We start from the raw sequence: 218,940 nt of genomic DNA, 5'->3' as shown, positions 1-218,940 counted from the left end.
AGCCCTTTGCAGCAATCACACCCTGGCTTCACACAGTGCTTGGAGCACTCCGCCCGGATTCAACGTGCCGCTACACCTCTGCAGTTTGATTAGCCTTTCGCTCAGCGTCTGCAGCATAGTCTTTGCTCCTTGCCATGTACGCCCCCCGCCCCCCGAACTGCAACAGGAGTGGTAGTGCAGGGTGCCCCTTCTCAGTGACATTAACAATCAGAGCTGGCGGTACCAGTCTCCCCATCCCAATGGCTTTGCAACGAGGGCTGGTGGTGCCAGGCTGGCCACCCCATTGCACTGGAATCAGCGACAATCATTTTGCCAAGTGGCTGGAGAGCTGGTTGGTTCTTTTGTGCATGGTAAATACTGTAAAATATCAAAAGCTGCATGTTCTCTGGCTTGGATGAAAGATGCGGCAGTGTGTGGGAGTGATTATGGGGGAACAGATGATACAGTAGCATGGGGTAAGTAGCGAAGCAGTTGATGGGGTTGGCCATATGTACACTACAAAATTAAGTCGACTTTATCTAATTAGACCTTGAGCCTCTGAATGAATTAAGTCAATTGTGCGTGGCCACACCATGCTCATTGTCTCCATGGAGTGCGTCCTCAGTAGCAGTGCCTGCATCAATGCACAAAGTAGTGCATCGTGGGTAGCTATCCCAAAGTGCAACTTGCCGCAGTGTGTTTTGGGAAATTTGTGCAATGCCTCATAGGACCAAAACATTGTCCTGGGGAGAATGGGAACATTGCATCGGCATCCCACTCAATGGCAAACAACTCAGTGGTTTTCGCGCCTTAAAACGCGTACACCAGAACCCCAGAAGCATGGAGCCTGCTCAGTTGTGCACTCTTGCTGTGAGCATCTCAAACATCTTGCGCCTTCTCCTGCAGTATTTTCAGAGCCGAAGTAGGGTCCGCTGCACAAAACATAGCAATGTCCTGCAAGCAGCCCTGCTGCAAGCCATTGAAAAAAGCAATTCACAGTTACTACTGGCAGTCACAGAGCAGCTGCACACTGTTGAGCGCCGTTTCTGGTCCCAGAGTAGCAGCCGTGTTAGTCTGTATTCGCAAAAAGAACAGGAGGACTTGTGGCACCTTAGAGACTAACAAATTTATTTGAGCATAAGCTTTCGTGAGCTACAGCTCACTTCATCGGATGCATGCAGTGGAAAATACAGTAGGGAGATTTTCTATACACAGAGAACATGAAACAATGGGCATTACCATACACACTGTAAGGAGAGTGATCACTTAAGATGAGCTAATACCAGCAGGAGAGAAAACAAAACCAAAAACCTTTTGTAGTGATAATCAAGATGGACCATTTCCAGCAGTTGACAAGAACGCGTGAGGAACAGTAGGGGGGGAAATAAACATGGGGAAATAGTTTTACTTTGTGTAATGACACATCCACTCCCAGTCTTTATTCAAGCCTAATTTAATGGTGTCCAGTTTGCAAATGAATTCCAATTCAGCAGTCTCTCGTTGGAGTCTGTTTTTGAAGATTTTTTGGTGCATCATCAAAGATCTACAACCTATCCTGAAGGATGACCCACCACTCTCACAGATCTTGGGAGACAGGCCAGTCCTTGCCTACAGACAGCCCCGCAACCTGAAGCAAATACTCACCAGCAACCACACACCACACAACAAAAACACTAACCAAGGAACCTATCCTTGCAACAAAGCCCGTTGCCAACTGTGTCCACATATCTATTCAGGGGACACCATCATAGGGCCTAATCATATCAGCCACACTATCAGAGGCTCGTTCACCTGCACATCTACCAATGTGATATATGCCATCATGTGCCAGCAATGCCCCTCTGCCATGTACATGGGTCAAACTGGACAGTCGCTATGTAAAAAAATAAATGGACACAAATCAGACGTTAAGAATTATAACATTCAAAAACCTGTTGGAGAACACATCAATCTCTCTGGTCACTCAATTACAGACCTAAAAGTTGCAATTCTTCAACAAAAAATCTTCAAAAACAGACTCCAACAAGAGACTGCTGAATTGGAATTCATTTGCAAACTGGACACCATTAACTTAGGCTTGAATAAAGACTGGGGTGGATGTGTCATTACGCAAAGTAAAACTATTTCCCCATGTTTATTTTTCCCCCCTACTGTTCCTCACACGTTCTTGTCAACTGCTGGACATGGCCCATCTTGATTATCACTACAAAAGGTTTTTGGTTTTGTTTTCTCTCCTGCTGGTAATAGCTCACCTTACCTGATCACTCTCCTTACAGTGTGTATGGTAACACCCATTGTTTCATGTTCTCTGTGTATAGAAAATCTCCCTACTGTATTTTCCACTGCATGCATCCAATGAAGTGAGCTGTTGTTGGATCATATTAAAGAAGTTCTGTATTAAAATCAAGAATGAGTTTGATTCCCCATAGTTTAAATTCCAGGGTATTACTAATTAAGAGGTCTCTTGGTTTTTAGTACTGTTTCTCTCCCTCTATGTGTGAAACTTGCAAGCTGCTAATTGTGTTAGTACATTCTAAGACAGAGTCTGTTCTCAAAGCAATTCTTTGTAACAACAACTACTCACACAGAGAGAGACTCAAAGCAATACTCTGTAACAACAGAAACAGCACCCAGAGACTCCCCGCCCTTTTGTTGTATTCATCTCGCTTTGTTAACAATTGTGATTAAAATAGAGATAGAGGATGTATGTGGATGGATGCTTGGTGTGGATAATAACTGAATGATCAGGGAGGTGCCAGCCTAAGAATCCAGTGTCCATCGGCTGAAGAAGAGGTCAAGTGGAAATAACCAGAGGACCCCCGGAGGGCAGACTGGAATCCACCCAACAGCCTCAAGGATGGGAGAACCAAAGAACAAGATAACATCTGGCAGCACCGAGCCATCAGGAATGTGCCATCTGCTGATTGACTCAGCAACAGCATGATGAAGCAATTCCCATAGACTGGCATAGGAAGAAATTCCTATAAAAATGGACTCTAGAAAGTGAGAACTTTGGGGTCTGATTCTGCAAACCAACTTCCAGGAGCATCAGATGTGCATCTGACGAGGCCCTGCTCCCTCCTCATGTCAAGGCCACCTGGCCAGTGGCTTGGCATGAGCAACTCTAAGGCTGGTAACTATGATAACAACATTGCAGAACCTGTGTGTGTGTGCGCATGTGCGTGTGTGTGTCCGAATGAATGTGTGAATAAATATGAAATTGAATGGAATGCTACAGCTATAACTAACTGCTTACTATAATTCTTTCTGTATTCACAATAAATGTGGCATTTTGCCTTTTCCCCTTTAATAAAATCCTGCTGGTTTTTATTTTGTTGGTATAACACTGTAGCTCACGAAAGCTTATGCTCAAATAAATGTGTCAGTCTCTAAGGTGCCACAAGTCCTCCTTTTCTTGTTTCTGGTCCCGTGGAACAAGCACTGACTGGTGGGACCGCATCATTTTGCAGGTCTGGGATGACGAGCAGTGGCTGCAGAACTTTCAAACGCGGAAGGCCACCTTCCGGGAACTCTGTGCAGAGTTTTCCCCTGCCCTGCAGTTCAGCCTCACAAAAATGAGAGCTGCTCTGACAGTGGAGAAGCGAGTGGCAATCACTATTTGGAAGCTTGCAACGCCAGACAGTTACCGGTCAGTTGGGAATCAATTTGGAGTGCATAAATCACTTTGGGAGCTGCTGTGCTCCAAGTGTGCAGGGCCATTAATTGACTTCGGCTATGAAGGGTAGCGAGTCTGGGAAATGTGCAGGACGTAGTGGATGGTTTTGCCGCAGTGGGGTTCCCTAACTGTGGTGGGGTGATAGATGGCACAAATATCCCCATCTTGGCACCAGACCAGCTTGCCAAAAAGTACATAAACCAAAAGGGATACTTTTCAGTGGCATTGCAAGCGCTGGTGGATCACAGGGGGCATTTCACCGACATCAGCGCAGGATGGTCGGGAAAGGTTCATGACGCGCGCATCTTTAGGAGCTCGGGTCTGTTCAAAAAGCTGCAGTCTGGGACTTTCTTTCCAGTCCACAGAATGAACATTGATGACATTGAGATACCTATAGTTATCCTGGGGGACCCAGCCTACCCCTTGCTCCCATGGCTCATGAAGCCGTACACCGGCCGTCTGGACAGCAGTAAGGAACGGTACAATTATAGGCTCAGCAAGTGCAGAATGGTGGTTGAATGTGCCTTTGGTCGTTTGAAAGGGCGCTGGAGCAGTTTACGGACAAGGTTGCATCTTAGTGAAGAGAAGATCTCAATGGTTATAGCTGCTGACTGTGTGCTCCATAATCTCTGTGAAAAAAAGGGGGGAAATTTTCCACAGGGGCAGGCAGTTGAGACAGATCACATGGCAGCCATTTTTGAGCAGCCAGACACCAGGGCAATAAGAAGAGCACAGCAAAGGGCACTGCGTATCCCGAGGCTTTGAAAAGCCGTTTCAATAATAAGTCACAGTAATGTGAACTGCTTGTCTGCATTGTGCTTTCCCAAACCTTCATCTGCCTTGTATCACTGTCCTTGTAAAGCCAATCCCTCCCCCCCAAGCCCACTGCTTCTATCAATAAAGAACATTTATTTCTCAAATCCATCTACTTTATTTAACAAACATAAGTAAAGAAGGGGAACAGGAAAAAAAAAGGTAACCTTGGGGAAAAGAGGTTGTAAAGTTGGAACGGGAGAAACATTTTCAGCTGTCAGAGTAGCAGCCGTGTTAGTCTGTATCCGCAAAAAGAACAGGAGTACTTGTGGCACCTTAGAGACTAACAAATTTATTTGAGCATAAGCTTTCGTGAGCTACAGCTCACTTCATCGGATGCATGCAGTGATCCGATGAAGTGAGCTGTAGCTCACGAAAGCTTATGCTCAAATAAATGTGTTAGTCTCCAAGGTGCCACAAGTCCTCCTGTTCTATTTTCAGCGGTGTAACATAACACCGCATTCCAGACCATCAAAGGTCTGTGAATGGGCGCCTTCTGTTCCTTGTACCCTCCCCCGCTTGGGGGAGGGTGATTCTGGGCCAGGCGATGCTGGCTGGCTGTCCACCAGGGTCTGCAGGGGGACTCTACCCTCCTGCTTCTGTTCCTGCTGTTCAACCAGATGCCTCAACAGGTCCACTTGGTCCCTCATAATCTGAAGCATCTCATCCTGCGCTGCTCGCTCTCGCTCACTGGAAGCTTTCCTGCTCTCCATGTCCATGTCTAACTGTGACGGGTTGGATCACAGAAGCCCCCTGGGAAACTGCCACCTGATGTGCTGAGACTACCTCTGAGCCCATTTTCCCTGGCAGCGTGGGACTTCAGTGCCCTGCCTGGTTGTGCCAGAGATACCAGCCTGCTACAAACACAGACCCAGGTCTGAACTACATCCCCCAAAAGCTGCAGGCTTAACTGAAAACAGCTTAAGAAGTGCTCCTGTTTCCAGCACTCGGATACCCAACTCCCAATGGGGTCCAAACCCCAAATAAATCCGTTTTATCCTGTATAAAGCTTATACAAGGTAAACTCATAAATTGTTCACCCTCTATAACACTGATAGAGAGATATGCACAGCTGTTTGCACCCCCGCCCCCAGATATTAATACTTACTCTGGGTTAATTAATAAGTAAAAAGTGATTTTATTAAATACAAAAAGTAGGATTTAAGTGCTTCCGAGTAATAACAGACAGAACAAAATAAAATAAAATAAATAAAACACACAAGTCTAAGCCTAATACAGTAATAAAACTGAATACAGATAAAATCTCACCCTCAGAGACGTTCCAATACATTTCTATCACAGACTGGAGGCCTTCCTAGTCTGGGCCCAATCCTTCCCCTGGTACAGCCCTTGTTCCAGGTCAGGTGGTAGCTAGGGGATTTCTCATGACTGCAGCCCCCTCTGTTCTGTTCCACCCCATTATATATCTTTTGCACAAGGCGGGAATCCTTTGTCCCTTTCTGGGTTTCCACCTCTCCTTCTAAATGGAAAAGCACCAGATTAATGATGGATTCAGTTCAGGTGACATGATCACATGTCACTGTAAGACTTCATTTCCCACTTGCCAGCACACAGGTGTACAGGAAGACATACAAGTAAACAGAGCCATCTACAGTCAATTGTCCTGGTTAATGGGAGCCATCAAGATTCCAAACCACCATTAATGGCCCCCACACTTTGCATAATTACAATAGGCCCTCAGAGTTATATTTCATATTTCTCGTTTCAGATACAAGAATGATACATACATACAAATAGGATGACCACACTAAGTAGATTATAAGCTTGTGAGGTGTGCACGTTGCTTGTGGGGGTGGTGGTAGGTCACCCCCGAGAATCGCATGCAGCTCATTGTAGAACCGGCATGTGTGGGGTTCAGCACCAGAAAGCCGGTTCGCCTCCCTTGCCTTCTGGTACGCTTGGCGAAGTTCTTTGATTTTCACACGGCACTGCTGGGTGTCCCTCGTGTAGCCCTTCTCCCCCGTTCCACGAGCGATCTTTGCACAGATGTCAGCATTTCTTCTGCTGGATCGGAGCTCTACCTGATCAGACTCTTCTCCTCACACAGCGATGAGATCCGCCACCCCCTGTGCAGAGCAGGCTGGAGCACGTTTGGGCCGTGTAGTCTCCATGATCAGCTGTGCTCAAGCTGGCATGTTCCCAATGCTGATCAAACAGGAAATGGGATATCAAAAATTCCTGGGGCTTTAGCAGGGGAGGGGCTGTTTCCTGTGTACCTGGCTACAGTGCAGCAGAGTTGAGAATGATCTCCAGAGCAGTCACAGATGAGCATTGTGGGACACTACCTGGAGGCCAATTCAGTCGAATTACACAACGCTGCGTCCGCACTACCTCGCAGTCAACCCACGAAAATCAAATTAAGTGCTACGCCTCTCACAGAGGTGGATTACAGAAGTCGACATTAGAGGCAACTTAGGTCAGCGTAAAGGACCTGGTAGTGGAGACACATACATTAACAGGTCAGCGCAAGGTGGCTTCCTTCGACCTAACTTTTTAGTGTGGGAGAGTGAGGCTGGTGCAAGCAAGGGAAGTGAAACAGGAAATCACAGGGCACTAAAAGACAGAGAAGACTCCTGTGTGTGTGCTGAAGCTGTCTAGAATCTCTCCACTGTGCTATGCCCCTTTGTTTTCAGTTTTAACCAGAGGTGAAAGTAAGCCGGTCTGGTCCGGTACGGCGTGCTGGACCGGACTGGCTTCCCCAGGCTGGTGATTTAAAGGACCCAGGGCTCCCCACAGTGGCCAGAGCCCCGGGCCCTTTAAATTGCCTCCTGAGCCCCGCTGCTGGAGCCCTGGGGTAGCGGCGGCAGGGCTCCGGCGGTGATTTAAAGGGCCTGGAACTCCACTGTGGTACCGGCAGCTGGAGCCCCGGACCCTTTAAATCGCCCCTGAACCCTGGGCTCCAAGCTGCCTCTGCAGCTGGTAGCTCCGGGGGTGATTTAAAGGCCCCGGGGGTCCCAGCTGCAGCCGGAGCCCCTGGGCCTTTAAATCTTGATTTAAAGGGCCCTGGTATTTAAAGGCCCAACCTCTTCCGGTTGAGGCCACGCCCCCTGCTCAGGACTCCGGCATACCAGTAAGTCCTTTAAATTACTTTCACCCCTGGTTTTAACTGATTTTTACTGACAAAATCCCACGTTTTACAAAAAGTATTATTTTTTCCCCAGTTTTCACCCTACGTTTGTATCTTTCAAATATATATAAAAAAACTTGTTTTATTAGGAAAATACAATGCATTGCATGAGATATCTGTATTACAATAATACATTAGTCTGCATATATGCAAAGCTGCCTGTTGAAGTAAGGCTATGTATTAGTCTAGAAGATACACACAATAAACAAACAGGGACACATGCAAGCTCTGAAGTGCGTGCACATCTGAACATACTGATGAATCTCACGCCCACTACTTACACATTTCAAGCTGTTAGCAGACAATGGTTTAAAGATCTGACACACTAAAATGGGAAGAAAATGAAAATCTGTCCTTCCATCCACCAAAATAAACGCCAATATTTACCCAGAAAAATTAATAGTTTTTTGCACCAGTTTTCAACTGCTTTTGTTGTTGTAATAATAAACACTGAGCCCCAGACCTGCCGCTTTCACAACACGGTGCATGAAATACTTCGCGAAGAACCCCTCCAAGCATCTCACACGCTACAGTGGATACTTCAGCACAGCCTGAGACAGAGACCCCTGCCATGAACAGTGAGGAGGTGTGGGGGGAGACACAGTGCGGGGGGGGTACCACGAGCTATACCACAAGCCAGGACCTGCTTGATACCCTTCTGCAGTCTAGTCAATCCCAGCAGCTGAGCATGGGGGAGCCCAATGCTGCTGAATGCATTTTTCTTTACAATGTTTAAATTTAGAGATGGCGCCTAGCCCACCCCCAAGCGAACAAGACACAGGTACAGACGATCCCCGACTTATGCAATCGTTTTGCTCCAGAAAGCCTTGCATAACTCGAATTTTGCGTAAGTCGGAAACATATACCCAACCATTACACCAAAAAAACCCCCAACCCTCCTGTTTCTAGTTTACGGAACTTTTTCCATAAGCGCGGATTTGCATAAGTCAGGTCTTGCATAACCCAGGGAGCGTCTGTATTGACTCATCCTTGTTTTACTCGTACAAGAAGTAGAGGTACAACAAATGGAGGTGGAGTTATCTGCTTTCCATTCCCCCACTGGGTTTTGTGGGGAGTGGGGAGGTCATGTGGAGCAGTTTGTTTATGTACACAGGGCCGTGCCTTGAATCCTCCTGAGAGATCTCGATGAAACTTTCATGGAGATACTCTGCAGTCCTCTCCTGAAGGTTTCTACGGGTGGCTGCCTTGTTCCTTCCTCCACAGTAGGGCACTTTCCCATGCCACTTTGCAGTGAATTCAGATGGTACCATTGCAGTAAACAGGCTCGCACCATATGGGCCTGGGCGGCTTTGAGACGCCCATAGTAATGGGCTTTCTGTGTCCTGGTTATCCTCCGGAGTAAGATATAAGCTCAAATCACCATTGACTGTGCAAACAGTGTCAATGTTCACTGCCATGCAACCGAAATTCCTTCCCATCACCACCCCGCCCTGGCTCACTGTAATCACCATGGCTGGGTTAGAGAGGGATGCTGTGCCATGGAACTCCAAAGCTGTCATGTCAACAAGTATGTCTTATTAAAAGTTTTATAGAAATATGCAAAGCGAGTTCTGAAACTTGTCTTTCCCTTTCTCTTGTGACTATAAATCCAACGACACATCTGTCTGTTTTTATCATCTGATGCTGATGCTGCAGCCCTGCCAGGCGCCCCCTCCACACCTGCAGAATACCTGACCCTGAGGAGGAGAAAGAATAGGAACTCAGGATGACATGCTCAGCAAGATCCTGCAAGCCGGTGCTGCATCAGACTGCGAACAAAGGGCCTGGAGGGCCGACATGCCAGACAGCATAGAGAAGGAGACAGCAGACAAGAGAAAGGCCCAGGAAAAGGAGCGGGAGATGCACCTGAACATAATGGGTCTTCTCAGGCAGCAAACTCAAATGCTGCAGGCCCTGGCTGACCTACAGGTCCAAACATCCCAGACTTCCCACCCTTTGAAATCCTCAAAGAATTCCATGGAAACAGGTCCCTACACTCTCCAGTGTATATCATGTAGCATCCTGGGCTGCATCCTTATGCCTACCCCTCCATGCCAGGGGACAGCAAGGAAAACTATAGCTTCATATATACTGACCTATGAGAACCACGGTTTGTGTATGTGTCGCCAAAATGGACTACATTTGTGCATGACATGGACAAAAATGTTTGCTGCCTTTCCAATTTTAAAGATCCGTTCCATTAAGTTACGTTAAAAGTTTGTATTGTGCGGCCTGCTTTTTGCACGTTGTTTTCCTGTACTGTTTTTGACACTCAGCACATTTCTTTTTTTTTAAATAAAGTGATTTTTATTAGTTCACAACACATATTGCAGAATGCCGAGCAGTGCCAAAGCATCCAGTATTTGTCAATGTACAGCACTACAGAACTCATAGGTTCAAGAAAACACCCAGTCTTATGTATAAATGTACAGCAAGCCTGGAAGTTAGAACAAAGCCAAGCAGGGGTCAAGAACCAGGGCCCTGGAACACCTAGGGGCATAGCCAGTGGTGAGCTGGAGCTGGTTCGCACCGGTTTGCGTGAACCGGTTGTTAAATTTTGAAGCTGGTTTAGAACCGGTTGTTAAAGGGGTGGGCAAACTCCGGCTCGAGGGCCACATGCGGCCCACGGGACCATCCTGCCCGTCCCGCCTCAGCTCTCGGCTGGGGAGGCTCCCCTGTGAATTTTTACTCACCTGGCGGCACTCCGAGCCTTCGGCGGAACTTCGGCGGCAGGTCCTTCAGTGCCACTGAAGATCCGGAGCGACTGAAGGAACCGGTTCTTCAGCTTCTGGCAGCTCATCACTGGGGATAGCTGAGAGCAGAGCAGAGCCACAGGACAGACTCAGGGATCAGAAGCCAAATGCCAGAGCCAAAGGGTGAGCCGGAGATGTGGTTGGAAACCGGAGCTGAGGGTTGCAGCCAGAGATCAGAAGCTGAATGACAGAGCTAATGGGTGAACCAGAAACGTGGTCAGGAAGTGGAGCCAGGGTTTAGAGCCAGAAATCACAAGCCAAATGCCAGAGCCAATGGGTGAGCTGCGGCATGGTCAGGAAATGGAACTGGGGATCAAAGCCAGGGGTGTCAAGGATGGAAAAGGGCAGGAACTGAAACAGGTACCAACAGGCTGGGTAGGAACAGGAGCAAGAGCAGGAGCATGCCCAGGCCGGATGGGAGCAGGCACAGGGAGCAGGAGCGAGCGCAGCTGCAGCATGGGATGCATTGAGCTCTGTCTCTGCTGGGTCAAGTTGTAGATTAACTCTGCCCCTCCACCAATCAGGAAGTGCAGTCAATCAGGATCCGCTATAATGCCAATGAGTTGCTAGGAGACTGACCCTGCAGCCGCTGGCTCCCTGACACAGTGCAGCCGTCGTTCCAGTGTCCCTGCGCTGTAGGGTTGGGGCGAGCTCAGCACACAGATCCAGGAACGTTCTGCAGCCACTGCTCGTCATCTAGGGTGACCAGAGAGCAAATGTGAAAAATCAGGATGGGGGTGGGGGGTAATAGAGCCTATATCAGAAAAAGACCCAAAAATCGGGACTCTCCCTATAAAATCGAGACATCTGGTCACCTTATCGTCATCCCAAACTTGCATTACGCTGCGATCCCATGAGTCAGTGCTTGTTTCTCAGGCCCAGAATGGCGCTTCACCATCCACAACGACTCCATGAATGCCACCAACAACCCTGAACGGCTATTCACTACGTTCCTTAGTAAACTGCCCTGGGAGAAACCGTCGCGTCCCCCCTTTTTGTGTGGTCTGCAAATACCCGAGGATAGGGCATCCTGTGTTCACAACATTCATGAGAACAGTGCTGAGCTCTGCAGGCGGCATGCTTCTGCCAGAGAAGGCAGACACTGCAAAACGCCACGTAGGTTCGTGGGATTTTTTTTTAAAAAGGTGCAACAGTTATGGAATATGGATGGCATTATAGGATGGAGAAAGTTGCACGCTGGCGACTTGAGCCCTAGTTCAGAGAGATCCCTGAGCAACTCATTTTTACCCCACAACACACTGCAAAATTTCCCCCAAAGGCCTGGTGCATGACACGCTGAGATGCCTACCCACAGTGCACCACACTCTGCATCGACACAACCGTTCCTGGTGAGTGCGCACAGTGCCGATGCAAGCAGCCAAGTAAGCATGGACGCAAGCAATATACCAATTTCAGTGGCTGTACCCTGACACAGATAACTTGTGTTGACCAAAGTTTGTCGTGGCCAGAACAGGGAAAGAACTGAGCCCTTTCTTTCATTTGAGAAGATTATTCGGGGCAATTTCCTCTCCTCCCGCAACACTGCATCTCCCACACTCTAGACTAGGGGGATCAGGTTTGTAGGAAGAGGCTTCCCAGTGTCAGTGAGCTCTGTGTGGAGAAACCTTCAGAACCTCTTGGGCTCAAATTGTCACTGGGGACAATGAGGGAGGCAGATCAAAAGGACAAGAACAACGTCAATACAGAAAGAATATGTCTGTATCTAGCGTTGCCAATAATGGAATCGTTGTGGCAGCAACAGTGATGGATGCTTTGGAAATGTTCATAAATAAAATAAAATGACAATACATATTAGACTGTATATGTATTTATTATTGGGCAATACATGTGACATATCACTGCTTTTATCCTAGCCAAAATAAATGCTATCTGCTATTGTAATATACCTAGATTAACCTCACATACAGCCCAATATTAATTAAAACAGCATAACCTAATACTGATCATTTATACTGTATTTGTGTTATATGGTATCTATATAACGAACAGGCTAGATAAATGCTACTGTATGACATATATATTGTTCCAACTGATAAAAGCTGCAGAATTAGAAAGGAAGAAAAAAGGTTTGATAGACACAGATATGGGTGCTATTTGTGTATTCATATGAATCATGATTTCTGTTCTGACGTTTACCTTAGCGGGTGAGTAGAGCACTAGAGATCATGCACAAGTGATACAGTCATGATGTGATCTGTCCATCTCTAACCCGAGAGAAGATCAATGTCATAACAAAGATCAGTCAGAATTTTTGTATAATTTTTTGTATCATAGACTCATGTAGCTCTGGAAGGGACCTTGAGAGGTCATCTAGTCCAGTCCCCTGCACTCACGGCAGGACTAAGTATTATCTAGACCATCCCGGACAGGTGTTTGTCTCTTAAAAATCTCCAATGATGGAGATTCCACAACCTTCCTAGGCAATTTATTCCAGTGCTTGACCACCCTGACAGTTAGGAAGCTTTTCCTAATGTCCAACCTAAACCACCCTTGCTGCAAATTTAAGCCCATTGCTTCTTGTCCTAGCCTCAGAGGTTAAGGGAAATAATTTTTCTCCATCCTCTTTATAACAACCTTTTATGTACTTGAAAACTGTGATCACGTCCCTATTCACTCTTCTCTTCTCCAGACTAAACAAACCCAGTTTTTTCAATCTTCCCTCATAGTATTTGCTTTTTTTTTTTTGGTCTCTGCTGCCTGATGGCATATTTCCGGTTCCAAATGAGGCATGTGGTTGACTGGTCAGTTCATAACTCTGGTGTTCGTAACTCTGAGGTTCTACAGTATGTAAAAAAACCATTTCAGACAAAAGTGTGAAATTCAAGTCGGCAGTGTCCTTTCTAGCTACTTATATGGCCCCATCATGGTAATTTCTGAGTGCACCTTTCAGTGATGTCAGTTCCCTAAATGATAAATGCCGTGGATGTTCTTTATGTGCAGGTGTGTGTGCGTGTGCACATGTGTGTCTTAGTGCATCACATGCATGTGCGCAGATACACGCAAGTGCTTATAGCGACAGGGCTGGATTATGACATTCTGAGGCCCTAAGCGATGTCAAGTGTAAGAGGCCCCATACCATTAAAAAAAAAAAGTATTATTTTCACAGAAAGGACATTGAATTTATAAACATGAAAGCTTTATATCTGAATATATATACAAAGGCAAAGTTGTAAAAATAGAATAATAATCTAACTAAAACACGTCTCGCAATATGTCTGTTTACATTATAAAATAGTTTCAAATTAACATATTTTCGTCTAGGATTTCTTAATTAGTAGATATGAAAACTGTATATCTACAGCAACACAAAAGCAGTTACAGTTACGCAGACCAGCTTACTTAATGGAAGCAGTACAACCTGCAGTATGACTGTTTCCACGTCACATTAATTTTAACACTGAAATTTAAAATATTTTCTTTCATAATTTTTGGAGAGCAAAGTCACTGATGCTGTCCTCAAATGACAAGCTATGGAGTTTGTCACTTTCGATGGATAGAATGCTTAGGGCAGATAGCTTTTCTTGCAGCATTTTCGAGGCAGACATCTCTCTTCGCGTTCGCTTCTCTATCCTCGGTCTCCCCCAGGACCACTAATTAATCTCGAGTAAACACCTCAGATGCACAGAGTGACAACAAGCTATATGCATGAAAGAGAAAGAAAGAATTTACCAGAAAAAAGACTGGTAATCTCTAGATAGGCATTGAGAAAGTGAGAAAAACTAGCCTATATCCAAGCAAATATAATGAATATTATAGGCTTTAATAGCCAATAAATCATATATGCACATAGTTTGAAATAATTTGCTCATCAGGTACTCAGAATATTTTGATATATATGTATATCTTCCTTCACTTCCCTCAAAACTCTCTATTTATCCTTTCATCAGCACTCTCTGATATTTACTGGGAAGGTTCTGGAAATTGATGGAGGGAAGCCAGCACAAATTTATCCTCCTCAAGAAAGATCCACTAGACCCAAGTCCATAAGACGATCACCTGCAAATTCAATCATGTGAAACCTGGATAGCCCATGAAGCAGAAAGCAGCGTGCACACTAAAATACACAATTGTACATATGTACAGATCCAAAGAAGAAAGAACACACTAACACTTAAGAAAATGAAGAAAAACAGGACCAAAGGCACTCTACAACCAAGTGTTCTGGACTGTAAACAAAAGATGGCGGCCGTCCGGCTATTACCAGCCAAGGGGGAAGCTATACATGACGTCACTCCTAGGACCAGTCCCATACGAGTCCCACAAGCGTGGCAGGATGGCTTCACGACACTGCCATCTCCGACCTCACTTTTCCCCCCAATTTTATTGGCAGTGAGATTATTTATTTATTTAACTGAGTGACGAAGGCACGGCGAGAATTTTACCCGTCGCAGCTGGCCAACAAAACGCTGCCTTAGGAGACTGATAACAGACTTACTCGCAGAAATACTAATTTTACAAGTGCAAATTATATTTTTTTTCTTAGCCCTGGCCTCCTGCCTGTCAGCAATGAACAATTAGTGAAGGGTAACAGTAGGGTAAGAGTATTTGTGTAGCCAGATGTGAACATTTTTGTCATATTTGAACGAAAATGTCAATATTTAGAGAGAATCTTCTTTTTCCCATATCTCCTTTATCATCCGATTTTGTGCAGCTAACCAGACACTGACAAACGAGGGTTTCCAGCTGCCAAAGCTCTCTAAGACTTCAGAAACAACTGGGCAGCTAGAAGCAGTCCCAGACTTAGAACCTCCTTGCCAAAGGGTGGGGACAGCTCTTCAAAATCGGGACCGACACGGCCATTCCTGCAAGTTTCTTTACATGCTAGAAACTACTAACTAGCATCATTTATTTCCATCTTGTCCAGATTGAGCTTCATCCGGCTAGCTCACTCACCACCAAATCCCAGTGCTGGCCATACACTGGGACAGCAAGGAAGCTGCGTCATTGGGACAACATGGAAAGCAGGGGTAGCGTTGCAGGTCATCCACACAAATGCCAGAGCACTGCCCCAACTACCTTCGTTGCCTCACATCCATGTGGGATAGAAGGGGAGACAAAATGAGCCCTGAGACAGAAGCCCACACAAGAGAACCCATGGGGCAGATGAACAATCGTGTGTGCGCGCGATTTTGTGTGCGTGACTCTGGGTGTGTGTGTCTGCAAGTTTCTGTGTGTCTATGTTTGTGTGCCTGTCCCTTTGTGTGCTTGTGAATGTGCCTGTGTGCTTTTGTTTGTGTCTGCATGGCTTTGTGCGTCTTTGTATGTGATGATCTGTGCGTATGTGAGTCTGTGTTTAACTATTGCAGGGGTAGGCAACCTAGGGCACGCGTGCCAAAGGCGGCACACGAACTGATTTTCAGTGGCACTCACACTGCCCGGGTCCTGGCCACCAGTCCCGGGGGCTCTGCTGCTGGCCTGGGGTACTGGCCGCTGGCCCCCTTTCAGCTGGGGTTCCGTCCGCTCAGCCCGCTGCTGGCCACTGGTCTGGGGGGCTGTGCTGCCAGCCTGGGGTCCCAGCCGCCAGCCCAGGGCTCTGCAGCCGCCCCAAGCTGTGTCTCACTGGCCCCAGCCTGGGGCAGTGAGCGGTGCACACAGGGGCAAGAAGGGGCACAGCTCAGCACCCCCACCTTAAAAATTGTTCCAGAGCCACTGTGCTGGGATATTTTCAAGTCCTGATTTGCTGCTTACATCACTATCACGCCACGTGGACCAGCGCACTGCATTGGACGTTGAGATTAGAATGTACATGCAAGAACGGGAATCAGAATTTTCTGACAGATTTCAAGATTTCCGGCGATTTGGCCCAATGCTTTCTTTTCTAATTAAACCTGAAAAGTTCAACGAAAGTGACTTGGATTTGTCAGTATTTCAGTGGATGGGGGTTGAAGATTTCAAAATGCAGCTCATTCAGTTAAAACGCTCAGAATTGTAGGCATCAGAGTTTGGAGATCTGCAGAGCGCATTTGAAGCTACCGAGAGAGATATGGGGCCTCTATTCTGACCTGCTGGACGTCCCTGCCAGTGAAATTTAACTGTTTGAAGAAAATTGCGTTTGCAATGCTTTCAGCATTTGGATCCACATACCTGTGTGAACAGATATTTTCACACATGAAATCTGTCCTCTGTCCCTTTCGGAGCTGGTTAACAACTTGTCACTCAGAAACCCATGTGCAGCCTAAAGTATCCAGATACATGGCAGACACTGGAAAACTCAGCAAGGAAAAGCAAGGGCACGGATCACACTAAACTGATAAGATCAGCATTTTAATTTAATTTTAAATGAAGCTTCTTAAACATTTTAAAAACCTTATTTACTTTACATACAACAATAGTTTAGTTATATAATTTGGCCTTATAGAAAGAGACCTTCTAAAAACGTTAAAATGTATGACTGGCACACGAAACCTTAAATTAGAGTGAATAAATGAAGACTTGGCACACCACTTCTGAAAGGTTGCTGACCCCTGAACTATTGTGACAGACCCAGACCAGTGGGGTACAGAAGTCTGGTAGAAGGCAAATATACTGGCCAGTGGATGAATAGTTTTCTGTTGCCCGAATGACTAGAGCAGGGGCTGCCCTAGAGCAATCAGGAACCTGCTAGAGCCAATTAAGACAGGCAAGCTAATTAAGACACCTGGAGCCAATTAAGAACTTACTAGAATCAATTACGGCAGGCAGGCTAATCAGGACACCTGGTTAAAAAAGGACCTCCCAGCAGTTAGTGAGGGGGTGCGCAAGGAGTGAGAAGGCATGCTCCTGGAGGACTGAAGAGTGTAAGTGTGATCAGGCTTCAGGAGGAAGATCCTGCAGTGAGGATAAAGAAGGTGCTGGGGGAAGGCCATGGGGAAGTAGCCCAGGGAGTTGTAGCTGTCACGCAGCTGATACAGGGGACATTGTAGGCAGCTGCTATCCACAGGGCCCTGGGCTGGAACCTGGTGTAGAGGGTGGGCCCGGGTTCCCCCCAACTCCTGATCGGACACAGGAGGAGTTGACCTGGTCTATGAGAAACACTAGAAGGGAAGGTCTAACTTGGAAAGGGATCTGGCCTGTCCCCGACCCACTACCTGGGACACAGAGACTGCAGGGGTTGTTCTCCGTTTCCCCCATGCTGGCCAGTGATGAGGTTAGCTGAGTGAATGGCAGGTTTGAGCCTCTAGCAGAAGCGGCCAAACTGAGGGCTGTCATGAACCTCTGAGGAGAACAAATCCGCCAAAAAGCGCAGGACCCACCAAGGCAGAGGAGGAACTTTGTCACACTGTGTATCTATAACAGTGTGTTTGTATATATGTGTGAGTGTGTGTGTGTCACTTTTGTATGTTCATTTGTGTTATACTTATCTTTGCTTCCAGTATCACTGATGCACTAAAGGTTTTGCTTGGCATAAACACAACCCCCAACCTTTCTTTTCCAAATGGTGTCACTTGCTTCTGTCTGTGCCACAGGAAAGCTGCTGGCAGCACCTGAGCAGACGACACTTTCTGCCTTCATCACTCACCAGTTCTGCAACCAGGGGAGGCATTCCCCTCCCACGTGACTCTTCTGCACTGAAGACAGGTGGTGAAACATGTGAAACCAGAGCATTTGTTTAATGGAGTGTGCTGAGAATTGTATGAGACAAGCATGTCCCATTTGTGGTACATGGAGCTAAGAGGCAGCTTGCCTTTTCACCACAAAACCAGACACTGAGCAGAGCCAGAAGGATTGCAGCTAGCAGGACAAACGGTTTAACAGGTGGACCTTGTACAATGAGGATCACAAAGATTTAAGCTACTTCCTGTTGTTTCTGCATCGTGAGGTCCAAAAGAGATGGAACCAATTCCATCCCTGGTGCAACTCAACAAATCTCTCCAGTGTATTTAGCAAGGTAATGGTTACACCATTGTTCTATGCGTATTGCACCTGTAAATGTCTAAGGATTCAGCTGTCTATAAGGGCAGGAAGCTGCTTTGTGTTCACTTTGGTACAGACTTGCACAGAGGAAAAGGGGAAGGACAGGTGTCCAAAAATATACTTTTGGATGCCACGGTAGGTGAGAACGCTGGGAGACGACTATGTCACTCACCATAGAGATCTCTGGCCCAATGGATTTGCAATCCACTCCCAGCTGGCACCTCCATTTCAGCTAATAACTACTGTGTTCCACCCCAGAAACAGCTGCATTTCAGTGGTGGTTGGAGTGATCCATTTATATTGCATATCACTTCCCTCCCTCACGGGGGTGTTGTGAAGCTCAGCTAGTTACTGATTGCAAAATGCTGTGAGATCTTCAGATGGGCTATAGAGGAGCAAATAGATTTACTTGCAAAGAGATGTTATCAGCAAGCAATTCAAATCAGCAACAAGTCAGCCTGTGACGCACAGAACAACCTTAAAGGAAGGTAGCAGTTATTCCACGTAGGGGAAATCCAGGGAAAGTGCCCGGAGCCCAAGTAACTGGGTTGTGGGATCATCTATATCCATATGGGGCTGAGCAATGGAACCCTCAGCCCCAGCCCACAGCAGCTGGATGGGAAAGGTAGAAGTAGCAGCCACAAGCCACTATTACCCTCTGGACAGTTCACAGACCCACCCGCCATGCTTCCAGCCTGTCCCATCACACCTCCTTATCCCTCCTGTGTATAGACCGCCGCTAAGCTGTGCTCCATGATTCAGCAAGGGGCACAGGGGCCCGGTGCCTGTGCTCTCCCCAGACTGACTATTCCAGGCAGTAGAGATAGGCTCTTTCCCCGGAGTTTTGGGTCATCTGTGTCTACGGGGGTGATGCCAGCGTTTGGCCCACAATTGCGGGGGCTATAGCCAGTATTCACTACCTTCCGCTGAAGTTTCCAACAACACTTTGCTCATATAAGCGCTTTGGCACAGGAACCTTCTTACCGTTACATATATGTACTGTGCCTGGCGCAATGAATCCCCCGTCCTTGCTGCAATACAAATAAATAACAACTATAACATTAGGCAGCTTTTATGTGGGGCTCTCAAAGATGATCTGAGCTTTTTAGACCTGGACTCTGAGCTTAGAAGAACCAATAGCTTGTTTTCCATTATAAACTCTGCTGCTATAATAAATTGCAATGCTTTCGATTGCTCTAGCCCCTTCCATCCCAAAGCACTTTAAAAATTGTGATCCTGCTCCTGCAATTATATCCATTGGTGTGGACCCCTGCTGCCACTGAAATCAATGGAGCTCAGTGTGTGAACCATACTGGGTCAGACCAATGGTCCATCTAGCCCCGTATCCTGTCTTCTGACAATGGCTGGTGCCAGAGGCTTCAGAGGGAATGAACAGAACAGGCACTTATTGTGTGATCCATCCCGTCATCCAGTACCAGCTTCTGGCAATCAGAGGTTTAGGGACACCCAGAGCATGGGGTTGCGTCCTTGAACATCTTGGCTGATAGCCACGGATGGACCTATCCTCCATGAACTTACCTAATTCTTTTCTGAACTGAGTTATACTTCTGGCCTTCACAACATCCCTTGGCAATGAGTTCCACAGGTTGACTGTGCATTGTGTGAAGAAGTATTTCCTTATGTTTGTTTTAAACCTGCTACCTATTAATTTCATTGGGTGACCCCTGGTTCTTGTGTTATATAAAGGAGTAAATAACACGTCCTTATTCACTGTCTCCGCATCATTCATGATTTTATAGGGCTTGGCTACACTTGCGAGTTACAGCGCAATAAAGAAGACCCGGGCGCACTAGCTCACTCCCTGTCCACACTGACAAGGCATGTAAAGTGCTCTGACTCCACGGCTACAGCGCTGCTGGTACTCCACCTCGGCGAGAGGAATAACGTTTGCTGGAGCGCCGTGGTGCCAGTGTGAGCGAGGTGTTGCATTACTGCCCTCTGATCAGCCTCTGGAAAGGTCCCATAATTCCCTTAAGTCAAGTGGCCACTCTTGTCATTGTTTTTGAATCGCTGCAGGAATGCGGATATGCCCTTTGAAAGCTCTGTTTCTGACAGCCAGCTGCTTATCTGCCCCGAGACAAAGCAAGCCATTAGTGTGGAATGCTGTGTGTGTGTGTGTGAGAGAGAGAGAGGCGGAGGAGGAGGGGGGGGGGTCTGCTGCTGTCTGAACTTACAAGACAGCACGCTGACATGCTCTCAGCCCCTCAAAACCCACTCTCTCTCCCCCCACATACACACAACACACTCCCTGTCACACTCCCCTCCCCCCCCCACATTTGAAAAGCACGTTGCAGCCACTTGCATGCTGGGATAGCTTGCCCATAATTCACCGCTCCCAATGCCGCTGCAAATGTGGCCATACCAGTGCGCTGTCACCTGTCAGTGTGGACAGACTGCAGCGCTTTCCCTACCGTGCTCTCTGAAGGCTGGTTTAACTCAAAGCGCTCTACATCTGCAAGCTAAGCCAGGCCCATAGACCTCTCTCATATCCCCCCCCTTGTGGTATCCATGCTGGATGATCTAATTACAGGGTTGGGACTTAAATCCATACAATGCCAGTAAAATGCAGCCACTGCTGGGGTGGAAGGCTGTGACGGGCACACAGCACACTGCACAAAAGGGAGGGGAAGGGGGGAAAGGGGAAATTTTGGACAGGTACAACAATGCAAACCACTGCCCTTATAAAAGTCTCAGGGGAAGCTGGAGGTCCTATCTCTTCTGCATAGACCTTAATTTGTAAGACTTCAACTGTGCATTTTAACACATTCCTTTTTCCAGACTGCAAAGAGAAGCAATACTTTTGAAATTGTTTCCTCATCATATTCAGACATGTCACATACATATCGATATTTGTACATCTATCATCCAGATATACGTACAGCTATTTGTTGTTGTTGCTATCTACTAAGTAACTACATATCAGTTTGGCACTATATATAATGGAAGAAAGAATTCCTTTCTGGGAGATCCACCGGTCAGAACACTTGTCTGCCACTCCTGCCTCCGTCAATCCAGTTTGTTACAGAAGAATCCTTGCAAGAATACTCTGTAGAAAACACAGATTTGCTCATTGGTAGCAGCTACAGGTTTTACATTGAATGGATTATTTCCACCCTTTAACTCCTATAAGCAACATGGAGCCAAATTCATCACGGGGTTTAACTCCATTGACTTCAGTGGGGTTACACCAGGGCTAAATTCATCCCAGGCATGTGCGTGCAACTCTATGCAACGATTCTGGAAATTTTCCAGCTGTTGATCAGCACAAATGGATGATGGCAAAGGGGTGATTTTTAATGTGCTTCTTTTATACCTGTTTATAACTTGCTAATGCAGGAGTACACGGTTAACAGAGTTCAGCGTCTGATAAAATCCAAACCAATTTAACTGTCTAGGCTAGCTACTCACCTGTTCTATCTGCTCAATTCATTATCTATTCGCACACCCACCTAACCTTCCCTTCTCCCCCAAACTCCGCATTTCCTACTCGCTGCTACAGTTGCATTTTTTCTCGGGTGATCTTGAAATCCACCGCCGAAGTCGCAGCAGCGGGACAAGGGGAATGCAAAGCTGCGGGGGAAGGCAGAAAACCAGCCCATGTGACGGCTGCAGCCGGAGGGTGGAGGGAAGGGGTCATGGTCTCCCTGGGAACCCCCCGGCAGTTTGTGCTTCGTGCAGGCGGATCTGTCCGTCTGTCAGCCCAGCTCTCCCCCGCTGCGAGCGAAGCGGGTTGCGCCCCTCGCAGACGGCCCCAGCTCGGGCTGTCTCCCCGGGCGGGGAGCGGACATCAACCCTGCGGCAAAACGGACAGCTCCGTCTCGGTCTCCGCGGCGCGGCGGCCGCCTCCGGCCTCCCCCGCGCCCGGGAGACTGCAGCCTCCCCGCCCCGCTGCGGCGCACGGCGACCCACCCCGCGATATAAGGCCGGGGCGCGCCCCGCCTCCCCCCGAGCCCGCAGCATGAGCTCGGATCCCCGCTACCGGGCCTCCTCCTACCGCAAGCTCTTCTGGGAGCCCCCTCGGCTGCCCGCCTCGCTCCCGGCCAGCGGCCGGGGCCCCTCGCTGCCCCGCAGCCATGGCCCCCCGCCGGGCGCCTCCCGCCGGGCCGAGGCGTGGGTGGACCTGGGCCCGGCGCCCGCCCGGGCCCGCGAGCACGGGCTGGGCCGCGGCGGCGGGGAGCAGGAGCGGCTGGCCGGGGAGGTGCAGCGCCTGAGGGCGCGCTGCGACAAGGAGACGCGGGGCCGGGCCGAGGCGGAGCAGCGCGCCCGGGCGCAGCAGCGGGAGGCGGACGGGGCGGCGCGGGCCCGGCTGGGGCTGGAGCAGAAGGTGGAGGCGCTGCGGGAGGAGCTCGCCCTCCTGCGCCGGGCGCACGGGGAGGAGCGGGCCGAGCTGGCGGAGCCGGACCTGGCCCAGCCGGACGTGAGCGCGGCGCTGCGGGAGATCCGCGCCCAGTACGAGTCGCTGGCGGCCAGGAACCTGCAGGCGGCCGAGGAGCGGAACCGCGCCAAGTTCGCCACCCTCAACGAGCAGGCGGCGCGCAGCAGCCAGGCCGCCCGGGCCAGCCGCGGGGAGATCCAGGAGTGCCGCCGCCAGCTGCAGGCCCGCACGCTGGAGGGGGAGAGTCTGCGCGGCGCCAACGAGTCCCTGGAGCGGCAGATCCAGGAGATGGAGGAGAGGCACGGCGCCGAGGTGGGCGGGTTGCAGGTGAGGGAGCGCCGGGCACCTCCGCCCCGTGCAGCGCCGGGCAACTCCGCCCCGTGCAGCGCCCTTGTTCCCGGGGTGGCGTTGAGTATCTCTCCCCTGCGCACGGGTAGGTACCCCTGGCCACCACTAGCCAGCCCCAACTGGCCATACCTCTCCCTTGCAAGTCCTGCGCAATGGACTGACTCCGCTGGAACGGTCCGAGAAGTCCGGGTCTCGGGGATATCAGCAGGGGCTGGGGAAGTCTGGGGAGTTTTCTAGTTGACTGGGAAGGCAGCGACAGCGGAGCATTATGTCAAACCAACCCGTGCATGAGCCGCTGGAAATCAGGGAAGGACCCCCCGCCCCCCCCCACACACCTGGGAGAGCGGGGGTTAAAGGATTTCATGGGGTCCCAGAAGATGAAGAACTGCGTGGGGTTGTTTGGGAGTTTGACCACTGGCTTTAGTGGAGCCCGGAGGTCACACGCTGTGTTGGACTGAGAGTGGGGCGCAGACGTGCAGAGAAAGCTAGTGGTGCAAATGCATAAACAGGTGCCCACAGCCATAGCCGTGATTTCCCTGTCGCCCCAGGATGTCTGTGCAAAGGGATCAGTCTTCAGGTCTTCTGCGTTCCCAGCCTCAAGATCGGCGTGTGTCTGCGCTGCACGGGCTGCAGGTTTCACGTGGGTGGGTGTTGGAGCAATGGGTAGACAGGGCTGGAAAAACTTTGTCTCTATCCAAGGTCCTGCATTTGGCATTGACCTTCATCAGACTTCAGCGGATCCTTATAAAAAGCCTTTTAATTCATGTTTAATGAATTAAGAGAATTTCTTCCCAAACGAGCCTTTAAAGACAGTTTTGTTAATTTTAATGGAAGCTGAATTCTCGAATTGCCTTTTCTTTTTCTTGATGGGTAATTTCTAGAAACCATCGGAACTGTGTTTGGTCCATAACAGTTTGTTTTTTGCAGGAGTGGGTGGGTGAAATTCTGTGGCCTGAGTTGTGCAGGAGGTCGGACTAGATGATCATAATGGTCCCTTCTGACCTTAGTATCTATGACCTGCGTCCCAGCTGCCTTGCCCTGTTTTCAAGGGCACTTGTAAGGTGTAAATTGCAGCGGTTAGAACTCTTCCCAGCTCTATTAGGAGAATCATTCCTTAAGGCCTGCCCCAAAGACCACTGAAGTCAATGGAAAGACTCCCTCTGATTTCAATGCGCTTTGGATTAGACCCTCAATCTCTTTTGTATGGTTTGGGAAAGATGCTCATTTAAATTCCTCTGACTCTCAACCAAATACAGTACTAGAATTTTTCCCGGTTTTACTACAGGGAAGCCCTGGTGATGATAAAAGAAATTAAGGTTGCAACATCTTGTTAACCTAACTGGTCAGCCTTAGCTAAATTGTACAGCTTCTTTCTGAATGAATTACTGTGCATGATATTTAACGGATACTATTTCATATTTATATTGCAGTGCGGCCCCCAAGCATTTTCAAGGCCATACTGTGCTAAGAGCTGTATAAACTCATGATACCTGCTCTAAACTGCTTGCAATCTAAGTAACTAGTTGGTGTTATTCTTTTTCCATTAATAATATGGAAATATTTTGATGTCCTGTGATAGTGCATACAGGTGGACTCAAAGGGATTCCATATTAGTAACCCTCTTAAATATTGTAGCCTTGATGCCATGTGAACAGAAATTGCAAGAACAACCAATATGTAGGAAGAAATGCTACAACCAGATTAAACTCTGGGACAGTTGAAATTGATCTAATTATGGAAAATCAACTTTTAAATGTATGATTCTTGTATTTTAGTTTAGTGGGGGTGGTAATTAGTGGCATCTCTTGCATCCTTTATAGGATAGAGATTAAATCAGTAGTGTCCTATAGAAATTTATATATTTTAATAGAAAATTAGATTCTTTCCATAGTTTGGGGTATTTTAAACCATCCTATCGATTTCTATAGCAGGGATACATTCCCTCTATGAAATTCTATAGGACTGCTTAAAAAGATATAGAAAGAGTCCCACTTTCTATTCAATTTTATAGGACTTTTCCATAAGAGAAGACCTACTGATAGATGCTCATAATGTTGTCAGCTTCACACGTTCTATAGCAATATTTCTTGTTGCAGCCTTCCACATAAGTCTCCAGACTTTACTGCTTTTTGCTCTGAAATACCTTCCCCATACTAGCTGGCATGGGTCTTGGGCCAAATGTAGCCCACAGTTCTACAATAAGGTCCATTGGTGCCCTCATATTCAACATATAGGTGTGATCCATGAGGACTACAAATCCCAGCATGCAGTGCTCCATCTTCGTCTGTTTGGGTGAAATTTAGTTTTTAAGCATTTCCTCTTCTTACAGTCCATGGGGACTAAAATTAAAGAGAGACCTGAATAAGGGGCCCATTTAAGCAAAATGTAACTGATCCACTTAAGTGGATGATATATTCATTAATTGCTGTTTGACCCCAAGAGGTGCTGAGCACCCAGCCCTCACATTGATTTTTAGTGGGCATCACAGATGCGCCCTGTAGCCCAGGCCCTTAGGTAATGCAAGAAAACCTTTTTACATTGTCAGAGCAAGTGGTATGAAAAGCAGCCTCATCTCACGTGTGCAGTGTTAAATCCAAATCTGGGGCAAATAGGCCAGGACATACATTTCCTTGCAGCACCATCCAGGATTTCCACACGATTGATGCCCCCCTGCTAGTGTCTGAATGGTGACTGTTGCAACCCAGGCTTGACACAAGCTGCTCCCTGCTAACACAGGATCACAGAGAAGGGAATGACGAAGAGGCTGGAATTTATACATGGGTTCAGAAACAATGTATGTTAGCAGGCAAACATGGGTGCTAAAGAGGGGCGTGTAGGTAGGGCAGAGAGGCAGAGCTCTGTATCTGAAATACTCGTCAGTCAATATGCCTGATATTTATTATACATCTTACCCAACCCTGTCCCAGAGCAATAGGGAAGAGGAATATAGCCAAGTTGTACATAGGAGTGGTTTTGTACCGAGGGGTGCTCAAATGAGGTGACAGAGAATTAGAGGAAAGGAAAAGAGCAGTGTTTTACCTGAGAGTGGCGTTATTATCCAACAAAACCATTGTTAATTTAGGGGGTCAATAGCCCAGCATTGCTGTACCAACGAGGATATTATTTATAATTACTTGTGTTGTGACTCCATCTGGGAGCCCCTCTCACAGACCAAGTCCCTGCTGTGGTAGGTGCTGTACAAACACTGAACCAAAAGATGTTATAAATCAGGGCTATTATAATGGGAGTTTATATTACACAGGGCACTAATTTGCTCCCAGAATGCCCTCTGCATCTCAGTGTGTGCCCTGATGATCTCCCCATTCTTTCTTCATTTGTAACTCCCGTTCTGCATCCTTGAGTTTCTGCCCCAGGGTCACTGTCCTTGTGACTTAATCAGAATCCATCAATGATGTTTGTTAAAGGGGGTCACAGGTGCAAAGCAAGGCATTGCTTCCAAATTCGAGGCAGAGGGGGATGTATGAGAACTCAGGGACTAGATTGATGGAGGCAGTGTAAAAGACATTGCATCTCTAAAGTAACTCTACTGAAGTCAGTGGATTTACCCGAGGTTGACATGGGTGCAGCCGAAACCAGGATTTGGCATGCCAGCGACTTGTTTAGCTCCATGCATTTTGCTGCTGGCGGCCATCTTTGCATTCTGTATTTAGTAGGTTACACAAGACCAAAAGTAGGACAGGGAGGAGGGAGTGGCGGAATGAAATACCAACAAGTCTCGTCCACTGTAGGCACAGAACTACACCTAGTCATTAAGGGCTGACTTGGGAAGAAACAGAGAGGGAGAGAATTTTCTTCGCTGGCCAATGCAGAACAGCCGGCTTCCCACACAGGTCTAAGTTATACAACTTTCATGTGCATTCTAACTACATATACATCCAAAAAACTAAAAGCCTGAATCAGATGGTGCCTATGGGTTCCTATGAGTTCCCGGCTGGGGAGGCTCGCCCCTGGCCCCTCCCCTACTGCCCCCCTCTCCCCCGTAGCCACGCTGCCGCGCGGGCAGCACCCTGGGCAGTGGGGCTGTGCGCTCCTGCAGGGCAGCATGGCAGCGTGTCTGGCTCCGGCCAGGCAGCGTGGCTGCCAGACATGCTGCTCTGAGCAGCATGGTAAGGGGGCCGGGGGGTTGGATAATGGGCAGGGGTCCTGGGGGCCAGTCAGGAGACAGGGAGCAGGGGGCAGTTGGATGGGGTGGAGATTCTGGGGGGGGCGGTCAGGGGAAGCGGAACGGGGGGGGTGTTGGATAAGCGTGGGAGTCCTGGGGGCCTGTCGGGGGCAGGGCAGTCAGGGAGCAGGGGGGGTTGGATGGGGGTGGGGTCCCAGGAGGGGGCGGTCAGGGGACAAGGAGTAGGGGGGGTTGGATGGGTTGGGGGTTCTGAGGGGGGCAGGGGTGTTTGGGGAGGCACAGCCTTCCCTACCAGGCCTTCCATACTGTTTTGCAACCCCAATGTGGCAAAAAAAGTTTGCCCACCCCTGTCCTAGACCCTGACATATGCCTGACACACCCAACCCTTGTGAAAAGTGAATTAATTGAATGTTGATAAATGCAAAGTAATGCACATCGGAAAGCATAATCCCAACTATATATGTACAATGATGAGGTCTAAATTAGCTGTTACCACTCAAGAAAGAGATCTTGGAGTCCTTGTGGATAGTTCTCTGAAAACATCCACTCAAAGTGCAGCCGCAGTCAAAAAAGTGAACCGAATGCTGGGAATAATTAAGAAAGGGATAATAGGACAGAATATATCATGTTGCCTCTATATAAATCCATGGTATGCCCACGCCTTGAATACTGTGTGCAGATGTAGTCGCCCCATTTCAAGAAAGATATATTGGAATTGGAAAAGGTTCAGAAAAGGGCAACAAAAATGATTAGGGGTATGGAAGGGCTTCCGTATGAGGAGAGATTAGTAAGACTGGGACTTTTCAGCTTGGAAAAGAGACGGTTAAGGGGAGATATGATTGAGGTCTATAAAATCATGACTGGTGTAGAGAAAGTAGATAAGGAAGTGTTGTTTGCTACTACTTATAACACAAGAACTAGTGGTTACCAAATGAAATTAAAAGGCAGCAGGTTTAAAACAAATAAAAGGAAGTATTTCTTCACACAATGCACAGTCAACCTGTGGAACTCCTTGCCTGAGGATGTCGTGAAGGCCAAGACCATAACAGGATTCCAAAAAGAACTAGATAAATTCATGGAGGATAGGTCCATCAATGGCTATTAGCCAGGATGGACAGGAATGGTGTCCCTAGCCTCTGTTTGCCAGAAGCTGGGAGTGAGCGACAGGGGAGGGATCACTTGATGATAACCTGTTCTGTTCATTCCCTCTGGGGCACCTGGCACTGGCCACTGTTGGAAGACAGGATACTGGGTTAGATGGATCCTTGGTCTGACCTAGTATGGCCGTTCTTATAGCATGGAGCCAGGTCCTCAGCTGGGGTAAAGCAGCATAGCTCCATTGATGTAAATGAAATTATATTGACCTGCACTGTCTGAGGATCTTGCTTTGTGTGTGGGAATTATGCATTTTAGAGTGGGTGGGTCAAAATCAGAGATAGCATGAGTGAGTGCAAGTCCATTGAATTCAACATGAGTCTTTTAGGAACTCAGTAGAGTGGCAGCAGCTTATGCGGTCTGAATTTGGCCCTGTGTCTTCAGTATAGTTGTGCATGCACCAGGTCTGTAGTATTTTGTTTTAATATGAACTGGGATTGTTCAAGAAAATTGGAAATTTGCAGCTTCAGGCACCATCCCTTTAAGTTACTTTACAAATATTTACAATATTTTAAAAGACAAATAGGCTTTGTGACTTGACAGCTTATTACCCAGCATGCACTTTCCACTTTACGTCTACACTTTCAGCATTAATTTGTGAAGCACGGAAAAAAATAAAGATGAGGTCACCTGGGCCCGGAAGGTGTAGATGGTATTAAGGAGAGGCGGAGTATGTCTGTGTAGGAGCTGTCTCTTCCATTACCACCATCTTCTCTTGCCACTCCTTGGGGAACTGCTGTGTCTTCAACTAAGCTCTGAGAAGCCTTTCGATGCTTCCCATTGATGACCTCCTGTCCCAGCCACCGTTCTTCCAGGAGAGAGCTGCACTAAACTCCTTTGGAACCTGGAGATGTTGCTCATCCGCTAACCTCAGCTGGTGATCAATGTGGGTTCCTCCCTCTCAGGGCATTGGGAGTCCTGCCTATGGAACGCTCCTAGCTAGTTCGGGGAATCTACCATGCCACCATTTTGCTGCTGCTGTAGGACACTGGTTCATGCTACAGCGTGGAACAAATTTGTAGCTGTGATTGAGTGGTTAACATTTCTATGTGCAAAAAAAGTGGGGTCTCCTCATGGTCATGCCTAAAAGCCCAGCTAAACCCTTAGCCACAAGAGAGGGAGGGCATCTCTCGCACAATCCTAAGCTTTCCTTTAGGGGCTGGGCTCCCGCTGTACATAATCCTTGCCTTGCATCGGAACAATTAAGACCAACCCGATTCCACAACCCCCTGCTTTGCTTAATCAATCTCTAAGGGCCAAATCTGAGGAGGTGCTGAGCACCCATCTCCCGCCACTGGCAGATGGTGCTCAGCAGCTTTCGGAAGTGGGTCCTCAGTGAGTTATTTCTCTCAACTCTGGGCTCCTCTGTGTCTAATTGGACACATTTGTCTAATTGTCCCATTAACAAACATCCAAGAAATTAAATAAAGCAATTGGAAAAAATGAAAGAGGCAGGTCAAACAGCAGCTGTGGCCTTGTTTTCCTGCCGCAGTTATCTTAATTGGAATTTCCCCTTGCTGCGCTCTTGTCCAGGAATCTGCTGGGATGGATGAGTTGGCAATTGTATTTTCCCCTTTCTCTATAATGAAATGAACATAAAGCGTTCAGCTAAGGACTTTGCTTTTGAAACACGGCTCCTTATCTCCCTGGGCTTGCTTGATTGCAGGACAGCATCAGTCAGCTGGAGAATGACTTAAGGAACACCAAGAGCGAAATGGCTCGTCATCTGAGGGAGTATCAAGACTTGCTCAATGTTAAAATGGCTCTGGATATAGAGATTGCTGCATACAGGTAACACCTCACCTTACCTGGCACAAAACCATAAATCTAAAAAAGCACTTGGTTTTGTTTTCATTGTTGAGGGTAAATGGAGGGCACATGCAGTGGATATAGGGGTACTCATCGCACACTGGGTACAGCCAGCCGATGCCAACGTACCTCAGTCCTGACCTGCGTTACTCCCTGATAGGCCAGTCTGGGCTCCCCGCCAAAGGTCTGCCAATGCCCCTCAATCCAGGCCCAAAGTCCCCTCCTGCTCTTCTAGTCCCCCACCCCCACAGCCGGTGTTGTTGTTCACATTAAAGCAACGCAAGCCTGTGTTTCACATCTACATGATTTTGACTGAAAAAGATTCCAGATCTGAACAACAGTAACACCAGAGCCTGCTGTTCCCAGCAGCTCGCTCTGTGTCCCTGCAGTCTGGGGTCCCTCCTTCTGATATGGAGGGTGACCCCATTTGACATCTGCAACCCCCACCCACTATCCTTTCCAAACACCAGTTACTCCATGCATATACCCCCTCCCCTCAGCTCTGCCAATGCGCTTCACCCCTTAGCCCCTCAAATTAGTCTGTCTGTGGTGTTTAGTCTTGTCCCAGGCTTGGAGATGAGCCCAGAGATTGATTGACCAAACTCCTGCATGTGACATAGATGGTTGGACTAGATGATGGGGGTTGGACTAGACGACCTCCTGAGGTCCCTTCCAACCCTGATATTCTATGGCATAGGAATAGCCCCCACCCCCCCACACACACCCCTTGTAACGTCTCCTGGGAGGCTGAGTCCCCATTTTTCTCCTCTTGGGATGAGCTTTCTCATCTCCGTGATCTTCAGTCTGTTAGGAGGGCTCCCCTTCCCCCAGAATCTCTCCCCTCTTCCCCTGCTGTGATACTGAGAGAGTCTTTGAAGTCAAGGTTTGAACCCCTTGCATTAACCTTCTAGCCCTGGAGTAGTCTTGATCATTAGCACAGTGACAAAGGGGATGTTCAAGTCCCACCCCTGGGTCCCAGTCTCAGCCCCGCTGGTGCTGTATCCCTTGCATGTTCCAGCCCTATCCACTATGGGGGTTTGCTTCCCTGGGCAAGCAAGGTCATTTTTTGGCTCCTCTCCCTCGACAAATGGTATTTCCAAGTTCTTCTGAAACTGCAGCTACATCCTGCCTTCGCGTCCACCCCAGGTCAGGAGTGACCGAAAGCTGTGCCTGGTTGACAACCATTTGGTAGCCTACTTGAAAAGGTGCTCAGCTGCCATGGTGATGGGCCTGGTATAAGAACCTACCTTAAACAGACTACACCACACACCACTGCTGATGCTGGTCCATTACTGCGTGTCACAGCATTCCAATCCTGACCTGCAGAAACCTTTATTATCCACACTTGGCCTCTCGATTCAGCCATGTCAGTGCTTCCCAGGTCCAGTACTGGTACCAAACACAGCTCTCTTGACGTATCTCAGTCCTGACCTGGCCTAGTCCCTCACCCTCCACAACTGTGCCAATGGCTGTTAATCTTGGCCTTCAACACTCCTTGCTATCCCAGATCTTGGGCCTCTCTTGAGTAGAGCGTAGCCTTCGTACCAGATTGTTGAGTGGCTTTGTGATGTACATGTCTGGCGTCATGGCCAGATCCACACTCCTGTGTGAGCGAGGGCAGTACCTGCATTCAAGTGCAGCAACTCCATGCCAGCCCCCCATACTAAGCACAGGTGATATTGAAATTCTAATTCTTTCCCCCTCCACAAAGTTCTCCCTATTCCCCTATAAATTGGTGTGTGTGTGTGGGGGGGGGGGCGGAGAGGAGAAGCAGTCTCAACTGCCCCTATGCAGTTGACTCTAGACTGCCATGCTGCTGGAACGATTGCCCTGTTGATCATGCAGCTGGGCCTGAGAGAGGTTCTGTTGTGTCTGATTTAAAACTGGGCAAACCTGGGAAGGTTCAAGAGGTTTGAACACTCGTGAAATGCAGGTGCTTAACCAAAAGATGGCTGAGAGGAGATATGATTGCTCTCTATACATATATCAGAGGGATAAATACCACGGAGGGAGAAGAATTATTTAAACTCAGTACCAATGTGGACACAAGAACAAATCACTATAAACTGGCCATCAGGAAGTTTAGACTTGAAATTAGATGAAGGTTTTAACCATCAGAGGAGTGAAGTTCTGGAACAGCCTTCCAAGGGGAGAAGTGGGGGCAAAAGACATATCTGGCTTCAAGACTAAGCTTGATAAGTTTACGGAAGGGATGATATGATTGGATAGCCTAATTTTGGCAATTAATTGATCTTTGACTACTAGCGGTAGATATGCCCAATGGCCTGTGATGGGATGTTAGATGGGGTGGGATCTGAGTTACTACAGAGAATTCTTTCCTGGGTGTCTGGCTGGTGAGTCTTGCCCACATGCTCAGGGTTCAGCTGATCACCATATTTGGGGTCGGGAAGGAATTTTTCTCCAGGGCAGATTGGCAGAGGCCCTGCGTTTTTTTTGCCTTCCTCTGCAGCGTGGGGCACAGGTCACTTGCTGGAGGATTCTCTGCACTTTGAAGTCTTTAAACCATGATTTGAGGACTTCAGTAGCTCAGACATAGGCTAGGGGTTTGTTACAGGAGGGGGTGGGTGAGATTCTGTGGCCTGCGTTGTGCAGGAGGTCAGACTAGACTATCATAATAGTCCCTTCTGACCTTATAGTCTATGATTCTATGTGTATGTTTTTCCTACGGACATCAGAAAGAGACCTCTTGAGACAGAGAAACTGGGTGGGATTCAACGTGTTGCTTCTAATGGCTAAAGCCCTCCACTGTGAGTCCTGACTCTCACAGAGACTCCCTATAAATGACCCTGCAAGTCAAGATCAGTCAGAACACTTGAACAATCCCCCCCCACATTTGAACATAGAGGTGCTGGAAGGGAGTGTTTCTCAGCAGGGAGCCTTTGGCTCTGGAAACTTGCTTCCCCTGCAAAGCTGCTTGTTGTCCTTCTAGCATGCCTCCTCTGGCCTATCTTGAGCTGGTGAGAGTGGTGGGTAAATGTCATTTGTGGACTAGGGTGTTCATTTGATTATTATTATTTTTTTTTTATATTATGTTCAAACATAACGGAACTGTGCCCAGAAATCACAGATGGAGGCACATTTTATATATCGGTCACATGAGAACCTGCTTTCTACTCTTTCCTGCCTTGTTCTGGTCCTGGTTAGAGCCCACAAAGACACAGAAAAAATAACAAAGGGGAAAAAAAATTAACTGAGCTGTTTTAAACCTCAAAAAGGTTTGGGTTGAGTTTCAGGTGTAGATGTGGAGTGCTTCTTATTTTCATCCAGATATTGCCTGAATCAGAATTCTGGGTCAGATACTCTCAGACTTTGCCAGTGTTTAAAAACTGAACCTGCCATAGATCACATTTTGCAAATATCCACGCCACCCCCCCTCCTCCATCTTTATAATGAGCCAATAAAAATAAGAGAGATCCAAGTACATCCAAGTATATGGAATGTTCCAAAACTGGGTCCAAACTTTGCAGCTGGAGCCCATCTCAGTTTATATCCAAACTGGTTTGTCCATCTTTAACCTGAGCCACAGAGGTGGTAACCTTCTCCAACTAACCTCTCCTTCTGTGGTGTGTTTGCAGGAAGCTGCTGGAAGGTGAAGAGACACGTTTTACCTCTGGAAGCATCAGCATTTCGGCTCTGAATCCGCATTCTAACCCCGGTTATTCTTTCCAGCCCAGAGTCTTCAATTTACCTGTGGCCACTGTCTCAAAAATATATCCTACTCAGTTTTTTAAGAAAGAAGAGAAAGAGGAGGCTTCTAAAGTGTCTTCTAAAGTATTATCTAGTCAGATGGGGGAGACCTTTGCTGAAATGATTGAGGAGACTGTAATGTCTACTAAGAAAACTGAGCAATAAAACCTGAAGGAAGGAAACATTACAAACCAAAAAATGTAACCTTTGAAATGAATAGAATTAGCATTAAAGGGGGAACAATATACACTAGACCTTTCAATTGTCTACACCTGAATTAATGCACTTGTCACCCAGTATAAATGTCCCAGCGCTTCAGCATCATTAGAAACAGTACATCCCACACCATAGCCAGGAGCAATTAAATGACAGAGGGATCTCAAAGCTTAGGCTGAAATTGGAGAGGATGGCAAACTGGGTAACTACATCTTCTGGGGTCATCACGATTAGCTAAACCAAATCACACAATAAGGAACTCCTCACTCCAAAGACGACACAATCTACCCACATTTGTGGCTGCTCCTGATGTATGTTTTACACATGTTAAGGCTATTTCCAGTTACAAACTATACTAGGAGAAGGCTGAATTTGGTCTATTCTTCCCCTTTAAAGCAGTTTCAGGTTTGGATAGACAGTCTCTGTAGCACCCTGCTCTGCAGTTAGCTTGATGCATGTTGGTCATTTCTGTGATTGCATAGTGACTTCTTGTGTCCATATCACCTCATTCCATCTGGTAGCCAACTGGTTAAGAAAAAGACATTGATTCGAATTGACGGTGCCAACTAGTCACAGGGTTAAAAAATTGTTTTTATATATGTATAGTTTCTTAATTATGGGCCTTGATCTATTTTAAAAATCAGCAGAATACAAAACAAACAAAAACCAAACCCCCAACAACCCCAAATTCTTGACCCGTAGCCTGTCACTTTAACTCTAGAAGCACAGAACATACTGAGCTATGAGACAGCCTGACTTCTGCACGAGCATTAAACTCTAAGGTGCATACATTTCTGCCAATTGACTGTTTCTCTATTTTGGTGGCATTAGTCTGTCCATACTCTCATGAGAAGAGGTTTATCAATAGCACATGTAAGTTAGGAGAGTTTCCTTTGTGTATTTAAAATGTGTACACACGACTGCACAATAAAATCACAAGTGGATCTCAATGGCTCTTCCAGTGCATTTCTGATGACATGTTGGAAGATGCATACTTTTTGTCCTCAGTATTCAGACTCAGAAGCAACACAGCCGCACAAACACTCCACTTCTGCTTGATAAATAGACAACAACTGGTGCTGTGAGGTAATATGATTAAAATAATTCCAGCTTCCACCACACTTTTTCAGACAAACCGTCATGGAGTCACAGGTGACCATAAAAGAGAGATTCTAGTCACTGGAAGGACGGATTCATACCCAATATTTTTCCAAAGGAAGGGATTCTGGCAGGGTAGCATTTCACCTTCCATTTCAATCTGCCAAACTTTGTTAGTGTGTGTGTCTCCAGTCTACCTGTTCCAATGTGTGCCAAGTTCAATATAGGATTTACTATTGTAGGTTTTTCCAATGCCTTAAAATCGCCAGCGATCGCTTTTGCAAGAGCTGAAGACTGTGTGTTTGTTGTGTGTTTGCCAAAGCACTGTGCCATGATGAGGTTATGATCACACAAGACCTTGGTGTCAGTGTTGCCAGGATAAGCTTCTGGAAATAGAACATTGTTTGCTCACACTTTTCCTCTTCTACTGTAAGGCACAAGTTAATAAAAAAAATTGTGACATGAATCCCACCACACTCTTGTATCCTCTTTCAGGCTGTCTTGATTTGAGAACTCACCATCTTCTCTGTTCCTGGGTCAGTTTCTTCTGTCACACCAGTGCAGCCCTGTCTTCAAAACGTAGGAGAGCATGATTTAGTATAATGCATAAATCTGTTATTTGGGATGCACTAGAATGGAAATGAGAGGGCAGGGTCCTCAGCTGGCATGAGTTGTCATAGCTCAATTGAGTCCATGGAGCTGTAACAATTTGCACCAGCTAAGGATCTGGCACTATTATCTAATAATTTGGCTATTGCTGTTTTTATAGCTAGTTTAGCCCTGGTGAAAGGTGCCAACGATAGCCTGGAACGCTGAAGCCTGGTGTTTTTATCCATACAGCGGCTTTAGTATAAGCAAACAAACATACCTTACACTGTTTCCCATCCAGCATACCTCCACCCTGGCTTAGAGGGGCCATCTACAGAGCAACAGAAGAGCTCAGTGTACATGGACCATTCAAGACTTGGGCTTTCTTCGAGACTGTCCATTGTGATGGTGATTTTTGTGGTACAGACACGTGCTAGAAGCTGGACCAAGACCAGCAATTTATGTCATACAGGCCACTCAACAGCTGGTAATGACTTTTTGGTCATTAACAACCTGGACCACATTAATTGTTCATTTAAATATCACTGACCCAATTCTGCTGTGGGTCCCATCAGAGCAATTCCAGGGATTCCACTGAAGTCAAAGGAGTTAATCTGGGTTTTACTCTGGTGTAACTGAAAGCAGAATGTGGGTATACTGTTGCTGGTTTCAGTTTATGGATTATTATGGGCTGCAATGTTTCAGTCTAAGGAACAAGAATGTTTAATGAGTTGGGTTTTCCCTTGTTGACATAAGGTGATAAATTCATCCCTGCTCTAATTCCAGGGATGCATTTCATCCAGCTGGTATTAGCAAAACCAGGCTGATCAGTTTCACTATCGGGTTGTCATGCCCTCCCCTGTAGCTTTTGGGTCTGAGTTGATGACGCTGGATGGAAAAGTAAAGTAAAAGTCTGAACATAAGAATGGCCATACTGGGTTAGATCAAAGGTCCATCTAGCCCAGTATCCTGCCTTCCAACAGTGGCCAATGCCAGGTGTCCCCGAGGGAATGAACTGAACAGGTAATCACCAAATGATCCAACCCTGGCCGCCCACTCCCAGCCTCTGGCAAACAGAGGCTAGGGACACCATCCCTGCCCATCTTGGCTAATAGCCATTGATGGACCTGTCCTCCATGAATTTATCTAGTTCTTTTTTGAACCCTGTTATAGTCTTGGCCTTCACAACATCTGGTTTCATTTAGCCTTAAAAATTGCACAAACATGTCCCTATTTGGTTTTGTAAAACCCTTTTCCTTCTAATGATGCCAAAAGGGTTCGACCAGTAGACACTGCCTACATTGCAATCCCTGCTTTTGATTTAATTTATAAAGAGGCCGTTCCTACACTGGTCAGGCCTGATGGGGGACGAGCCCAAGCTGCAAAGTCCAGATATGAATTTCGTACACCACAAAGTTCGGGAGTCTCTGGCTATGGGGTCTTACCTATGCCCACTTTAAAAAAAAAAAAGAAAAAAAAAGGCATAATTTGCAAACAAAACAATTAGCTCCGGTTCTGATTTCAAACCACATGCCAAAGTTCTGAACAGCTGGGCTGTAGCTAGGGTTTTCATTCAGACTACTATCTAAACTTAGCCTCAGTTTAAAGAGAGCATGATACTCTGGCTAGGATGCTCTCCAGATTCGATAATATAATAATTATATAATAATAATTCTGTATATATTAATTCATTATATATAATTAATAATTCTATATAATGAAAATAATAACTATACTGATTTTTAAAAAAAAGTGCAGAGAGCTGGGCGTGAAAGTGAGGTCAGACTTTCCCCGTTGGCTGTACAGTAGAAATTCACTGACGAACCACAGCTGGGCTAATGCCACTGACAGTGCTGATAAAACAAACAATGACCACAACTATCTTAGGGAGCTGTAGGCCCAGATTTTTTAAAGGTACTTAGGTGGGTGGTGCACCTGATTTAGGAGCCTAACTCTCATTTCCAAAAGTGATTTTAGCACTTTGGAGCAAAATCCCATTTACAGCTAATGGGATTTAGGCTTCTATGTGCCTAAATCACTTTTGAAAATAAGATTTGGGATCCTAAAGCAGGTGCTGCAACACCAAAATACCATTAAAAATCTTGGCCTACAGCTCCAGGATGAAGATTATGGTCAGCAGCTCTGCTCCTATGGTACAGTGGAACTCTCTACAATGAGGATAAAGCTCGTCTGTGCAGGAGAAAGAACTTTCTCAAGGGCCAGTCCCAGACTGTGGAATGAACTCCCCCAGGAACTAGGGACCTGTGCAAATCTCACTATCTTCTGCTCCAAGTGCAAGGCATATTTTTTCAGCCTGCCTTCTCCGACATAAAACAGCAGCCTAGCCGCTCTCTCTTACGTCTACACTGCAAAAAACCACTCAAGGCTGGCCTGTGTCATTTGACTCAGGCTTGGGGCTGCAGGGCTATAAAATTGCCGTGTAGACCCACCCCCTTTGCAGAACTCCAAATGTCTACCACCACAATTTTTAGCCCTGTAGCTCGACCCCATGAGCCTGAGGTGGCAGACACAGGACAGTCCAGGGTGTTTATTGCAGTGTAGACATACCCTGATTCATCAGTTCTCCCTCCCCCTCTAGCCCCAGGTGTCTCTCTTAAACCTAATTGGCGTCAGCTGGCCAGTCGCCGATGCCCTGGCCCTGCTCCATCTTAAAGGGACCAGCCACCCTGGGACGGTCTGATTCATGTAGCCTCATCAAAGAATAACCCCTGATTTTCTCTACATTATATCTACGCAATTCCAGTGCCATAACTGGTGCCTTTTGCCAATACCATAAAGTCAGACTGTGCATTGTAAAAGAAGGCAAATTTCAGAAGCAATTTAATAGAAAACCTGTTGCAAACTGGGGAGAGGAAAATCAGAGCAGATCCGTAGCAGAACATCCCTCACAAGCAAACTCAAAAAAAAGACACCTTCAAACCGCAGTGAACGCAATAAATAAACTGCAAGGATCTTAACGAATTAGTGGCGCTCCCCAACAAAGGAATGGGATAGTCTTTGCAAATAAACTGAGTTAGTAGGACCTATCCTTGTCAATTAACACAGTGCTAGCAAACCTTTAAAGAATCATACAGTATATTTGTTTGCACATGTATTACCTGTCTGGAGCTCATGCATGCCCCGTGAGATCAAGGTGATAGAGCAAACTGGAAACCTTATTGTAAATCTAGGGGAAATGACCTCTCCAAGGAAACAGGTTAGGAGATCTCCTAGCCTAGGATATCCTCCTATGACACACATGACACTGATAGTCTGGGAGGAGCCCACGTCCCCCCGTTTGCACATTCAGAATGGCTGCTCACAGATGAGCGTGATATAAGGGGAAACAGAGGGATTTCTCTCTCCCTCCCGTTTTTTCTACAGTGTTCCTTTATCTTCTGCCCTTTCTTCCCTCGTCATGTCACGTCAGGATTTTCTGCTCCACCACCCCTAGCAATTCCTAGTCCCGGAGACAGGCTGTGACGATGCCACTGCAGGCTTTTCTGCAGTGAATCGGTGCCAGCAACAACTTGGCTCACTGTCTCAGCCTTGCTATTTCAGCAGAGTGCTTTGGTCAGCTGAATCGCATGGGCCATTTGGAGTCCATTAGCCACCGCAAGACAGAGCCACAGATCACTGCGGGGGTCACGCAGAGCAGCCCTGCTTGTCTAATACTGGGTGTGTATTTTATCATTGCAGTGGAGGGAGTTTAGCTAGGGAGTGGGACCAGAGAGTTCCCCTCTGGTTGTGAGGTAGAAGAGCCTAGGAGACGGCTGAGGCTGTAAGCCCAGGGAAAACCAGAGTCCAGAACATACAGGTGGTGAGTATTTCAGAAACATCGGGTAGACAAACCTTTAGCAAACTGGAGAAAGGAAAGTCAGAGCAGATCCACAGAGCATGGGAACTGAATGGACAGAATGAGCAGAAGCAAAGAACCATGTTTAAATCTCAGTGAATGCCCAAACAAAGCCAGAAGGAGAAAACAAGGGAAGGAGACAGTGAAGCTCTACAGATGCTCCATGGGTGCCCAAAGCAATCCCTGGGCCCGGCGTTCCCTTGCTTCGCGGTGCTGTTATTTTACAGCAGTGAGAGAAGCAAGTTCCCTTTTAACCAGGGACCAGTCTGCTGTTGCAGCAGCTGCCCTGTGCTTTGAGTACAGGTTACTGGGCTGGCGATTCCCGTCAGCTGAGCAGCGGTTGATGTCTGACACAGCCCCACTGGCAGCATGACAAGCAGAATGAGATGCCCTGGCCAAAGGAATAACTATCACAGAGCCTCATGCAAGAGCTTGCCCTAGCAATGACTTTGTTGTATCCTTAACTCACATTTACCAGATCTTGCTTCCAGCTCCTGTCTTTATTCCTCCCGCCCTGGGTCCCCCTTCTCCAATCCCACCCTTCTTTCTCCCACCTCCTCCAAATTCTCCCTTCCTGCCTCTGTTTTCCTGATCCTGCTTCTTTTCTGACTACTTTTTCTTCCAGATTATCCCTCTCCTCATCTTTCGCTTTTTTCTCTGCCTTCCATTCTTCCTTTCTCTCTCTTTTCCTTTTCTCTGTGTACAGGCAGTCCTCGACTTTACGACGTTCCAGTTACGACCAACGGCACTTACGATGCTTCTACATTGACACCGATTCGACTTACGCCTATAGGTTTTGATTTGCTCTAGCTATATGTATATTCTCGGTACAGGAAATGCCTCTGGACTACACTACCCAGAATCCTGTACAGGAAGTTGGGTGTCTGTGTTTGGAGAGTGAAAACAAAGCCTGCTGCATCGCCAGTAGCAAAACTCAGCCTTTGTATTTTCTTAATTAAAAAAGTAAAAAGGCCTCCATGCGTGCAGAATAGCGCAACACCTTATGGAGTCCTGCTCTTCTCAGCACGGCTGGTGGCCACCCAGGTCTCCACTGGAACCACGTGGTTCTTGCTTCCAGTGTTGCTGCCACCATTACCACACAGGGAACAAATATTTAATAATAATGGGCTCTTGAATCTAGCCGAGAAAGGCCTAACATAATCCAATGGCTGGAAATTCAGACTGGAAATAAGGTGCCCATTTTTAACGGCAAGGGTAATTAACCATTGAAACAGTTTACCCAGGGTCGTGGTGGATTCTCCATTGCTGGCAATTTTTAAATCAAGAGGGGATGTTTTTCTAGGAGAGATGCTCTGGGCATTATTTTGGGGAAGTTCTCTGGCCTGTGCTAAACAGGAGCTCAGACAAGATGATCACAGTGGTCCCTTCTGGCCTTGGAATCTAGGAATTGATGAGCCTCTTCCGTCCCCTGGGTGCTGTGAAATCAGTGGAACCCTGCCACCACTAACTGGCTGATCGTTGTGTAAATGAAGCAAGTGGAGTCCCACAGCCATGAAATGGGGCAGCCCAGATGTATGCTGTGCACCAGCCAGTATCACCTTCCAAAGGGAAAGCGACTTGCAAAGAAATAACCACCCAGACGTGCAGTGCGAGCTGGTGGCCTCGGGGTGAGGCAAACACGCAGACGTGTCTCAGGAAATGGGCAGCTTTTTGCTGCTTCTGTTTCTAACCTTGCTGCTGATGCTGCTGTAACTACCTTTTCTTCCAGAGGGATGAGTTGCTGCAGAGGTATAAATCTTTAAACATCTGCAGCGTGACTCACTCCTTTCCTACTGCAGTCTTGGCAATGAACCTAATCAAAACATGGGACCACAGAGGAGGACTTATTACCCAGCTCCCGCCTACACCCCTGGCCGAGTAGCCTTCTGAAGGAGAGTGGCCAGGAAACAAAAGCAGCCATGCTGCAGAAGATGAGTGTGCAAAGAGAGGCTGGGGCAGCTGGCGCCGCCACGAATGTGATGCAAACTGAATGATGAGTAGGTCTGTCGATCTATAATCGTTAGCTTCAGCCGCTGACATTTCCAAATGGGGAGTGTAAAGCAATGAACACTTCCGTGGTGGTGTTAGATGAACAGCATCCAGTGCTGCTTCAGATCAGTTCTAAATCTAAGGAACGTGAAGCCGGACAATGCTGGTGACAGCTTGTGATGCATCAGCCAGATTTCCTGGGGGGCGAGATGTCTCACCGTGGCTTCTTTACACACCCTGGGGTTTTCCAGGCTATTCACTCTGATCTTATCCAACCAGATCAAAATGGTGAGCGGAAGCTACACAGAGTCACCTGTGTAACAGGTTCTGCCGGGGCAATTAACATGGGTCAGGGGGACAAAAAGTGACCCTTAATGTTTGAACTCATTCCAGCCTTGCCGAAATCCACGTACGGCGACTCATGCCTAAGCAGTTAGGATGTAAAAGTGCCCACTGACGTTAGGACTGTCTCCACTGGTAAATATCTGCCGCCCTACAGGAAATTGTTTAAAAAACATAGGCATTGCCCTAATTCAGCTTGAAGGCCAGGTGCCTTCCAGCTGCTGCCTCTGTCCAGCCCTGGGGCTTCCACTCACTTCTCCCTTGCTGGAGAAGCCATGGAGGGATGCAGCCACCACAGCAGACACAGCAGCTGCAGAGAAACTGGCAGTGCTGTGAACACGCCCACTTACTGGACTGGGCTGATCTCTCACTGGTGTGGTTCATGCTGAGCCATTATTACACAACAAGGGAGCCAGCAGCACACACCAGTCCTTCCTTCCTTCCCTGGAAGAGATGCAGCAGCCATTTGGAGGAGTGAAATCTAACTTCTGGGTGGAAATCCAGAGTGTCACCATTGAGGTCCCTCTGGGTTTACACTAGCATAACTGAGGTTGGAATTTGGCTCTTAGGCTATTGTTGGCTGTGCGCAGTATCTACTAGGCCAGTCGGCATGGTTGGACATCCTTCTGGTTGCATGTATTGCTGAGTCAGAACCAGGGGCCTACATCAGAGAGGTGTACAGTCACACAGTTTTGTAAGAGCCCACATGTATTGTAACACCAGCTGAGAACATAAATCACTGCCAGGGCTGTTCACGCATTAACCTTTAGCTCAGTTCCTAGAAACAGTTGTTGTCAAATCCAGAAGAAACGTCTCCTGAGGGCGGGGGAATGAGGCTGGTAAGTAAACTGCTAGCCTTGGCTGGCTGCTGCCCCATCTCTGGTTTCAGAGTAACAGCCGTGTTAGTCTGTATTCGCAAAAAGAAAAGGAGTACTTGTGGCACCTTAGAGACTAACCAATTTATTTGAGCATGAGCTTTCGTGAGCTACAGCTCACTTCATCGGATGCATACTGTGGAAAGTGTAGATTTGGATTTGGATTTGGATTTGTGCTGGAAATGGCCCAACTTGATTATCATACACATTATAAGGAGAGTGATCACTTTAGATAAGCTATTACCAGCAGGAGAGTGGGCTGGGGGGAGAGAAAACCTTTTATAGTGGTAAACACCCATTTTTTCATGCTTTGTGTGTATAAAAAGATCTTCTACACTTTCCACAGTATGCATCCGATGAAGTGAGCTGTAGCTCACAAAAGCTTATGCTCAAATAAATTGGTTAGTCTCTAAGGTGCCACAAGTACTCCTTTTCTTTTTGCCCCATCTCTGTGCTCTGGAGCAGAGCAGTAAGGGATAGAGCCAAAATATTGCAATAGTGCCAGCCCAGGCAGAAATCAGGAAATATTAGAAATCTCCAGAGAAGCCTGTGCTAAGAACTAATTCTAAATTAAATTTGGTTTCCCAAACAAAACGCTCCCTTTCCCCCTCCTTTCTCCTTTGTTCTATTAAAATGGAGGTAATTCCTCTAGATTTTCATCGTTTAGGTAAAAATCCAGGCTTCATTTACTAGAATTCAAAGAACCAACTAAGCAGGAAGCCAGAGACAGGTTTCTGTTTGGGATTGAAGTACAGGGTCCCGCAATTTAAATTCAAGGGATGGGTGAAAAGCAGTGACTGGGAAGATTTTACAGTTCAAAATATCTCAGATTAGCTCCGCAACAATGTTTTCCTTTTGCTCCCTTTGTGTCTGGCTTTGAGTAATTGTATTTTATTATTGTTTCACAAATGGTGACTACTTTGGAGTGTCTATTGAGCCTGATGATCTGTTACCCTGATAGTTCTATACACTTGCTAGAAAAGGGGAGAATAAAAGTACCGGCAGTTCTTGGATTTATGACACATTTGGTTCCTTACAACTGCGTCATAAATCGCAATGTTGGAACTCGGAAGCGTAATTTACTCCATTGCAGGACCAAGCCAAGTACCTTTCCATCCTAGGTACTCATATGGCCTCCCATTATCGTAGTATCTGAGTGCATCATAATCACTAATGTCTTCATCCTCCCCACCCCTGTAAGACAGGGTAGTGCTATGATCCTCCGTGTGCACAGCTTACGTCGACTTAACTCTGCAAGTGTCTACACTAAAATGTCGCTCCCACCGATGTAACTCGCCCACTAACTAACCGACTTACTAACTCCATCTCCGCAAGAGGCGTAGCACTTAGGTGGATGCCGTCAGGTCCCTGCAGTGTCAGTGTAGACACCGCGTTGCTTCCATCGATTGGTGCTGCCTTTCAGAAGCTATTCCACAGGGCCCCACGCTGACAGCTAAATCGATGCAAGCGCTCCTGGTGAGGATGTGCATCGCTGACACAAGAAGTGCGGTGTGGACATGCAAAAGCGATTTCATTACTGCGGTGGCAGTATGTCGACATAACTTAAATTCACCCAAGTGCCAAGGGCCTGCATGACACTCTATGCACCAATTAAGCCCCACTTAATAGCTTGATGTGGGGACTAGGTGGTAGATGGAGTCTTGTGCATGCTCTCTGCACTGGGTGGGTTTCAAGCCAAGCGCACGTTGCACATATAAATTCACATTTTTAAATAGTGCTACGTACTCTGTAGCACATGGCCGGTTTGTGAAGCTGACACATAGCAAGGAGGAGAGACACACTCAGAGGCCGAGGAAAGGGAGCAAGGGTTTTGTAAAAGGACCTCTCAGTGCAACAAAATGAAGCCTCCTCACAGGACTGCAGACTGGGAACCGGCTGCTTTAGTCAACTGCATCACAGGAGTTAGCAGGGAGACTGACTAAACAGGAAGTAAGGGAAGCGTGGAACCTAGCTCCATCCCATGATACTTAGGATAACCCAGTCAACTCTACCATTTACTACAAAGGGAATTTTAGATGAGATTTGAAAGGAGATGGTCCATTGGCAAGTTGGAGAGATGGCTGAAGGCTCTCCCATGAGCTGCAAAGCAAAGGCTCCTGTGCCAACAGGGTGAGATGATGTCAGTGGCAGAAAGGAAAGGGCTGCCTGGATAAGCAGAGGGAACAAGGATGGGGAGAGAGAAAGAGACGGAGACAGGAACAAATCTACGGAGGGATGGAAGAACAAGGAGGGGGCATTTCAGACAGGATCCTGAAATGAAGCAGGAGCCCGTGGAGTAGTTTAAGGAAGGGGGTTATGTAGTCATTCTTTACATTGCATTAGTGCCTGGGAGCCTCAGCCAGAGACCAGGACTAGGTACTGCGCTAGGTGCTGTACAAACACTGGACAAAGAGACCTGCCCAAGAGAACTTACAGTAATGCTTGTTTGTACGTACAAGACTGAGAAACTCAGCCTGCGAATGCCAAGCAGAGATGCTGTTTCCAGTCCTGGGTTCACTCACATGGTCGGCGGTTACATTTTCCTTCCCCATAGGAGGATGAGGGCAGTGAAGGTGTCAAGTGTGGGAAAGCTCCCATTACTGCCAGCAGCTGCTGCTGGCTCTGCTCCAGGACACAGGATTCCGGTTTCCAGCGCTGCTGCTTCTGCTGTCACCACAGGTGCCAAAGCACAAAGGGAAAAAGAAAAAGAAAATAAAAAAAAAGTTAAAACAGAAACATCCCCGGTCCCCACTGTCATGCACAGAACTTGCCCTTCTCTAATCCAGCCCAGGTCAGCAGCGACCAAACACTGCCAACATCGGAAGGCCTCTCAACAGCAATGTTAGCTGGTGATCTCAGCCCAGTTCCTAGACGACAGACGTAAACAGATGGAGCCAGCATAAAGTGATTCTTCTCATTTACTTTCCTGGGAGCTAGGCTGGGCTCTTAACTGGTCGTCTCAGCAGAGAGGCCTTAAGAACCTGTTTCCCTGCATGTTTTCCTGGCTTGATAGCCTTAGAAAACAGGTACCCCTGAGGCCCTAAACGTCTAGGGTCATACTCATCCCTAGCGTAACGCCATGGGAGATGGGATGAAGCTGGCTGAGAATGTATGAGAATTAAAATCAGCTGGGAGGTGGCAGCGAGGTTCTGATTTCATCCCCAACAAGGAGCATTTATTGTTCAGAACAGACACAGAAAATTAGGGGTTCTGCAGGAGACTTCGTTTCAAGTTTTAGCTACAATGGATGAAAACTTTGTTTCTTAAACTTCAGAGTAAGGAACGTACAGAATGTGCTGGGCACTAAAAAGAGAGAGAAATGTATAAAGCCATCACCGTACGTGCGCACAGACAGCAGAAGGATAGCTGGGTTCTGGCTGTGGCCCCAGTGCGGACCCTGGAATCCCTTCCCACACTGGCTTGCTCAGTTCAGCTGAAAGAGAAGGTGGTCAGTGAGTGAAAGTTCAAAAAAGAAACCCCCTTATTCCTTTGCCAACAATACAAAGGTCTCCATTCCCAGAACCTGGAAGGGCCCTGGCAGTCTACAGAAGGGAATCGGTAGTCCCATTTAGTGCAAAACATCCTCCAGCAACTAAAATTTAAACCAACAAGCACTCTCTGACTGGTCCCGTCCAGCTCTTTGTCCAGACCCAGCTGTGAAGACATTAAGATGAAAGGTTCTTCACTATGCTAGTGACCTGAACAGACAGTCTCAGAGGCAGCATCCAAACTTTTCAGGGATGGGTGCCCAGATCAAGTGCTTAGTATGAGCAAGGTTTGTGCTAACGTGCCACCATTATGAAGAGCTCTGTCCTGCAACAGACCCACTGGAGGCCATGAAATTGCATGCATGAGTAGGGGTTTCAGGACTGGGCCTTAAGTGCTCATACTAGGGCATCCCATTTGTCATATTTTGAAGAAAGAAGTCATGTGTGGCAGCCCAGATATTAGCACGTTATTTATCTAGCTGCTCTCCCTGCAGAGGGCTCAACAACAAGCACACAGAAGTCACAAGACCTGCCAAGGAAATGCAGCTGCCACTGAGGTGGAACATGGCAGCTGCTTTAAAGGTGCCTAGCAACCACACACAACTGTTGCGGGCCGCAAGGTGCAGCACACAGTACCCAGCTGAAACTGCAGAGGGCGTTTGAGGGGGCAGAATGCGGTCGCTCAGTCTGTAAACTGGCCAGGACCGGGCCTGTAGCCAAGCCAAAGGGAGAGTCTGTGGGATGCTGAGAGACGCACTAAGAAAAAGGACAGTTTAGGGGGTACCCTGAAGAACTGTGAAATACCAGGTGCAAATTTACTGCATTTTAGAGGATTCTCAAAACACAAAGATTATACCAAAAAAAAGAAACTGGCCCTGGGCCTTGGTATTTATCAGGGAATCTGTACTAGGATGACTTGCCAGGGTGGCAAGTTAGGGTCTGTTAAAATACTACTAGGGGGCAAAGCCACTCAGAAGTACCCAAGTACAGTAGCTCAGGACATGTGTCTGGGAAGGGGAATCCTTCTTCCAAGCTGTGGAGTAACTAAGGAGCTGCTCTGCAGACACTGCTGCAGCCCTCTTACTATTTGTATTATAGTAGCACTTAGTGATCAGAGTCCCATTGTGCTAGGTGCTGTACAAATGCCCTTCCAGCTTAGCTTTGAAGCAGAGGGAAAGAGGTTGATAAGCACCCTTTAGTAGCTGGTCTCTGGAGAAGCCATCAGACCACTGGAAGAGACAACCTTGTTTAGTGGACTGAACACAGGGCTGGCTCCTGAATTCTTATACTGACTTTGCCTCTGGTTACATGTCATAAGATTGGCCATACTGGGTCAGACCAAAGGTCCATCTAGCCCAGTATCCTGTCTTCCGACAGTGGCCAATGCCAGGTGCCCCAGAGGGAATGAACATAACAGGGAATCATCAAGTGATCCATCCCGTCGCCCATTCCCAGCTTCTGGCAAACAGAGGCTAGAGACACCATCCCTGCCCATCCTGGCTAATAGCCATTGATGGACCTATCCTCCATGAACTTATCTAGTTCTTTTTTGAACCCTGTTATAGTCTTGGCCTTCACAACATCCTCTGGCAAGGAGTTCCACAGGTTGACTGTGTGTTGTGTGAAAAAATACTTCCTTTTGTTTGTTTTAAACCTGCTGCCTATTAATTTCATTTGGTGACCCCTAGTTCTTGTGTTATGAGCTTCCAAATAACTTGTTTTCATCTAAGTCTACCAAAAAATTTCCACCCTTCACATTTAGAGAAATACATTAGTGTCCAACCAGCAGTGACCTATCAAAACCAAAGCCCAACTACCATCGCCATTAGAACTAATAAAAAAGCAGTAAAGATAATATCATTCCATCCAGCATGGAAAGGCCAGCAAGCACTCTGCAGATAATCAATACTGCATTTCATTTGGAAATGGGTTATCATAAATCTCTAAAGGCAATCAAATGCAAACTACAGCAGTCTAGCGATAAAACACATATCTATGGCAACCTGTTAAAACCACCAGAAAACCGAAGATTTCTTGACCGTTTAGGCAGGGTATTCACTCAAACAACAGGGGTCTCCCTTAGAAGACAAAAGGCCAGAAACTAGTGTTAACATCAGCTTGCTTCTCGTTGAACTGAACTGGTTCCCTGGTCATGAATGGTTATAAACAAGGAGATAGAAAAGCAGATGAAAAAGCACCTCTGTTGAGAACTTGTTGGTTTGCAACAGACTGTGTCTACCTCTCAGCAGGGATCCAACACAGAGGAATGAGTAAGCTTAAAACCACGCATAAAGCAGACGACTGATATACCGTACACTATATATACTGAAGAGTGAACGTGCAATAGGTATGACATTTCGGTGCACCTCAATTTTAAAAAAGAAAATACATAAAAGCTTCCTGCTCTAGTGATTGTGGGCTACCTCTCAGCTGACAGGTTAATCGATGCTGAATGTGGATGGATGAGATGCAGATTTCACAAGAATCTGAACGAAGATAGAAATAGAGGCTTGGGGGGTGTAATCTCAAAATGCTTTGCTGGCCATTAACATGTGTTAACTTAAATCATTTTGCAGGGGGCGAGGTGTCAAGAGATTACTGAAATACACATTTTGTTCGGCTAGATTGTTCCCATCCTGCCTGGATGAAGGGACTCTCATCTGCCCATTTTCACACACTTCTGTGCTTTTCTCCTCATAGCTCTGGATCTGTATGAAGCAGACAGCAGCGGGGATGAATCACGTGGAATTGCTAACACCACTGCTGATCAAAGGTTCTGAGGTGGCTGTTTAGTAGCCCTGTTTTCTTTTTTAAAATGCTGCATTTTGAACTCACATAGATGCGACTCTACCAGCTCATGTCAGGAGAAGCACTTGAAATCCATTCACGCCACGCTACAAATCATGTTTAGACAGGATTTATTAGTCACATTATTGACATGCAGGAAACCAGAAAAAACAGCAATTGTTCTGTCAAATAAGACAGTAATGGGCTTAGCTGTGGGAGCTATACCACTCCCTGACTCCTTTCCCCTCCCTTCAAGAGTGATAAGTTGGCACATCTCCCAGGAGGACACAGAAACCATCCCAAAGAGGGCCTGCTGCTTCAGATCTTCCATCAACAGGGCCAAAAGTGATTGGAAGAAAGCCAAAGACTTTGGAGAGCAATGAAGAGGAGCCACAGGGGCAGCTGCGGGGGAGTGAAAGGAGGCTGAGCCATCTTAAAAACAAACAGAACCAAGTGTAGCTTTCATGCGGGAAACTGAACAGCCCACAGATCAGCCTGGCACTAACCAGACATCACCCCACTCTGTGTCAAAGTGCCAACAGAACCCGATTAGGTGCTGCAGGAGCTTGACAAAAGATGAACAGTGATCTCCTACATCAGTGCACTGAACGCATGTTGCACGGCAGGGCAGCCGAATGGTTCGTTTTCAGGCCTCCTTGGCGAGAAGAAGGGTCTGACTCTGACTCAGTGTTGTGCTTTACGGAGGCAGCGAAGGGAGAGAAGGGGAAGAAGGGAGAGAGGGGAAAATGGGAAGTGGCGGAATCACAGAGGCCATGCCACATTCATCCCAACAGCAGTAGCAGCAGCAAAAATACACCCAAGCTGCATGGTTTAAAATAAATCCTCTTCCATTGCATGTTAACATGGCGGCTGCCACATGGTGATGGGTTTACCCTAAACTTTCTTCAAGGATATGGCAAAAACTGGGTGTAAAGACAACAACCTGCCACGGATCCTCTGCTGTGGTTACTGCTCCATGTGCACAGTACCAACCAGACAGGTCAAATGGGATTAGCCAAATTGTGATCAAAGTGAATTTCTTTTGAAAGAGAGACCGACTTCTGTATCAGAAATGGTGGCAGGTTTCTTTGTGGGGAAGGCAGCTCTTAACGATAACACTGTGATTTTGAGGCTATACAAGAATCAGCACTGTAGGCACAAATAGTCTATTATAAAGATGAACATTCTGGAATGACCATGATTTAAATGAGTCAAGGCTTTTATATGGCCATTCGTCTTTTAAAATAAGCCCTTCTGTAGGCACGTAACACAAGCTCGGACGAAGCAAGAGTTCACAGCATAACACATGACTAAATTGTTAACAGTTATTTCTTTAAAATACTATATAAAGAAAAAAATTAAGTAAGTGGTAATGAAACAGGAAGCAGCCATATTGACGGCTTGATGATATGTATCAAGCCAGGAAGATCAGAGCTGAAGCCAGAGACATGGCCATACTGCATCTGATAAGAAATGTATTACATGGATTAAATGGAGCAAGCACGGAGTCTGACAAGAAGTGCATTACAACATGCATGCACACAGTGAAAAAAACGCTTGTCTAAAAATGAAATCTCCTACAGCTTCCTGTGTCTGTGGCAATAGATTCTTGTCTTAAAAGGTTATCAGCCTCTGGTTTTTGATGGATTCCTCATTAAAAAGGCAGCCCCCAGAGATTTTACAGTTTCAAAATTCATAACATTTCGAAGTCCTCATTGATATCAGGCATTTTAAAATACCACTTTCTAATTTCCTCATTTAAACTTGTGGATTCCGATTAAGTAAAAATGTCTAGTAGTAATCTCATTAATCTCGCTGGCTACTACTTTAGGGTAAAGTGGAGAAGAGTAGTCTTGCAATAAATATTTCTTATAACATAAGAATTTCAAGTAGGCGAAAATAAAACTTTATTTAACTCTTACAAGATATAATCTCTTATCAACACAATGCACAAAGTGTTTACAAAATAATCCCTTTTTCTGCACCATTTTCAGCACTACTTTTATACAAATCTTGAAAATACGTCAGAAATCTTGACTACACTTTTTTTTTTGTTACAGTTTTAGAAGCATCACAAGAAGTGACTTTAGGTAAACAAGATTTTTCTTAAAGTGTCATCTTCACGGGCAAAACAAACATTGGTTTTAAAGACTTACGGGTCAGATTTTTAAAGGGTAGTTAGACACCTAACTCCTATTAAAATCAATGGGAGTTAGGAACTGAGCTACCTTGAAATCTGGCCTTTAAGTCCTAGTATGCAATGAAACCCTACTCATGCACACCTCTGTTTTTTATATCTGTGGAAGAAATCACCCCATAACAAACAGAACAGAATATTGAAATATTAAGTGATCATGAACTACAGTTATGTTAAAATGAAAAACTACCTAATAGTCTTTGTGCAGCTGTAGAAGCAGCAGTAGTAACAGATGTTCATTCCATTGCCCTGCACCCAGTAACAGCCTCAAACATGGGCTCCCCCTTAATGCATTCAAAGGTCATTACAACATGGTACTTTGAAGAGAACGTGAGAGTCTCCATTTTTGCTGGGGTTGTAGGGAGAGGTGTTAAAAATGAAAGGCTTGATTCTGCTGCCAGGCAAGACAGCTAATTTACTTCAATGGGAGCAGGCTGAAAGTCTAATTATTTCACATATATGACAGATGGAGGGAAGGTGTCCTCTGTGCACAGAATAATGTACTCTGTGCACAGAATAATCTATTGGTCCATCCATGCTGAGAGCCGTACCATGAGCTACATGGTTACACAGTAGTTAACATGAGTCTAGCTACTACCAGTTCTGGACCTAGTGCAGATGAAATGTGTTTCCTTGACGAGAAACGATGTCTTAATGCTGTTTCCAGTAGAACTAGGAAAGTCAATACTTAACCCATGTGAAGTTGATTACCTATTTTGGCCTAAAGACAAGGTGGAAAATCTCCCCCCTCCTCACCATTTCTAAATCAAGTCAGCTGCTGTTGACATTCTTTTTAGGCAAATGATTATATTGCCTCCCCCAAAAAAGGGACACCACCCACTGAAGATCATCCCTGAGAGCACCATTCCAGCCACATACTTCAGAAGTAGGTAGGGTCTTATGGAGATAAGAAGTTAGGGACCTGCCCAAGATTAAGATTAGTGGAGGAGAAAGCAAATTAACCCTGTGAGATCCTGTGGATTTAAGAAGGATTTAAAAATAAAATTCAGCAACTCTGAGTGTTCTGCTTTCCCTGAGCTAGCTACAGTTTAAGGAGCGTCATCTGTAATATAGAGCTTTGCAGTGTTTACAACTGTACTTACAGAGGCTGCATTTTTTACACCAGCAAAGTCAAATGCTAAGTTATAAGTGTACAGCAGTTAGTGGTGGTTTCATTTATTTCCTGTGACAGGAAGCAAGGAAGGATGGCCTTCTTTGGTGAGACACAGCATTGAAGAAGCTTCATGTTTTGGATCCTTTCACCTTCTGATAGTCTAGCAATCTTTAAGTTATTGTTAGCGGAGATACTACAAGGCCATAGTGCAGTACAAGCAAACCATCCTAGAGGGAAAAGGAAAACGTATCATTATGACAGTAACAAATCAGCGAACAGAGAGGAAGTTTTATAGCAAGAGACAGAGCCACTGTTTGCCAGAATCTTAGCTCCATCTGCCAAAGGTCCATTTCCTTCGGTCTCCTGAAGATCATATAAAGATATTTTTGTACCTCCCTGTATCCCAACAATAAGCTTGAATTGTGAAAAGCCTAGGCAATGGAGTGCTACCCCCCTAAGTGGGGAAATCTAACCAAAAGATTTAAAAATCTGTTTCTTCAAGTACAAATTATTTTTCTTTTATTTTAAAACCATCCTGAAGTTGTCCTGACGTGTAAATGGTGCCATTATACAAGCCAAATGGTCTCTGCTCAACCACCACCACCAAAATAACCAACTGAGAAGCAGCTGAAGAAACCCTGCCCTTTAACACAACCTACCAAAAGTGAGCAAGACACTGAAGTATTACGTAGAAAACAGGGCAGTATGTCTAGGATGGTCTGAGCATGGGACTCGGAGCAGATCTTGAGTTCTAATCCTAGTTCTGACAAACTTTGTCTGTGGCCTTCAGCTAGTCACTTCACCCTTCTGCTTTAGTTTCCTCATGTCAAAGGTGATGATTACCTACCAGGTTGGAGTGTGTGTTAACGTTCACAAAACACACCAAAGATGAAGATTGCTATAAGTATGTATTATTTTAATTCAATTTCTAGAAGTTGCCCATTCAAAGTTCTGGATAAGTCGACAACAATAAAAAAATAAAAATCTCACATTCTTCCCAAGTGCGGCTTGATATTTACTTTCCCATGTAAAATACTCCATACTCTAGAAGAGTGGTGTAGAAGTCTAACACTGAACACCCTCCTCTGCCCCAGACTGCAGCAATACATCTGCTAATGGCCCACTGATTCTGTTGCTATTTTGGATGTATACATTTCATTAACACTTTCACATACACGCACGTTACATTTCACGCTGACGCTAGGCCTGCATATTGTTATCGCTCTCACACAAGCGAGCGAAAGCAGCTTTTCGAACACACTACATTAATATAGAATGAGACATGGCAGTTTAGTAGAGCAGCTCCACAGTCTCTTCCTACATGACTCCTGCAATGTGTGATTGAAAAGGAGGCAAATGTCTTTAGTGAAATTAACCACTGGACTGTAAACCATAATTGTTTATATCCCCAGACTATATATTTTGTATGATTCCATCTCAGCAATACATACTGCATGTCCCTCGACACAGGACTTGTGTCTGCGATAATCTACCAGGGATGTGGAAGGGACCGTGAAGAAACAGTTTCCCCTCCCACGAAACCAGTTAACAGCTCCCACCCCTCAAAAAATTGCTTTTATGTTTTCTTTTTATATAAAAGCAGACTGCGGGACTTACTTGATCTTGAAGAGAAAACCAAACCAAAGCCACTTTACACTGTCTTTTTCACTTCCCTGGATACTTATCACAGTCTTGTGTCAAAGAACATGCAGGAAAAAGGGGGGGTTAGCCATGGGGATGCTCACCATTCTGTGCTGGAGAGCTCTGGGAGGCTTTTTTGCTTCCCTTAGGCAGAATGCCTCTTACTACCGCTCCTGAGCCAGAGCAACTTTGCTTCTCCCCTGGCTCTGAGCTGTGCCTACCGGGCATGAGCTAGTCCTAGATGCATTTATTTAGAAATAACACCAAGTGCTCTGCTAAGGGCTTGTCTACACTTACATTTTATTGCGCTCTAACTTGCTGGCTCAGGGGTGTGAAAAATCACCCCCCCTGAGCGCCGCAAGTCTGAGTGCTTTAAAGCGCTAGCGTGGACAGGCTCCCAGTGCTGGGAGTGGCACTCCCAGTTCTCTGAGCTAATCCCCTCATGGAGGTGGATTACCAGGAGCGCTGGGAGATCTCTCTCCCAGCGCTAGCGTGCGACCATACTCGCACTTCAAAGCGCTGTTGCAGGAGCGTTCCAGCGACAGCGCTTTGAAGTTTCCAGTGTCGCCAGGCCCTAAGTGTGCAACATGTTAAAGCTTGACTGAACTATAAGTGACAAAAGAATCTATTCTGTTACGAAATCATGGTCCACTGACACCCACCCTGAGCCTGCTCCCAGTAAGTTAATGGCAAAACTCCTGTAAAACTTCCCTGGTGCAAGATTGGGGCCTTCACTTCTGACAAGAGACACGTGAACATTCTGCCAACAGCACGGTCAGTTACAGGGTTTAAAAATTTCCACAGTTGGTGCTCGAAAGATATCCTCAGTCCAGGGCTCACCCCTTTGAAACCACTTCTTCTGGTGGCTGTTTAGCTGTTTGACTTATGCAGCATTAGACCTGTTTGGACAGGCTTTGATTAGCTTTTATGATAGGAGACAGGGTTTTGATTGTTGTTGTCATGCTAGGGGTTCTACTATGTTCTGCTGTAACTGATTATGCTAATGAAAAGGTGCCAGGGGGCAGATAAATTAACATGTGATCTTGATTAATTATGTGCTGAAGTAATAAACCAAGGGTTACACACCACCTGTGTGCGAGGCAGTGTACCAGCCTGTAACATCCTTTATTTAAACAGCAGTAATAATAAAACCTACCTCTTAGCACTTTTCATCAGTAGATCTCAACGTGCTTTACAAAGGATGTCAATATCGTTATTCCCATTTTACAGATGTAAGCCGGGTCTGAATGAATGCTTCCCTGACAGCTAGCTCGGAGGGGGAGAGACCTGGGTTGTTTATGTAAATACAGTTTGCTCCTGCTCTGCTTAGATATCCAGCACCTAGAGCAGTGTCAAAATAATCAATTTTGGCAGGTGTTGGGTACAAATCACTTTAGTACTGAATGCAGAGGTAGTGAAATGCTGTTATAAAAATGTTGTAATTATTTTGGGAATACAGGGAAGCAGCACTGTGCGTAACCTGTCCAGGGGCGGTGAGTTATATGGGCCTGTGGTGCCTGGGCTCCAGCAATATTCAGGGCCCAGGGGTCTGGCTCCATCAATATTTGGGGCTGGGTCTCTCCCCCGGCCCCACCTGCCGCCCCCACCAAGTGTCCCCCGGCCCCCACTTGCTGCCCCCGTGCGCGTGGACCCTGGAGCGTCCCTGTCTCAAGCCAGTGGCTGCCCCCTGCAGCTCTGCTGGTTCCTGGCATCAACTGTCGTCGCAGGGTCCTAGTGCCCCCCACCCACAAGTGCCAGGGCAAGCTGACCCTGACCCTGCCCTTCTGCCTCGGACCCTTCCCTTTTCCAGAGGGACCCTCCACCAGCACAGGGGGGTCCCCCTGCTTGCAGTCACTGCTCCTGCCCCACGCTGGGCGAGGGGCAACCCCATCCCCCACCCCAGGGAGGCTACAGTGAGGGGCAGCAGCAGGGGAAGAGGCGTACACGTGATGGCAGCCCCCCACCCCGGCACCCACTACAGGGGAGGCGAGGGGGCTTCCTGGACCTGAGAGGGGCCCTAGGAACACATGCAGTGACAGTGGTGTGTAGTGAGTGGGCTGCTGGGGGAAAAAGGAGGGTCCCTCCCCCGGAGCTTGCTGCTGCCGGCGGGGAGAGGGCTGGGGTGAGTCCTCCTCTCTGGCCCCAGCCCCAGGGCAGCGTGCCTGCACCCCAAACTCCTCATCCCCTGCCCCACCCCAGAGCCCACACCCCCAGCCAGAGCCCTCACCCCCACCCCAACCCTCTGCCCCAGTCCTGAGCCCCCTCCTGCATCATGAACCCCTCATCGCCGCCCCACACCACAGCCCTCACCCCTGCACCCCAAGCCTCTGCCTGAGCCTCTCTCACACTTCAAACCCCTCATCACCAGCCCCACCCCAGAGCCCTCACCCCCACCCCAACCCTCTGCCCCAGTCCTGAGCCCCCTCCTGCATCATGAACCCCTCATCGCCGCCCCACACCACAGCCCTCACCCCTGCACCCCAAGCCTCTGCCTGAGCCTCTCTCACACTTCAAACCCCTCATCACCAGCCCCACCCCAGAGCCCTCACATATTTACATTATTTTAAAAAATATATATCGGCTTACAAGGCAGGTGGGGGGCGAGGGGGCAGGACTTGGACCTGAGTGGGCACCATCAAAAATTGTACAAATCTGCCGCCCTTGAACCTGTCCCAAATGCAGGGGGGGTCACCTTCAGCTGAAAGCACATTGTTAAGCCAGGGGCTCGAATGCCAGAGCTCTGTGAAAGTAAGAGGGGTGGGGATACGAATCCCCAGCTAGGAGGCTGCACACCCTCATCAAGAGTCCTCCCTAGATGGGTTTAACCTGTTCCTCACCACTGTTTGAAGAATAGAGATAAATAGGTATCAGGAGCCTCTCTGTTATGTTAAATGGCCAATCAGAGCTGCAATCAGTGGTGGTAGGACTGTGTTTCTTCCCTGCCTACTAAGAGATAAAAATCGCTGAGAGCCGAAATCACTTGAGCTGGGGCAGTGTCTCTGCCCAGCCTGCAAAGAGCTGACAATCACTAGGAGACTGATGTGCAGAGGTCAGAGCAGAGAGGCAGGTGTCAGCAGAAGGCAACTGACAGTCAGCTGGTGAACAAGTGGGTGGTGCGGCGGAGAGGTGTGATGAGCAGCCAGCAGGGCGGCTGGCAGAGAGACGCAGTGAGCAGGCAGCCAGCAGGGCGGCTGGCGGAGAGCTCAGATGAGCGGCCGGCAGGGTGGCTGGCGGAGAGGCATGGCGAGAGTGGTGAGCAGGCGGCTGGTGGAAGCAGTGAGCAGGAGTGGCCAGCAGGACAGCTGGCAGAGAGGGGCAGCGAGCAAGTGCCTGAGCAGTGGCGCGAGTAAGGTAGCTCTTTGCCCCACCCAAGGGGGAGGTGAACTCTGCAGATGCGTCTCTGAACTCTGGGTCTGCACTGATCAAGGACAGCAACTGCGAGTGGGGTGCAGAGAAGGGTCAGGCACGTGAAAGGGACTTTTGGGTTGCTGGACTTATGAACCTGAGGGGAAAAGGACACTGCCCAACCTACTTGGGGGTGGGTTTTTTACTCATGGTTTATGTTTATGAACTCTGTTAGCTGTGTTTTCCCTTAACACCCAGTTACTTCCCCCCTTTTATTCAAAGTTTCTTTTCTACATTCGGACTCTGTGCTTGCGAGTGGGGAAGTATTGCTTCTCAGAGATGCCCAGGTGTGGTGTGTAAATTTCTCAGTTTATTGGGTCGGGGCTCGAGCCACTTCTGTGTTGTATCAATGGAAAGGAACCCCTAGATATTGTACCCAGCCCTGGTTGCTGCTGGCTCCACCTGGGAGAAGGGTTACACACTGTGATACAGCATGGCCAGAGGGCAGCAGTGTTAGGATATAGATATTCAGGCCTGTCTGCAAAGGCCTGTACTTTAAGAATTTAGGAGGAGAGTGTTAGAAGGGAGCCTTATTCCCTGTAGAGGGAAGAAAGTTTGCTATAAATTAATTAAAGCACCTGAAGCCAGTCACATGATAAAACCCCCCTGCTTCCATCGGACAAGAGGAGGAGTTGAAGCAGAGTGGATTGGTGCTGGAGCAGAGAGCAGTTTGGAGGGAAGCAGAGGAGAGTTTGGAGAAGTGCTGTGGTGGGCTAAGACAACCAAGACCCTAGGTAAAGGGACACCTGGTTTGTGCAGAGGGAGGGCAGGAAGCCCCACAAGCTGAAGGGCAGGAGAGGGAAGTAGCTCAGGGGAAGGAACCGCTAGCTCTAGTGGTTTACCGCTATCCCTAGGGCCCCTGGGTTGGGCCCCAGAGAAGAGGGCAGGCCTGGGTCCCTCCCTCTCCACTCCCCTCCGCTAGGGCACGAGTGGGGCAGTTAATACGCCAGTTCAGGAGCAAGGAACGGTACCCTGAACCCTGACCCAAGAAGAGAAAGCGTGAGACCCATCGTAGTAGTGCTGGCAATTTGCCACAATAGATATTATGGTATTTTACAGTAGTAGTACAAAATACCCCCACACTAGTGGTACTGTTTGGGGAGAATATTACTGTATTTTTTGTTTTAAGGACTAGTGCTTGCTCCATGTAATGGATGCTACCAAGAACATAAGAATAGCCATACTGGGTCAGGCCAATGGTACATATAGCCCAGTATCCTGTCTTCAATGGTGGTTGGTGCCAGACGCTTCAGATGGAATTAACAGAACATGGCACTTTATCAAGTGATCCATCCCCTGTTGGCCAGTCCCAGATTCTGGCAGTCAGAGTTTAGGGACACCCAGAGCATGGGGTGCTTGCATCCCTGGCTATCTTGGCTAAAAGCCATTGATAAATTACATTCACGTTCTATTAATCTGCCAAAGAAGCAACATGTTAGTCTGAAACCCAGCTGTCCACTTTCAAGTTTTACAAGGTGTGTAACTGGTTTGTTAAAAGCAATCTAAATATATTTTCTTATTATTAATACATTTTCCTACTAGGTTACACTTAATATTCCAAAATGCAGCATTCCAAGATTGTTGGGAAACTGACTATTCAGTTACTGAACGCAATGAAAAGCCTGGTGTCTTGCATTTGTAGGAGTTATCAAGTTTATAATGAGAATGATCCCAGTCACTAGTACAAGTTGTTGCATGAAGAGAAAAAGCAAACAAACAGAGTCTTGAGCACTTATTGCAGCTATTGAAAAGGAGAGTGCAACCACCAAAAAAGGATTTACTGTTACTGCAACTATAACTGAGGGGACAGGAGTAGCCAGGGGAGAGAAAAAAAATCAAGCCTGGAGTTGTTTTATGCTATGTTGCTAGAATTAGCTATGTTGGAGAAACTTTTAGTGAGGGCACTGCAACGAAGGCTTTTGCTGATGACAAGATTATGAGGAATTTTGAAATTGCGTAACTGTCTCAGATGGTAGCAAGATTAATTGCAGACATGAATGAATGTGCACATGAAAAATATGATTCAGAAGTGCAGCTATTTGTTCTCTAGCCCTAGAAGAGAGCAGTGATAATACTGAATTAAGTTGTGAACTGCTCCTAGTCATTCAGAAGACTACACGTTACACATGGAGCTACTGAAGATATTCTCTTTGCACAGAACTATCACAGGTGTGATTGTTTATGACAAAATGAATATGGTGGTTTTGATCAACATTTCTGCATCATAATGGATGGAGCTAGGGGCACTGGTGGATTGGTGGGACTCTTAGGAGAGGATGGTACATCTCCTAAAACTCTGTATAAAAATCATCCACAATCCTTGCATGGAAATATGACCATGAAATATGACCATGAAAGGAAAGCAGCAGTGAAAGTTACTAAGCAAGTTGTGGTAGCAGCCAATCTCTTGCATGTAAAATTTCAGGCCTTTTTGGGAAAAAAACAGATGTCTAATTTGCTTAGCCAGCAAAGTGGAAATTTGCTTAGCCAGCAAAGTTTGGAATAGAGAAGTGCTAGAAAATGTTTTGCAAGGTACGATGGTGTTAAAAAAGGGAAATCCAGTTGTTTCTGAAAAGGTGATGCTACAGAGCTTAAAGAGCTGCTGCCAGATTGCAGGGTATGTCTGTGAACTGGCTTTGTTGACAGATCTTTCCAATCGGCTCAAAAAGGAAGCAGCAGCACCTGTCTGAATTGTTTGGTCATCTTAATGGATCTGCAACAAAATAAAGCTATACTTAGGATGCAAAATCTGGTGTTGATCTCCAAATGAAGTGCCTAAGAAACCTCAAGACTTCTTTCTTTTCTCGTCCACCAATGTTGCAGGGTTTTCTAGAAGACTTCTTCAATTAATGTATTGATTCTGCAGTCACAGGATGCATCTCTAGTCAACAATCCTCCTGGAGTAGTGACTGGACCATCCATGGCTATTAGCAAAGATAGTCAGGGATGCAACCCTATGATCTGGGTGTCCCTAGGCCTCTGACTGCCAGATGCTGGGACTGAATGACAGAGGATGGATCACTTGACAATTGCCCTGTTCTGTTCATTCCCTTTGAAACATCTGGCATTGGCCACTGTCAGAAAACAGGATACTGGGCTAGGTGGACCACTGGTTTGACCCAGCATGGCGATTCTTATGGACATCATCCAGCAACATATCAACCAGGCAGATCCATACATGACAAAAAATGAAACCAATGCAATTTCGCTGAAAGTCCCCTCTCAAGAATGCTTTCTAAAGATTAAAAACTTTGGCTTAAGGAGGAGGTTTTCTAGGAAACTGGGCTAGGTAACACTTTGAGCGTTTTCTCTGAATTCTTCTGTCAGGGGCCACAGGAAGATGGCTGGGATTTGTTCTGCTCGTGGCAGAAATTGGGGTGCAGCCCACAAACCCAACAGATCTTCGGGATCTATTGGGGGTCCAGGGCTATCCATATGGATATCCAGTGCCTTTGCACTAACCATTGGTCTCCTGCAGTTCCCTGATTCTCTGGGAGAGGAGCTGCACTGCCGGGGCCTCCTCAGAACTAGCACCCACCCCTAGACTTCCATTTTAAAGGGGGTTCCCCAACATACCAGAGATTTCCCAGGAAAGTTAAACTTATATGTGTGACTGCTCAGAATTAAACTTGCTGCTGGACACTTAACTTTTGCATTTCTTGCCTTATTTTTATTTTTGCTAGACAAGTGTAATATTTCTTCAACACAGTTTTCTACAGGAGATGTGTATTCAATTCAGAGTAGACCTTAAACACCCTTTTCAGAATTTTGGGTTTAGATTAAGGCACAGTTTACAACAGAATGCAGTTGTGCACCAATATCCTGCACTACATTGGATACACGATATTTCACTGCTGCATCTCTAAAACTATTTGTTATTACACACCAATCACTTAGTGCAAATACTTAGAAGTATTTCCAAAGCACAAAAGAGCTTTTTTCTTGGTATAGTACACACAATAAGATGTGGTGGGTAGGCTAGCATCAACAGGGTAAGAAATGGGTCCCCAGCTCTGCCTCTGAAGGCTGTGTCACTCTGAACACTTGTCAAACTCAGCTCTATAAATCTGTGACCTTAGAGATAGCTACTAATCCTATAAAACACCCTGCGCCCCTTGACACTGAATGGTGGCCATTGCCAGTTAGACTAATTGTGCTCCATATATGGGACTTTGTAACAAGCCAGCAGCAGTATAGTCAGTAAGTTATCAACAAGACAGCTGGCTGTATATTTTCTCTCCCCCCTTAGGAGCTGTAGCATACGTATCAGGCACACTGCTGGCATTTATTACACTTCATCTTTTGCTATGGGGTTTTATATGCAAATTGTCTCCCCCATGCAATCACAAGGCTAGTCGTGTTTGGGCTGCTTCTGTCTTTTGACATCTTGCCAAGTTACAGATTCCCAGGGGTGGGGGTGAGGAATGAAATACTAATGGAGAACGGTTTGGTTTAATTCATTGTGGTTATTGCACAAAAAGGAAACAAAGCTCATAACCAGAACTCCGTGAACCATCAAAAACTCAAAACACATGGCGTCCAGCTCAGTTACAAGTACAATAAACAAAGCTGTACTGGCTAATGTATCTTGTCTAAACTCAACCTGACGGGATCTCATAACAGCATGAAGTAGTGATTTCTCAATGAGCAGAATACCAATGGGTGAAAGTGTTTCTAGCAGACACTGCTGTTTAGTTAAACAGAGCACCCTTTCAGAACTCATATTTTACAACACAGGCTAGCCACCACCCTTACCTGCATAGCACTGTCTCCTATAGCTCGGCGGATTTCCCTCAGCGTCTGGTCGTGTTCTAGCAGGTGATCACCACATATTATGTCCACCTGTGAACAAATATAACAGAGTCAAAAGGGCATTCTCTCTCTTGCCTAGGGAAGACTATCTGTGTTTTCAGAACTTACTCATCAATGTTGTATCAGAGCACCTGAGACTCAGTACTTACATTAACAAAGTGAATCTAGTGCTGGCGAGAGCTGTTCAATTAACAGCCCTGGAGACGAACGTCCTTTCAGCTTTTGTTCATCAAATAGACATGGCATGAGCAGCAGCAAGGCAAGTCTCCTTATACTGCCCTGACAACTGGCCTCAGTTCTAACCTCCAGGAGCCTCTTCTAGAAGGTAGTTTATTGTCTGCATCCCATTCACTACTTGACTCCCCTGGTGAAAACGGCATGAAAGGGGCTTTTTACTGGCAGCCGTGATACGGACTTACTGGGAACTCTATCGATAGCCATGACTCATTTCACATAGGCCACTGGTACTAAAAACAAGGGGCCAGTAACATTTCATTCCCAGAATCCTCCAACAGCTCCAGAAAAGTAAGCCCTCTGGGGCAAGAACTGTCTTTTTGTTCTGCATTTGTACAGCACCTAGCACAATGAGGTTCTGGTCCACGACTGGGCTCCTATGTGCTATGGTAACACAAATAATAAAGGAGTCAATTCTCCATGCCATAGGCAGCAGAGGAAATACTATACCCCACCCCCACCCAACATGGACAAAACGTGTTAACGTTTCTGCTTCCTAAGACAGTGTTCCTTTTTGGAAGAAACGGTTTGAAGCAAACAGGACATGTGAGGGGTAGTTCACGGCATGCTGCTCTCAGCAAGCACATTACACAATCCCTACTCCAAAAATGATCAATTCTTTAGTAATGCAAGTGAATGAAGGACACACTCAGCAATTCCAGGCAGCAACCTCTACTGCAGCAGAGCTAAGCCCGTGACATTGTCAGTGTCAGGGTGTTCACTTCTTTTAAGCAACTTTCCAAAAAAGCAGCCACTTGGAAAATACCATGTATGGGGGGTGGCCGAGGAAGAGGGTCTTTTAAACTGAGTCATTTTGAACAGCTTGCCTTATTTTCACAATTCAATTGAATTTATTTTTTCACAAAACGACTACATATTTATCAGGTGATACAAGGGCATACTTTAAACTGGGACATTAACATTTCAGGTAAAAGGAACAAGGACACGACATTCCCCCACAGGCAGCAAGTTTTAGACATAGGAATGAGTGGGGGAATCTCCCCTATAAATTAGCTGCCTGGATTTCATAGCGTGGTCAATTGACAAAGGCTGGGCAAAGAGAGATGTTCTGTAGCTTTCTCAGTGTGAGCTTAGTCACATCAATGATCTCAGAGGGTCCTGTAATATCATTATATCTGCTCTTGTACGCACATATAGCTCCTGCAGCAGGACAAAACTAAGGTGTTTTTGTGCTTTAACTATGTAACTGGTCTGGATTTTTGTTTCATACTTGCTGGGTTATTTTTCTTTTTAAGTCCGCACCAGTGATCAAAGATCAAGAACTAAACCAAAAACAAAGAATTGTGCCCCTCTCTAATGGGCTGAGCATGGCTCTGGGATCCAGGAACTCATGAGTTTTGGGCCCTGCATGCCCCAGGTCCAATAGCAAATGGATGGCCAAGTGTCTTAACCTCTTTAGGTGCCACCATTCCCTCATCTCTAAAATTGGGATAATTACAAATACTTTGCTCAACTCACAAGGGGTTGAGAGTTTTAAGTAGAGGTTGTAAAGTACTTTGAACTTGTAAACCACTAAGTATTACTTCTGCTTTTAATGCCTAGAAGGAACCCAGTGGGCAAAAATTAATCTGGACATTAAAATAATCTTGATAAATTATTGATTCTGATACTAATCTAGGATTTTTTTTAAAATTACCCACATCTCATTGAGACATTAAAGAGATCAAACACTGACTCCAAATAATCACTTATTTTTCTATTTATAGTCTGTTTCTGCACAATTATTCCTCCTCCTTTCCCAAATTAACTATGAATAGCATACTATTAGTCCAGAAGAGAGGCAAACCTATTCTTTGCCATTTTTTCTTGTGACGTGCACTGGTAACTGCTCTTGGATTACTGCCCTAAATTCTAACTCTCTTTTTTAAACTGGGTAAGGCATTGAGAGCCCAATCCTGCTCTCACTAAAGTCAATGGGAATCTTGCCATGGCTTTCAATAGAAGCAGATCAAGACCTAAAGCAGGACTAGCTGCATCTTCATAGAATCATAGAATATCAGGGTTGGAAGGGACCTCAGGAGGTCATCTAGTCCAACCCCCTGCTCAAAGCAGGACCAATCCCCAACTAAATCTCAACTGGGGTGGAGGGGAGAAACCCACATAAGTAGATAGTTGAAAATGTTGGCCTTTATATAATAGAAAAATATAGCAATTTGTTCCCTTAAAGGACATAAATTGACATGATGGTAATTCTTGGCAATTTTAAAATAAGTGAAAATGACCATTTGTTTGGAAATACCACACCATCTGGGAACACCCTGATGTTGACCCTGCTGCTGCAGATTCAGATGATAATCACTGATGAATCAGTGGCTTTTAATTAATTATTGCAAAGCAGTTTTCACATACACCTCCTTGGAGTGCTCTGAATACCAAATGCCTAATTCCACCATTTCAGCATGAGGCCCCAAAGTTCTCCCTGCTAATTGCTGCCCTAGTATTCATTCCACTTGTGCAAGAATAAAAGGTACAGAAGTGCAGAATGGAAAAAAGCCAACACAATTTATTCCCAAAATCTTGTTCCATAAGCATGTGCAGTATAGGTGCAAATCTACTGTAACCTGGTGTCCCACAGAAGTCTTTGTGCCATAAGGAAATTAATATATTATAGATGTAAAAAAGAGCTACCATTAACACAAGTGCTATAAATCTGCTTCAGACTTGACTAACTGGTAAAATTGGAGCCAATTAGTACTAAGCTACTGAGAAAGCAGTGACTTTAATTAGTTTGACCTTTTGATGAAAAGGAAAGATTGAGGTGTTACTGCTGAATAACCTTAATAATCACTCACGCTAAAGCAGAGTTAACAAAAGCAGCCTATTATACCATTTATTTTCATTAGATGGCATATTTATTGCATGCAAAAGCTACTTTTTCGAAAGTCACAATGACTGACAAATACAAACTAATGCCTATTGTTTAAGATGAAGACAAATAATTTGAGAGATTATTATACAACGCCCCAAAATTGATGTTGTCATACCAGGGATGAATTTAGTCCAATTAGTGTTAGAACTCAACTGAGTGGTTCTGTGTAAGTACAGTTATCCAGGAGATAAGATGAAAGCAAAATAAAAAGCACCAAAGGTTTAGCTTTTGATGTGTGGATGGCTAGGAGGTGTGGATTTGATTGCAAGATCAGGGCAATAGTGATATGTGGATTTGATTATTCAAATAGTTGACTAAAAGCCTTCCATTTCCTTTCAACTGTTGTCGTTATGATCTTACTATGCACCTGATAAAACCATCTCTGGGACTAAGGCTGGCATAATTACAGAGAGACTGCATCAGCAGATACACCGTATGTGCACAGACTTCCAATTACTCCCCAAAGGGACATATGTACATGCATGCGTTCAGAAAAACATATCTGATTATGGAACATTTCTACCCCATAAACCACATTTGCACACTCAAAGCAGCTGAGCTGCTGGTTTCCTCTTTGGTATCAGGGGATTTGTTCCATCACCTTTGTCAAGAATGGATAATGCTGCCATTGGATGATCCCACTGGAAATAGCATATAACAGTAACTACTTGTAAAATAACGAGGGGCTCAGATTCCCACTCCATTGTTAGGAAAAGCAAAATTACACACACCTATATTTGATACCAAGACAATTTACCTTAGATAAATACCTAAGATAACTCAGTGCTTTACATATTCAGCCTAATCTAGAAACAAAGTCTCTGAAAAGTAGTATGGTTGGAATTGCCAGTATACATTAAAGCCTCTGAGAAAATTATTCAAACTTCCGTGGAAAAACAAGCTCCAATTAGATAAAGCTGAATATTCAAGAGGAACCTTGTAATTAGAAATGTATGTGTGCTGACAGACAAACCTAGCCATTTCCCAAGGCACTAAGGTCAAAACAAAGCATCAATAAAAGTCGAACGGGCTGAGGGATAAAAATAAAGTCTTAACCTTTCAGATGACTAGGGAATTTGAACTAAAATCCATAAGCAAACTTAAATACAAAAGCTCAGCAAATAATCTGAAATCCTCCCTCAGAGACTCCAGGTGGGATTTTTTATTCAAAATTGCCCTTTAGATTTCTGTCTGTTTCTTCACATGTCCTAAAAAGGTGCTTTATCATTTGAACAATTCCATTAACCTCAGGTCCCCCCAGTCAGATAGGATGTCATTGGATGAAGGTCAAAGATAGCAAATAATCCGCCAATGCACAAATCTGGTCAAACAGCGTCAAGGTTAGTCAGCTATTTGGGAGATTGGAAATGGAATACAGAACCTTTCACCTCTTGGTTGTTGGTTCAAAGATGACGCAGGTGGGTAATATCCAAAAGTACTTACCATCTGATAACCATTTAGCAGCTTACTTGAGAGGAGTTGCACATTAGGTACTGAATTTGGTCACAACATTCACCATAACTGAATGTTTGTTTTAATTTCATTCACTCGTCAGAGTCCCTTGCAGCCCTCCTGATTTCTATCTTTCATTTCACCTACCATAGTTTGTGCTTCTTTCTGTTGGCTTCATGTGGGCTGCATTTCCATTTTCTAAAGGATACGTGTTTGACTCAAACAACTGCTTGAGCCTTACCATTTAACTATATTGGCTTCCCTTTCTGTTTAGGGGTATAGCCATTTTCAGTGGCTGTACTATAGAATGCTTCGTAACGTCCATGCTGAGTTAAGGATTTTTTATTTCCTCACTTCTGATTTGAAGGTCTTTGATTGTCTTCCTCATTGTTTATTTTTATTATTAATTCCCCCTTTCTAAAGTCTAGTATGACAGTTGGCTGCATAAAACATTAAGTCTCTGGTTTCCTTACAGGAGAACAGAATGCACGCATCCCTCTTGCTCCTGATCGCAGGATGGGGAAGTTGTTTACTCAGCTACATTACTAAAGGTGGATGACCAAGGATAGAATCTAGTTTCACAGAGTATCTTTCACACTTAGGCACACATGCGCACACAATTTTAGCACTGTCTGAGAATGGGTCACAAAATCAGCTCCCTGTAATGCCATGCTTCAAATGATGTTGAACTCTGTTGTCCTGTCCGTGTGAACAGGGCCAACCCAGTTCAACTCATATTTCAAGAGAGTTTGGCCATTCTAACTCATTTCAGACCATTATAATGAGTGCTGAGCACACTTCATTAGAAATAAGCGTTCATCTCTACTGACCCACCACAGTTGAAGTGGGAAGCTGTGTTTGATACCTGTTCTCAGACAACAAGGTGACAGAACCCTAGATATCCCAAAGCAATCAGTTAATGCTACAGCAGCAGGCATACAGACAAACAAACAAGTGTTAGGCACTCAAATAGCTCACACAGCTATCAGACTCTGTGGCACGCCATACAAAGATGTTTTTTGTCAGCCCTTTCAAGTGCTTTAGTTATTGCACAGTGGCTGTAGGAGTCCCGTTGATAAACAGTTAGCTAACACTCCATACAGAAATCAGCGTATTCACTAGGGAAATTCAACTAACTCTGGGGCATCTATTTTACAATGGATAACACAGTTAGAACACAGTTTGGGAGACAGGAAGTGGAAAAATAACATATTAAACTCTACAAGAAGAATTTTAGATTGGCAGAATTAGAAGCAAGTCTGTAAAACGGCATCGGCCTGATTTTCAAAGCTGAGCACCTGCATCTTCCATTGGAGTTGTGGGTGCCCAGAACTTCAGAATATTAGGATCCAAATATGATACCTTTTTTTTTTTTTTTTAAAAAAAGCACCATCCATGTCTGAATTGAATGTTGGCTTCTCTCTAACTTCACATCTAAGAAAAATGTTATTTACTTAGGATTCCCAACAGCACTATCTACAATGGGAAGCTACATACATTCTTACTGAGAGGAAACCAGTAAATGTAACTAGGTTGTTTCTACAGGATGAATAATTTATATCCAATTTGCACTGTCACCATGGGACAGCAAGCAGCATGAATAAAGACTCAATGCTGGAAAAAACACACAGTCACGCTTTATTGCCTTAAAAAAGGGAAAAAATAGGTGTATGAGACAAACAAACAGAACTCCAAGACCATAACTTTATTTCTGCTATTTGCCTATTCTCATCAGCAGCAGCTGGATTTTCCAGTTACCTGTCAGCAGCTGGATGGATCATTTATGCATTATGTAACTCCCGCGGCTTTCTCAGCTGAACAGTAGTTGGAGTCATTTCCTAAAAGTGGCATGGGGTTTTAGCTGCATGAGTCTCATTGATTTCAATGAGAACCGGGAGTTTAAATCCCTGTGCACAACATTTGAGTGTTCCTCTATTTTACACACGCACACACACCTTTTTATTCCACCCCACCCCTCCAAAATCTCCATCTTCCCCCACCACCCTCTAATCTTCTTGAACCTCCTTCAACATTCAGTTCAGCCTTATTGTGTTCACCTAAATCCAACTCCTGCCTATATCTCTGCTCTCATATCCTCCCACGCTCCCTTCTACTTCCCTCTGTGCCTTTTGTTTGCAATGCCGTTGGGCTTTTATTGAACGTACTCCACCTACTGTCAAGCCCCATGTACAATTAAAGTGATATACAGGGAATATTATCAGAAAATTTAAAAAAAGCTGCCACTGAGTGGGGACAGTTAAATCTTGCATGATCCCCTGGTACACACACTGAATCTCAGCTTTTAGGAGTTTGCTTACTGGATTAGATGAATACTATGGCTCTGCCTCTGGCCTCTAAGGGTATGTCTACATCAGTGGTCTCCAAACTTTTTACACCCAAGATCACTTTTTGAATTTAAGGGCAACCAGGATATACCCTGCCCCTTCCCTGAGGCCCCGCTTCTTCCCCAAAGCCCCGCCCCACTCACTCCATGCCCCCCTCTCTCCATCACTTGCTCTCCCCCACCCTCACTCACTTTCACTGGGCTGGGGCAGGGGTTTGGGAGGGGGTGTGGGCTCTGGGCTGGGGCTGAGGGGTTCGCAGCATGGGAGGAGGCTCTGGGCTGAGCCTGGGGCAGGGGGTTGGGATGCAAGAGGGGGTGAGGGGTGCAAGCTCTGGGAGGGTATTTGGGTGCAGGAGGGGGCTCCGGGCTGGGGCAGAGTGTTGGGGTACAGGAGGGAGTGCTGGCTTTGGGAGGGGGGTCAGGGCTGCGGCAGGGGATTAGGGTGCAGGGGGGTACGGGGTGCTGGCTCTGAAAGGGGGCTCAGGGCTGGGGCAGGGGGTTGGGATGCAGAAGGGGGTATGGGGTGTTGCTGGCTCTGGGAGGGGGCTGAGGGCTGGGGCAGGGCTTGGGATGCAGGAGGATTTTTGGATGCACGAGTGGGTATGGGGTGCTAGCTCTGGAAGGGGGTCAGGGCTGGGGTACAGCCTCCTGCCAGGCGACACTTACCTCAGTTGGCACCACAGCGAAGCTAAGGCAGGCTCCCTGCCTGCTGGGGCCCCACACCACTCCCGGAAGGGGCCTACATGCCCCTGCAGCCCCTGGAGGGCTGGGAGTGGGGACACATGGCTCTGTGAGCTGCCCCTGTCTGCAGACACCACCCCCAAAGCTCCCATTGGCCACAGTTCCCCGTCCCGGCCAATGGGAGCTGTGGGGGTGGCGCTTGCAGGCAGTAGCAGTGCGAGTGACCCCTGCCCTCCCGCCCCCACCCTGGCTGTGCTGGCCGCTTCTGGGAACAGCATGGGGCCACGAAAGGCAGGGAGCCTGCCTTAGCAGCAGGCAGCCCTGCTGTACCGCCGTGGCCGGAGATCGCAGTCGACTGGGAGAGTCCCCAGGTTTGGTGACCACTGGTCTACACTGTATCTGACAGCAAGTCTCTCAGCCTGGGTTGACAGATTTGCATTAGTTGGGCTTGCACTAGCATGCTAACAAACAGCTCTATTGACATTGCTTTGATGTTGCGCAGGCTTGACAGCCCAAGCTCCGAGCTGCAACATCTACAAAGCTATTTTAGCATGCTAGCGAGAGCCCCGCTAACAAAAGACTGTCGACCCAGGCTAGGAGGCTCACTTCCAGATGCAGTGTAGACATATCCTACGTGCCAGCCTTGTTTGCTGGACACGTACTGCAATGATCAGGATGAACCAGCAGCCATGGAATACATCACTCACTTGAAATATTAAGAAAAAAAGTCTTGACCCTAAGGTGGGCTGAATGCCTCTCTTGTAACCTACCTGACAAGCTGGGTCAAGATCCATTTTTCTTCGCAGGAATTTTTCCACGTGTCCGATGGTTGCTTCTCCTGAAACTCGCACAAACTTCTTTTCCAATGGCTGCAGAAAGAGCAGACGGTAAGCAACTTAAACATGCTGAGTGCTCCCACCCATGGTTCTCTACAGAGGATTCCTCCAGCCCAAGCCTAACCCCTGCTCAATGGCCCCACACACTACAGCTGAAGATAGTTGAATTAGACTCAGACCTTAAGGCCAGAAGAGACAGTCATGATCACGTAGTCTGACCTCCTGCACATCGCAGGCCACAGAACCTCACCCATCCACTCCATTAACAAACCCCTAACCTCTGACTGAGTTCCTCTCTGTCCTGTTTCTAGATCACTTTGGGATGAAAGGCACTATATACAAAATAATAAACAGGAGCAGGATTGGACCCTGGGAATCTATCTAAATCTATGGCAAAAACCTGCACTGACGTCAACAAGAGCAGGACGGAGTTCCAAGTTTGCGTGCCAATTTTAACTACCAGGCAGCACAGATGCTGTACATAATTTACTACAGCACAGACATTAAATTGCTCTCATGAAGTATGGTAAATACCTCTTTTCATCTGTGAGCAAAGGAGTTGCCTGCCACAGGCACAAACAGAAGTTTTATAAAATGGGGGTCAGGCCTATGAGCTCAGGCCACACTTCAGAGCTACACTAAGAAAATTTCTGGTATTTCCCAGCTCACACAGCGTAATTTTCTTTTTTTTTTTAGCCTCTTATAAGTGATGTTTCAGTTCTGCTGGGGCTAGATTAGCACTATCCGAATCCCAGAATCATTTTCAACTCAATGTGTCACAGTGGTGAATACAATGGCTAGACTGGATGGGAGGCTTTTACTGTCGTTTCCAAGTATTTCCATGGTGAGGAATGTAACATGACATTTATTATGCCATTCTTGAAGATTTTTTTTTTAAAAGGATTTTTTTCACAGATAAACTGCGAAACAGCTGCCTGATGATTTGGGTGGATACAAAGAAGAGGCACAAAGACAGAACAGGCTGCAGCACTCAACGTGATAGATGGAGTTCCCTTTGTCCTAATTAATTGGATTTTTTACATTAAATTATGGACAGCTGTGATTTACTAGCCAAGCCATATCGCAAATACAAAGAGTACAATGAACACGAAAGGCCAAACTACTCTGATTTAAGTCACAGACACAAATATTTATTCCACCTGTAATAATACAGCTATCATGTTCAAACAACAATGCATAGAAGTCAGAAACAGAGTCAGAACTACTTTGCTGACCCTACTGTAGCTTTGTGTACAGCACGAATCAGAGCATTGTTTATAGAACACACAAAACACATTAAAAAAAAAAGTCCCCTGCCCAGTGGATCTCACAATCTAATTCAGATACACAGGAGAATTATGCAGAAGGAAGGTGATCAGGGGACAATGCTGATAGGGAATCCGGGTAGAGAGGTTTCACAAGAAACGGGTCTGAAGGAGGGATTTGAACTTGGAGATTTAGCTTGGCTGGAAGAAGCAGAAAAGCATGAGGCCAAGAGTGAGAAAGGAGGTAGTGTGGGGAAAGAAATAAGAGCATAAGAGGGAAAAAAAGAGGAGGAAATGAAAGCAGAGAAGTAAATGGGGGCTTATTAATGACATAGCAAGGAAGTGGAAAGTGATGTAGAAAAACAGCCAGTAAAGGCATTCAAGGGAGTTAAAGGTGATTCTTTGAGATCATTCAGGGCCCAGTTCTGCCACCTTCATCCATGTTAGTATCAGTCTGTTAACAGTCCAATTGGAACTAATGGGACTACTTGTGGAATACAGTACATGGTGAATAAAAGCTGGCAGAACCTGGAACTCAGTGTTTGTAGAAGACTTCTGAGTTAAAGCTGAGTTTCAGTCAGACTGTTACTGGAAGCCTGTATTTATGGCTTAAAAAGGGGTTGGATCAGCTCACAAAAAAAATCAATTTCCTTACCTATGTCACAGACCCTGTCTTAGATTATTAAAATAGAAAGTGTTTTAAAAAACAAAACCTATTTCTGTCTATGCAATTTATTTTTGCAGTTTCTCTCAGCTCAGACAAGTTCTCATGGGCCAGTACAATGGTTGGGTTGCAAACACTGCAGGAGAATATTTGTAACTAGACTTTCTACTGGAATTTAAAAAAACAATCATCATCTTATGGAAACATTTCAATTGCATTCAGGTGTTGTAAGATACTGTTTTATGAAGCCTAACCTTTAGGTCAAATTTGATTTGACTCCTAATTCTCTTCCCCACCCACCAATTTCAGCACTAAAGAAATACAAACTCTACTGTCCCCAAAGGGAAAAATCATGACACTGACATACCATGTGGCTCTGAAACTACACATCAGGAGGCTGAGTGACAGACGTAGCTGAGGTTTGCATAATCTCTGAATACCTAAGTAATGTATGTTGTTGATATGTATTAATAATATAAAATGCATTTAACTCTAGTGGGTGTTAATCTGTATTCAGTGCCTACATCTGAGCAGCTTCCTCTGAAGCCATTATATGAACTAAGAGGTGCCATCTGCATAGCTTAGAAACATAGTATAAAAATGAAGGAAAACTCCTTGTGGAAGGCAGTCACTGTGCATACACATCAGCCTCAGTAAATGTTTTTATTTCCCTCTGATGTTTTAGACTTTTTATTGCCCGTTACAAATGTTTTTATTACTGGGAACAAATATGCATCTGATATGGACATTTTTCAGTACTGGAGATTTTTTCCTGTGCCAGTAAAATGGCTGAATTGCTTTAAAACTCAATTTGTAAGCTAACGTTACATCTACCGTGAAACCATGTACACCTCTTCAAATCCAGAAAGCTGAGCAAAGAATTGATGGGGAAATGGGATCAATCCAAGGCAAAGAGAATGAGGGTGAAACAGAGGTAAGGGGCAGAAACAAAGAAACAATGCAGGAGACAAAAAAGGAGGAGAAAAACCACCGGAGGGGCAGAGAACAATGTAGAGAAAGCAACTTGGCTGGAGATATTTTCAGGAAGGCAGCCTCCCCTCTGCAGATTACTTTCTCATTCACAAAATCTACATTCACAATTCAGTTGTAGGCTCAGCTAAGCCCTTTGGGACAGGGACAATCTCATTTCAGTGTTGGTAGAGTGCCCAGTACAGTGGGGCCCTGTTCTCAGTTGGCTATTAAGCTCTACAATAATGATTAATAAATCATAACAAAGGTGAGTAGTTGCACCCGAGTTGCACCTTTTCAGATTTGTGCCTGCAGTCTGGGCAGGTATCAACCCAGCTAAAAATAAAGATGAGGCAAAGGAGAAAGGATGGGAAAGAAGTAAGACAAATTATATGTAATATGTTAGTAAAATGCTGTTTGCTCCCATTCTTAAATATTAAGGTTGCATATCTCCATGCTAAACGTACCCATGTTTAGTTTCTCTTTTACAATCTGCTACTCTGTGCTGTTCCATAGCCTTTTATTCCTAATATCCTGCTGTCATAAAAGATAAAATGTAATATGTGACTACATAATTTAAAGTTCTATCTATTGCTTGGCTTGAATAGAGCCTGTTTCCAAGGTATTTATTCACATACTGAAATGATACACTTTGCACATCCTTAATTACAGCCTGTCAAATTATGGAGAAGGCAGCAAGAGATGGGCAGTTTCACACTGTGAGACAACACTGATTTGGCACAGTAGGAACAAGTGTTAGTTGACTCTACATTACAATACCGTGGAGCTGTATTTCTTTTCCAGTTCAGTAACCACTATTCAGAGAAGAGATGAATGTCTTTAACAGAGAGATCAAGGTGAGAGTGAATTGACCAGGGAAGTCTATTTAGCTGCCTAGCAAATAGGCACAAGTATTTCTTTGTGCCTTCCATCTTCCTCCTGCGGTTATACATTAGAACTCAAGACTACTACCTCTTGGTTGATAAGTACACAAACACACATTATAAACTACATCTTCCAGAACAAATCAGAGATTTAAAAACAAAAACAAAACAAACGGCAACACTTTGGGCACGACTACTCCCTTGGGCAGAATTCCAAATAAAGGTACAATAAGGGCACTCATCCCCCAGAGACAGAGCCTGAAGCAACAAGCGAGACTAGTCAGTTTTATTATGTTCCGTTCTCCCATACTAAAATATTATTTTCCTGCCTTTGTAGTCTCTCTTCTTGCCACACCCTGTGACATTATGCATTATGATGGATTTTAAAGTACAATGTAGCCCAATATCACTTTATACTCCACTGGGTAAACTCCAGATTGTGTGTCCAGGTGTACTTCTAGTGCAAAGCAAACCCGGATGAGCTAAATTAAATTAGATTAAAGTTATACAAATTTCCCAAGTGAAATGTATAGGAAAATAAATTCAAGTCACATCCACACCTTAAAATTCCCTGCGCCTTCATTAGCTCTGAAAGACAAGAGAAAAGTTAACATAATCAATAATATCTCTAAGCGACATGGTTATTAGCAACCTCAAGTTACTATAATCAATAAGCCACAATCATACCATACAGTTTTGGTGCATTAAATACCCTTAAAAAAAAATAAACCAAAAACCCAAGGTATTTCCTTTTAATTGAATTCATAATAATAAATGAAATACAAATAGACTGCATTTATATAGTTGTTCCTTTTTGTCCTCTATTGCATTCCTGTAAAATAAACCCTTTATGGCTTTTTCATATTTAAATCTGCCACTCTGAAGTGAAAACAAAATAAATAAGCCAGAATAACACACTCAAATCTCATATATAGTGTAAACTATCAGATATAACATTAACTTTCTTAGGAGTGGTCTGGAACAAAATATAGCATGGATAACTAGAAAAATAAAAACGTCTTCCAAAGGTTACAAACATTGCTGTCTAGGTATTTATACTGTGCTTATTACTGGTATCTAAGCTGCTAATAGACAGTGCTCAATAATACTGACAGAGCATCTCACACCGTTGTAGAGATCCCTGGGGCTAAACATAGACCTTTCACAGTACATTACTCCTAGGGGAATTCTGCGCCAAAAAATAAAAAATGCAGTGCCAAAATATTAAAAATTCTGTGCACAATATTTTAAAATTCTGTGCACAATATTTTAAAATATTTTAAAATATTTTATTTGTCAAAATAACACAATATAACCATGCCAGTTTCATTTATTATGGTAATTTATTTCAAAATACCTGTCAGCAAGTATGTCTGTAACAATACAGACAAAAAAAAAATTCAGGATATTTTTTTGACAAATATATTCCTTACTAGGCATATTAATACAGAACTTTGAGTAATAATTCATTTAAACTACAATACAGAAACATATTTCCTGCATCCCTCAAAAGCAGTGCAAAGGCTTGAGGGAGTCAAGGGTAACAGAGGAGCTGAGGGAGAGGGAAGTAATTGCTGTAAAGGAGCCTGGCAGTGAACCTAGGTGTGGGCGGGAGAAGTATGGAACAGTTGTTTTTGGTGGGGGAGGGATTGTTAGGGAGTTGGGGAACCTCCCCCATGCAGACCCTGGCAGAACCTTAGTCTCTCCCATTCAGTCAGGCACATCCGCCCCTGTCCCCATGTGTTCCTTCTGCATCCACTCCACCCCCCGTCCCCATGTGGCCCTGCAACCCCCCCACCCATTCAGCCCCTGGCTCAATGGAGTTACCCCACTAGCTCCTAACTCATGCCCCTGTCTGTCCCCCCACTAGCCCTTCTGAACCCCAATTTGTGACCCCCCCCAGAAGCCCCGTATGCCCCTCTCTGTCCGTCCTGTGCCTCCTCATCTAGCCCCACTGTGAGAAATGCAGCCTTCGCTGCTGGTTGGCTGCCCTCTCCTCTGGTGCCACAGCAGCCCCTGGTGGGCAAAAGGTGTAGCTACTGCGCCTCTCCAGAAGAATCTATATTCTGCAGAGAAAAAAATCTGCAGGGGACATTAATTCTGCACATGCGCAGTGGCGCAGAATTCCCCAGGAGTAGTACATATATGTTGATTAGTGCAGACACTATCTAGGAAAGAAGGAGAATACCAAATGCTTCAAATGAAAGCAAAAAGGAATTGGCCAACCCCCTCTCCCCCAACAAAAAAAAACAGAGAGCCAAATTTGCAGCTAGTGTAAATCAAGAGCTACACTGGCTTCAATGGAGATACACTGGTTAACACACCAGTTGGTCATCTGGTCCAGAGATTATGCCTGAAAAACAGCAAATACTGTACATTTTAAGGTGGTGAGGGTGGGGCAGAGAAGAATTCCAGCTAACAGTTCAACACAGGAAAAACAAGCTAACAGAGTTTACCTACTACAAAGTCTCTAAAAAGGATGGCTTTCAGCATGAACAATGCCCACTTCTTCAGGTGTCATTATTTGTGTGTCAGCTAACGATGTGTGTGAGAAATAATGCAGCACTTAGTTTGTATTGGAAGAAGCAGAATCAAGCACTGCCCATTTAATGTTTCTTGACTATAATTGCTACGGACCACATACACGTAACAGAGAAAAATGTCTTTGCAATGCCTACATGGACCAAGTGTTAGCGTGAAGCTTTAGATTGCTATATTTAGATATCACCATCTCCAGTATGTGCCTACCACGAGATAGAGAGTTGCATAAAACCAGCATTACAATCAGCTACTGAAATGTATTTTAAAAGATTAGCTGCCTTTTCCTAGGTGTAGGGACAGAATCACGCAGGCTAGAATTTTATCTTTCAGAATGCCTCATTTTATTCATTATCTGTATGTGTGTCTGAGATTGGACAGGAGAGTATGGTCAGAAAGATTTTAAAAGGGACTGAAGAATAATGTTATCAGAAGGGGAAATAAAAAAAAGATAGTGATAAGCATTTCCGTTCCAGGAGTGGCTCTCTCTGATCCATTTCCAGTGCTGCAGAAAATATTTAACCATTTCATGAGCACATGATACAAGTAATTTGGGAGCAAATTTTTAATGTAAAAAAACTCCGGCTTGTTGACCCAACCCTTTTAAAGTTTTCTTTAGTCGCTGAGACTTCATAATCTCGCCCTCCATTTCCTGGGCAAGTTATTTCTGATTTTAAGTTTTGAAGAGGAAAGCAGAGCATTTTTTATGACATCTGCAATTCTTAAACATCTGCCTAAGAGCAAAGGTTAAAACAAAATGACAGTCACCTAAAAAATAAAAGCCCCTTGTTACTGCTGTTACTTTTCTTACTGGCTCCTTAGATTACTGCACCCAAAAGAATGTTTTTGTTGTGGCTGTTTTAGTTTAGGTCTTCACTCTTTTCACTTTTACTTACTTGCTATTTACTTACTTTTTGTACTTCACTCAGTATAGTCAATGAAACCAAACTAGTCAGTTTCACATTGTGTACTGAACTTTTGCATAAAACTGTAATGTTTGAGTTGCAAACACTTAAAGGGAAGCTTCAAAATCAAACCAGCGGAAAAACAAATTCAATCAAGCCACACACACACACACACACACACACACACACACACACACCCTAGATTTGGGATCTAAATTGCCTGACAAAAGTCCTTTTGTACTGATAAAAGAAAAATGCATCTGCTGAGAATCAAAGAAAAAATTAATGGCATCATCTTAAACAAGGGCTAATTTAAATAGATTTACTTTTCTCAAATCAACCCAAACTGCAAATTATTTTATAGTTAAGGACAGTGTCAAGAAGCTGTCTATATAGTCATTAACCATTATTAATGTTCTCAAAAGCATATCTTTCCTTCAAAAAAATTGTAGCATTGATGTGTTGCCTTTAAAGGACATTTTGTGCTAAAACAATATTTCAGTTTTTAAGAAGTTGCAACTTACCAATTACGTATTTATATATCCAGAAAGGTGAAGATTTGTCAACGTACTAGCTGAGCTGCAAAGAATGTAAATGTACCCATATGTCACTTTACGCTCTGTGCAGGTTGTCTCTGCCACCTTGTGGTGTAATATAGCAATGTTTTCTATCAAGCTTAGGTCCCAGTCTTGCAATGGAATGGGCCTGAAGTCAATGGGAACCTGCATGGACTGTGCTAGTGGAACGTATATTGTTATATCACACTGATTATGGTAGAGAAGCACATTAAAATATGAGTTAAAGGAACATTATTAAGTTTGCAAAGTCAATCACTTAAAAGCTAGGAGAGGCCAGAATCTAAGGGGCCACAAGTGCTCCTTGATCTTTTTGAATAGACAATGTGGCTCCCAGCTTTATTTACTACAAAATATTCAGACCTTGCTCTGCACACAGAATTTATAATTTCCTCATGGACTTTTCTATGGTGCTCATCAATATGGGATCCAAGTGCTTCACAAACATTAATTTATTTTCAGAACGCTCCTGTGAGATGAAGAGTCATTATCCCCATTTTACAGATGGGGAACTGAGGCACAGAGATTAAGATCAAATGTACCCACAAATTTTGGGTGCCCAATTTGAGACACCCAAGACTTGATTGCATACTATAGCACTTCAGATGTTCAAAACACAGCTCCCATTGTGACTGCTCAGCACTTCCGAAAATCAGACTCCTGGGTCTTGAGTCAGGGATCCAGAAAAAAGGAACAAATAATTAGTGACCACCTGTGAACTGTTTTTAAGTGACTTGTGCAGACTCACGGAGAAAGTCTTTGTCAGAGACAGGGATAGAATCCAATTTACCAGGCCAGTATTCAACTGCCTTAGCCAGGATGCCATCCTGTCTCTTCCTGAAATCTCGTCTCATTCACCACATACCTTTCAACTTCTGCAACAAATGAGGCAGGGGTCCTACAGATGTGCTTAATTCACTACATACCCTTAATTCATTCCTAGAGCATGGTCTGCCCTGTGTGTGGAATGATGCAGGGGTCCTGTGGAAATATTATGTGATTACATAATTAAATGCAAAATGCAGGGGAACGGGGTGTGTAGGAGGGGGCAAATTAAGATTACACAGGCATTTCTGGCATTTCCTAACTTTTCAGTGCTTGACTTTGCAACTGTAATAATGTCCTTTTATTGTAGTTTTGTGAGTGCAATTTCCTAGACTTAAAATTAAATAAAAGAAATCCCATCATACTGACACTCACATGGTTCATCAGCAGGGTTGGAACCTTTGGAATGACTGCACAATCCTCAGCCACTTGAGCTAATGGAGTACCAGACAGCAGTAGTAAATTGTTATTCTCTACATGGGCCAGCACTAGAGGAGGATGGGACAGTTTGCTGGATAGTTGTTGGCTAGTACAGCTTGTAAAATTGAAGCTGAAAAGGGTAACTGTGATTTGCTGGAACTAGCTCAGAGTAGTGAGAAGAGCAGCAGTTTGTCTGTGGGGAGTGGCAATGTGCCTGGTCAGGAGATTTGGGTTGAGCCTAGGCAGCCTTGTGAGCTGATGGCTTTGTCTAGTCAGCAGTCTGGGAAGGCGAGGATAGTGGTTTTGCTGGATATTTGCTGACAGCAAGAGAGAGGTGGTGGTGGTGGTGCTTGGGGACGGAGTCATGCTCTAAGGGGGATGGAGTCATCTATCTGCTGCCCAGACTGGGAAACTCAAGAAGTGTGTTGCTTGCCTGGAGCTAAAATTCAGGATGTGACGGAGTGTCTGCTGAGACTGATCAAGCCCTCGGACCGCTACCCCTTCATACTTCTCCACGTGGGCACCAATGATACTGCCAAGAATGACCTTGAATGGGTCACTGCAGTCTACGTGGCTCTGGGAAGAAGGATAAAGGAGTTTGAGGCACAAGTCATGTTCTCCTCCATCCTCCCTGTTGAAGGAAAAGGCCCAGGTAGGGACGATCCAATTGTGGAGGTAAATGCATGGTTACGCAGGTGGTGTCAGAGAGAGGGCTTTGGATTCTTCGACCATGTGATGTTGTTCCAGGAAGGAGGATTGCTAGGAAGAGATGGGATCCACCTAACGAAGAGAGGGAAGAGCATTTCACTGGCAGGCTTGCTAACTTAGTGAGGAGGACTTTAAACTAGGTTCGCTGGGGATGGAGACCTAAGCCCTGAGGTAAGTGGGATACTGGGAGGAAACACAAGGGTATGGATTGGATGAATGGACTATAAGGTGGATAGAAAGCTGGCCAGATTGTTGGGCTAAACGGGTAGTGATCAACGGCCCGATATCTAGTTGGCAACTGGTATCAAGCGGAGTGCAGCAGGGGTCAGTCCTGGGGCTGGTTTTGTTCAACATCTTCATTAATGATCTGGATGATGGGATGGATTGCATTGAACCCTCAGCAAGTTTGCGGATGACACTAAGCTGAGGGGACAGGTAGATATACTGGAGGGTAGGAATAGGGTCCAGAGTGACCTAGACAAATTGGAGGATTGGGCCAAAAGAAATCTGATGAGGTTCAACGAGGAGAAGTCCAGAGTCCTGCACTGCGGATGGAAGAATCCCATGCACTGCTACAGGCTGGGGACGACTGGCTAAGCAGCAGTTCTGCAGAAAGGACCTGGGGATTACAGTGGATGAGAAGCTGGATATGAGTCAAAAGCGTGCCCTTTTTGCCAAGAAGGCTAACAGCATATTGGGCTGCATTAGTAGGAGCGTTGCCAGCAGATCGAGGGAAGTGATAACTCCCCTCTATTCGGCACTGGTGAGGCCACATCTAGAGTATTGTGTCCAGTTTTGGGCCATCCACTACAGAAAGGATGTGGGATAAATTGGAGAGAGTCCAGCAGAGGGCAACGAAAATGATTAGGGGGCTGGGGCACATGGTTTATGAGGAGAGGCTGAGGGAACTGGTCTTATTTAGTCTGCAAAAAAGAAAAGTGCGGGGGTATTTGAAGCAGCCTTCAACTACCTGAAGGTGGGTTCCAAAGAAGATGGAGCTAGGCTGTTCTCAGTGGTGGCAGATGACAGAACAAGGAGCAATGGTCTCAAGTTGCAGCGGGGGAGGTCTAGGTTTGGATATTAGGAAAAATTATTTCACTAGGAGGATGGAGAAGCACTGGAATGGGTTACCTAGGGAGGTGGTGGAATCTCCATCCTTAGAGGTTTTTAAGGCCCGGCTTGACAAAGCCCTGGCTGGGATGATGTAGTTGAGGTTGGTCCTGCTTTGAGCAGCGGGTTGGACTAGATCACCTCCTGAGGTCTCTTCCAACCCTAATCTTCTATGATTCAATGGTGAAACTCAGGAATCTTTGGTTCCATTCCAGACTCTGGAAGGGAGTGTCAAGTGGGCACAAACACTTCTGCCCATTCCTCCCCACAGGCTTTACCCCTTCCGTCTTGTTCCCTCTGACCTGTCCCTACCTCAGTGCTGTCTCTTTCCCACATCTGGCTCCTTGACCCAATCTTCACTCTTTAGGTTTCTCATCTCAGTTCCAATCTCCTTGCTCAGTCAATCCTCCTTCTGGGCTTGCTGTCCAAGTCCCAGTCACTTCCCCTCCCCTCAGACAGTCCCACTGTCCTTGCCCAGTCAGTCCCAGTTCTTCCCTCCTGGCTCCTTGTGCGACCTGGTTCTCCCTCCCCAACCACTGGCTCCCAGTCTCCCTCCTTGGTCTCCTAATCCAATTTTAGTAGCATCCCCCTGCCTTCCTGGCTCCTTGTCCCGGTGTCCTCTGTCCCTGGTTATCTATCCCAGTCTCTTTGGCCAACCAGTCCCAGTTATCCCCCTTCACTTCCAGCTTCTTGTCAGATCTGTCTCCTCCCTTCACCTGGTCCTTAGTCCCAGTCTTCATGCCCAACCAGTCCTATTCTCCCCCATCTAGTCATTAGATCACAGTATTCTACCCCCTGCCTGCCAACTGGCTCCCAGTCCCCACCTGTTCTCCTCTCTAGCTCCCATTTGTAGCATCCCATCCCTGACATCCAGTCACAATCGTCTTGCCCATATATTCCCAGCCTTCCCACCCAGATCCCAGTACCAGCCTCTCTTTCTAGCAAGTTGGAAGAAGGTATAAAAAGAGAGACCGTGAAACATCAATTGGCCTCTCTCCCCTCCCCCCCAACTCAACACCGGGAAGAATGTCTGGAGGACAAAAGACTTTGAACTGAGGCAGTTTGGTCCCAGGCTGGAAGGGTGCCCAGTCTGTACAGTGAGGAACTGTAACCTGATTGTAACATCTGTCAGGGTGAGAAAAGCTGTTCAATTCAACTCTTGCTTAGACTAAAAGTTTAGGATTTAGAATGCGTGTTTACTTTTAATTTTCTTAAGGTAACTATCTCTGACCTTTCTGCCTACCATGTATAATCACTTAAAACCCATTTTTCTGTAGTTAATAAACTTATTTTTATGTTTTAGCCTTACCAGTGAGTTTGTCTAAAGTGCTTAGGAAATCTCAGCTTAGGTAACAAAGGCTGGTGCATAGCCACTGTCCTATGAAGAAGTGAAGAACTAAGTAATGAACTTACACTGGTCAGGCTTCAGACCCGTGTAAGATGATACAGTCTATGATTCTATGAGTTCAGATGTACAAAGCTGGGGAGAACCAGCTGGAGCCTCTATACTGATAGTTCATGAGTGGCTGGGAGATCATTCATGTAACACATTTGGCTGTGTCCCTGCATGTGTATGGCTGTGTAAGTGTAGTGCCTATCAGAGGTTTGTAGCTTGACATCTGCATCAAAGTGCAAGAAGAACCCAGGCTGGCGGAACGGAGTTCAGCAGTCACACAGTCCAGGTTGCACCCCAAGGACCCCGTCACCACCAGACAGATACTTTTAAAAAAACCCTCCCATTACAGTTATTCCAAAATCTAAGTGTGGTGCTCACATTTCACACACACTTTCTTACAGTTTTACACCTGCTGCAGGTCTTTGTTTGACTCACCCAATGAACTCCAAAAGCAGTGAGACATCAAGTTCTGGTGGGATTCGAAACACTGATCCCAAGACTTTCCGAGGTCTTCCTCTGCTCACAGGGACTGGCTGTGGGACAGCTAAAGAAATCAAAGTGATGAAAAAATGTATCAGCTGCTGAAGTTCACTGTATGTGATATACAAGCCAAACAATGCGGCATAAATAACCACACAGCTCAACTATGACTTTCATTAATTCAAATACATGTTTAGTATGAGTGCCAATAATGGTATTTTCCTACCATACAGCATACCGCCTTTCTGAACAGTGGTTTATGTCACAATGGACCATGAAAGTCATTTACACAAGTATCTTTCAACTTCTAACGGTATCTTTAAATATCTTATATAATAATTTAATTATCTTATCATTTAAGTTATTTCTTACCTTAATTACACTTACTGAGACAAAAATGCACACCACACACACATCTTTCCTGGTTCTAGATAAAATATGCATTGTGCAATGGGACAGGCTGAAATCCAACAACAATTTAGATTATTTGTTGAGTGCCAACAATGTGCTTGTTGCTGCACAGCACACAACAAATGAAGACAGCCCCTACCTCAGAGAGTATAAAACCTGGAAAACACAGAGAGGTGGCATTGACTGGGAAATCCTGAAGCATAGAAGATAATGTCTGTTTGTTCAGATGTTCTCAGTTATGTTTATTCTCATAGGAATTACCTTAGTGGATCAGACCAATGATCTGTCTTGTCCAATATCCTATCTCCAACAATGGCCAGAACCAGCTACTTAAAGGAAGAAACCTTGTAGTGGGCAACTATAGAATATCATGCCCACAAAAAAGTTTCCTCCTAAACCCTGGTAGCTGGTGGTTGGCTTATGCCTCAGAACAGAGGATTTCTCTCTCTTTCAAAGCTCTTTAGTATTTACTATAACAACTCTTGGATATCCTTGTTATTCATATTGCCATTATGAAAATAGACTATTTATTTCTCCCGTGCTTTCTTTCTCTTAACCAGTGTCTGAGACAGAACAGCACTTTGTGTCTCATATCATGACTAATTATTTTCTTTCCTTCTTTCCCTCGTGAGGGACACTTTGTCAAAGGCCTTTTGCAAATCCAAATAAATTATGCCTACCAGTTCTTACGCATACTATTTTATTGAAATAGTCAAAGAATTCCAATACATTAGTGAGGGACAATTTTCTTTTGAAGAAGCTGTATTGGATAGATCCTACCATATCATGATCATCTAGGTGTTCTATACATCTGTTTTAAAATCTTCGCAAGATCAGTAAAGTATCAGAAAAGATACTTTGCACTTTTACCCTTTCTTTTCATTAGATGGGTCTCTGATAAGTTCATTGAGCTTCATAATACCCTAGAAAGGTAGAGAAGCACTATAATCTTCATTTTATTTACAGAGAAACAAGCAGAGAAAGCTAAAAGGACTTGACCGATAAATGACTGAAGATTATTCAAGTGAGTAGCAATTAGTATGTCACAGATAAAATACTGTGCATTTCTGAACTATGTAGTACTGGAATTTATTTGTTGCATTTTCACACTGTAAGACCATCCCTAGTTTTTATTAAATATCTAAAAGGTCATGACATATCTTTTACATGCATGCACAAAACCAAAACAATTCAAAATAAATCTCAATAACTTGAAACAGAGTTCAGATCATTGTGGCATTTCTTCCAACAGTGAACCACTATTTCAAAAAGAAAGACTACTGTTAGGAAATATTTAAAATTTTATCTTTTTGTAATACTGTACTTATTCCCCCAAAGTAAAGTAATAATAAACTCACCAGGTTTGGGTACTTCTAGACCTCTTTCTTTATAGAAATCATGCATCTGCTTTTTCTCTCCTGAAAAAATACAAAATACACTGTAAACTGGGCTTTGTTACCTATGGCAAATACAATACCTGGCTGTCTAGTTTCCAATAGCTGCTTAAGGAATTTACTGGAACAATTCCAATTAGCATTAATGGGGCTTCCCAGGCATCTGTGAGACAGCAGCCCCCTTAGTGTTTCATATTAGAGACAAATTATATTAGATTATGCGCAACAATTTAGTACTGTACAGTCTATTAACGAATATAACCAGGACTTGGAAAATTGCCACAGAATATATCGTTTTTGTACCAAATGCTGTACACTATTCCTTAGCTTAATCATACCTGAGAAACAGTTACTTTGCTCCAACAGCTTTGAAAAGTTTGTGGACTTTTGTTATTGTAGATATACAAAAAGAGCTCATGTTTTAATGGTGCTTCAAGCTGATGTAGATGATCATCCATGATGCATACTAGCGTTCAAAGCATTCCAGGGAGATAACCCAGATGGCAAATGGTCATATGCATTTAATCAGACAATGCTTGAAAATTATTATATTATCACCACATCATCACCTTTCTTGGTGTTTAGCTAAGATTGCTCAACTGAATTCCTTATCAAGGCATTCACTGAACAGCCAATAAATCACGAGAGCCCTGCGCGGATACAAATTTATATCCGTGGAACTGCAGGGCTGTACCGGGAACCGCAGTGGCAAAATGAGCAGCATGACAGGCCGCTGCTCCCAGGAGCCAGCACCCTGCGCCAACAGCTCCTCCGGCATGGCTGTACCACTCGCAGCCATGCCCCCAGCCCTGCCCACTGGGGCAGACATCAAGCTCGCCAACAGTTGCCCCTGGTTGCGCTTATGTTTTCAAGCAGCTCGCATGCTCCGAGAGAAGAGTCCCTTCCATGCAGTGGTCTGCGTCTCCTGTCCAGGGCAGGGGCAGAGCTGGACTGCGAGCAGTACAACCATGCTGGAGGAGCTGCCCGCGCAAGCGATGGCTGCTGGGAGCGGCAGCCCCACGTGTTGCTCCTTTCGCTGCTGTGGTTCCCGGTAGAGCCCTGCAGCTCCGCAGATACTGATTTACATCTGCGGATATACATTGATATCCACGCAGGACTCTATAAATCACCAACTAATCCGCCATTCATATCCACACATTCCTTACCACCCCCAAACATTGTAACAACCAAATACACTCACAGACTCTTCAGCTATAACCAACCAAAATACACACATCCAATTCCTCACAACAGCATTCAGTTGAATGGGGGAAAACAAAGCTGGGCAGGTGGTATGAGGTGAGAAGGGGGTTAAACTTGGTCTACACTACAGAGTTAGGTTGACATAAGGCAGCTTACATCAACCTAATTATGTCAGTGTCTACACTACAATGCTGTTTAAGTGGTCCGCTACACTGACATAATAACTCCACCTTCACAAGAGGCATAGAGCTTATGTCGATGTAGTTAGGGCAGTGCAGTGTCTGTGTAGACACTGCATCATTTACATTAGCTGCTGGCTGTCAGCCCCAAGGGGGCAGACAGCTGGAGCCTTGCCTGCCCTGCCCAGTGCTGACAGCCCAGGGAACAGGCTCACAGCTGTGAGCCTTTCCCATAATGGCACTGACAGCCCAGAGCCTTGCTGCCACTTCCTGGTGAGGGATTTGGTGGTGGGGACTGCCACTCAAACTCAAGCGCTCTCCCCCCGTCCCATATCCCTCACCAGAAGGTAGCAGCAGGGCTCCCAGCTGTCAGCCCTGGCAGCAGGGCTCACACTGGACGCTCTTCCCCTCCCGCAACAGGACTGACAGCTCCAGCTGTGAGCTGTACGGGGTGCAATTTCACTGTAGGAAGCCTACCAGGAGTGAAATTGACATTCTTGTCAGTTTCACAGCTGCTATTATTTCACATTTCCTCTAGGGCCCCAGCTGTCAGCCTTGGGGGCTCCAGCTGCGAGCCCCACATGGGGCTGACAGCCCCAGGGTAGCAGCAGGGAGCTTCAGCTCTGAGCTCCCTGTGGGTTGACAATTGGAGCCAAAATGTGAAATAATAGCAGCTGTGAAACTGACAAGAATGTCAATTTCACTCCTGGTAGGTTCCCTGCTGTGAAGTTGAGCCCACTGCAGGCTCACAGCTGGGGCTGTCAGCAAGGGGGTGGGAGGCAGACTCAGAGCTGTGAATCCGGCACCCGGAAGCTCAGCTGTTGGGCGGAGGGGGGCCCAGCTGTGAGCCTGGCACCTGCCTAGCAGCTGGGGAGACCAGCTGTGATCCCCGTGCTTATAGCTGAAGCTGTCAGCCCCAGGGCTGCGAGGCTCCAGCTGTCAGTATTCCACAAAGCCCCACTTCAGTTGCTGGACATGAACTGCTGACAGAAGGTGCAAGTGTGGACACGAACCACCGCTTTAATTACTGTGGTGGCTGTACATCGACTTAACTCCAGTTGATTTAATTTTGTAGAGTAGATAATCCCCCAGTGTGACAGATATTGCAACCACATGTAGTATCTTTGGAGAGTACTGTATCAACATTACGAAGGTTCTGTGTAACATTGTGGGCTAGGGACTGTATTCTACTCCATGGAGAAAGTTACTGCAACTCCTCCAGAAACTAAGAACAGCAGGGGGTGATGACTGCCATCTTTGGGACTGTAAAGAGCCCCAGAGAAATACCACGCCAGAGTGCATGTGTTAGATATACTGGTTCAGACCAGCTTCAAGGGATGCAGAGAAAGGGCAGCTTGAACTGACTGAGGGGCCTTTCTTTCGATTCAACAAATGAACATGACCTTTTGTCCAAAGAGGGACCCAATCCTGTTAAAGGGTTGGAACTCTGACCTACCAGACTCCCACAGGGGGGAGAGTAGCAACTTCTGATACATTTAGTATGTGTTTAGACCTTATTGTATGTTTTCTCAGTATGCTTTTGTCCATAAATAAATGCATTCTGTTTTAAGAGAGCTGTTTGGCTACTGGTAACTCGAGTACACACTGGTCTTTGACCTTGGAGAGAAGGCAAAGACCAGGGTCTGGACTCCTAGTCAGACCTGCTGGGATAAACACAATGAAGTGCAATGTGGGTTGCCAGCCTAAATGCCTGGTGAGAAGGATGTTAGTCCCTAACCAGAGAGAGGTGACAGCTAGAGCCCTGAAACTTAAAGAGTATACCACACAGGAGGTCAGTGGTACAGCTACTCCAAAATCATGACACCTGTTTCTATATGACTAAACAGCACCTGAAGTACTTCCCACTTCAGTGATGCTTTGTGCACTCAGGAACCTCAGCCACTCTCCTTACTCACACCCCAGCTCATTCCCCATGCTCCCTGATGCCCAAACTGCTCCCTGGCTCTATAGGATCAAGGATAGTGGGGAGGGGGCATGGAGCAGATCTGGTAAGTCAGGAAAGGAGGCTTCACAGCATTAGAAAATTGAAGTAATTTACAGAACCAGGCTGTTTCAGGAGCTACTCAAGGTGGAACTAAATGAGATTATGATGAATTAGGGGAATTAGTTTGTTATATTTAAAAATATGCAGGTGTGTGCATGATGTCTGGAGTTTGTGGCAACTGTGGTTCTTTAGATATAGGGAGCAAAACAAAAACAAACACAAAATCCACACACCAGTTACGGTGCAGTCCAAATTTCAAAGAGGGGGCATTTTAAAATTTGTGCTCTGCCAATGTTAATAAACCTGTGAGGAAAAAGATATTATGGAACATTCAATTGTCCCCTGGAGAGTTAGTGTGCAAAGTTTTGTGTGGAAGGCCTGGAAATTAAATGCAATTACTTAAAACTGGTACACACACATTTTACAAATCTCAATACAAGCTTAACTATGGAGTCATAGAATCATAGATATCAGGGTTGGAAGAGACCTCAGGAGGTCATCTAGTCCAACCCCCTGCTCAAAGCAGGACCAACACCAACTAAATCATCCCAGCTAGGGCTTTGTCAAGCCGGGCCTTAAAAAACTCTAAAGATGGAGATTCCACCATCTCCCTAGGTAACCCATTCCAGTGCTTCACCACCCTCCTAGTCATTACTGATACCATCATAGTGACTACAGTGGGTGACCCACATCATGTCAGAGGACAGAAGTTTCATTGTGTTCATGGACTGTGTGTAATAGCATCTTAGCAGCCTGACAAACACCAATCTGTGTGGCTAGTAGGATTTATGGACAATGCAAAACTAGTTTTTAAGAAAAACATTTAAGTTTGACCATTTTAAGGAGCTGAAATGCGGAAATATGATGAAGTGAGCTGTAGCTCACGAAAGCTTATGCTCAAATAAATTGGTTAGTCTCTAAGGTGCCACAAGTACTCCTTTTCTTTTTGCTAATACAAACTAACACGGCTGCTACTCTGAAACCTGAATTAAAGTGGCTACCAGCTTGTCAGTTCAAGTCCTTCCTATTTATTACGACACCAGGATGGTAATGGAGTGAAAATAGACTTACTGTCCTCCAGATTGACAACTAATTTATACACTATGTCTTGTAACTGACGATCCAACCTAACAAGAAGAAAAAAAAGAAGGGGAATGATCCTTAGTTAGGCAGGACACATTCGCACAATAACATGGACATCTTTTGGGTGTAATATAAAAACACTTAGATTAATCATAACATTTTTGTAGAGGAGCTAAATATACTGCTGAACACAGTACACACCAACAAGAAAATGACAAAGCACCGAACTCTCCCTGTCTGTGTTCAGCTCCTGGCTATAGCACCTCAGGAAAATAAACCACTTGAGCTGAAAATGCATCTTCAGAGAAGGAAGAAGAAATCTGCAGTATATATTCAAAGCTATTGTCGAGTACCTTAGGCTTGCAATATAGGTTTTGTTAAAGTTATACAAAACCAAATGGAAGATTAAGTTGGGAACCCCGGCCAATGGGAGCTTCGGGAGAGGTACCTGGAGGAGCGGCCAGGGCAACACACAGACCCCTGTGCCCCCACTCCCCCAGGTCCCGGCCGCTTCCTGGAGCGGCGCAGGGGCAGGGCAGAGCAGGCAGGGAGGGAGCCTCCTCTGTCCCTGGTGCACGCCAGGCTGGAGCTGCTCTAGGTAAATGCTGGGGGGGGGGGGAGCCCCGTGGAGCTGGTGGGCTGCAGAAAATTACCTCGCGGGCCGCGTGTTTGAGACCCCTGCTCTAAACACACACAAAAATCTAAATATTACAGGTAAATATAAATGTTTTAAACCTGTGTTTCTTTAACATTAAAATAATAAACTAAAATAACATCAATAATTGAGATACTCTTATTACCTGATATTATAAAGAGGTTGTGTCTGATGTACAACAATGTTGCATTTTGGGCATCTGTTACTGTAGTAAAAATGTCTTACTATGCAGCTTTTACAGACTGTACAGAAAAAAAATTGAAAAGCCCATTATATTGTAGCAAATGTTTACTGAAGATAATACAGGAAGTAATTAGCTTGAGACAGTGCTCAGACAACAGCAAGTATATGAAAATAAATTAAGCAAAATTAATTAAGTCAATTTAATTTTTATGTAAACATTTCACATGTTGGCAACATTAACATTAGAGTGAATTTAAACTCAGCATCAGTTTAGTGTGAATTTTTAACCCTAACCCTAAATTCCTTCTAAGCTGCATGGCCGCACAGCTGCCTATTAAGCTCCACGCAGGGGCTCAGAGCTGCGGCAGGGAGAGGGGCCTATCCCCCAGCACGGACCTGTTGCAGCTGGGAGAGGCGCCTGTCTCCCAGCACGGACCTGCCGTGGCTGGGGGAGAGGCACCCCTCCCCCGGCCTCAACATGTACCTGCCCCAGACTTGCCACAGCCGGCGGAGAGGCGCTCCTCCCCGGTCCCAACCTAGCCCCGGCACAGACCTGCCTTGGCTGGGGGAAAGGCGCCTCTTCCCCGCCCCCAAACCCAGGTGCTGCTGTGGGAGAGAGAGCTGGTAGGAGTCCTCTCTCCATGCTGTAGCCTCTGGGCAGCTTGCACCCCTCACCCCAGAGCCTGCAAACCTAGCTGGAGACCTCCCCCCCTCCCCCCCCGCACCCCAACACTCTGCCCCAGCCCTGAGCCCCCCTCCCACACTCCAAACCCCTCGGCCCCACCCCCACATGAATTTTGTTATGTGCACCAGTATGGAGGTGATGTGTCACACATTACCTCCATACTGGTGCACATAACAAAATTCATTCCACACATGCGTGGGAAAAATTAAAGGAGACACTGCCCTAACCCATTCTTCTTTTCAAGGCATTGTACAGCTTTCCCTTGTATTTCAAAACAGCAAACAACCTCACTGGCTGCTACAAGTTAGTGGTGAATTACTAACAGTTTTGGCCTATTATATTAGAAATTGATTTCTCTGCTTTTATGGACCTCTGTCAGCAACAGAAGTTGGCTGAGGGAAGGATATCTCTGTTCCCCAGTGAGACAAGTTGAATCTCTCTAGTAGCACGTTTGGTTGAGGAAAGGCTGTCTGGAACATTATAAAGGGCGATCCTCAGCCACGCTACCAGACCTATTTAAATAAACCACAGCTTTTGGCCCATCCTGACAGAAAATACAGGAATCTTGAACAGGCATTTCTGAGCCTGCTACAGACAAAAACTTTCCGTTGATCTCCCAGAAATACTCAAGAGCCCTCAGCCACGTAAGGTAAGGAATAAACAGCAAATACCACCATTTTAGATAGGCAATTCCCAGCGTGAGGACATGAAAAATCTCACTCATCATGTTTTGGTAGCTGATCTCTTTCTAAATTTGGAACTAAATTCTTAAAAAGGCTAATACGAATACTTACACGTATGAAGACACTCTGTAATGGTCGTGGCGTCTACAAAATAACCTTTGCAGATGGAACACAAGATGTAAGGCGTCAACTCAGACAGGTTTATCATGCGCTATGAATACAATTGAAATTGTTTGAGAATACAGGTTAAAGCAACAGATTTCTCACTCCAGCTTCTCACAACCTCAAGCCACATTAAGAATGGAAAGATGTGTGTCAATATGCAGCACCTGGATCGACATTGCATGGCCCTGAACAGCAGTACTACTTCAAATGCAGCTCCTAAAGGTTCCCATCTATTTTTCTGAATTGACCTTTCTGCAAACACAGCAATTCAATGTATTTCACGAAGCACTTCTAAAATGCAAATTATAAACAGCTCCTTTGGACTGGACAACTCAGAGAATATGGCACTTTACCGGTATTAATGAAGTGCAGGGTGGTAGCAAGCTAAAATCTTTATCTGAGGAGCGTGCAATAGACTGTGTAATGGGCCCTCAGTTCTGAATCTGAGAAAGTCCTGGCCTTTTGTTTCAACATGTATCTAGGTTCACATAAGGCAGGGACTGCAATTATACCGCATATACCGCATATTAATACATATTAAGGCAGGGACTGCAATTATACCGCACTGGATTTTGATAAAAAAAGTACATTTGCCAGAGAGGTAGAGAGTTATAAGGGAGGAACAAATCCACCAGTTCTTTTCTGACAGAAATCTGTTACTCTGGGCCAGAATGACTTTCCTTCACAGGACTGGAAGGGTGTCCATCCTGAAATGCAGACTTTTCAAGAGTGTACTTCACGATTTAAGGTGTAATTTTAAATAAATGAACTCCTCCAATCTAGTCCAAGTCTCCTGCATCATCATTCACCTGCCTCCTTGCCCGCACCTAGTCGTTCTGGGACCTCTGACCCACCATCATCCACAACTTTTCAAACACTTTCAACCTTATACCCACTTCCTGCCCTTTCTTCCCTCTCTTTCATGGAAATGAAATGAAATGCTGGAAATGGCCCATCTTGATTATCACTACAAAAGGTTTTCCTGCCCGTCCCCCGCTCTCCTGCTGGTAATAGCTCACCTTACCTGATCACTCTTGTTACAGTGTGTATGGTAACACCCATTGTTTCATGTTCTCTGTGTATATAAAATCTCCCTACTGTATTTTCCTCTGCATGCATCTGATGAAGTGAGCTGTAGCTCAGGAAAGCTTATGCTCAAATAAATTTGTTAGTCTCTAAGTTGCCACAAGTACTCCTGTTCTTTTTGCGGATACAGACTAACACGGCTGCTACTCTGAAACCTTTCATGAAGATGTTCATTGTCTCCATTCCTTCTGTACTCTCCACCATCCTGATTCATTCCATCTCACCAACCTTTGGATACCCCTAATATCTGCTTTCTCTGGTTTTATTCCCATGCTCCGAAAGTCTCTGAAGAAAGTCTCATGACCACTCAGACTTCCTTCACTACAACATCATTCTACCCTTCTTTGCTTCTGCCATCTTCCTTGTCAAACAGCATTAATTCTCCACTCTCATCGATTCCAAAGCCAGAAGGGACCAATGTGATCATCTAGTCTGACTTCCCATATAACACAGGCCAGAGAGTTACATGGTCATTGATTCCCATGCCGGCTCTGTCCTCCTTTGTCATGGCTGACAATACCATCATCCTCTTGGTCACTCAAAACTTGGGTATTATCCAGAACTGCCTTCTCTCTAACCACACACATCACGGCTATAACAAAAGCTCACCTCTGCTTATTCTCTCTGTATACATTACTAAATCTCTCATCCAGGGCATTGTATCCTAGCTTAACTATTGCAACCTCACCCCTTCCCAACTTCCTGACATCCACCTGTTCCCCCTCACTTTAAGCATGCTAGGTTCTATCTTGATCCAAACAGCCAGGCCATGCTGCACAATGAGAGCTCTTGTCTCACCTAGGTAGTCTCTCTGTAAGAGGGCTTTGATGGAGATAAAATATTACATGTTGGGAACTGTTGTCAACACAGGCTTACTCCTGCGGGCATTCTGTGCCAAAAATTAAAAATTCCACGCCAAAAAAATTAAAATTCTCCATACAATATTTTAGAATTCTGCAAAATTCTGCAAATTGTATTTGTCAAATAAATGCGGAAGCTCCAGCATGGCAGTGAGGAGCACAGGACACTAGCTGCACAGAGGTGGGAGATCACTGTGCAGCTCTTCTCCCACTTCCCCCAGACACAGATTCAGCGGTGAGGCTGCACCCAACCCTGACACAGAGCAAGGACGGGGCCTGCCCCAGAAACACCCCAGAGCCGTGCTGCTCCATGCCAGGTGCACCAGATAGGCTCAGCAAGGCAGGATCCAAGTGTGGTTCGGTTTAATGTGCGGGGATCCAGGTATGGGTTGAGAGGGTTCTGTGTGGGGCAATCTGGGTGCAGGTGGCTCAGTGGGCAATCCAGGTGTGGAGGGGATCTGGATGCACAGGGGCTTGTTGTAGGGTTCTGGGTGCAATGGTAATGGGACTCTGCAGGGGGCTCCAGGTGAAGGTGGTTGGTGCTCAGCAGGAGGGAAATGGGGAGAATAGAGCTCGGCAGGGGGGTCTGGGTGTGGGGGGGCATCCAGATGCAGGGGAGTGGGACTCAGTGGGGTGGGGATCCAGGTGCAACTGGCTGTGGCTTGGTGGGGATGGGGATCTGGATGCGGGTGGCTCGTCAGGGTGGTCCAGCGGGAGTGGGGCTCATCTGGGGGGTTCTGAGTGTAGGGGGTGAGGCTCGGCAGGAAGGTCTGGGTATGAGGGGGTCTGGATGCATGTGGGTTGGGCGGATAGGGGAGCAGCTCCCTGTACAGGGATCCTTCCCCCTACAGCTGAGGAGCGATAGGTGCAAGAAGCCGGGGGGAAAGGGGGAAGAGTTTGCAGAGTTTCCTACAGCTGGGGGAGAAATATGGGGGTGGTTTGAAACAGCCCTGGATGCTGTGCAAAGGAAGAGAGGGTCCCGTCCTCCCAAGCCCAGCCTGGACTAGCAGCTGAGCCCGGCACAGGGCAAGAGCCACCAGCCAGGTCTTCCTCAGTTCTGCCTCCTGCCCCACAGTGATTTGCCTCTCTGCTGGCTGCCCTGGGCACCCAAAATATACTGCTGGGGAGGGTTGCATTACTGCTCTTGTGGCTTCCCTTCGCTTCCTCATCAGAAAGTCATTTTTCTGCGGGGAAGCAAATAAATCTGAGGGGAAGATAAATTCTGTGCATGGGCAGTGGCGCAGAATTCCCCCAAGAGTACATAGGCTGTACCTCCTGCCTGGCTCAAGCTGAAGAATAGGGCCTATCAAGAGCCGGGCTGCCTCTCCTGCCTGGCTCAAGCTGGACAGCTGGCATTTCTGAGATTCAGGCCATAAGAACAGCCATACTTGGTCAGCCCAATGGTCCATTTAGCTCAGTATACTGTTTTCCAAAAGATGCTTCAGAGGAAATTAACAGAACTGGGCAATTAGAGAATGATGTTGTCCCCTTCCTCTTGTGAGCCAGATAACCCCTTGCTTGGCTTGAGCTGGAGCAGAGCCTGCCAGGAGCTGCTCTTAGTTGATACTGTGTGCACCTCTCCTGGGGTTTAAGGCAGATAGGTGCATGTTGGGTGCTACTGCCTCATAAAGTGGGGAGCACCTCCTCTGTGCTCCAGGCACAGCAGTGCATGCTGGGAACTATCCCCTCCTAAAGTAGGGGGCACCTCGCCTGCTCTCCACACAGAGCAATGCATGCTGGGAGTATCCCCTCATGAAGCAGGGGCATCGCTCTCCAGGCAGAGCGGTGCATGCCAGGACTATCCCCTCATGAAGCAGGGGCATCTCTCTCCAGGCAGAGCGGTGCATGCTGGGACTATCCCCTCATGAAGCGGGGGCCCTGCTCTCCAGGCAGAGTGGTGCATGCTGGGAGTATCCCCTCATGAAGCAGGGGCATCGCTCTCCGGGCAGAGAGGTGCATGCTGGGAGTATCCCCTCATGAAGCGGGGGCCCTGCTCTCCAGGCAGAGCAGTGCATGCCGGGAGTATCCCCTCATGAAGCGGGGGCATCGCTCTCCAGGTAGAGTGGTGCATGCCGGGAGTATCCCCTCATGAAGCGGGGGCCCTGCTCTCCAGGCAGAGCGGTGCATGCCAGGAGTATCCCCTCATGAAGCGGGGGCCCTGCTCTCCAGGCAGAGAGGTGCATGCTGGGAGTATCCCCTCATGAAGCGGGGGCCCTGCTCTCCAGGCAGAGCGGTGCATGCCGGGAGTATCCCCTCATGAAGCGGGGCATCGCTCTCCAGGCAGAGTGGTGCGTGCTGGGAGTATCCCCTCATGAAGCGGGGCATCGCTCTCCAGGCAGAGTGGTGCATGCTGGGAGCTGCTGTCTCTATTGGGAGAGGTTGGTGGTCACATGGGCCTTGTCTCGAGGCGCGATTGGACCACCCTCCCCGCCCGCTCTGCCCAATCCGGGCCTTGGTGTTTGGTGGCCCCCCCCATTACCTCACGCTCATCGTCCGAGTCCAGCTCCCCCTCCTCCTCTCGGCAGGCCCCGAAGCCGGCCCCGGGGCCCCCCTCCAGCTCCTCTTCCTCCAGCTCCTCCTCCTCTTCCTCCCCGCTGGATTCAGAGCGGCTCCTCTCGAAGTCGAACTGGAGGGAGCCGGCCCCAGAGCAGCCAGGGGCGCCCCCGACCTCCAGCTCCTCCTCGCCCGGCCCTAGGCCCGCCCCATCCCCGCCGGACAGGCCCGAGATCACCGAGCCGACATCCACCTCCATGTCCATGGCTAAAGGGGGGGCACTACAGCGGGATCGGCAGCCGGGCCCCAGAAGGGACGACGGGAAATGTAGTTCTCAACCCCTCTTCTGCGCTCGCCGTTCCGCCAGGACGGCGCGTGAGGCAGTGCGCATGCGTGCTAACAAGGTGGAGAAGCACGCCGGGAATCGTAGTGTACTTCGCCTCGATGAGCTTGCGACTGTGCACATGCGCCATGACCGCTCAAGGGATGCTGGGAAATGTAGTTTTAAAAATTGCTGTGCTCTTTCCGCACACCCACCTTTCCCTAGCCAAGAATTAAATGTCAAGCTACGAAGTGGGCATTAAATATCCCCTGGCAACACATGGGTCACAAAATCCTGCATTCCAGAGAGGATTTTACTAACTGCCCTTAAAATTAATAGAGACAAGGTTTGGGATGTAATATCTTCTATTGGACCAATGCTGTTAGTGAAAGAGACAAGATTTCTAGTATACACAGAGCTCTTCAGGTCTGGGAGAGATACTCAAAGGGAGAGCTTTGGGATGGCAGTCTAAAAGGGCAGCACCAGCAGAGGGGCAGACACTGCCATGTCTTAACATATAGTGCAAGCAATAATGGTGACAGACGAAAGAAATGGGAGTGGGAGGAGACAAAATGCAATCCCTATCTGGGAAGACAGTGCAGATTTGGTCCTGATCCTGAAAGTTTCTCAGGCTGGTCAAATTAAGTCATTCAGGCTCCCCACAGGGGCAAGGGGCTGCTGTCATGGAACAATAGGCAGGATCCAGGCTTAAAGACAAGGAAAGACTCATTGGACATCTCTTCCTCTACAGCACTGGCAGAGCATGACACCCCGCTGCCGTAAATCCATACCCGACGTGTCGCAAAAGGCGCCGGGCTCCCGCCCTTTTGCCGTCAGTGTCGCAAACGCGTCGGCGCTTGACGGCGGCCCGCTGCCGGTTCATGGGGGGCCCTTGCGCAAGATGGCGGCTCTACCTGAGGAGCCGGCTGAAGTGGTGGTGAAGCCGGACCCGGAGGGGGGTGTCCCGCCGCAGCCCCCTCCGGTTCCCTCGCCCGCCGCTCCCCCCACCACGGCGCCGGCGGAGGGGGAGGCGGCGGGGACCCCGGGGAGCGGAGGGGAGGCCGCTCCCCCCAAGCCGGCCCCCCCGGGTCCGGCCGCCTCCCCCGCCCCCACGGACCGGCAGACCCTCCTGGCCGTGCTCCAGTTCCTGCGCCGCAACAACCTCCACGAGTCCGAGGACATCCTGCGCCGGGAGGCCCGGCTGCTGGGGGAGGAGGTGGCCGCGGCTGCCCTCAGCCCCTCGGGACCCGGCGCCCAGGGGACCCCTGCTGGGGAGACAGACGCCGTCGGGGGCGAGGCGCTGCTCAGCCGGGTCGCCGCCGCCGCCGCCTCTGGAGCGGCCGGAGGGAGCGTCGCTGTTGGTGCCGCCGCAGCCCCCGGCGGCGCCGCCGCTGTCGTCGCGGTACCGCCAGGGAAAGGTGAGAGCCCCGGAGGAGGAGGCGGGTGAAGAGCGAGTGACCAAGGGAACCTCAAATGGGGCTGCCAGGATGGCGGCATCACCCTCCTTGAGCGTACCACGTACAGGAGGGGTCACCCCTCATCGGTTTGCCTTATCGCCCTGGACAGGTTGCTACGGGGGAGGGCATCTTCTGCAGTTAGAGGGGGCGTCTGGATTGGGACGCAGCGGCTGGAATGGGGAGAATTCCTAGTGAGAAACAGGTTTCAGAGGGCAGCCCTGTTAGTCTGTATCGGCAAAAACAACGAGGACTCCTTGTGGTACCTTAGAGACTAACACAACCTTTGAGACGCTACGGTGCCACGAGGTCTTCTAATTGTTTTTAGGTTTCAGAGTAACAGCCGTGTTAGTCTGTATTCGTAAAAAGAAAAAAGAAAAGGAGTACTTGTGGCACCTTAGAGACTAACCAGTTTATTTGAGCATGAGCTTTCGTGAGCTACAGCTCACTTCATCGGATGCATAGCATATCGTGGAAACTGCAAAAGACATTATATACACACAGAGACCATGAAACAAAACTTCCTCCCACCCCACTCTCCTGCTGGTAACAGCTTATCTAAAGTGATCATCAAGTAGGGCCATTTCCAGGACAAATCCAGAAACGGGTACCTGATAGACAAGGGATAGTAACAGAACGGGTTTTATGTGCTTGTGCTTCTAGGCAGGGTTACCACCTATCAAGATATTCATGGGATAAAGCTGATTTTCTTATCTGAGCTCTTGTGTGCTAGCTTTACAGACTATTAAAACACCCTGAGATTTTTAGCACCAACATATGGGTTGTGTAGTGGTGGTGATGTTACAGTCTGAAGGTGTTCAGGTACTGTGATGATAAGAACTTAAAAGATGCAGTGATGCAAATGTTTTGATAGGATGACTGTCCTGAACAGTAGAGTTTAAAAAGTAGCCACCCATGATGTATGTGGTCACTAGTAAGTGAGCAAAAGTCATTGCTAGCAGAAGATTGTTCAGTGGCCTGCGTGAACTGTCCAGTTCTCAGAGCTTGTGTATACGGTAACTAGAAACAAAATCTAGGTTGGTTGCAATTCACCTATTGTTATTTTGATGCATGTCTGTGTGTGGATGCTCAGATTGTGGATTAAGTTTATTTGGCTGTAACTTGAGTTAATTTTTTATTGATTTAAGTTATTAAATAACTTAAATCAAAGACATTAGTTTGATGTTTATTTCTGAAAGTGGTTAGATCTATAGTCACTATTCAGCTCTTGTGGGAGTGAGTTCCATTGCCCTGGTACTGTGAAAGTTTGGTCTCCTACATAGATGAATCTCTCCCTAATCCCTGAAAGTTTTCAGGTGTCATGGGAGGTCCTGGATATGGAGGACGAATAGATCTGTTGGGTAGCATTGGCCAATCTCCTGGAGGACTTTGGTTATCACAACAGAGACCTTGAACAGGACTCTGGATTGAGTGGTGGTCCAATGTAGAAAGAGGAGCTGTACACAGCAATATTGGAAGTAGTATGACACACATGGTGAAGGAAAGAGGATTTTAGCTGTGCAGTGTTTCTCTTTTCTTTTACAAAACAGGGAGAATACTTTATCTTGTCTAAATGATCTCAGTAACACCACTGAAGAAAACACTTTTCTATTATTAATGGCTTTTTCCATAGAAACATATTTTTAGTAGAATTAGGCCCTAAAGTTGTTTATAAAAACTAACTTAAATGGAACCTGGTAGCAGATGAAGCACAAAAAATATAGTAGAAGTTGATAGGAAGAATTGGACATTGAGTTTATAATTCAAGTGATATCTTCCATCTCAAATTTAAATTTAGGGCAATGCTACACTTGCAGATGTAGAGCGCTGTGAGTTAAACCCGCCTTCGTAGAGCGCAGTAGGGAAAGCGCTGCAGTCTGTCCACACGGCCAGCTGACAGTGCACTGGCGTGGCCACATTTGCAGCACTTGCAGCAGCATTGGGAGCGGTGCATTATGGGCAGCTATCCCACAGAGCACCTCTTACCATTCTGATGCTGTAGCTTGTGGGAAGGGGGTAGAGGGTGCGGGGCATTCTGGGTCCTGTCCCAACACCCCGTGATGCATTGGTTTGCATCCCAGCATTCCCTGTGCTTCTGTCCGCATTTGGCGCCATCTTTCAACTTTTTTTGTACTGTGCGCCCTGTCTTCTTTTTCGGTCTGTGGGAATGGAGCCCAAACTGCTGAGGAATATGCTGACGAGTCTCGCCAGCATGTCACATTTGGCAGTCGAGCTATTCTTTAGGATCCAAAGTGACAGTGAGGGCTCCGATGATGATATCCACTCTAGTAATGCATACGACATGAGTTTGCTTGTGGCATTCGTGGACATGCTTGCCACCGTGGAATGCCGCTTTTGGGCTTGGGAAACAAGCACTGAGTGGTGGGATCTGCCCATTGTGATCATTGGAGACCCCGCTTACCCTTTAATGCCGTGGCTCATGAAACCCTACACAGGGAGCCTTGACAGCAGCAAGGAGCGGTTCAACAACAGGCTGAGCTGGTGTAGAATGACTGTGGCGTGTACTTTTGGCTGTTTAAAGGGCCACTGGCGTGCTCTGTATGAGAAGCTGGACCTGGGTGATGACAGCATCCCCATGGTTATATCCGCGTGCTGTACCCTCCATAACATTTGTGAAGAGAAGGGTGAACGATTCACTCAGGCATGGAACTCGGAGGTTCAACACCTGGAGGCTGAATTTGAACAGCCAGAGAGCAGGCCTATTATAGGGGCCCAACGTGGGGCTGCAAGGATTAGGGATGCCTTGAGGGAGAAATGTGAGGCTGAAAGCCACCAGTAATGTCTGGTGCCCTGCAAAGGAGTGAAGTGCAGTGGTTTCAATGTTAGTAGGAATCTGTTTGTGGTATGCTGACTTGCAGTGCCTGTTTCTTTCCTGGACTAAGGTATCTTTTACTTTATGCAATAATAAAGAATGTTTTCAAAGCCAAAAAATCCATATATTGAAAAGAAACACAACTGCTTGGGAAACAGAAAGGGCAAGGGGGTGGGATGGGGAACGGTACAATCACAGATTTGCGTATGTCCTGGCTGGAGTGCTGTGCAATGAGTGCTGCACTTCAGAATGACTGTACTGCGTGGTGATGGGGGTTGAGTGCAGAAGGTAAGGGTCATAGTTTTCAGGGCTGGGTGGTGAAGCTACAGGTGTTGGAAGCAGCTGGTGGTGGTAAGAGCCTGGATGTTGAGGAAAGTGTGTTGGAGGTGACATGGGGGCACAAGGGAAAGAGTTTTGGGACAAGGGTTGTGGGGGTAGGGGGTGCAGTAGTGCTCCGCCTGCATGGCTACGAGCGCCTGGATAGAGTCCGCTTGGCGCTCCATGATGCTTATCAGCCGCTCCTTGCTTTGGTGCCAGCGATCTGCATTCTGCTGGCGGATCCTCCTTTCACTCTTCTGCCACTCCTGCACTTTTTGATTTTCATTACTTGAAAGCTGCATTACTTCATGCAACATGTCTTCCTTGCTTCTGCGTGGCCTCTTTCTGATTCTTTGGAGTCTTTTGGCCGATGATAACACGGATGGCTGAGATCTCAAGGTTGCATCTGTAAAGAAAAAACGCATCACTTAACGGAGGCAGCATTGTTCACACCAGACAGAGCAATGATTCCCATGTACTTAAGGGCAAGCACAGTCTACACAATAGCATAATTTACCCGTCCCACTGAGGCCGATTACTGCGATGTGAGAGCACATCAATGCCCGATTCTGCATCTAGGCATGCATACAGCCCTACCCCTCCTCGCCCCAAGTGCCTGCACCGAATAACTTCCTTCCCAAAATAAAAGCCGCTTACCAGGAACCTTCTCTGGTGTTTGTCCTTCCCCAAGCACCGGCCACTGCGACTGGCTACCTTCCTCCTGGCTTGAGAACAGCTCCTGGCCGCATGCATCTAGGGATGCCAGGGTGTCTTCCTCTGCCTCAGCACCCTTGCTCCAGCTTTGTTCCTCCTCCTCCTGCCTTGTTGCACTGGGCTCTGAAGTGTCCATGGTGGTGCTCGGAGTGGAGGTTGGGTCACCCCCCAAGTATGGTGTCCAGCTCTTTGTAGAAACGGCAGGTCGCGGGGACAGCACCGGAGTGGCAGTTTGCCTTGAGGGCTTTGTGGTAGGCACTCTACAGCTCCTTCACTTTAACCCTGCACTGCAGTGCGTCCCACTCATGGTCCCTTTCCATCATGTCCCTTGATATCGGCCTGAAGGTATCATAATTCCTACGGCTGGAGCACAGGTGGGACTGGACAGCTTTCTCCCCCCAAACACTGATGAGGTCCAGCAACTTGCCATTGCTCCATACTGGGGGTCACCTGGCATGTGGAGGCATGGTCACCTGGAAGGATTCACTGAGAGCACTCCAAGCCTGGCTGAGCGAACAGGAAGGGGATTTTCAAAATTCCCAGAGAATTTAAAGGGCGGGTCTGACGGTTGGTCACCTAAGAGCAGGGCAGTAGAGTTCAAAGTGATTACTAGAGTGGCTAGCACAGGCATTGTTGGACACTTCTGGAGGCCGATCAGAGCGCAATATAGGACCAGGGCGTCCACACTGGCGCCGTGGCGCTCCAGCAGGGGCGCAGCGAGCGTTATTCCACTCGCCGAGGTGGAGTACTAGCAGCAGTGTAGCCGCGGAGTCAGAGCGCTCTACGTGTCTTACTGGTGTGGACGGTGAGTGAGCTAGGGCGCCCGGGGCTGCTTTATTGTGCTGTAACTTGCAAGTGTAGCCAAGGCCTTAGTGAACTCCCATGACTTGAACGTTGATAACCAGTTTTCTGGAAAATTTGTGTAAATGGGCATATGGTACTTACACAACCCATTTCATTCTGAGCTCTTAATGTGCATTACAATTACAGGGCAAGCGTTAGCCATCATATATTTGCATGCATTCTCTTTCATATATACAGACATAAACTCTCTTGTGTATCTTGACACTTTTGCAGTTGGAGGAGTTGTTCCTGTAGAAGACCAGCCAGATGTGAGTGCAGTGTTGTCTGCCTACAAACAGCAGGGGGACCCAGCGCTGTACGAGGAATACTACAGTGGACTGAAGCACTTTATTGAGTGTGCCCTAGACTGTCATCGGGCTGAATTATCCCAGTTGTTTTATCCTCTCTTTGTGCATATGTATTTGGAATTGGTCTACAACCAGCATGAGAATGAAGCAAAGTCTTTCTTTGAAAAGTAATGTGTTTACCTTCATGTGTTTGCATCCTTTCTTATGTCATCACTTTTGTGTGGTTAAATCTGTTAGCACAGGTTTTTTAATTTAATTTATCTTTTTAAAGATGAAAAGGAAATTGAAGAGAAAAAAAGAATCTGTAGTTGTGGTACTATGTAATGATGCAAACTGTTGTACATCTCCTTATGTTTTAATCCAAGATACAGCATAGATGCACAAAACATCTCTTTTGCACTACAGAGTTACAGTTTTTGGATCATCTTTATAGTGGGCTAGCAGTGGTCATGCATCCTCTCCAGGAACCGGGAGTTTGCTGGTGGAGGGTCATAAGATATATGCTTCCTGTTTTGGGTACCATTCGACTAAAGCATGTCCAGATGCTATAGTAGTGGATGTATGATCAATACTTGCACTAATATAACTAGTGTTGCAAGCAACTTAAAATGTAGTCAGATGTCTTGTTTTATATGTATAAAAATAATTTGATTAACCTATAACGTAAATATTTTTTCAAATGATAAATTACACAGCAACTCCTCATTGAAAACTAGTCACATGCAGAGTTTGGTATTTTAATATGTTTTTTATAAGTTTCCAAAAATTCTTAAATTTCTCTTTAAGGTCTGAAAAATGATTGAATTTGTCCCTTACCTGCTCCACTCCACTATAACTCATCTTTGGCTTTAGATCAAGCCTGAAATATTTCAGCCCAAAGGGGTATTCTTCTTCCCCCACTCCCAATAATTATCAATAAAAATTGCTTTGCAAACTTAATTGCAGTATTCCCAGCCACAAATGCTATAATATGCTCTCAGTAAATATATAAAGCATAGTAGTAATCTGTATCTTTAGGTTAACTTTGTAGGCATTGAATCATGTTGATTTGATAAATGTGCAATTGGAAAATGTAAAATGTGCATATTTTTCTTAAATTTAGCAGTCTGGTATGAAAACTACATTGAAAATTTGAATCTGCTTTAAATACAACCAATTAGTTCAGTTTAGCATACAATAGAGATGCTGATCACTTGTGGCCATTAAAGATCCCTAAAGCACTTTTACTCAGAGTAGTAGTGTTAGCCCCAGTGACCTGGCCATAAATATTGGTGGTAACATTTTGCCTACTTGAAACTCTCACTGCAGATTCGTTAGAAATGTATTCTTCGCTTCCTGTTGTAAACTGCTGGGTGCTGTTACTGTGTGCTGTAAAAGGCTGCAACATTCCATTCCAGAGGTAATTTCACTTCAGCTGTGAAATTATCCTATATATTTGTAAAGTGCTTTGGGATGCTTAATGATGAGTTGCTATATAGAGATATATTATTACTTGCTATTAAGATGTACTACTGAGCAGTATACAATTCGTGGGTGTTTGGGAGATTGTATTGTTGTAATAAACCATCCTTCATATGTTTTTAATGTCTCTTTAATAGGTTTCATGGGGATCAAGAGTGTTATTACCAAGATGACCTGCGTGTATTATCTAGTTTAACCAAAAAGGAACACATGAAAGGGAATGAGACCATGCTGGATTTCCGAACAAGCAAGTTTGTGTTGCGCATTTCTCGTGACTCTTATCAACTCTTGAAGAGACACCTTCAGGAAAAACAGAACAATCAAATCTGGAACATTGTTCAGGAGCATCTGTACATTGATATCTTTGATGGAATGCCTCGCAGTAAACAACAGATAGATGCTATGGTGGGAAGCTTGGCAGGGGAGGCTAAACGGGAGGCTAATAAAGCAAAGGTATGAGGCAAATCCTGTTGTGCCTATTAATAACCAGTTGCAGCATGTAGAGTATTTTGAAGGTGATATAACCATTGCCTTAATATAAATAGAACTCTTGGATTCTGAGTCTTGGCAGCACACCCAGGATGGTAATGGCAGAGGATGGTGAACTTAGCTTTGAAGCAGAGGGAAAGAGATTGATAATCACCCTTTAGTAGCTGGTCTCTCATCAGACCACTGGAAGAGATAACCTTGTTTAGTGGACTGAACACAGGGCTGGCTCCTGAATTCTTATACTGGCTTTGCCTTTGGTTACATGTCTGGCTTTAAGAACATAATGGCCATACTGGGTCAGACCAAAGGTCCATCTAGCCCAGTATCCTGTCTTCCAACAGTGGCTAATGCCAGGTGCCACAGAGGGAATGAACAGAACAGGTAATCATCAAGTGATACATCTCCTGTCGCCCATTCCCAGCTTCTGGCACACAGGCTAGGGACACCATCCCTGCCCATGCCTGCTAATAGCCATTGATGGACCTATCCTCCATGAACTTATCTAGTTCTTTTTTGAACCCTGTTATCGTCTTGGCCTTCACAACATCCTCTGGCAAGGAGTTCCACAGGTTGACTGCATTGTGTGGAAAAAATACTTTAAGCAATACTTGATTTTTAACTTCCTCACCTGTACAATGGAGATAATGCTTGCCACCAGTAGTTAGTGTGAGGATTAATTGTTTGTACAATGTTTTGAAAATATCAAGAGCTAGAGCTATATGGGTGTTAAGTGTAACCTAGACTATAGATATTCTGCTTTCAGAGAAATGCAAAGAGGTAATGAAGGAATTTAGGGTGCTCAGGATCAGTTGCCCAGTAGTATGATAGTGAAACATAGCAAGTACAGTGTCACAAACTGGTTAGACTAACCAGTAGTGAAGTTCCATCTTGTTAATACCTTAGATTCAAAGAGCCTAGATATTGTTTGTTAATTTGCTGCTACTTAAGCTCGTTCCGTTTAAGGATTATTTTTCATTGAGAAAAATAATGCAAAGGTTTTTTTGTTACATGAGTAACTCAGCTCTTGGGTTGCAGGTTTTCTTTGGCTTATTAAAAGAACCAGAGATTGAGGTGCCTTTGGATGATGAAGATGAAGAGGGGGAGAATGAGGAAGGAAAACCAAAGAAGAAAAAACCTAAAAGAGAGAGCATGGGATCAAAAAGTAAAAAGCAAGACCCTAATGCTCCTCCACAAACCAGGTAACCTAGAAATTGGCATGAATACCTGATAAATCTAGTCTATTCCCTACCAATTCTCAATTGCTTCCTATACTGTCTCTAGTGCTTTGTTCAGTCTAGGGCCTAGCAATGAGGCTTCCATCATTTCCCTTGGGAGATTTATTCCACAGCCCAAAAGACCTCACCATTGCAAAGTTTTCTAGACTTTCTTACTAAATTTTCCTTATTAAAGCTTCATCCCGTTACCCAGTAGCCTCTTCAGATCACTCTAAGCAATACCTCAACCTCCATGTTTAGATCCTTCAAGTATTCATAGTTATCAGATCCCCTCCCTCACTTTACTCATCTTACTCATAGACTGATAGATTGTCATGATCATCTAGTCTGACCTTCTGCGTGTTGCAGGCCACAGAACCTGACCCACCCACTCCTGTAGTAGGCCTATAACATCTGGCTAAGTTACTGAAGTCCTCAAATCTTGATTTAAAGACTTCAAGTTACAGAGAATCCACCATTTACTCTAGTTCAAATCAGCAAGTGACCAGTGTCCCACACTGAGAGGTAGGTGAAACCCCCCCAGGGTCTCTGCCAAAATTACCTGGGGGAAAATTCCTTCCCAACCGCAAATATGGTGATCAGTTAGACCCTGAACATGTGGGTGAGACCTACCAGCCACACACGAGCGAGAATTCTCTAGTAATGCAGAGCCTGCCGCATCTCATGCCTCTCTCCTGCCATTGGAGATGTTTGCTAATAGAAGTTGGGGATGGGCCATAGGCCATTGTAGGCAGTCTCATACCATACCCTCCATAAACTTATCAAGCTCAGTCTTAAAGCAAGTTAGGTTTCTCCCCCCACCACCAGTACTCCTGTTGGAAGGCTGTTCCAGAACTTCACTCCTCTCGTAGTTAGAAATCTGTCTAATTTCAAACCTACATTTATTGATGGCCAGTTTATATTCATTTGTTCATGTGTCATCAATGGCCCTTACCTTAAATAATTCCTCTCCCTCCCTGGTGTTTATTCCTCTGATGTATTTATAAAGAGCAATCATATCTTCTGCCCCTCCCCCCCCACCCTTTGTTTTGTTAGGCTAAGCAAGCCAAGATGTTAACTTTCCTCTTGTAAAGTAGGTTTTCCATTCCTCAGATCATCCTAGTAGCCCTTCTCTGCACCTGTTCCACTTTGAGTTCATCTTTATTAAACATGGGAGACCAGAATTGTATAAAGTATTCCAGATGAGGTCTCATCAGTGACGTGTGTTACGATGGTAACACTTTCCTATCCGTACTGGCAATACCTCGCCTGATGCATCCTAGAATTACATTAGCCTTTTTCATGTCTGCATCACATTGGTGGCTCATAGTTATCCTGTGATAGATCTGGGTGTATTGATTATTCTCCTCTGTCTCTTCCAACTGATACCTCCCCATCTTATAGTTCTCTTTAAATTACAAGTATTTAATTCTTTTAATCTTTTCTCATTAGTTTCTCCAGACCTCCTTTTTTATTGTTAAATTCCTCCTGTCATCCAGTCTGACACTGAGATTCCTGGGCTTTGCTGTCCTTTGAGGGGAGGGTTCCATCTACCATATTTAATTCACAATATTAAGGCATTCCTGCTTCATAACATGCATTCTTCTTATAGAATTCCTCTTCCTGAACTGAAAGACTCTGACAAGCTGGATAAAATAATGAATATGAAGGAAGCCACAAAACGTGTGCGTCTTGCTCCGGAATGTTTGCCTTCCATCTGTTTCTACACATTCCTTAATGCCTACCAGGTCAGCAGGGGTAACTGGGGTGGTATGAAAAAGGGAGGGAAAAGTGGTGGCAGAAACCACAAAATATCTGAGGTAAGGAAAAAGGAAGCCATAATGTGGTTCTGCAGAGAGAATTCAGACCCAGAGTTTGATACTGTGGCTGAATCAAATATTAAGTAGTCACTTTGCTGTCTGGTAAAGATTCTTCTCAGTTACTATTGAGACCATAAACTTGCAAGCACTTACATGCCTGGGGCAAACTTGTATATCTTACACTGACCTTGCTGAGAAGTCTTTTGAATAGATTTGATAAGAATTACTGAGGGGAAATGTGCTCATGTTATAGCAGAAAATTACTAGTTGAAACAAGGAATTTTGTAGCTAATTTTCAATAAAGTCAGGTTTCAGAGTAGCAGCCGTGTTGTCTGTATTCGTAAAAAGAAAAGGAGTACTTGCGGCACCTTAGAGACTAACAAATTTAAAAAAATTTCCACTCCATACGGCTAAATTCAGTGCCTTGCATAATGACAAATTTCAGAGTAGCAGCCGTGTTAGTCTCTGAGGTGCCACAAGTACTCCTTTTCTTTTTTCAATAAAGTGTAATGCAATTGAAAGTTTAGACTTAAAACCCTATGAGAAGGGAAGCTCTGTTTAAAGGTTTCCTTAGACTATCTTAATACTGCACTCCTTTTGGTAGGCATTTCTGCATTCCTTCTCTCTTCCCTTTCACTTTTTAGGTGGGGTGTGGGGATTTTCTTACAACAGTGAGTGATCATGAATTCTGCATACACTGTATACTATAGTGCTGGGGAACAACATTGCTGTGGCTTATTAAATGGGTCTTTTTATAAAATATCTTTATTTTAAATGGCCTAACAATATTAGCTGTAGTTATTGTTTCATATACATGTATTTTTGTCCAGTCTGTCTTGGAATAATTCCCATAGCTTATGCAGAACTAAGGTAGTTAATACTCTTAATATTAATGGCAGGATTGTCTAGTGCTTGAACTTTGTTATACGTCTCCTCTCCCCATCAAAACTTAAAATAAAGTGACTGTTTTGTGTACAGGGTCTTACTGCAGTGGATGTAACTGATGACTCTAGCATGATTGTAGGAGGCTTTGCTGACTCCACTGTAAGAGTATGGTCTGTGACACCAAAAAAGCTACGCAGCGTGAAATCAGCAGCAGGTAATGAAGACAATAAGATATGTTTATCTTAAGTATTAATTCTGATAGTTTTATGTCAGTTTTGTGCAGAGAGAAATGCTAATATCACAATAGCTTTCTTAAGTTGTTGGAAGTGGTCAGGTTGACTTCACCTTTTAAAGAGGATAACGTGTGTGTATATATTATTTAAATGCAGACTGTGCTTGATATATACAAGACACAAAATCCAGACCCTTCTTTCCCAAAGAGTTTACACAGAACTAGTGTACACAGAGTAGATAAGATGCACTTGGAAGCTGAGAGGAGGGAATATAGCTTCGTTTATGGCCCTGATTCAGTAAGATACTTAAGCACATGCTTTCATACCTTGCTGAATAATAAGGTGATAAGTAAAAGCCAACATGGCTTTTTCAAGAACAAATCGTGCCAAACCAGCCTAAAGTCTTCCTTTACCAGGTTTACCAGTCTAGTGGATGAGGAAAGCAGTAGACATGAGAGAGCTTGAGTTTAATAAAGCTTTTGACGGTCCCACAAGACCTTTTCATAAACAATCTAAGGAAATGTGGTCTAGATGAAATTACTGCAAAGTGAGTATACAAGTGGCTGAAAAACAGTACTCAGAGTAGTTATCAGTGGTTCTCTGTTAAATTGAGAGGACATATCAAGTAAGGTCCACAAGGGTCTGTCATGGGTCCAGTACTAGTCAATATTTTCTAGATCTGTCAATCGCAGTTAATGCCTGTGATTAAATGACAGCAAAATTAACGCGTTAATATTTTTAATGTGTTAATTGTTAAACCTGTGGGGGGGGGGGTGGGAGGCATCGGCGGTGGGGTGCTGAAGCAGCCCCAGCATACAGCTCTGGGGGCAGAGGGCTGGAGCCTCGCGCACCCCCAGCCCTAAGCCTATATTTGAAAATATAGAAAACCCCCCCACCAAAATAAATGGTATTCTAATATTTAACACTGCGATTAAAACTGTGATTAATCATGAATAATTTTTTTAATCTTGCGATTAATTTTCTAAATTGTTTGACGACCCTGATTTTTTTTCATTAACGACTTGGATGGTGGAGTAGAATACAGATGTAAAATTTGCAGATGATACCAAACAGACCCTAATTCTTCCTCCCCGTGCAAGCCAATGTGTGTGGCAAGGAGTTATTTCATAGTGCTTGGCCCTGTGTCAGAGTCGCTTTCACAGGGTCTCCTGGCAGAGGCAGCACTCATATGTTCCACCCGGTGGAAAAAGTTTGAATAATCTTTAAGGGGGTTCAACCAGTGGTTTCCATTCCCCTTTATTTCTGCCTTTTTGTTAGTAAATGCAAGCACTTTGGAGGAGGGGATTAGAATTCAAAATGATCTTGGAGAATTGGTCTGAAATTAAAAGATGAAATTCAATAAAGACATGCAAAGTACTACACTTAAGAAGGAAAAATCAGCTGCACACATGCAAAATGGGGAATAAACTGACTAGCCAATGGAACTGCAGAAAGGGATCTAGAGGTTATAGTGAACCACAAATTGAATACGACTCAACAATGTCATGCTGCTGCAAAAAAGACAATTGTCATTTTGGGATGTTTTAACAAGTGTGGTGGGTAAGGCATGGGAGGTAATTGTTCAACTCTGCTTGGCACTGGTGAGGCTTCAGCTGGAGTATTGTGGCCAGTTTTAGGTACCACCTTGTTGACCAGTTCTTTCTCCGCTACCCGGAATGCACAGGTTCACAGACAGACTCTTGAGCTGAAGAAGTATGTCGTTTATTTGCTGCTTCAGTGAGTGATCGGTCCATTGAAACTGGGCACAGCATAGGGTTAAATGCAAGTGCACACCCACATTCAGGTGCTCACCTTAAATACATTGTTACAAAGTTATTCATTATATATTATATAAACACTTTTGGTGCCTAGCACTAAGATTAGTTTGCTAATTCAGTTGTTTACCTGATCAGGTTGCTCGCTCAGCTTTTTACCTGGCTGTTCTCTTACCTTGCTAGACAAGCAGGCATCTTTTCACGTGTGTCAACATCTAAAATATACATTCCACATATTATATACTACACACCTAAGAAAGCTATGAACAAATTGGAGATATTTTCGTTGCTCTCTTCTGGACTAAGAGGGTTAGAAAACCTGACTGATGAAGAAAGGTTGAAAGAATTGTGTGTTTAGTTTAGAGAAAAGGTGACGGGAAGGGACATGATAGGATTCAGATACATAAAAGATTATAATAAAGAGGACAGTGATCAATTATTCTCCATATACACTGAGGTTAGGACAAGAAATAATTGGCTTAATTTGCAGTAAGGGAGACTTAAGTTAGATATTAAAGTTTTTCCTAACTATAAGGATAGTTAAGCACTGGAACTGGTTATGTAGGGAGGTTGTGGGGTCCCTGTCATTTGGAGGCTTTTAAGAACAGGTTAGTCAAACACCAGTCAGGTATACTTAATCCTGATTTAGAGTGTGGGGATGGATTAGATGACTTCGTGAGGTCCCTTCCAGCTCTACATTTATATGAATCGTACACTAAATTTGGATAACTTGTAACTACTATGAACAATCAGATTCTGTGTTTTCCAGAAGGCTTGATCTGGTCAGATTGTGGTGTTGATAATTTTATAGAGGCACAGAGTACCAAAGGAAGATTTCTTATCCATGTTGCTTAAGTGATGGAAGACTGAGGTCTCAGTCGGTAACTTATAGACTGAAAGTTAACTATTTGTGTAGCTGTGAATAAAAGGTTATTGAAATCTAAAAACATGGGTGTGTGGCAAGTAGTTTAAAGCTTTTTAGGGAGAGATGTAGAAATCTGGACTCTTAGACAGGATATCAGTCTTTCAAGATAATTAGAGACTGAATTGTGGATAGATCAGAAATGGCTTTTCTGAGGATTAAACTAATTTTAGATGCTCTTGGTGAAGTGTACAAAACAGAATGGTTATTTGGAAATAAGGCTCCAAACAATTCTAAAATGTCTTCTGAAAATGCGTGCTTATAGTATAATACCCCCATCCAAAAATATATTTGCATGGTCAGGTTCTGAACATGAATGTACATCTACTACATTTTTTTTCAACTGTTATATAGGGTAGCATATCACAAATTCAGAGGTGAAGGACCTATGGCCTTCTTCAGATCCTTCAAAGCTGTAACCTTAAAGGTTCTCACTTGAATCATTTTAATCACTGTTTCCTTCACACACTTTTATACATACACACAACAGTCCTCAAGAAATTGCCTATGTTGGTGCGCTATGTAACTTAGAGTCTAAAACCTACAGGCTACTCTAACTTAAATATCCTTGCTGTTTTGTAGCTGGTGTTGAATATTAGTTGTCTATGTAAATATTAAGAAGGATGTTTGTCCACTTCATTCTTGCAATGAACACCAAGAAGGACAATATATTGTGCTTAAATCATACATTTATATTTTTGTATAAATGTAAGCATGCTCAACTGTTGACAGCCAGCGCAGATTAATTATACATGTGTGTTATAAATAGGAACCTCTGACATTTTACAGATCTCAGTCTCATAGACAAAGAATCAGATGATGTCTTGGAGAGGATCATGGATGAGAAAACAGCAAGCGAGTTGAAGGTTTTATATGGTCACAGTGGACCTGTCTATGGTACCAGCTTCAGTCCTGATAGGTAAAATAAGTTTTAAAAATTCCCTAGAACGATAGTTTTTAAGTGCTAATGAAATGTTAGTTGCTATAAACATGTACCGAATGCAGCTTTTTCTCTATACTTGCACAAGCATTTCATAATGGTACCATTGCATGTGAGCGTGAAGGTCTGATCTTATGAGAGTCAGTGCATCTGCTGCAGGGTGCTGAACATTTTTAACTCCCCTTGAAGTCAGTGGGAGTTGAGGGTGCTCAGCACCTTACAGGTTCAGGACTTGTGATAGCTAATTATACAATCTTATCTGAAAGATGACCTTAAGTTGTCTTAACTGAATATGTAAATAGTAAAGAGGAGAAATGTTATGGCAGCATTTATTTTAGTTATGGGAATGCATGGCAGTAGGTAGTCTCGCATAGAAGGCATTTTTAAAAGTGTGCAATTATAAAGATTGCTGTGGTGGTTTATCAGAAACGGGTTTAAAGCACTCATTTAGTCTCTCTTTGTTATGTAAACACACACTGAAATGCATAGCAGCAACATGGTAAGCAGCCTGGCCAAGAAGCAAACCACAGAGTATGAACCAGAAATGCTATAGCCTATAACTAAGGCTGCGAGATTGTCATGGATTCTGTGACTTCTGCAGCGGCTGGTGTGGCTGGCTCCGGGGCTGCCGGAGGAGCTCAGGCAGCCCCTGGGCCAGTCGCACCAGCCACTGCTGGGACAGTCTTGGCCACTGCCCCTGTGTGCTAACACCCTCCCTTCCCACCCACCTCCCCCCAGCAGGAGGAGTTTTGGTGGTGGATTGGGGGTTGGGGCACAGGATAGGCAGCACTTACCTTGGTGGGGCTCCCCGGAAGGCAACATGTCCCTCCCTCAGCTCCTAGCTCCGCATGCTGCCGCTGCCTGAATGTGATGTGAATTCTAATGAAAGACCCTATAAGACAGGGGTGGCCAACCTGTGGCTCCGCAGCCACATGCGGCTCTTCAGAAGTTAATATGCGGCTCCTTGTATAGGCACCGACTCCAGGGCTGGAGCTACAGGTGCCAACTTTCCAATGGGCTGGGGTGCTCACTGCTCAACCCCTGGCTCTGCCACAGGCCCTGCCCCCACTCCACTCCTTCCCGCACCCTCCCCTGAGCCTGCCATGACCTCGCTCCTCTCCCCCCGCCCCCCCCCCCCCGAGCCTCCTGCATGCCACAAAACAGTTAATCGGGAGGTGTGGGGAGGGAGGAGGAGGCATTGATTTGCGGGGCTGCTGGTGGGTGGGAGGGGCGGGGTGGGGTGGGGGGAGCTGATGGGGGGCTGCTGGCGTATTACTGTGGCTCTTTGGCAATGTACATTGGTAAATTCTGGCTCCTTCTCAGGCTCAGGTTGGCCACCCCTGCTGTAAGGGAATGTTGTCATTTTGTCCAGGGTTGTATTTTTAAAACTGATTCTTGACCAATTATAAGTGGTTTATCAGTAGTTTTTTGGTTCAAACTGATATCTAGGATCCCTAATAAAGACATGCTCACTTTCTCAATGACTTGTCTTACAGTATTTAACAGAATCAACAATTAATTGTCCCTTTCTTTGCATGCAGTGTCCCCGTAGAACTCATTGTGTATCAGTTGTCTCTGAATCCGATGAGGGCTCAGATTCTTCAGCAAATGCCACACAACAGCTAGTCAATGAGTGGTACGCTTATCACAGACACACGAGTAGTCTTACACTATTTGTGCAGTATAGGCCCAATATTCTGACAGAGTTCCATACATTGTATTTCTCCTCTTCTGCTCTGTAACAGGAACTACCTCTTGTCCTGTTCAGAGGATGGCACTGTCAGATTGTGGAGCCTTCAAACGTTCACTTGCCTCGTGGGATATAAAGGACACAACTATCCAGTGTGGGATACACAGTTCTCTCCCTATGGATATTACTTTGTATCAGGTGGACATGACAGAGTGGCTCGGTAAGAACCAGAATGCAAGAGCTGCAGAAGCAAGCTAAAAGTGTGTGTGTGGTGGGGGCTCTCACTGGCGCCTAAATTGTGGCCCCGTCCCCTATTGCCACCTGTTCTCCCCAAGGCCCTGTTCCTGTGCCGCCTCTTCCCCGCAAGACCCCGCTCCCTACTCACTCCTCTCTGCCTCCTTTTCACCCCCATCCCCAGTTGCTCTCTCTTACCGCAAGTAAAAAATGGGAGGGCTATGCTTTGAAAAGTCATGGGGCCATGGCCCCCTGGCTCCAGTGCCCCGACCTGGATGGGCTTTGTTTGGATTTTATAGTAATACAAATCCCTGCATACAAATTCCCTCCACCCCCATACACAACTTTTAAGTAACCCCTTGATGCTGGTAATTGGTATTTCTTATCATGCATCCCATTACTGGGAATGAGTTTCATCACACTTTGTGTAAAAATTAAAGTGCTTACTTTTTCACTTTTTTATACAGACAGCATTAGCTGGGGCATCCCTAAAGAGATAGTGTTCCCTTTTCTCCAACCATCTGGTTAAGACAGGAAAATGCACATCCCTACCCCTTCATTTTGGGGAAACTATTGCATCTCTTCACTTGCTTTTTTGATGGCCACAGTTGGAGCACTTTTTTTTGCTTTGTTTTGGAGAAGGATTATCTTCTCTTTTGCTAACTCCATAAATGGGTCAACTGGAGGCACCTGCATAATAAGCACATATCTCCCTCGCCACATATAAGATTTCAAGCTTCACGAGTCTCATTTTTTCTTTAGTCTTATAATCTATTCTCTTCTGTTAAGCCTGTGGGCTACGGATCACTATCAGCCTTTACGGATATTTGCTGGCCATCTTGCTGACGTCACATGTACCCGGTTTCACCCCAACTCCAACTATATTGCCACGGGCTCAGCAGACAGGACTGTACGACTCTGGGATGTTCTGAACGGGAACTGTGTAAGAATCTTCACTGGACATAAGGTAAAGGAATGTCAAAGGCAAGATGAAAGTGCTTCACTAACAGTACATGGTCAGTGCCCTGTTGGTATATTACATTTACATTTCTAATAAAATATACAAAAATATGTCTGTCTGTTACTCTAGATACTTTGACTAACTCCCCCCCCCCCCCAAACAAATAAAACTCCCCTCCCTCACAAACATCTGTTCCCATTAAGCACAAGTAAATAGTATACTGTGAAGATTAACAAATTTCAGACTATTTTGGATCAAGTGGGGAGTAGGTTTCAAAGCTTAGGCCTCCTCATAGAGAACACTCTACTTTTAAGTAAAGTGGGATCCGGCTTAATTGCCTTTGCTGATCACAATTATGATAATGTGGCGCAAGAAGAGAGGCAGTCTCTTAAGTAGGCAGATTCCAAGCCATTTAAATAGGACTGCTGTAAAGAAAGAGGACCAATGGCTCAGTGACTGTATGTTAAACACTTATGTTTAATTTTGGGGCCTAAGGTTTGAAATGAATACAGCTTGACTCTCTTGAATGCAAGTAGATTTGTCTAACTAATTTTTGACTCTCCAACTGGATTTTGCTGTTACAGGGACCAATTCATTCATTGGCATTTTCTCCTAATGGACGATTCCTGGCTACTGGAGCAACAGATGGAAGAGTGCTTCTGTGGGATATTGGCCATGGTTTGATGGTGGGAGAGTTGAAAGGGCACACTGATACAGTCTATGCACTCAGATTCAGTAGAGATGGGGAAATTTTAGCATCAGGTATGTAGCTTGGGCTTTTGTTCATTGGAGAAAAGTAGTCTGAACTAGAATGATGTTGTTGTTTTTGTGTGACTGATGTCCTCATTGTGAAGGATCAAACTACCGCTTACTGACCAATACTTTGTAGTTAAGAAGTTATACTTAACAATTTAGTATCAGTAACTTTGTAAGGCAGTTAAGTATGATTCCTTACTGCAGGTCGGAGCCTTTTGCCATCCCTGTGAAAATTCGACCTAATTTTGCCAAGCTATAAGCCTCTGTAAAATCTCAGTTCGTACATGCTCAGTAAATGTGTGTTAAAGGCTTGGGAGCATTATTCTCCAAAGATTCCCTCTGCACTGAGCATGTTCCATCCCCCACAGCTTCTGTGTGCCAACCAGACTGCATATGCCATTGCAACTGAGCGTGCTCCATCCTGGGGCTGCAGGGGCTGAGCAGGACTTTTCCTGCAATTGCTCCTCACAACTGCTGGAGGTTACTGTGGTGCCAGGTACCAAGGGTGAGGAATGGGATGGTGGGGAAAAGATGCAGTACAGGGGGAAAGGAACTGGAGTTTGGGGGGTAGGGGGAGGTTGGAATTGGGATCGGGGTGGAGGGGTTGGGGAGAGGGGCAGGAGCTCTCTAGTCCACACTCCCTCCAGAAGTCCATGGAGGGTGGGAGGATAGGATTTGAGTACTTAACATTAAGATTACAATGTTCTTTTAACATAGTTCTTTAGATCTAATAATTATATATGATAAAAATACAGAAAACAATTGTATTAGTTAGAAATGTATTACCAGTTTGACTCTAGTAAGAAACTCACTCTAGAGTCTATTTGTAAAGTCATCCAAAACTAGATCTGAAGATAAGTAGTTCCTTCTGCTTTACCCTCAGAAAGCTTGTGTCGGACTGTTAAGGCCCCATCCTGCAAATACTTATGCACGTGCTAAACTTTACTATTGTGAGTAGTCCTATTGAAGTCAATTTGTTTGCAGCATTGGGCCTTACATTTTGAATGTTATGAACAATCCTGCAATGGCAGGAACAAGGTGAATCTTATAGTCTTCCTAGCTCTAATTTTATTACCGTACCTTGCAGCTCTGATTTCAGAGTAGCAGCTGTGTTAGTCTGTATTCGCAAAAAGAAAAGGAGTACTAGTGGCACCTTAGAGACTAACCAATTTATTTGAGCAGAAGCTTTCGTGAGCTACAGCTCACTTCATCAGATGCACTCAGTGGAAAATACAGTGGGGAGATTTATATAACACAGAGAACATGAAACAATGGGTGTTATACACACTGTAAGGAGAGCGATCACTTAAGATGAGCTAATACCAGCAGGAGAGCGTGGGGGTGGGAGGAGAGAAAACCTTTTGTAGTGATAATCAAGGTGGGCCATTTGCAGCAGTTGACAAGAACGTTTGGGGGTGGGGGAATAAACATGGGGAAATAGTTTTACTTTGTGTAATGACCCAACCACTCCCACTCTCTATTCAAACCTAAGTTAATTGTATCCAGTTTGCAAATTAATTCCAATTCAGCAGTCTCTCGTTAGTCTGTTTTTGAAGTCTTTTTGTTGTAATATTGCGACATCTTAAGTGATTACTCTTCTTACAGTGTGTATGATAACACCCATTGTTTCATGTTCTCTGTGTATATAAATCTCCCCACTGTATTTTCCACTGAATGCATTCGATGAAGTGAGCTGTAGCTCACGAAAGCTTATGCTCAAATAAATTTGTTAGTCTCTAAGGTGCCACAAGTACTCCTTTTCTTCTTGCAGCTCTGTTTCACCATAACTTCATTACAATTCAATCTATGCACCTATGGCTTTGGTAATTGCATACTAGAGAATATTGCTGACTTTTAGTCTTTAAGTATTGCTTTTAAATTATGCACTGATACAATTCAAAGTTTTTTTTTAACTCCCCACTTTCTTCCTAGGTTCAATGGATAACACAGTCCGGCTGTGGGATGCTGTGAAAGTATTTGAAGACTTAGAAACTGATGATTTTACTACAGCCACTGGACATATAAACCTGCCTGAAAACTCTCAGGACTTGCTGTTGGGTACATACATGACCAAATCAACCCCAGTCATACACATCCATTTTACCCGCAGAAACTTGCTACTAGCTTCTGGAGCATATAGTCCACAATAAACCATGAAGCTGTAAGACTGTGCAAGGCAATGAAGTAAAGACCTCAGGATTACTACAGGATTTGAGACATGGAGAAATATCTTATACAAATGGACAGCATTAGCCTGTTGGTGGGGGAAACTGTAAACTAAAATCCAAGCAATGTCTTTTCAGTTACTATTTCATATTTAGCCACAATTTGAAAATGCTGGAAATTGACAAGGCATCACAGCTTTAAGGGAAGGACTTGTTATGGTGCTTTTGATTTTTTTGATAAAAAATAATTGTGGAAATGGCTCTCTCTTCCTTATCAGGAGAAATGGTAATGGGATCTGCTGAAACTTCAATTTTTGGAAAGTTAAGGGTCCCAGTACACGTTCTTGAACAATTTTTTAAAAGCACTTAGTTTACTGTTGGGAAACATTTAATCAGTCTGTGACAGGCAAAAACTATTCAAATAATTTCAGAAGAGATGAATTTAGGAGAACTCCTCGTAACCTGTGCTGAGTAGCAAGTATTTGTGGCCAGAACATTACCTTTTCCATACCCTATTTGTGGTAGAGGCTGTGATTTTTACCTTGATATATAATGGCCTGAAAGATTTTCAAACTTCTTTGCTTGTTTGATACCCTAGTAATGCAGCTTTTGTCATTACTGTATTTTCCAGGGTGGCTAAAAAATCATGACTTGCAAGTACCAAAGTAGTAAAAACTAAGCACCTGTAAGGGGAGAAGAGAGAAGGGACTTTGAGATAACAGGAAATACTCTTATCACCTGGTTTGAAAAGTGATTGGTAAAAGAAAAATATTGGGCCTGTACCCTTTTATATTTAGAGGGAGTCTGAAGAATTTTGTTTTTTTTAATCCCCTTGCTTTGTCTGAGAAATTCAGGATCTGCAGAAGCTAGAAAATTAAGGAGAGAAGAGAAGAGATTGAAACTATTGAAAGTTAATATTTATTTATTTAAATTCAATTAGAAAAAGCCTTTGTTAAGACTCAACCTTCATCCCTTCTGTTAAGGTGCTCTTCTCCCAGTAAACATCACCGATACTACCTGCAACTCCTTCTGCAAAACTAGCTGACCTGAGATTCTTGGTATTTCTAAGGTAAAACACAAGCAGAATGTTTGTTTTTTAATCCCTTCTTGTGTTTTTATAAAAGTTAAAGCAGCAAAAAGACACAGGCCCAATTTTTCAAATCTTTTGCAGGTTACCTAGGAGGAAACCTCTATTCACCATCCTCATCACTTCATTTAGGGAATTAGAGCTCATAGGCCATATACAGTAATCTAATAAAAACAAGGAAGGTAAGATTTGACGTTTCTAAGGTAAAGCAAGTGGGGACCCCCCCCCCAAAAGCAGCAGCTTTACAGAAAGTGCAGAAACTTAATCAGTAGGGAGTTCACCTTGAAGAACACTTATTAGGGAAGAAAGCTTTGAAACTACGTTATTAACTTTGAGTCCCTTTTTTAATGGCCAAGTTGGTACAGTACTTGTACTTCAATTTAAACTTCCTTTCAGTGCTAGATAAGAGCAGTCAGACTTTAATACAGATACAGTGAAATCAAATGGTATGTGAAACACGTGACCTGCAACAGGAAGCAGTTACAACTTTGACAGCTAAAAAAAGCACTGCCACATTCTGCCTTTGTATTTTGTACAGTTTTATACTTTTGATATTTTATAATAAAGACTAAAAATATTCTGTGCATATTTTATTGGACTGTATGTTACAGGAGGACATTCATTTCTTTCATGTTGTTGTTGCAACAGAAGCAGGTCCAACCCTGAGAAAAACATGCTAGTAACCTCCCAAGAGAAATGAAGATACGTAATTTAGTATGAAGAGCAATAGTTAATAAGTTTCAAATAGGAGAAAATTGTGCATGAAACCCAACAGTTAAGACGGTAGACAATTCTCCCTACACATTCAAAAAAAAAAAGCCACCTTAACCCTTTCTCTGACATCAGTTATGTACAATATGGTTGTAATGTCCCTACTTGACAAGCAAAAAGTGGTGGGAGGAGAGAGAATAAATTGGTTTAGATTCAAAATGTGTGGAAATGAGGGGAGAGGTTTGGAGAAAATGGGTGAGTGGACTAGTGTGAAGCGAGAGCGCGATCTTCTTAATTCTAATAATCTTCCCCTTTTCAAATTGCCCTTTCTCTTTCTATCCCCCCAAGTCCTAAAATCCACTTAGCCCATTCCTCCCCAATCCACTCCCCTACTACCATATCCAGACTCTTCCATTTTGTTTTTCTACCAATATATTTTTTTCACCCTCATTTTATAAAATAGTAGGAAAGCTTGAAAAGGAACGGACAGGTAGGATACTGCAGAGGAGACTCCCCCTTACTTCCCCCCGACCCCCCAAAAGCGACACCTCTTCCACACACAACAGGTGAGCTATGTAAGTTTTGGTGGCAAAATTTTGGCTCATTACCATTATTTCTAGAATTCAAACATTGTGGAGTTGTAATTGCTTCATAATTAAGAACAGAAACCAGTTTCCATTCTATGAGCCCTGCTACCTTCCCACCCAACTTTTGCAAAACACTTGTCCTGATTTTTTTCCTTAATCCTGTGTTCCAGGTAAATTTTGGGGGGTGGGTTGTGGTCAGATAATTCATTTTCTCATTATGGTTGAGAAACATCTTTTCACTTTTTGAAAACTTCTACTTTTTTATTCACTTATCTTAAAAGCAGCTTTGCCTAAAAATTTCAGTTTTACACCTTTATCCTAGATGGAAAAAGCCTTATGTATAATTTATGTATTTACAGCAGCAAGGCCATAAATCTTTATAATTTGGTTTGTTAAACATTTGAAGGTGGGATATTCCTTGCAGTTGTAATTGTGGTGCTCTGTCTCCCTCTAATGGTGGCTGAGGACATAACACTTGCAGATTTCTGAACCACTGAGTCTTAGCTCAGGCAAGAGGCTCAGGTGTTTTGCACCAGTGTCACAGGTTCATTCCCTCCTGATGACAATGCAGCAAGGGGCAGGGCTGGGGAACATGAAAGAGTAGAGGTAGCATGGGAGGAAGGGATAAGGACAGGAGAGAACTAATGAGGCAGCCAAGAATGTACAGCCAGAGCATGGCAGTGAAGGGAAATGGGAGATGAATTTGGCCTAGGAGATTGAGTTTGAGTATTATAGAGAAAGGAGAAGATAGTGAATGGGAAAATGGAGAAAGGTAGCATCCCCCATCCCAGAGGCTAGGAAATGTTCCTCCAAGGTGGGGAAGAGAGGTGACTTACATTTTTGAGTGCATTTAAACTGAATTTTGACCCTCAAATGCTCACCCATCAAGGGGAAGGTAGGTTCCCCCTACAGGTTAAATTATCAAGACAGTCCAAACATCTTAAATGTTTGATTAAAGCACCATGGAGTTTTAAAATGCTCCCATGAAACTTCTGGTTAACTTATGATTTTGGAAATCTTGGAGTTAGCAATAGTGAAAATGAATCACAACTAATGTGAGACTGAGGTGGGGAAACAAAGCAATCCACTCAATCAGTGATGCTGGAGGTGAGAGCAATGGCACTAGATCTACTTTAGCCCCCAGGATGATGTTGAAGGGGTAGTTCTTAAATGGAGTTGCAGTCCTTAGTTTGGCTCCTGGCAGATTCCTGATTTGGGATGCCATCCTTAGAGCTGCCAAGCACCTGCTGTAGATCTCCTGTTTCCATGGTTAGGCAGTTACCTACCCACCCCCACAAGGGAGGCCCTAATGCAATGGAGAATGGCCTTAAAGAAGAACTGAGCAACCAGCTCTGAAGAGAGTAGCCAGAGCAAGCTACAGCTGGTCAGAACTAGCCAGCTTGTCCTTGGGTGACTAGAGAAGTAGAGTAATCAGGACCTCACAATATACTCAGGCAGTAAAACATGGAGAAACTAGAATTATGTAAGTTAGAATTTCTGAACACCTTTAACACAGAGAGGAAAGCTGTCTGACAGGGTAAGAGAGTCAAGTCTATCAAGGCTAAAGTATGTCAAACACTAAACTTGTTTTCATAAAATAATTTTAAGGACCTGCTTCCACCACTTGTCAGCAAGAGAGCCTTTGAAGCTCTATTAAATACCTTTACATTCTGTCATAAGTGAGTTACTACTGGTGTTAAGGACACATTTTATGATGGTTTTAATTATTCTTCTTTCACTCAACTATGAAGAGTCAGCCTTATGTTTTATACAAATGTGATAGTCCAAGAGCACTTTACCTCCACCAGGAAAGCAGTATAGTTTCAAGAGCTGAAAAAAGTCACTGCATCTCCAGTTTATTAAATAATTGAACAATGGTTTGTTTTATTGAATTGTACATAATAGTACATCAACTCCTGTTTCCATTGCAATATGATGTCCAACACTAACACACATACCAGCAACCTGCAAAGAGAGAAAAGATTTAGATTAATATCATAACTTTCAAACAAGCAAAATGTTGCTCAGTGCTACTAGCTTGGGTATAGGTAGTTCCTTCTCCTCCCACCCCCCAAAAAAACATGTTAAGGTAAGCAACTTTAAGAAGAATGTCCTGCAATGTGTCTTGAGCAGAGAATGCCAGTCATGCAGTGGACAGCTGAGCACGATACCCCTAAACCCTACTTCACGGATCCATTTCTACATCTAGATCTTTTCAAGTATTGTATGTACTAAGGCCAAAGTTTTCAAGTCTAGCTTTTTCATGATAGTTCTCTTTAAAGGACTAGGTTTTCCATAATGCAGACTGGACAGTGCTTTGCATGAATGCAAGAGTTTGTCTTGATAAATGTGCTCAGTAAGTCAAACTATGTTCATATGTTAAGTGATGGTTTTATTCAGCAGTTAAGTACTCCTATTACTGCATAGCACATTTAAAGAGTTCATATCAAATTTGGCCTCAAATTTAGGGTTTTTAAAAGGCTATCAGACAATTAATTCTCTCATTATGGCTGAGAAACAGATAACTCTCTCTGAGTTAAGTTAAAACATTGCATTACCAAGCCAACCACTCAAGATTAGGAAATGCCAGAATTAGGGTTACCTGTGCAACCTTAAATCAACCCACTTGCGCCTGTGCATTAGAATGCACCATATTTCCCCTGCCTCTTTCAGAGTCAAGAATAAACAGTGCTCACCTAATGAGCTGCTATTTTGTTAAGTGACTAACATCCATTCTGTGCAATGAATGAGGCAGGGGTCCTGCGGGGGAGAAAAGACAATATCATGTAATTAAATGGTAACATAACATGAGGCCAAATTAAGGTTGTACAGGCAACCTTAGTTCGGGCATTTCCTAATTTTGAGTACTTGACTTTTGCAACTTCAATGTTCTTTTAGTGTAGTGTCTTAAGTTTTTTAAAAAGCAAACTGAAAAACACAGAAATGCCATCATGTAGCATCAAATTAACACTCATATGGTTCATCAGCAGGGTTCATCACCACTGCACAGACTTCTGCTACTTCAGCTAACTGAGTAACTGATAGCAGTAGGAGGTTGTCATCCTCTGTGTGACCAGCACTAAAGGGGGATGAGACTTGGCCAGGGGGTTTCAGATATTTGGTGACAGCAGGAGAATGGTGAGACTCAGGAATCTTGGGTTCCCTTCAAGGCTCTGGAGGGGTGTGTGCTGGCTCCTCATCCTGGTCCCATTCTCCACACCTAGCCAGCACCAGGCCCACTCCTCAGGTCTTTTGTCCTAGTCTCCTTGCCCAGTAAGTCCTAGTTTCACCCCTCTGGACCTCCCATCTTGGTTTGTCTGCCCAGCCAGTCATGGTTCTCTGCCTGTACCCCAGCTCATCAGATCTGTCTTCCCTCTCCCCACACCTAGTTTCCCCTGCCCCACTGATTCTGTCCCCATCTTCTTGCCTAGGTCCCCCTCTCCCATTCCAACCAGCCTCTAGTCCCACTTTGCCTTCTGCATTCGAATCAGGCAGCATCTTCCTCCATGCTACTTGGGCCCGGCAGTGGCATCTTTGAGACCAAAGGTTCCCTGTTCTCAGTTCAGGTGTCCAGAACCAGCCTGGCCCACAGCAGCCCAGGGCTGCAATTGCAGGGAGACAGTCCTGCTTAGCTCCAAGCTGGGGCATGCCCAGTGCTGAAAGACTTTGGGCAATTTAGTGCTGAAGTCTAAGAAGTCTTACTGAGCATGTGCAAATTGCAATTTTTCCAAAGGCACATTTTCACAGGGATGACAGAAAGCACATTCCTGACACAACGGCCACCTCCCTGGCAAGTTTCAAGTCACTGCTCTAAAACATGTGGGGTGCAAGCGCTATTCTAAGAAAATTATTTAAAAAACAAAACAAAACAAACCCTGGGGAAAATACATTTTCCCTTCACCTCGTTCAAGAAAATTGCTGCACTATTTTGGCTGAAGTTTAAAAAAAAATAATTAAGTTTGAGGCAGACACCTAGCATGAAAAATTTCACCCCAAACAGTATGGCAAAGTTATAAGCAACTAAAAACAGGCTCTTTCTATGGGAAGTGTCAGGCAACCTTAACGTGAGGCTGGTAGCACCACTTATATAATTCAAGACCAATAGAAATGCTTGAGATTTTTTTACTCCAGTACTGTTTAAAAACACTGCAGAGAAATGTTTGTTTGCAATCCAAACATGCTACAGTTTTGATAATGCAAGTCAGCCTGATTGCAGAATTGGTAAGAGTGACTAAACCAAAGTGAAACTAGTTTTTTTTACAAGCTCTAAGCTGAAATGGCTAGAGTAGGCGTGACCAGCCTGAGAAGGCACCAGAATTTACCAATGTACATTGCCAAAGAGCCACAGTAATACATCAGCAGCCCCCCATGCGCTCCCCCCACCCCGTGCCTCCCCCCCACCCCCCCGCAGTCCTGCTGATCAGCGCCTCCCCCTCCCTCCACACACCTCTGGATCAGCTGTTTTCTGGCATGCAGGAGGAACGAGGGCAAGGCAGGCTCAGGGGAGGGCACGGGAAGGGGTGGAGTGTGGGAAGGGCCTGTGGCAGAGCTAGGGGTTGAGCACCCCTGGCCCATTGGAAAGTTGGCGCCTGTAGCTCCAGCCCCAGAGTTGGTGGCTACACAAAGGGCCACATATTAACTTCTGAGGAACCGCATGTGGCTCCAGAGCGACAGGTTGGCCACCCCTGGGCTAGAGGCACATAGCCTAGGCAATGAAGTTAGATTGAAAATTCCCTATTTTAATCAATCATTCTTGGAGTCAGCAGTAAGAGAAGAATTTTAAATATGTCTTTAAGCCAACAGGGTCCTTTTAGCAATGCATTCCATTCGGGACTGCCAACACTCCATCTCATTTAAATCCTTTCAAAAACTTACCTCTTTCACAATGTCCATAATAAGTGACTCAATTTTTAAAGAATTAATTTTAAACTTTAATTAAACCACAGGATATGCACATGCCTAAGCTTGGGAACCATGTGATCATCACCTGGTTACATTAATAGCCTCTCTCACTCCATCTTCTCCCCATCTGCCATCACCCCTACTTGCTAGGGGAGGGTAGGGACTGAATTTCTTTTGGGTCCTATAAAAAACCAGCCACTTACCACTATTTTTCCGTCACTGCTGGACTTTGTTTTTTAGGCCTTAGCTTGAAATATAAGATGATCATGGCAATGCTTGCATATGTAGCTATTACATACTAGAAAGAAAAAAGAAAATTAAACTTAGATGCCTTATAAAGCACGCTTGAAGCGTGACTGTTAAGGGCAAGTTAACTAGTACATACATTCCTTCTGCCTGTTATGGTGTAGGAATTGAAGTATTTCTGAAAACCAGTGAACTTGTGCTGTGTTCCAGAGTCATGTCCTGCCATGGTTGCTGGTCCTAGATGCAATGAAGGACAAGTTAATATGTGTACATTCAGGTGTATCTGCTGGATAGTTCAGCAGGTGACTATTGCAATGATTACTTCGAGTGCTGCCTCAGCAGGTTTTACATTTGGGGCTGCCAGTGCCAGCTATTGAAAATTTAATTAATTATATTTAACAGAGCCTTGGATATACGCAACACAAGTAGAGCAATCCTAAGTGCACTGGAATCTATCTGGAAAAAGAAAGCAACTGATTCAAGGCAGAGATATAGGTAACTATATGAAAGCAAATAAAGGCAAATTAGTAAATAATGAGGACAATGAGGAGTCTAGTGGCACCTTAAAGACTAACACATTTATTTGGGCATAAGCTTTCGTGGGTAAAAAACCCACTTCAGATCTGTAAAAGTGGGGTTTTTACCCACGAAAGCTTATGCCCAAATAAATGTGTTAGTCTGTATCCACAAAAACAGCAAGTGGCACCTTAAAGGCTAACTCCTCGTTGTTTTTATGGCTACAGACTAACACGGCTACCCCTCTGATAAATACCGAGGGTTTTTGTAGGTGTCTGAAAGGGAAAACCAAGAGATCTGTGCAACATGGTTATGATTTTTGAAGTCCTCTGGGTTGAATTTTTAGATGTACATTTACATTCTCCCTATTTTTAAAAATGAAGATTTCTCAGAGTTCGTGAAAAAACTGACATTCTTGGCCACAGATTCACTGAAAAAGCAATGCACCACAATCCCTACCCAAGATAAACCTCTGCTATTTCAGTTCTAAATGCCTCCTGCTTACAGACTAGCAATCCCACAAATTAGTTTACCAGATTACTGAAAGATCCCACCACATTTTATTGGTCCCTGCCCATGTCTAAGCATGGGTTAGTGATCCTGCACTAACTTCAGTTAACTCAATATGACTGTAGAGTATTAGTCTAGGAATTCTAAGTTTTTCCCAGGACAGACGTTTGGTGTTTACACGAGGGTTCAGCCCAGTGCAAACTTGCCACATAATTTTAGTGGTTCACCAGATGAAGTCACTCCATTATCACTGTCAATAAGTGCCTCTTCTCATCTACTGCCACTAACAGAAGAACTTCATCACCAGATTCCATCTCTATCAAGACAACCGATGCATCATTCTGTTCCTAATCTACATCTCTGGTGTAAACCTGGACCTTCTCCAGTTTTTGGTATGCAGCAGTGGAGAACTCTAACTTTCAGCGAGCTCCCAAAATGCATTTACAGTAGCTTTACAGACTAAGGATAAGGGTCTCCAACTCAGCAGAGCTTTGAAAAGGCAGGATCATCATTCTTCCCATCCTTTCCCTTTCATAGGGGATCTTACACCAACAGTCACTATTGTTAAAAGGTCCTAGACAGAGTTACTATGTCGCATGGTTTGTAGATCACTTGGAACTAAGATATTAATAGGTAGGTTCTGCTTCTCGGACAATTCCAGGTGCCCTCCTTAGCCAGTTCTGCTGCACCACACTCCTCCAGGTTTCATCATCACCCAGGCCAGGTGTTGCCGCTAGCTGCACCAAAAAGCCAGGTGCACCCACAACTTCACTTTCTCAACTCATTCCATCCCAGGTGCAACAAGAAGCCCATTTCCCAGTCCCTGGCACGAGACTGACGGTATCTACAAGTCCCTACAAATCAAACACGAATGTAAATGGGAGGAATTTCACCTCCTCAGTTCCGACCTTGCGGAAAGCGCTGTTGATCGACACTGGACCGTGGGTTATTCTCAGGGAAAGGGGACAGCATAGCTACAAGGCTGGGCTGCCAGGAGAATCCAGACCCAGCTCCACGAGGCACCGACAAACGCTTTCGGGGCAGCTTCGTTGAGTCAGTTTCCTTTCCACAGCAGCAAGAGCCAACCGGATCTCGGCCTTCAGCTACCCAGTGAGGCAGGGACCGGGAGAGAGGTCGGGGAAGGGCAACCCGCCCCCAGACACAGAGCTGGGTCCCCGGTCAGCCCCACTGCCAGCCAGCCTCCTTCGGCCGGCGGTGCCAGTCCAGGGCTGCCCAGCCCCGGGGTGGGGTTTGGCCAGGGTCGGACAAGGGCTGGGGCGGGGGGTCTGCGAGGCCGGCTGCTGCGCAGTCCGGGGGCATCCGCTCCCGTGGCCGGGCGGCAGAGGGAGCCTGGGCAGCCCCGATGGGAATCGCGCCCGAGGCAAGGGGTCACAGCAGCCCCCCGCGGTCCGGCACCGGGCTCCCTAGGCCGCCGCCCCTCCCCGCTCCGGGCCGCCCTGGTCATCGAACCGCCCGGGGCCGGCCGCCCGCTGGGGAGAGGCGCTCGCGGCGCCTACCCCGGGCTCGTCACGCGCGCAGAGACCGCGGCCCGGAACCGCCCCCACCTGCCGCGCGCTCCCCTGCAGCAGCCGCTCGGTGCCCTTCGCCGACTCCAAGTCCACAGGCAAGATGGCGCCGGGAAATCCCGCCTCCGCGCAGACATGTCTCGCCTGATTGGACCTACGGTCCTTACGGTAGTAGAGGACGTAGAGTGAGGATTGCGGATTGGCTTTGGAAGATGCCCATCAGCCAGTGCTCCTCCCCCTCCCGCTGGATTGGCCTGATGGTTACTATGAGTCTCTGGCCGCTCTTGCCCTGGTGATCGAGAGGTTTCCGCTTGACCTTGTGCTCCCGGGTAGTGCTTCCGGGTCATGGCGATGGTGTCCCGCATGTGCTGCTGAGCGAGGTGAGGGAGTCTGGCCAGGGAACCCCCCCGGCTCCAGCCCCGTGGCCCAGCACGGAGCGAAGGGGACCGCCCCAGGGCCCGGCTCCGGGGGCGGGGGGAAGGGAAGAAGGGACCCTGCCGCGCAGCCCCCAGCAGGGGAGTCCCTGGGCAGGATCCCTCTGGCTCCTTCTCCCCTGCCAGCCGCGGGGTTCAGCGCCGCTGGCCTTGGCCGAGGCGGGGAGCACATGCATTGGGTCCCCTCCCGGAGGCTGGGCGGGGACTGAGCCCCCGGCCGGGCGGGCCGCTGGCTGCGATCCCCTGGCTTTGGGAGCTGGTTTCCCCGCGGGGCTGGGGACGAACGATTCTCATAATTGGGTGGGGTGGGGATGTGGGGGGGTCTCCCAGTTCTGTGGCCCAGAGAACAGTTTATTCCCTTTTGCACTGGCTCCCACTGACCTGTTTTTCTGTTTGCCTGAAGTGTAGTATACTTTAGATTAGTTTCTCTGTCTTAAAGGGAATTTAGCTTTTATTAGTACAGCAGTTTACTTGATTATATCCTTTCACCAGTATCATGCTGCTGCCCTTGAAATACACGGGGGTGGGGAACTATTGAAATGGTGCATAACAGCACCTCACCACAGTTTAGACAGGCGGTAAAGAGGGTTACTGTGTACAGCTGAAGCAGCAGGGGTGATGTTGGGGGTGTGTCTATGTAAAATATAATGACTTAATGTGTAGTTTGTCTATGATACTGTGTGACAGCCTTTATGCATGTGCAAAGGGAAGAGCTGTGGCATCTTAATTGACCACAAGTGGTCCGGACCTCTGTTTTATCTAAAAAATGACATGACTGGCAGCCAGTGGCCCCCAACAAAATGCTAAAATGCGGGTTCAGTACTGACTCAAAAGGGTTAGTTACGCCCACACATCCACTGATGTGTCAACACCAATTCCTGCAGCGACTGTGGTACTGCTAGTTTGAGCCCTGGCCTACACTACAAAGTTTTGTTGGTATAGCTGTGTCAGTTAGGGGTGCGAAAAATGACGCCATCTGTCCAATGTAGTTATGTTGGCCACCTCCATAGATGCATCTGAGCCTCCAAAAGAGTGCTTCTGCTGGCCCAGCTCATGTTGTTTGGGGGTGGGGGTGTAGCTCTGTCAGTAGAAGAGCTACTCCTGCTGGCAATGCTGTTACTACAGTAGGGTGGCTCTTCTGGCATAGCTGTGCTGGCCAAGGCTCTGTAGTGTAAACCAGCCCTGACAGCTTAGGGTTGTGAGATCTGACAAGATCACTGCCCCAGGCAATATGTCTGAAGGCATGTACTGTTACTCATCTGTGGAGATTCTGCTTCACCTGTTGCCCAAAAGTGTGCAGATGATTCCTTTATTAGGAATCTCCTCAACGAGTTTCTAAGTTTTAAAGCATCAGGTATACCAGGTTCTCAGTTGTCACTGAAGACTGATATGGTAATGTTTGTGAGTAGGATCCTAGTGAAAAGTTCTGGTGACTGATATACGTGTATACCCTGAAGAAGAGCTCTGTAAGATCGGAAGCTTGTCTCCTTCACCAGCAGTAGTTGGTCTAATAAAAGATATCTCACGCACCTTTTGTTTCTAATACGTGTATAACTGTCATTTTCAAGTACATTGAAGTGTTGTCAGAGGCCTATATTTTGTCTTCTAAGCCTCTAGATGCATTCAATATTTATTTATTTAATTTTTGTCATTTACTAAAAAAGCCAAAGGAATCTTTGTTTAGTTTCCAAGATAATTCCTTCTCCTGTCACTTAAACTCTGATGTCACAACAATTGCAGATTTCACTCCTGTGTTTTTGCTTCCCCCATAGAAATGCAAACATGGCATCCATGGAAGAAAACTTCCCTCGAGGTGGCACCCAGAAAAAACCTTCAGAGGGAAAAGCACCCAGGCAACCAATAGAGCAGGATAACTTATTTGATGTGAGTTGTGTGCACATGATGGATGAAACTCTCTGAGAGCCATTCGACTGCCAATTAGCGTAAAGACCTAATTCTGTAGGTCTTACTCCCATTGGCCATGACAGCTTTGTCTGAGTGAGAGCTGCAGGATTGAGCCCCAACATTCATTTTAGTACTTGTGACTGATCTTCATCATGGAATCCATGATTTTCATGACTTTTGACAGATGTCTGACTCTGGGTGAATGTGATGGCAAACCATTAAGCAACCAGAAAAGGAGTACTTGTGGCACCTTAGAAATTGATCAGGGTTTAACTTTGAAATATCTCAGTGGTGTCTGATTGCATGTGATCTGCTTTTAGAGGTAAGAGCTTCTAGAGAGATGTGGGCCAAATCCAACACTGGTGTAAGGACATTGAATTCAGTGGCGCTGTGCTGGGGTTAATTTGATCTGATATGTTTTTCTTGTTTCATGTTTCTGTGCCTAAAAGAACAGGATGAATGACCTCCTCTTCTACCCCTCCCCCCACCGCATTTTAATATATCAGTTGCTTTGCTATTTCTAAACAAATTGTTTCAGACTTAGCAATGCAGAGCTGCCTCACTGAGGGCTCGGGCACCGATCCAACAAAACACTTAAAACATGTCCTTAGACTGCTCCTGTGCTGAAAGTTAAGAACCTCCTTAAGTGCTCTGATGAATCAGGGTCTATGTCAAGGCTAATTTGTGGTTTTAAGGTTTGGTTGTGGTCTACACTATAGACCTATATTGATATAACTACATTGCTCAGGAGTGTGAAAAATCTACACCCCATAGCAATGTAGTTATACGGACCTAATCCCCTGTGGAGAGCGCTATGTTGGTGGGAGAGCTTCTCGGGGAGCTGGATTAACTGTGCCAATGGAGAGCTCTATCCCATCGGTGTAGAACATCTTCATTAAAATGCTACAGCTGCACTGATCCAGCTGTTCCGATGCAGCGTTTTAAATGTAGACATGCCCTCAGTCACTCCTGAGTTTTCTCTGCAAATGAAGGTTCAAAGGAGCTGGTGGTTGTTTTTTTTTCCCTGAAGGAAGAAGGAGAGGAAATGTCTTTTTCTGCTTGTTTTAACTCAAAAGCCGTTGAACGGTTTTGCTCAAACTGGTCAAACGTATTCATTCTTTAACCAGGTATGTTAAGTTTCAGCCCAAAGGGAGAAATTCTGAGAGACTTATATATGACTGAACATAAAGGTTTGCAATAGAATTTCCTTCCCTAACTCTAGCATTTCCCCCTAATCTGGGATGACTGATAATTTTGCTCTTCTTTCGTGGAGCACAACAGTTATCTCTTCCAATTCTCTTGTCTCCCTCCCCTCCCCCTTTAAAATCTGCCTTAGACTCATAATGAAGAAGGATCCCAGAAAAGGAAGAGAATCCAAGAAGATCAAGGAAAGCGGAAAAAGCTCAAGGCAGAGAAAAAGGAAGTCATTAAAGCTAATGCCAAGGATTTTGAACTTCTCACGGTTGAGGTTTGTGGATGAGTGTTCAGATAAGTCTTCAAGTATCTAAAAGGTTGTTATGAAGAGGAGGGTGATAAATTGTTCTCTTTATCCACTGAGCATGGGATAAGAAGTAATGGGCTTAAATTGCAACAGGGGAGATTTAGGTTAGATATTAGGGAAAACTTCCTGACTGTCAGGGTACTTAAGCACTTGAACAAATTACCTAGGGAGGCAGTGGAATCTCCGTCACTGGAGATTTTTTAAGAACAGGTTAGACAAATACCTGCCAGGAATGGTCTAGAAGATAATACTTAGTTCTGCCTCAGTGCAGAGGGCTGTACTATGTGAATTATCAAGGTCCCTTCCAGTTCTACATTTCTATTATTCTATGATTTGTGTATTTTGACCTCCATTGGGTCTAGTGCAGCTATGAGGTTCCTTATTCCTGGGCCTATCTCAGAACCACCAATCTTTAGGTAAGGGAGGGCTGGGCTCCTTTTTACAGCCTCTCCTTCACTGGCAAGAAGGAGTTCAATGACATGTAAGAAATTGCACATCTTCTCCGGGTCTTCCGCAAGCTAATGAAGGCAAAGCATTAACACTTAGAACTGTCGCAGGATGCAGAATTAACTGCTGCAAAAAGTGACACTAACTGCAGTAAAGTTCTGATCATTAAGAAAGGCTGTATACAATCAAATTAATCTCCATGGAGAATTGCACTACTGAGCTGAATGCTTCTGAGGCCTGCTGAGTCTGTATCTCTCTTGGTTTCCTTGCTATCAAATTGGCCATAGTCACTTTTTCCCCCCCTCCATCTGCTGCACACTTCGTGATTTTGAACAGGAGCTATTGTCCAGCTCTCAGTTCTGTGGCTGCTATTCCATCCCTCCCCACATGCACATGTTTAACCCTTAATGACCTGTTCTCTCTATCACTCCACTTCCTTTGCTTTAAGTCGTACCTTAGAAAGGAGTTGAATAAGACAAACATGTTAAGATATGTAAAATACAAAGTGGTCTGGAGAAGGTAGATCAGGAGTGTCTGTTTCACTGTCTCCTGTCACAAGAACAAGGGGACACTCAATTTAAGGCAGGAAATTCAAAACCTCTGAAAGAAAACAGTTTTTTTACACATCATGTGATTAAACTGTGGAACTCGTTTCCACAGTAAGTCATGGGAGCCAAGAACTTAACAAGTGATTAGATATTTACAGTAGAACCTCAGAGCTATGAACACCTCGGGTGGAGGTTGTTCCTAACTCTGAAATGTTTGTAACTCTGAAGAAAACATTAAGGTGGTTGTTTCGAAAGTTTGCAACTGAACAGTGACTTAATAGAGCTTTGAAACTTTACTATGCAAAAGAAAAATGCTGCTTTTAACCATTTTAATTTAAATGAAACAAGTACAGAAACAGTTTCCTTACCTTGTCAAATCTTTTTTTAAACTTTTCATTTATTTTTTTAGAAGTTTACATTTAACACGGTACTGTACTATATTTGTTCTTTTTTTCGTCTCTGCTGCTGCTGATTGTGTACTTCTGGTTCCAAATGAGATGTGTGGTTGACCAGTCAGTTCATAACTTGGGTGTTCGTAACTCTGAGGTTCTACTGTATATGGATCTCAAGAATATCCAGAATTGTTATAATTAATGATGACAAAAATTTGGGAAGAGATATTAAACTTTGTGCTTCAGGCATTAGGACAAGCCCTATGTGGAAGACTGATCATCCTGTGTCTGCCCACAACTCTGGTGATTCTTATGTCTTCCTCTGAAGCATCTGGTTCTGACCTCTGTCTGGGATGGGATACTGGACTAGATGGAGCTTGGTTCTGATCCAGTTTGACAATCTCTGGGCTTGTCTTCACTACCGCACTACATTGGTGCAGCATGTAGTGCATCTCCTATGTTGATGGGAGAGTGCTTTCCCATCAATGTAATTACTCCACCTCAACGAGAGGCAGAAGCTCTGTTGGTGGGAGAGTGTCTCCCGCTGACATAGTGCGGTGCAGACAGCGCTTTAAGTTGATAAAACTTATGTTGCTCAGGCGGGTGGTTTTTTCACACCCCTGAGCAATGGAAGGTACATCGACTTTAGCGGTAGTGTAGACAAGCCCTCTGTATTAAATTTGGAAGGTGGAACATACAGCTTCCTTCATGGTTGCTCCGTAGAAGGTTCTGTAGGACACCCTACTGCAAGACAGGCTTCTCTAGTCTGGGAAGCTTATGTCCCCATCAGTCATTCCTTCTCCCAGCACTGACAGTAGGAGGGGCTGTAGTCCTGTTTCTAAGGTTGTTGCTGCTTTCCACTGACCTTTTAAGAGGTCTGCTTCTAATTACAGTATGTCAGCAGTGGTTATTGAGTGGCTTGGTAACTCACGGAGGTGCTGATAGTGATTTGTGGCCTGAGTCTGGGTGTTAAAAGGTGCTGAGTTTTTCTTGACTTTCAGTGGTTTATTTTTCAGTCTCATTAGACACGGTAAATCTGTGGCTTGCTGAGATCCACCGAGTGCTACTTTTTCTTTGTTCCAGGCCCTGAGTGAGGGGATGCTGCTGCTCGGCTGTGTGAAGGAGTCTAACGACTTTGAGTTAGTGGTCAGTTTGCCTAATGGACTCACTGGATTTGTGCAAGTGACGCACATTTGCGATGCCTACAGCAAAATGCTGGATGCGCAAGTGGCCACGGAAGAGCTCCTGGAGGTGAGGGGAGTCCTGAGGGATGGTGTGTGTCCTGGGACTGGGTAAAATAAACGGGGTCTTGCAAGCAGAGGCCCAGTGGGAGAACCCAGTTTCCACTGGCGTACAGGAGATTCAGATCCCTTCCCTGACCTGCTTTCTTGCTTCCTTGGCCAGCATGGCCTGTGAATGCTAAAGGCAGCATGTTCAATGCACTGCTCAACAGCAACCATCACTGAATACCCCTCCCTTCTTAAGGAGTTCCTACAGCTAATATATGTGGCGGGGGGACTTGAAAGATGAAGCTGGGGATGTGTTTGGGAGAATCTTCTACTTTCCAACAGGGACGCAGAGGACTCTGTCCTCTTCCCCTACCCCTATGCAGCCCCCCAAAAGATGGCTCTGTGATGTTCTGTGCAGTATATTGCCAGCTCATGCTATGGCGGATAGGTATTGGAGGGACTCCAAGCAGCCTATGTAATTCCCTGGTGACACAGATGTTCCAAAGAAAGGAAGGGAGATAGTCTGTTACCTTTTGCGCATGTTTATATTTCCCCTTCCCACCATAGTCCGTGCCTGTTTAAAACTGAGTTTTGGGAACGGCAAAATGCTAATGTCCCCTTGCTCTTTTCCCACCTTTTACCTCTTTGCTAATCGGAGACCCGAGACTGGGATCATAATCAGCGCGGGCGATGTATCTTAATCCTGACCTGTAGCACCTCCCGCTGTTCCGGTCTTGGACAGAGCCTGGCAGCTGTGTTGAATCCTTTGATCTCAGCCTTGTAACATTACATATGTCTTGTGTGTGTGTCCCGAGTCAGGCTTGAAACTCCAGGCTGGGGCACAAGCCCAATGTACCCAGGGCCCCAGTCTTTGTGGCATTTAGCTGCTGCTGAGAATAGAGCTTTCCTCTTGGGTTTGGATTTCAAAAGCCTCTTCAGTGACAGTTTCCGGTCTCCTGCATTATTTAATGTTTAATGATCTTACGATTTTTCATGATCTCCTTTTAACTGTTTTACTGTTTAGGATTTGAACTCTCTGTCAGACCTGTACCCCCCTGGAATGCTGATCAGATGCACCGTGACCAGCGTGGGGAAAACCATGGATGGACACCAGAGTGTCAAGCTGTCAATTAACCCCAAAGATGTCAACAAGGCTCTGAACACTACAGCTCTTAGATCCGGCATGGTAGGTGTTCTGGGTGTACCACAGCCACCCTGCACTTTGGAGATCGCTTCCCCCTTGCCCTCGCGTCTCCTTGTGTGCATTCACTTTTGTCACTGCATGCAATTCAAGCAAGGATCTGTGCCTTTTCTGGTGTAATTGATCTTGGTAGGAAGTGTGGTGTAGTGGGTAGAACATGGGCCTGAGCTGTGATTCATGGGATCTGTTCTCTGCCACTGGCTTGTTGGCTCTTGGCAAGTCATTTAACTTCTGCTGCCTCAGCTTCTCCATCAGTAAAACGGGGATAATACTTACCTCACCGCCTCACAGAGGTGTTGTGAGCCTAGTTAATTATTCTCTTGCACCCAGCTTCACTGAGGCGGCAGGCATGTGTCAGCAGTGTGGGTGCCTGTTACTTTTCAATGTCCTGATGTTGCCAGAGCTTCAGGAAGCCAAAAATCCCATAGATACATGCCTTAGTTGGACAAGAGGACAGCTGAGACCGCATTGCCAGAGGAGGCAGGGTATAATATGTCCAAAACAGTGGGAGGAATTCTGCACTCTGACCCCAGGAGAGAAGGAAATCTGAGTGCAAGCAGTCTGCTGACAGAATTGTTCTCCTTGTCGATCTAACCGTTCCTTTATATTGTTGAATTGTAATGTTTCCCTCCCCACAGTTGCTCTCTGGCTTGGTATCTAGTGTGGAAGATCACGGCTACCTCATAGATATTGGAGTCAGTGGTGCAAAAGCATTTCTGCCTCGTCAGAAGTCCCAGAGTTACATCAAGTCAGCCAACAAAGGTAAGGCATCCAGCAGGAACTAAAGCTGGAGATGGAGAACTGGCTGGCTCAGAGGAGCAGGGATGGGACTGGAGACTTTCACCTCTACCTAGCTGACTCAAACTTAGCTCAGGTCAGGAGAGATCAGAAGTCTCTGCCAGCGTACGGTTGTGCACAGCCATTGAACAATGAGCTGTTGGCTGTCAGTTCATTTCCTGATCAACTGGTATAACTCCTTGTAAACACCTGCATCCTGACTGGCACTAGTCATTCCCCTTGTTGGACTCTATTGCAGAAAGGCCCAGGTTCAAATGGAGATGGGCACTACCTCTCCCCTTTCATTTCCCCCACCCTGAGAAGTATTCGCTCTGAGTCCTGGTTGAGGCATGTTGGCAGGATGGCGCAGGAGAAGCGCGTGCTGCTGCCACCCATACTTTGCCTGTCCCAAGGTTTGATTGGTCTCCAGGATTGTCTAGAGAGCCCCTTTCCATGGCGCCAAATCCACACCCATCTGAAAGCAACCAACCAAAGTGGCAGTTTCCTGGTTAAAGGCGTGTGCTCCAGAGGTGTATCGGTAAAAGTCCCTAAACGCACTAGAACTGAAAAGCTCAGAGAGCACCGTTCTCTGCTGCTTTGGTCAGATGGCTCTCTTCTGGCTCAGACTGGCAGATTCCTGATGTATGTATCATCTCGTGGCTACAGGAAATAGATTTGTGGCCTGTCATCCGCAAAGGCCACGGGTAAAAGGGAATTGTTCTCTGCACCCTAGATCTGGTGCCAGGAGGCAGGAGGAGCTTGCGTTGCTGCTTCCTGTGAGGCATGTGTTCTCCGGGTGAGCTTGGAAAAAGTCCTTCTCATCCCCATTTAACTATATTACCTTAGTGCCCAGAGGCCTGTTGGGACCAGGGCCTGGTTGTGCTAGACACTACAAACACAACAGTAGGCAGGGTCCTTTCTGCAAAGAGCTAACAGTCTAAGAAAACGAGCAGTATACAGAGGGTGAGGCACGGGGAGAAAATTGGATACGTTCAGTCTTTAGCCACAGAGATACTTCCTATTTTAAAAAAACTGCTTTGTAATTGCATAAATAAAGCATTGCGTTTCCCTGAGTGCCAGCCATTTAAACGTTGACTGGTTTTCTGATAGGTGTTGCAGCAGAAGTGGATCGAGAGCAGAGATTTTGAAAGAGCAGAGGGTAGTGCCCTTATAGGTCCTTTCAGGGAGGCTGTTCCATGCACCCGGGGGCCTGGGCAAGCATGGCTGAAACTGGCATTAAGGGCATCTTAACAGGGTGGGGCACTGTGATAAGAGATGAGAGTGGATTAGGAGGGAGGGTCTTGAAAAGAGGCTTGAATTTGGCTGGAGAGGGGGAGCTAGTGAAGGGTTTCAGAAGGCGAAGCAGGGGGATATGACAGACGGGAAGATGATGGGGGGTTTTGGTATGTGTCCTGTCTTTGCAGGGGCTGAGCTGAAAATAGGCCAGTACCTGAACTGTCTCATTGAAGAAGTGAAAAACAACGGAAGAATTGTCCGTCTGTCCATCAGTCAGTCGGAGGTTGCTGCGGCCATTGCAACAGAAGAACAGAACTGGACGCTCAGTAACTTACTGCCAGGGCTGGTGGTGAAAGCCCAGGTGCAGAAGGTAAAACTCCGCTTTTTCTGAAGGATAGTTGAGGTGGAGTTATGATCGGGACTGTGATGGACATCTTCCTATGTATTCTGCCCCAGCAAAACTGAGCTGGAACTCAGTGAGTTTACAAATCCAAATAAGTTATTTCTGCCTGCCAGCACCGCCAGCTCAATCTTAGAAATTGAGCTCTGCTCTGTGCCCAGTCACCAGGCGTAAAGACGCTGACATCTGTGATTGGCTGGTGGTGAAGTGCTAGGTAGAGTCAAATCCAGTTTGCTCGTCTCCTGCTCTTGGTCTTGTAGCTCTGTGGAAGAACAGCTCCTCTGTAGGAGTAAAATCTTCCGTTGTGTCAGGGAATGAGCAGATCTGGCTCAAACAGCACAAGGGCAGTAACCAGGTGCCATTTTTGAGTCCCTTTTCTTTCTGTAACAACACTAAGGTGTCTAAAAGCCCTCCAGAAAATGTTAACTGCAAGATGGGGTTAGCTCTTTGGCCTTCTGCACCAAGTATAAATGTAAGTGGCAACTTGCTGGCAGGATGGGTAAAGCATTAACCTTTCAACTCTCCTTGCTTGGCCTCTGGACCTTTTTGTTGTGGGCATGGAAACGGGAGAAACTTTCCTCCTTTTCATATGAACATTTCCATAAGTTCATTCAGAAGTTGAACTGGGAAAAACCTGAACGGTGGCCCTCTCCCCAGCTCCACCCACTTGACACCACTTTCAGTACATTATGCAGATCTTTGATGGTCCTTCTCCTTTGATCATTGGTGAAATAGCTGGCACTGAACGTTTCAGCATTAGACTTCAGAGTTAACAGCCCATCACGTGAATGGGTGCAGCTGACACTGCTGAACTCTTGTTTCAGGCTCCCTACAGATTCAGGCAGATTTCACGGTATTTGTTCACACTTGGTTCTTTTTTTTTTTTTTGGTGCAACCACAAGGGCTGGGATCTTAGTGGTTGGTTTGTTTTTAAATGGAAAATGGGATTTGGGAGTGCAAGATGGGAAAAACACCTGCTTGTAAACCAGCACAGGTTGACTCTGGACTTGAGATCAAATGTACAGTTAGAAACATTAAAAGTATTCTTTTCTAGTAGTGGCAAAAAGCCAACTGTTGAGCAATTAACCTGTCCTATTCGGCGTACTTGTTAGTAAGCACTGACAAGATGCCTATTAGTGGAGGAAGTAAAGTGCTGTCTGCATCTTGATCTGGATGAGAACTTTTAACACAGATTAGAGTCATAGAGTTTAAGGTCAGGAGGGAACCATCAGATCCTGTAGTCTGACCTCCTGTATATCACAAATTACCAACACCACCCAGCCACCCCCAGGCCAAGCAAACAACCAGAATTAGACAAAGGTGTTACAGCCCTCGGGACACTCTACTGTTGTGTGTCACAGGCAGAAAACAGGAGGGACTGAGTGCACCAATGCCCGCAGCCCCTGCAATGGTAGGGAATTGATTTCGTGATTTAATTTTCCGCCCTACAGAAGAATTTCTCTTTCTTGGTTTAGGTGACCCCATATGGCATCACTCTGAGTTTCCTCTCCTCCTTCACTGGGATTGTGGACTTCATGCATCTGGATCCGAAGAAAGTGGGGAGTTATTCACAAAGTCAGACGGTGAGTGGATGCTGAAGCGGCTGTAGGAACCAGAAAGCTGCTTAGCATATCTGTCTCCTTTCCTTCTCTAACCATTTTTTGGTAAAGGTTTTTTACTGTGGAATCGCACAGACCTTCTTTCTACACCCCTGGTAGGGAGAAGGGAAGCCGCTATGTCTCTGAGTTCTGAATGTAGCCACTGGAGAGTCCTAGGTTAGTGTCCCTTTACAGCTCTGGCAGCTGAGAGTCTCATGGAGGATGGGGAATGGCTTGTGGCGGGGGCTGATTGCCTGCAGTCACTCTCCACTCCCCTTGTCCGCACCAAACTAGCTTACGCAATTTAATCAGATAACTAAAGAAAAAATACCCAGCCCATAAAGACATTAGAGCTGAATGATAACTCCGCACTTTCCATTGTCCTTGTTGTACCTCTGCAAAGCCTCCTGAAGAGATCAGGAGGCAGGTGTGATGTGAGAGTACAGGGTTGAAAATGGCTCTCGGCTCTTCAGGTTGCCAGTCTGTCTTACCATCCTGCCATCCTCTCTCCCCTGCAACAGGTGAAGGCCTGCATCTTCTCTGTTCATCCCACCTCCAAAGCAGTCCGGCTCACGCTGCGGCAGGTCTTCCTTCAGCCTGGCAGCATGCTAGGCCAGCTCGCCAGCAGTCGGATTGGCATGGTGGTGGAAGAGGCAGTGGTGAAGAGCTTCCACACAAAGACTGGTGCCATCTTTGAACTGGACGACGGCACTCTGGCTTTTGCACGTGTAAGTAATAAATGCCCCGTAGCCAGATTATAATATGGGAGGGGTTGCCACAAACTGGCATGAAATCGCAAACCAAACCAGAGACGTCTAGGGAATGGGATTTTAAAACGTAAATGGAAACGGCTGTAAATAATAGTTGTCCTGCAGCATTTGCAACCCAAACATTGCAATGTGTTGCTAGTGCATGAGAACCAGGAAGTGAAACTGAGTATGCTCTATATTCTACTAGAATTCTTTGAGGGGGCCAACAAGCATATGGACAAAGGAGATTCAGTGGATATAGTATACTTAGATTTTCAGAAAGCCTTTGACAGGGTTCCTCACCAAAGGCTCTTAAGCAAAGTAAGTTGTTATGGGATAAGAGGGAAGGTTCTCTAATGGATTGGTAACTGGTTAAAAGATAGGAAACAAAGGGTAGGAATAAATGGTCAGTTTTCAGAATGGAGGGAGGTAAATAGCGGGATCCCCCAGGTATCTGTACTGGGCCCAGTCCTATTCAATATGTTCATAAATGATCTGGGAAAAGGGGTAAACAGTGAGGTGGCAAAATTTGCAGATGATAAAAATTGCTCAAGATAGGTAAGTCCCAGACAGACTGCAAAGAGCTACAAAAGGATATCTCAAAACTGGGTGACTGGGCAACAAAATGGCAGATGAAATTCAGTGTTGATAAATGCAAAGTAATGCACATTGGAAAACACAGTCCCAACTGTACATATACAATGATGGGGTCTAAATTAACTGTTACCACTCAAGAAAGAGATCTTGGAGTCCTTGTGGATAGTTCTCTGAAAACATCCACTCAGGGTGCAGTGGCCGTCAAAAAAGTGAACAGAATGTTGGGAATCATTAAGAGAGGGATAGATAATAGGACAGCAAGTATCATATTGTCTCTCTATAAATCCATGGTATGCTCATATATTGAATATTGCATGCAGCTGTGGTCACCCCATCTCAAAAAAGATATATTGGAATTGGAAAAGGTTCAGAAAAGGGCAACAAAAATTATTAGGGATATGGAACAGCTTCCATATGAGGAGAGATTAATAAGATTGGGACTTTTCATCTTGGAAAAGAGACTAAGGGGGGAATATCATAGAGGTCTATACAATCATGACTGGTGTGGAGACAGTAAATAAGGAAGTGTTATTTACTCCTTCTCATAACACAAAAACTAGGGGTCACCAAATGAAATTAATAGGCAGCAGGTTTAAAACAAACAAAAGGAAGCATTTTTTCACACAATGCACAGTCTACCTGTGGAACTCCTTGCCAGTGGATGCTGTGAAGGCAAAGACTACAACAGGGTTCAAAAAAGAATTAGATAAGTTCATGCAGGATAAGTCCGTCAATGGCTATTAGGATGGTGTCTGCCTCTGTTTGCCAGAAGCTGGGAATGGGCGATGGGATGGATCACTTGATGATTCCCTGTTCTGTTCTTTCCCTCTGGGGCACCTGGCATTGGCCACTGTCGGAAGACAGGATAGTGGGCTAGATGGACTTTTGGTCTGACCCAGTATGGCCGTTCTTATATTCATTGTCCAAGATGAGAGAGAGGTAAACTCATAAAGCGTATAAAGTAAAATTAATTCATTCCATGTTAATAATCTACGTTATTATTAGTGATGTAAGAAAATGTATATGTTTAGTATCCTTTTTGACCTAAACGGTGTTTCTGAAACGTGATTTGAGTTAACGTATGCTACATAGTACAGTGAAAATGGGCTTTGCCATCATAAACGTCTGTTTCCAGAATTTTACAACCATCAGTTGTGCTGAACCATTGGGATAAGCGGTATGTGGTGCGTGGGGAGTAATCTGACATTTGAGTCGAGTTGTGGGCTTGGTGGCTAAAGGCTGATGGTACTTAATTTTTATTAGTAAACTGAAAACAAAAGCAAATGTTAAGGAAGAATGTAACTCTTAATCCTTGCTGAGAAGCCTCAGGATCTTCTGGGGTTTTCGTCATAAATATTAACCTTTATGTGCCACAGACAATGGGTAAAATGTTCAAAAGCACATCAGTGACTTAGGAGTTCAGTCTGTTGCCGATCTGGCTGGTTCCACAAGAACCAGGATCCAGTCTTTCACAAGAGCATCCCTGCTCCCAAGATGTCACCTCAGTGAACAGATGCTGACAGTCATTCCCCCTCTTCCGTGATACTGAAACAGTCTTTTGTTTTTTTTTCCCGAGACAGAGCAACCCCCCCCATCTCGTTGTAATGCTCCTTTTTCTACCTTCACATGGTTTTGAGTGTTCGCGGTTGTCTTGGATGGTTTTCTATTGAAAATCTTGGGTTGGAATAAGGCTGGACGATTGAGTCTTGCATTGCATCACCGGCTAACTAGGGCAGGATGACGATTCCCTCCTGCATCAATGAAGCATCACCAGGAAACATTATCCCCTGGTGACTAATTTCTACTCTAAGTCCATAAAGTAGACTTTCAATATAAATACATTATTCCTTAAATATTCCCCATATATACATCCTACGATTGAGTGTCTTGACAAATTACAAGCCTTCTGTGGCTACCTTACATGTTACTCTTATCTCTCTCTCTTCTCGGACATTTATCCATAGACATGTTTCGTGTAGTTAGTTTGTCAAGTCTGAGATGAGAGTTGTTTGCAAAGAAGAGGGGACCCTTTGCCAAGGAGCCACTGTGTCACACTTGTGTTATGTATTTTGAGGGACAGAGGAGTATGTTTCAGGCATGTGCTGACTGGGCCAGTCGATCTAGTGCCCAGATCTTCAGAGCCCTATGCTGATACAAAAACTTGGATCCGCATCCACGATAATTAGCTTGTGTCTGTCCCATGGTCTGCATGCCACCTTTATATGTATCCACATCTGCACCAGCACCCTATCTTACTGTTATATCCCTGTGCAAAGACAAAAATTTGGATCTGTATCCAATCCACGAGCCACAAAGATGGTAAACAATACATCCACAGATATAAAACGGATCTCTGCCGATCTGCAGTGCTCTACCTATCGTGGTTTGGGTAGAGGGGGGCTATTGTGAAAGAATCACTGAATCCTTTAGCCCAGCACATAGGGGTGATGGGGGGAAGGATGTTGGATTATAATAGCAGAGGAGTAAAATGTGCAATACAATATTGTTACTGTGTGAGGCATTTGTCAGTCCTGTCTCAGGAATGGTGTACGTGGTATTGGCCAATTTTCTGGGGGAGGGCTAGTCTTGTCTTGCTGCTCTGACCTGCTCTTCCTTTGTCCTTGGCTTCCACTCTCCTCCTGCTGGTATTATTCCCTTACTGCCCCCACAAAAACCCCTCCCCCCACATCCTTCATCTGAATCTCTCTTCCTGGCTACACTAGTTCCTTCCCTGCCTTGGTGATGGGTTTACTGGCCTTGGTTGCACTTGAGCCTGAAGTTTCCTCTATAAGGCCCAGGCCTGTGAGAGGTTGAGCATCCTGCACTTGCAGGACTGAGGTCGAAATCCTTGCAGTGACCAGAACGCCATAGGAGCTCAGGGTGGTCCTTAGAAATGAGGTTAATGTACAATGTGCCCAGCCTTCATAAAGTACCAGGCTGGCCTCGTGCTCAGGTCAAGCCCTGGCCTGGTGGCCTCGTGCTCTTAATGGTCTTCAAAAAATTATGCTAGCAGAACGTTGCCACTCAGTGTGTATACACAGTAAAATACGACGTCATCTGCATGGCAACTATCGTACAAGCTGCTCCCCAAAATAATGGGTTTGTCTGCGTCTTCCTCCCTGTCCTCCCAACTCATACTTGCGGAAGGATGTAAGCATTGCGTCTCACCTGGGTAAAAACACCCATGGGAAACTTGCTGAGTCTTACTGGTTTGTTTTCTCCTCTTCAAGTCAGTCTAGGTCTCGTTCTCCCAAGTCAATACTATCTCTATTTCCAAATGGTGATAAATCGCCCTTTGTTTTTGTAGCTGAAGCATCTTTCAGACACCAAAAAATCCTTCAAACCTGGGGCATTTAAGACGGGAAGCAAGCACAGATGTCGAATCATTGACTACAGCCTTATGGATGAGCTGGCCCTGTTGTCTCTGAAACAGTAAGTTCTTGGTGCCATTCCAGAATTGTTTGTGGGAGCTACGGGGAGAGAAGGGTCTGATAACAAGTGGAAAATATTGTGCTGCTTTGTTTGGCTGGAACTCACCCCTTGGGGTTTCCACTCATTAGCTGTCTGTGGCACTCATCTGTTGCCCATTATCTGAAACCTCACAACCTTGAACACATTTCTCCTCCCAACAATCGCCGTGGGGCAGGGCTGGGCTGTTCTCCCCATTGCACAGATGGGAACTGAGGTCCAGCAGGACTAAGTGACTTGCCCAAGGTCACACAGAAAGGCTGCGACAGAGCAGGTCTCAGGCTTGCACTCTAACCACTGGGCCATCCTTCCTGTCTAGTAAAGGTATTGCCCTCTGAGAGCCAGCGGGTTCCCTGCATGCACGGTTTTGGCTTCTGGCCACCATCCTTTGTGTCATAAACTGGGACAGAGCTTAGTCGAGTGGCTGGGCCCAGACCACCTTTACAGAGGGAACGTCACCATGACTCTGACACAGGGCTGTGGGGGGACAGAGCACTGACGTGATAAACAGGGGCCAGGCAGATTCTGGCAGACCCCAGGGGTGAGGGAAGGAGAGGGGTTGTCTTGTCCTTACCACCTCTGGGTTTTCCCTCACGTTAAAGATGACTCACGCCGCAACCCTTGCTGTATCTTCTCCTAGTCGAATTATTGCTGCTCCGTTTCTGAGATACCAAGACATCTGTCCCGGGCGCGTGGTGGAGGTAAGATCCTGAGAGAACGTCGCACGTTCGGCATTGTCGAGTATTGGTACTTGCTGCCACGCCTTAGGCGATGTGTCTTTTCCCTACCTAGTTAATGCCAGTTCACACCTATTTGTTTCAGACCAGTGCTGGAAAGGGAGAATGCAAATACAGCACCAGCAAAAATAACTTGCAAGTTCGCTGTAGTTACCTGGCTGAACGACATTTCAGTCTAGGTGTTTGAGTTGCCTTGGTGAGGGTAGAAAGATCTTTCTAAAGCTTTGTATTCCTGATCGTATGTTGGATATGATATATATATGGGGTCAGATCCAGGTGTGTTTCAAGTCAGTGGGAATTTTACCATTGACTTCAGCAGAACCAGCATGTGGTCCATGGAGAGCACAGCCCTGGCAATGCGGGTGCAAGATGCAGCGTAGCTTCCCTTATGTAAAGCTGTTGCCCTGCACGTGGTTAATACGTTAGATAGATTTTTGGGGCGGGGTGTGTTTATTTTTGGGGGGTAGTGGGTAGGCCATTTCCCATGTACACCCCAACCCACATTGAAAACTACTGATCCTGCTCTCTTCTCCGGACTCTAGGGCAAAGTGTTAGCTCTGAAACCCTTGGGGATGCAGGTGAAGGTGACGGATCACATCAGGGGGCTGGTGCCTCACCTACACCTGGCGGACGTGCTCCTGAAACAGCCCGAGAAGAAGTACAGTGTGGGCGGCGAAGTCAAGTGCCGGGTGAGATCCCCCTGCCAGGGACCAGCCGAGGGGTTGGGCTGTCTTAAGTTGTACTCCTCCACCAGAACGATGCCTGAGCATTTAGACACTGATCTGATTTCCACTGAGAGCCGGTGGCTTTCTGATGCGCTTATTGTTTGTTTATAATGAGTCCTGGGCCGTGAAGTTGCTGGTATTTTGGAAAGAGAAGCTGCTGCCTTTTCTCAATTGCTCCTCCCTATTGCCCACTGGACTGAGTGTTGGGTGATGTGACTCACTGTGCGGCCTGACCAAATTACAGCCATGTTTTCAAGCATCTGCTCCTTTGGATGGTCTTAGGGTGTTTGGTGCCCAGCTACAAACAGCTGGGGTCTGATTTTGAGAGCTACTGAGCACCCACACTCCACATGAAGTGATGGGCTCTACAGATACCCAGCACCTCTGAAAGTCAGGCCCTCAGGGGCTCAGGTTGTGCTCCCGATTAGTGGACACTTGAAAATGTTTAGGCCTTAACTTGTCAGCACCATTTTACAGAGAGGAATCTAGTGATACTTGCTCTCTCTTGTTAAAATGCTCTGAGAGCCTTGGATGAACCAAGCACCGTACGTGCTAGATGTAATCACATAACTTCCCAAAACCTCAACAATATTTAATGACTTCAAAGGCTGTGACCATTTAAAATCCTTAGGATGATTCCTTGTAGGAATCTGCATATTGAATAGGAAACCCCTGCATTTCCCTGCACTGCTTCTCAGAAGTAATTGTGTCATTTCTCTCGGGCAGTGACATACTGAAATAGACTCTGTCTTCTCTAAAGAGAAGCTTGGATTTTATGGGCTTTACTCCCACCCACCTCCATGCACACATTTAATTCACCTTCCTGGTTTTCCGCTAGACTTACTGAGACTGACAGGCTATCCTGCATCTCATTTGGGGGGCCAGTGTTGCTCTTGGTCTAGCTTGATGGCCTTTGAATAGAGAGAATTCAATCCAAGGGAAAATCACCATGAACTTGGCCACCAAGTCACTTGACACCTTCTGCTTTAGCAGGTTTAGCTTCTGAGACTTTGTCAGCATTAATGTTTGCCTTTCCTCTGAGGATCTCAAAGCGCTGTTGCTTCTGGATGTCTGAAGCTAGTGCAAACTTGTTGACATATGTGGGATTCTTGTACGTAGTGAATATGAATCAAGGATTTGGTCACTCTAACCTCTCCTCCCCCCGGCTCTCTTAGGTGTTAATATCCAATCCTGAAGAAAAGAAGCTGATCCTAACTCTGAAGAAAACTCTGGTCATGTCGAAATTTCCAGTCCTCACTAGTTACGAGGCTGCAAAGCCCGGCCTGATCGCTCACGGCTTCATTGTGTGCGCGAGGGAGTTTGGCTGCATTGTGAAGTTCTACAATGACGTTAAAGGTCTGGTTCCCAAGAATGAGCTGAGCTCAGAGCCCATATCTTCCCCAGAGAAAGTCTTCTACAAAGGCCAGGTAATTAATACATCCCCCCCACATTGATAAACACAACAGAGGCACTTGTGACATTGCACTGACAGATAAGAGGCCACAGGCTAGTTGGTTGTGGATGGGAGCTTCAGGTGGAAATCCAATGCACCTAGAGAGTTGTAAAGGGATATTGGCAAGGGAGGCACACGGAAAATGAGATCTGTCTGGTGCTGTGGTTTGCAGTGCAGGAGGTGTTGGGCCCTCTGCTGTGCTAGGGTTAGACAGGCTATCGAAAAGTCTAGCCAAAGAATCACCTAGCTGCCACTGGCTTTGAGTCCCTGAAAGGGGCTATTCCTTGACAGTCGCGTGACACTGTCACACCACTGCATAGTCGTAAGGACAATCTGATAACAGGGAGGAAGGGGCTCCTGAGGGAGTCCCAGTCTTCTGTCCCCTGCCCTGTTGCATCCCCTTAACTCTTAGGAGCTGGATGTCCACGCCTACAATCTCACCTGTGTCCTAAGGCTTAAAGGACTCAAATCAGAGGCCTTTACTGGAAACTCTTCCTGTCTTGGGAAATCATTTAACAGGCACAGACAACACAGGAAGGAATCAAAAGGATCTGGGATTCTGAAAACGCTCCTGTGAAGCAGCTGATTCCTCTTTCCTGTATACAATTAAATGGGCTGGGCTGTAAGAGACGCCTTCCCCTCAAGAACTTTGCAGAGCTGCCTTCTTGTACGTTTCCAGGCCTTGCCTGCTTCTGAGAGTGCAGCAGGCACAGAGCTGTGTAATGTGGTCTGTACAGCTTGGGTGGCAAAGAAACCTAGCCCCAGGGTAGGTGGCTTGTCAGATTGTCAGGGTTGGGGTCCATGCTGCGGCCCTTGTTTTCAGAAGAATGAAAACTTTTATTTTCAGGATCAGGACAACAGTCTTTTAAGTCTATATTTTAAAAATCCGACCCATGCTGTGCCTGGCAATTTTACCAATGTCCAAGCACTTTTAATTCCAGTCTGTACTTTGGGCCATCTCCATGAGGCGTGTGACCTGCTCAGAGTGTTCCTGGAGCCTTTTGTTTGTTTTTAATGCTGGAATCTATAGCAACTGCAAAAAGGGCAGGATGGTCTGGTGGTGGGAGTCGGGAGACCTGGGTTCTATTCCCAGCTCTGTCTTGGGCAGGTCATTTTAATGACTCTGTGCCTCAGTTTCCCACCTGTGAAGTGAGGATTACACTTGCCTCACACTAGTTTTGTGAATCTGAATTCACTCATGTTTATAGAATGCCCTGATAGCCTTGGGTGCGAGGGGAAGAGTTGCTGAGTATTTATTTTGCTGTTTTATGCACTGTACTGCAGTACACTGGATATAAGGGTGGAGGGATGGATCTACAGAAAACTCACTGTTAAGTCTTTTTTTTTTTTTTTTTTTAATCTCTTTACAATAGGTTGTCAAAGTCATAGTCTTAAAATGTGAGCCTGAGCAGGAGAAGCTGCTGCTGTCATTCAAGTTGATGAGCAGACCTGTCTCTGAGGATGGAGGAGGGCAAATTCCAAAGAGGAATCGGGAAGTAACTTACGAAACTGGGCAGGTATTGATTGTAAATGCCACCCCCCTCCTCCTCCTGTTCCCCCCTCCTGCGTGGTTACTAAGGAAAGTATTCAATGCAACTCTGAATTATTTTACTTCTAAAACCTGTCTAATGGTTCTCACTAGATGGGGACAATGATAACTAGGTTTTGTATTGTATCTTTCGTACAAGTGTCATCCCCAAATAAGTTTTTAGAGTAAAGTAAATGGGACCATGACTCATACAGGAGTGTATGTCAGAGAAAATACTTATGTGAATACATTAAAATGGTCAGTCACAAGGCACTTAAAGAGACAGGGTGAGGTGCAAGCCAGGGAGGAAAGAGAGGTGAGAAGAGGCCAGTAGATGCAGAAAGTCTGTTTCAGACGGCAGGCAAATGAGGAACTAGCATATTGCATCTCCTATTGTGAGGTTGGCATCCCGCTAGGATGTGAGGGAGGGTCTGATGCGCTTTAGAAGAGGGAGGACAAAAGAGCCCCATGAGATTAACCCAAGAGTGTTAACTTCAGCAGTCCCAGTACATAGATTATAAGGTCGGAGGGGACCCCTGTGATCATCTAGTCTGAGCTCCTCTATAACACAGGTCATAGGACTTCCCTGACGTAATTCCTGTTGAATGTGGTGGTCACGTCCATTTCTCAAACTGTAATGCTGCAGTGTGCGAACAGCTGCCACCTTTTGCTCCAGCAGTGGCTGCATTTCAGTGTTAGGTAAATATTTGCCATAAAGACAACAGTTCTTAAGTGCTTCGATATCCCTTTGGAATGAAAGACACTGCCGACATGTAAATACAAGTTTTACTACTGCAAGCACGGGGATGTTCTGTTTTGTTTAAATGATCTCACCCCCTCCTCCCATCTGATCAAAAGAATTTTCCAGACTTTGACTTCTGTGATTTGTTGAGATTGCTTTATAATAAATGTCAGGTGCTTCTGAGGTTCTCTGCTATTGGAACGAGAGAGTTCCTTGTGCATAGCTGGAGAGACCTCAGAGCTGTTTACAGTCTCCCGTTACGTCTCCTGTTCTCTGTTCAGATGGTTGATGTGAAGGTCCTGAGGAAGAAAGATAATGGCCTGGAGGTTTCCATCTTGTCGGACAATGTTTCCGCCCACCTTCCCATGATGCATCTGTCTGACCATGTGGTTAACTGTAAACTCCTGTACCATTGGCTCCAAGAGGGTGACATCCTCCACAGGGTTATGTGCCTAAGTGACAAGGGAGGACACATTGTATCCTTTGACTCTTCCATCAAGGTTTGGGTTTTATGGCCAGAGCCTTCATGAATGAACAATCTATTTGTAATCTAGACTGTACACAAGGAAGAGAAATTACACTAGTTTAAGGTGTGGGGCTGGTTCCATCCTCAGGAACCAAGGTTGGTTTGAAGGGCTGGTATCTTGCGAACCACCCACCCTTGAATTGAATCTTGTATGCTGCTGGGAATCCCATTAGAGATAGGACATGTTTCTAGCTCTAGTAGATTGTGAGGTATCAGGCTTTAAAAATCACAACATTCTGATTACTGACTTGTTTGCCTCCCCAGCTTGCATGCATAAATGTCAGTTGTGACATGACTTTAGTAAACAACTAGCACTGAAAACCAACTAATTGTATGGATTGTAATCAGGGAATTCCAGCTTCCAAATGGTGTAATGCATTACTCTCCAACTGTCGCAATTTGTGAGATATTGGCTGCTAAAATTATCGATGGAGGGAAAGCAAGGTGGTAATCGGAATGCTGTGATTTTAAGATCCTGTGTTGTACAACTTGCAATGGCTCTGGTGAGACCCTCTGGTGATACCAAGGGATTTAGTAGGCTCCTGAGCTTGTTTCCTCTTCCCCTGATTAGAAGGCCCTGTTCCTTGACTAGTTGTTCAGACCCTGTGCAGAAAGCCTGCAGTGATCTCTGCTGTACAGGAGGAGCAAGTGGTGAGGAGCTTCTCTGAAATCCAACCTGGGATGCAGCTGGCTGGTTATGTGAGGAACATTATGTCCTATGGAGTGTTTGTGGAGTTCCCATTTGGTCTAGCTGGACTGGCCCCCAAAGCGGTAAGCTGGGTGTGACTTTCCCTCTTAAAGCACCATGTTTGCAGGCCCAAGAAATGTGGCTCTAAGCAGGGCTGGAAGGCAGATAGACTGCAGGTCTCCTGCACTCCCACTGCCCAGCCCACTAGGAGTAAAAACTTAGGCTAGGATTGTATTTATAGAGTTCTAGGTGCCTCCATGATATGGGAGGGCTTGTGGGGAGAGAAGGGGCAAGAAAGAGCATGAAGGCAAATGGGGATTCTACAAGAGCTGAAAAGAGCCTTCTTTCCTAATTACGCCACATCTCCCCCACCACCTGTCTGCTGGCATATCGGGGACTGCATTGCAAAAAGCAGCACTGCTACAGTGGGGTAGCTAGCCCCTCATGGAGGAGATTGGGAATTGCGACTCCTCAGTTCTGTTCCCAGGCCTGCCACTGATCTGCTCTGTGACCTTGTGCCAGTCACTTAACCTCTCTGTGCCTGTTCCCCATCTCTCAGATGGGGATAATACCTGCCAACATCAGAGAGAGGTTGAAGCTTAATGGATGTTTGTAAAAATACTCCAAAGCACTCTCATGAAAGGTGCAATAGTTTAATAGGGTTGCTAAGCAGCTACCTCTGCTGACCTCTTTTTCCAAACAGGCCATGAGTGACAAGTTTGTGACGGACACCAAAGACCATTTTGTGGTGGGACAGACGGTGGTTGCCAATGTGACGAGCATGGACGAGGAGAAGCAGCGTATCCTCTTGTGTCTGAAGCTGTCTGAGGTCGGCTCGGAAGACCCCGTCGCTGAGAGCTTCTCCTTACTGAGCCAGTGCTTTGAGGAGCTGAAGGAGGTCAGGGGCATTCTGAGCAGAAGAAGTAAGTTTGGGAACAGAGATCAGGTCATGACACTTAGCACTAGAGAAATAATGCAAGGCATAAACTACCCCTTTGCCTTCCATGTAAGAGAAAGCTCAAAGCAAGCAATGGCTTAACTTGTGAGCCAGGTTTGTTAAGAGAGGAGGGTTTATAGAATGAGTTCAGGCCTTGAAAGGCTACAAACAGGAACAACACTTTCTGGAACTCTTGTCAGGAGTGGGGACAACTAGCAAACCAAGAGCCAGGCTGCGCTCCCATTGTAAGTCTGTGGGAGTTTTGCTATTGATTTCAGTGGGAGCAGGCTGAGGCCCTGAGTGGTTAAGCACAGAGGGTTAAGAGCTATGATGTCATTAGCCTTATGTTGAAATAGAATAGAAAGAGCCAGGGAGACACAATGGGACAAAACTTGGTGCCTTCTAGTTCCTAGGAGGCAGGTGAAGAGCAGAATCCTCTAAGGAGGTCACTGGACCTTTTCATGCAGATCTGATTTATCCGATCAGTACTTAAATACTGTGGTCAAGGGTACAGTAAGGAAAATCACATTTAAAAAAAAAAAAAAAAAAAAAAGCTGAAATCTACCTAACGGAGGGGAGGGGTTTGTGGTGAGCCAGCTTGTTCATCTGCTGGGGAAAAGTATTTGCTGGCTGCCCCCCAGCCAAGTAGACATGGAAAGTACTTCTGTATCTCTGAAAGGTTGCTATGCAGTACCTGTGTGCGTACCAACCCCCTACCTCCCAGACCTTAATGCCCTGAGAATCCTGGTCACCTGTACGTAGATGCCTCTCTGCATACAAACGCACATACCAAAAGCAGGAACATTCGTGAGGGTATAGAACTGAATTGTTTAGAAAAGAGGTACTAAATGCACTAATGCTTAGATACCAAGGTGATAGGCACCTTAGGAAATACAGATCTCCCTTAGAGACTATAATAGACTGGAAATGCAGAAAGAGGGAATTAGACGATAATTGGAAGAGACCTGAATTGGGCTGCATTAAAGTTATATGCTATCCCTCCAGACAGGCCTGTTTAGTCATAGGTTAACAGCCCTGGGACAGTAAATATCTCTAGTGATCGGCAGTGTGGTTTTAAATTTTTAGCTTTTCGTAAGTGTTTCTATTGGGATTAAATTTTAATACTATTTCTTTGTGTGTTGGGAGGTCTAAACTATCTGATTCTATCTCCTTTTTTTTTTTTTTTTTTTTTTAAAAGAGGGGCATAAAAACTCATATTAAGCAAAGGTGAATCCTGCTTCTTTGCTTCTGCGAAAGATCGAGTGGAAATAAAATTAACTCTCTACCTTTTCCCATTCTGTCGGTTTAGATCATTCCAAGGTGGCCCAAAACCTCTGTGGATTGATACCTGGGCAGAAACTTGAGCTGGTCGTTCAGGAAGTGCAGGGGGATGGCTCAGCATTCTTCAACGGCAGCTGTGTTGCTGGGCTGACCGTAACAGCCACTCGCTATCATGTTGGAGGTTGGGAATTTCTTTTATGGTCTTATTTCTTTGTGTTTCATCGTCACTGGGTAGGATACACAATGCTCTCAAACTGCTTTGTCTGGAATGAAATAAATTGCTGATGAAACAGTGAGGAGTGTTACTTATTCATGAGCATGGGATAGTGCAGGCGTGGGCTCCTGAGTTTCTGTTTCTAGCTCTGCCACTGATCCAGATCGTGGTTTGGGGCATGATTAAACCTGTCTGTGACTCTGTTGTCCCTATCAGTAAAATGCCCCCCTACCTCACCGGGTTTCTGTGAGGCTTAATTAGTGTTTTGAGCTCCTCAGATGAAAGGTGCTATAGAAGGATAAAGTATTAATGAACAGTTTTTAGTTTTTTCCCTTCCTCCTCTAGGAGCTGGAATATGCTCAGTTGCTGCATAATTTTTCTCTTGATTCAAGGAACTTTATTAAGCAAAACTGCAATTTCAAATACATTGTAGTTCAAATAACAGCCCAGAAAAGTGTCATTTTTTAAGCAGAACTGAAAATTATCCTAGGCATTCAGAACTGTTTTTAACTTCGTTTTATCATTACTAACATATGTGAAGTGTGTGTGTGTGTGTGCGCGCGCACCCATGAGCGTGTATACGTACATACACTCACCATATACGAAGTTTCCATGCAAGTATTAACAAATTTTACTCAAGCCTACATTTGTTGCCTTTTAAAAGACCCATTTGTGTTTAGTTACAACCTTTTAATCTGGGTATTTATTTTGTTCAAATTCGAAATAATGATAACCAGACATATACCAGCCAATGTGGCCTAGTGGAAGGAGTGGTGGCCTGGGATTTGAGGGACCTGAGTGCTATTCCCAGTTATGCCACTGGCCTGCTGGGTGACTTTGGACAGGTCATGTCCCTGCTCTGTGCCTCAGTTTCCCCCTCTCTAAAATGGGGGTAATGTTACTGACCTCCTTTGTAAAGGACTTTTGAAATCTGATGAAAAGTTCTATATACAAGGTAGGTTTTATTTATTGATTGATTGATTGTAAAATTGACTTGATCCTGCTGTAAGGCTGGCTGTGGTTTTTGTTTTTTTCCCAGTGAAAGGATAACACTCCCCCAACATTAGTGGCTTGGAGAAAAAATATGGATCGATCCTTTTTTTTTTTTTTTTTTTTTTTTTTAAATGAGCTACCGCACATTTGGCTGCTAGTAGTAACCATATTGTGAATGGGTCCTCTGGACTGTGAAACAGTTTTACTATTAGCATGGTAGCATTAGGAGCTCAGATTGCCCTTGAGCGTGCTGCCCTTGGCTTTGTCACACACCAGGGTCAAGACTGGTAGAAATCCTTTTGGGCTGTCAGCAGTTAATCTTCTTGTTTTTATAGACAAGAGCTTGGTCGCTGGTCAAAAAGCAAGAGTCTTGGTTCTTCATGTTGATGCCCTCAAATCAGCGGTTCACGTCTCCCTTCGAGAAGAGCTGTTGCACCCAAAAGCCAAAGGGGTACGTCTGGCTTGTGTTCTCTTATTAGGTCTCGTGTGTTTCTGTCCCTGTGCCAGTGTATGCATTTACCTGGTTAATGGATTTTAAATAATGCTCAGGTGTGAAACGTTTCACACAAAGTGGCGGTGGGCGGGGAGAAGGGGCAAGAATGTCTTAGCTTGGAATCCAGAGTTCCTGCTGATAAGTCACCACCAGTCTCTGTCTGACAGCTAATGGAAAACTCCCAGCACCCTGCTGTCGTGCAACATGTAGCAGAAGAGTTTGCCATTGCCTCGTTGGTGGAGACAGGTCAGCTGACTGCCATTCCTGTGGCCGCTCACTTCAATGACACGTTCCGTTTTGACTCGGAGAAGCTGAAGGTGGGACAGGTTGTCTCTGTAACCTTAAAAACCGTGCTGACGGGTGACCATGGCATCCTGTTAGCAGTGCAAGGCCCAGCAAAGAAAAGGGCTTTTATAAGGTCCCGGAAAGAGTCAGAGACAGTAGAGGAAGGCTTGGCTGCAGTGAAACACTCCCTGTGCTTAGGAGATGTGGTCAAGGGAACTGTGAAGTCCGTCAGACCTACCTACGTGACAGTTGCCATTGATGACAAGCTGACGGGCTCCATCCACACGTCCCAGATCCTGGATGAAGTCCCCATAGGCACCTTTCCAACATCCAGGCTGAAAGCTGGGCAGAAGGTGACAGCCCGGGTCATTGGAGGCAGAGATGTGAAGACTCACAGGTAGAAAAAGAGCTTCTGTGTCACTTCCAGGGGAAGCTGGCAGTGGAGTAGTAATTTAGTTCAGATTAACCAGGTCTCTTCCTCTGTATTGTCCAGACATTTTGTATTCCAGCTATGCCTGCTGGAGGTGATGAGGCCCTAAGGGAATCTTCCCCTGCCATGTTCCATGCCCCGGCTTGCGGGGGTGGGGTTCGCTACTGTGGTGGGCTAGCACATTATACTTGCATCACTGCAGATGGGCATTCTATCCCTGTCTTAGATCACAGGTAGAGAGGAGTCTGGGGTCTGCCTTAGTCAAAGCTCCCAGTGACTTCCAATGGAGCAGGAGCTAGTCCTGAGTGAAAGTTAAGGGTCTGACTTCAGAGGTAACGAAACTTCCAACTCCAGTCTAAGTTCAATGGAATTTTGGCACGTTATTCCCTTAGGTTTATCCAAAAACCCCACTCTTGAGTGCCTAACGCAGCTGGTCATCTCACAGATGATCGCGTGTTAGCATCCCAGTGCGAGGAAGGAGGCTCCTCAAATGTAGGCAGAGAAAGAGGATTACTCTGCTTTGGGAGGCAGAGCTAATCTGCCCAGGGTTTGCTGCCCAGAACGGTCCGACAGTGGCTCTGTTACAGAGCCAGCACCAGGGATGGTGCCCTAGCAGTGTCTCATTTTGGAGTGGGTGGGAGTGTGGCAAGGGCTGAGCACCAGAACTGGGAAGCTGTTAGTTTTAAGAGTGCCTGGCTTTGTGCTGTGTGGGTAACGGGCCGGGAAAGCCTCGTTGCAGTGTGCTGTGGAGACAGAAGGAATTGAATGGTTTCCTCTGTTGCAGGTATTTGCCCATCACCCATCCACACTTCACTCAGTCCATTCCAGAGCTCAGCATTCGACCCAGGTAAGAGCCGCAGATTCTGTACTAGCCTCCTGCCCGCCTGGTTTAATGTTTGTAAAGTGCCGTGAAGATGGAAAGTGCCAAGTGCCAAATTCCACCCTGTCAGCTGTTGCTGGGGAAGTGGTGTTCCGCTGGGGAAGGGAGAAGGGTGGCAGCATTTGGGATCCACAACTCCTGCGTGCCACAGAGCTCTGCTCTGCAGAGGCTCCCTTGCCCTCCAGCCTACAGAGGATACGAGGAACAGGCCAAGAGCCAGGAATCCGCGAGACAACAGGACACATAAGCATATCACTCCTTTCTTCTTTCCAGCTCTGTTCTGGCCACTACAAGTTAAAGCGCCGACTGTTCCGCTAACACCCCCTTGAGCTGCCTAGCATGGGACATGGGTCAAACCACACCCTAGTGGTTCTCTCTGCATTGGGGAGACTTGCTTTAAATTGTGGGAGTTCCTGCACTGTGCAGAATAAGGGGAAGAAAGCTTGGGGGAAAGAGAGTGGGGATGAAGTGTACAGGGATGCTGCCCAGGGGATATTTCATCATCGTAAACAGTCTCCTGGATCCACAACGCGTCCACGCACTGCTTGGAGCTGGGACCCTGGGACTGTAATTTTTTTCCATCTGCTCCTGTCTCTTTCCTTTCTGAACAGTGATCTGAAGGGGGATGGTGGCACAGCTCTGAGCCCTGAAGGAGGCAATCCCAGTGAACGGCTCAGGCCCTACAAAGCTGGGCAGACAGTGACCTGCTTTGTGAAGAAGGTGAGATTCGGAGGCTTCCAAAATAAATGCTGGGAAAGGACCAACTGTCAAAACGTCAGGCCTGGTTCCAGCCCATAGTCTGAAAAATTCAAACATGCCAGTAAAATGCTGATTGGTGCATCCAAAATCCAGCCCTAGTCTTTGATGACAGAAGGAAATAGGAAGGAGCAGAACAACTCCAGAGCTAAGGAGATGGGTTGGTATCACAGCCTGTTTGTCCCCAGTGCAGTGTTCCCCCTGCCGCCCCCCCGTGCTCCAGCAGAAGGTCCTTTTGGGGGAAAACTCCCCCAATTCCAAATATGCCAGATGCTGGAACACCTGAGCCTTTGTGTGAGAATCACTGCAGTGTAGCAGCAGACCCCATAACAGCAAGATATCATTGGGGCCAATTCATGATTCCCTCCCACCCAAAAGACCCCTCTGTTAGTATCTCTATCTGCAGAGAATTCCAAATGCTGTTTTCCCTCTTTGGGGAGACTCGTCCTCTCCTCTGAGAGCACAAAGAAGCACCTCTCCTGTCTGAGTCCTAATCAATAAGCGATTGGAATCTGGGCTGGAAATGCTGGGGGAGGTTTTCTGGCTTGTGTTATGGAGGAGATCCAGCTACATGATCATAATTGGGCCCTTCTAGACTTGATGTGTGAATTTTCTCTCTCCAATGAAGCCATGAAGCTTCTTGTAAGTCTAACATTCTCTTCTATGGCTGGTTGGTTCCCTCTCAGTACAACACCACCAAGACTTGGCTGGAGGTGGAGATCACCCCTGAGATTCGAGGAAGAGTTCCCCAGCTTCTGCTTTCCCTTAACCCCAAGGTAAGTCCTCGCCAGAGAATCACATGCACGAAGGTTTTGCACACACGAGGCTGCGAGCACCCAAAGACAAAAGTGTCTCAAGCAGCCTCCAACCTTTTGGTTCCTCTTTGCTTCCTGATCCTGTGTCATGGCTGGGGCTGGGGCTGGGCCTGCTCTTCCTCTGTCAGCCTGGATAGCTACTCCATAATGAGTATTGTTGACTTGGTTATTTTTAGAGAAACGTTAGATTGTGAACATCATTAGTTGTTTTTCTTTTCAAAGGGGAACTGCAGAGGTTCCGAATCAAATGCCAGATCGTTAGCAGAACAAATCAGATCTATTTGCCTCTTAATACGAATATTTGGAAATCGGTTCCTTGCCAAGTTCTTTTACCCTTCCCCTCCCTCCCAACCCCGCCACCTTGTAGACTAACTCACTGTGCAACCTCTGTCTCTTTCGAGTTGCTTTTTTTATAGTGGCAACAAGATAATTAGTATAATAATACCTAGCTCTTACATAGTGCTTTTCAGCAGTAGATCTCAAAGCATGTTGGCATCATTATCCCCATTTTACAGATGGGGAAACTGAGCCACAGGGTGGCACATGACTACCCAAATCACCCAGCAAGCCAGTGGCAGAGTTGGAAATAGACCCAAAGTCTCTTGAATCCCAGTCCAGTGTTTGTTTGTTTTTCCCATGGGGCCAGGCTGCTTCCCTAAAACATGAGCAGTAAGAAATGCTGTTTACTGCTAGATTTATCCAGCGTCACAGTGACATTTCTTTATCAGGGTTTAATAGATGCACAGAAGATGCCTATAATGCCAAATGTAGATCTCGAAATGTCCTGAGATTACCTTGGTTAAAATCAAAATGAGTGGCTGAAGTCCCTGGTGATGAGTGGAAGTCTCTCTCCCCTCAGGTCTTAAAGCATCCAGAAAAGAGCTTCAAGAATGGCCAAGCTTTGTCTGCAACAGTGACTGGCACAGATGCCTCTGAGACCAACCTCTGCCTGTCACTTACAGGTATGGTAAAGCCTCGTTAACTGCAGCACCCTTCCTGTTAGGGTTCCTCCATCAGCTCAGCAACTAGAAATGGTCCTGGACTGAAACCATGGGATCAGAATGCTGCAAGCCAGAGCCAAACTTTGTCTCTCTCTCCTGAGCAGAACTAACACCCTGAATCTGGATCCAGAGTTCAAGGTGTTTTGGTTTTCAGACTCAGCCGGTACGTAGAGGTTCAAGCCTTTAGACTAAAGCATCAGTTCTCCTTCTAGGTGTGTCAGGCAGGGTCCTCGTCTCTGCTCTCTTCTGAAGCAACTTGGTTTCTGACTGGTCTCCATCAGGTGTCACACAAGCTGTTCATCAATTACTATGGGTCCGGGTATAATGGGTTCAGGGTCATATCTGGGAGGAAGGGTTGTGAATGGTTGAACATAGCATCGTCGTTACAAAAGGGATTGTGAACTGAGAGAGCTGTGCAGGCCGGCCAAAAGACTGTGGGGATGGTAGGTGACCGGGGAAGTAACGCCATACCTCCTTTCTGTCCACTTGATTCCCTTACCCCAAGTGTTCAAGCTTGGAATATCTTCACCCTTTGTGGTGTCTGGCTGAAATAACCCCTCTGAAATCCTCGTGCTCTTGGCAGGAGTCCACTCGCTGGCAGAAGGAACCATCACCCTGGGCACCATAACAAAGGTGACTCCACACGTCTGCCTCACCATTGCACTTCCCTTCGGAAAGACCGGCAAAGCTAGTGTCTTTCACCTGAGTGATTCGTACGCTGAGCAGCCGCTAGAGAACTTCAGCATCGGGAAGCTTGTCAGGTCAGAGATTCTCCTCGTCTCCTGAAGTCTCTTGTTGCCTCCTCAAGTGGGGGGGCCTGGGAAAATCCTTCAGCAGTGACGAGATTCCCCAGTGGTTTGGTTTAGCAGCAGCACTGAGGGGTTTTCCTTGCATTCCAGCCGGAGTGTTACCCCTTCCGGGGCAAATTGTAAAGAGTTAGAGGACATATAGCTCTTCATCTCCTCTAGGGGAGAAGGTTGTAACCTTACATTTGTATCTGCTTGGGGCAGCTGCTCGCTTCCTGTGTGCCCGCTTCCTTCAGTCCCCTTTTCAGAACCCGTTTCTTAAAGAAGGGTGTTGCAGTGCTTAGCATGCTAGTTTCGGACTTGGGAGACCTGCTTTTAATTCCGAGGGCGTTGGACAAATCACTTACACCCTAAGTTCCCTCTAAGCATATCAAGGGCCACACAGGTGCTCAGGGCTTCGGCAGGGAGAGGCACCTCTACCCCGGCCCCAGCCCCGGAGCTGCCACGGCCCGGGAGAGGCACCTCTCCCCCCCAGCCCAAGTGCTGCTGGGGGGAGTGTTCTCTCTCTCTCTCTCTCTCTCTCTCTCTCTCTCTCTCTCTCTCTCTCTCTCTCCCCCCCCCCCTCCACCCCAGGGCAGTCTGCACCCCAAACTCACCCCCAGCCTCATCCCTGGCCCCACCCCAGGGCCCACACCCCCAGCCGGAGCCTTCATTTCCCCCCGACCCCCCACCCAGCACCCGAACCCTCTGCCCCAGCCCTGAGCCCCCTCCCACACTCCAAACCTCTTGGCCCCACCCCCACCACAAATCACCTCCATATTGGTGCACATAACAAAATTCATTCCGCACATACATGAGAAAAATTAGAGGGAATAATTGCTTACACCCAGATGTTAAAAGGTATTTAGGTGCTGCTGTGCTCTGTGTTGCCATGCCTAACTGATTTAGGAGCCTGTCTCATTTTCCAAAGGAATGTAAGCACTTAGGAGCCAAAATCCCATTGACAGTCAATAGGATTTATACTCCTAAATGTCTAAATCTGGGCCATGGTGTGTCTGTGACCGAATTCCCCACCTCTAATGTGACTTCCCTTCCTCACAGGGGTGTTGTGAGCATTCAGGATTGTGAGATGCTCAGATACTATGGTGTAGGTCGGTAGGTTGTTTTCTTTCACAGAACCTTCTCAGCTGATCTCCTAAATCATTGTATCTCATTGGTCTGCGGTAGACTGTAAGTGCTTCAGAGTTCTGGGTTCTTAGCGCACCTTCTACGTTTAACGCTGCTGTATGAAGAATTTCTCTGCTTCCTCTGTGTGTGCCTTTTTTTTAATCTGCTCAAAGGTTTCCCATTTTCGTGCCTCTCCCACATCTCCAGGTGTTGTGTCCTATCCAATGAAGACAACAAAATAGAAATATCTCTCCGGCAATCCAGGTAGGTGCCTTTGCATTGGACTGTAGATCTCGTGAGAATGGTAAAAAGTGCAGTGAAACTTGGTGTTTAGTTTTTTACCCACCCTGAAACCCATATTTACTAGGCCAGCCCAATGCATGTGTTCAGATTACATAATTAGCCTGATATCCCAGACTTTGTAAGGGATGAAGATAGCTTTGGATGCTGCTTGTTCATTCTGCTTAGAGGGTTCCCGTGACCGGGAGAACGTGAAGATGTCTGGTTGTGAATACACTCATTCACATATTTTATTTATGAGCATTATAGGCCTGGTGGAGTTTCATTGCTCTTCTAGGTCTGTCCACACAGCTTCATTTGGATATGTGTTCTGTGTATTTACCTTTCCTCCAGTGAACTTATTTAGACCTAGTTTAAAAAAATAAACAAATAGTTTCCCATGGTGGAATTGGCAGCATAAACATTTAACCTCAAAAAATGCAGATGAACATTTTACTTTTCAGAAGAAATGGCAGATGAAGAGCTTGATTCTTCTCACTTTGTGCCAGTCGTGCATTGCACACACGGATGATGGCATCAGTGTATCCGATTGTGACCACAGATCGGGTTGCTGGACACATGAATGCAAGTGATGGGAGGCTGGGTTAAAGCCTCTTTGGGGCAGGAGGACACAAACCCCAAATTTTCATACAGCCTCAATCAGTGCCTTTGCCCCTTCTTCTGGCACTATCTCAAAAGTGTAACAGGCCAGGGGGTTAGCCACAAATCCTCAGTACAGCAACCTGGATCGCTGTATCGTGCTGCGTACCTTCTGTAGCTGGAAGAAGATGCAGACAGTGCACTTCAATAAATGGGAGGAGAAACAAGGATGTTCTTGGTCCTTCACACTCCGTAAAGGGTTCATTGCTTTCCAGTCTCCAGTTTGGGTTGATTTTTTCAGGACCCAGCAGAGTATAAAACACAGTTGCAGTGAGGATTTTCCTCCTTCCCCCTCTTTCTTCTAGGACAAATCCAAAGAGCAAAAACAAAGTGGAAGATCCTGAAATTACATGTGTTGAGGATGTTCGGGAAGGCCAGCTGGTCAGAGGCTATGTCAGATCCGTCAAGCAGTCGGGCGTGTTTTGTGGGTGAGTAGCACGTGGCGAGACAAGTACAGTGGGCTGTGTAGACCCGAGGTCCATGTGTGCATGCTTGTTTTGTGTTAATAGCCCTAGAATTCAAAATTCTGCAGCGTCTCTGACAATGTAATGCCACTTTCCCAAGTGAATTTCATTCTGTAAGTCAGAATGTTGGTGTTTTTTGTAAGCTTGTGACGTTTATGTGAAAAATGCCCTACTATCTAATAGGGAGCTGGTCGTAGGGCAGGCAGGCGCTGTTCCAGCGTCCTATAAACAGTGCCCCCAGTGTTGTTCAATCTCAACCTGCAACATCCCCTGCTGTTCCCATCCTGCCCTTCTGGTTCTGCCAATGTCCCTCCAGGCTGACCTGCTGGACTCCCTGCTGTTCTGCTTCTTTGTCTTGCCAGGGTTGGAGGCTGCCTGTAATGATGGTGGTTAGGTGACGTGCACCAGGCCCCGTAATATAGCTGCCGTTAAGGTGAAGCTGTAGACGTGTGATTCTGACTCTTTCTTCTCAGTTTGTCTAGCTCAGTTGTGGGCCGAGTCCAATTCCACAAAGTCGTCCCCTTCTTCATACCGAAACAATCTTTGTATGAGCAGTACATGCCGGAGGGGAAGTTCCTCACTGCCAAGGTCCTCAGGTAGGTGGGAGGCCCCCCAGTGAACTGGCAGATTGAGGGGACAATGGGGAGGGGCAGAAGAAAAGGTGACAAGCGGCAAGCAGGGGCACCCCAATAATCATCAGGGGGCACAGAACTTCTCCGGCCCCAGGGCTGCAGAGGCTGATTGGGGGTAATTCTCTGTTGGGCTGGGTGGGGTAAACATTCATTTGGCCTCATTAGCCCGGGGCTGGTAAAGGAGGCCCAGGAAGGAATTGCAGGGAGAGAGAGAGGGAGGACAGGGCTAGCTGGGTCCAGTCAGACAGGGGCCTCGGAGTAGGGAGATCTCTGTCCCCTCAGGTCCTGCTGAGAGGGCTAAAAGCTCAGCAAATATTGTAAGTAGGTGGGAGCACGGGGGACTGTGGTTATATCGGTGAAGGGGAATCGAAATAAAGTGTCACTAAGAGCACAGCCGGTGGAGTCTGTGCGATTTCTGCAGGGAAGAGGATGGGGGTGGAGACGGGCCCCTGTTACAAGGGTTACCTGCAGTAGCAAGAGACTGAACTCAGTGACCCTGGACGTCCCTTCCAATTTCTGGCATTCACAGCAATTGGAATATTCCTGGTTTTCTGTTCTCTTCCCCCTGGAAACATGCTGCAGTGTAAATAATAGAGAGAGCCATGTTGAGCTCTCTCTCCTCCCTGAGGACACTGGGAAGCCAAGCATCCTGCCTGAGTCACTGGGTCTGCCACGCTGTGACACAGACGAGGGGAAGGGGAAGGAGAAGAGAGAGGAGTTCAGGAAGCTGAAGTCAAAACGGAAAAGAAGAGTCTCGGAAGGCGAACAGGTATGTGCACGCAGGGGGATTGTCCCCCACATTGGGGTGGGTGGTTGTGCTGAGCAGGGGGGCAGAAATGCATTCCCCTTGCTTCTGTCTGCTTCACCCTCAAAGCAGGACATTGGGGGTGATAAAGATTCAGCTAATTTTAATGGAAAATTAACATGAAGTTTTTACAGAATAGAAAAAAGAACTATGGTCCATAACTCTCCTCTGCCACAGAGAGAACCCCAAATCAGGCTGCACGAATTGCAACATTACTTTGTATGAATGGGGGTGTCTGACTGCAAACAAAGAGGGCTTGAACCTGGGACCTCTGGATCTTAAAGCTTGTGCCTCAACAGCCTGAGCTAAAGGATCCACCTCTGATGGCCAACGATGTAGCAGGCTCATCAACCTCTATATGTGGCCCAGGCACCACTGGAGGGGCATGGAGTGCCACACTGGGGGTGAGGATTGCATACACACCTCTAGACCAGTGGTTTTCAAACTGTGGGTCGTGGCCCAGTACTGGGTCGTGGCATGTCAGGCACTGGGTCATGGTGGTGCTGGTCTGCACCACCAAGTGGGCCGTTAAAAGTTCTGTCGACGGTGCTGCCCGGCTAAGGCAGGCTAGTTCCTCCCTGTTCTGACACCCCGCTGCGCCCCGGAAGTGGCAGGCAGCAGCTCTGTTGGGTCGCGGGCATCAACAATTTTCTTCAACTGGGTCACCAGAAAAAAAAGTTTGAAAACCACTGCTCTTGGCCACCCTCCCCCCACAAAGCGTGTGTGTTTTGGGGAAGAAAATCACTGGCCCCCTGCTTTATGTTCTTGTATCTCAAGTTTTCTGGCAGGCATCTCTGCACAGCACCTGCTAGAATGTGGCCCATAAAAGTTGACTTAACCACCTGCCCGTGGATTGAGGCCTGCCACATTCATGACTTTTCTCTTGTGACTCATGTTGTACGTTGTGTCTCTGGGTGACTGGGGAAGGCGGTGACGGTTATTCCAAGGCCTCTCCTTTTTCAGTCTGTAGCCACTGTTTGATCTTGAAAATAGAATTCTTGTAAAGTCTCTTTCTAATGGCTCACCCTCCCCCCCACCTTCACTGCAGGAGGTGAAGCCAGGGAAAAAGCGAGGTCGCCTGACGGACGGGGATGACAGCGGCGTTGAGGTCTATTGCCGGGAGGAGGAGGAGGAGGAAGATGAGGAGGAGAATAAAAGGAAATCCAAGGTGAGGGTACACAGAGGAAGAGTCAGAGCCCTGAAGAGGAGAATATGAATGAGCAAAGGGGTGTTCAGGGTGACTGGCAGAGGACTGCTTGAGGGTGACTGAGATGGGGGCCTGGAATAAGCTGCTACAGGGTACATGGCTTTCAGGCCCATTGCGATGTGTCCGTTTTTCAGGTCCTCCTCCCTGTGCATAAAAGGACCTGCCTCAACAATTAGCAGGCACGTGGCTCTTTAAGAGTTTGGTTACTAATGGCCTGTTGGGAGGCAGCTCCATGTACTGTAACCAGAGCCCTGAAATCCAGAACTGGAGACCTGTAACTTTCCATTCTTCCCACAAAAAGCTATCACCTTGGGATGATGCAGGGACTTGTAAACTGGGTAATAAATATGACGGGATCTGGTCTGGTCTGAGCACGGTCTGGTCTGGTCAGTGCTGGGAAGGGAGACCGTCAAGGGAAACAAAAGAGATGTGGGTGATTCTCCTAGTCTCTCTCGCCTTTCTGGCCACTTGGATATTTTGTCATCTCCCACAAGAATATGGGTGTTAGCTCCAGTGGCCTGGCCAAATCCAATCTGGGGGCTAACTGCAGTTACAACTAGAGACAGTATGTTTACTTCCTGTTCTACTCTGCTGTGCTGTCAAACAGCCATCATGCTCCACCCCAGAGGTGCTTGCATTCTAGTAGTGGATGAAGTGATGGCTAGCTCTATAAAACATTATTGGTGGTGGGGGGAGGAGGTTCAGGATGAAAGTTTCTATATAAATGTGAACAATTTATTCCCATTGCTCCAGAAGACGATTGAAATTCTTCAGTGAGCCTGTTTTTCTCACTGTTTATCCCTCCATGGACCCAGTTTGTTATGGCTAAGTCATTCTGGCAGGGGCGGTGGTGGTGGTGGGGAATATCGGGTGTCACTTTGGTAGACAACGCGCAGGCTAGAGCAAGGCGGGGTGCAGGCAGCAGCTGTACCCGCTCCCAACAGAAGCCTGGAATATAAAACAAGCGATATCATCTTCTATTGTCCTGTCAAGCAGGAGACAAAACGTGCAGAGGCTCCAAGGCTGCAGGTTTCTAGTGGCTTCACTTGGGACGAGGGTTTAAATGCCCTGGAGGTGCCAGTATTGAATCGGAAAGAGGAGAGCTCAGACAGCGAGGAAGAGGATGACACACAGTCCATGGTACAGTATCCTGGACAGCACTGCGTGCGTGGGAGCTGCTGTAACTTGCTTTCTTGTCACTTACTGTCTTTGTATCGGTAATGTGCTGAGCCTTGTGTCAGACGGCAACGGCTGTGTTAACCCAAGGGACTGCCTTCACCAATCGGTTCTTACGACATTCTTTTAATGTGTGTAGATAAACGTAACCAGAGGAGGGTGACAATCTTTGAGAGAGAGCACGGGCGGGTGCTGTGCAAGCTGAGTTTCCTTCTCACAGCCCTACCCATGCACCTCAACCCCTGCCCTTCCAGTCCTGAGCCACACCCATCCCCTGATGATCTGCCAATGCACCTCAGTCTTGACCTGTAACACCCCTATCCTTCCAGTCCCTGGCCTCTCCAGAGCAGACATCTATGCTGTGGCAATTGCACTGGTCACCAGCAACCAATGGGCTTGTGCTGTGGAAAAAAATTTAGGATGAAATCACTTGCAAGTGGAGTTAAAGTGTAAACTCTGCAGTCAGAGGTGCAAAGTTAGGGAATTAGCTCAGTCCCTTGATGTGCTTTATTAAGGGAAACGAATATCCCTCCCCCCTTGTGACTCTGCTCTTCTGAGACACAGCCTCCGGTGGGTTCCAAAACTCCCTTGGTTTCGTTTCTCTCTCTAAAAAATTGGCCCAGTCCGTTGAATAGATTCCCCCCAGGATGCCCTAGTGTCTGATCATCTTCCGTCCATCATTCCCTTGTGGTGCTAGATGGTGCCTGAAGTATTCCAAAGTGACACGGTCTCTGGTTCTCACCCCTTTCCTTGCCCGCTTCAGAGGAAGAAGCAGACGAAGAAGGAGCAGGAGCAGGAGAAGCAGAGGGTGGAGAAGGAGCTCTCCAAGATCGAAGCCGCCCTGATGGACCCCAATCGGCAGCCCCAGACGGCGGATGACTTTGACCGCTTGGTGCTGAGCAATCCCAGCAGCTCCATCCTGTGGCTGCAGTACATGGCCTTCCACCTCCAAGCCACAGAGATGGAGAAGGCCAGGGTGGTGGCGGAAAGGGCCCTCAAAACCATCTCCTTCAGGTAAAACGCTTCTTCCCCCCCTGCATGGGAGGGCAGCAGCTTGATGTCCACATGCCGTTGTTGCCATTATTTGGCACGGACATCTAATCTGCCCCTAGAAATGTAGGGACGCCAGCAGCCTGGGTGGGGAATAGAAAGTGCTGCTCCAGCAGCCCCACAGTACTCAAGGGCTGCAATTCTCAGCTTGCCTTGTTCGAGGGAGGACCCAGGCTGAACCGCCGCAGCGACACTACGTTTGTCGGCAGCCAGCCCATCGTATGCTGTGATCCAGCTAGAGCTCAGAGCTAAGCAGGGCCCAGCCTGGGCATGGCTAGGAGGGGAGACGTAAGGGAACAAGTGGGGTGCTGCAGAAAGAGGAATTGATGATTCCATAGGTGCCAGTCTTCCTTCTCAGTCCGTACCGAGCCAGTGCCCCAGCGTGGTGCTGTGGTTCTCTTCTAAATGAGCCCTAATACTCTTTTCTGGCTCTTTTCATGAGAGTGAGGGTGTTATCCTTGGCCCTGTGGGCTTACTTCAACTGAGTAAATACATTCTGCCTCCTTGATACCCTCCAGGCAGTTTCAGTTGGCTACACAATTCTTCCTCTCTCACAGTGTGGTATTACTGTGCACCATAAAACAATGACCACACTCCGCCCCAGAGGGGGCCGCATTTGCATGGTGCAGTGATGCAATCCCTTAACCAACCTTTTAGCGGTGTGCTGGGGCTCAGCTAGTGTTTGTAAAGGTTTTGAGTTCCTCTGACAAAGTTCATGTCCCGTTTTGCTTTCAGGGAGGAGCAGGAGAAGCTGAACGTGTGGGTAGCTCTGCTGAACCTAGAGAACATGTATGGCACGGAAGAGACACTGATGAAGGTCTTTGAGAGGGCTGTTCAATACAATGAGCCCCTGAAGGTCTTCCAGCACCTGGCTGACATCTATGCCAGCTCTGAGAAATACCAGGTGTGTGCCTGGACCCGTGATGTGCTGAGGAGCAGAATCCTTGCTGCTCACCACCAGGGCAGGAGATGAGCTTTTTTTCCCTTAGAAAGTGCCTGGCCGAACCCAGCATTTGCTCCCCAGTTTGGTGTATCTGACTTCGGGCCATCCGGAGTTATGGTGCAGGCCTGCGTGAGCAGCAAGGGAATTTGCCATCAGTTTATTTCTTACCTTGGTCTTCCCCACGTAGCATCTGCCTGTTAATCTGTTCCCTGTGGTGCATAGTAGGATGATCTGTCTGTTACCAAGATTTGATTTCCTCCAGGCCTCCGAATTTGGCGCCCCTGAAAGGGTGAGGGACCAGTCACGCTGATTAGAGCTGGACATTATGCAGGTGCTAGGCAAGTTTCCCCCCCAGCTGTGCCAATGCATCCCCATCCTGACCTTGCAACTGCTCCTGCAGTTCTGATCCTGGGCTTGGCTTGGCTTGGCCTATCAGTCATATACAGGCATGCCAAACTGACCCTACAGACCCAGAGGGGAAACACCAAACTCACTGTCACTTAAGCGCTAAACCTGTATCTCACGCCCAGTGTGCAGAGGTGAAGGGCCCAGTGCGTCAACTCTGCTTCAGGGATACTATTTCCTATGTGGTCAGAAGCCACAGACAGAGTGAAAATCCACCCTTGTAGGGAGGCAGCGTGGTCAGCTGGGCCAGGCACAGGCCTGGGAGGCGGGAGACCTGGGCTCTGTTCTTAGCTTGGCCGTGAGTTGCTGTACGAACTGGGGGAAGCTGCTCCACCGCTTTGAACTCCAGTTTCCCCATCTATGTTCTAAAAAAGGCAGCGCTAATGATACTCACTCGCCTCTGTAACGTGCGCTGGAGACTATACACGGCAGAGCTATGCTGGCATAACCCGGAAGTGTAATGCAGCCTGCAGCAACGCAAGGGGGTTTTCCATTGGTGAAAGAGCACGAAGCAAGCGAGCAATGGTAGCTATGTCGACAGAAGCATTCTTCTGCTGACGTAGTTGCGTCTACACTGGGGGTTAGGGTGGTGTAGCTGTGGCACTCGGGGGAGGGGGGGTGGATTTTTCACACCCCTGCCTGATGTGGCTGTGTCAATCTAACTTTTAAGTGTAGACCAGGCCTTAAAGATCATGGCTGGAAAGCTCTCCAGAAGTGCAAGGCTCTAGTATGAGGCTGTGTGATGCAACCCCATGTTAGACTGACCTCTCCGTCCCACTCTGGTATCTTTCCAGCAAGCTGATGACCTGTACAACACGATGCTGAAGCGTTTCCGCCAGGAGAAATCAGTGTGGTTGAAATACGCCACCTTCCTCCTGAAACGGGGCCAGGTGGAGGCCACGCACAGGCTTCTGGAACGCGCCCTGAAGGGCCTACCAGATAAAGAACGTAAGTGTCCCAAGGCTTCCTCCTCTCCCACTCCATGACCTGTGTCATCCTTCCCATTCGTTGGGTTCCCGCTTCTCAGGTGGCTTGGTTGACCTTTGGTATTCTACCATGCTAACAGCTGGGAAGAAGCAAACAGATCTGAAATCTCCTGATGCCCGGGAGCGATGGGGAGGAGAGACTTTTGGTCAGGATGACAAAGCCAACCCTCCTGGAACACCCTAAGCCATGGGATCTGCTCGCATGGAGCAGAGAGGACCTTGTTTTTTAAGGTCTGAAAACCCCCACTCAAAGTCAACTGCTCTGCATGTGTGTTCTGCTTCTGAAGGGGGCAGGGCTGTGAGTAGGCCCTGCTGGGATTTGAGTCATGGTTCCAGGGAGCCCTGGAGGGTTGAAACCCGAGAAATCTACGCCCAAGACATCCCCTCCAGGAGAAAGCTGAATAAAATGCTGAGATGGGAAGTGAGCTGCAGTCGAGACTGGGGATGCAGATCCCCATCACACCAAAACCTCTTTCTGAGCAGAGACTAAAGGATTGGCTGCAGATAGCATTGTCCTTGGAGCTGTGCCAGCCTCTTGCTTGGATATTTGGCAGTTGTCTGCATGTGTTTGGGGGTGGAGGGAGGGGATGGAGAGGGGCAGGTGCCCCTGCTGGTGTGTGCAGTGCCCTGAGGGGTGTCTTCTCATTATAGATGTGGATGTGATTTCCAAGTTTGCTCAGCTGGAGTTCCACTTTGGGGATCCTGAACATGCCAAGGCCATTTTTGAGAGCACGCTCAGCAGCTACCCAAAACGCACAGACATCTGGTCCATCTACATAGACATGTTGATCAAACACGGCAGCCAGAAGGAAGTAAGGTGAGTGCTTGCGATGCGGGGGGTGCGCACGTGTGTGTATGCACAAGGCTTAAAACGCCCTCTGCAGGGAGTGTGAATACCGTTCAGTACTGGGCAGTATGGAGGATCCCAGAGCAACAGTGAATCTGTGTTACATGGGGAAGGCAAAGGGGTCTGGGCTCATCTTTGTTGGAAAGGAGGGAGACCTTCAGGGGTCCAATGAGCAGGTTTGGACAGTGCTTTCACAGCAATGCAGAGTCCAGAAACTAGAGAATCTGATCTAAATCTCCAGGACCCCAGCAAGATCTACACAGCACGTAGGGAAGTACTTATGGATATCTCTTGGCCTCTTTTTATTCCCTGCTTGGATCACTTCACCAGTAACTGATCCTGTATGTCTACGAGGCTGAGAGCAAGAGGCCACCATTGGCTGAGGGAGCAAGAGCCTAGTTAATCTCTTTATTTAATGCTGCCGCTCTTTCTGCCCCAGATGCCATGCCGCTCACAGAAGAGCATATTCATCTCCCAGCCCCCTGGCAGGGTCGTCACTCAGCAAAGATGTGAGATTGCTCCTTTGTGTGCAAAGTGATAGCGAAAGCTGATCAGCCCTTCCATTTTACATCGTCCCTTAGTTAGCCTTTGAGGGGTTAGATTTTTATTGGTAAATATTGACAAATGTCAACTTCCCCACACATGTGCAAACCAATGGAAAAATATTTCCATGGATGATGATCAAAATTTCCAGATAGACAAAGTAAGAAAAGTGCTGCTTGAGAACTTATTAGAGTTTCGTTTAAGGCTAATTACTTCATATATTTTGACATGATGGTGACAATTTGTGTGTTTAATGGTTATAGAGCTTTAACTTTTTTGAATCTCAACATCTACTGTCATTAAATAATTACTGTCTGACCCCGCCCCTCATCTGATTTCTCCCCCCCCCCCCCATAATTACCCACGACGGTGAACATTTAAATTGATAAAATATTTTTTAAAACTCTTAAATCCCATAATTATGCACAACTGTAAAAATTTAGATACATAAAAATAGAAAAAAATTTTAAACAATCAGTGATGATATCGGTCGAAATTATTAAAAAAATTAAAAATTGAATTCTGCCAAGTCTACCCAGGGTGCAAGAAGGGGCTACTCACTGGCATGAGCTTGGAGCTAGTGAAAGGAACTCCTGCTTTCCACAGTGTGTAGCCAATCCGGGACCATTCCCTGAGCTCAGTCGAATACTGTGGCTGGATTTTAGAGAAATAGCTGTATGATTTGGCCAGTAACCGTGCAAGCAAAGAGGAAGGGGGTTATGAAGCCTTCTGATTTGCAGGGATCTGACCTTCCATTCTACTGCAGGCTGAGTGTATGTACTGCGTTTCCTTTGCCTTCCACTGAAGTATGACCCGTCCTGCCCATTGTTCAGAGGCAGGATATCAGGCTTGCGGGTCCAGTGCTGATCTGTGTTCTGAATGGGTTTTTGATTCTTGCAGGGATATTTTCGAGCGGGTCATTCACCTGAGCCTGGCAGCAAAGAGGATGAAGTTTTTCTTCAAGCGCTACCTGGATTATGAGAAGAAATACGGCACGTCGGAAACCATCCAGGCTGTGAAAGTAGCGGCACTGGAGTACGTCGAGTCCAAGAGCTCTCTTGCCGAGAGCTAACTCTCAGAGCAGAGAGACGCAAATCCTGTTGCAGACTCTGTGTATCTGGTGCTGGAGGTGGAGATCCGCAGTAATGGGCTGCCTGTGTCCATAACTAGTGCGTTTCCTGAGAGTACCCAGCCGCCGGCTGAATTGTCCAGGACCAAACTAAGGTGGAAAGAACAAAGTCTAGGAAGTAAACATTTACAGGAGCTTTCCATCTTGCCCCACGATACAACAGACTTTTAACGTGTGGATGATTTTGGATCTAGTTATTTAAATGCTGATTGTTTTATAACCGGTAGAAACCGCTACCCTTTGTATGGCTTTCCTGTCGAAATGGGGCAGTTAGTGACTCTCCATCATTAAATACAATGATTTGGCATAAGCTCCCTTCTCTTTCCTACCCCCTCGCTCTTCCCAGCATCACTAAGAATGTTCTCGCATTTCACCTGCTTCGGTGTCTTTAAAGATTTGTCTCCAGTGCCTTTGTGCTGCCAGCAATTTAGCACAACCACCTGCCTGATTGATTCCTCTTAAAGCCTACGGCCATCCAATTAAACTTGATCCATTGCTCATGAGCAACTCTAGGGTAACAAACACGGCTTGTGATGGACAGTAATTAGAAAGGAGACTGCCTCAGCAGCAGCTGTCTAAGAGGTCATTAAACTGAGAGAAGAAACCAAGTGTTACTTGCTGAAAAATAACGCATCCCATTTTAACCCTTTCATACTTGGAATACGACTGCCTATCTAAGGTTCTTATACGGCTACCATCAGCGTAGTATCCGAGCCCTTCTCAATCTTTAATGAATTTATCCTGACATCCTCCCGCTGAGGTAGGGCAGTGCTGTTACCCCCTTGTACAGCTGGGGAGTTGTGACACAGGTGGAGTGACTGGCCCAAGGTCACACACGAGATCTGGCAAAACAGGGACTTGACCCATCATCTCCTAAATCCCAGACTTAGCAACCTAACCACTGGACCATCATGCAGAGTCCAAGGGGCTCCATGCAAGTGGTGACTCTTAGAGAACATTTTTCATCAAAAGGGCCAATGACTAGATCTAACACACAGAAACATATCTCCATACACCCCCATTGCCAACTGCAAAGGAAGTTGTGACTTCCTAAATCAGATTAGGTTGCTACCAGTTCTTTTGTTAACTAATATTTGTCTTGGACATCTTCCAGAAAGCTCTGAGCAAAACCTCCCTCTGCTCTCCTCTTTTTAAATCCACTTAACTCCAAAAGACAAACTATATCGTTAGAAACCAAGTATAGTATCAGGGAGTTCTTTTGTGCTTCTCCAGCTGAGGTGTTATACCTCTACTTGAAGAGCCTAATTCCAAATGTCCAACCCTTCTTCATGAAAGAAAATGTGACCTCTTCCCTTTACTGGAAAATAGTCCGCCAGCAGAATCTCTTGTTGTTCCCTTCCGAATCTGGGTACAGTCCAAAGGCTCTTAAGCAACATAAACAGTCATGAGATGAGGTAAGATCCTCCCATGGGTTAGTAACTGGTTAAAAGACAGGAAGCAAAGGGTAGGAATAAATGGTCAGTTTTCACAATGGAGAGTGGTAAATAGCAGGGTCCCCCCAGGATCTGTACTGGGACCTGTGCTGTTCAACATATTCATAAATGATCTGGAAAAAGGGGTAAACAGTGAGGTGGCAAAGTTTGGAGATGATACTCAATCACTCAAGATAGTTAAGTCCAAAGCTGACTGTGAAGAGTCACAATGGGATCTTGCAAAACTGGGTCACTGGGCAACACAATGGCAGATGAAATTCAATGTTGATAAGTGCAAAGTAATGCACACTGGAAAATATAATCCAAACTATACATACAAAATGATGACGTCTAAATTAGCTGTTACCACTCAAGACCGCGATCTTGGAGTCATTGTGGATAGTTTTCTGAAAACATCTCAATGTGCAGTGGCAGTCAAAAAAGCTAAGAGAATGTTAGGAACATTAGGAAAGGGATTGATAATAAAACAGAAAATATCATAATGCCAGTGTATAAATCTGTGGGATGCCCACACCTTGAATACTGAATGCAGTTCTGGTCGCCCTATCTCAAAAAGGATATATTAGAATTTTAAAAAGTACAGAGAGAGGCAACAAAATGATTAGGGATATGGAACAGCTTCCATATGAGGAGAGATTATAAAGACTGGGATTGTTCTGCTTGGTAAGGAGATGGCAAAGGGGGGATATGATAGGGGTCTATATAATCATGACTGGTGTGGAGAAAGTAAATAAGGAGGTGTTGTTTACCCCTTAACATAACACAAGAACCAGGGGTCACCCAATGAAATCAATAGGCAGCAGGGGTCACCCAATGAAATCAATAGGCAGCAGGGTTAAAACAACCATAAGGAAGTACCTCTTCACACAATGCCCCATCACCCTGTTGCCAGGGGATATTGTGAAGGCCAAAAGTATAACTACATTCAAAAAAGAATTAGATAAATTCATGGAGGCTAGGTCCATCAATGGCTTTTAGCCACGATGGTCAGGATTGCAACCCCATGCTCTGCGTATCCCTAAACCTCTGACTGCCAGGTGCTGGGACTGGACAACAGGGGATGGATCACTCGATAATTGTCCTGTTTTGTTCATTCCTTCTGAAGCATCTGGTGCTGTCTACTGTCAGAAGATAGGACACTGGGCTAATTGGACCATTGGGTCTGTCCCAGTCTGGCCGTTCTTATGGTCTGTGTTTACGCGCCTCTGCCCACCTTTCATTCCCTCCTTTCTATGTAGAGAAGGAATGAGCGTCAGAAGGCTGTCACTGATCAACATCAGCCCAGGTTGAGAACCATCTTCTTAGGCTGGTTCTGTGGCCTCAGGGTCAGGGGGATTAATCTGAGGTGTGGGATTATGGGCCCTTCAAAATGTTATAAAATAAACTCTTGCAAGATGACTTTGTGACGCTTTTGTTTAACCTTCAGTAAGAAGGGTGTGGGTTGTAATTAGTTGAATCTAAGATTAATTTGTGATCTTTAAAGCAAATTTGTATTTGCTCTTTTCAGCCATTAGAGAGGCAGTGGAAAAGAATCTTGGCTACAGTGCCTGATTTTTGAATTTTTGCCTGGGTTTACGGAGGTATCCTGAGAGAGGAACAGCCTGTTCCTAACTTAGTCTTGGGCTCCTTCCTTCGTTATAAAATCCTTGCTGAATTCCTAGTTGATAACCAGCAGAGCCCATGGCTAGAAGCTGCTGGAGTGGTGGTGCGATTGCTTGCTATAGCCTGAGTTCCTGGCTCAGCTGATGGGCATGAACAGCAGTTACTCATTATGCTAAATCCTGACTTCTTTCTGTTTGTCAGGCTTTTGTAAGCGTCCTGGTCGTTGTCTGTTGTAGATCGCCAAGGAGAGCTGCATAGAATGTCTGCACCGTAAAGGAAAAGGAGAATTAAAAAACCCAACTCAAACACCTTAGCGAAGGGACTGCCATCACTTCACTTCCTGCCAGCATGTGATGTATAGCGATGACAACCTGTGTGTATTAGCACCAGCAGTCCGTGAGATGTCCCCCAGCGCCCGTTTCCAATTGCTAGCTATGCTCCAGCTCTTACTCACAAGAGAGCAGAGTGACAGAGCAGGGTCCGGTCCTCCCTTCACCCACTGCATCGATCCTCTGTAAAACCTGCACCCAGATCAGTGCAGCAAGGATTATGAAAGCAATATCACCACCTCTCATGATAGTTGGAGGTCTGCTTAAACCGTCAGCTCCTGGAGTCGTGTGAACATGACAGAATCGGAACTTTGTTTTTTTAAATTAAAGTAAGTTTCTGGCCCTCGTGTTCACATTTTCACGCTTTTCTTTGACCCAGCTGCACCCAAAATGTTCAGAAATCAGAAAGCAAAGAGAAAAAGCCGTAGCTCACGAAAGCTTATGCTCAAATAAATTGATTAGTCTCTAAGGTGCCACAAGTCCTCCTTTTCTTTTTGCGAATATAGACTAACACGGCTGTTACTCTGAAACCTGTCAATTTATTTTTTATTTTTTTTTAAGAAAACCTTAATTTTTAATCGAGTCGCATGAGTTTGAAGTGCCTGACTCATGATATCTGTACACTTGGGGTTGACAGTACCATGAAAGGCCATAGCAAAAGTGCATAAAAACGAGGCGCATATATAAAGGAGCATTATAAATATGAAAAGCCAACTCCAATATGCTGCCAACCTTTAAAATAGAGACAATTGAGTGTATGTAATTCAACATGCAATTAGAGACTGGTGAATTGTGCAATGCTATAAATTCAAATCAAGTGTCCAGCCAGTGGACAACACAATAGTGCAATGACAGTGGTACATTTCAGCCTCCCGTCTGTTTCTCAGCGTGGAACTTAGTTCCTGAGAGAGAATCTGCAAGGATCTCATTCAGGAGCCATCTAAGGCAGTGGAAACAGTTTAAAAAGCCCAGTGAAAGAAGGGAGGAGTGGTCACTGCTTCCCATGGCTGAATCCCACCGATTCCCATCAGTGCAAACCTCAGTCTCTACAGGCACAAAACGTGCTCATAATGCAGTCTTTTGGCTGGCTGGTCTCTGGTCTCCTTCCAGTAGGAGGAAGATGCTTAACTGATACAATTAAGTGTCAAGAGTGTGCACTGTAACTAAGTCTGATTATGAGCTTGCCATATCTCAGACCCTAAGCAGGGGCGAAGCTGGTCAGTGCTTGGATGAGAAGCCCAAGATGCTGCAGGAAGTGGTGTTAATGACTCAACCTGTCCGAAGCCAGCTCAGCAGGATGCAGGTCTGCTGACGGTGCTGTCTTCAAGATACATAAAACCAAGCTGATGATCATTTGTGCTCATGAAAGAGGGTGTTTGGTGTCCTGGCCAGTTTCCCATTGGGTAATTACATTCCACTTCATTAAATTTCCCTGTGCAATATCAGTGTCCTACTTGCTGGCATCAGTGCAACTTGACCCCAGAGAAGCGGAGGGGGACAATACACAGGTAAACCGACAGGTCAGTCCTGGGGACATGCAAACCAGTGTGGGAAGGCACTTAGAGGACTGCCAAAATAGTGTGAATGAGCAATGTGCATACATGAACATAGGTTTGTATTAACTCAATGCCTGGTGAACTTTGTACCCTTTAACTATGGTGCTACTGTGCTTTCAGGGTCTGCATTGTGTGAATGCAGGTCATTTCAATGTGCACCAATCCAAATTAGTGCATACTACCCCCTCCCTTCCTTCATGTAGACAAACCCTTAGACTCTGGAGTTTTTTGGTGCATTGATGGACTGTTGTTGTGTTCCACCCCAGATGCAGCTGCCCAGCAGCTGCCCTGGGAATTTCTTTATGCTACAGAACTGCAAGATAAACTCTTAATAATAAAATAGGAAGTTGTGCTTGGTGGTCTTGTCCTGACTCTGAAATGAAGGAGAGCAAAGAGGCTGCAGCATTCGTGGCTGAGATGGAGGAACGCTGGCAGTGTATTGTATCTGGTTTCCCATCTGTAACATGTCTTTGTGTACGCAGGACCTGGGGGCTCTGTCTGTGCATCAAAACAGGAGGGCTGGAGCACTGATAGTCTGGAGACAGGGTGCACATACCTGCTTTAGGTGCCATGTCCTCTGTGTGGGAGCAGCAGTGCCTGGTTGTGTCATAGAGACGGGTTCCTGGCACGATGCAGTTGGTCTTTATCCTGAAGCTGTTCATCCTTCCTCCCGTGCTGTGCCCAGGAGGAACAGCTGTTTGGAGGAGAATTAGCAGCAAATCGACTAGCTGTGCACCTATGCCGTTTTTACCTATTTGAACATACTGTGACGCAAAGATGGTGTGGGTAACTGGTCCCGTCATCCTCCTGGGCTGCTGGTTCTCTTATGTGGCTAGGAAGACCATTTCCTGACCATCAGGCCCTGGCCCGTTCCCTTCCACCCCTTTGGCCCACTTATGGAGCCGGCTGTAGAGTGGGAAGCCCTTATTTTCCCGGTAGATATAGACCCCAGTGATGGCGTTCCACTGCGGGCTTGGCTGGACACCCTTCACTGGGAACTCCTCCACTAGCTCTTTCTCCTCCTTATTCAGAGCCACAAAGCCGAAGAACTGCTTGACATTGTTGGCGGCCAGGATCTTGGAGTGGACTTCGGCGGTGCGCTGAAAGAGCTTGGCCTCGCTAGAGCGGTACTGGGCCCAGTAGCCCTCTTGCCGGTAGCTCAGCGGTGAGCAGCAGTGCTTCAGGCACTTGGTGAGGAAAACCAAGACTGCGATGACCCCAATGAGCAGCCATCCAAAGAGCTGAGAAAGAGACAGAGAGGGCTACATCAGAACAGCTCATCAGTCCAATCTCCGATTAAAGAACCTGCCCCATTTCATACTGGCGTTTCCCCAGTTCATGCTGGCTCAGGAGGACACCAGCCCTTGGATTCTTTGTCTCTGTGAACATGATGCCGTACTGATAGCCACTGACTATAGCATAAGCAGGTGCTGTGCGAGATTCGCAGCAATCCTCTGCCAATGCCCTTCAGTCCTGACCGGCAACCGTTCCTGCTCTTCCAGACTGGAGCCAAGACAGCTCAGCTGATGAACCTCAGTCCTGATCTGCAGCTTCCCCTCCTACTCCAGACTTGGAACCCCTCATAGCGTGGCCAATGCACCTTGACCTGGGCAACTCCTTCTATTCTAATTCAAGGACACCCCATCATTTCTGCTCCTGACTGGGCCACAAGGGGATCACTGCAGAGTGCACAGACTTGTCTGTCTAACTCAGATCCAACATGTATCTGAGTGTTTGTTGTGAGGACAGTTTGACTGTGTGCTTGATTGGTTGTTTGAAAAGGGCGGGGAGTGGGAGTGCTTTGTTCCAGGTGAGCCTTAAGTGGGCCTGACTGTATAAAAAGCCAGTCAGCAGCGAACCAGCTGAGCAGTGAACAGCACAGCAGCTAACAGAAGGAGTTTGCCTGGGAGTTCGCCTGGGGAGAGCCCACTGAGGCTTACATCTTGCCAGATTCTCTGAGTAATTACTACAACTCCTGAGGAAGCTCATAGAAGGAAGGTAATATGGATGGGGGGTGTTCAGCTGTTGTGACCTGCATTGGATGTGCTATGTTTGTCTTTCTTCCACAGGACAGAAGCAACTTTGTCTGTATAAAGTGCAAGCTGGTCTCCATATTGGAAGAGAAGGTTCAAGGTCTGGAGCAACAGGTATCGACCCTGCGTTGCATAAGAGAAACTGAAGATTTCCTGGACAGACGTCAGGATATGCTTCTACGGGCACAAGGTTCTGAAGATTCAGAGCAGGCTGCACATCGGGGACAGGAGGACGGTGAAGAAATTTGGCATCATGTGACCTCCAGAAGAAAAAAGGGGAACGTCCATGTACCAGCAATGCCGATACAGGTAAGTAACCGTTTTCATGTTCTCTCCACAGGTACTAATGCGGAGAGTGGACCAGATGATACGTCTGAGGGAAGGGAGCAGAAGGAGACTCCACCGACTGGAAGGCATGAGATGCACTGTCCTAGGGTTGGGGGTTCCACGACCACTGCTCCCAAGAGAAGGAGGCGGGTGGTGGTGGTCGGGGACTCTCTCCTCAGGGGGACTGAGTCATCTATCTGCCGCCCCGACCAGGAAAACCAAGAAGTCTGCTGCTTGCCAGGAGCTAAGATTCGCGATGTGACGGAGAGACTGCCGAGACTCATCAAGCCCTCGGATCGCTATCCCTTCCTGCTTCTCCACGTGGGCACCAATGATACTGCCAAGAATGACCTCGAGCGGATCACTGCAGACTACGTGGCTCTGGGAAGAAGGATAAAGGAGTTTGAGGTGCAAGTGGTGGTCTCGTCCATCCTCCCCGTGGAAGGAAAAGGCCTGGGTTGAGACCATCGAATCGTGGAAGTCAACGAATGGCTACGCAGGTGGTGTCGGAGAGAAGGCTTTGGATTCTTTGACCATGGGATGGTGTTCCAAGAAGGAGGAGTGCTAGGCAGAGACGGGCTCCACCTAATGAAGAGAGGGAAGAGCATCTTCGCAAGCAGGCTGGCTAACCTAGTGAGGAGGGCTTTAAACTAGGTTCACCGGGGGAAGGAGACCAAAGCCCTGAGGTAAGTGGGGAAGTGGGATACCGGGAGGAAGCACGAGCAGGAGCGCGTGAGAGGGGAGGGCTCCTGCCTCATACTGAGAAACGGGCGATCAGCAGGTTATCTCAAGTGCCTATACACAAATGCACGAAGCCTGGGAAACAAGCAGGGAGAACTGGAAGTCCTGGAAAAGTCAAGGAATTATGATGTGATTGGAATAACAGAGACTTGGTGGGATAACTCACATGACTGGAGTACTGTCATGGATGGATATAAGCTATTCAGGAAGGACAGGGAGGCCAGAAAAGGTGGGGGAGTTGCACTGTATGTAAGAGAGCAGTATGACTGCTTAGAGCTCAAGTATGAAACTGCAGAAAAACCTGAGAGTCTCTGGATTAAGTTTAGAAGTGTGAGCAACAAGGATGATGTCGTGGTGGGAGTCTACTATAGACCACTGGACCAGGGGGATGAGGTGGACGAGGCTTTCTTCCGGCAACTCGCAGAAGTTACTAGATCGCACGCCCTGGTTCTCATGGGAGACTTCAATCACCCTGATATCTGCTGGGAGAGCAATACAGCGGTGCACAGACAATCCAGGAAGTTTTTGGAAAATGCAGGGGGCAATTTCCCGGTGCAAGTGCTGGAGGAACCAACTAGGGGCAGAGCTCTTCTTGACCTGCTGCTCACAAACCGGGAAGAATTAGTAGGGGAAGCAAAAGTGGATGGGAACCTGGGAGGCAGCGACCATGAGATGGTCAAGTTCAGGATCTTGACACAAGAAAGAAAGGAAAGCAGCAGAATACAGACCCTGGACTTCAGAAAAGCAGACTTTGACTCCCTCTGGGAACTGATGGGCAGGATCCCCTGGGAGAATAACATGATGGGGAAAGGAGTCCAGGAGAGCTGGCTGTATTTTAAAGAATCCTTACTGAGGTTACAGGGACAAACCATCCCGATGTGTAGAAAGAATAGTAAATATGGCAGACGACCAGCTTGGCTTAACAGTGAAATCCTTGCTGAACTTAAATATAAAAAAGAAGCTTACAAGAAGTGGAAGATGGGACAAACGACTAGGGATGAATATAAAAATATTGCTCGGGCATGCAGGAGTGAAATCAGGAAGGCCAAATCACACCTGGAGTTGCAGCTAGCAAGAGATGTTAAGAGTAACAAGAAGGGTTTCTTCAGGTATGTTAGCAACAAGAAGAAAGACAAGGAAAGTGTGGGCCCCTTACTGAATGAGGGAGGCAACCTAGTGACAGAGGATGTGGAAAAAGCTAATGTACTCAATGCTTTTTTTGCCTCTGTCTTCACGAACAAGGTCAGCTCCCAGACTACTGCACTGGGCAGCACAGCATGGGGAGGAGGTGACCAGCCCTCTGTGGAGAAAGAAGTGGTTTGGGACTATTTAGACAAGCTGGACGAGCACAAGTCCATGGGGCCGGATGCGTTGCATCCGAGAGTGCTAAAGGAGTTGGCAGATGTGATTGCAGAGCCATTGGCCATTATCTTTGAAAACTCATGGCGATCGGGGGAGGTCCCAGATGACTGGAAAAAGGCTAATGTAGTGCCCATCTTTAAAAAAGGGAAGGAGGAGGATCCTGGGAACTACAGGCCAGTCAGCCTCACCTCAGTCCCTGGAAAAATCATGGAGCAGGTCCTCAAGGAATCAATTCTGAAGCACTTAGAGGAGAGGAAAGTGATCGGAAACAGTCAGCATGGATTCACTAAGGGCAAGTCATGCCTGACTAATCTAATTGCCTTCTATGAGGAGATAACTGGCTCTGTGGATGAGGGGAATGCAGTGGATGTGTTGTTCCTTGACTTTAGCAAAGCTTTTGACAGGGTCTCCCACAGTATTCTTGCCAGCAAGTTAAAGAAGTATGGGCTGAATGAATGGACTATAAGGTGGATAGCAAGCTGGCTAGATTGTCGGGCTCAACAGGTAGTGATCAATGGCTCCATGTCTACTTGGCAGCCGGTATCAAGTGGAGTGCCCCAAGGGTCGGTCCTTGGGCTGGTTTTGTTCAATATCTTCATAAACGATCTGGAGGATGGTGTGGATTGCACCCTCAGCAAGTTTGCAGATGACACTAAACTGGGAGGAGAGGTAGATATGCTGGAGGGTAGGGATAGGATACAGAGGGCCCTAGACAAATTGGAGGATTGGGCCAAAAGAAATCTGATGAGGTTCAACAAGGACAAGTGCAGAGTCCTGCACTTAGGACGGAAGAATCCCATGCACCGTTACAGACTAGGGACCAAATGGCTCGGCAGCAGTTCTGCAGAAAAGGACCTAGGGGTTACAGTGGACGAGAAGCTGGATATGAGTCAACAGTGTGCCCTTGTTGCCAAGAAGGCCAATGGCATTTTGGGCTGTATAAGTAGGGGCATTGCCAGCAGATCGAGGGACGTGATCGTTTCCCTCTATTCGACATTGGTGAGGCCTCATCTGGAGTACTGTGTCCAGTTTTGGGCCCCACACAACAAGAAGGATGTGGAAAAATTGGAAAATGTCCAGCGGAGGGCAACAAAAATGATTAGGGGACTGGAACACATGAGTTATGAGGAGAGGCTGAGGGAACTGGGGATGTTAAGTCTACGGAAGAGAAGAATGAGGGGGGATTTGATAGCTGCTTTCAGCTACCTGAAAGGGGGTTCCAAAGAGGATGGCTCTAGACTGTTCTCAGTGGTGGCAGATGACAGAACAAGGAGTAAAGGTCTCAAGTTGCAGTGGGGGAGATTTAGGTTGGATATTAGGAAAAACTTTTTCACTATGAGGGTGGTGAAACACTGGAATGAGTTACCTAGGGAGGTGGTGGAATCTCCTTCCTTAGATATTTTTAAGGTCAGGCTTGATAAAGCCCTGACTGGGATGATTTAATTGGGGATCGTTCCTGCTTTGAGCAGGGGGTTGGACTAGATGACCTCCTGAGGTCCCTTCCAACCCTGATATTCTATGATTCTATGGTGCTGCAAAGCGCTGGGTCAGCTGATGTGGAGTTGGTTCTGATAACTGATCTCCCGGTGTCTGGATAATGTATTGTCCTCTTGCACCTAACACATGCTGCATTTTTTCTTTTTCTTTTCGGTAGGTCCTCACAAAGCCATGAACATGTGTCTTAAAAGCAAACTTCCCCCCAAAGCAGATTATTAATGTAAAAAGTGTACAGGTTTCTGGAAGCTAACCCTGGTCCTGGGACAGCTCGCACCTCAGATTAGGTGTAACTCATTCCAGATTTCTGGACACACGGTGCTCACAGGCATGGGCTGCTGTGACAGAGGGCTGGGCAACAGCAGCTCTACCAGCACTCTGATCATGGGAACATCAATTAAATCACCCCAGAGTGAACCGGAGGGGCACAGCTGTGCCTAACTGATAGACTGGGGATGGGCTGGAGAAAGCTACCACAGGAAGAATGTGCTCAAGAGGAGGTGGAGTCTGAGTGGGCCCTGATGCTGCTGCCCCCTCACCCCCTACTTCCGATGTGGAAGGTACCTTCTGTCTCCCCGCTCCTTGGCCAAGTGAGTTAAGGAGTGTACGATATTGTAAATACGGAGCTCTGAGCGGTTTGTGGCTTGAAAAGAGACAGGATGGGCATCCTGCCCTGTCACAGCTCAGAACAGAGCTGAGTGTTTCAGGGCCACTTTCCCCATTTTGCTTATCTTGGCTTCCCAATGCTGCCGTTTCAAAGAGAATTTATTGGTACATAGGTTGAGCCACAGAGGGGAAAGTGGGTATTATCTCCCTCAGAGAGGAAGATAATGAGGCACAGAAGGGGAAAGTAACTTTCCCAAGGTCACACAGTAAGTCAATGGCAGAGTCGGGAATACAGCCCAGGTGTCCTGCTCTAACCACTAGACAACACTATGTAATATCCTGGCTTCAATTAAGTAAATGGCAAAACTCCCATTGACTTCAATGGGGCCAGGATTTCAATTTCTGTCTCTGAGCCTTGGAATCTTTGCTCTCAGTCTCACTCTCATCCTGAGCCAGAAATAGTACACGGGAGACCTGGCTCCCAGTCTCCTTTAACTCCTTGTCAACATTCCTTCCACACCCAGACATACAAGTAAATCAATACCTGGGACTCATATCTTAGTCTTCTTATAACTTCTTCCTTAAAACTTGTCAAGTTCCCTGGAATGTCCTTACAAGGGAACCTGGCCAGGGTCTCCGGTCCATATCTGGATGGAAATTCATCTAGGGAGGCAGGATCCACAAATTCACTGAGGGCACAGATGTAGGCTTCTCCGCGGAGCAGTGAGATGACTGACCAGGTGACAGGGGCCACGGCAGCCCGCCCTATGATGGAGCCGAAGAGCAGGAAGGTGGCTGCAGCTGAGAAGTTCTTGGCCCCTCTCTTGTGGCACTCGGCCACCAAATTCCAGGTGTGGTTGTTCCAGATGACGCCGATGAGGAACAGGGCCAGGGCTGGGACTCCAATGGCAGCCAGTCCATAGATGTAGTTCCTGGCCGGAGAGCAGGGGCAGTGGAAGGCAACCACAGAGAAGAGTTCCTGACTGCCCACCGTGCCCAGGGCCACCAGGCCATTGAAGATCATCACATCTTTGCTTTTGAAGAACAGAGAAAGGAAGCGGAAGTTTTCAGTGATGAGGGCAGCCATCTTGGATTGAGCACCCAATCAGAGATGCCTACAGCAGCCTGGGTCCTCTCTCCTCTCGCTGGCTACGACGACAATAACAGCACTGAGAAACGTGAATCATAGAGCCAATATTCGAGAGGCAGCAGACTGGCATGAGCTTTATCATTCCATACTAGAAGATCCTGTAAATCTGCAACAAAGAAAGGCAGTGTTATCTAATGATTAGAGCAGAGGTGTGGAGTTGGGACTCTTAGATTGCGTTCCCACCTCTGCTACTGTTTTGCTGTGTAACCCTGAGGCAAATCACACTCACTTTTCTGGGAGTTGAATAGGACTGAGGTTTTCCTCCTAGGTCAGCTTTACTGCCTCAGCAGTTGCAGATTCTGATTCGAGTGATCTGTCTCCTGGGGCCTAACGATTGAGTATTAGTAACAGCAGTTTGGAGATCCTCGGGCCAAAGGCTCTGCAGAAGGGCAGGGTCTGATGATAATCACAGGTATTTAGGCCTAGTATGGTAGGTTTGGATTGAACTAATAGTTGCAAGTGACCAGTACTGTTGATGATGAATGGATGGGTGTCTTGTGACTAACACGAGTCCCTATTCCTAGAATGGATACAAGGAAAGGTGCCTCCCTGCGTGTTTTAATACAGCATAAAAGTTTCAGGATATGTCTACGCTGCGATGTAAACCCAGGGTTCAAACTCAGGTTCAAGCCTAACCTCCCTTCCATCTACACACAAATCACACTAATCCAACTCAGGGTCTCAGGACCATAAGGGAGTGGCGGGTCTGAGCCTGGATCAAGCCAGGACCCAGGGTTCAAGTCCTATTCCTTTGCAGTGTAGATGCAGCGCCACTGGACACATGCTCTGGGAGTCCACCAAGCGTGTCCCACAATCCCATGTGCTGTCTTTCTTTGTCCCCTGGACAGTCAAGTTTGGTGGACAGTCAAGTTTTCCCATACTGCACCACAAACGAAGGGCTTGAATGGCCGCGTTTTGGCAGGGCGGTAGGAACTCTGGGATATGGGTTGTGGATCTGGTCCACATAATGCAGTGTCGATACTGGACCCTCAAGTTGGCACCCAGGGTTCAACAATTCCTAACCTGGGGTTTCCAATGAGTGTAGATGCTCAAGCCCTAGGCTAAGAAACCCAAGTCTGCTAACTTGAGTTCTACTAAACCTGGGCTTACACTGTAGCATAGACATACCCTCTATGTCTTAGGGTGTGTCTTCACAGTTATACTTGAAAATTACCCCAACTTGACTCGCATTCACACAAAAAATCTCTAGCTCAAGTTAAGTGGTCAGGGCCGGTGTAACCACTAGGCGAACGAGGCAGCTGGCTAGGGCGCCAAGATTTGGGGGTGCCAAAAAGCGGTGCCCCCCAATTTTTTTTTACACTATTCCTTAGGGGCAGGTATCTGTCAGTCTCCAGCGCTCGGGCCACACCAGAGCAAGCAGCCTCTTCACCTCGGAGTCTCCCCTCCTTGCCCGGGGCCACTCCTCCTCTCAGGCTCCCCAGCCACTGCCGCCACGGCCCCCCGGGAGGACGTGGGCGGGGGGGCGCCGCCACGGAGGAGACGCAAGGGGCCAAGCTTGGCTGGGGCCCTGCACCTGCCGGCCACGAGCAGCAGGAACCGGGCGCTGCTTGGGGGGAACCGGGCGGCCCGAGCCCAGGGCACCTACGCTCCCCGCCTGCTCCTGCTGCTGCCCTGGGCTTGGGGTGCCCGGCTCCCCCCGCTGGTACCTGCCCCTCAGCAATAGAGATGTGTGCATGGGTAATATTGAGGAATAATGTATTTACCTTAAACGTCTGCTTTACAGACTTGGAGTAGAAATGAGTCACCGGGGGATAGTGGCCCTTTGGGGCAAGGGGGATTTGTCACCCTGCCTAACCTGGCTGGTGATGCAATGAAGGCTCAGTTGTTTAGCTTTGCACAATAGTAAGACTTTGAATGGGACACCATCAGAGGCAATGGCAGACAACTGAAACGCCTTAAAGGTAAAAAAGAAACATTACAACAGCCATTACCCATTCTGACAGGCTGTTTATAATGCTAAGTTTACTAGTTTTCAGAGGTTGGGGGGGGGAATAAAAGGAGGGGGGGCGCAAGGTGGAAGTTTCACCTAGGGCACAAAATATCCTTACACCGACCCTGTAAGTGGTGCTTTAAACTGGAGCTAGCTCGCCTGCCAGAAGGAATGGGTTGAAGCTCATTATTGCAACTTGCTGATGCTCGAGCTAATGATGGGGTTGCAACCGCTCCACTTACAGCAAGTCCTCAGCAGCTAATCCAGTCACACTCTGCTGCCAGTCCAAGCGCTCTGGGTAACTCCAGCATTGTTGTGAAGTGTGGTCTCTCTCACTAGGCTCACTTGAGTGCAGTAACTTGAGCTAACTGATGCCCTGAAGATAAGCCCTGAGCGTAGCTCCGATTTCCTGTGTCATGTGGTGATGTGCATAGAGGGCACTAGAAGGCCTTCTGCTGGCAGGTCCGATTACAGTTTTCATTAGTACTGGAAAGGCCAGTTGAGTAGCAATACCCAGAAACCAGAGCGGGTTGCTCTGGTGTTTGGAGAATGGAACGAGAACGAAGCCTGGTGGTCTGGTAGCAGCAAGTCTCCCAGGGCTCTGTCTGTCTTCACCAAAAGTCAATCCACGGTTGTGCAATGTATCACCCCTAGGAGAGCACATCGGGTTTATATCAATGCAGCTGACATCAGCCCTACACTCACCCATTAGCCGGGGCTTGGTTACCACCTGCTTTCTACTGTCACAGCCCGGCTGCCATGCAATAGGGCCCAGCTTAAATTCTTGGACAAGGCAACAGTGAAATCCCATTGCAGGACACTCCCAAGTGGCATTTGACTAGCTTGCATGGTTTCCCATCTGTGCTCCTTACACCAGAATAGCATTGCACCTATCACTTCTGCGGATCCCAAAGCACTTTGCTAATTATGGGCCCCCTCTTGCAGCCCTCAGACAAGGAAACCCCTTGATTTCAGTGGGCTTGTAGGATGGGAGCCTGGAATACATATGTTATCACCTAGCTCTTATCATCAGTAGATCGCAAAGCACTTTACAAAGGAGGTCAGTATCATTACCCACATTTTACAAATGGTAACACTGAGGCCCACGCGGTGAAGTGACTTGCCTAAGGTCATCCAGCAATCAGTGAGTGACATAGCCAGGAATAGAACCCAAGTCTCCTGAGTCCCTGGTCCAGTGCTTTATCCACCAGGCAACACTGCTTCTCACATAGCCCAGCAGCACTGAAGTGCAGCCACCCCTGCAGGGGGAGATGGGCGGGGAGCTGTGTGTGAAAAGGCAGCAGTTTGGGTCATCAGGCTGGATTCCTCAATCCCTTGGGCTTCACTTTGCTCTCCAGGTTTAACTGACATGAACCTCAGCCAAACCCATCAAGCACCAAGAGTTCAGGTGGGAGCTATGATTCAACTCACTGAGACTAGAGCTTTGACAAAGGCCCATCTGAGAGGCTGGTAAACCTACCCTGGAGTTTGTATCAGTACCTACCCCATAGTCTTTTGCATCTCCTGAATGGCACATAGCCCTCTGGGGGCTGACTGTAGAAACCCATCCTCCTCTTGATCATGGCAGACCCCAAAGAGGCATAGCCTCCTTGCAGATCAAACGCCACCTGGCTAGATCTCTAGCTATGACCTTTGTGAAAGGGCCAGCCCCACATCCTGCATGCAGATGGCAAATATAAAATTGGTGCCATGGAAACCCCAACTTCTCTGAAAAGTAGCAGGGGATCTTTCATGTTCAAGCCAATCAGATAAAGGGAACCCAGATTTTAAGGTCTCCTGTGAAAGACACACACACATCTGGTACTTAGTTTACAGGCCCCTGGAAGACTGAGCTGATCCTAGTGAAATTATGGCAGAGAGCTAGTCCAAACCTGATGCCTGAGATCACTAGTTCACAATGGGTCAGTTACCACCCTACCTACCCCAGTGTAGCCCTATTTAAGTCCATGGGTTAGCACGGGGGGGTGACTACAGAGTTCAGTCCAGTGCTCTCTATTATTTCTATCCATTCGTGATTCCATTACAGTTACTCTTTAAAATCACTATGGGTTTAAACACTAAAAACTAGGGCCCTAATTCCCTACGGCAGTACCCCAGTTTTACACCAGTCAAACTCACTAATCAACAGACTTACACTAGCATAAAACTAGAGAATCTGGGTGAAGAATCAGACTCATGATCTTGACAGCCATAAAGTTTGTGTTGTGCAGTGTTCCTCAAAGACTCTAAGCCTGAAATGGGATGATAAAATTCCAGGACTATTATTCAGGGGAACACAGAACGATTGCACAAAACCAAAACCATGCAACCCTTTCTTTCAAGGACTGGAGCTGGCAACAGGCCAAGGAAAACTCAGTTTGGGTGACAAACAGGAATGCTCCATCCTCGGGGAGAAGTCTCCCCTCGCTAATGGATTTCATTCCCAGTTAGGGTGGTGCATGTGATTATTTGTAAGCAGCCTCTATTTCAGTGCTACCCCTGGAACAAATGTAAAGACAAGAAGAAAACTAAGCCACTTACTTAAGGGTTGTTAAATCCGTTTTCAGAGCCTTCTCAGCTACACTCCCAGTGTAGCTGGCTCCCCCTCTGCAGGGAGAGGAGGAGAGTGGGATCCAGCTCAGAAAGTGCCAGCGCAAGAAGTTAAAACAGTTCAAAATAGCGTTTATTTTCAGCAGCTTCCTTTCTGTGTGCCAAGGGGTCCTCTCTTGTTAGATGTTTTGTGGTGGGAGGGAAAAGCCTCAGCCTTGCATCAGGGTGGGGCTTGTACAGGCAGCGAACGGGCAGTTACTTTCTGTCTGTTTCAAAGAAAACATTGTGCCTTTAAAAGAAAAAAAAAAGGCATGAAAACTAGTTAGTGGAAAAAATGCATAATCCGCCCCCAAACCAGAGAGAGATCGCATGGCAGCATCAGGCTGTGGAGGGAAATGTGGCGTGCAGCTGTCCGGGGCGTGTCTGGAGCTCTCTTCATCACTTCCTCCAAGGAGACTGCTTGCTCTGAGGCCTGAGAAAGTTCTGCTAGAGGATGCTCTAACTGGGGTTCCCTGGCATAGTGAGGATAATGCCAGAGGCAGACACCTCTGGAGAGGTCACACAGTCCACCTCAACTGGCTGCCTGAGTCTGAAAGGGTGTGGCCAGAGGCTGGGGCAGCCAGTGATTTGGCTGGAGCAGCACATTCCTGCCTGGCTCTGCTTTTCCGCTTTCCACTTCCTCTCCAGAGCCATGACATGAAGGCAGAGAAGGAGGCCAGGCCATCTACCTTCCTCCTCCTCTTCTCCCCCCTCCCTCCCACCACAGCTGGCCAGCTCTCTGCTCCTGCTTGCCTGCTGCAGCCCTCTTTCCCTTCATGCTTCACGGATGCTGTGCCCCTGGAACAAAACCCAGGCCCCCAGAGGACGGGTTAGCAGAGAGAAGCTCACAGCAACGCCCGTGTTGATTTCTGCACAGCCTCTAGCCCCTGGAATGGAACGAAACTCTTCTCAGGCCCCGTGTTATTGCCGGAGAGAGGCCTGCATGGGCATCCTCCATTTCAGGGCGTCTGGAATGGATTTGGGGTTCCTGCTACAGAAATCACCCAATAGGAAACCTGGAGCTGGGTTTGAGTTTGACTCTGCCCCTCCCCAGAGGTCGACAGTTCTGATCTGGACTTCAGGTGCGGGCCTGTCTCTGGTTATTACTGGTTTAATCCGGGCTCTGCCACGCTTGCTGTGTCCTCTTAGGCCAGGGGTGGGCAAACTTTCTGGCCCGAGGGCCACGTCGGGGTGCGAAACTATATGGAGGGCCGAGTAGGGAAGGCTGTGCCTCCCCAAACAACCTGACCCCTGCCTCCTATCCGACCCCTCCCACTTCCTGCCCCCTGACTGCCCCCCTCAGAACCTCCTACCCATCCAACCCCCCGTGCTCCCTGTCTCCTGACTGCCCCGACCTATCCACATCCCCACCCCCTGACAGGCCCCCCGGGACTCCCACACCTTTCCAACCCGCCCTGTTTCCCCGACCCCTGAGCGCCCCAGAACCTCCACCCCATCCAACCACCAGCAGCTCCCTGTCCCCTGACTGCCCCCCAGGACACCCTACCCAACCCTCTCACTGCTGCGTGTGCACGTCACCCCCCCCCCGCCCCCCCCCCCGTACCATGCTGCTCGCTGCGGCAGGAGCTCGCAGCCCCGCTGCCCATGCGGCGGCGTGGGAGGGGGAACAGCGGGGAAGGGGCCGGGGGTGAGCCTCCTGGGCCAGGAGCTCAGGGGCCGGGCCGGATGTGGCCCGTGGGCCGTAGTTTGCCCATCTCTGTCTTAGGCCAATCACGCCCCTTCCCTGTGCCTCCGTTTCCCCTCCCACCCTTCATTTACTTAGGACTGAAGCTCTTTGGGGCAGAGCCTGTCTCCCGTGTGGCCAGCTCTCCCGGGGATGGGATTTCAGCCGAGGCCAGCGCCCGTTTTGCAATGACCAGAGATGCTCCAACCCTCTGGCCAAATGTAGCCCTGCCTGGGGGGAATCTGCCTCTGATTGGGGAATCTGCCTCCTGGGGCTGAGCAACCAATCAGAGCTTCTGTAGGAAGAGCTCTTTCCCCCCTTAGCGCCCCAAAGCCGTTCTCCTAGGCGGAGAGAGGAGAGATAAAAAGCCCAGCTGCTCAGGGCAGTTCTGCTCCTTCCTCCCCTCCTGTGAGCAATGGGAGATGGTTCTTCTGCGCCTGCTCCCTGCAGCACCTGGCCTGGGAGGGGGAAGAAGGGGTGAAGAGCTCCTGGAGCTTCCCCCCACCCCAAGCCTGGAAGGGAGAGAGGGGACCCTGCTGCAGCCCCCTCCAGGCCGGGGAGAAGGGAGTGAAGAGTCCCAGGAGCAGAGAGGAGGCTGGACGGATGAGAGAAACTGGGTGGGAGCAGAATACATCGCTGGGCAGGGGACAGGCAGATGGGGCCAAAATCACTCAGCCAATACATTCGGGAGAGAGGGCGACACTGAGTGTGACCCACACGTGCTGGGGCTGGGCTTGGGGGGTGGGGTTGCAGCAATAAACAGACAAACTAAAAAACACCGTCTGGTCTTTTTTTAGGAGGGGGACCCCTCACGATTTTGTGAGCCAATCTCATGATATTTGGGGCCAATCTTGTGATTTTGGGGGGGGCCTGTCTCATCATTTTTGATCTCGCGAGGTTGGCAGAACCGTGTCTCTCTGCTCAGTGCCTGGCACCCTGGGGACCTGCTCTTAGCTGCCACCGCACTACCAGTGACGATATTGGGCTTGACCGGGTCAGCAGTTGATGGGTCCGACTCCCACAGGAAGTGGCCCCCTCCCTTCTGCACTGGGGCCTGACTCCTCACAGAAATTGGGGACAAGATAGGCCTGTTAGAACACCCAGCCCCTCGCCCACGGCCAGGATTGTCCCCTCTAGGACACGTGCGAGGGCTTTGCCCAGCGTGCCTTTCACAGTTCACAGAGCTTCTGCCACGCCCTGTGGCTGACTGGTAGATCTCTCTGGCAGGAAGGCTTTGCTGCTATTCAGCCTCCTTAACCCCACCCCATTGCTCCCAATCACACTCTCTTGTGCCATCCTAACCCCTCTCCTGGCTGTTTCCACCCTTCAGATGTACCCCAACCCAGCCGTGTGACACAGATGTCGCACTTCCAGAGCTGGGTTGGGCCTTCAAAGCACAGCCCAATGGGAGCCCAAGAGACACTCAAGAGGCATTTGAAGCAACCCACTCCCCCCTAAAAGGATGCAGAGTGCACATTCCTCAGTGCTGCTGGCCAGTGAGGAGTGGGGGAGGTCCGCAGTCCTGCCCTCTCCTCATCCCTTCCCCTGCTGGAGTGGCTGGTGCCACCATTGGGGTGAGCCTGGCACTTGGCCTATGCTTTCAACTCATATTGCAGCGGTGGGTGGGGAAGGCTCCTCTTGCCCTTCCCCTCCAACCCCTGGCACCTAGTTACAATCTGGACCTTAATCTCATTTTATATATCAGTCCGTTCCATGCTGAGGTCCCATATGGCCCACCCCCAGGCTGTGGCCCTGCCCCTTCTGGTGCGGTAGCAGGTTTCAGAGTTAAGATGAACAGGGCAGTGTACACTTCTTGGAGCTATTGTTTCAGGCTCTCTGCAAACTCAGGTTACACTCACACCATGTTTTCAGGCTTTCTTTGTGTCTGTGAGGGTTAGAAACACAATTCTTTTAAAATGAAAGCTGAGATTCTGATCTTATCATGTGACTGCAGGAGCTGGGGCCTTTGGCATGGGCCTGTGGTACCTGGGCCTTGATCCAGCCCCGGTCCCCTCAGCTCCCTTATAATTGTAGCTGCATTTCGTTGAACTCCCTCCAGTTTGTCAGTATTGTTCTGGTAGTGCCGTGGCCAGCAATTAATTCACTCTTCCAGGTGTAGCCCCTGCTGCATGTGCCACCCCAAATTGCACTGGACTCTTGCTACTACTACATCCCATTGCAAACTCATGCCTAATTTGCTATCCCCTGTCACTCCCACCCTCTTCTGGCCATCACTGCTTCCCAGGCTTGTCCCTCCCCCTGCGTGTCTGGGCATTGGATTCTTTCCCACAGATGCACTCTTCCAAGTTGAATCTCATGTTGTTATTTGTTAATAATGCTTATGTTATAATTATATTAACGATGCAGCCAATCATTGCAGGGTGTTGTGCATTGCCCCGGTAAGAGGGATCCTGCCCTGGGCTTCTTCAATCAACGGACTGCAGGAAGTACACAGAAATAGCTGAAACTGTTAGCTGAATTGAGCAGATCCTTGTCAGGTGACTCATCTGTGAAGCCTGCGGCTTGTCTGAATGTTAGAGGCCTTGGGAGGGACAAGATCCTCTGGAGGATGAGGTTGCAGCTGGTTCGGCTGTGTGTGCATGAGCCCTAGAAGAATGGTTAGGGAGCTGTGCCCAAGGAACCTGGTAACTGGGGATCTGTCTGCCTTTGTCTTCACTGGGATTTCACTGAGGGCTCACCCTTTCATGACAATGGCTCCTTAGCTTGTGGGAGGGTTGCTGAAATAGGGGGTGTCTTGTGTCTGGGGTGAGAGGAGTTTGGGGCCTGCCCCCAAAAGCAATTAAAAATGATCCCTTGATCCAAGAATTTGAAATGCTCCACGTGATGACCCAAATGCTGCTCTCAGTGCTTTCTGGGGTGCAGGGGCAGAATTCCCTCTGCTGCGTCTTTGATCTCTTTGCCTGCTGTAAAGGTGCTGGACAGCCCCTTGTTACAAAGGGGATTCGGTGTCAGGCTCTGATCCCGAAGTGTAAATGAAAAGTCAAAGAGTTTCTCTCTGCAAATGGAAGCCTGCTCTTTGGTCTCTTAATGGATCTGCCCAGGAGTTTGCATGTTAATAACTGCTCTGAGAATAGTTAGAAGGCTCCTTTTTGGTAGATCATAACTGTGTCAAACTGAAAAATAAAATAAAACTGGAAACAGTGTTTATCTTTTAATCTCCTTTGTATTGTAAATCAAGCTTTATATCTATTAACTTCTGGACAGCTGCCTTGATTAAAGAGCTGAGTGTGAAGATTAACGATAAATCTGTGATGTGTTCCTTTTTCCCAAGAGTCAGCCTGACTGATCATGAACTTGGATACAACTTCATTTATAGTCTTTCTGGCTTGATCTTAGAATTTCACTGTTATCGACTTCAGGGGGCGGGGAGGGACAACAACCCACAAACCAGTAATTAAGCTTTACATTAACTGCAATCACCTTGGCTCCTGCTGGGACAAAATGGGGTGGTTTAGAAAGAGCATGTGCGTGAGAGAGGGAGAAACGGACTATTGATAATTTGATATGTGGTTTAAGGGACATGACTGAGATAAAAATACCTTCCTTTCATATATTACTAAGGAAACAACAGTTATTAGGGAGTGAATTTTGGCAATCTAGACTGAGCTTTTCAAAGCCATTTAGAGGATTTGGATGCCTAATTTCAATCAATTTGTTTGGGAATTGCGTAGACAGATTGCAGTGCATAGGAATTGGGTTGAAACATCTAGTTGGCTTCTATTGCAGAAGCATCATTGTATATATGTATCTAGGCCTTGTATGTTTGTGTCTAGTTAGTAGACATGGTTATTTGGAACCCAGCTGTGTCATGTGGCTTCCTCCTATTCTTAATGTTGTATAAAGGCACAACACAAAGCCCTTAGGCAGCTTTAAAAACTGTAGCCCCGAGGTGCTATTTGTCATTGGTTTTGCTGTCTGCATTTCACTCTGCTTCTTGTGTCAGTTCTAGCTCTGTAGGGGGTTACTTACATGTAGCCGTCTTCATGACGTTAAACAAAAATAACCCCCAACTCTTATTCACAGCGGAGTTTGTAAATCTCTCTTTTTAAAAAAAAAACAACCACATCCTGAAATTTGAGCCTAAATGATTGACTTGACAGTGGCTCCTTTTAGAATGAACACCCAGTGTGTGTGAAGTTTTTAAGACGGAGAGGAATCTAGGTGAAATCTCAAGGTAAATCAGATTTAAAAAAAAAAAAAATGAATGGCCAACTAGGGTTTCCTGGCTGTCACTGTGCTCTATGCCATGGCCACTCCGAGCTTCACAGCTACAGCAGAGGTTTTCCTGCTGCAAAAAACAGATCCAGATCACTAGACTTAAAGGAGAATCTCCACAAGCTCTTAGCAATATAGGGCATATGACACACAAGCAATCTTTTTGTTCCAGTCAGTTGAGGGCAGTGGCACACATTAGCGAGCGCACTGCACTATCCAGAGGTGCTTTGGTCAGGGTTATTTTAACACCTCCTGTGGCCCATGAGGTCAGTCTGAATAGTAACTAAAGAGATTAGTAGGGAAGACTGGATGCTTTCCCCTGGCTTGTGATTCAAAACGAGAGGTGCTTTTCCAGAGCAGATTGTATCTCCATCAGGTTGTTTACAATAGCGCCTAGTGCATGAGAGGTTTCAGAGTAGCAGCCGTGTTAGTCTGTATTCGCAAAAAGAAAAGGAGTACTTGTGGCACCTTAGAGACTAACAAATTTATTTGAGCATAAGCTTTCGTGAGCTACAGCAGAGATTCTTTCAGCCTGCCCCACAATATCCTTCTGCTGATTCTCGCTCTTCTTCGTCCTGAAATAGCATATGATAAAACGGAAGGAAGTCTTGCCCATGTTCTATAGCACGAGCCTTAGCAAGGGACAAAAACTACCCTCTGCTTGCTATGTCTTGCTACCCAAACAAGGGTTTCCACGGGCATATGGCGCCCTCTAGTGTCCATGAAACTAGTTCTCCAGCAGTTTTGTGCACTTGCTTCTTGGAAACTAAGGCTATGCATAGGTGCTGGAACTAGGGGTGCTGCACCCCCTGGCTTGAAATGGTTTCCATAATAGACGGGGTTTACAGTTTGGTTCAATGGCTCTCAGCACCCCCACTATACAAAGTGTTCCAGCACCCCTGAGGCTATGTCTACACTGGCACTTTTGTTGGTAAAACTTTTGTCGGTCACTCCCCTGACCGAACATAAGTTTCATCCGCTGTAGGGTCTGTCGTGCAAACATAGCCTAAGGGCTTGTCTACACAGGGATGTTAATCTGCAGCTTTTTGTTGCATGTCGGGTAATTCACAGTACACAAGCCGCAGTAACAGTGTGTACACCCTCAGTTTGCAGCATTCTCAGAAGGTATGCCATGTTCCTATGCTTCGCTGCTGAGCAGTGTGCATGCTGGGATTTTACTTGCTGTGCATTGTGGGGTGCCCAGTGAAGCCAGACTAGTTCACATATTTTAAAAATCTCATGATTCATTTGTCTCCGTCCATACTTCCTTTCTGGGTAGGCTGGCCATGCTGCTGTCTGTGAGCAGGGACCCCACAATGCTTCATGCCGCTACGTAGCTGGTAGCCTCAAATACACACATGATGGTGCAGCATCTCCTTCAGTGACGGTGGAACCTGGACCCAGAAGAGGCAGACACCAAGCAACTGATAGAGCAGTGGTTTTCAACCTGTGGTCCGTGGACTCCTGGGGGTCCACAGACTGTCTAGGATTTCCAAAGGGGTCCACACCTCCACTTGAAATTTTTTATGGATCTGCAAATGAAAAACGGTGGAGAACTACCGTGATAGAGGACTGGTTCCTGGAGCAGCTGGAGGGAATGAATTGTTCTGCAGACCTGGGATGACCAGCCGCGGCAAGAGAATTGCAGGAGGAGGGAAGGCAGCCTTTTTGGAGCTATGTGCTGAGCTAGCCCCACAGTGGCAGTGTACCAACATGCGGCACCCTATACCTGTGGACAAGCAGGTCACCACTGCCCACGCAGAATCCCCCCATCCATAGCCAACCAATTTGGAAAGGGGAGCTCTACTGTTGGGGCCTAGCGTCATGCAGCTGTGTGATGCCAGGTACTGTTGCACCAGGTTATAAAGCTTGTTAGTGCTCAGGAGGTTTTTGATGGCTTTGCACACATGGGGTTCCCGAACTGTACTGGGACAACTGATGGGACTAATGTCTATTATTTGTGGGTCTCCCCCACATCAGCAGGGCTCAGAACTCATAAACAGAAGGGGGGTATTTCTCCCTGGTGCTCCAAGAATGTGTTACCATGGTGGCGGGTTTATAGTCTGGTCTGGACGGATTCCCGATGCTAGAATCTTTCAAAACTGAGCTCTCTTTACCGTAATGGAGAAAGGCCTGTTTGCCCCCAGCACCACTGTGGCCATTCGGATCAGTCTGTTTATCATGGGAGATCCATGGGAGATCCAGCTTTGCCTCTGCTTCCCCGTTTAATGAAGCCATTCACAGGCTGCTTGGACAGAAGGCAGGAACTGCTTAACTCCTGCCTTAGCAGCTGCAGAATGGCAGCAGAGTGTGCATTTGGCCGTTGGAAAGGAAGGTGGCGCTGTTTGTGGACTCTGTTGGAAGCAGCATCCAAAAAAAAAAAAATCCCCAAGATTATAGAGCTGCATGTTGTATTTTGCCCCAATATTTGTGAGAGTGAGGGAGTAAGCCTTAGCGATGGGCAGGAAGCTGAGGGAGACTCGCTCAGCGGTTTGAGCAGCCAGCACGGTGTACAATGCAACATGCAAACAGGCGGGGCGATATTGTCAGGGATTGCTCTGATTTTGAGTCTCAGACCTAAATTGTGCAGCGGGACACAGAGAGGGCGGGGGTTAGACGTTTTTTGTGCAGTTCAGTGTTTACGGACAGTGGAAGTGCAATGTTGTGGCGATCCCTCTTGTGCCCGGTGTGTTTGTAAAACCCGATGAATTAGTGCAAGCGTAATTATTTTCTGTTGCAAATGTTGGCTCCTTATGAATGAAATTTTAAAGGCTTTTATAAAATAAAGGAACAGAAACGAACCTTCACTCGAAAATGAAACAACGGCTTTTAATTATGAAACAATATATTACAAAACAATCTATCCAACTCTAAAGAAGCCTTTCATTAAACTAGCAGTGAACCAAAACAGCAAAGTGCGGCAGGGCAGGGCATGACACAAGGAGCCAATATACGTCTTGGCTCTGCCTCTTCTGGTTCGTGGGACTTCGGGTGTTGAGGGCTGAGGCTCGAAGTTACTAGGGCGACAGAGGGCTCAAAAGAGCAGGGGTTCCAGGTGCCCTGAGCTCAGGTCTGGGAGGGAAATGGCTCAGGGAGCAGGCTGCCAAGGTACAGCGGGGAGGAGTTGTTCCAGGTACCCTGTGTTATTCAGGGGTTGATAGGGCCTGCTGCCCGGATGGTGACATGTGTTGCTGCAACACGGCATCTTGGCATCTCCCTGTCTTTTTTTTATACTGGCTTTGGCCATGGCAAGGCTTTCCCTGGCAACTGCCACGCCGTCCTTTGCCACTGCACCGATCTCCCTCAGAAAGCTCCTTGTCGGATTCCCCCCTCAGTCTTTAGATCCAGCCTCCACCTCCCTGTGGGTTTCAGTTTTCTGGGGATGCTGATGTCTGCAAACATTTCATCGCAGGTTTCCGTTTTCTCCCCGCTCAGCTTTGCCAGCCACTCCGCTGTTGGGAAGGGCCCTGTTCCGGAGGGGCTGGCCAGCGCAGGTGCTGCAGTTGTTGGGGAGCATTAAAAGTAAATAAAAGACCAGCAGTTATTGTTCGTGTTCTAAGGGGGCTGTGACCGCATTTCCTTCCATGCGTTTCTGGCTTCACCTCTCTGAGATCCTTCCCACACTTGGGGGAACCTCGGGGATGGGAAGCGGCGTGTGCTTTGGGATTGTGGTCTGTGCAGTGTACGCCGTTCGGCTTTGCTGTAGTGCCATGGAGTTAGAGGTGCTGGAACAATTTTTATAGCGGGGGTGCGGGAAGCTATTGAACCAAACTGTAAACCCTGAATATGATGAAAACCCCTTCAAACCAGGGGGTGCTGCAGCACCCTTCGTTCCAGCACCTATGCGTGGAGGCGGGAGGGAGGGGGGTTGGGAATTACGTTTCTGGTCAGGGGAGATGGGAATTACGTTTCCTGCTCAAGATAGTTTTGCTGTTGCCTTGGAGGTGCTGATATGATGTTACCCCCAGGCAGGTGACGAGGAGGCAGAGAATGGCCTTAGTCAAAACCAAAAGAGCAGACCAGTGAGAGACGCTGTGAAGTTATTCGCCAAGATGATCCCCCCGAAGTGTTGCAGGAGTGGAAGGGAGTTGTGAGCTATACAGGGGCAGGGGGAAGGAATGATCAGGTAGCTGTTTCTCATAATCTCCCAGCAAAAATGGAGCAATTTCCCAGCCTTATCATTTGCTTTCTCTCCCCCGCAGAAATGCTGAAAGTGCAGCCAGAAAGTGACAGTGCTCTGCAGTGATTGCCTGAAGCATTCGCCGTTACCAGTCGATAAGAATGCGTGTCACAGGGTGTTTACGGGGGAGCGGTGCCCTTTTTAGCTTCACGAGTCAACCTCAGGTAACATCAGAACACTAACCAAGCTTCCTTTCCTGTAGCCACCGGCTCACTAAATTTCTGCATTTCTCACAAAAGAATGTTCTCCTTCTTCCAGTCTGGGGTGGGAGTAGGGTGACCAGATAGCAAGTGTGCAAAATCGGGACAGGGAGTGGGGGGTAATAGGCACTTGTATAAGACAAAGCCCCAAATATCAGGACTATCCCTATAAAATCGGGACATCTGGTCATCCTACATGGGAGAGAGGCTGTGGCTGTGCCAGGCTGGCGGCTGCCATTTTGAGGTAGGCCACAGGGTTGGCGGGGGAGGGTGTTTGCCAGGTAGGACAGCTGAGGTAAGGGGAAAGGAAAATGAATACGTTGGCGTGTGCTTGCTGTGGCGTTGGTCTGAAAACAGTTGGCAGTCAGGGCTTTAGCATGAGATGGAGGCCGATTGCCCTGCTGGAGGAGCTGCCATTTTGGAAAGGTATATGGGAGTGGGGGGAATGGACAACATGGGCAACTGGAGGGGAAAGGAGGGAGGCAGGGACCTCGGCCTCAGAGAGGCTTCTAGCTCATATCTGCCTACAATGGCTGCAGCCATGGGGCACCCGGAACAGACGCTAGCACAATAAAAATACACTAGAACATAACTATTCTAAAAAGACTTACATGCTGAGGTTCCCTGTGTAGGATCAGTCCCAGGCTGGATTGCTGCCCAGGAATCGGGGTTAGTTGCTGCAGGGCAGGAATCAGGCTTGCCTTCTACCTGGCCAGTATCAGAGTCCTGACCTGAGTCCTGAAGAGATCCTGGATTTTCAGGGAGATCTCTTCCCCGCCCTCCTCATGCTCATCCTCCTATGAGTCTCGCTGGTCATGCTCGGGGGGAGAGAGGGAAGATGGGCCAGGGTCGTGTGGTTATGTAAAATCCTATCCAGCTTCTCAAAAACTGGACAGGTTACATGGATAGTTGGATAGTTTGTCCCTGTTGTTCCTCGTTTTAATGTAGGTGTTCTTGAGCTGTTTGCTCTTTCTTTGGCACTGTTTGGCGTCCCAGCCATGGCCCTTCACAGACATCTGCCTAGCAATGTTCACAAGAAGTTCTTTGTCCTGGTGGCTGACCGCAACGTGTCTCGTCTCCCCAGAGGGTGATGAGATCCAGGGTCTCAGCACAGCTCCAAGCGGCTGCTCACGGTGTGTTGTTGGGTTTCTGGAGTGTTATTGCAGCTATTGTGATAAACTGGAATCCAGGAGCGAATGGACAAAATCTGGCTGTGCACCAGTTCGTAAACAGGAGGAGCTGTCCGGTGAACTCAACCCCCGAGCCGGGGAGGATATGCAGGTAAGCAGACAGGTCAGTAATGGCTGCTCACAAAGCAGCGTGGGATAGCAGCTGGAGGACTGCCAAAGTAGTGCACGGCAGCATTGCGTGCACTTGAACAATAGACTAGACTAACTGGCTTCGCAGCAAAGTCAGCTCACTTTGAAAGAGGACTACAGAGTCCTGTGATAAATGTGAAGTCGGTGCACTACAATGAATTGCCTCATGCGCGTGCAAGCGTTTTCAAACCTCATTAACTCCATTGAGCCCGGTTTAAACTCCCCGTATAGACAAGCTCTCAGTAGGTGCCCTTTATATGAAGAAATCGTTGTCATGGTGGATTTAGACTCTAAATTGAAATTACCAGCTGCAGAACTAAATGCTGGGGGCGGGCATTCTCTATTGCTCAGCTCCGAGGCAAACCCCCTATGAACTGTAGGCTGGAGTATATGAGGCGCACCAGAGGGGAAATTGCACAGCCATTGGTCCTTCCTGCAAACCTGATTGTCATGCCAGCATATTTGAAGGTGGCATCTGGTGCTCATTTTCCCTTCTCCCTACTCCGCTCAACAGCCCACCCCATACCTTGTCTGCAGCACCAGCTTCTCCAAATGGGTGTCTTTTTGTTTCTGCTCAGCTACGTGGAGTATGGACAAGTAGGTGGGGAAGAGATGCTCTGAACTGGCCTCTCTGGAGTGACCATAATGGTTCCAGTCTTACTGGGGTACCCCTTGGAAAGGGAGCCCTAGGTGGCCATCTCTAAGGCCACACCTGATCTCTGTTCCTGTAGCCCATCCTCACACTTTACTATAGTAGGTGACAATCTCCCTCTTGGGCAGACTGATGTGATTGCGGTGCTGATTTTCCTCTACCCAGCTGTTCCCGTTCTGTAACACCTCCTGATGGAGGCACAGAGGCGGCTTGCATTTGTGCCAGCTCTTCAGGAGCTTGTTCATAGTCCCCTGGTCTGTGATGCCCAGTAGCTTCTCTTTCTCTTCCCCCACTTCTGAGGGAGCCACCTCAGGGGAGTGGGTGTGCCCCAGGCCCATGTCCTTGTTCATGGCCTCAAAGAACTGCTGGATGCAGACCTTGGCGAAGGTCTTGGCGTGCTCCGTGCAAGTCTCGTCGAATAGCTTGCGCTCGATGTCTATGTAGTGGGACCAATACTTGCTCTTCAGGAAGGCAGCTTGAGTGAAGCAGGGCCGAAGGGCCCTGACAAGGAAAGCCACCATGGTCATCAGCAGCACGAAGGACCAACCCAGAGCCTGCAGGGGTAAGGGGTGGGAAACCAAACTAGTCACAACAAGAAAGACCAAGGGTGGGGCTGGACTCAACCAAAACCATGGCCTTGATCCCAAGTCCTTGATCTCGCAGGGTTGTTCAGATGCCACCAGTTCAGGCCCCTCTCTAATGAAGACTCTGGTATGTTTTAAACATACTGCAAAGTCCATAACTAACAGGAATTGCTTTATTTGCCCACAGGGAAAACAGGACCAAGAGTGGGACAGTGTTTAAGGTAAGTGAGGGGCTGATATGGCCAGCATGGTCTTAATTATGGGGGGAAATGTTATTTGAAAGGTTCACCACATCCTGAGCTCTGCAAACCCTCTCTAGATAATGGCTCTACCCTTTATCCCAGTTGTCTTCAGTAACTAAATCTGTAATGTTCCGGAACTGGAAGTATCTGGAGAGGAAAAGGGTACCCCTTAGGATTGAGTGTGTGTGTCTGCCTGCCTCTGTTTAGGGTGCCTATGATAGGAAGGGAAAGGTAACAGGTGAGTTGGAATGAGAGCTGATCCTCCCTGCTGTGCTGCGGATCCCTGTTTCTGCCCTAGAGCCTCTGCCAGAGGTGTCAATGAAAATTTATCGGCTGACAGCACAGATGGGAAACTGCTACACTGCTGAGGGTCTCACTGGGACTGAGGGAGGCCAGGGTGCTCTCACTTCCTTCTCGTGCCATGAAGGGTTAAATGCTGCAGTTCTTAGGCCTGGGATGGAGAAAAGCTTTGTAGGTAACTTCGGGCTCCTCTCTTGCTCTAACACCAAAGCACTATAGGGTACAGCAATGCATTTCTAAGCAAAAGTCTCACATATCTCAAGTCCTATGGGTTTTTTTTCCTCTTGTGTTAGAATGCTGGTATTTTCCAGACTCTATAGATCAATAAATGTGTTGGAGGAGGGATGGTCTTGTGATTTCGATGCTAGACCAGGGCTTGGTTGCTCTGTTCCTTGGGCAAGGGTCAATTCATGGCTGTGCCACAGAGTCCCCTTGTGCAATATACTTAATCTCTCTGTGCCTCAGTTTGCCTCCTGATAATGTGGATGATGTCTGGCTCAGTCAATCCATGCGTGCAATCTGTGGTGATGGAGGACCTGTACCAGAGAGATGGGATTTAAAAGGCCGTAGTCGTTAAAGATTAAGCCCTTCCTATGCTTCCACCAGAGTTTTTTGTATTTAATGTCTTGGGTTTGTGCTGCTATGTTCTAACATGACAGACTCTACGAGGGAGGCACTGGGATCTGGATCTTTGACATGACACACTACAGGTTCAAAGGGAGCATGCATGTTATTTCCCATGCTATATGAATTGCAGACCTAAGAGTGCCAGACTGCAGGTCATGTGACTATCTCTCCTATGGCTACTGATTCTGCCCCCAAGGAAAGGAAAGCTGGAGTTGCTCAGGGCATTATATTGGTCTCTAAATGGCTACAAAACCAGTCTGAATGCAAAGATAGGTTGACACCATGCCCACCTTCTAGTGGAGTCCTTTAAGTAGCAGGAAATACCCTTTAATGTAATGTAATACCACTTAGCATTGATACTGACACTATAGACAGGAACCGAACCATAGCAGAGCAGGTAGATACACTATATTACAGCAGTATGGAAGCATGTGTACCACTGCCTCCTACTGGTGAAATCAGAAAGACACGTGTGTGTCATAGGCTCTATACTGCTAGCAGCTAATGGAGATTCTCCTTCTGCACTAGTAGTAGGAGCTTGTTCTTTTGGTAGCAGGAGTTCTACCCCCAGCATGTGGCATAGCAATAGTAACAACTGCTAAGTTGGAGGTTGCCATGAATTTATTACAGCATTACCTGAAAATGGATCACCTGCCAGGTACTGGTCTCCTAGCAGAGGAATAATAAAGGCTCTAAGGCAGGGTTTCTCAAACTTGGGTCCACGGCCCTACTTCAGGGTGTCCGCGAGTCATGTCCGGGATTGCCAGCCCCATTGATCAATTCCTCCCACTCCTTCCCAGTGCCTCCTGCACGCCACAGAACAGCTGTTCAGCAGCATGCAGGAAGTGCTGGGAGGGAGGGGGAGGAGCGGGGACAGGGTGCTCTCAGGGGAGGGGACAGGAAGAGGAGGGGCAAGGGTGAGGCCTTGGGGGAAGGGGTGGAGTGGGGGTGGGGCCTGGAGCTGAACAGCAGGCTTGGGTGTCCGTGAAAATTTTTAGATCAAAATGGGGGTCCTCGGGTTGCTAAAGATTGAGAATCGCTGCTCTAAAGAGTTAAGACACTGCCAATAAAATGAAGTGGAACAACCAGAACTTAAACCCCAGTAACAAGGCAAATCATCTTGCTTAGACTGCAGGGTGGATTTTACATTTCCCGATGAAAAGCTCAAGGGTATTTGCATCCTTTCTAAACCATGAGGAACAAATAAGCTGAGACCAGCAGCAGGAAAGTGCTTTGTTAATGTGGCTGGCTTAGCACTCGGTCACTTGGCATTTGGGGATGTTTACAATGCAAATGAGGAGACCATTTGTGCGGTTGTCCCTGTACCTGGGTTTAGATTAGAGTCTTTTCCACACATACATGCACACGCCTTTGCTTCTCCAGCTGCATTTTGTCGCTTCTGCATTGCATGACAATTATCATCGATTGTACCAGCCCAAATGGTGCATCTAGGCAGTGCCCTGTCTCTGATAATTGCCATGTATGTTCTTAATACACCTGCTCATACGGTGCCATTTAATGACGTGCCCTGAAGCATGAGGATCAATACTCCTTATAATTTGTTATCCAACCTGTGTAACTGCAGATGCTGCCCTTATTCAGACAACTGTCTCTTTTTGCTAAGCTGTTAGCCTCAGTAATATCCAGCCTCAATGAGCAGAAGCAGATAGGCTCTCTACAGTCTAATTCATAGATTCCAGTGATGGGCAATAGAGAGGTATGGCCTCTGGCCTGCATTAGGACCTGGCTTTCTTGTGCACTGCCAACCTGCTGGACACCAGCTCTCAGGGCCAGGAAGGGCAAACTGGGCTTGTCTAACTCAGTCTTCCCAAGGTAGGCTTGTGCATCTGTTCTATATTCAGCTACTGTCTCTTTGGCCATGATGCACCAGCTGGTGGAGAGTGTTTTCCAATCAGTCTGGAAACCGGGTTTTGTTCTTGTCCCTGCCACTGATTCTGCTTTGTAGGCTTGGCCAAGTCACTTCCCCTCTTTGTGCCTCAGTTTCTGTATTTAAAATGGGGATAATGATACTTACCTTCCATGGGGTGGAGTGGGGCTAAGACTCTGATGGGCAAAGTGCTCTGAGATCCTCAGGTGGAAGATGCAATAGTTGTGCTAGGAATGATCAGTCACTTCATATCACGGTTCCACTTATAAAGAATTGAAACAATTGATAGCTGTTTATATGCAGATTAGCGACATAAAGTAGTATAGATCGTTATAAATTGTCAGATAAGTCATGCTAATAAGCAACCTGTGACTTTAGCAATCTACTGATTAGTCATTTATTAAAACCGCTATTAATCATGTGTTAACCCTTTATAAATGGAATCTCTATATAAAGCGTGACCAAATTATCATGATTCCAGCAGCCTAGTGGCTATCTCAAAGGCTTCCACATGGGGGGACCTGAGATCAGAACCCAGCACTTGGGTCCTCACTCCCCAGGCCAGCTTGTGTGGACTAAATGTCTCCACCAGAAATTGCTACCCTTCAAAAAAAATGTTCCTTTCCCTGGTTCACAGTTCACTAAGCAACTCTTGTGCACCTTGAAGGCCAATGTCCTGCATTTCTGCTCTCTGACAACCATGCCATGTGGTCCCAGACTCCTCTGATAAAAGAATATCTTGCAGCGGTAGGGTCCTTTGGTAAGAATAGGCAGTTGGCCAAATTCAGGTGTAGGCAGGTATAACTCTCATTGACTTCAGGGGGAATTGCCCCAAGTATGCCCTGGGCTGAATTTAGCCCTGGATTGTATGGATCACTTGCCTGCCATGGAAATGCAGCCATTTCTGGAGTGGAACATGGCTGTCCGTTTTATGGTGCACAGGAACACTATCCAAGAATTTAGGACAGGCAGTGACTGTGAAAGCTGAATCCAACTGGAATGTCAGGGGGGGATTTAGGAAGGCACAATCTAACTACCCACATTGGAATTAGGCTAGGAGGGGACACTGAGGCTGACAATCCTAGTCTTCCAAAACACCTGACCTGGGATAGTTAATGGTCATGATGAGCCAAGGCCTCAGATTTACATGCCATCCAAAAGACAGCACCCTCTGGAACCATGCTCAGACACACACTATGGACCCCAAGGAAAGAGCACCCCCTGCTGAGGTACCAACACTACTTCCTGCAGCAACCATGGGTTTCTTCTTGGAAGTCTCCCATCCAGGTAGGACGAAGCCCATGTAGCATAAGCCCCCCGGCTCTTACCTGTGAGATGCAGCGCAGGTATCTCACCACCACCTCCCTGGCCACAAGCTCCTGCCCGTTGTAGATTTCTTTGCAGGGGATGCGGGCCAGTATCCTCCTCATCTCCTTCTCTGACAGGCCCATGTAGCTCCCGTTCCCCAGCTTCTCCACTGGCACCGAGGTGCTGAACGCGCACATGAAGCACTTCCCGTCCAGCAGCGTCACGGAGATCCAGACAGCGGGTGCGATCATGGCCCGCTGGGCCATGGAGCAGAACATGTAGCGCAGGACAGCCGGGTCCTTCTGCCGCATGCCCGTGGGCCTCTTCCACTCCTCTGCCAGCACAGACACGTTGTTGTTCATCACAAAGCCCAGGAGGAACAAGACCAGGGGGGGCACGAACAGGATGCCCAGGCCATATGCCAGGTTGTAACTCGGCAGGCAGGGGCAGTTGAAATCGAAGGCTGAGTACATCTGGGCGCTGGCCAGGGCCATGATCCCACAGATGCCATTCATGAAAGATTCCTGATTGGACTGGAGGAACTGGAAGATCATTCGGAACTTGTCCATCTTCACGGACAGCCTTTACCTCCCTCCTTTCCTGAACCAAGGCCAAGGTCTTGTTCCTCTTTGCTTTATTCTTTCTCCTTGGGAGTCTTTACTCCCTTCTTCCAAGACCCCTGGCACATCTGCAATGATCTCTTACTTGCTTCATCTTGAATTATTCAATTACCTGGAAAAATGCCCCTCTTCCCCCTCCCCAATATTTAAAGCAAACAAACTCACCCCTTTCTTTAGCTTATTAAAGAAACATTGTTTGCAAAAATCCCTCGTTTATTTTCCCCTCTTCTAAGAGTATATTGTCCATGAATCTCAGCTAGTTCGTGGCTTGGTAAATCAGTCTTCTCTGTTCTTCTCGGTGTCCTCATTTCTCCAGTTCTTTGGTCATTGAGCCCTTTTATTTGTTGGGAGAGCTGTTGCTATATTTATATAGTCCAGACAGCAATCTAGGTTCTCGGCAGGAAAGGTAGTTGGCTGGACTCTGTGAACTTGTTTGCAAATGCTACAGGGTAGCTAATGCTCCTCCCACAGATAATTGGTAAGCAGGTAAAATTCATGATCCGCTTCCGTAGAATTGTCTCCCACAAGGACGAGAGGGCACTAATGCAAAAATCAGGATGGCTGGAACATCTCTCTCTCTCTCTCTCTGCCAGAGGAATTGTATTGAGGCTAGCAAAACAATTGGCGTGGTTCATAGATTTATCAGCTTCCCTTACCCCTTTCACTTCTTTGGGAACTAGAGATGATGCCGCACTCTATTGTGTTCTGGGTGGGGTTGGAAGGTTAAGGCAATTCTGGAGTGAGGCGGAGTAAAGTTGCCCATGCTCTAGAATATGGTACACTGATATAGTATAGATCTGTTGTCCTATCCTCCCCTCTGCTCCACAGAAGAGCACACTCGCTTTCAGCCAGACTTACAATGGGCACTTGTAATATTTTGGACTCTTACAGGGCTGTGCACCTAAGGATCGCTAAGCACTTTGCAGACTTTAATCCACAAAGGCCACCACAGCCATGGGTGGATGAGAGTTTGTACAGTAAGTAGCATTATCCCTGGCTTTTAGGGATGGCGACTCTGAGTTACAGACTAAAGCGAGATGTTGGTTAAAACCCAGTGGTCAGAGTCAGGAGTGCTGGGTTCTGTTCCTGGAGGTACCCCACAGCTCCAGGTTTGCAGTGTGACCTCCCATAAGACACTTCATCTCTCTGTACCTCCATTTACCCATGTACAAAATGGGGATCATCCTTACCAGCCTCACACTGGTAACACGACTACCACTCTTAAACTGGTATTTTGGAGACTCATTTTTATCATGAGGCTTGTCATTTTCATTCACGGTTTATTAAGCACTTTTGAGATGCTGGAGGGGAAGATGCAAAGTATTATTATGATAGAGGTTAAATGGTTTTCTTGAAATGAGTCACCAACAAAGCCCAGGAGTCCTGTCTGTCCTGTGCTCTAGCCGCAATCCACCCGGGGCCCATTCCTCCATCCCTTCAGTGGAGTAACACCTGGCATGAACTTGTCTCGCTGGCTCCCGAAAGCCTTGGGGAGAAGAAATCTGTTAATAAAATGTTGTAAATTTTATGAGTGAGGTAGAAACCAGGGTCTCTCTGAGGGGGTATGCTGCATGGGTGTAGTTAAGCAGGGAAGTTGCGTTGCTCAGGCCAAAGGTTCTGGAGCCGAGATTGGATTATTGCACACAGCCCTGCCCCCAGCTCTCAAGGACCTCACTATTAATATGGGACCTGTTCAGTTTCATATGTTGTCTTCTTTTCTGTTTTTAAAGACCCTCTTTATAAAGCAGAGTCCCTAAGGACAAAAGAACAGCCATACTGAGTCAGACCAAAGGTCCATCTAGCCCAGTATCCTGTCTTCCAACAGTGGCCAATGACAGGTGCCCCAGAGGGAATGAACAGAACAGATAATCATCAAGTGATCCATCCCCTGTCACCCATTCCCAGCTTCTGACAAACAGAGGCTAGGGACACCATCCCTGCCCATCCTGGCTAATAGCCATTGATGGACCTATCCCTGCTTCTAACATACTGGTCAGCACCCCCAGAGAGGGCTAAAACTTGAACCTCTTCCTGCATTAGACAGGTTCAGCTCTGGAGTTGGATTCAGAATGCACGGCTCAGAACCAGGGTGTGGGATTCAAACCCCTTTGAGCTCTTTTTGGATGGTCAGACTGGAACTCACAGCTTGGATCTATCTGTACTCAGAAATAGGTTCACCCCACAGGAGAGGATGCATGAAGATGCCCCCTTCCCAGCATTAGACACTGGCAGGCACCAGCCTCTGTGCGTCCTACTGCTCAGCCTCTGCCAGTCTCAGCTATGGGGGTTTTGTCTAGGGAGGGGCAAACTGCTTGGAAATAGAGACTCCATCCCTTACTCCAACCTCATTTGGAGCCCCCCCCCCCGCTGTGTCCTGGGAGGAAGAGTCTTTCAGAAGATTCTGTCTAACAGACTCCAAGGTTTGGTCCATCTGGACCCTATTTATGCTTTCCCCATCCCCAGGGAGGAAAGCGGGAGGGAGCTGAGATGGGAGAGAAGCATGCTGTCATACTAGTTCTTGTAGTTGTGGAGGGATGGGAGCTGAGGTGACCTAGTCTAATGCCCTATTAAAGGACAGGAGGTTACGGATCTAAAAACATTTTACCAGCTGATCTCTTCTGACAATGAGTGATCAATCATGTGACATTTAGGCTGTCACTTTGGCACCGGCTCAGGTATGAGGAAAGCTCAATCTCCTGAACTGTCCCTGCCTGACTGAATAGCTAGTAAACCAGGGGCGGGCAAAGTGTTTGGCCTGAGGGCCACATCGGGTTTCGGAAATTGTATGGAGGGCCGGTTAGAGGAGAGGGTTGTGGCCCGGCCCCCACCTCCTATCCACCCCCGGGACTCCTGCCCCATCTAACCCCTCCTCTCATTCCTGACTGCCCGCCCCGGGACCCTTGCCCCATCCACACACCCCCGCTCCCTGTCCCCTGACCGCTCCCGGACCCCTGCCCCTAACTGCCCCCTGCTGCCCCATCCAACCCCTCCTCTCATTCCTGACTGCCCCCCCAGGACCCCTGCCCCATCCAACCACCCCTTCTCTCTGTCCCCTGACTGCCCCGGAACCCCTGCTCCTGACTGCCCCCTGCCACCCCATCCAAGCCTCCCTCTCCTTCCTGACTGCCCCCCCCGGGACCCCTGCCCCCATTCAACCCCCTGTTCCCACCCCGACCCCCATCCATATCCCTGCCCTCTGACCACCAACCCGAACTCCTCTGCCCTCTATCCAAACCCCCTGCTCCGTGCTCCCTTACCGCACTTCCTGGAGCACCAGGGGCTGAAGCCGGGCCACGCCGCCACCGCCACCACGCAGCACAGAGCACCGGGTCAGGCCAGGCTCTGCAGCTGCGCTGCCCCAGGAGCTCACCCTGCCGCCCAGAGCATGGCGCTGGCGGCAAGGTGAGGCTGCGGGGGAGGGGGAACAGTGGGGGAGGGGCCGGGGGCTAGCCCCCTGGGGCAGGAGCTCAGGGGCCGGGCAGGAGGGTCCCGTGGGCCAGATGTGGCCCACGGGCCATAGTTTGCCCACCTCTGTAGTAAATGGATCTGTCTTGACCAATCTGCAAGCAACTCACCTCCCCATCCCTCTCTTCCTTTCTCCCTTTCTTATTCTGTCCACTCTGAAAGGGCGCATTCAGCTTGAATGGGAGCTGGACCCAGTTCAATGTATTGTAAATGTCTAGGCAGAGAGGGTATGCTCAAGACCTGATACTGGAGATGAAGGAAACAAAGGCTAAAGAATTAAACCTGGGAGAACTGGTTTCAGTTTCTGCTGCAGATTCCCTGTGTGACCTTGGTCAAGTTACTTAAGTTATCCTCTGCCTCAGTTTCCCATCTATAAAAAGGGGATGATATTCCCCTGCTTCTCAGGGGTATTCTGGTGATTAAAAACCACCCCTGGATGCAATGCTATGGGGAGGATTGTCGAATAAGTACAGGCAGAAATATGTAAAAGCATCCATTCAGGGATTCATCTAGTAGCTTGTGCTGTCCTCGGGTCCCCTAACTCCTGCTCAGAGAGTGAATGATTTTCTTTCTCACGTAAGCTTTTTCCCCAATTCCTCCTGCTAACAACCCATTCCCAGTCGATGGCGTTGGCTAGGGAATTTGTGCTCAGGACGTGTTCTTTTCTTGCCATTTTATCCAGTCATGTTTACCCAGTGCCATCCACCCGGGTATCTAAGGACTTCCACCCTTGTGCCTTCACATAGGCCTACGCTTACGGCGGTGTGCAGAGTATGGACATGGCACACCCAGATAGCATGGCTGTAACTAGCAGTGTAGACACTGAGGCACTGCATAGGTGAATAGAATACAGACATGCCAGAACCCCTAGGGTATATACCTATATGGCCGTCTACATGCCCGCGCTGTCCCTCCTATATCTACACTGCTGCCTTCCCGCTTCCGGAACCTTTCCCAGCCACAGTGAAAGTCTCCATTTACAGCAGGGAGAGGCTCTGGCAACAGGGAGAGGCTACAGCAGCTCCTTGCCTTTGCCAGAGCCTTCCACTGCCATGCCACTGCCACAGTGTGGACGCAGCCTGCCTTTCACTGCGGTGTGCAGCAACACGTACCCTACACACCATCACAATTGTAGACAAGGTTTCCAAGCCTTTTCTGTATTGGCTTTTGAGATGTGTGTGGGACTTCCCCAACCCACCTTAACTTTGCCAGTATACTTGCATCCTCTCCCCTACCCCAATGCACAAATCAGTTTATCAGGTATCAGAGGGGTAGCCGTGTTAGTCTGGATCTGTAAAAGCGGCAAAGAGTCCTGTTTCAGAGTAGCAGCCGTGTTAGTCTGTATTCGCAAAAAGAAAAGGAGTACTAGTGGCACCTTAGAGACTAACCAATTTATTTGAGCATAAGCTTTCGTGAGCTACAGCTCACTTCATCGGATGCATGTCCTGTGGCACCTAAAAGACTAACAGACGTATTGGAGCATAAGCTTTCGTGGGTGAATACCCACTTCGTCAGTCACTCTCAACCTTCGAAGCACTGGGGCTTCCTATGAGAAGAGTGAAACTGGAAACTGAGGCTCTGCGTGTATTTGACAGACACCGCAGAATGAATAAGATCCCTCCAAGCTGTTCAGAACTGCAGACAGATGTTAGTGAAGCATGACAGCTGCAGCTGGTCCAGGCCTGTTTATTTCCTGTAGTATGAATCAAAAGAGCTGGGTTTTCTTGTTAAATAGTTGCCCTTTTCTTGGACATTTTATCCAACGTTCTCAAAGCAATGCACAATAATTAGTTAAGCTTCCTTGCCACATAGGAGATAATTTTGTGGTACTGTCCCCATTTTATGCATGGGAAAACTGAGGCAGTTTAAGAGAAGAAAGTATAGTCCAGTGGTTAGGGCACTAGCTTGAGACTTGGGAGACCTGGGTTCAATTTCCTCTTCCACCACAGACTTTCTGTGTGATCTTAGGTAAGTCTCTTAATCTCTGTGCCTCATCTGCAGGGGGAGATAATAGCACATCCCTACGTGACAGGGGCATTGTGAGGATGAATACATTAAAGACTGTGAGGTGCACGGCTACTGTAGTAAGGGGGGGCCATGTGGGTGCATAAATAAGCACAGAGAGAATAAGCGGTTTACCCAAGATCTTGCAGCAGGGTCGTGGCCGAGTCAGGAACACAACCCAGGAGTGGCTCTCACCAGTTAGCCGCCAACAGACTGGTGATAACACAATGTACCTCTTGAGTTGCTGTGCACTGTGGATCTGTTTAATGGATGCTGAGTACAATGCACTTTGGTATTCACCAGGAAGCCTTAATTCTGTCTCTGACTCCTGCTCCGTAGCTCATTGCATGGTCTCATCAAACAGGAATGGAGATTTGGCTGCATGAATATAGGTGAGGCAGCTTGTGATAAAGGAACTTTGCAAAGCAAATTCCAGTGCTGGTTAAGAGCTTCCTCTGCTCACCTGGTGTGGGACTTTTCTGGTGACATCAAGGGCAGTTCACATCAAAGCCTGAATGAACAACTAGTAAAAACCTCCTAAAATTTGCAGAGGGCTGTTTGATCATTCCAGGAAAGCTGTGCCTTACATTAAAAGTGGGTGGGAGACCTGACTACTGAGCACCTGTGGCACTTTGAAGACAATGGCTGCTCAGCAGGATTCGGAATAAAGCCCTCTATGAGCCAGAGTCTTGATCTTTCTTCTCTTGTGGCTTTGTGCTATAGCCTAGGGCTTTTGTTCAGAGATCCTCCCAGCTGACTGCTAACTCAAAATGCTTTGGAGTTGAAGACAAAGTTGGTATCATTCTTCCAGGACCCCAATCTGCTAATGGGTTTTGAGCAACAACTTCCCAGAGCTGGGTGAACCATTCACAGCGAAGAACTTATTCCCCACCTGCAAATTATCCACATCCCAAACACTGGTTTGTTTTTAATCAGTTTGTCTCTTATTTACAGTCACAGGGTAGATGTTTTATTCAGCTGTATTTTCAGTCTATAGGTGGCTCGTGAAACATTTCCCATGACTGTTGCTTTGTGTAGTGTGTGGAGGGAGCAATTCATCCCTGTGCACTGCAGAGGGCCAGCATAAGTCCCGAATGATGCACAACTTGCAGTCCCTAGGCCAGGGCTTCAGGCTTCAGTGGGACTTAGGTAATGCTGAGCCCTCATGTTCACCCTCCTCACAGGGGCGAATTTCTCCTATTGTGGTTGGTGGTCCCCTAGCTCACATGATGTTGTTTCTGCTCTCTGATTGGATGATTCCTAGGCTTTCAAGATGGCTGCAGGAATAAATAGTCCCATGAGCATTTGCAACACTTTCTGTGAACCAAAAAATGTGCTTGTTGGAATGTCCAAGGGCAACAAATAGGAGGGGACACCAACAATGCAGCAAGTTCACTGTCTTGATTTGACAGGAGGGTGAGAAGGAAGGTAAGGGAGCAGGGAAGCTATTATTGTTGGAGTAAAGGAGGCAAGTTCTGAGGTGGAATGGGAGTCATGCATGGCTTTGAAAGTGAGGATGAGACATTTGAACTTGATCTGGTGCTTGAAGGAGAGCTAGTGGCCATCAGCCATGAAGGAAGATCCCTTTAGCACCTGCTCAGTATCATTATTGTTACACAATATACTACACTATCTGTTTTTAAAGCTATGTCAAGTATACTTCTGGTCGTTAAAGTGACAATACCGAATCTAGAAAGGGTGGACGTGAAAACCTTCAAATGGTTCTAATATGAACAGAAGCCCAAGGGTCAAGAACATTGCTTTGTAACAAAGTTGCATTTTTCCAGCTCTTGTCATCTGAGGATCCCAGAGCACTTTGCTCACATCAGTGAATTAAGCAGCACAACACATGTGGGGGTCAGTGAGACTTTAGCCCCCCTCCCCCTTTTACAGGTGAAGAAGCTGAGTCACATAGAGGGGAGATGACAATCTAGGTCTCCTGACTCCCAGTCCTGTATATAAATAGAGCTGGGCCAAAATTTTTCAGACAATTTATTCACCAAAAAATACAGTTTCAAGTTAACCAAAACTATTTGCAAACTCAGGTTGAATTCAGTGAGTATTTTCAGCCCCAAAATGGATATTTCCACCCCCTCTCAAAATGTCTAAATGTTTTGTTTTGACATTTTGAAAATGTAATGTTTTGTTTTGAAATTCAGCTCAATTTATTTTTAAAAGAGGTAAAAGACACCTGAAAATGAAACAAAATAACAAACTTTTTTTTCGGGTTGACCCAAAATGATTATTTTTTTACAGGTTGGTCACTGAGCTGAAAAATCAGTGATTGACTCAGCCTATCTATAAACCACCATAAAATCCTTTCCTCCTTTTTGCATTTATATCTTTCTGTCATTCTAGAATAGTTTAAAACATGAGAACATGAAAATCAGCATGCAAAGTAGCCTGGTAAAGTGAGCCAGTCTACTGGTCTGAGCCCACTTAGGGAAATAACCAATTTGAGTAGAGAATCATGAACATGACAGGTCAGATGCATAGTCTCTGATTTCTCGTTCTGTGTCTGTATTAAAAGTAACTTAGAAACTTCCCCTTCCCCCACTGCAACATGAGGGAAATTTGGTCTGTTCAATATACCCCCGTGTTGAAATGAAAACATATACATCAGTTATTTACAAAAGGGGCCTAGAGATGTCTCATTAAGATGGGAAATCTATATCCCAAGTGAGGACTGGTTTATTATTAACTGATACTGAGCACAACTGGGAGCCAGGGGAGTGGATTAGTAGAGGAAGCCCTGTTTATAAATATTTGTATTGTTTAAAAAATATATTCCAAGAATATTTGGCCTTCAAAAGGTTGATGTGAGAGAACAAATAAACTGAAGTGTTGAAATGTGTATTTCAAAAGATCAGGGACTGGGGAAACCTATGTTTTTCAATGATGATGGTATTCTGTCTTTCCATAGGACCTTGGTCTGAGGGTCTTGTATTGCTCCTCTACAGGGATTACTGAATTACTCCTCCCAACGCACCTGTGAGCTACATAATTACTACCCCCATTTTAAAGGTGGGGAAAGCTACAGGGATGAGTGCCTTTATTGTAGTGTCCCAAATGGTAAAGAAGAGGCAGGACTTGGCAGGTGATGAATAGAAAGGGGATTCTTTAATAGGGCTGTTGGACATGGATAAACCCTGTGGTTCTCTCTAGCTTCCAGATTGACTGACTGCAGCTAATGCTGCCTTGTGTTACCGCTCAGGATCTCCCTAAATTCTGGCTTGGACCATTCAGTTATGGAAAGGACTGCTGACTTCACTACACCTACAAATGTGGATATTAATAATGAGGCCTTGGTGATGTTCTCCAGTCAGCTCTGCAGTCAGGGGTGGTTGGTTCAGTGAATGGTCAGCAATGCAGGTGGTTTTGTTATTAAAATAAGAAAAAGACCATATTGGGGGTGGGCAGGAGGAGGAGGAGGAGGAGGAGGAGGAGGGAAATGTTGTGATGCCACGTGCTCTGATGTTCCCTGTGGTAAGAAAAGGAGGACTTGTGGCACCTTAGAGATTAACCAATTTATTTGAGCATAAGCTTTCGTGAGCTACAGCTCACTTCATCGGATGCATACTGTGGAAAATACAGAAGATGTTCTTATACACACAAAGCATGAAAAAATGGATGTTTACCACTACAAAAGGTTTTCTCTCCCCCCACACCACTCTCCTGCTGGTAATAGCTTATCTAAAGTGATCACTCTCCTTACAATGTGTATGATAATCAACGTGGGCCATTTCCAGCACAAATCCAGATTTTCTCCCCCCCCCGACTTTTTTTTCACACACACAAACCCATTCTCCTGTTGGTCTGAGGAACGGGTGCGGGGGGGGGTAGGAAAAAACAAGGGGAAATAGGTTACCTTGCATAATGACTTAGCCACTCCCAGTCTCTATTCAAGCCTAAATTAATTGTATCCAATTTGCAAATGAATTCCAATTCAACAGTCTCTCGCTGGAGTCTGGTTTTGAAGTTTTTCTGTTGTAATATCACAACTTTCATGTCTGTAATCGCGTGACCAGAGAGATTGAAGTGTTCTCCGACTGGTTTATGAATGTTATAATTCTTGACATCTGATTTGTGTCCATTTATTCTTTTACGTAGAGACTGTCCAGTTTGACCAATGTACATGGCAGAGGGGCATTGCTGGCACATGATGGCATATATCACATTGGTAGATGCGCAGGTGAACGAGCCTCTGATAGTGTGGCTGATGTGATTAGGCCCTGTGATGGTGTCCCCTGAATAGATATGTGGGCACAGTTGGCAATGGGCTTTGTTGCAAGGATAGGTTCCTGGGTTAGTGGTTCTGTTGTGTGGTATGTGGTTGCTGGTGAGTATTTGCTTCAGGTTGGAGGGCTGTCTGTAGGCAAGGACTGGCCTGTCTCCCAAGATTTGTGAGAGTGTTGGGTCATCCTTCAGGATAGGTTGTAGATCCTTAATAATGCGTTGGAGGGGTTTTAGTTGGGGGCTGAAGGTGACAGCTAGTGGCGTTCTGTTATTTTCTTTGTTAGGCCTGTCCTGTAGTAGGTGACTTCTGGAAACTCTTCTGGCTCTGTCAATCTGTTTCTTCACTTCCGCAGGTGGGTATTGTAGTTGTAAGAATGCTTGATAGAGATCTTGTAGGTGTTTGTCTCTGTCTGAGTGGTTGGAGCAAATGAGGTTGTATCGCAGAGCTTGGCTGTAGACAATGGATCGTGTGGTGTGGTCAGGGTAAAATCTGGAGGCATGTAGGTAGGAATAGCGGTCAGTAGGTTTTCGGTATAGGGTGGTGTTTATGTGACCATCGTTTACGTAAAAGAATAAATGGACACAAATCAGATGTCAAGAATTATAACATTCATAAACCAGTCGGAGAACACTTCAATCTCTCTGGTCACTCGATTACAGACATGAAAGTTGTGATATTACAACAGAAAAACTTCAAAACCAGACTCCAGCGAGAGACTGTTGAATTGGAATTCATTTGCAAATTGGATACAATTAACTTAGGCTTGAATAGAGACCGGGAGTGGCTAAGTCATTATGCAAGGTAACCTATTTCCCCTTGTTTTTTCCTACCCCCCCCCCCCCGTTCCTCAATGCAAATGTGCAGAAGCTGTAAGAGTCTATTCAAAGATGTTCCATAAGGGGCTTCCCTGAGACTAATCACTTAGGATGTGGTACCTCAGCCATTTCCAAGGGGAGTTCTACCTCTGAACACTGCAGGGTCCGATGGAGCCATTTCTTGCATCTCTTCTCCCATCCAGGGGCTGGTAAGGTCAGTGGGTTCTTAATCTCTTTCTCTTTTCTTCTTCCTTGCTCTCCTCTGAGAGCAGGCAGAACTTGAAGGGAGTGTGCTACAGGAAGACGGGGTCCAAAGTAGGTCTTGTATTTTGTCCTGTTTGGGACCATTGTTATCTTCAGCTCTTCTGCCATCCCCGGTATGATTATCTGAAGAGTCTGACTGGTCAGATATAGGACATATCTCATTTACCTCTGTCTGACCAGAA

At 46.6% G+C, this 218,940-nt stretch overlaps 7 protein-coding genes and 1 long non-coding RNA gene across 10 annotated transcripts; 3 read left to right on the top strand and 5 right to left on the bottom strand.

The window, feature by feature from the left end:
* The first annotated feature begins 22,657 nt into the window (after positions 1-22,657).
* Positions 22,658-35,626, top strand: INA (internexin neuronal intermediate filament protein alpha). The gene is made up of 3 exons (XM_074959428.1): positions 22,658-23,006; positions 29,993-30,117; positions 33,732-35,626. The coding sequence occupies exons 1-3, from the start codon at positions 22,968-22,970 to the stop codon at positions 34,006-34,008; spliced, it is 441 nt and encodes a 146-aa protein (XP_074815529.1). The 5' UTR covers positions 22,658-22,967; the 3' UTR covers positions 34,009-35,626.
* LOC141991201 (uncharacterized) lies at positions 34,362-46,235 on the bottom strand. The gene is made up of 3 exons (XR_012640345.1): positions 46,149-46,235; positions 45,330-45,474; positions 34,362-35,727 (listed from the first exon to the last, which is right to left on the bottom strand). It is a non-coding gene; the product is annotated as an uncharacterized LOC141991201 (long non-coding RNA).
* A 4,772-nt stretch (positions 46,236-51,007) lies between these two features.
* PCGF6 (polycomb group ring finger 6) lies at positions 51,008-96,803 on the bottom strand. Its single transcript, XM_074959427.1, has 10 exons — positions 96,499-96,803; positions 92,020-92,119; positions 90,503-90,599; positions 89,691-89,746; positions 85,197-85,256; positions 83,383-83,491; positions 75,031-75,058; positions 70,623-70,721; positions 62,195-62,281; positions 51,008-52,620 (listed from the first exon to the last, which is right to left on the bottom strand). The coding sequence occupies exons 1-10, from the start codon at positions 96,775-96,777 to the stop codon at positions 52,564-52,566; spliced, it is 972 nt and encodes a 323-aa protein (XP_074815528.1). The 5' UTR covers positions 96,778-96,803; the 3' UTR covers positions 51,008-52,563.
* Positions 96,804-97,735: 932 nt separating this feature from the next.
* Positions 97,736-120,755, top strand: TAF5 (TATA-box binding protein associated factor 5). The gene is made up of 11 exons (XM_074959424.1): positions 97,736-98,252; positions 103,231-103,471; positions 104,903-105,218; positions 106,290-106,453; positions 108,081-108,216; positions 109,267-109,387; positions 112,893-113,022; positions 114,789-114,953; positions 115,757-115,934; positions 116,513-116,690; positions 118,617-120,755. Exons 1-11 carry the CDS (start codon positions 97,736-97,738, stop codon positions 118,832-118,834), a joined length of 2,364 nt encoding a protein of 787 aa, XP_074815525.1. The 3' UTR covers positions 118,835-120,755.
* Positions 120,756-123,074: 2,319 nt separating this feature from the next.
* Positions 123,075-129,106, bottom strand: ATP5MK (ATP synthase membrane subunit k). 2 transcript variants are annotated; one of them, XM_074959423.1, is made up of 4 exons: positions 128,974-129,106; positions 126,522-126,619; positions 126,340-126,434; positions 123,075-123,199 (listed from the first exon to the last, which is right to left on the bottom strand). In XM_074959423.1, exons 2-3 carry the CDS (start codon positions 126,606-126,608, stop codon positions 126,342-126,344), a joined length of 180 nt encoding a protein of 59 aa, XP_074815524.1. In that variant the 5' UTR covers positions 126,609-126,619; positions 128,974-129,106; the 3' UTR covers positions 123,075-123,199; positions 126,340-126,341. The 2 variants fall into 2 exon arrangements, with proteins under 2 accessions (XP_074815524.1, XP_074815523.1); XM_074959422.1 differs by lacking the exon at positions 128,974-129,106 and adding an exon at positions 128,317-128,597.
* Positions 129,107-129,172: 66 nt separating this feature from the next.
* PDCD11 (programmed cell death 11) lies at positions 129,173-173,184 on the top strand. Of its 2 annotated transcripts, none has more exons than XM_074959420.1 (36): positions 129,173-129,314; positions 131,141-131,252; positions 132,610-132,741; positions 135,245-135,412; positions 136,415-136,576; positions 137,230-137,353; positions 138,793-138,974; positions 140,480-140,587; positions 141,124-141,330; positions 145,256-145,380; positions 146,057-146,117; positions 146,696-146,842; positions 148,054-148,305; positions 149,705-149,848; positions 150,883-151,077; positions 151,728-151,898; positions 152,519-152,738; positions 154,062-154,214; positions 155,576-155,691; positions 155,901-156,415; positions 157,233-157,295; positions 157,940-158,048; positions 158,771-158,860; positions 159,759-159,861; positions 160,484-160,661; positions 162,021-162,077; positions 163,058-163,180; positions 163,690-163,812; positions 164,431-164,617; positions 165,702-165,821; positions 166,854-167,000; positions 167,800-168,050; positions 168,822-168,990; positions 170,229-170,382; positions 171,072-171,237; positions 172,711-173,184. In XM_074959420.1, exons 2-36 carry the CDS (start codon positions 131,151-131,153, stop codon positions 172,880-172,882), a joined length of 5,496 nt encoding a protein of 1,831 aa, XP_074815521.1. In that variant the 5' UTR covers positions 129,173-129,314; positions 131,141-131,150; the 3' UTR covers positions 172,883-173,184. The 2 variants fall into 2 exon arrangements, with proteins under 2 accessions (XP_074815521.1, XP_074815522.1); XM_074959421.1 differs by having other exon boundaries at positions 166,857-167,000; positions 172,711-173,181.
* Positions 173,185-176,770: 3,586 nt separating this feature from the next.
* CALHM2 (calcium homeostasis modulator family member 2) lies at positions 176,771-185,530 on the bottom strand. Its single transcript, XM_074960066.1, has 2 exons — positions 184,988-185,530; positions 176,771-179,121 (listed from the first exon to the last, which is right to left on the bottom strand). Exons 1-2 carry the CDS (start codon positions 185,528-185,530, stop codon positions 178,705-178,707), a joined length of 960 nt encoding a protein of 319 aa, XP_074816167.1. The 3' UTR covers positions 176,771-178,704.
* A 16,960-nt stretch (positions 185,531-202,490) lies between these two features.
* CALHM1 (calcium homeostasis modulator 1) lies at positions 202,491-207,922 on the bottom strand. Its single transcript, XM_074960065.1, has 2 exons — positions 207,374-207,922; positions 202,491-202,958 (listed from the first exon to the last, which is right to left on the bottom strand). The coding sequence occupies exons 1-2, from the start codon at positions 207,920-207,922 to the stop codon at positions 202,491-202,493; spliced, it is 1,017 nt and encodes a 338-aa protein (XP_074816166.1).
* Positions 207,923-218,940: the final 11,018 nt, after the last annotated feature.

This window comes from Natator depressus, chromosome 7 (assembly GCF_965152275.1).
Source record: "Natator depressus isolate rNatDep1 chromosome 7, rNatDep2.hap1, whole genome shotgun sequence".
NCBI classification, from domain to species: Eukaryota; Metazoa; Chordata; order Testudines; family Cheloniidae; genus Natator; species Natator depressus.
The sequence above is the reverse complement of the archived record's forward strand: the minus strand, read 5'-3'. Positions and strand labels throughout refer to the sequence as shown.

What these genes read in the sequence shown, in the direction of transcription:
- INA (XM_074959428.1), top strand. Translation starts at nt 22,968, where the DNA reads ATGGAGGAGAGGCACGGCGCCGAGGTGGGCGGGTTGCAG. An exon ending in CCGAGGTGGGCGGGTTGCAG is followed by an intron (nt 23,007 to 29,992) that starts GTGAGGGAGCGC and finishes GCTTGATTGCAG; the next exon opens with GACAGCATCAGTCAGCTGGA. An exon ending in ATAGAGATTGCTGCATACAG is followed by an intron (nt 30,118 to 33,731) that starts GTAACACCTCAC and finishes GTGTGTTTGCAG; the next exon opens with GAAGCTGCTGGAAGGTGAAG.
- PCGF6 (XM_074959427.1), bottom strand. Translation starts at nt 96,777, where the DNA reads ATGGACATGGAGGTGGATGTCGGCTCGGTGATCTCGGGCCTGTCCGGC. An exon ending in ACTCGGACGATGAGCGTGAG is followed by an intron (nt 92,120 to 96,498) that starts GTAATGGGGGGG and finishes TTGTATTCATAG; the next exon opens with CGCATGATAAACCTGTCTGA. An exon ending in AAGGCGCAGGGAATTTTAAG is followed by an intron (nt 70,722 to 75,030) that starts GTGTGGATGTGA and finishes CTCTTTCTGCAG; the next exon opens with CCATTGGAAAAGAAGTTTGT.
- TAF5 (XM_074959424.1), top strand. Translation starts at nt 97,736, where the DNA reads ATGGCGGCTCTACCTGAGGAGCCGGCTGAAGTGGTGGTGAAGCCGGAC. An exon ending in GGGAGGCTAATAAAGCAAAG is followed by an intron (nt 105,219 to 106,289) that starts GTATGAGGCAAA and finishes CTTGGGTTGCAG; the next exon opens with GTTTTCTTTGGCTTATTAAA. An exon ending in CATTCCTTAATGCCTACCAG is followed by an intron (nt 108,217 to 109,266) that starts GTCAGCAGGGGT and finishes TTTTGTGTACAG; the next exon opens with GGTCTTACTGCAGTGGATGT.
- ATP5MK (XM_074959422.1), bottom strand. Translation starts at nt 128,380, where the DNA reads ATGCTGTCCCCTTTCCCTGAGAATAACCCACGGTCCAGTGTCGATCAA. An exon ending in TCAACAGCGCTTTCCGCAAG is followed by an intron (nt 126,620 to 128,316) that starts GTCGGAACTGAG and finishes CATTGCATCTAG; the next exon opens with GACCAGCAACCATGGCAGGA. An exon ending in CCATAACAGGCAGAAGGAAT is followed by an intron (nt 126,435 to 126,521) that starts GTATGTACTAGT and finishes TTTTCTTTCTAG; the next exon opens with TATGTAATAGCTACATATGC.
- PDCD11 (XM_074959420.1), top strand. Translation starts at nt 131,151, where the DNA reads ATGGCATCCATGGAAGAAAACTTCCCTCGAGGTGGCACCCAGAAAAAA. An exon ending in AGCAGGATAACTTATTTGAT is followed by an intron (nt 131,253 to 132,609) that starts GTGAGTTGTGTG and finishes AATCTGCCTTAG; the next exon opens with ACTCATAATGAAGAAGGATC. An exon ending in GCACTCTGGCTTTTGCACGT is followed by an intron (nt 141,331 to 145,255) that starts GTAAGTAATAAA and finishes TTGTTTTTGTAG; the next exon opens with CTGAAGCATCTTTCAGACAC.
- CALHM2 (XM_074960066.1), bottom strand. Translation starts at nt 185,530, where the DNA reads ATGGCTGCCCTCATCACTGAAAACTTCCGCTTCCTTTCTCTGTTCTTC. An exon ending in GACTAAGATATGAGTCCCAG is followed by an intron (nt 179,122 to 184,987) that starts GTATTGATTTAC and finishes TCTCTTTCTCAG; the next exon opens with CTCTTTGGATGGCTGCTCAT.
- CALHM1 (XM_074960065.1), bottom strand. Translation starts at nt 207,922, where the DNA reads ATGGACAAGTTCCGAATGATCTTCCAGTTCCTCCAGTCCAATCAGGAA. An exon ending in ACCTGCGCTGCATCTCACAG is followed by an intron (nt 202,959 to 207,373) that starts GTAAGAGCCGGG and finishes TTACCCCTGCAG; the next exon opens with GCTCTGGGTTGGTCCTTCGT.